At 26.2% G+C, this 267,359-nt stretch overlaps 47 protein-coding genes across 47 annotated transcripts; 27 read left to right on the plus strand and 20 right to left on the minus strand.

Moving 5' to 3' along the window:
- Positions 1 to 13,234: 13,234 nt before the first annotated feature.
- Positions 13,235 to 13,615, minus strand: OCT59_004552 (uncharacterized protein; the record flags this gene model as incomplete). The annotated part of the gene is made up of 1 exon (XM_066148360.1): positions 13,235 to 13,615. The coding sequence occupies one exon, from the start codon at positions 13,613 to 13,615 to the stop codon at positions 13,235 to 13,237; it is 381 nt and encodes a 126-aa protein (XP_065996966.1).
- Positions 13,616 to 20,656: 7,041 nt separating this feature from the next.
- Positions 20,657 to 22,301, minus strand: OCT59_004553 (uncharacterized protein; the record flags this gene model as incomplete). The annotated part of the gene is made up of 6 exons (XM_066148361.1): positions 20,657 to 20,670; positions 20,748 to 20,792; positions 20,859 to 21,078; positions 21,634 to 21,723; positions 21,798 to 21,949; positions 22,148 to 22,301. The coding sequence occupies 6 exons, from the start codon at positions 22,299 to 22,301 to the stop codon at positions 20,657 to 20,659; spliced, it is 675 nt and encodes a 224-aa protein (XP_065996967.1).
- A 3,710-nt stretch (positions 22,302 to 26,011) lies between these two features.
- Positions 26,012 to 26,304, plus strand: OCT59_004554 (uncharacterized protein; the record flags this gene model as incomplete). The annotated part of the gene is made up of 2 exons (XM_066148362.1): positions 26,012 to 26,204; positions 26,285 to 26,304. The coding sequence occupies 2 exons, from the start codon at positions 26,012 to 26,014 to the stop codon at positions 26,302 to 26,304; spliced, it is 213 nt and encodes a 70-aa protein (XP_065996968.1).
- A 4,477-nt stretch (positions 26,305 to 30,781) lies between these two features.
- Positions 30,782 to 32,413, minus strand: OCT59_004555 (uncharacterized protein; the record flags this gene model as incomplete). The annotated part of the gene is made up of 6 exons (XM_066148363.1): positions 30,782 to 30,795; positions 30,867 to 30,911; positions 30,977 to 31,249; positions 31,781 to 31,835; positions 31,904 to 32,106; positions 32,290 to 32,413. The coding sequence occupies 6 exons, from the start codon at positions 32,411 to 32,413 to the stop codon at positions 30,782 to 30,784; spliced, it is 714 nt and encodes a 237-aa protein (XP_065996969.1).
- A 6,824-nt stretch (positions 32,414 to 39,237) lies between these two features.
- Positions 39,238 to 41,177, plus strand: OCT59_004556 (uncharacterized protein; the record flags this gene model as incomplete). The annotated part of the gene is made up of 6 exons (XM_066148364.1): positions 39,238 to 39,371; positions 39,704 to 39,729; positions 39,817 to 40,668; positions 40,886 to 40,931; positions 41,006 to 41,090; positions 41,169 to 41,177. 6 exons carry the CDS (start codon positions 39,238 to 39,240, stop codon positions 41,175 to 41,177), a joined length of 1,152 nt encoding a protein of 383 aa, XP_065996970.1.
- A 1,905-nt stretch (positions 41,178 to 43,082) lies between these two features.
- On the minus strand, positions 43,083 to 44,615 carry OCT59_004557 (uncharacterized protein; the record flags this gene model as incomplete). The annotated part of the gene is made up of 5 exons (XM_066148365.1): positions 43,083 to 43,102; positions 43,182 to 43,748; positions 43,971 to 44,028; positions 44,106 to 44,266; positions 44,432 to 44,615. The coding sequence occupies 5 exons, from the start codon at positions 44,613 to 44,615 to the stop codon at positions 43,083 to 43,085; spliced, it is 990 nt and encodes a 329-aa protein (XP_065996971.1).
- A 2,214-nt stretch (positions 44,616 to 46,829) lies between these two features.
- Positions 46,830 to 47,743, minus strand: OCT59_004558 (uncharacterized protein; the record flags this gene model as incomplete). The annotated part of the gene is made up of 4 exons (XM_066148366.1): positions 46,830 to 47,137; positions 47,247 to 47,346; positions 47,455 to 47,651; positions 47,734 to 47,743. 4 exons carry the CDS (start codon positions 47,741 to 47,743, stop codon positions 46,986 to 46,988), a joined length of 459 nt encoding a protein of 152 aa, XP_065996972.1. The 3' UTR covers positions 46,830 to 46,985.
- A 1,347-nt stretch (positions 47,744 to 49,090) lies between these two features.
- On the minus strand, positions 49,091 to 50,732 carry OCT59_004559 (uncharacterized protein; the record flags this gene model as incomplete). Its single annotated transcript, XM_066148367.1, has 6 exons — positions 49,091 to 49,104; positions 49,174 to 49,218; positions 49,283 to 49,561; positions 49,970 to 50,153; positions 50,229 to 50,461; positions 50,540 to 50,732. 6 exons carry the CDS (start codon positions 50,730 to 50,732, stop codon positions 49,091 to 49,093), a joined length of 948 nt encoding a protein of 315 aa, XP_065996973.1.
- Positions 50,733 to 54,383: 3,651 nt separating this feature from the next.
- OCT59_004560 (uncharacterized protein) lies at positions 54,384 to 56,041 on the minus strand (the record flags this gene model as incomplete). The annotated part of the gene is made up of 6 exons (XM_066148368.1): positions 54,384 to 54,397; positions 54,468 to 54,512; positions 54,578 to 54,856; positions 55,346 to 55,457; positions 55,532 to 55,692; positions 55,858 to 56,041. 6 exons carry the CDS (start codon positions 56,039 to 56,041, stop codon positions 54,384 to 54,386), a joined length of 795 nt encoding a protein of 264 aa, XP_065996974.1.
- Positions 56,042 to 58,907: 2,866 nt separating this feature from the next.
- On the plus strand, positions 58,908 to 59,384 carry OCT59_004561 (uncharacterized protein; the record flags this gene model as incomplete). Its single annotated transcript, XM_025310152.1, has 1 exon — positions 58,908 to 59,384. The coding sequence occupies one exon, from the start codon at positions 58,908 to 58,910 to the stop codon at positions 59,382 to 59,384; it is 477 nt and encodes a 158-aa protein (XP_025185480.1).
- A 3,412-nt stretch (positions 59,385 to 62,796) lies between these two features.
- OCT59_004562 (uncharacterized protein) lies at positions 62,797 to 63,210 on the plus strand (the record flags this gene model as incomplete). The annotated part of the gene is made up of 1 exon (XM_025331585.2): positions 62,797 to 63,210. One exon carries the CDS (start codon positions 62,797 to 62,799, stop codon positions 63,208 to 63,210), a length of 414 nt encoding a protein of 137 aa, XP_025185481.1.
- Positions 63,211 to 63,820: 610 nt separating this feature from the next.
- On the minus strand, positions 63,821 to 64,583 carry OCT59_004563 (uncharacterized protein). Its single transcript, XM_025331586.2, has one exon. The coding sequence runs from the start codon at positions 64,472 to 64,474 to the stop codon at positions 64,052 to 64,054; it is 423 nt and encodes a 140-aa protein (XP_025185482.1). The 5' UTR covers positions 64,475 to 64,583; the 3' UTR covers positions 63,821 to 64,051.
- Positions 64,584 to 67,215: 2,632 nt separating this feature from the next.
- Positions 67,216 to 68,138, minus strand: OCT59_004564 (uncharacterized protein). The gene has a single exon (XM_025314280.2). The coding sequence runs from the start codon at positions 68,055 to 68,057 to the stop codon at positions 67,551 to 67,553; it is 507 nt and encodes a 168-aa protein (XP_025185483.1). The 5' UTR covers positions 68,058 to 68,138; the 3' UTR covers positions 67,216 to 67,550.
- Positions 68,139 to 76,723: 8,585 nt separating this feature from the next.
- OCT59_004565 (uncharacterized protein) lies at positions 76,724 to 78,223 on the minus strand (the record flags this gene model as incomplete). Its single annotated transcript, XM_025324564.1, has 1 exon — positions 76,724 to 78,223. One exon carries the CDS (start codon positions 78,221 to 78,223, stop codon positions 76,724 to 76,726), a length of 1,500 nt encoding a protein of 499 aa, XP_025185484.1.
- A 2,831-nt stretch (positions 78,224 to 81,054) lies between these two features.
- OCT59_004566 (uncharacterized protein) lies at positions 81,055 to 81,370 on the plus strand (the record flags this gene model as incomplete). Its single annotated transcript, XM_025324565.1, has 2 exons — positions 81,055 to 81,126; positions 81,212 to 81,370. 2 exons carry the CDS (start codon positions 81,055 to 81,057, stop codon positions 81,368 to 81,370), a joined length of 231 nt encoding a protein of 76 aa, XP_025185485.1.
- Positions 81,371 to 81,718: 348 nt separating this feature from the next.
- On the plus strand, positions 81,719 to 82,179 carry OCT59_004567 (uncharacterized protein; the record flags this gene model as incomplete). The annotated part of the gene is made up of 2 exons (XM_066148370.1): positions 81,719 to 81,842; positions 82,097 to 82,179. The coding sequence occupies 2 exons, from the start codon at positions 81,719 to 81,721 to the stop codon at positions 82,177 to 82,179; spliced, it is 207 nt and encodes a 68-aa protein (XP_065996975.1).
- A 12,357-nt stretch (positions 82,180 to 94,536) lies between these two features.
- OCT59_004568 (uncharacterized protein) lies at positions 94,537 to 95,862 on the minus strand (the record flags this gene model as incomplete). The annotated part of the gene is made up of 3 exons (XM_066148371.1): positions 94,537 to 94,694; positions 95,085 to 95,277; positions 95,347 to 95,862. The coding sequence occupies 3 exons, from the start codon at positions 95,860 to 95,862 to the stop codon at positions 94,537 to 94,539; spliced, it is 867 nt and encodes a 288-aa protein (XP_065996976.1).
- A 6,593-nt stretch (positions 95,863 to 102,455) lies between these two features.
- On the plus strand, positions 102,456 to 103,471 carry OCT59_004569 (uncharacterized protein; the record flags this gene model as incomplete). The annotated part of the gene is made up of 3 exons (XM_066148372.1): positions 102,456 to 103,233; positions 103,308 to 103,352; positions 103,422 to 103,471. 3 exons carry the CDS (start codon positions 102,456 to 102,458, stop codon positions 103,469 to 103,471), a joined length of 873 nt encoding a protein of 290 aa, XP_065996977.1.
- Positions 103,472 to 107,251: 3,780 nt separating this feature from the next.
- OCT59_004570 (uncharacterized protein) lies at positions 107,252 to 107,551 on the minus strand (the record flags this gene model as incomplete). Its single annotated transcript, XM_025310153.2, has 1 exon — positions 107,252 to 107,551. One exon carries the CDS (start codon positions 107,549 to 107,551, stop codon positions 107,252 to 107,254), a length of 300 nt encoding a protein of 99 aa, XP_025185492.2.
- A 3,354-nt stretch (positions 107,552 to 110,905) lies between these two features.
- OCT59_004571 (uncharacterized protein) lies at positions 110,906 to 111,574 on the plus strand (the record flags this gene model as incomplete). The annotated part of the gene is made up of 2 exons (XM_025324569.1): positions 110,906 to 111,396; positions 111,487 to 111,574. The coding sequence occupies 2 exons, from the start codon at positions 110,906 to 110,908 to the stop codon at positions 111,572 to 111,574; spliced, it is 579 nt and encodes a 192-aa protein (XP_025185493.1).
- A 3,677-nt stretch (positions 111,575 to 115,251) lies between these two features.
- OCT59_004572 (uncharacterized protein) lies at positions 115,252 to 116,922 on the plus strand (the record flags this gene model as incomplete). Its single annotated transcript, XM_025314281.2, has 5 exons — positions 115,252 to 115,446; positions 115,835 to 116,018; positions 116,206 to 116,703; positions 116,770 to 116,814; positions 116,891 to 116,922. 5 exons carry the CDS (start codon positions 115,252 to 115,254, stop codon positions 116,920 to 116,922), a joined length of 954 nt encoding a protein of 317 aa, XP_025185494.2.
- An 8,307-nt stretch (positions 116,923 to 125,229) lies between these two features.
- Positions 125,230 to 126,880, plus strand: OCT59_004573 (uncharacterized protein; the record flags this gene model as incomplete). The annotated part of the gene is made up of 6 exons (XM_025308777.2): positions 125,230 to 125,422; positions 125,579 to 125,742; positions 125,822 to 125,927; positions 126,021 to 126,674; positions 126,748 to 126,792; positions 126,867 to 126,880. The coding sequence occupies 6 exons, from the start codon at positions 125,230 to 125,232 to the stop codon at positions 126,878 to 126,880; spliced, it is 1,176 nt and encodes a 391-aa protein (XP_025185496.2).
- Positions 126,881 to 129,229: 2,349 nt separating this feature from the next.
- Positions 129,230 to 130,840, plus strand: OCT59_004574 (uncharacterized protein; the record flags this gene model as incomplete). The annotated part of the gene is made up of 5 exons (XM_066148373.1): positions 129,230 to 129,311; positions 129,534 to 129,694; positions 129,767 to 130,649; positions 130,719 to 130,757; positions 130,827 to 130,840. The coding sequence occupies 5 exons, from the start codon at positions 129,230 to 129,232 to the stop codon at positions 130,838 to 130,840; spliced, it is 1,179 nt and encodes a 392-aa protein (XP_065996978.1).
- A 1,395-nt stretch (positions 130,841 to 132,235) lies between these two features.
- On the plus strand, positions 132,236 to 132,694 carry OCT59_004575 (uncharacterized protein; the record flags this gene model as incomplete). Its single annotated transcript, XM_025331587.2, has 2 exons — positions 132,236 to 132,278; positions 132,366 to 132,694. The coding sequence occupies 2 exons, from the start codon at positions 132,236 to 132,238 to the stop codon at positions 132,692 to 132,694; spliced, it is 372 nt and encodes a 123-aa protein (XP_025185498.2).
- A 6,442-nt stretch (positions 132,695 to 139,136) lies between these two features.
- OCT59_004576 (uncharacterized protein) lies at positions 139,137 to 141,601 on the plus strand (the record flags this gene model as incomplete). Its single annotated transcript, XM_066148375.1, has 2 exons — positions 139,137 to 140,848; positions 140,921 to 141,601. The coding sequence occupies 2 exons, from the start codon at positions 139,137 to 139,139 to the stop codon at positions 141,324 to 141,326; spliced, it is 2,118 nt and encodes a 705-aa protein (XP_065996979.1). The 3' UTR covers positions 141,327 to 141,601.
- Positions 141,602 to 143,507: 1,906 nt separating this feature from the next.
- On the plus strand, positions 143,508 to 145,168 carry OCT59_004577 (uncharacterized protein; the record flags this gene model as incomplete). The annotated part of the gene is made up of 6 exons (XM_066148376.1): positions 143,508 to 143,643; positions 143,851 to 144,011; positions 144,085 to 144,319; positions 144,641 to 144,967; positions 145,033 to 145,077; positions 145,155 to 145,168. The coding sequence occupies 6 exons, from the start codon at positions 143,508 to 143,510 to the stop codon at positions 145,166 to 145,168; spliced, it is 918 nt and encodes a 305-aa protein (XP_065996980.1).
- Positions 145,169 to 146,620: 1,452 nt separating this feature from the next.
- Positions 146,621 to 148,255, plus strand: OCT59_004578 (uncharacterized protein; the record flags this gene model as incomplete). Its single annotated transcript, XM_066148377.1, has 6 exons — positions 146,621 to 146,675; positions 146,919 to 147,115; positions 147,187 to 147,373; positions 147,776 to 148,060; positions 148,127 to 148,171; positions 148,242 to 148,255. 6 exons carry the CDS (start codon positions 146,621 to 146,623, stop codon positions 148,253 to 148,255), a joined length of 783 nt encoding a protein of 260 aa, XP_065996981.1.
- A 9,925-nt stretch (positions 148,256 to 158,180) lies between these two features.
- OCT59_004579 (uncharacterized protein) lies at positions 158,181 to 158,870 on the minus strand (the record flags this gene model as incomplete). The annotated part of the gene is made up of 2 exons (XM_066148378.1): positions 158,181 to 158,277; positions 158,365 to 158,870. The coding sequence occupies 2 exons, from the start codon at positions 158,868 to 158,870 to the stop codon at positions 158,181 to 158,183; spliced, it is 603 nt and encodes a 200-aa protein (XP_065996982.1).
- A 3,298-nt stretch (positions 158,871 to 162,168) lies between these two features.
- OCT59_004580 (uncharacterized protein) lies at positions 162,169 to 163,799 on the minus strand (the record flags this gene model as incomplete). Its single annotated transcript, XM_066148379.1, has 8 exons — positions 162,169 to 162,182; positions 162,235 to 162,279; positions 162,347 to 162,727; positions 162,798 to 163,044; positions 163,113 to 163,217; positions 163,293 to 163,450; positions 163,622 to 163,637; positions 163,773 to 163,799. The coding sequence occupies 8 exons, from the start codon at positions 163,797 to 163,799 to the stop codon at positions 162,169 to 162,171; spliced, it is 993 nt and encodes a 330-aa protein (XP_065996983.1).
- A 7,693-nt stretch (positions 163,800 to 171,492) lies between these two features.
- OCT59_004581 (uncharacterized protein) lies at positions 171,493 to 173,123 on the plus strand (the record flags this gene model as incomplete). The annotated part of the gene is made up of 5 exons (XM_066148380.1): positions 171,493 to 171,978; positions 172,053 to 172,161; positions 172,602 to 172,925; positions 172,993 to 173,037; positions 173,110 to 173,123. The coding sequence occupies 5 exons, from the start codon at positions 171,493 to 171,495 to the stop codon at positions 173,121 to 173,123; spliced, it is 978 nt and encodes a 325-aa protein (XP_065996984.1).
- Positions 173,124 to 177,299: 4,176 nt separating this feature from the next.
- OCT59_004582 (uncharacterized protein) lies at positions 177,300 to 179,229 on the plus strand. The gene is made up of 2 exons (XM_025310157.2): positions 177,300 to 178,477; positions 178,566 to 179,229. The coding sequence occupies exons 1-2, from the start codon at positions 177,498 to 177,500 to the stop codon at positions 178,972 to 178,974; spliced, it is 1,389 nt and encodes a 462-aa protein (XP_025185508.2). The 5' UTR covers positions 177,300 to 177,497; the 3' UTR covers positions 178,975 to 179,229.
- A 2,310-nt stretch (positions 179,230 to 181,539) lies between these two features.
- On the minus strand, positions 181,540 to 183,241 carry OCT59_004583 (uncharacterized protein; the record flags this gene model as incomplete). Its single annotated transcript, XM_066148381.1, has 4 exons — positions 181,540 to 181,553; positions 181,621 to 181,665; positions 181,738 to 182,602; positions 182,672 to 183,241. 4 exons carry the CDS (start codon positions 183,239 to 183,241, stop codon positions 181,540 to 181,542), a joined length of 1,494 nt encoding a protein of 497 aa, XP_065996985.1.
- A 3,482-nt stretch (positions 183,242 to 186,723) lies between these two features.
- OCT59_004584 (uncharacterized protein) lies at positions 186,724 to 188,365 on the minus strand (the record flags this gene model as incomplete). The annotated part of the gene is made up of 6 exons (XM_066148382.1): positions 186,724 to 186,737; positions 186,809 to 186,853; positions 186,927 to 187,193; positions 187,725 to 187,782; positions 187,853 to 188,058; positions 188,227 to 188,365. The coding sequence occupies 6 exons, from the start codon at positions 188,363 to 188,365 to the stop codon at positions 186,724 to 186,726; spliced, it is 729 nt and encodes a 242-aa protein (XP_065996986.1).
- Positions 188,366 to 195,912: 7,547 nt separating this feature from the next.
- OCT59_004585 (uncharacterized protein) lies at positions 195,913 to 197,405 on the plus strand (the record flags this gene model as incomplete). Its single annotated transcript, XM_025331589.1, has 2 exons — positions 195,913 to 196,964; positions 197,051 to 197,405. 2 exons carry the CDS (start codon positions 195,913 to 195,915, stop codon positions 197,403 to 197,405), a joined length of 1,407 nt encoding a protein of 468 aa, XP_025185513.1.
- Positions 197,406 to 200,496: 3,091 nt separating this feature from the next.
- On the plus strand, positions 200,497 to 201,123 carry OCT59_004586 (uncharacterized protein; the record flags this gene model as incomplete). Its single annotated transcript, XM_025324572.1, has 1 exon — positions 200,497 to 201,123. One exon carries the CDS (start codon positions 200,497 to 200,499, stop codon positions 201,121 to 201,123), a length of 627 nt encoding a protein of 208 aa, XP_025185514.1.
- A 3,534-nt stretch (positions 201,124 to 204,657) lies between these two features.
- Positions 204,658 to 204,891, plus strand: OCT59_004587 (uncharacterized protein; the record flags this gene model as incomplete). Its single annotated transcript, XM_066148383.1, has 1 exon — positions 204,658 to 204,891. The coding sequence occupies one exon, from the start codon at positions 204,658 to 204,660 to the stop codon at positions 204,889 to 204,891; it is 234 nt and encodes a 77-aa protein (XP_065996987.1).
- Positions 204,892 to 204,929: 38 nt separating this feature from the next.
- OCT59_004588 (uncharacterized protein) lies at positions 204,930 to 205,172 on the plus strand (the record flags this gene model as incomplete). The annotated part of the gene is made up of 1 exon (XM_025309070.2): positions 204,930 to 205,172. The coding sequence occupies one exon, from the start codon at positions 204,930 to 204,932 to the stop codon at positions 205,170 to 205,172; it is 243 nt and encodes an 80-aa protein (XP_025185515.2).
- Positions 205,173 to 205,305: 133 nt separating this feature from the next.
- OCT59_004589 (uncharacterized protein) lies at positions 205,306 to 206,233 on the plus strand (the record flags this gene model as incomplete). The annotated part of the gene is made up of 3 exons (XM_066148384.1): positions 205,306 to 205,615; positions 205,671 to 205,880; positions 205,944 to 206,233. 3 exons carry the CDS (start codon positions 205,306 to 205,308, stop codon positions 206,231 to 206,233), a joined length of 810 nt encoding a protein of 269 aa, XP_065996988.1.
- Positions 206,234 to 207,806: 1,573 nt separating this feature from the next.
- On the minus strand, positions 207,807 to 209,469 carry OCT59_004590 (uncharacterized protein; the record flags this gene model as incomplete). Its single annotated transcript, XM_025331065.2, has 4 exons — positions 207,807 to 207,823; positions 207,900 to 207,944; positions 208,017 to 208,896; positions 208,963 to 209,469. The coding sequence occupies 4 exons, from the start codon at positions 209,467 to 209,469 to the stop codon at positions 207,807 to 207,809; spliced, it is 1,449 nt and encodes a 482-aa protein (XP_025185516.1).
- Positions 209,470 to 212,440: 2,971 nt separating this feature from the next.
- Positions 212,441 to 214,083, minus strand: OCT59_004591 (uncharacterized protein; the record flags this gene model as incomplete). The annotated part of the gene is made up of 6 exons (XM_066148385.1): positions 212,441 to 212,454; positions 212,520 to 212,564; positions 212,632 to 212,916; positions 213,448 to 213,499; positions 213,574 to 213,734; positions 213,930 to 214,083. The coding sequence occupies 6 exons, from the start codon at positions 214,081 to 214,083 to the stop codon at positions 212,441 to 212,443; spliced, it is 711 nt and encodes a 236-aa protein (XP_065996989.1).
- A 1,271-nt stretch (positions 214,084 to 215,354) lies between these two features.
- On the minus strand, positions 215,355 to 216,751 carry OCT59_004592 (uncharacterized protein; the record flags this gene model as incomplete). The annotated part of the gene is made up of 3 exons (XM_066148386.1): positions 215,355 to 215,647; positions 215,987 to 216,230; positions 216,299 to 216,751. 3 exons carry the CDS (start codon positions 216,749 to 216,751, stop codon positions 215,355 to 215,357), a joined length of 990 nt encoding a protein of 329 aa, XP_065996990.1.
- A 7,079-nt stretch (positions 216,752 to 223,830) lies between these two features.
- On the plus strand, positions 223,831 to 224,233 carry OCT59_004593 (uncharacterized protein; the record flags this gene model as incomplete). The annotated part of the gene is made up of 3 exons (XM_066148387.1): positions 223,831 to 223,864; positions 223,955 to 223,967; positions 224,062 to 224,233. The coding sequence occupies 3 exons, from the start codon at positions 223,831 to 223,833 to the stop codon at positions 224,231 to 224,233; spliced, it is 219 nt and encodes a 72-aa protein (XP_065996991.1).
- A 7,316-nt stretch (positions 224,234 to 231,549) lies between these two features.
- OCT59_004594 (uncharacterized protein) lies at positions 231,550 to 233,179 on the minus strand (the record flags this gene model as incomplete). Its single annotated transcript, XM_025314288.2, has 6 exons — positions 231,550 to 231,563; positions 231,629 to 231,673; positions 231,742 to 232,014; positions 232,486 to 232,603; positions 232,673 to 232,830; positions 233,026 to 233,179. The coding sequence occupies 6 exons, from the start codon at positions 233,177 to 233,179 to the stop codon at positions 231,550 to 231,552; spliced, it is 762 nt and encodes a 253-aa protein (XP_025185522.2).
- Positions 233,180 to 240,265: 7,086 nt separating this feature from the next.
- Positions 240,266 to 242,444, plus strand: OCT59_004595 (uncharacterized protein; the record flags this gene model as incomplete). The annotated part of the gene is made up of 5 exons (XM_066148389.1): positions 240,266 to 240,376; positions 240,444 to 240,495; positions 241,021 to 241,281; positions 241,353 to 241,388; positions 241,468 to 242,444. 5 exons carry the CDS (start codon positions 240,266 to 240,268, stop codon positions 241,506 to 241,508), a joined length of 501 nt encoding a protein of 166 aa, XP_065996992.1. The 3' UTR covers positions 241,509 to 242,444.
- A 3,290-nt stretch (positions 242,445 to 245,734) lies between these two features.
- On the plus strand, positions 245,735 to 247,456 carry OCT59_004596 (uncharacterized protein). The gene is made up of 2 exons (XM_025314290.2): positions 245,735 to 246,506; positions 246,581 to 247,456. The coding sequence occupies exons 1-2, from the start codon at positions 245,740 to 245,742 to the stop codon at positions 246,951 to 246,953; spliced, it is 1,140 nt and encodes a 379-aa protein (XP_025185526.2). The 5' UTR covers positions 245,735 to 245,739; the 3' UTR covers positions 246,954 to 247,456.
- A 3,062-nt stretch (positions 247,457 to 250,518) lies between these two features.
- On the plus strand, positions 250,519 to 250,926 carry OCT59_004597 (uncharacterized protein; the record flags this gene model as incomplete). Its single annotated transcript, XM_025310159.1, has 1 exon — positions 250,519 to 250,926. One exon carries the CDS (start codon positions 250,519 to 250,521, stop codon positions 250,924 to 250,926), a length of 408 nt encoding a protein of 135 aa, XP_025185527.1.
- A 3,675-nt stretch (positions 250,927 to 254,601) lies between these two features.
- OCT59_004598 (uncharacterized protein) lies at positions 254,602 to 255,048 on the plus strand (the record flags this gene model as incomplete). The annotated part of the gene is made up of 1 exon (XM_025324576.1): positions 254,602 to 255,048. The coding sequence occupies one exon, from the start codon at positions 254,602 to 254,604 to the stop codon at positions 255,046 to 255,048; it is 447 nt and encodes a 148-aa protein (XP_025185528.1).
- Between the last annotated feature and the right edge of the window lie 12,311 nt (positions 255,049 to 267,359).

Below are 267,359 nucleotides of genomic sequence, written 5' to 3' on the forward strand. Positions count from 1 at the left end.
TTAGACTTTTCAGATGTTATAGTAGGGAAGTAATGCTTAAAACGATATATTAATTGTCCAATACGTATTCCAGGAGCCACAATTGTACCTCCATTATTAGCATTAGGATTATTAACAGCTATATCAGTAGGACGACCCTCGGCTATTGACCAATCTTCATCCCATACAGTATGATCAGGTATAAAATTAGCACCAGTAATAGTATTAACTGCAGCTGCTTGTCCATGTAATACACCAGCCCTCCCACGAAATTGATTCGCCGCTACAGCCTGTATAGCACCATTATTCAAAGCATTAAAAGCAGCAAGATTGGCCACACCAGTATTATCCAGAAGATTTACACATTTTCAATTTTTTCCTTTGATATGTGTTTCATACCAATCTCTAGCATCATCTTCAAGTAAAGTCTCAAAGACCCCATGAATCCTAACACGAGTTCTAGCATTAGCAGCAGGATCAAGTCCAGCAGACTCACACCATTGCCTGAATTCTTGAAGCCAAAGTTCTGGATCTTCACCAGATGCTCCTCTAAATTTTTTAGGTGCATATCCTGCCATTATCGGTTGTTGTATTACCGGAGGGTTATTTTGTAATGCTAGAATCTGTTGATTCAAATTATTGACCTGATTTTGCAAATTTTGACCATGATTGCGACAGTTTAAAAATTGCTCTCTCCATGCTCGAGCTTGCTGAATGATACCATTAGCCCGCCTTCTACTTCGTTCTGTTTCAGTATTATAGCGCTGTAATAATCTATGAGCATTTCTTCTACTCTCATCACGTTCTCTCTGGACATTAGCTAGTTGAATTTGACTGTTAGCATATTGAGCCTGGATGTTAGCCAATTGGATCTGAGTATTTTGTGCAAGGACTTCCCAATGTTGGCGATGACGCACTTCATTTGCATATGCATCCTCATAGGTACGTCTTGTTCTCAGTATAGTAGCACGTGTATTATTAAGTTCATGTCTAAGATATTCTTCACGGTTATGTGCATCATCTAACAAACCTTCAAGTCTATCCTCCATATTATCTTGATCTTCTATAATATTTCGCAACTCATTAGCATATCGGATAATGGCATCAAGACTATCATTTGCAGTGTTAAATAAATGATTTATATGAGGGTGTGCTGCTATAGTTGTACGATCAAGGTGAATACGAATACCAGCTACACTATTTGCTATAGTTGTCCGATTATTTAAGATTTCTGTAATAGGGTCAGGAGGAATTGCTGCCATGTTTTTCCGTTGTCTATTAGCAAGTTCTTTTATTCGATCTTTGAGTTGAATATTTAGAGTATCAACTTCAATCAGCTGACGTTCTAATGCTTGAAGCCCTTCCTCCTTTAGTGATGCCATTTCTAATGCTTTCTTAAGCTTTGCACGCAACTCAGCATTTTTTTGCCTAAGTTCTTCTATCTCAGATTCATGACCCTCGATTACACCATACAGGTATTTTATATATTGCTCTTGTGATTGCAATGTATGTGCAAGCTTTGTAATCTGTGTCTTTAATGATGTATCTTCCATTGCCAGTTCCACAGATTTTTATAGACCCTACATTTAATAAACAAATCAAACAAAATTATATCCTTCAACAAATCTATTACCATCCATGTGGATATTATCGTACTCCTGAAAAACTTTGGGCTAAAGTGCAAGCTGAGGGCCATGATTTTAACATATCTGATATTACAGAGTGGTTGCATAAACAGGCTATATGGCAAATACACTCACCTATACCCAAGTATGTTCCACAGGTTTCTTTTAATAAGATTACTCGACCAAATATGTATCATCAAGCAGATATCTTATATATGCCCTATGATACTGTAGATAGAAAGCTGTATAAATACTGTCTGAATATTGTAGATGTTGCTAGCCGATATAAAGCTTCAGTACCTCTAGAAGATCGCAGCTCTGCACGTGTTGCTAAGGCATTTAAAAAAATTTATAGTAAAGCAGACTGCCCGCTTATTTGGCCAAGAGTTTTACAAGTAGATGGGGATCAGAATTTAAGGATGAAGTTATCCGATTAATGGATAAAAAAGGTGTGCGTATTCGGGTGGGTACTACTCATAAGAGTCAGGCTATTGTTGAATGGTATAATCGAACTTTAGCAGAGAGACTTTTCAAAATACAGGATGCAAAGGAACTCCTTACAGAAGGTGTGAATACTGCCTGGGTTAAGAACCTTTCTGATATTGTGAATGAGCTAAATAATTCTAATACTCGTCTGCTAGGTATGTCTCCAGTTGAGGCAATCCAGAAAGATCAAGTGTATGCACTACCTTCAAAAATTCGGAAGGATAGACCTGTAGGTGCAGAAGAAATACGTTTACCAGCTGGTTCTCTTGTGAAATACTTACTTGATAACTCAGATTACCAAGGTAGGAGACGTGCAACTGATCCAATATGGTCTACTAAAGTTTATACAATTGAATCTTCCACAGTTGTTGATGGGCAGCCAGTTATATATAGGTTATCTGATGGACCTAAAAAAATATTTACTCGAGAAGAATTATTAGTTGTGCCATCTAAAGATGTTAGCCGTAATTCAAAAAAGTGTCGTAATACAAAATTTTTATATGCCGTAATTAATTAAGGCTATAAAAATCTTATAGCCGTAATTCAAAATTTTTTAAAAAATAATTAAGGCTGACATCTTTAGTGCCATCTGATACTATGCTGCCTCCTACTCATATATTATATTAATTTTCAAGTTGTGGTATCCTATAATCTCCATGTGCATACATTGTGATATTATCTTGTGCAATCCATTTTTTATCATCCATAGGGGATAACCCCACCTTCGACATTTCTATAACATTTATAGCATGTCTATCAGATCGGATTGCTCTAAAGGTGACTGTATCTTTATGTTTAGGATCAAAGAGTGCCTTATTATACCGCTCATGGTGGAACTCTTTTTTAACTACCTTTGAGGGGACACCTTTAGCCTTACGGATACTATGTTTTGGATTGTTGGTCTCATCCCCTACCTTGAGAATGGAGTACATTTTGGGACGGAGGCCAATAAATTCTGCTATAACTGCTCCATTACATTCATCCTTAAATTTCCCTGGGATTTTCATATTTATGTCAGTCTTATCACCTAATGCTTTTCGTACAGGATGATCTTTAGGATAATCACTGAAGTCAAATTGGTCTGCCATATCTATAAGGTCTGCATTAATATCCTCAGTTTGGATTTGTACAAGAAGTGAATCTGTGTCTGTATAACATAACTGGATTTTTTCACCATATCGTACTTTAAGAGTATCATAGTAGAATTGATACATACAGAGCTTCGAAAGGTCAAGCACACTCATACCCACATATGTTGGACAGTTAAGCATTACCTCCACTTTTCGTCGGTGGATTGCAACAAGATTTTCTGAGAATATTTTACAACCTTGAATGCAGGATCTGAGGTAAGCTTTTTATATTTCTTGGGATGGGTTTGGGGTTGTACTACTGAGACACGTACACGTTTCCTGAGATTTTCCATAGTTTTACCAAATACACTATTATTCATGAGTTTATAGAAGTCCTTCTCAAAATCATTCTTAGCCTTAGCACGTTCGGCGGTGTTAAATTCTATATATGGTTTCATCCATGGAGCCTGCTCGAATTTTATAGCTTCATAGATATACTTGCCGCCCATATAAATGGGATTGGGAGAATCCCATATCCCATCCCACCCATATCCCATCCCATATCCCATTTATCCCATCCCATTTGTCATAATCCCATTCCAATCCCAAATCCCAATTCCATTCCAATCCCATATCCCATATCCCATCCCATATCCCATTAATCTTATACATGTATATTGTGTAACCTTACTCCCATTGGTCTATCTATCACGTGATGTTACACAAAATTCCAAAAAAGGAAATTTTTCTTCCCACAAAAAATGGGAGATTTGGTTTCACAAGCATTCCGAAAAAGGAAATTTTTATGCCGATCATATAATTCCGGCCAGAATTACAGCTCTAGTATTACGGTCCTTTTTCAAATTAGTTTTTTGCGATTTTCTCAATATCCAGTGATCCAATTTTGATAAACTTTTTTTTTAATTTGTAGCTAATATTAAGCTCTATAAAATAAAAATATTTCTTGCAAGAAATAATAAAAAAAAAAGAGCAGATTAGGTTAATTTTTGCAAAAAGCCATTATGAATTCTATAATAGATGTCTGAGGTCCTGTAATATTAATTAAATAAGAAATATTTGGAATTAATTTTTTATTGTTGCATTTGCCTTTTTATTATAAAAAAACATTACAAAATTATAAATTTTTTATAACAAAAATGTAATATTTTAACTTTATTTTAACCTATCTATTAAAATAATAAAAAATTTACCTATAAAATAATAAATAATAATTCATTAACATCAAATGCTTAGTATTTAATTAAAATGGCTTGGTATTCAATAAAAATGGATTTAGTTTTCTAATTTTTTTAATTTAAATTTAAATTATTAGCATATACAGTATAAGATATAATATCTTTAAAGAGATTTATTTATAATTTTTTGTAAAGTATTAACCTATTAAGCATTCATATTATTATCATATAATCTGTAATTAATCAATTCTTAGATTAAAGAGTATTATATTTGAAAAAATTTTGTTAAAAAAAAAGGAGTTTACTATTTACCGCCGGAGTCACGTAATTTTTAATTTTGGCCGGAATTAAGTGATCGACATAAAATTTCCTTTTTTGGATTATTGTGTAACTCATTTCCCGTTTTGATGAGAATCAAAATTTCCTTTTTTGGATTGTGTAACGTTACTCAAGTGCCCAAAAAGGAAAATTTGGCCGGAATTATAAAATTTGGCTGAAATTATAGGAAATGGGATTTGGGATGGGATTTGGGATTTGGGATGGGAATGGGATTGGGATTTGGGATTGGAATGGGAATGGGATTTGGGATTTGGGATGGAATGGGATGGGATGGGATGGGACTCCCATCCCATTTAAATGGGTGGCAAGTATATTCATAGACCTTCTTGATTACTAAGCCCTGGCTAACATAATACTGTAAATTTCTATAATGAACTACATATTCATCCTTATCAAATAGGTTAGGGATGAGCTTATCCGTTGTAAACGGTCGAATATCAAGCACGGAAAGATGATAAAATTCAACCACCAAATGTAATTACCAAGTATTAAGAACGAACAAATTAATTATGAATTGGCGTGGATGGATAAATAATTAGCCGAAAAGGATAAACACTTAGGAAGAGTAATGATCTACATGATGTAATATTTATTGAATGATTGACAGAGAACCAATAGGATAAATAGAGTCGATCATTTGCGGCTTAGCGATCTTTAACAATAAGAACGATAAGAAAGAATAATTATAAGCCACGAAAGATAGATTATAAGCAAAACACATGAAGTGGATTAAAAGAATATATAAAATAATGTCGGAAAGATTAAAGAACACAAAATAATATAAAAGATAATATAAAAAGATAGTAAAAAGATGGAATATAAAAGATAACATATTAAAAAGAACATATATAAAAAGATAACACAGCCACAAAAGATGAATTATATCTTTACGACATAATATTTGAAAGATTATTTTAAAGAAAAGATAGCACAACCATAAAAGATGGATTATAAATTATTTCTTTGCGATGTAATATTTGAATAATAGAAAAGATGATATATAAAATAATATATAAGATAGCATATTAAAAAGATAGCGTATTTAAAATATAGATAGTATATTAGAAAGATAGTTCAAAGATAATATGTAAAAGAACATAAAAGATAGTATATAGATAGAATAGAAAGTAGCGTAAAATTGTATATATAGAGAATGGAATTCAAGGTAATTCCATAGTTCGCATCCACAGAACTCAATAAAATACAAGTTTCATTTAATTATTTGTTAATGAAGTTTAATTTTAATTAAAGGTAATAGGTTCGCCCTAAACTTTAATTAATGTTTGATTAATTAATTTTAATTAATGAAAATTTAAGAAGAATTAAATATATGTTTTGAGAAGTAATAATTCGTAGCGAGAGCCATTAAAGGTAAAAGTGGATATAATTTGGGGAAAATTTAGAGAAGTTAATTTTATTTTATGTCGTTTAACGTTTTATACTACTAACGCTATTCATGTTGTGAACCAAGAATGTTGTTGTATATTGTTCGTTGATTTTGTTGTTTGTTAATTATGTTGTTGATTAAATGTTCGCTCGTTTAATTGTTCGTTCGTTCGTTTATTCGTTCGTTCGACCATGGGAATGCCCGTTCGATGTGGCAACTCTGTAAATTGATGACAGAGGGAATTGGGGGATCTCACCGTGGGTGTATATCGTTGTCCTGAACGTGCTATTATTTCCTGCTGCTTTTTACTAAGCCATTCCTTCTTAACCTTCATTCGTTCTGGTGCAAGGGGGTAATCTGTGTGTTGTGAATGGAGGGCTTGGGGATATTCCAGTTTAACTTTAAGGATATATCCTTCAGAAGAATCGTCTGGTATTTCATTACTCTCTATTTGTTTTTGAATGTTAAATAACTCGTTTTCCTCCTTTACCCAGTGGAAGTTACCTGTAGGTAAGTATTGCAACATGGCCCATCCATACAGGTTATTCGCATCTAAGTACAGGATAGATGACTTGGGCTTTTCTGCGGTCCATTTACCTTCTCCTATATCTGGGTTATTTGCACGAGCATATCGTTTACTTACCATAGAGATTCCACCACGTAATCCTTGTTCTACCATTATGTACATGTCCTGGTCAGTTATAAGATCCAATCTTTACCCTGTCATGAAGAATAGTGCATCCCATGCAAAGCCTGGTGTTGAGTAATACCAGAGAGGATCTAACCCATATTTTTTCAAGGCCATTTCTCGGAAATTCTGAAATATATCGGCTAGTAGGAGGATGTCAGTTTTGAGATAAATGTCATGATAATCTTGCATTGTTTTACATCCTGCTTTTTTCCATACATACTGTGCATATTCATATTCTTTATCACTAATGTGGGTTTCATTAAGTTTGCTATAGAATGCTCCTTTAGGTGGTAAACTAGTTTTCTCGAACTTTTTCCAGTCATCCATGTATTCATACGGGTAGACACCTTTCTTAAGATAAATCTCGAGTAATTCAGGTGGTATTTGACTTTGTGTTATCTTAAAGTTTTCAGGATGTGCAAAGCATCTACCTGCATCAATTCGCCATAAGTGTTGTGAATTACTACATTCTTGTGCTCTACATTTTTCTGCGCCTAGGTTGGATGCTAATTTGTCGAGACTTGATTTCATGAATTGTAAGCTGTCTATAAATCAGAGGGAACCTAACTTGAATGCCATATACTTTTCCATATTATAAGGGATAGGATTGATATCATCCTCACATTCCATTGCACCAATTCCTTACATAATTATATGTCCATCATATCCTGATAAATTGTGAAAGATTACTGGGATATGCATTTCACGAGGTTTTATGGATAAGTCAAGATTACATCCTCTATGTGCTGCACCTCGATACCTTTCTGTAATATGGCAGTGATCTCTTACTTTATTTCCATCTAAGGGGTTGCGACATATCCAGCAGTTTATTGCATTATCATAACTTACTTGCTCTTGGGTTGTTAATGGCATCATTTCCATTGGGTTTCTGAATTCATTGCGAATTGCTTCAGCCTCATTTAGCATTTCGATTACAAATTTTTGTGCTGCATTTTCTCCTGTAAATATCTTCTGTGATTCACTTACACCATCATATCTTACCTTAATATACGAGTATGAACAGGGGATTTGCTCTTGTACTTTCTTGGTTTTCTTATCTTTGTTTTCATCTGTGGGTGGTATGTCCATTACTAGGGCTTCAAAGTCTGCAACAAAGTAATATGGGACTTGCATGCGGCGTTTCCAGTTCTTGAATTCATATATATCATTTCCTTTCTTTACTGATGGCATTCGGTCTGCTTGTAGAGTTTTCTTTAATCCTCGACATATTGCTACATGTTTGTCATGGATTTCTTGTTGATGTGTGAAGTGGGAGATACACCATTGGCAGACAAATATTGCATGTCCATTTCTTGTACGTTTATTTACTAAACGGCTCATATTCTTAATCCAGCAATAGTGCTGCTTTTCCCCGTTACTGATAAGTACTAAATCTATTATTTTACGGCCCTCTGCATTATCATCAGCAAGTTTTAAACAGGCGTATAAAGTGTTGAAAAACGCCATGTGTTGCTCAACGCCAAAAAACGTAGGGAAACGAACCCTTTGTCAATCAACGCTACTTAAAAACGTTTAAAAACGCGTAAAACAACACCGATTTAAATGTAAAGCTACACGTAGTAAAACAACAATAGTTTAAAACTGCGTATACAATGTATAAAAACGCGTATATTGATATTAAAAACGCGTATAGCAACAGTATTTTTTAGTCATCGTACGATAGTTAACTTTAATTGTAGTATTAGTAATTTATTAACATATATCATATTATTGTATATTATTAACATATAAAATTTAATTGTAAAATATTGTAAATTTATTTATAAAATACAGTACAATACAAATAATACAAATACATTATTTAAAGAAATTAACCTCTTGTTATAATTGGATTGCCGCGGATTTTTAAGCGATCAACGTACTAAATTTCCGTTGACAAAGCGCCCCTGGTGACACAACCATAACAAGGTGGGTTTTCAAATAAAAAAAACACAAAAGTTTCGTTAACGAAATTTACACAACCATTCGTTTTTGATGAATTTCTCTAAGTCCATTAATAATATTCCACAACAAAAGTAATCACCTTCTGCGATCTGATCCATATTCCAATAACCTGACCGAAGCCTACAAAAAAAAGGAATCGTTAACAAACGTTTCCTAAAAAAGTCAATAAATTTAAGTTTCGCAAAGATTGCGAAACTTACCATTTTTCCAAAGTAAAACACCGAATGGATCCTATAAAATAAAAGAAGGAAAACGTTAATAAACGCTTCCTAAAAAAATAAAAATGAGGAAAGTTTCGTAATGAACGAAACTTACCTCAAGTTCCCGGCCAACTCAAAACTCCTGGAACCTACAAGAAAAAAAAGGAAATGTCAGTAAACATTTCCTAATTAAAAAAAAACAAAAAAAAACGGAAGTTTCGTAACGAAACGTACGAAACTTACCGTTTTCCAAATTTCAAAATTTCCAGAAATCGAACCTACAAAAAAAAGAGAAAAGTTCAGTTAGAACGTTTCATAAAGAATAAATTAAAAAAAAAAGAAAGTTTCGTATGAAACTTACCATTTTTTTGATTTTCTTAAATTTCCGAAACCTAAAAAAAGATCAAAGGAAACGTTAGTAAGAGTTTCCTAATTAAATAAAAAAATTATTATTAAGTTTCGTAACGAAATGAAACGTTACGAAACTTACCATTTTAAGTTTTTAATCAAAGACAAACCGAAACCCAAATAAAAGAAAAAGGAAATATTAGTAAATATTTTCTAAAAAAAAATAAAAAAAAACAACGGAAGTTTCATAACAAAACGTTACGAAACCTACCGTTTTCCGAATTTCGAATTCCCAGAAATCAAACCTACAAAAAAAAGAGAAACGTTCAGTTAGAACATTTCTTAAAGAAAAAAATAAAAAAACGGCAGTTTCGTAACGAAACGTACGAAACTTACCATTTTACAAATTTCAAAATTCACGGAAATCGAACCTACAAAAAAAAAGAGAAACGTTCAGTTAGAACGTTTCTTAAAAAAAAATTTAAAAATAAAGTTTCGCAACGAAATGAAACGTTGCGAAACTCACCATTTTGCCTACCCAAAGTCCGATATCTACAAAAGAAAAGAAAAAAAAAGAAACGTTAGCATCGTTTCTTTAAAAAATCAAAGCTTCGCAACAAATGTTGCGAAACTCACCATCGTACTATCCAAAAGTTCGATACTTACAAAAAGAAGAAAAAAGAAACGTTAATATCGTTTCTTTAAAAACAAAAAATAAAGAAAAGACTTTGAAGTTTTACCTTCAAAATCTTGTTCAGAAAACGTCCAGAAATCCGCGGACCTAAAAAAGAAAGAAAAACGAAACGTTAGTCACGTTTCGTTAAAATAAATTAAAATTAAAAAAAAAATAATTTTACCTGAATCATCCAGGAAGCGGTCCTAAAAAAATAAAAAACGAAACGTTAGATACGTTTCGTTAAAAACAAAAAATTAAAAAAAAATTTTCGAAACGTTTTTTAACGTTTCGTTAAAAAATGAAAAAATCGGAACGTTAGCCAACGTTCCGATTAAAAAAATTAAAAAAAAATTATTTTGGAACGTTAAAAAATGTTCCGATTAAAAAATTAAAAAAAATATTACGAAGCGTTAAAAAGCGTTTACGTTAAAAAAATAAAAAATAAAAATAAAAAAATCGGAGCGTTAGCCAAGCGTTCCGATTAAAAAAAAAAGAAAAATGTTAATAACGAAGCGTTAAAAGCGTTTAGAAAAAAATTAAAAAAAAATCGGAGCGTTAGCCAGCGTTCGATTAAAAAAATGAAAAAAAAGTTAATAGCGAAGCGTTAAAAGCGTTTAGTTAAAAAAAGAAAAAAAAATGTAAATCGGAGCGTTAGGTAGCGTTCGATTAAAAAAAATGAGAAAAAAAGTTATTAGCGAAGCGTTAAAAGCGTTTCGTTAAAAAAAGAATAAAAAATAAAAAAATTGGAGCGTTAGAACGTTCGATTAAAAAAGAAAAAAAGTTATTAGCGAAGCGTTAAAAGCGTTTCGTTAAAAAAAGAAAAAAAATGTAAATCGGAGCGTTTTTCAAGCGTTCGATTAAAAGGAATGAAAAAAGTTAATAATGAAGCGTTAAAAGCGTTTCGTTAAAAAAAGAACAAAAAAATGTAAATCGGAGCGTTTTTCAGCGTTCGATTAAAAAATGAAATAAAAAAATTAATCGGAGCGTTAGCCAGCGTTCCGATTAAAAATTTTTAAAAAAAACAATATTTTGGAAGGGCGTTTTTCAAGCGTTCTGATTAAAAAATGAAATAAAAAAAATTATCGGACGTTAATAACGTTCCGTTGAATTAAAAAAATTTTTAAAAAAAACAATATTTCGGAACGTTTTTCAACGTTCCGATTAAAAATTAAAAAAAAATAATAAATCGGAACGTTAGCCAACGTTCCGATTAAAAAATTAAAAAAAAAAAGAATATTTTGGAACGTTAAAAACGTTCCGATTTAAAAATTTAAAAAAAAAATAATAAATCGGAACGTTAGCCAACGTTCCGATTAAAGAAATTAAAAATAAGAATAATATTTCGAAATGTTACTAAAAAACGTTTCGTTAAAAAATGAAAAAGTAGTTTCGCAATGTTTCGTTGCGAAACTTACCAGAAGTTTGATACCTTCCAACTTTTTTCCGTATAAGGCTCATATCTCAGGAATTAATAACCTTATATTACGGAATTTACAGAGTTTTTACATAAATAACGGATAAAACTTTTTATAGGATGAAGGGGAGAATGAAAGGGTTATGGGAAAACGAATGGGAAGGGGATAATGAAAGGTAATGGGAAAAACGAAGCAAAAAAAAAAATTAAGCTTTGCTAAAAAAAGCTTAATTTTTTTTTTGCTATACCACAGTGGCGCAGTGGTAATTATTAATCCAGTATCACGTGACACACGTGATATATCATTACATAAAATACATAATGCTTAATATTAATTTTAATAAATACTTATAATAGTACAATGGTTAGATCGTGAGATTTGATATATTAATAGTGTAATTGAGGTAACCGGTTCGGTTCCTAAGGTGAGTAAAAATAAATAAATTAATATAATTTATTTAGTTGTGTTAATACTTAATATACAGTGCGTTGAACTACACATTAGAGTTGAATGACGCGTATATTAACATTATGCGTTGGTATACTCCAGTATACGGGTGTTGATTAATATTGTAAAACGTGTTGAACAACTAGCTGGTGTTGATCAACGCGTATACTGGTGTGAATCAACACTTTTCAAACTTGCTGATGATCCCTATCGGTAACATATATTGGACATAGGCGGTGGTCACGCCATTCACAGATGCAGAGGGCAATAGTTGGGTTCTGTCGCTCAAATCTTCTTAGAATTACCTCATCAGCTTGTACTGGAAATTCGATACCTTCAAAGTTTAACTCATTTACATACTCCTTATACTTGGAAATTCTTTCTGCATTCTTTTCTACTGGATGTAATGCTGCTAGGATTGCCCACTGGAAGCATTTGTCATCATCATTAGCTGGATTTACTACTCCCTTTTTCATGGCAAGATCTTTTGGGAGTGGTATGTGTCCTGCTCCTGTGGGTGGTTGGAATTGCGAGATTTCTATAAATATTTTTTCTACACGATAGAATTCCCAACCTGATCCATAATTTACATAGTCTTCTACTTTCTGCATGATTCTTGCTAATGCAAAGTTAAATGTACCATTAATATCTGTTGATGGTAAGATTGGCATATTGCGAGTTTTAAATGGTATGTTATATCTGTAGATATACTCTACTCCATCATCTTCACTAAAGTTACCATCTCCGAATAATCCCTCAAGGTAAGAATCTAAACGTCTTATTGTGGCAAATATTCCAATTCTTACTTTTATTGATCCCAATCGATTTCTTTCATCCCGAAGAATATTCTGGATTGTTTGACTGTGTGCTATAAGAAATGAAGCATAGTCATGCTTTCCAGGTGTTCCTATAGCAATATCAGCCGTAAAGTTTGAGTCTGTTAACTCCTTTCCTATACGTACCTGATCATGACGTTCAAAGACTACCTCATAATGTGGGTCTGGGTCAATTTGCATCATGCGGGTTATCTCTTCATTGGTTACCGCCGCTTGTGCTTCACGGATTTGGCAGATCTCATCCTCATATTCCTGCAATTTTGCATTTGAGCGGGGATATGGGATGGACTTGACAGGTACCTGCTTGAGTTCAGCTAAAACTGATCGGATGACTTGTCTGTGTTGGGCACTTCTTGCTTGATGTGTTGACATCTTGTAAACTTTTTATACTCCTCTTTTATTCAATTAGATTTTTTCTGAAAATAAAATTAATTGTCTGCCTACCCTATGAGGGTAAAAAAAGAGGAAGACAGATTAGTACTGTCTTCCTAAACTATTCCTCACCATCTGAGTCATCGTCATCCGAGTCACCGAACACATCCTCGTCCCGATGTATTCTCTATCCTTAAGTAACTTATAGTTGTAAGTTACAACGGCGAATAGCTTCTTTTACTATAATATGCTCTACTGCGGCATTTGTTCTCTCTTTACAAGCCTTTTGATATGCCTCCCATTCAAGTTCATGGAGGATACCCTCCTCCTCCAATGATTGGCCAAGAGCATCATTTGCTTTTTCCTTCTTTTCTACTGCCCTGTCGTATGCTTCCTCAGCTTTTTTATGCCGCTTCCAGAGTACTCGTTTAGCTTCAGCTCTCCAGATTGGGCTGACTTCTAGAAGATGTGTCCCGAAATTTCTACTTGGAATGTATTCCAGGATATGGCCCACAAGTTCAGGGATTACTGATACTGCGTACGGGTTTTGTTGGCTTTTTAGGATCTCCCTATTGATAGCCATAAGATCGGAGACTGTGCAGCCGAAGATTGTTGCTAACTTTTCTGCGGTATATACCATGTTATGTACTATTTATCTGTATAGTTACTTGGTACCTATCTTTTATTCAATTACATTTTTTCTCGGTATAAGGGAAATTGCTTGCCTTGCTATTCCGCTCTATTGACTCCATGGCTGGTTTCCTGAATGGGTTAATATTTCCTTACCTTTTTTGGCTCCGTTGGCTTTGAAATCCTATTTCTTGTTCGGTTGGGGGTAAGTAGGTGAAAATATTAATAAACGATTTAGATTATGAAATAAGTAGGATATAAGTGAATTAGATTATGAGATAAGTAGGATATAAGTAGGTAAAAATATAAAAAAGGTGATTTAGGTTATAAAATATGTAGCATATAAGTAGGTGAAAATATTAATAAACGGTTTAGATTATGAGATAAGTAGGTGAGTCAGAATTGGCATTTCTATACTACTGTTATACCATTTTACTTAAATAATTGGTTAAATGGTCGGTTAAATGGTTAAAAATGGTCAGTCTAATGTTAAAACGGTCAGCTAAATGGTGGCTAAATGGTCGGTTAAATGGTTATGATCATAACCGTTGCCATCCCTAGTAATGGTCAATATGACAATTAATTAAAAGAAAACGAATATGTTAAATTTCACATATATATATATAACGATTTTAATAAAATGTAGAAAATAAAAATTTGTTTCCTAAAACCATTAAACATTAATAAATCAAATAATAATAATAATAATAATAATAATTTAAAATATTGATTCAATCATGTAATATACATATTCTAGAAATTTGATACTGACGGTGAGGTTATCAAAACCATTACAATTTTTTAAAATTAAATATTGATATATTTAATCGACTCTTGGTATGTTGTTCCTTATTTGTAATATTATGATTTCCTGAGATTTTTGTAGTTAACCATATCATTAACTGCATCAAATTTAACATTTACTCTCATTGCTAATGGATTTCCTTGATTTCTAGGTAAATATTTTGGTACCATAAGGTTAAAAGATTTCGTCTCACGCTGTTGATTATGAATTTATTTATTATGATATAATTGATTTAATCCAAAACTATTAGTTGTCAAACTTAAAAACATTTGAATAACTATATCTGTAGGAGTTTGTCCAAATGAATTTTCGTGATATAAAGAACGAAATCATTATCTTCAGCTGTAATCATAGATTCTTCTACTTCGATCAATTTTTTTGAGATATACCAAAGGCCTTCTCTAAGAGATAAATGAAGATATCGATTATTCTCAAAATCATAAGTGAATAAATTCTTATTAGTGACTTGTTACAAAAGATATTCAGTTAATTTCTTGTTGAAATTAAGAATCGAGATAGATATTGGTGTATGATTAAATGATTTACTACATTGTTTCTCTGATAAGATTCTGTTTGTAACAATTCTTGTAATAATCTAAGCGTCTCATCCTTATTATTATCTCTATAATAATACGTGAAATGTTATCATTTAAACAAATTGAATTGGAAATATTGCAGTTTTCTAAATTGAAAGAAAAAGAAATTAATTTTTTGAATAATATGAACATGTTATAAATTTGATATAACAATTTTTACCTAAACTCTCATTAATAAATTTGGTTCATTATCCTAAGTAAAATTTCATTTAGTTTTGCAGAACAATCGATTTTTCTGCTCATATAACAAGATAATGGATGATTCTTGGCAATTAGTTCATTGACTAAAAAGTATAGATGAATAAAATTAAATAAAATTAGACTTTCCACATTAATTAAAAATAAAAAAAGTATGAATTTAACTTACTAGGAACAGGTAGTTTGAGTTTATAGTATAAAATGTGTAAGAGTTTGTTTATTAGAACGCACTAAAAAAAAGGAAAAAGAAACCCTCCAAAATTTATATTTTGAAGTAAAACGTTTTTTATATGAAAAAAGTTGTATTCACTATGGCTTAGAAATTTTATGTTTCATTTGATCAACCATTTTTGCAAACGGCTAAGACCATAAAGTTTTATATTACGCACAATTGCATGACTATCTTTTTTCTCAGTTAATGAGCTACATCATTAAAAATTTTTTTTTTATTCGAGTACGAGTGTACGACTATGAAAATTCATTTATTTCATTCATATTTCATGATCTCTAACTAATGATCAAAATTATATATCATCAGGAGTTTAAATAGGGTGTGAATTTACGAAACTATACACATATAAAACAACACGTTGAATCACACCTATGACGGGTATATACGAAGCTGCAAATTTGCAAATATTATTTAGCGATAGTATGCTTTTGGATGATAAATTTCTGACGATCATCTTCCAAATTTATTCACTTTTTCGCTTAATTTGTAGTTTGTCATACGATTTACATGCATTTTTTCATAATTTCGGAAATGCTCAATGTGAACTTTTTTGATTCAATTTTATATAGCTATATATATTGCTAATTGCAATTGCAATTGCAATAGCTATATAGCTATAGACGTTGTTATTGCAATATTGCTTCTTTGATATCATTAGAATAAAATTACAAAATATTCATTTTTGTGCCACTTTCGCTACATATTAACTTGAGGCATCAAACAATAAGTTTTATATTTGTATTTGATTTTGTTGATCTTTATTGATTTTCAATAAAAATAGATTCAAATATATTTCTTTTTCGTTAAAAAAATTGAAACGTGTAGATGATCATGTAGATCTTGTGATAATCAAAATAAAAAAGTGTTAGACGAAAATTTTTTTCAAAAATTTTTCTTTTTTTATAAATTTTTTTACATTTTTTTCTATTTGTAAGATTAAATATTTGGATATTACATAATCACAAATTAAATTTATAAGTGTATTTAAGTGTATTTCTTTTAGAAAATAATGTGATATTTCATAAAAAATATTTTTTATTACTATTTTTATTTTTAAACTACTTGAATTTATAATTAATAAAAAAATTAATTAAAAATTTATGTCAGGTCATTTTCAAATTTTTATCATCTCAGTTCTTAATTTTTATATTACATTTATTTTTTATATAAAATTTTTTTAAATTAAACTTCTTTTTCCAAATATACTATAATCTCCACTTTGGCCAAATGAAATCAACTTCATTTATTAATTAAAAGTTGTTCAGGCATGTTGAAACCACTTGAATATTAATTTTCATGAATATAGGTATAGTGCTTAGAGAAAATTGCATTTCTTGATGATATTAACTCTCTTTTCTGTTTTTTAATTTAGAGCGTAATATTTCCACTTTGGGCAAATGAAATCAACTTTATTTATTAAATGAAAGTTGTTCAGGTTGAAACTACTTGAATATTAATTTTCATGAATGTAGATGTAGTGCTTAGAGAAAATTGCATTTTTCTTGATGATATTAACTCTCTTTTTTGTGTTTTAATTTAGAGCGTAATATTTCCACTCTAGACAAATGAAATCAACTTTATTTATTAATTGAAAGTTGTTCAGGCAGGTTGAAACAACTTGAATATTAATTTTCATGAATGTAGGTGTAGTGCTTAGAGAAAATTGCATTTTTCTTGATGATATTAACTCTCTTTTCTGTTTTTTTTAATTTAGAGCGTAATATTTCCACTTTAGACAAATGAAATCAACTTTATTTATTAATTGAAAGTTGTTCAGGCAGGTTGAAACTACCTGAATATTAATTTTCATGGATGTAGGTGTAGTGCTCATAGAAAATTGCATTTTTCTTGATGATATTAACTCTCTTTTCTGTTTTTTAACTTAGAGCGTAATATTTCCACTTTAGACAAATGAAATCAACTTTATTTATTAATTGAAAGTTGTTCAGGCAGGTTGAAACCATTTGAATATTAATTTTCATGAATGTAGATGTAGTGCTTAGAGAAAATTGCATTTTTCTTGATGATATTAACTCTCTTTTTTGTGTTTTAATTTAGAGCGTAATATTTCCACTCTAGACAAATGAAATCAACTTTATTTATTAATTGAAAGTTGTTCAGGCAGGTTGAAACAACTTGAACATTAATTTTCATGAATGTAGGTGTAGTGCTTAGAGAAAATTGCATTTTTCTTGATGATATTAACTCTCTTTTCTGTTTTTTAATTTAGAGTGTAATATTTCCACTTTGGGCAAATGAAATCAACTTTATTTATTAATTGAAAGTTGTTCAGGCAAGTTGAAACTACTTGAATATTAGTTTTCATAAGATTTCATTTTTTTGTAGCTGTATTAACTTTAAAACACTTATTACAGCTTATGTCATTATTTTAAATTATAAAAATTAATTTATATTATTGGCTAATTATAATCACATGATACTATTTGATTTAATAATTTAATAAAATATTATTATTTAAAATTAAATTCATATAAATGCAACTAATATTAATAATTATAATTTAAGCAGTAAATTCATTGACCAATTCTTGTAAATTCTATGCTCAAATTATGTAATTTCTTTGATCAAATCAATATAAATTCAGTATAAATTATGGTCAATCATACAAATGGTGCATTTTTGTGATATGGAATTGTGCATTTTCCTATATCCTTATATATAGTTTAGATACATTATTTTTAAGAAAAAATTGTATAAATCTTATTAAAACATGATTTTTTATAGGGTCTAATTATAATAAAATTTTATTATTCAGTAACAATTCAATTTATTTATATCAAAGAATTTTTTTAATTATATATGTTATATTTGGGGGACGAAGTCCCCCAGCAAATCGCATATTCTAGTTAATAATGAAAATTCTCACATTTTTTTATCGCAATTTTCGAATTACTGAAAACAGTTTAAATAGGAAAATAAAATAAAAAAATGATTTTTTTCAAAAACCCATGAAAACAGTAAATTTTATTGCATTTTTGGAAGGAAAAGGTGCGATTATAACATGAAAATCTTGATTTTAGGATGAAAAATCCAACTCTTAGGTAAGTTTACTTATAGAGTAGAGAACTTTTTAGGTTACACACAATCTCAAAAGTCACTTATATGCAAACTTGCCAAAAAATTAAGTTTTCTGCTCTAAAATTGACATTTTCAGGTTATAATCGCACCTTCTCTATCTAAAAATGCAATAAAATTTACTGCTTTCATGGGTTTTTGAAAAAAATCATTTTTTTTATTTTATTTTCCTATTTAAACTGTTTTCAGTAATTCGAAAATTGCGATAACAAAAAAAAATTCCACATTTTTTAACAAAATTAATTTCAATTTATTTTACATACCTTGAGAACCGAACCGAATACCTTATCATTAATATATCATAGCTCACAACCTAACCACTATACTACTTAACTTTTTTTTTAATTTTACACATTATATTTTATATTTATTCTAATTTATATAATAAAAATTAGGTTTAAATTACATAAAATCGTGTATTTACACAATTTTTTAAGGTGTAAATTGCCAAAATTTTCTATTTATATAAAATACATATAATTTTTTAAAATACAAAATACTAAGAATATTTTGACCCATATATTTATATGTAAATTACTCAAAATTGTGTATTTACACAATTTTTTAAAGTGTAAATTACTTAAAATACCCATTTATATGATTTCACGTAAATTCTTGAAAATTAAATTTACTGAAACTATAATTTCATGTGTAAACTACATTAAATTGTGTATTCACGCTTTTTTTTAAAATTGCAAAATACTGAAAATACCTATTTATGTGATTTTACGTAATCTTATAAGATGAAGATTACTGAAACTATGTTTTAAGGTGTAAATTACACATAATTGAGTATTTACACTCTTTTTTAAGGTGTAGATTTTCGGTATTACACATATTTGATAAATCTACGTATATAATCGCACAATTTAATCTCCTGATGATATACATATATATTTTTCAATTTTAGAGACGAGAAGTATGTTAAATAGTATTTCTGGTGTAGAAGAATCTGGCGTAAAAACAATGCATTATTGATTCTTTCGGTCGTACACAAATTTTCTGACTATCCGATCCATAGGCGAAGTTTTTGATTCCTACAAAACAAAAAAAAATGAATTAGACGCTTTTTCTTTTATAAAAAATTATAAAAAAAAGAATTAAACATTTTTTTTCGTACACGAATTTTTTTTTTGTCTTCTGATTCTTCTGATCAATCCGATCTGTAGGCAAAGTTTTTCGATTCCTATGAAACAAAAAAAGAATTAGCTTAATACAATACAAAAATACAAAAAAAAAAAAAGGAACTAAACATACTTCTGATCCGTTCGATTTCTACAAAAGATTATATATTTAATTACTACAACTATACAAAACTCAAAAAAGAAATAGATCATCTCGTACTTGCGGATTTTTCTGATCTCTTGATTTCAATCATTATAAAAAAGCTATATAATAAAATGATATAAAATACAAAAAATTTAAAATGCTATACTACATTTTTCCAACTTTTTATTTATTTATTTATTTTTTTAAAAAAAAACCTTGCTTTAATAATTTACAATCTAAATAAAGAATGAAAAGATTAACCTTTTTTTATCTTTTTCAATTTATTCATTCTTTTGTAGATAAACAAATCATGTAAATATCTTTCTATAGATAGTTTTTTTAGTAAATAAATTTTAATAAATTTAAAGGTAATTTTATTTAATAAATAGTAATAATACGAAAAAATTTTTTTAATAGGTAAATACAAGTATAAAAAATTCTTTAAAAGTAAATATGATATTTTTAATGCAAAGATATTTTTTTAGTAAGTAATATAAAAGTTTTTTAACAAATAAATGTGAAGATTATTATTTTTTTTTAACAAATAATTTTTTTCCTCAAAGGTACCATAATAATGAGATTCTGGTTGGGATCTAGACCGGACTAGGCCGGATTTCAAAAAATAGACTTTGTACAGGACTCCAATCTAGACTCTAGATCATTAAATTAGGAAATTTATATCGATTGTTAAATTTAATTCATAAAAAATTCCTTCAATCTCTTACCAAGTGAAAAATACAAATAGAATTAAATAATTACATAATAAACATAGTAGATATGATACCTTTAAAGTAATCATTAATTACTTTCATCTATAATAAAATAAATTATCAATTTAGTTAAAATCTAGTAGATCAAAAAAAATCCATGTAAAAAGTACTGTAATTACCTTTAGAATTAATATCAAGTTTAGTAAAATCCATTTTTAGAGAATCTATAAATATTAGTTGTTAGCATTGTAAAAAAATTTAAATCATTATAGAAAACTATATATGTTTACCTGAATATTCTAGATCATCATTTTTGTCTGCATTTTCAGGTTCTGGAAGATTTTTAAAATCTAAAAGTCTACTTGTGTAAACTGCTTGAGGATGTGTTATATATGAGAGTGTACTAGTAGATGATAATGGTGACTGAAATGTTGAAGATGACTTTTTGTTAATTTCATCTGCTTCTTTAACTTGTCTATAAATTACAGAATCCACTTCACTATTATTAAGCTTAATATATAATTCATGAAATAAATTTATTAATTCATCTGCATTAGGTCGTTTTAAAGGGTCTGCATCCCAACATTGATTAATTACATCAACAACTAGTTGAGGAATTTTATAATCACTTTTTGGTCTCAATCCCTGACAAATTTTCATAGCTAAGAATTCATCATGAGCTATATCATGATAAGGAGGGAAACCTGTACAAAATTCATATGCAATGATTCCCAATCCATAAATGTCACTTTTTTGAGAATATTCTTTTCCTCTTAAAACTTCTGGAGCTACATAAGGTAATACTCCATATATTTTTTTATTACTATTTTGAGAGGATTTGACATTTGCCGGTTGACATAATCCTAAATCAGTAACATAAGCCTCATTTTCAAAATTGCTTAATATATTCCCACAATGAAAATCATGATGAATTAATCCTTTATTATGAATACATATAAGGCCACATGTAATAAAACTTAAACTCCGCAACTTTTGTCTCCAACTCAGCGAAATGAAGTTGTTATTTAAATGTTGTCTTAAACTACCATTTTTTAATTCCATTACCATCATAAAATTATTTGTTTTTGGATCTTTAGTAATACCAAAACAACGAACTACACCAGTATAATCAGATATTAAAATATTTGATTCAATCTTAAAAGAAAATTATAGTTAGTTTAAACATTTATAAAGGCTAATAATACTAAAATCAGTAAAAAATATCTTACTTCTTTTAAAAAATCTGCTGTAATATCTTGGGAATTGTGTAAGCACTTTAAAGCGACTTCTGTTGCGCCTTCCCTTTCCAATTCATCAAGATACCCATGCCAAGGGCCATCTTTCCAAACTGCTTCAAAAGTAGTTCCAAATCCCCCTTTTGCTAAATATTCAACATCTTTAAATTTATCATATTTAATCCATTCTATGGCTTGACCAAAATTTTTAGCTTTTAATTGTGCTTTTTGAATAAATTCATCAACGTCATGATTTCCACTTGTCCAATTTTTGAAATTTTGTTGAAAATGTTTAGAATTACAAAATTGACAATATCTATCATAATCAGTATTAGACCGCTTACATTCTTTACATAAACCATAATTTTTATAACGTTCTTTTAATTCTTTGTCTGTTATTAGTTTATCAATTAACGATTCTTGTTCTTCAGTCAATTCCCAATAGTCGAAGTCTTTTATTTGTTCAATTACAACATCACTTAATTTAATTTCATCCATTTTAATAAATAATTAATTTTTGAACAAAAAATATGATGTTATTAATTCGTATGTAAAAATTATTAAAAAATAATAAAGGAAAAGAAAAAAAAATGAAAATAATTATTTTATGTTGCAATGATTTTAAGATCGACAACAAAATTATCAAAAAAAGACTAGTTAAAAATACACAGAGGAAGCACAATAATATTGATCGGCAATTAAATTTATCATTGCAATTTTATTTAAATTCTCCATAATAGGCAAGATTAAAATAAATAAGTAAAATAAAAAAAAAATGCTTAACTAATATAGTAAGTACTAGGAAACGGGAACCGTTGTAAGTCCGGAGCGAAAAACTAAAATTTGTGATTTCATTGGGTGATCACGTGGCGGACAGAGAAATTCACGTGATCGATTTTTTTTTCGACATATATTGTCCTTCGCTTCGCTCCGGACAATTATGTAGTTTATGAGGACCCAGAAATATATATATAGGGGTCAGGTGATGAAAAAAATTTTTTACTATGAGCTGTACGCATTTTTTCAGAGCCGGAATTATGATAATGTCAGTCGGTTACTATAATAGGAAATAAAATTCTGACTGAAATTATCAAAAATTATCTAAAAAAGGAAAGATTTTCATGATTTTTTTAGTTCAAAATACGCAAACTCAAACCTGACCCTTTTATATATATTTCTGGGTCCTAGTTTATGTAATAGAATGAATAAAATATTATATTCCTCTGAACCGTACTTTTTTAGATTTAAAACATACATAATACTCAACAATAATAACGTCAACCTATAAATAAATCAAACGGAACAAGTAAGTGAACAAGTACTTATTTATTTTTATTTTATAGCATAGTATATTCTAGTAATGCCTTACGTCAACTTTGTATTGCAATAATTCTAAAATGCTTGCGTACTTTAATATCACACGTTTGTTTTAGCACTTGATCGGTGTGACAATGTTTTCAAAGTCCCATGTCCATTATCCGTGTCCAGAATCACCATCATTATAATGTTGTGCGGACATTTCCTGGACCACAATTAATATGATAATGATTTTTTATTAATAATACCTATGCATTATTATTTATGGAAAAATTTATTTGCAAATTAAAGAAAAGGACTATAATTTACTAAAAAAAAGAAAAATCTTTTTAAAGAAATTTTAAATAAAAAAATAGCCTTCTTACATGCATTATGCACAGCATTTCTGAAATTGGCTGCGGACGAAAGTCCTTGGTCATGTCCAAGACCGTCTTGTTCCTAGTCCATGACCCTGCCCTACCCCGTCCTGTCTCCATGCCTCATGATAACTATAAAAGTAAAAAAATGCCCCAAAATTTGACCATAGATAAAGTAAATTTTGCGGCTAATAAATATCTTAGCTTATTTGGTTATTCGGTTATAATTGGTTTAAATAATTAAATAAAGAACAATGTAATTCATGTGGAACGTATCTCCTTATTTTAAACAAAGATTGTCCATAGTTCAATATTAATTTTTTTTTCTTTGGCTAAATTGTTTTTGCTGTGTCATTTTTTCAAAAGCCTTTTTTACATTATTGAAAACTTCTATAAATTATTTTACTATTGACATTATCTTCTAATCTTTTCTCAAGATAGAACAATGGTAATTTGTATTGCACTAGTTTGTATGACCTGGATCGAGATTTTACATTATGATCTAACAAGTTTAGAAGAATATATAGAAAGTAAGTAACGGAAATTGACAAAGTAAGTAACGTAAAGTCACATGATCTATTACGTTACTTCTCTTATATAGTAAGGTACGGAACGTAAATTTTTTTGGTAAATACTTTACGTTACTCCTTATATTTGCCACATGATCGCGTCATGTTTATTTGTTTATCGAATCTCGTTTTCAGTATAGTTTCGTTTCTTACTCATTTTTTTGTTTTTTTTATTTTGTTTCTGTTTCATATTTCGGTTTTCACTAATTTTATTTCATTTTTTATTTAGTTATTTTAGTTCTTTCAGTTCTATAAATAATAAAGGTATGTTTTTTATTTTTTATTTATTTTTTTTATTTCGTTTTTATCTTATTTACTAACTTCATTTTTTTTTTACTTTATGGTTTATTTTTTTACTTGGTTTTCTATCATTACCCAACCTCTTATCATGATCATTTTTTTATTTTTTGTCCCTCATCATTTTTCACCTCATATTACTTCTCATTATTCGTCTCCCATTATTTCTATTACATCTTTTCATTTCCCATTATTTCTTTTTCTCTCCTGTTTACTTCCCATCATTTCTTTTTGCCTCTCATCACTTCCTTTCGTCTCCCATCCTTTCTTTTTGTCCCTCATCACTCCTCTTCGTCTCCCATCTCCCATCACTCTTTTTCATCTCCCATCATGTCCTATTTCTCCTTTTTGTTTCCTATCACTCCCTTTCTTCACCTATTACTTTCCATTACTCCATTGTTATTTCATTTTTTTATTAGCATTTTTCTCCTTGATCATTGTAATTTATTTATCTTTTTTATTTATTGTTATTGTTTTTTTATACATTAAAATAAATACAGTGATTTTTTTCGTTAAAATCGAAGATGTGTGACTTAAATTTAATATTTGCAAATAAAATTTCATTAAATAAATCGATTATTTTGAATAAATGTGTTTGCAAAAAAATTTTAAAATATTTTCGCAATAAAATTTTAAGTTTAACCGATTTTTAAATTTACCTTACATTCTGTACCTTATATAAGGGGAGTAACGTAAAGTAAATATAATTGACTTTACGTTCCGTGCCTTATATAAGGGGAGTAACGTAAATTGACCTAAAACAGTAATTTTACGTTACTTACTTAGCCAATTTCCGTTACTTACTTACTACCTGCCGAGTTTAGAATTAGTAAGCCACAAATTCACTGCGCCTGCGGCCAAATTTTTATTTAGTTAAAATAATTCATATATCCATAAACGGTTTTCATTGAATCATTCGTATAATAATTTAGCGCTAAATAATAAAATAAAAGAAAATATCAAGTGTTTCAAATTATTTCGTGATCGCTGTCAGCTGATAAAGTAAATTGGTCCGACTTGAAATGATCACCCCTTGTCTCTCTCATTATTGATCAATAATAGTGATGACTTCAATTTATGTGAAAGACCAAACTGTAGTGAAATATTTAATATCTTCCTTTCGAAATAGTGATAATGGCATTCGAGCATCTTTGAAAGAAGAATCAATTTATCGTCAAATGTTTGCTTTAAAACCTGAAAATATTAACTCCTTCCAATTAAAATTAATACGTCAACCATATCTGAATTTGATTAACTTATATGAAATATAAATATTTGGAAAATTAAGAATAGATTTTTCAATAATGAAGCCGGAAATGATGGTGATATGGAATGTACATTATGCCTTTACCGGAAGTAAAAAGACTAAAACATAGTGATCCTGCTATTTGTTTCAGTGGAAATGAAATATTTCATAAGAATTTGGATATTATTCACGAGAAATTTATTTATTTATTTATTTTAAAAAAGAAAACATGAAAATGATATACTGTAAATGATATTTACAAAATTGATTAAAATATATTTCTGATTTTTATTATAAAAAAAAATTAGCGAGCATCCAGGTATGCCAATTTATTCGAATCACTTAAAAATAAAAAAAAAAATAGAATTGAGAATTTTTTTTATCTCACAATATGAACGGGTGGCTCAGTGTTGTCGTGCCTTCATGTTGATAGTCCACATAATATTGCCTCAAAACTATGATATCAATCTTTTCATTTATGGATTGGACGAGGAAGCAGCTAAGAAAAAAATGGAAGAGATTTATGAAAATGTTTGTAAAGCTATTCCTTGGGAAGTTACGTGTATTCGAAGTAAACACTGTGTGACTATTATTAGTCAATATCTGGCATATTCAAGTATGATTATCGATGAATATTTAATTTAAAGATCAAACTTTCCATATTTAACAATATTATTTATTAATTGAATTTATTAGATTATACTTCGATTATATAATTCTCCTTCAGAGGTTCTTACCGGCTTTGATGTTGATTTCTATAGTGTTGGGTAAGACATTTTCTTAATTACATAGATTTTGCTTTTTAATGATCCCTGAACTTTGTTGTATAGGTCAATGTAACGTGATTGATTTAACCAGAAGATCTCCGTCATATGAAATGATGTTGGCAAAATATATATATATATACTGAAAGAGGTTTTGAGGTTTGTAATACAAGTGATTTTTTACGTCTTCTGTTAAAATAAGTTCATATATTCATTTATTCAATTAAATTTTGTTTTGCCATAAATAGATCAAAAGCTCATTCACTAGAATGTTCAGAATTGACCCTACAATATATGAGAGAAGTTTCGAAAAACTTAAGTGTCTCGCTCGTTTACTCGTACTAGAACGTCTAAACACTCCCGAAATATGCAGAGAAAAGACGTGAACGCAATTGTCGTCCAAGGCATCCAAATCTGGTGTATATGAACCTAGGAAATAGAAAAGAAGAGGCAACATCAATAAAACTAAATTTGAAAATAATGATTATGAAATTTTTATTTTACCATATGGACTTAGATATGATGCAGCAAGGGTTACGAGATTAATTTATTCAAGGGTATATCTTTTTTTTTTAAAAAAAAAGATTCAATTTTTTAAAAATTTTAGGATATGAAGTTGAATTCAAAGCGGAACAAAATTAACAAAGATAGAGTGACATATATGTTTTTTTAGGTATCGGGTCATTTCACCGAAAAATAATCTCTGGCCTGAGTTATTTATAATTCTGCATAATGTTGGTCCTATTTTTCGGCGAAACGTCCTTTCGGCGAAATGGCTTTCGGCGAAATGTACCGTAACTATGTATTATATACGTTAAATGCATTGTTTCCTAAAATTGGAGATATTACTAATCCTCCATTATTTTTAAAGTAGTGACCTAAATAGATACAATCAAAATTAATTGTAGGTTTAAAATATAATTGCTAAAAATTCTATAATCTTACCATTAGCACATTGATATTTTCGGCCTAATCTAAAACCTATTTTACCGTTTCTAAATTATTTTCAAGAAAGCTACTTCCAATCTGCTTAAATCATTATTATTCACCATTCCGCTTTCTTTTAATAATTCTTTGGGTAAAACGTCTTTGTTTGTGGAATTGATTCGATACGTAAGAAATACATGTGCTAGACGGTTACGGTACACTATACATATAGTACATATCGATATGATGTGAGAAGTCTGATGACAGATTCTATTTATTTGGGATACGTGGATATGATAAATTTGCTTATCGAGTAGGTCTGATTATATTATCATAATTTTAAAATTGTTTATAATAACTAATAATATTATCAAATAAGAAATTCATTCTCATTTTCCTTTTTAAAAGATATGCTGTGGGTGGGAATACTTTTTCCACCTTTGATGTTAAAGAACCTGAAGAAGAAACTCCTATCAAAGTAAAATAATTTTGTATATATTATACTTATTATCTTATACTGTATTATGAAGAGAAACTTATGATTAACATTTATCTTTCTTTTTTTTTTATTTTACTTTTTTTAAAAAAAACCCAGTGATTATCAAGGTTTGAATATAAACAGTCGCAAGAAAAATCTTGGAAAATTCATTTGGCAATTAGTACTGGAATGGTGATAACAATTACTATCAATTTTGAAATAAACATTCTTGTTATTAATTAATTAATTACATCAATTATCAATAGTAAATAAAAGGAGAATATATGAGAAAATATTGAAAACCAGTAAAGAAATATTGTTAATTAGATTTTCTTCAAACAAATTTAAGGGAATTTAGATTTTTAGCACTGTTAAATTTTCTTTAGAAATTTGAAAATATTCGTGATTTATATTCTTTATTTAAATAATTTTATTATTGTAAGTTTTGTAAAAGTAGCAGGATAAGTTTATTCAAAAGGATAAAAGTAAAAATATACATTACTTTATTTTACTGATAGCAGTTGCTAAATCATAAGTGTATAAAAGCATTGTTATTTGTTTATTATTATTAAATATGACAATATGACAAATGTTAATTTGTAGGATTTTTGAAATCTATATAAATTTACGCGAAATTGGATTAATTTTACAAATAGATACATTTCAAAATTTACATTACTAATGAAGTAATGAAGAAAATCCTGTAATGGAGTGCACCTTTAACTTGATGTTGATGAATATAGTAAAAAAAAAGTTATTGATTATTATTTATAATTACTTGTATATATGTATGTTGAATTACATGTAGAATACAAACTTTAATCCAATCTGAAATAGTATCTTTTTCTATATAATATGATTATATGAGTAATTTAATTCATACTTAATCTATGTTATGTTTATATGTTAACTAAACTATCTCTCTTTAATAGCTAATGTGCTAAGGATATATTATAATTTACAAAGATGAAACAAATATGTATATGCTCATTATTTGGATAGTTATTTTGTGCTTCTATTACTGGAAAAAATTGTATGTCTAAAAATCTTTGGTGTGTTTTTAAAATCACAATAATGAAGGGTTACAACGAAACTTTTAGTGTGAAATATATAATTTTCATCTTTTGGTTTCGAACATAGTGATGTTTTTTTGAAAAAAAAGGATTGCCTTGTTTATTTGTTTTCTTTTTACTATAAAAGTTAGTCATAACAATTTGTTTCCATAACTATTATGCTAAACATTAGCATTTTGAGTTGAAAAATAATTTGTGTCTTTTATTATGAAGGTAATTAATAATTGTTTATAACCATATTTTTGACCTTTATTGGCGAAGAATGTTTTTCTTCAGCTAAATGCGAAAGATAATGAGTTTTAAGATTAACATTAGAATTTTTTTCGGCTGTGCATTAATAATAATGTAAGTTCTTGAATCAAAATAAAATCAAACAACAGCAATAAACCTCAATATTAAAACCTCAAATGTACTAGGATAATTTTATTTATTTAAATAAAGATAAATATGATCTCACGCAGCTTGATTCTAAATAATGACGAAAACTAATAATCCATAGTTCGATTTCATGTTTTAAATTGATTTTATGTATACAACATATATAATTTAAAGTGGCGAAATGAAATTTCCAGATCATTATTAAATCCAAGAAAAAATCTTTAATAGATATGTGGTTTTTAATATTTTCTAATTTCTTTATATGATTTATAATTGTAGCAATGTATTATTTAAATAATATAAAAAAAATCTTACTTTTGTGATTAGTATTTAGTGTATATAAATATCTAAAATTTTGATTATTTAAAATCCTGATACACGACTCGTTCGACTCGTTTCAGTTACTCAGGTAGGCAAGTCAAGCGCGTCCCTACTAGCGTATGGCCATTACGTCCTGCGTTAGATGTTTGATGCTAGTCTCCAGGCATGATGTTCTTGAGTCATGCGTAGTCCCATATTAAATATTATAATAAATTCCTCCCGCAAATTATGTGATTTAATAAAATATCATTGCTTAGTGATTAATATATCCTATAACCCTTACACGAATAAACTATTTATCTGGCAAAAATTTTCCCATTATTGTATTGCACGTTAATAATATTATTTTATTATTTTGTAATATTATATAGTTACTATATATATTATAATAAAAGCTTGTATTTGTATTTGGTGCTTTCTGTGTAAAATATTGTATATTATTCAAAATTTTTAGGTTTCAAGAAATTCATCCTTTATATTCATTTTTAACGATAATTAGTAATTTGCGATAGATAATATTATAATGTTTTTAGGTATTTATTTATTGTAAGAAATGTTAATAGATATGTCCTTCCGCTTAAGTAAATAATATTCAACACTATAACTTATTTCTTTTTAGTAATATATAAATTCTGTCAGTGTTGGTAAGATTTTGGATTATTCAAAATTTAATCTACAAAAAGCTAAAGTAATAATAAATTACTATAATCAAATTTTATTTAATGATTTAATGGTTTAATGTTTAATTATAATGATAATTGTAATATTTGTATAGTAAAATAAATGAGTAATAAAAATGAATCTATTTTCTTAAAAAAAAAAATTATGTATATAACATTTAAAGGTATTTTAAGTAATATCATACATATGAGAAATTTTTTGGTTAAATAACAAACTACTCAAAATATAGTAAATCGTTTATTCTTGAATTGGAAGTAACGTAATTTTCAAAACTTGCGAATTAAGATTTAAGATGAACATAGCTAAAATTTGATACAACGTTTTTTTACCTTATCTAATCATAATACTTATAAATAGTAATATTAATATCGAATATGATTAAATTTATTAATAAAAAAAAAAAATTTTTTAATTCATTACAATCATGTTAATTTTCAAATGAATAATTGATAAATATGAGCTTTTACTATATTTTCATCAAAACCCCAAGAATAACATTAAAAATTATTCTCAAGTAATAAAATATCCATCTGTTATTATACTAAATATTTTCATTTAAAATAAAATGCATTTAATTTCTTTTATCTACAATAAAAAAAAAAAGTTTAATCAACTAAATTTAATAAATCAAAAGAATCACAAGCAAAAGCAGTTACCTTTAGAATTAATATCAAGTTTAGTAAAATCCATTCTTAAAGAATCTATAAAATAAAAGAACAATTATTACTCTAAATAGATTTGAATAATTATTTTAAATTAAAATTACCTGAATATTCTAAATCATCATTGTCTGCATTTTTGGGTTTTGGAAGATTTTTAAAATCTAACAGTCTACTTGTATAAACTGCTTGAGGATGTGTCTCATATGATAGAGTACCAGTAGATATTAAAGGTGATGAAAAAGATAACTTTTTATTAATATCATCTGTTTCTTTAACTTGCCTATAAATTATAGAATCCACTTTATTGTCCCTAATATCATGAAGCAATTCTAATATTAACTTGCATAATTCATCTGCATTAGGTCGTTTTAAAGGGTCTGCATCCCAAAATTGATTAATTATAACAGCAACTAGTTGAGGGATTTTATAATCACATTTTGGTCTCAAACCCTGACAAATTTTCATGGCTAAGAAATCATCATGGGTTATATCATGATAAGGAGGGAAACCTGTACAAATTTCATATGCAATGATTCCAAATCCATAAATATCACTTTTTTGAGTATATTCATTTCCTCTTAAAACTTCTGGAGCTACATAAGGTAATACACCATATATTTTTTTATTTCTATTTTGAGAGGATTTAACATTTGCTGGTTGACATAATCCCAAATCAGTAATAAATAGAAAATCTTTAAAATTGCTTAATATATTTCCACAATGAAAATCACGATGAATAAATCCTTTATTATGAATATTTCTAAGACCACATGCAATATTATATAAACTAGTCAACTTTTGCTTCCAATTAAGTGAAATGAAGTTGTTATTTAAATATTGTCTTAAACTACCATTTTTTAAATCCATCACCATCATAAAATTATTTGTTTTTGGATCTTTGGTAATACCAAAACAAGGAACTATACAATCAACATAACCACGTACTAAAATATTTGATTCAACCTTAAAGAAAATTATAATTAGTCTAAAATTTATAAAGGCTAACAAAGATTCATAAGAAAATATCTTACTTCTTTTAAAAAATCTACAGTAATATCTTGTGAATTATGTAAGTACTTTAAAGCAACTTTTTTTTGTCCTTTTCTTTTCCATTGATTATTGTTACAATCCCAATAGAGAATAGGACCATCTTTCCAAACCGCTTTAAAAGTAATTCCAAATCCCCCTTTTGCTAAATATTCAGCATCTTCAAATTTATCATATTCAATCCACTCTATGATTTGAAAAAAAAATTTAGCATTTAATTGTGCTTTTTGAATAAATTCATCAACGTCATGATTTTCACTTGTCCAATTTTTAAAATTTTGTTTAAAATATTGTGAATTACATGACTGACAATATAAATAATTAGGTCTAGGCTGTTTACAAATTTTACAAAACCCATTTTTTTTATAACGTTCTTTTAATTCTTTGTCTGTTATTAGTTTATCAATTAACGATTCTTGTTCTTCAGTCAGGCGATAATGAGTAAAATTTTTTATTTGTTCGAATACATCATCACTTAGTTTAATTTCATCCATTTTAATAAATAATTTATTAAACAAAAAATATGTTATTAATTCGTATGTAGAAATCACTAAAAATGATAAAGAAAAAGAAAAAAAAAGTGATGAAACGTTATTTTATATTGCAATGATTTCAAGATCGGCAACAAAAATGAACCATAATAGTAAATGACGAAATATGACGAAATAAATAAAAATAAATAGGATGTTTAACTAAATATAGTAAGCATTATTTAATGAATTTTCAGCGGAATTAAAATAGGCTAAACTTTTAAGTGATATAAGGAAATTTGGAATTGTTTTAAACCTTTTCGCAACGTACTGTAAAATAAAACTGATATCATTAACAATATGACGTCATATTTATTATTTAACTTGATCGTAATAATTTTTTTTTTAAAAAAAAATAACAAAAATAATTTCGTAAAAAATAATTTTATTGTTAATTTAATATATTTACAAACATTATTATTTATAAATATTATTATTTAAGTATATTATTATTTGTTATTTTAATTTAATTAGTAAAATATTAAATGAAAAAAAAAATTTGCAGGACACTGCTTTGTAAATATATGTTCTATAAATATTTCTTATTGGGACTTGAGTTGCTTTGGTTAGTTTACAATAATCTTTAACATGACATGAAATAAGATCGGGGTAACGGGTTAACAGACTACCGACTAATCATATAAGATTATAAAGACTATAACATTACATCAAAACTATCAAAACTACAAAGGAACGAGTGAAAAAATGAGATTATTTTTATATTGGTAAAAAGCAAATCCTTAAAAATATCAGTGATGGGAGAATTAAAATGTTCGCAAGTTTTATATTTCCTTTCCTATGTTTAAACATAATAATAATGTTCGGTCAATATTTATAATTAATTTTAAATTTCTTAAGTTAATAAAAAGGACAAAATTGTAATTACTTTTGATACGCTGTAACTAATACAAATATATTAATTTCATTAATTCATTTCAGAATTCCATAATTACGTAACTCAGCTGCGTCTATGGCCATTATTTATGTTATAAAATTTTGACTTTAATTATAGAATCGTAAAGATAAAGAAAATAAAGAAAATTTAATCTAATTTTTATATATATGGAATATTTAATATGTTAACAATTGTAAAAAAAATTAAAAATTCTTTTTGATTTCGTGATACAAAGAAAGTTTCTGTAAAAGGAAAAGATCATACGGTCTACCGTCCACCTAATTGAAATTGATTTCGTAAATCGACCTTGCTGCGAGCTGCGGGACTGTAAAGATCATTTCCAAAAAAAAATCCAGCAGATCAGGAAAATTTTACAAAAAAATAATTATCTGCAATGTACAACAACGAGTTTCATACTCTTGAAATAAAATAAGCTGAAATTTGTACAGAATTGTGATACATTATCTACAGTTTATTAAAATTCTCTTTTAAAAAAGCTTTATTTCAAAGAAACAATAACAATTAATTATTTTACATTGTACCTAATTTCGTTAAATGTTTACAGGAGAAATGTTTCATGATTGACATATCTAATTTTAGATATTATAAAATATGCGATATACTAGTACTATGTAACTTAATTGCTAATTTAAACTATAATCTCACATATTAATCGACTAACAAATTTATATTGTCCTTTAATTTACGATTGTAATAGTAAAAATTCATTATAAATAGCCCTTTGTAAAGTTCAAGGTCTCTCTAGAAAAAAAAAATATAGTATAATTATGCATTTCAACATGTCAACAACTTCAACAACCTCAATATCTTTAAAATCTCCAATACCCTTAAGTCCCCATTATTGATATTGATATCATCAATATCAACAATTGTAAATCATTACTTTTATTTAAAACAATTACAGCAACATTAATAATGAATGCTCATGAACTTGTCTGAAATAATAATTTTTTCTATTAATTATTATTATTATACAGTTCTATGTTCCTCGACAAACCCGAAGCTTCTCGCTATGGAACTTCAATAAGATTACAATATACAGAATAAATTTCCAAATTAGCTGACATGGTCAGAAATACGCTAAAAAATTTTTACCACTCGCTTTATTCAAAAAGTAAAATATAATTAAAATCAGTAAATTTATTTGGATAATTCCTAATTATCCAATTGGATGTTCTAGGCAAATGAGCAATGCAGGAAGTCGAATTTCCTAAACTAAATCACAAATAGTCGATGGTCCAACCAATGAAGGTCTAATGATATCATAATGCATCCTTTTAATAATTTGTAAATATTTAGGATTAGCTCCCATCATAGTAATAATTTAAAATTTATATAGCGAATATAACTTTCTCAAATATGTAAATTAATTAATCTTTAGATTGCTTAATAAATTATACATGTATTTTAGATTTCTAGGAAAGGATTATTTGGTTTACTATCAGAATTCATAAAAAATTATCATAGATTCGCTTTGTATCAATTATCGCAAGTAGATTTAAGAAGAAAAAAAATTAGAAAAACTGGTTGTAATATTGGTTATAATATTTGTAATTTAATCAATTTTTAATTTTTAATTAATCAACTTGATCAAAAAAAATTTAAAAATAAAATACTTACAAATAATTTAAAAATTTTCTAACGCTTTTTATAATTTAAATTTATCAATCAATTTTATTATCTTTTATGTCGGTAAAACAATATATTCATGTGTGCACTCACGTGATATTTTCAATCGTGAGTTTGTTCTATCCAGTGGATATCTGGTATAACCAGATATATTATTAACTTACAGCTGATTTCATAATATACGGGACGTACCCTGTACATTCGGTAAAAACTCAGTAAAGTTCAAAATAAGGAAAATAAGGTAAAAACTATATTGTTAGATTCGGAGCACTGGTTCGAACACAATTTAGTTTTAATTTTATTCTGAGTTATACCGAATCTTACCGAGTTTCTCTCGGCATGGAGTAAAAATAATGGGTATCCCGACTATCCCGTATATTATGAAATCAGCTGTAAATCCGGATATTGGACGCTCCTTTAAGCTTCAAAATGCTAATAATTTCTGCCAAGATTAACCGTAATTCCGGTAGAAATACTATGATTCTAATTTTCATATCAGAAATTATTGAAATTAGAATTCACCTTTTTATTACTAAATAAAATAAATAATTATTTTGAATACAGTAAATTAGGTAAAAGGTATAAATTTTAATTTTTTATTGAAGTTTTGATTACTTGCTTTTAATAGAAACGGATTTTTTTATCTAATACTAACCGTAAATAACTTAATGTATCGTAGTCGTATACATAATAGTTGCAGTGACTGATTAACATATTGATCATGTTTTAATTGTTTTATTATTAATTCCTGTCCATCTTTTGTCGAAAATGATACGTAAATCAAATATCATGTAACAGTTGTAACAACATTTTTAGATAAACCTCTAAAATACTGTATCAGGTATGACGCGCCGTACTGATCAAAAATCCAGGGTGTTCACCCTGGATGCATCCAGGGTAGCTACCCGGGATGTATCCAGGATTTACCCTGGATTATTAAACGCCGTACTGTTCAAAAATCCAGGATTTACCCTGGATAGATCCCGGGTAGCTACCCTGGATGCATCCAGGGTGATCACCCGGGATTTTTGAACATTTACCCTGGATGCAAATTTTACCCTGGATGATCATTGAATTTCTACACCAGTTGTTACATATTATCGGTCACGTGATATATCACATTTGTCGTTAAAACTTCAAATTGAAATATCTCAGCCAATAAGAATTCAATTTTTATGATATTATTAGGCCAATGAGATATAAATTATCAGTTTCTAATATACAATATTTTTATTATTAAAAAAAGGTAAAAAAAATTTCCATACGATTTTGTTATATCTATTGGCATTAAAAAAAAATTGGAAAATTTTATTTTATGATACAATATTTGTCTTATATATTATACAATCATTAGAAAAAAAATTTAAAAAAAGATCTATAGTGATCTATTAATATTATTAAAAAATAAATCAAAAAATTTTATTTATGTAATATCTGTCTTATGTATTATATCGACTGTTATCATTAGAAAATAAAAAAACTTTTAAAAAAATTCTGATTTTGTTATGTCTATAGCGATCTATTGGAAAATTTTTATACATGTATATCAATCTATTGTTACGATTAGAAAAAAATTTAAAAAAAAATTCTGAAAGATCTTTAATGAACTATTGGCATTATTAAAAAAAAAATAGAGAATTTTATTTATACAATATCAGTTATATGTATTATACAATTTATTGTTATTATTAGAAAAAAAAATTAAAAAAAAATTTCTGTAAGATTTTGTTAGGTTTATTGGCATTATTAAAAAAAATTGGAAAATTTTAACCTATTAGAAAAAAAAAAATTTAAAAAAAAAATTCCGAAAGATCCATAACGATCTATTGTTATTATTAAAAAAAAATTGAAAAGTTTTATTTATACAATATCTGCCTTATTTATTATTATACGATCTATTGTTATTAGAAAAAAAAACTTAGAAAAAATTTCTGAAATATTTTATTATATCTATAACGATCTATTAGCATTATTATAAAAAAAAATTTGGAAAATTTTATTTATACAATATTGTCTTACGCATTATTAAAAAAAAAATTTTAAAAAAAATTCTGAAAGATCCATAACGATCTATTGGTATTATTAGAAAATTTACACAATATCTGTCTTATATATTATAGCTATTATTAGAAAAAAAATTTTTTAAAAAAAAAATTCTGAAAGATTTTATTATATTTATAACGATCTATTGACATTGTTAAAAAAAAAATCGGAAAATTTTATTTATAAAATATTTGTCATATGTATTATACCAATTTATTGTTATTAGAAAAAAAAATTAAAAAAAAATTTTGAAAGATTTTGTCAGGTTTATTGGCATTATTAAAAAAATTGGAAATTTTTAACCTATTAGAAAAACAAATTCAAAAAAAAAATTCCGAAAGATCCATAACGATCTATTGCTATTATTAAAAAAAATTGGAAAGTTTTATTTATACAATATCTGCCTTATTTATTATTATACGATCTATTGTTATTAGAAGAAAAAATTTTTGAAATATTCTATTATATCTATAACGATTTATTAGCATTATTATAAAAAAAAAAATTGGAAAATTTTATTTATACAATATTGTCTTACGTATTATACCTATTATTAGAAAAAAAAATTTAAAAAAAAAATTTCTGAAAGATCTATAGCGATCTATTGGCTTTATTAAAAAAATAAATCAGAAAATTTTATTAGAAAAAAAATTTAGAAAAAATTTCTAAAAGATTTTGTTATATCTATTGACATTATTAGAAAATTTTATTTCCTTATTTATTATTATACGATCTATTGTTATTAGAAAAAAAAATTTAGGAAAAATTACTGAAATATTTTATTATATCTATAAGACTATAACGATCTATTGGCACTATTATAAAAAAAAAAAATTGGAAAATTTTATTTATACAATATTGTCTTACGTATTATACCTATTATTAGAAAAAAAAATTAAAAAAAAATTTCTGAAAGTTCTATAGCGATCTATTGGCATTATTGAAAAAAAAAATTGGAAAATTTTATTGTACAATATCATCTTACGTATTATACCTATTATTAGAAAAAAAAATTTAAAAAAAAATTTCTGAAAGATCTATAGCGATCTATTGGTATTATTAAAAAAATAAATCAGAAAATTTTATTAGGAAAAAAATTTAGAAAAATGTCTGAAAGATTTCGTTATATCTATTGACATTATTAGAAAATTTTATTTATATCTGCCTTATATTATACGATCTATTGTTATTAGAAAAAAAATTTAGGTAAAATTTTCGAAATATTTTATTATATCTATAACGATCTATTGGCATAAACATTTTTATATTAAAATACTTAAACACTTAAATTTTTATATATTATTATTGATAAAAAACGTTGCGAAACGTTTTTTCCTAAGTATAAACTTTTTTTTATAGTGTTTCAATATAAAAAAACGTTTCGCAACATTTTCTTATATTATTATTGATAAAAAACGTTGCAAAACGTTTTTTTCTAAGTGTTTTAATATATAAAAAACATTTTGCAAATATTTTTTATATCATTATTGATGAAAAGCGTTGTACAAAATATTGCTTGAGTTATCCTATAAACTAATAATTAGAAACTAATAATTTATATTTTATTGGCTTCATTTTTGCTTAGATGAATCTAATGGTGATATAAGAATGATTATATCACAAAAATTGAATCCTCATTGGCTAAGACGAGCAATGTGATATATCACGTGACAGATAATATGTAACGACTCGTGTAGAAATTCAATGATCATCCAGGGTAATGTTTGCATCCAGGGTAAATTTTCAAAATCCCGGGTGATCACCCTGGATGCATCCAGGGTAACTACCCGGGATCTATCCAGGGTCAATCCTGGATGCATCCAGGGTGATCACCCGGGATGTATCCAGGGTCATCCTGGATTTTTGAACAGTACGGCGTTTGTTAATCCAGGGTAGATCCTGGATACATCCCGGGTAGCTACCCTGGATGCATCCAGGGTGGCCACCCGGGATTTTTGATCAGTATGGCGCTTCATAATCAGGTAATCATTGCAGTCACATGCATATTGGCGTCTTTTGTACAACAGTACCACAATATTAACTTTGATTGTCATTACACAATCGAAGTGAAATTTTACATTTCAAGTTTAGATAATATTCATTCTCGCTCTCTCATATTTTTTATAATTTTATAATTTTTCATAAATTGATATAACATATTCCTTACGTAATAACATATTTCTCAAATAAGTTCATTAAAATGGATGAAAATAAACTCAGTGATGACGTAATTGAACAAATAAAAGATTTTAAACATAATAATTTATCAAAAGAGCAAGAATCATTAATTGATAAACTGATATTAAATGAAGAATTAAAAACTTATTATAAAGAGTATGGTTTATGTAACGTATGTAGCCAGCTTAAAAGGAATCGTAAATTATGTAATTATTGCCTTTTACAAAATTTTAAAAATTGTACCAGTGGAAATTATGAAGTTGATAAATTAATTCAAAAAGCACAATTAAAAGCTAAAGAATTTTCCGAAATTTTTGAATGGATTGAATATGATAGATTTGAAAATGTTGAATATTTGGCGAAAGGAGGATTTGGAACTGTTTTTAAAGCAATTTGGAAAGATGGTCCTATATGGAATTATTATTATAATAAATGGCAAAGACTTAAAGAAACAAAAGTTGCTTTAAAATGTTTACATAATTCACAAGACATCACAAAAGAATTTTTAAAAGAGGTAAGATAATTTTATTATTAATAGTTTTTATAATTATTAAAACTTATTATAATTTTCTTTTTTTTAATATTGAATCGCATACTTTAGCACGAAATTCTTTTTGGATAATTCAATGTTTTGGTATCTCTAAAGATCCTGAAACGAACAATTTTATGATGGTAATGGAATTAAAAGAAGGTGGTTTAAGACAACATTTAAATAACAATTTCATTTCACTGGATTGGAGGCAAAAGTTACGTAGTTTACAAGGTATTGCATATGGTCTTAAAGATATTCATAATAATGGATTAATTCATCGTGATTTTCATTGTGGAAATATATTAAGTAATTTTGATGAAAAAGCTTTTATTACCGATTTGGGATTATGTCAACCAGCAAATGTAGAGACTTCTCATGATAGTGATAAAAAGATATTTGGAGTATTACCTTATGTGGCTCCTGAAGTTCTAAAAGGAAAAGAATATACTCAACAAAGTGATACTTATGGATTTGGAATTATTGCGTATGAAATTTGTACAGGGTATCCTCCTTATCATGATATAGCTCATGATGATTTCTTAGCCATGAAAATTTGTCAAGGATTAAGACCAACATCTAATTATAAAATTCCTCAGCTAATTTTTGATATAATTAATCGATGTTGGAATGCAGACCCTTTAAAACGACCTAAAGCAGATGAATTACATGAGTTAATATGGGATTTATATTCACATAGCATTAAATATTCTGAAATCACTAAACAAATTGATGAAGCAAATAAAATTAACTATAAGTTGTCGTCTTTAACAGTTCAAACAACATCATCATCTACTAGTACACTCTCATATACAACACACCCTCAAGCAATTTACACAAGTAGACTTTTAGATTTTAAAAATCTTCCAAAACCAAAAAATGATGATGATAATAATGATAATTCATTTGAAATGGAATTTTCAGGTAAATTTGGATAGATTTAAATTGCATTAGTGAATTATATATCTTTAATAAAATAATTATTTTATCATATTGTATAGATTCTGTAAAAATGGATTTTACCAAACTCAATTTCAATTCATAAGGTAATATGTACGATTTTGTAATTGGATGTTTATAACTTTCTTTTTGATTTACTAAACTAATACAGTAATTAAAACATAATTCTTATTTTAAATAGGTGAAAAACCAAAAAAAGCCAAAAAGCTAAGAGTGGGAGTTGAAAAGTTAGTATTTCTATGTTGTGCAATTCTATCCTTTGTCGTGAATTATTCAATTAACGTGCTATATGTGAAGTTAGAATTCATTGGTTCGCTCATTTTCCACAGACATGGTCTCGTCTTTTACAGAAGATGAAGTTAACTTCATTAAACAAAAGTTCCAAGGTATAGGACGCCATGTCCCTTTTCTTTTTATCCACTTTACTTTTAATTTATGAATATTGGGTTAAACAAGAGTTATAGTTTTTTTAGTTATATAGGTTATTAAAAATACATTTTTATATTTATTAAAACGTAAATGGCTATAATAAATATTAATTCGAAAAATAAATAATCTTATTAAACATAAAATGTCGTTATACATACGTATATATATTTTCTGGTACCATAGAATTATTTCTGATTTATGCCATTAATTACTGTAACTTTTTAGGATTGCAGATTGCAATCATTAAACATTAATCACGTTATTAAGTTAATTTGTTGGTACTATTCGACTATTCGTCCAATTTTGAAATATAAAATTGATTATAGAAAGTTAATTGATGAATTTAATTATATTTTAAAAATTTTGATATAAATTCAAGAATCTTTAGCCAACCAAACATATTATTGCATATAGTAATTATTAGCAAATATATTGTTGGACAGCAATTTCAAAGGAAAATTTACATCAAACACTAAAGAAATTCAGGTTTAGACTTTTAGTACTATTTAGTAATATTTTATAACTTGATTATGAGTAATAAATAAATTAATTTATTATAATTATATACAGAAGATAGTAGAGATATATGGTTTTATTTTTGTACTTTATTTATGGAAATACTTGCTGTTAAACAATAAATATTGTACTGTTATATTACGTAAGGTGTTAAATTTATCAATGAAATAATTCTCCAACGCACGAACATGTGATATAGTATTAACAATCATTCTATTGATAAAAGTGTTCAATTATTTAGTTAATAACCCCATATTTTTCAACTTCTATATTTAGATAATTATTCATTACATTTCTGAAACCCTATAAAAAAATTCTGGAAAAAGCTCCGATAAATGATCATTTTCTAGTTTTTATTCCGAAGAAACTCAGACACGTGATCATTTTTCTGAAAAATTTTTTTTATAGGGAAAAATAAATAAAGTAACATAATGCTTCTTTTAATAATTTGCAATAATATTTTAATTTTGGTCCCTCTTAGTAACAATTTTAATTTGTACTATAATGAACTAACTTTTTTTTAATTCTCCTTGAGATTGTTTAAATTATACATTCTTAGGAAACTAAATACTGTTTCTATTTGGTGTCCATAAAAATTGTAAAAATTTTTTATCTAGATTTTTTTTGCGTAATAATTCTTTAACTATCTGGCAAAACACAATCCTCTGTAAACATTATTTATTTCGATAAGCAAGTAGTAAAGGGATAAAGTAAAATAAATTAGATTTAAATATTTTAATTTGAAGTCTTATATTTGAAATGCAGATATGTTTCATCAACTGATTCTTGAAAAATACAACGAATTACTAATATCTTAATTATATTTGTAGTTTCTCGTTCGACCGAAAAAAAAGTTTAAAATTAAATGAAACATTTAAATCAGAAGTTTGCATAAACAACTTTATAAGGATTTGAAAGTTTCTGATAAATTTACAATTTAGACTATATGAGCTGGGACATTTTCTTATTGGAAAAGGTACAGAAAATGATATATTCATATGTGCACATGATTTTTTTAATGTTAATGGTAGCATAATCATAACTATGTAATTGTATTTACTAAATATGGTCGCGTAATACTGTTCTTCCCTAAAATATATCATTGTAGTTACATACAGTACATTGGCAGTATTTTGAAGTGGTATATTCAACAATTGCAACATACATCTTTATTGCTCGTAAATAACATATGGCTAAACTTATTACAATTCTATTGGCCTTATATAGTATACTTAAACTTTGAAAAGACGTGCATTATGTTAAATGAAATTGGTTTAACCCAGTCTTATCCCAATGGTTTTCACCATGTAACAGGTTTTGATTTTATCTATTTTAATCCAATTTAACATAAATCGGATGAATTGAAATTAATTAGTAATTTAACAAATTAAAATATTCAACATATAAAATCTACAATACCTTTAGAATCATTGTTAATCTATTCTCATTAATTCTATATGATATAAAAAAATAATTATATTAATAATATGTTCAATAAGATAAATTAAATTAAATTTATTTACTGTACGTACCAAACGAATTATCATCAGTTTTTTTAAGTTTTGAAAGATTTTTAAAACTTAAAAGCCTACTTGTGTAACTTGCTTGAGGATGTGTTGTATACGAGAGAGTACTGGTTGATAATAAAGGTGATTTAACTGTAGATGATGATGATTTGCTGTTAATTTCATCTGCCTCTTTAATTTGCTTATTAATTACAGAATCTTCGTTATAATCATTATACATCTTCCGAAATAACTCTCGCAATTCAACTACATTAGGTCGTTTTAAAGAGTCTTCATCCCAACATTGATTAATTATGTCAAAAATTAGATTAGGGATTTTATAGTTAGATTCTGGTCTCAATCCTTCACAAATTTTTAAAGCTAGGAATTCGTCATGAGGCACATTATGATAAGGAGGAAATCCTGTACAAATTTCATATGCAACAATTCCAAATGCATAAATATCGCTTACTTGAGTGTATACTCCTCCTCTTAAAACTTCAGGTGCTACATATGGCAATACTCCAAAAGTATTATCTTCTTGAGAAATCTTCATATTTGCTGGTTGACATAATCCCACATCAGTAATAAAAGCTTTATCATTAAAATCACTTAATATATTTCCACAATGAAAATCATGATGAATAAATCCATTACTATGAATATCTTCAAGACCAAATGAAATAACTTGTAACATATATAATTTTTTCTTCCAATCTAATGAATTAAAATCTTTATCTAAATGTTGTCTTAAACTACCTTTCTTTAATTCCATTACTATCATAAAGTTATTTGTTATTGGATCCTTAGTAATACCATAACACCGAATTATCCGACCAGATTTATTAGCTGCTAAAATAAGCAACAATTCAATCTAAAGGAATATTATATTTAATTAAATATTATAATAGATAGTAATAATATAAAGAAATGGCTTAAAAAATATCTTACTTCACGTAAAAATTCCGTTGTAATGTTTTGTGAGTTATGTAAACATTTCAAAGCAACCTCTTTATGCATTAATCTATGCCATTGATTTTTTTCAGAATCCCAACTACCAATAAATCCATCTTCCCAAATTGCTTTAAAAACAGTTCCAAATCCTCCTTCGGCTAGATATTTAACATTTATAAAACTTTTATGTTCAATCCATTCCAAAATTTCTTCAAATTTTCTAGCTTTTAATTGTGTATTTTGAGTAAAATTATCAACGTCATGATTTCCACTTGTCCAATTTTTGAAATTTTGATGAAACCGTTTAAAATTACACGACTTACAATAAAAATGACCAATATTAGGTTGTTTACATTCATTACATAAACCATACTCTTTATAAAGTTCTTTTAATTCTTCATTTAATATCAGTTTATCAATTAACAATTCTTGTTCTTCAATCAAAAAACGATGATTAAAATCTTTTATTTGTTCAATTACATCATCACTAAGTTTAATTTCATCCATTTAAAACTCAGTATTTATTGAATAAGGAGTATGTTATTGTATCGTACAATATGTAAAATTACAAAGAAAAAAAGAAAAAAATAGGGATAACATCGTAACGACGTAACGTTCAGTTATTTATTCCGGGGAAATGATGAATATTTCTCCGATGTACAATGATTTAAGATCGCCAACAAATTATCAAAAAGTAGTTAGATGATTTGTTAATTTCGATTTGGTTAAAACTGCGCCTTGTCGATTAAATACCGAATTTATAATTTTTTTTTAATTTTCGTAATACTAAGTATAATAGAAGTATAATAGCAGTCCTTCACCGAAAACAGCAACTTCACACTAAATATTGTTATTTTTATTTATTTAACTGGAGTATTTGAACTACATAGTTCTTCCCAGTATTTTAGATTGCAAAGTTTGACGTTATTTTGAAAGGTAACTAAGTTTTATTATTTATATCGGGTATAATGTATAATATTAGCAATAATTACCAATTCTTAGATATTTTTTATATATAGCTATTATAACTATAGATAGATGCATTAGGTTAAAAGCAATTTTTGAATTGTTGGTTAAAACGAGATTTGTTTCTTCTTTCAAAATTAAAGAATCATTTGAAGTTGAATTACACTAAGGCTTTGATTTTTTTTTAAAAAAAATCGTTATAATTATATAAATTTGTAATATTTCAATTTTCTGTAGTTTGATTTGAATAATTTTTTATTTAAAAATAGTATGGTGAAATTTTTTAATTATTATAAAGTTTGTAAATGACAATAATAAATTTTTTTTTAATAATTTACACTAGTTGTATCCCGTTGCTTCGCACCGTGATCAATTATTTTAAATTAATAGTATTTATTATGTGTATTAAAAAAGATTTTGAAAATAAGTTGTAATATAAATAAAGGAAATAATGATTTATATTAAAAATTAGATGTTTTATAACATTAATGGATGGTTTATTGTCTATTATCTGTTTATAATTAAAAATTTACAATGTTAATATTAATGGAAATAAATTTTTAATATATGGATTGTATTTGTGAAGCATATTTTGTAAATACAATAAAATGTTTTCATTTAAATCTTGTATAATATTGTGGTGATTCTTATTTCATGCTCAATATCATAAATATATAATTGCAAAAAGAAATTTTCACACAAATTTATTAGTCGGGAAATGATAATACTGAAAAAACCATCTCAATAAACAAAAAAAGTTCTCAAAAGTTCTCACTAAATCAAAAAAATTCTCACTAAAAAAAAATTTTCACGCAAATGATTATAGTCTTGACCCAAACGAAAAAAGAATAAACAATATTTTTTAGGTTAAAAAAAAAATTCCAAAAATTTTGATAAATTTCGATTAAAAAAAAATCCCCTAAAAAAAATCCAATAAAAATAAAACAAAAAAAAGGATAAAAAAAAATTTTGGTTAAGTTAACCGCGAAAAAAAAAAAAAATTATTATTATAGAGACGGTAACTTTGTTAGTATTAATCCAATTAAAATTTTAATTAACCCGGAAATGTATTAATTATGACATGATAAATACGCACACTTTTCAATGTTACACAAGTATTACTTATCTCCTGGCTAATTAGGAATAAGTAAAATTTTACTATTCCAATTAGCCAGGAGATAATTGATTTGTCCCCTGCCATTTACACAATAATAAGTGTTTTATAGTATATCGCGAGTATAATATAGTATATTTTATTGTTGAATCCTATTTTTCCTTCGCATGGTTTTTTTTTCATTTTAAAAGATTTTAAAAAAATAATTAAATTTTAAAAAGCTTCGGAACTATTACTATTCCACTTGAAAAATAATATTGTGGTTACAAATAAATTAAAAGTAAGTTTTTCTCATTTGGAAAATGCAAATCTTTCCGAATTACTCAAATTTTCAAATCAGTTTTATTATAGTATAATCAATAGTTAATTTTTACCGCAAAATTTCCTAGAAACGGATAAATAAATACATATAAAATTTGCTACCCAGTAGGTATAACTACATTTGCATAATCGTGTAAATGGTGCATAAATTCGATTATAAATTAATTTCTTTTCACGCAATTACACAATTACGCAATTAACACAAATTTATTTAATGTCAAGGATTGAGGCTGAATATTTTATGAACTATGGAATGAATTGCAAGCTATCATCTTTTATCATTGTAACATTTATAATAAAAAATTCTTAATGGCATTTTACATAATGTTTAGTCAAAATAAAATTAAAAAATTAATATTATGAAATTAAAAGAAAATTTATCATTATCAGCAAATTTATAAAAATTACAAATTGGAGTGTCTAAAATTATATATTAATCCATAAAATCAATATCATTATTCTTTAAGAGTGCAAGTTTATGCTTTAAATTTATTCCAAGGTAAAAATTCAAGTAAGTACTCTGCAATCCATTCAGATAAAGATACTCCCGGACCAACCAAAGCTAAAGCTGAAGTTGGTGTAAAGTTACTGACCGGTATTAATATTATTGTGACTACACTAAATAAACCTGATGGTATTAATATATATATATATTGCATAAATAATAAATTTTTTTATTAAAACCCATCTTCCATTATAAGTCCATTATTCCATAATAATTTATTCAATGAACACACTAAGATATGAATTCACTTCATCGTCGGATTTGTCACTTGCTAACGAATTAATAATGAGGATAATGACACCTATGATGCAAAATAGATTAATGATAGCACCCTATTAAAAAAAATTGAGAAACGAAAAATCTGTAGGTTATTTAAGTGAGAAATCTCTGTTATGAATATTAAATAAAAACAAATCATAAACAAACAAAGACAAATATACCCTTTTTTTTGTGATGCTTTTGTCTGTCATCTTGAATCGCCTCAAGGAAAGCCACTTTTTCTCTATAGGAACCATGATTATTGCAATAGAAATGCGTTTCTGTGGATAAGACTTTTGTAAATCTTCTGGAATAACTGGAGAAGTAACTTCAGTTTCTGAAGTTGCGCCAGATATATTTGTATTTTTAGGTTTAATAGCTGTAGAGGTAATTTATATTATTAGTAGGCTTTAATAAAGTGAAAATTTTTAACTTAACGTTAAATATTCTCTAGGCCTCACTTTCTGTCATATTGAAATATTCGCCTGAGGTTAATGTTAAGAAGGCACTTAATTTACAGCAGCAGTGATGGGAAAAATTGATAGATTATATATAAATACAATGATTGCATTTTTACTATTGATTTCCTTTTTAGTAAATATTACAATCATGTCAACATGACCATTGTACTTGTATTAGTTACCCATTACCGCATATTGATTGGTATATGTTCCACAGACATTTTTAAATCAAATCTTAATAAACTCATAAAATTATGATTATAGGCGTTTTTTTGCCTGCTTTGCAAGTTTACTTAGAGAAATAAAGTTGGTTTTTGTAATAAAAGTTATAAAAGTTGACTTCACCGCTTTTTTTTGTAAAAGTACATCACATACTCTAAGTAATATAATCGGCGTAACCATTTTCAGATTCCCGTCACAATCGAATAATTTTGGCGAATATTATTTCAAATGATTCAGATTTGAGTTAATAAAATAATTATGAAATCAAATTTTTTTAATTTATTTATGTAAACAAAAAAAAATTTTTTTACAACTGGTTTTTATTTAGATCACGTGCGTGATAATATTTATGCAAGTATTATATATAATTTCTCTTAAAGCTTAATTATAATGATAACGAAATTTTAATAAATAAAAAATATGATCAAATTTAATAATAAATTGGCAAAAAATCATCGTAATCGGTAAAAAAAAGTGCATATGAAATGTCTATAACGTTATCTAATTTTAATATGCAAAATTTCATCTTAGAATTATTATTTCATCATTCCATTCCCAGTTTGAAATCATTTCACGACATAACCTAAGAAAATTAATAAAATTCAAATACTTTATTTAATAACTTGATAGAAAATTGTTACAATTCGATTGAATTGTTATAATTCAAAAAATTAGTATATTAAGTTTGCGCTTTTTTGAGATTTTTCTTAAAAAGGTTTTCTAATTTCCATTTCGCAGTCCCTTCCATTGCTGAACCATTCCATTTCAAAAAAATTGTTATGTCTAATAAATAATTATCTTCTTCGTTGTCATTTTCATGATCAACCAAATTGAATTTGTACGAATTTCAGACCATTTTTAGTTTCTTCTTTTTCATCAAAATCATTACAATAAACTTAGATAGTTAGTAATTTATTTACTGTTAATTTTAGATAAATTAATATGATCAAATTTATTTATAAAAAACATAATTTTTAAACTTATTACAGTGCTAAACTTCGATTTTTTAGATATGAATAATTGAGCTTTACTATTCCATCAAATATCCCAGAATAACATTAAAAATTATCCTCAGGTTTATATCTAATGTTATTTTTTTATATACTAAATATTTTTATTTAAATTAAAATGTGTTTTAATTATTTTCATCTATAATAAAAAAATAGTTACACAATTAAAATTTAGTAGATTAAAAAAATCACATGCAAAAGTAATTACCTTTAGAATTAATATCAAGTTTAGTAAAATCCACACTTAAGGAAACTGTAAAATAGAAAGATAATTATTACTCTAAATAGATTAAATAATTATTTTGAATTAAAATTACCTGAATATTCTAAATCATCATTATTAGCATTTTTTGGTTGTGGAAGATTTTTAAAATCCAAAAGCCTACTTGTGTAAACTGCTTGAGGATGTGTTACATATGAGAGCATACTTGTAGATGATAATGGCAATTGAACTGGAAAAGATGCCTTTTTATTAATTTCATCTGCCTCTTTAACTTGCCTATAAATTACAGAATCCACTTTATTGTCATCAATATCGTTATATAACTTTTCTATTGACTCTCGCAACTCAACTGCATTAGGTCGTTTTAAAGGGTCTGCATCCCAACATTGATTAATTATATCAACAATTAATTGAGGAATTTTATAATTAGATTTTGGTCTTAACCCTTGACAAATTTTCATTGCTAAGAATTCATCATGAGGTATATCATAATAAGGAGGCAATCCTGTACAAAATTCATATGCAATAATTCCAAATCCATAAATATCACTTTTTTGAGTATATTCATTTCCTCTTAAAACTTCTGGAGCTACATAAGGTAACACTCCATATATTTTTTTATTACTATTTTGAGAGGATTTGACATTTGCTGGTTGACATAATCCCAAATCAGTAATAGAAGTATATATATCAGAATCAGAACCACTTAATATATTCCCACAATGAAAATCATGATGAATTAATCCCTCATTATGAATTTCTTTAAGACCATATGCAATACCTTGTAAAGCAAACAGCTTTTTCTTCCAATCTAGTGAAATGAAATTGTTATTCAAATGTTGTCTTAAACTACCTTCCTTTAATTCCATAATCATAATAAAATTTTCTGTTTTTGGGTCTTTAGTGATGCCAAAACATTGAATTAACCAACTACAATCGGTACGTACTAAAATATGTGATTCAACCTTAAAATGAAAATTATAGTTAGTTCAGCATTTATAAAGGCTAATAATACTAAAATATATAAGAAAATATCTTACTTCATTTAAAAATTCTGCTGTAATATCTTGTGAATTATGTAAACATTTTAAAGCAACTTTTGTTTCACCTTCTCTTTCCAATTGACCGCTTCTATTAATCTTCCAAGGACCATCTTTCCAAACTGCTTTAAAAACAGTTCCAAATCCCCCCTTTGCTAAATATTCAACATCTTCAAATTTATCATATTCAATCCACTCTATGATTTTATTATCACTACTAGCTTTTAATTGTGCTTTTTGAATAAATTCATCAATGTCATGATTTCCACTTGTCCAATTTTTGAAATTTTGTTGAAAATAATTAGAAATACATGGCCGGCACCATTCATAATGAGTATTAGGCTGCTTACAATTTCCACATAAACCATATTTCTTATAACGTTCTTTTAATTCTTTGTCTGTTATTAGTTTATCAATTAACGATTCATGTTCTTCAGTTGAATACTTATAGTAAAAATCTTTTATTTGTTCAATTACATCATCACTTAGTTTAATTTCATCCATTTTAATAAATAATTTATTAAACAAAAAATATGTTATTAATTCGTATGTAAAAAATACTAAAAATAATAAAGGAAAAGAAAAAAATTGAAAAAAAAGTGGTGAAACGTTATTTTATGTTAAATGATTTCAAGATCGGCAACAAAATTGTGAAAATAGACTAGTTATCTGATCGGCAATTAAATTTATTCAATTTTGGCAAATGCGATTTTTTATTTATATTCTCCATAATAGGTAAGGTTAAAATAAGAAAAATATGAAATTAAATATCAACGTGAATTTAGGCTAATTTTTACGAATATCAATTTATTACTAGGAAAGAGAGAAATTGGAAATTTAGGAAAAAATTCATTAAATTTTTATTAATTGATATCATATTAACATATCTGAAAATTATTTGTAAAAGAACTTTGTATGGTAATCCTTGTCCATTCACATGGCCTAAAACCCTAAATTATTGATCATTGATAGAGGGAAAGAGTATATGGGTAAAGAATTATTGACTTAACATGCCATGAAAGTACAGTATGCTAACTCTAAACGTAGCCAATAGAAGATGGGTGCGTGACATTTTTAGCAAAGCTAGTTGGTAGTATCTCGCAAGGTGCTGATAAAGAAAAAATTACAAGGTTGATTATTGAAAGTAAGTGCCAAAATAAAGCGAATATAACATCATAGAAAAGTTAACATTATTTGTTGAACGAACATCAGTGACATCTCACAATAGTCACATATCATTGTGTCATTAGTGACAAGTAAAATTCGTCATAATTGGTCGTAATTCTGGTTCGCATTATTAAGACAATTCTGACTAAAATTTTAATTTAAGTCTAACTTTAGCTGAAATTACAAATGATAAGAAGAATAATTCATTACAATATCTGAAACTGACCAAATGTCAAAGTTTAAGAAAATGTAGGATAATACCAAAAGAAAAAAAAATATGATTACTGTATTACGACGAAAAGTTACTGTATATCACGTTGTGATATAACATTCATACAGTAGTGATGATGACATCAAATGTGTCAACCAGAATTACTACACTAATTTGGGCCAGTACTGTAAAGCCGACAAATTCGTAAAGTTAAGTGGGTTTAAATTTTTTGAAAACTTTTTATCATATAAGGTACTAAAATTCACAATTTTTTTATTTGCATTTAAAAATTAAAAATTAAAAAATAAAAAAAAAATCGGTTGGACCGAATTTTTATTGCATAAGAAAAACAACAAAAATTTAAATACAATCATGTTAAAATAATTTCAGAAAATTTTTCTTTTTTTTTTTACATATAGCTATAACATTATTACTAAAGCTCATAATTTTGTTTTTACAGAAGAGAACATTTTTTTTATTATCATTTTTTAATTATAATATTTGTTATTACATAATTAATAATTGTTATAAATAATGGACCTTTTTTTTTAAAAAAAAAGGTGAAGTTTCTCGTTCACCATTTTATATTGTAGTTTCCTCTATACACCCTTTAATTTTTGAGAGTTTTACCATATTTTTGCGTAATCATTATCACCCACTTGTCTTTGGGCTATTTTATAATATTTTTACCTTCTTCTACGCGTCGAAAAATTCTTCCTGACAATGCTCTGTACACAAATGAGAAATTATAATACACACGATATTGTGACGTTCCTAGTCATTTTATTATGTCACACAATCAACATGCTTATGTCATCCATCAAAAAGAATTTTCCAAATACGATAGTACTTTTAAACCTAACAAATCAGTTACGATTTTTTATAGTCACCAAGAAAATGCTAACGACAAATCCTTTTCACACGAGCGAACTTTTTAATCGATAACGTTCAAATCCTAATATATATAATTCAATCGACTTGGCATAGAATATGATGTTAAATACCAAGCGAACAGTCAAAGTCATGTTCTTACGAAAGGCAGTTGATGTATATACAGGAAAAAATTCTGCAACCTTAGGTATATCTCCAACTACAAACAAAGCACAAAATAGCATGGCAAACGTAACAATAAAGACAAGATTCCCCTACCTTTATCTACACAAGATAACCCAATATCTACTTCTACTTATGTTCCAATGACAGACAGTGATGCCGAATCCAATACAACACCAAAATTGAACAAATTTCTCCAATTTCAGAAACGTGTATGTTTATGACAGACGCGCATTATAGCTAAACACCAAGCAGAGTAGCTGTGGAAAAACTAGCAGTAGACCAATATGCCAAAGCAGAACACGAAAGATGACTTGCATTAAAAGTCTTAGCTATTACAATAATAGAACTTTGCCAAACACTAAACCAAATCAGAAAGGGTGATTAGAACAAGAAATTGCCAAATTTTCTTACAAATACTTAGACTCCATAGTAGATTATCAATTAGATATTATTAACGGTTCTGATACCTCAGATGACACGAAAGAACTGGAAAAATGACCTAACAAACGAAATACCAAGACCAACACGGGTCTTAACTCACATCGTTCTCTTCATTGAGAAAAATGACCGTGTCAGTCACCATCTTCTCCACATGACTCCAAGGTGGCTGGACCTAGTCTTAAGGGCTTTTTTTACACTTTTAGGCGAGTTAATTTACCCCTTTTATGGTAGATATATAGCTACATCTATTTAATCCAAACAATTTAGATATTATTTAGACTAGGTTTACCGCCCACTTTTTCTAACCTTTTCTTTTTAGATAGTTTTTTTTATATTTGCTAATCCCAGGTTCTTATTGGCTATCCCTTATCGGTCAGGATAAGGGCTGCGTGAGCTTTTATAGGGTATAAGTGAGGATCCGTCCTTGGAAAAGATGGGCGAAGAGTTTCAATTCGTGTTATTATTCTTATGAATGTATAGGACTTTTTATTGTTTACTCTCCTGCTTTTACATAAAATAAATAAATAAACAAATACTTAATTATAATGATAATGAAATTTTTATAAATAAAAAATATGGTCGAATTTAATAATAAATTGCAAAAAATTGTCATCATCGGTAAAAAAAAGTGCAATTATTCTCACATGAGATGTCTATGGCATTTAATTTAATTTTAATATGCAAAATTTCATCATTCCATTCCCAGTTTGAAATTATTTCACGAAAAAATCTAAGAAATTAAGAAAATTCAATTACTTTATTTAATAACTTGATAGAAAATTGTTACACTTTGATTGAATTGCTATCATTCAAAAAATTAGTGTATTAAGTTTGCGCTTTGAGATTTTCCTTAAAAAAGGTATTCTAATTTCTATTTCGCAGCCCTTCCATTGTTGATCCCTTTCGGTTGCAAAAAAATTGTTATTTATATTATCTTCCTTGTTGTCATTTTCATGATCAACCAAATTGATGCAATTTGTACAATTCTCCTTTTTCATCAGAATCATTACAGTAACCTTAGATTGTTAGTAATTTATTTACTGTTAATTTTAGATAAATTAATATGATCAAATTTATTAATAAAAAACATAATTTTTAAACTTATTACAGTGCTAATCTTCAATTTTTTAGATATGAATAATTGAGCTTTATTATCTGTTATATATATTTCCATCAAATGTCCCAGAATAACATTAAAATTATCCTCAAGTTTAGAATAAAATTATATCTGGTGTTATTTTTTTATACACTAAATATTTTTATTTAAATTAAAATGTGTTTTAATTATTTTCTTCTAAAAAAAAAAATAGTTTACCAATTAAAATTTAATAGATTAAAAAATCACATGCAAAATTAATTATTACCTTTAAAATTAATATCAAGTTTAATAAAATCCATTCTTAAGGAATCTGTAAAATAGAAAGATAATTATTACTCTAAATAGATTAAAATAATTATTTTGAATTAAAATTACCTGAATATTCTAAATCATGATTATCAGCATTTTTTGGTTCTGGAAGATTTTTAAAATCTAAAAGTCTACTTGTATAAACTGCTTGAGGATGTGTTATATATGAGAGTGTACTTGTAGATGATAATGGCAATTGAACTGGTAAAGATGTCTTTTTATTAACTTCATCTGCCTCTTTAACTTGCCCATGAATTACAGAATCCACTTTTTTGTGATGAATATCATTATATAAATTATCTATTGACTCACGTAATTCATATGCATTAGGTCGTTTTAAAGGGTCTGCATCCCAACATTGATTAATTATATCAACAATTAATTGAGGAATTTTATAATTAGAATTTGGCCTCAACCCTTGACAAATTTTCATTGCTAAGAATTCATCATGAGGTATATCATAATAAGGAGGCAATCCTGTACAAAATTCATATGCAATAATACCAAATCCATAAATATCACTTTTTTGAGTATATTCTTTTCCTCTTAAAACTTCTGGAGCTACATAAGGTAACACTCCATATATTTTCTTATTACTATTTTGAGTATTTTGAGAGGATTTGACATTTGTTGGTTGACATAATCCCAAATCAGTAATACAAGTATATCCATCAGTATCAGAACCGCTTAATATATTCCCACAATGAAAATCATGATGAATTAATCCTTTATTATGAATCTTACTAAGACCATATGCAATACCATGTAAATCATACAACTTTTCTTCCCAATCTAGTGAAATGAAATTGTTATTCAAATATTGTCTTAAACTACCTTTTTTTAATTGCATAATCATAATAAAATTTTCTGTTTTTGGGTCTTTAGTGATGCCAAAACATCGAATTAAAAATTCACGATTGCCACGTACTAAAATATGTGATTCAACCTTAAATGAAAATTATAGTTAATTAAATATTAATAAAGGCTAATAATATTAAAATATATTAAAAAATATCTTACTTCTTTTAAAAATTCTGCTGTAATATCTTGTGAATTATGTAAACATTTTAAAGCAACTTTTGTTTCACCTTCTCTTTTCCATTGATTATTGTCATAATCCCAACTCGAAATAGGACCATCTTTCCAAACTGCTTTAAAAACAGTTCCAAATCCCCCCTTCGCTAAATATTCAACATCTTCAAATTTATCATATTCAATCCATTCTATGATTTTATACTTACTATTACATTTTAATTGTGCTTTTTTAATAAATTCATCAACGTCATGATTTCCACTTGTCCAATTTTTGAAATTTTGTTGAAAATATTGTGATTCACATGACTGACAATTATTATAACCAGTATTAGGCTGCTTACAATTTCCACATAAACCATATTTTTTATAACGTTCTTTTAATTCTTTGTCTGTTATTAGTTTATCAATTAACGATTCATGTTCTTCAGTTGAATACTTATAGTAAAAATCTTTTATTTGTTCAATTACATCATCACTTAGTTTAATTTCATCCATTTTAATAAATAATTTATTAAACAAAAAATATGTTATTAATTCGTATGTAAAAAATACTAAAAATAATAAAGGAAAAGAAAAAAATTGAAAAAAAAGTGGTGAAACGTTATTTTATGTTAAATGATTTCAAGATCGGCAACAAAATTGTGAAAATAGACTAGTTATCTGATCGGCAATTAAATTTATTCAATTTTGGCAAATGCGATTTTTTATTTATATTCTCCATAATAGGTAAGGTTAAAATAAGAAAAATATGAAATTAAATATCAACGTGAATTTAGGCTAATTTTTACGAATATCAATTTATTACTAGGAAAGAGAGAAATTGGAAATTTAGGAAAAAATTCATTAAATTTTTATTAATTAATATATCTGAAAATAATTATTTATAATGGTAATCCTTGTCCACTCACATGGCTTAAATTATTGATCATTGATAAAGGGAAAGAGTATATGGGTAAAGAATTATTGACTTAACCATGCCATGAAAGTACGGTATGCTAACTCTAAACGTGGCCAATAGAAGATGGGTGTGTGACATTTTTAGCAAAGCTAGTTGGTGGTATCTCACAAGGCGCTGATAAAAGAAAAAATTACAAGGTAGATATTGAAAGTAAGTGCCAAAATGAAGCGAATATAACGTAGAAAAGTTAACAACATTATTTGTTGAACGAACATTAGTGACATCTCACAATTGTCACATGTAATTGTGTCATTAGTGACAAGTAAAATTCGTCATAATTGGTCGTAATTCTGGTGATTCTGGTTCGCATTATTAAGACAGTTCTGACTAAAACTTTAAATTAAGTCTAACTTTAGCTGAAATTACAAATAATAAGAAGAATCTCTAATATTACGTACAGTACATACAATATCTGAAATTGACCAAATGTCAGATGTCAAGTTTAAGAAAATGTAGGATAAGACCAAAAGAAAAAAAATCATGATTATTACGACGAAAGTTACTGTATATCACGTTGTGATATAACATTCATAGTGATAGTGACATCAATGTGTCAACCGGAATTACTACACTAATTTGGGCCAGTACTGTGTAAAGCCGACAAATTCGTAAAGTTTAGTGGGTTTGAAAATAATATATCTTATAAAGATCAAATTCAATTTTTTTTGTAAATTTTTTGAAAACTTTTTATCATATAAGGTACTAAAATACACAATTTTTTTTTATTTGCATTTAAAAATTAAAAATTAAAAAATAAAAAAAAAAATTGGTTGGACCAAATTTTTATTGCATAAGAAAAACAACAAAAATTTAAATACAATCGTGTTAAAATAATTTCAGAATTTTTTTTTTTTTTTTTTTTTACATATAAGCTATAACATTATTACTAAAGCTCATAATTTTTGTTTTTACAGAAAAAGAAATTTTTTTTATTATCATTTTTTAATAATAAGATTCGTTATCACGTTCTTTACATTCATTATCATTATTATTTTTATAATTTTATAACCTTTCTTTCGTTTATTTAATTAATGATTGATATAAATAGTGGACTTTTTTTTTTAAAAAAAAAAAAAAAAAAAAAAATTTTTTTATGGCTTAAATTCAAAAAAAAAAAAATCGTATGACGAATCCATGATTACGTATACCTCAAAAGAATGTAAGAGAAAAAAAGTTACTTACGTAAAAAAAAATGGAACCTTACTATTATGGTATTTTCATAGACATCGAAAACACCAATCATAATCTGTGCAATAAACAAAAAATTTTATTTATTTTAAAAGAAAAAATAATAGATTTTATTATTACTATATCAATCAGCGTTACACCGTTACACGTGCATAATGATGCACAGTTGGTTCTACTTGTGGCCTGTGCTTATCATTACCAAAATATTTTGAATTTCCATTTTATAATAAAAATTTAATAATATTTTTCTTTGAACTATAATTTGTTAATATTTTGATATATTAAATATGTTTATATAAAAAAAGAATTATTTTTTTTAGTATCTCCGAGCTAGGATGGAGAGAATGAATGATATGGTCAGATGAAAATTTAACATACGAAATAGTTGAGCGTGTGAATGTGTGATGACGGTACCCGCATTTTTGTCAAACGATTGATCAAAATGAGCGCCTATAAATAAGGTTATTATCTAATATATGTTACCTAGTGTATGTGACAACACCGGAAATCGGGGAATAAACTTCCGATATATATTTGCATATATATTCGGTACGAGCGCTAATTACGTCAAAAGGGAAAATCTTTAAGGAAATGGTATGAAAGGGAATGTTTATTCATAAGTTAAATTAAGGCACAGATAAGGGAAAGGGACCTATAAAAAGGTAAATGTCCACCATCATCATATCAATGGTAAATGTCCCGCACCATTTTTTTTTTTTTAATATATACATATAAAAAATCTAGATGATTTTTTTTCTTTGTTTACTTTAAAATAAAATTGATAGTCAAAACAATTTTAAAAAGTATATAAATAAATAAGTCTTTCCTTAACTATATATATATTTTATATACTTTTATTCGGACATTGATTCTTGTCGCAGCTGCGCAGTAATCACATACGCCAAGACGGTTTGAAAACAATATGAAAAGTGAATCGATTTTTGAGGTATAGTTTTAGTTCCACAAAAATAAATATTTGTTTTTTTTCTCATCCTTTATTATTAAATCTTTGGAAATTGATGGAGAGGTAAATTAAAATTAATTACAAGTTTTAAAATGGTTAAATAAAAATAAAAAGATGAAAATATGAGTATATTAAGAGTACGAACCTGTATCACAGCATCATCAGAAAATAGGTATATAAGGGAGAAAATAAACCCTATTCTTCCTAACCCCATTAAAAAAAACTTACATAATTTTTTTTTTAATGAAAAAATGCACCTTTCAACTATTTCAACTAATATCCAATTGGCATTACGCTCAATAGATGATCTCGATAAATTGAAAGAGCTACCCCAAGAAATAGAAGTACTTGAGTTAGTAAGAAGAAAAAGAGTAATAACAGGAAAAGATGTAATAGGAATTAATGTCGAAAAAGAAATAAAAATAGAGCAATTGTCTTGCTTAATAAATGTGATTTGGGATACACATTTAAGTACTCAAGAAAGAAATTCCTTCGACAAACTTGCTAATAATATGATGAACAAATTTAATAATGAAGAAACACTTTTCCTAGTTGCGCGAATAAATGTACCTCAAGAAATGAAATTACCTCCTGGCATACCAGGTGAATTTTATAAAGGATATACAAACTTTGGCAACGACGACAACGACGATGATCTCAACGTTAATCTCGAACGCCTTATTTTTACATCCGTATTTTCAGAACCATCAGATTTTCAATGGCCTTAAAAGCAAGATTATTTCAACTTCTTTTCATTTTTTCTTGGGCCTTCTCACTAAAAATTTGTTCGTCTATAAGTATTACGTCATTAAAAAAATATTTTTTTTTTTTATTATTATTAAGATTAAAAGTTTAAACATTCAAACCTTACTTAGTACTTTCCATTTTCCATTACATATAGAATCAATGTACGGCATATGTAATACAGTAATAGTATTATACAATATATATCCAACCTTAGACTAGGAACAACTACATTTTTTTCTTTTTACATTTCTTCAATTTATTTCCTATTTTGTTCTTTTTATTTTTCTGTTTGTTCTTTTTGTTTTTCTATTTTTTTTTTGTTAAAATTTTCAATGTAAATATTATTTTTTTATTACATAACAATAAAAAAAATATTTTTTTTTTAGACAGAAAAAAAAAATAATAAAAAAACCCAAAATACGTACCATATAACATATATATATATATATTTCAAACAATGATAATACCAATACCAATTAGAGAAACAATATGATTGAATAAATAGTTTGACATCCAAATAAATGAAATAAATAACGTGAATATTTAAAAATTTTACCTAATTTGATTAGTATCTCTTCATTAATTCAAGAAAAAACAAATGCATTATGCACAAATATTTTTGTCAAAAGACCTTCAACCAAAGGATTCGTTTGATGAACATGACATGTGATAGCCAAACTCACTCCTTGTTTGACAGAACTAAGCCTTTTTATCACACATTAATATTATTATTTCTATCGATTAGGAAACCTAAATAAAAACAGTTGATAAATATTTAAATATTTTTAATATTCCTTTTTTTTTTTTGATCAAAAAAAAAAAAAAAATTTTTAATTTATTGTTTTTCCTCTTTAATTTTATATTTTCCTTAAATTAATATACTTATATAGATAGAAAGCCGAATATATATATCGGAATATATATTATATATATATAATATACGTACTTTAATATATATATATATATATATATTTCAAGAGCCATATATCAAATTTTACAGATCATATTTTTTTCTTTCTTTCCTGGAGAGTTTGTTTCTCTATTATTGAAACGAACCAAAAAAAAAAATTTTTATTTATAAAAGTATTTCCACTTTCAAATTATAAAATTAAAAAAGTTGTTATTAACGAATTTTAAAAATATTTTATCTTTATCGTTTTTATCGCTTTTTTTTAATTTTGATGATCGACAAAGTATGTGATTCTTTGGGATAAAAAATTTCTTTGTCACTCCTGGAATATTTGAAATATTTAACGCTACAAATTACTTTTTTCAAAGAACTCATTCAATATTATGAATCATTTTATAACCTTATATTATCTGACTATGAATTTTATATTATGATATTTCGCTTGCATTGATCTTATGACCAATTATTATTGTTACAAGCATGTGATAGCCCGAATTTTCTACGTTCTTAGAACTATCAGATGATCAATAACAATCACTCAGCTGATCATGTCATGCATAAATCTTAAACCTAAAATGTAGATTTTAATAAAAAAAAGATGATAACGTGGGATTGAATAATTAAATCGTATTTATGTCCATTGGTTCTTTGAATGATCTTAATGATCTTTTTTTTCTAACAAAGATTTTTTTTTTAAGGTTCTTTAAAATTTTAAAATTGTTATAATAAAGACTATATTTATCTGTACCGTATGTACCATATATGCATTATGTAGAATATATAGCATATGTATAAATTATATAACAATAATATATATAATATATATAATTAATTATATAAATTATTTAATTATATATATATGTACAGTATATATTATTCACGAGTCACCGACAATTGGTTCTTTGTTTTATACTCTTTTTCCCATAATTCATTAATTCAATAAAAAACAAACCCTTTTACTTTTATTGGAAAATTAAATTAATTAATTATAATGCAACACAAATAAACAAATATACCCAACGCGTTAAAAATCTTATCATTATCATCGCAATTTTTTTTTTTTGTCGTCATTAATAAAATGGGCAAATTCACTGATTAAATTATGGCCTCATGCACATGTTTATTTGATGCATGAAAATTTGAATGATCGTCGGTTTGATTATTATCTCGCTTGAGACAATAATTATACAATAGTTTTTTTAAATTGTAACAGTTGAATAATAAAAATAAGGGTTCATTCATTATTTTTGTGATACTAAATACTAATATCAACGAAAATTGTCAAATTCGGAAATTTTTGTGTTTTCTTCAAATGACATGTTACAGTAGTTACATGAAATGTTTTCATCACATGTATATATCAATTTACACAGAAAAGTCACCCGACTAAGATTATCAATTTCATATAAAGAATTTTTTAAAAAGGGGTAATAAATATTTGATTCGAAATTTGGGAATACTTTTTTTAAATACAAATTTTTGGATTTTCCAAGAAAAAGTTTGAACGTGCAACCGTCAGTTTCATTTGAACATTTTTTTCAGCTTTTCGGAAAAACAATCATTGCATTTATTTATTTTATTTATTTATTTTTGATTTTTATTCCATTTATTTATTTTTTTTTATTTTTATTTCCTTTTTACTATTTATTTTTTTTTTGTTATTTTTTTTTTATGTATGATTTATTTACTATCTGCATGTTTTTTTTTTAATAATATTTTTTAATGATTCACAAAATTTGTTGCATATAAGTATATAACCTTTGTGGTTGCATATATTGTCATCAGTTATGCGTAATTTTTTTTTTTTTTTTTTTTTTTTGATCCATTTTTCATTTTTTTTCTAATTTTATTTTTTTTGTGATTGTTTATTACAAATAAATATTTAAAATTTTTAAGATAATGAATAAGTTAATGAAATAATTGGTTCGATTAAAACTATATATTTCTCGATCGTGAAATTTTTTACGAATGACACATAATCGTAGACTTTTTTTCTTGAACCGTTTTTGGCTCTCTTAATAAAAATATTTCCTTTTTTTAAAAAAATGAAACGATTTTAATGGTTTATTTTTTTTTTAGATCATTCATTTACTTACAATAATATGTGAAACATTATAAATTTTTTTTTAATTTTACACAAGAAACAGAAGCGTTAGTACTTATGTGAATATGAACCATTATATGAACCATTATATGAACCATTATATGAAGTATGAAACATTTATATGAACTATTATATGAAATATTATATGAACTGTTATACTAACTATTATATGAACTATTATATGAACTAACTATTATATGAACTATTTTTTATTAAAATAATTAAGTACATGTGTTAAAAACAATGCTAGAGTACAATTTGTAAATTACAGTATAAAATACAATAAATAACCTCCCTTGCTTAAAAAAAAAAAATTTTTTCTTAAAAAAAAAAAAAAAAAAATATTTCATATTTTCATATTAATTTCTTACGATAAAAAATGACTGAAAGAGACGTACAACGAGAAGTTTTCAATCTTTTAAAACTTATAAATGAAAAAAATATTCGGAGACTTCCATATAATGATGCAAAAGATCTTGCAACTCAAATGAGAAATGATACAATATTCACATCAATAACTGGAAAAGAAATATTAAAACAAAATATGAAATATGAGTCTCATTTAAATAATCAATATGATCAACCTATAATTGATTTGGCAACCGATGTTTTTTGGAATACACGTTTATCAAATTTGCAAAGAAATCAATTTACGAATTTAGCAAATGATGCTAACGTCATCAATGAAATTCATTTTCAAGCTAGTAATGATGCACATTTTAGAATGTCTCAATTATATAATCATCAACAAGGCACTGATAATGACATCTTTAATGGGATAAGATTTTATTAGTATTAGTTTTCATTATGCGGGCATTTCCTATTATTATTATTAATATTATTAATATCTGTGCATTTCTTATTATTATCCTTTTATAAATTGAATGTCATAATCCGTCTTATTATTATCCTTTTTATAAATATGATAATCCGTGCATCTCTTATTATTATCCTTTTTATAAACTGAATATCATAATCCGTGGATTTCTTATCTCTTCCTTTTTAAATATAAGTCCCACAATTTTTGTGCATTTCCTATGGTATTCGATAATTATGAGTCATGCGCTTTATTAATATTCATAAGAGTATTTTATTTTAGTAAATCCCGTATATTTAAACAAACGGTGAATAGTGATATTGTTTAAATTCCGGATTTTTAGTTGTATGATATACAGGACACTGGCACATGATTAGTAGGTTTTAACCATATAAGGATAATTTTTTAAAATTTTTTGTACGTTACGACTCGTTACGTTTAGTTAGAAAATCATATAGGGATTGTGAACATAACAATAAGCCAATATGCCAATTTTAAGTAAATATCAACTATATACTGTTATGAATAATTTTTGTAAATCGAAAAAAAAAATTTTTTCTTTTTATTTTTTATTTTTTATTTTTTTTTATACAATGATGTGCATAATATTGATGATGCATATGTATGGTTCAAAATATTTACAGAACATATTAACAAAAATATACATGTTGAAAGAATTATAATATTATATTTCTTGTGACTAATCAAGGGACGACTTTACTATAATAATATGCATTATTAAGAGTTACTTTTTAAAGAAAAAATCAATAATTCCGAACACATATATTGTTTAGTATTGAATGTGCGAATCATCATATCAAAATGCTACTCCATTAAAGATGTGATTTTCGAGTGGAGTATTTGCTCCTTGTAAAAGATTTATTTGGTAGATTCTATTAAGTGTATCTTCATTAGTTTGAACGAAATCTTGATTGATTCTATTAGCTTTATCGGCTAAATCCGTAAATTGATTTTTTTGTAGATCTGTTAAATGTAAATTCCAAATATCATTCGTTGCTAAATGAATGATATTTCGATTATTCACTTGTAATCGAAGAGCCTCTCGTTCAACGTTCCACAACAATAATTCTTCACCTGTTAATACTTGGATTTCTGTAAAATTTCTTACGTGAATGGCGACTTTAAGTGGATCATTGTTAAAAGGGTATAAATTAATATTATTATAATTTAAATTATTTAAAAAGTTTTGAATAGAATTTAAATTCTGAACAGTAGACATTTTGTGTTGTATTTAATATTGTTTTTTGTAAATATTTGTTTTTTTGTATTTAATATTGTTTTTTTCCGAAATAAAAAAAAATTGGCAATTTTTTTTTTTTTTTTTTGTGAACGAAAAATTATTTTTTTATTATTATTATTATTAGAAAAAAACGGAATTGGAAATAAAAAAATTACCCGGTTTAAATAGAATTTTTATAACTAGTAATCTTTTTTTCGTTCAAATAATAAATCATAAACAAAAAAAATTCAGCTTTTTAAAAATATGGTTAGTTCTTTTTTATCATTACGAATATTACGAATATTACGATTATTACGGATTATTACGGATTATTACGGATTATTTACGATTATTCTATTATTCGATTATTCGATTATTGAAAATTTCTTTATTCCGTTTATTCCGTCTATCCAAGTGAAAAAAAAAAAAAAAAAATCAAAGTAAAAAATCTGTAATATGATGTAATAATAGCCCATGAATCATTTTTTTTTTAAAAAAAATAAAGTTCTATCTAGAATTATCGTATTTTGTATTTTAACTAATAAAATGGTTTCTTGGCAATTTAATTTATAAGCAGAAATGTTATTTCTCGATGAATTTAGTTTAACTTATTATTGATGGATGAAATCTAGAACCGGACATTTTTTTTTTTCTATTAAAGAAAACATTATTATTCATGAATTTTTTTTAAAGCAAACTATGAAAACAAATTAAGTAAAAAAAAATAATAATTATTTCCGAAGAAAAAAAAACCCTTTTAAAGTTATTTATATATAAGTTTCGTCATGAATACGTAATTAAAACAAAAAATATTATTATCAAACATTCTTTTTTAGTATATCATTATAAATCTAGACCTTACATAACGGTATGAATTTTTTGAAAAAGGATAAAAAGGATCGAATTATATATTCGCTATGATTTGACTTTTTTAGACATTCCGTCTATATGGCGCATTTTTTGAATGTTGATCATTCATAATTACAAATTTAATTGAAATTATTATTTGGAATTGAATTTCTGATATAATAATTATGACATTTATTTTAAATAAAACTGATATTACGTTAATTATCTTTTGAAAAAATGAATTCTAATTGGAAAATCAAGAATCATACGATTATTTTCGTACTAAAATATTTGCATGAGAGAATAATCGATATGCAAAACTTTAAAAAAAAAAGATTTTTCTATTTTCATGCATGCAGAAAATCATAAATTGAATCACGACTTTGATGCAATTTACCTGATAAGAAATTTATATAATTTGGATGACCCATGAAATAAAATTTGTCAGTAACAGGCTTTTTTTTCCACTTAGAAATTCTATGATACGGAATATTACATTTATGGAATAAATCACGAAATAAATTTTTTTTCACTATTGTTTTTATATACGTAGCGAATGCTATTTCTATTATTTTATATATTACGTACGAATACTACAATTATTTAAAAACAAATAATGTTTATTTAGCAACTTATTTAGAAGGTTTATTAAATTCAACAATTTTATTACCCTAATTTTATTACCCCAATTTTATTACCCGTAGTTTTTACCTTTAAAAAGAAAGATTTTTAAATAGTTCTAACTTTTAACTGAATAAAATATTTATTAAAGTATTTTACAACATCTTGCATCATTTGCATTAATTTAAATAATTTACTTAATTTGTTTCTAGTCTTGAAATTTCATAATTCCCGTTTATACATTTTAAAAAAAAAACTTTAAAAAAATGCATTCCGTCATTTCCGTCATATTGGGAAATCGATTATTAATACAATTAAAACAATAATGAATGAAATCTCACCCCAAAAAAATTTAAATAAATTAGATAAGAATGGTTTAGTAAATTTGTCAAAAAAACATTACACATTCATGCATTATAGATTTATTATTTTGTATTATTTCTTTCCAGATTTTACGAAATATTCAGCTTAAAATATTCAATGTATAAATTTTTACCACTATAGTTAGCATACTATTAATATTATTCTATAATAACTTTTTTTTTTATGCATATTTGACAACTGCGCCATGCGTCTTTTCGTAATTGATTATGTTAGTAGTCTTATTATGACTATTATGACTAATCTATTTCCGGGCGAACTTTAAATTTCCGAACACATGCTCGGTCTAGAACATGATATATGATCTGCATGACTAGGATATTTTTGTTATCTTTCAAAAGGAAAATTAAATTCCCGAATTTCACGTTATATTATGAATTTTATGCCATATTAGATTAAATAGACTTTGGTCTAGAACAACGCTATGTCGCTTATGTGTGAATAATTATTGATAAACGATTTTCAATAATAATACTAATCCCTTTTTTTCCTAATATCCGAATAAAAACTTTGAACGTAATTTAATCGGCGTTGGGCTGATTTTGTGTATAATTCAATTACCCGAATAATAATGAATAAATAATTTATGACTTACCAACTAAAAGAACTAACCAAAATATTTATTAAAATTTGTTGATAATTCGAGTTTTTTTATATTATTTAACAAAATTTATTATTATTTACCAAATGGCAGCGTGTTAGATAACGAAAATATTTCAAAACTAAACTCGACCCCTGCTTTATAATCCCGTGACTATATCATAAATTTAGTTTTATTTGAAATAAAAAAAAAATATTTCTTTTTTTTTTAAAAAAAAAAACCAATAAAAATCAATGGCTTATTGAAACTTAATTTTATGTGGCTAAAAATAAACACGTTTTTCATAAATTTCTTGGCATTTTTACCATAATTTTATTTATTTACTATTTATTTATATATATACACTATATAATTATATTATAATGCTGCAGCATAATTTGGAAGGTTTAGGTTATGATTTTCCATACATCATATTTTTAGATTTAAGTTTTAATTTGCACTATAGACTAAAAGATTGAAAATATAAATAATCCCTAATATACGATATGTATAATAACTCTAAGCAGTGTAAAAATAAATATTGAAAAAAAAGTGGGGTAAAATTTTTATATACATAACTTATTCACGCATACTACACTGTCTACACATAATAATACACTTATTAAAATAAGGTAAAATAAAATTTTAAAATTCCTTAGAATATCCTAAAATTAATGAATCCATATTACTACTTTCATTAAATTTAGTTGTACCATTATAAAAATAATCGGGTAAAATTAAGTCTGTTTCTTGTGTAACACAAATTTGTGATATACTGTTGCGAGTATCTTCGACAACTTGTCTCATCTTTTGATTGATATCATTTGCGTCATTTGACAAACTTTCAAACCGTTGCTTTTGGGAACAGGTAATCCTTGACTGCCAGACAATGTCCGTTGCGGAATCGATTAAACGTTTATTATGTATCTGTAATCTTTTGGCCTCCTCCTCGATATTCCATTTAAAGACGTCTTTACCAGTCAATATGTTTATTTCTGTGAATAACCTTACATGAGTCGCGACTTTTTCTGGGTCGTTCTCAAATGGTATTAAAGAAATTATATCATAATTTAAATATTTTAAGAAATTTTTTAATTCATATTGATATAAAGAATTATTTTTAATAATTTGGACAGAGTTAATAGAGGTCATTTTTTTTTAAAAAGAGAGTAAAAAGTGATAATAAAAATTTGATAAATTTTGATAAATTTAATAAATTTATAAAATTTATAAAATATAAAATTTTTTAAAAATTTTTTGTGAATTTTTTTTTTTAAAAAATTATTTTCTTCAAAATTCAAATCCCGACATATATATATTTTCTGTGTGTGTCATCAATATATTCCAGTTTTGATTAAATTAATTAACTTAATAAATTCCGAGTTATTCAACTCTTTTGGAATACAGTATATCAAACATTTTTTTTTTTTTTAACGAGTAATATTTGAAGTTTTTCAAAAAAAACGCCATACCATTTTTGATCTACCATTTAAGTATTTCTTCATAAGTAAATTTCCATTCCATAAAATATTAATTCAGGAGTAAAACTTATACCATAATTCCGTACCGCAGTGCCTGCACTTTTGTAGTGGTTCGTTTAATAATGGGACCTTTTGAGGGAAGTAGCCCCTTAATATTACGGATGTGTATTCATTGATATAAGTTGAAAGTTTTAATAATAATATTCGGTAATACGAAGAAAATTACGGTCTCATCATGGAATTTAAATGAATTGTATGTATTTAGAATAGTATTACATTATAATCTTTAAGAATTTACCTACATTTGCACTTTAAATCGGTTAATCTTTGTATACAATAATACAAAATAGCAACGATCATTACCTTATAAGAAGCACAATAAAATTTTTTCAAAGTCTGTGAGTACATTCTTATACATGCAGTATCTGAAACCATTTCCGTAGATTTTATTTTTAAAAAAAATGTAACATCTTAAAATCAATAATTTCCAATCTTATGGATTCTAAAAAAAAAAATTGGGACACCTTTTTTCATATTGTTGTTAATTACTTCCAAAAAATTTCAAATTTTAGGCTTGTGACATATTAAAAATAACCAATTAAAAAAATATTTCATTATTTTAAAAGAAAACTTTTAAGGTAAATTATTTTTTGATTTGGTTTCTTTTTAATTATCCACTGTTAGTAATGTTTGTGTAAAACAATAGTAATACGGTGGATTCGTCGGCGCAAAATTTCCATAGTAATATTCATTATCTACAAATAAAATACTCCACGGAATTTCGGTCCGTTCACGTGACTTGAAAAATTAAAAAAATGGATTTTTTAGTATAAATTACGTCACGCGAAAACCATATTTAACCTATTTAACTTATTTAACTTATTTAACCATTTAACCTATTTATTTAAATCATGTAACAATCTTATTTTTTTTTTTTTTTTTTTGATCGACAAATTAATTTGTAAGTAGTGCTACATAAAAGAGATTTTTTAATAAACGGTAAAAGTTATGTAAAAATAAATTTCCGGCATCTAAATAATTATTCTTTAATATTGTACTAGTAAATAAATCAAATAAGGATAACGAATAATCATTCTATTTTTAAAATTTCTTCCCAGAATCTTCTTTATAACATGCATAAAATTATCATATATCTTGATTGAGGAGAGAAAACGAAAAAAAAAAAATAGATTGATAAATTAAATTAAAAATCATTTTATTTGCGATAATGACATCAAAAATATCAAAAAAAATAAAGATTACAATAACGTACATCTTCCTTGTTCACCAAAAATCGATCTTTTTTTTTTAAATTTTTATTTATACAAAATTATTTCTTTTTTTTTCGGAAATTTACAGTTTATTATTATATTTATTTAGTATTATTACAAACGGTTTTTGAAATCATTTTAATTTCGGGTAAAATTCTTTGCCGATTATGTTTTTTAAAATTATTTTTAGTTCCGGTATAATTCTTTGCCGATTATTGTGATTTGTTATTTGTTAGGGTTCTCGAGTCGTTCGATCTTTCTGGACGCCCAAATTATTTTAAGTTTTTTCATTTTTATTTTATTGTCATTATTTTATGTAATCTTTGTGAGATGTTGCCCATGTTTTTGTGAACATTAATCATTATTTCATTATTAATAATTTTGATAATTTTATTTTTATTTTTTATTTTTTTATTTTCATTACGTTACGTAATTGAAAATTTTGGAAGATCCTTGTGCAAAGTTGTGCCGACAAATAATTAGGGTTTAATCGACAATTTCTGCAAATTACGTGACACAATCATACTTAAAAAATCAATTAAATCAATCCTTTAATAAGAAAAATAATAATGAAAAAAAAATTATTGTTTATATTATTATTTTAATAAATGGATAATATTGATAATTTTAATTTAACTTAACTTGGTAATTATTATTCAAATTTGAACTTTTTTAATCATCTTTTAGTATTGTTTGAAATTTTTTGACCGAAATTTGGATATATTAGTATTAAAAAAAATGTTGTACATAAATAAATCAAAATTTCCTGATATAAAAAAAAATTCCTGTAAAAAAAAAAATAAATAAACGGATTTCTTCTTGTCATCCAAATTTAGTTAAAACACAATTTGTATTTATTGTACAGCATTTTAAAAAAATATTTACAAAAAAAAAAAAAAAGTTTAACCATTTTTTTTTCTCTTTTTTACAAATAAAGGGAAATAAAAAATTTCCGGAATACAAAAAAAAAATTGTAATATCTAAAAAAAGATTATGAGTCATATAAAAGATTATGAGTCATAAAAGTTTATTTTTTTTAAACACATCTAAGAAAAAATGATTTATTTAATATGGTAATTATTATCATCCAACTTTAAATTTTTTTTTGGGGGGATTTTTCTATTTTAATAAAAAAAAGGGAAAGAAAACCAATAAATTGAAAAAAGAAAATTTGGCTTATATCGTCATCTTATCAATAAATGATTTCATTTTAAATGAAAGATTAAAATAAGTAAGAAAAAGAAAGAAAAAATGGCAAAAAAAAGAAATTTCTTTTAAGGATGGATTGCACCAAAAATGAAAAATGATAATATATTCGGAACAAAATTATTATAGTACGATAACGTAATATTACGTTCAATAATAAATGGCGGGTTCTCATACAGGTACAATACATTTCAATACTTTTTTTTGTTGCACCATTTTTTCGAATTTAGGCATAACAAAATTTTAAGAAATATTATTAATAAAAATATTTTTGTTATACATGTTATACAACCAATCGGAAAAACTCAATAAGAATTATTATTAAATTTTTTTTTATCGTTATGATATATGTATTGATATATGTTATGATATATGGGGACTGGTCTAGCAAAACAAGGGATTTGGTCTCAAAAAAAAATTTTTTTGTTTATATGATAATTATATGTCAATTTCACTAAAAATTACAATTATAATAAAATCTCAAAAAAATTTTTTTTGGTCCCAACCCCTTGTTTTGCTAGACAGGTCCCCATATGTTATGATATATCTTAACAAAAAATAATTATTATATTTTTTTTTTCAATGTATAAAGGAATGTAAGGATAATTTGATAAAAATTCTAGTTTGTAATTTATTATAATATGATTTATATAATTTGAATTCTTAAAAGATTGGTTGAACTAAAAAGTTGAAATAAGGATAATGTTTAGCTATTAAACAATATTCATACTGCATGTATTATTATAAACAAATAAGTGCTTCTAACGCTATGCGTGAAACCCAAACATCAGGAGTTTCGTAAATCTAAATAGTTCAGGTGATGCTGTATACCACTGCATAGCTGTGACAAATATGGGCGGCATTAACGGCATTGTATAATATCGTTGGTGTATCAAACCCTGTGTAGGACGCAGTGGACGCACCCCTTTTATTGGCGCAGGTCTTTTTTCATCACGGGCGTGACAAATAAACTTAAAATTTATTTTTATTTCTTAGTTTCAGTACAAATTACAATAATAGAATCGAAAGTAATTTTCAAATAAACTGTAAACCAAGTCCCCACTAAGTGACGACTTTACCCTGGTGGAAAAATAAAAGGAAAAGGAAAACCGATGTAGAGGAAGTAAAACAACCCATACGTCCGCACCAGAAAATCAAAATAATACGGAACCGCTTGTTGATAAAATAGAATTAAAAGAAAAAAGTTTCAATAAATTTATATCTTGAAATAAAAAAAATTATCTCTGTGTTTCCTAAGAGCCTGAATGTAAAAAATTACTCAATGTCCAACGAATATGTGGAGGTAATATCGTACGAGGTCTAGAAATAGGACCATAGACGTGAATCCACATTTTGATGTGTGTAATTTTTCTTTTTGGCAATACCTAAAATTTGTTCCCATTGTTTGAAAGCACTGTTTCATTCCAGTCATGTCACTTAATACTCAAAAAAACTTTAACCTTCATTTGACCTGTGATATTTACCTATAAGAAAAAAGAAATTGTTAATAATGTGCAAAATTTTTATTTAATGGTAAAGACATAGCCAGCTCCTCCTCTAGAACTAGCAGACTTTACCAGTAACAAAATAAGGATGTCTGCTTGAGTTGGTTATTAAGTGAACAAGTAATTAAAAAAAATAAAATAAAAAGAAATAAAAAGGGGAAAAAAAATAAAAAAAAATAAATAAATTAAAAGAAAAAAGCAGGTAATTCTCCTAAGTCAACCTTGTGAACTCCCCGACTCAATTGAGTAATCCGTTCTAGATTTTCTTAGGAGTTGCCCACTTTGCAAAATAAAAAAATAAAAAAAAATCACCCATCACCTTTCACCAACCCAATCAAACAAATCCAAGTAATCTCCTAAGTAACCTTGTGAACTCCCCGACTCAATTGAGTAATCCGTTCTAGGTTTACTTAGGAGTTACTCACTTTGCAAAATAAAAGTAAAACACACCTCTTTTAAAGGAACTGCAGATCATATGATTTTTGCGTAAAGTTAGATTGCGCTTAGAAGTAATCACAATTTGTCACATGATTAGCGCATAACAACTTTATGAAAATTTTATATTGAATATATCTTTCCCGAAGCAACAAAATCTATTTTAGAGAAAGAAGTGTATTTTAATAAGAAAGTGTTTAAGAAGTTTAAAATTTAAAGCTTTTGCAAAGTATATATTTTCCCTGAACTCCTGAAGTAATAAAATATATTTTCAGGAAGTGTATTTTTTAGAGAAAGAGATGTATTTTACAAAAAAATATATTTTATTAAAAAAAAGTGTGTATATTTTACGAAAAAAAAAAATATATTTTTCGTAAGTGTATTATTTAAAAAAAAAAGTTTATTTTATTTCGTAAGTATTTTGGAATTTTTTTTAAAAAAAATGAGGTACAGTATATACATACCTTTTCGAATACATAGTGATTAATCAGTGGCTTTGTTATGATGATATCAGTAAAGCATAAAAAATTTCTCATGAGTATATCGATTCTAGATCAAAATTCGATTGCGTAATATTATTACCAAATAGTAATTTAGTAATAACAAATAAGTTGGACGCGTAAACTTGCTAATAGTCTTAATAGTCTGCCATCATTAAAAATCCTGCACTTGCATCTATTTATGTACAACTGAAAAATATATAGATAGACCTTTATTTTATTATTTCTAAATATAATTTTTTTTTATTTTTCCCTTATATTACAGTCCATACTACTCTATATTGGATTTCAATTTTGACTTCACCTCTTCTAATTAATTTCTTAATGGCCATACACTTTTAATCAGATTTATTAGCAAGAGAATAATCTCCCGTTGTTAACAAATAGCATGCTACAATATCTGATGTATTATCAGTTATATTTATCATGATTTTATTTCGACTTGTCTTAATAGATAAAATTTTTACAGTTATAAATAAAAAAATTAGAAAACAATAACTTCTAATCTATTTATACTCTTTAATCTACATTATTGGATAATAAATAACTTCCATTTCTTCCAAAAACAAATTGATGGCATCTATTAAGCATTATAAATAACTAGTTTTGTTATATCCCAATCCGAAAAGTGTTCAAACTCTTCATTTTCTAATTCTGCAATTTTCTCTTTTTAGTTGCAATAAAGCAGTTACTGAGCAAAATCATTAAAAAGTGAGGTTCAGTGAAAAAAATATTTTTCGTGATTTATTATTATTAGTTAAATTTTCTTTTTTTTTCTTTTTCTTGTAAAATAAAATTTTTCGAAAATATAATTTTGTTATTGAGCTACATTTTACCTAAAAAAAAATAAACGATTTATAGTAATTATACGTTAACGTAACTTTACTGCGCCCATTGCGGCCAGTTTATTTCGTTAATTTAAAAAAATAAAACATGAATAATTTACGAGTAATATTTAAAAAAAACTTTTATTATATTACTGTTATTAAATATTCTTATTACTAATATGTTATTATTGTTATTATATAATAAACTTAATGATTTGGTTGAGTTTATTAAGATAGTTAAAATAAACTTAATTAAATGTAATATGGTGAATACTGATAGAGAATATAACGGAGGGGAGAGTAATTTAAGAATAGTAATTAGAGAGGAATTGTAATTAAATCATAATTATAAATTATTGGAAAATTTTTATAGATGATAAATGTACGATTATTAAAATACGAAATTATTTATAAGTTATATTTGATTAACACGAAATTGTTTTATAACCTAATTTTTATTACTTTGTAATATACGGTAACGGTAACGACAATGATTTTGTGATTATCGACGAACAGTGTCAGATTACTATAAGAGTATGATATTTAGTTGCAATCTTCGATAGCCGGACTGATTGGTTGTGGAACGGTATGTTCTGCGTAATTTTTTATGGTGAAGAATAGTGTTCGTCTTTGGAAAGTAAGGACAGAGTGCTTTATCATTACCGGTCACGTGATATGTCCCTGCAATTAATGAAGCTGTACGCATTTTCCAGGGCCGGAATTATGATAATGTCAGTCGGTTACTATAATAGGAAATAAAATTCTGACTGGCATTACCAAAAATTATCTAAAAAAGGAAAGATTTTCATGATTTTTTTTTAGTTCAAAATACGCAAACTCAAACCTGACCCTTTTGTATATATTTCTGGGTCTTTCCGATATTCCATAGGATCATGTATAGCAAAATTTTATAGTTATCCGATTGTATTTTATATGCAATATCAAACATGAAATCTATTTTATTATTCATACGTAATATTTATATACATTACCAATTCTATAAGTTAATTAATGTGGAAAATTAAAAGTGCAGTTATTAAATGAAAAATTACCCTCCTTAAAGGTGATAAAATTATACTTTGTTAGACTATTTAGACTATTGATAAACTATTTATACATGATCATAGAGGCCTCTCGGATATAAAATTTATCTAATAGAAAATGATTACATTATTTTTACTTATTACAGGTAAATGTTTTCAGCCAATCATAAACCCTTCATAAGTAAAAATAATGTTATTCACTCTTTTCTATCGGATAATTATATAGTATGCCTTAATCTTCATGAACTTTTGGTAGAGGATATGATGTTAATTTTGTACATGCTATTAATGAAACAGAATTAATCTTTATTTCCTATTTTGCTCAGTAAATTCAAAAAATTTCACTTATATTAACAAGATGTCTCGCAATAATTCCTAATGAGTTATAATAATTTTTTTATTACCGCAGTATGATTCACAATGTAAATTTTTTTTTAAACAAATAATAAACCAAAGACGCGTTTTTACTTTACTTGGCTATATATATTGTCGTGTGATTTAGCTAGTGTTGTCCCACGCTTAGAACAAACGATGAGTTCCAATTGTTTACCGATATACAGTCAAATCTCGATATACCGAACTCGCGGTATATAGTCGAGGTGGGTTGATACTCTTGACAGATTAGTTTTATTCGAACAATCTCTTTCTGAGCGAAAAAAAGAGATAATTGATCGTGAAATCTCTTGCACCAACAAGAAGAATATGCGAATAAATTGGAACAAACGAAATTAGAAATTCGGAAAACAATAACCAAACAGGTTAAAATGGAAAACGAAGCCTACCCTAGTGCTGAATTCTAACGTTTGCAAGATGAGCATGATAAATTTGTGGATGGCATACGATCTTTTAAGAAAAATCTGGATGACCAATAAAGGCAACGCAACTCATCTCATGAGACTGCCATGAGTAAATCCTTAGAAGAGAAAGACAAAAAAATTGTACAATTATCTACTTCTATTGCTTTATCCAAAGAGGAAATTCAACATACTAAGAAATTGATGAAAATTTCGTTAACATAATTAGGAATACACTATAAGTAATTTGTTGGATATAATTTATTTATTTAAAGTACTGAAACTTATATATTTTACATGCTTTATTCATAAAAATAATGAACTCTTTTTCGCTCTTTTCTTTTTATTTTACAACAAAATGGATAAATTATAAAATTTTATTTTACTTGCCTAACGATTTGATTATGAATTTTACATGTTGTTGGAGCTTGTAGTTTAACATTTATATGTAAAATAGTTTAACATTTTCAGCCAAAAAGAGAAATATAGCTATGTTAAATATGCGCAAAATAACCTCTTAATAGTATATTTATAATATGGATTTAATATTTAATACTCAATTAATGAATAAAAAAAAAATTCATCAACAATGGTTTTAATTCGCAGTTTAATTTTATTTAATTCTGTTATAAATCAAAGTAGGCAATCTGGAGTAAGTACAAAAGTTTTTGATATTTTGATATTTTAATACTAATATAATACTAGTGTAAAATATGAAAAAATAATTAAAGGAATATTGCAAAGTACTAATGACAGTTATATATATATATTATATATATTATATATATTATATTCTTTAATTACACCCTCATCAAAATATTTTTTTATAATCTTATTATTATCTGTAAAGTTTTCTTCATTACTATAATAGTCATTAATAATATTAAAAATGAGTGGTGATTTACTTTTTTTCCAATTTTCAAAAAATTTTTCTAATCCTTTAGTTGTAAATATTGAATTTTCTTTTTTAAAAAATGAATATTCACGCAAAGTTTCTGGTGAATAATCTAATATAATTTCTAATAGTTTGTCACCATTATGTTCTTCACTATCCAATGAAAGACTCATCATCTCTAATTGTGTACAATTTAAAAAGATTTCTTTTAAATCTTCAAAATTTTCAGGTTCAATATTAATTGTTAACTTTTTGATCTTTGGACAACATTTAGAAATTGTTATAATTAATATTTTAGTATAAATAGGATCATGAAGTTTCTCTCTACGTATATTAATCTCTAAAATATTTCCATTAGATTTTTCAATCAACATATAATCTTTAGTAAAAAATAAATCAGTATTAAAATATATTTCTAGATATTGAAGATTTGGAAATGAAGCAATTGATAAATATTCATCCCAAACTTCCATTGTGGAACCTCCAAGTATTAAAGTAAAATCTGCATCACTAATAATTTCTAAATGTTGTAAATTTATCAATGATGTAAGAATTTTAGGTGATAATAATCTAATAAATGGTCTAACAGTGAATTTTTTTAATGTAGAAGCTTTCTTCATAATTATATCATTCAGTGGTCTAAATATAGAGAAATGTAATTTTTCTTTAGCCAAAAAATCTATGCATAATGATTGTAAATTTCTTTGAATATTAATGAAATCAACTAATCCTTCAATATTTTTATTACAATTAGTTACTTCTAAGTGTTTAATATTTTGACAAATTTGTATCATATCAAATAAATTTCCTATTGTCACAAATATAAGATTAATTTTTAATGTACATAATTGAGAAAAGCAAGTAGTTGCTCCTTGATATTTAAATAAAGGATGTGATGTATCCCAATAAAAAAGTTTTAAACCTTTACAATTATTTATAAATAGCTTATAAATTTCTTGATTCAATATATACTTCTTATATCTTTCTCCAACATTATTATTATATTCTTTATTATCATCATAAATTAATGCCTTTGATACACCACTGATTAAATCTGGTGAAATTTGAGTGAAAAAGCTAATGTAGTTAAACAATGGTTTATTATCAGAAATTTCAGTTAAAGATAATTCAGGGATATTATCAGATAGAAATTTCTTTGAAGATTTTGGTAGTAAGAAAATTATCATATTATGAAGTTTAGAAGGTGAAAATCCTTTTAGAGAAGATGGATTTTTCCATAATATTGGTATAGCTATACGACACCAGTGTCTATTTACCAAAATGCATGAATATAAAGATGATAAATCATATTGTAATTCATTAATAATAATTTTAAGACAATCTTCAGTAATATGTGACATTATTTTGAGTAAAAAATACAAAATTAATAAAAGGTCAAAGATAAAAAAGGTCAAAGATAAAAATTTAGGATAAAAAAATTTAGGAGAATATATATGTATTTGTATAAAATGATAGTATAAATAAGTGCAATTATCAGTCAGTTAGTGCAAATTTGACCACTGTAATTCTTTCATATGAAATGATGTAATTCCTTTCTATGTTTCAATTATAGCATAGAACATTAGTTTTATAATAAACTAAGTTTTATGATTAAATAAACTCATACAAGTATTATTTCATTATATAATTTAGTGTATCATATTGTTATTCAATATATCATAATGATGAAATGATATATAGAATCATATGAACAATAATGATTCAAGTATGAAAGGCTAATGGTAAGCCATATGTAATGATGATGTCAGATTACTGTGTTATGATTAAAAGATCTAAAAAATTATTATATCATTTTCCAGCTGATTAACTGATTTTACAGCCCAAGCTGTCTCTGCACCTTATTAGAAACGTGTTTGATCCAGTATGGTTTAAAAAAAGATCGATTTTTTTTTATTCATTTTATTCATTATCTCATTAGCAAGAAAAAAAAATATTCGACCAAAATTTCGTAAACTGGAATTGGATTAACCACAAAATTGGACATCGTAGAGGGTATTCTAAACGTCAGAAGAATTTCTAATAAAAATTATCTGAGAAACTTATTTTAACGAACTGATATCCTGAAATGCATTAAATCATAAAAATTGGGCGTACTAGGACCCCGAAATATATATGTAGAGGTCAGATCCAGAAGTGGTCCAAAATACGCATTCTTTCAGGGCCGGAATTACGATAATTTCAGCCATCATCTAAATTAGGAAATATTATTTTGGCTGGAATTATCCATAAAAGGAATGATCTACATGATTTTTTTTGACTCATTATACGTAAACTCTGACCTGACCCTTTTATGTATATTTCGGGGTCCTGGCGTACTTTTAGTATTTTATTCTTTTCGCAATAAAAACAAAAATTCAAAAAATTTTCAAAATAAAAAAATGGAAATCGTTTCCTATTTTTGATTGATCTTTTTCTAAAAATTTATCTATATCTTTTATTAGGATTCGAACAATATTATTATATAAAGAATTGTTTAAGTATAAAGATTTAGAATAGTTTAGTGTAATTCCGAAATTTCACCCGAAAAGAATGTTTTTGCTTGACGTGAATTTATCAAGACGTATGAACATATTTATATTAATGAATGATCGGAAAATAAAGTCTACTGAAAATCATTAATAAATTTTGTTGGGTAATTTGTATCAATAATTACGCCTCACAATCTTAGCCTTCAATTCTATTCTGTCAATTTTTTTAGTTCATCGAAAGTGTTACCCTCTTGTTCGAATATCATAAGTCATTAATAATCAGCTGTATGTTAAAAGTTAACAAATAACCACAATATGATATGTTCAAAAATATTTTTTCTACATTAATATGTTCTTGAATGAAATAATAATCCAATTTCTTTAAGGCTATCTATTCCATCATTTGTGTTTTACAGTATGTTTGTATAAAAATCATTCCAATTTTTACATTTAACTTCATTTTGGGTATCATAATATAAATTCCTATGCAATGATGTGTTGCACAGAAGTCAGCTGCTAGTTTAACTAGTTTAGCCGCTCATCAAACGATGTAATTATAACCAAAAAAATTTGGTACACAAGCATTTGATGCTTTAGTAAAGATAATGATAAAAATTTTAAAAATTTAATTTATAAAAATAGTTAAACTGCGACTCGGAAAATATTATTAGTAAAAATATAATAAATTACTATGTAAAGTAAATCGTTTTTAATCGAGTATTAACTTTTTTTATACAATTTTTATAATATTCTTTAATGTATATAGATTCTTGACCTCGGAAACTTATTCCATATATCAATATTTTATATCATTTCCGTTAGAATTTTCAATTCACAATACCCAGAAGATAATAAGTATCATGTCTTGAGTTATTAAGTTTCAGAAAAAGAAGAATTCGGTATATTTTTTTGCCATTCTTGTACGTCTTGTTTATGAAATTAATATTCAATATTTAAACTCTAAATATTCTATATTTATTAATAATGTAAAGAAATAAAACACCCCTTATGATGGGAGTACCAGAAATTACGTAATTTCTTGAAGGGGAGGAGGTGTTAGGCCAGGATGACCTTCCATTTTTAGTAATTAATAACATATTTAATTCCGGACCGTTCATAATTAGCATACTAAACAAGTATATAATAATATAGTAAATTGTTTACTTTTATGCATGATTTTTTAAAATTATTAGTTTATCATCACAATTAAATAGGTTTTTTAACTATGTTCTAAAGGGAGTAAAGATCTGTATTGTCAAACTTTATTTTCATACAAATATGGGCATATCATCACATAAGACTTGTTTTTTTTGTACGCCGATCAATTTTTTTTTTTTTAATTTCCCTCTCTAATTTTTTGTAAAAAAAAATCATGTCGTCATATGATGATATTAAATGTAAAAATTGTGGTGAAATATTCGGAAATATATTTGCTAAATGGTGGCAAACCATGCGAAATAAATAATATTAAGAAAAATTTTGCAAATTTGAGTGGAAATGAAAAAATTGATGAACTTATTCAAGAAATGCAATTGAAAATTGAGAGTTATAAGGATATAGTTGTTGAATGGATACCATATAATCAGTTAAATGATATCAAAGAAATAGGCAAAGATGATTCTACTATAATATATTCAGCAAGATGGATGGATCATGGATGGTCCATTAAATTATGATGATTATGATGAAATTATAAAAAAAGAATGCCTAATAAGAAAGTTTCTTTAAAATACTTAAATAATTCACAAAATATTACAAGTGAATTTTTAAATGAGGTAAAATTTCTAATTCTTATTTAATTTAATTTAAAAATCCTTTATTTTAATAATTTATATATATATATATATTTATTTATTTTAGCTAAAAGGTGGTTTTGCTATAGTATATTCAGCAATATGGATGAATGGCCCATTAAAATATAATGAAAAGAAATACAATAGGAAGCCTGATAAAGAAGTTGCTCTGAAAGTTTTATATAATTCACAAAATATTACTGATGAATTTATAAATGAGGTATAAACTTTTCTTTGAATTTGATTATATATTTTTCTATATAATAATAATTTTTTTATTATTTTCATATAAGTTAAAGCTTATTATATTAATTATGATGATTGTGTTCTTAAAACATATGGTTTATCTCAAAATCCGGACACAAAAGAATATATTATGGTTCTTCAATATGCAAATATTGGAAATTTAAATAGTTATAATAATATCAATAGAAATTGGAATTGGGAAGAGAAAGTACTTATATTAAAAGATATTATTGAAGGACTAATGAAAATAAATATATTATTATCATTTGCGACTGATATTATTATCTCAGGTACTGGAAATAGTGATTTTTATTTATATATTTCAGATATGGGATTATGTGGAGATGTTAGTAATATAGATGAAACAAATACTTATGGAGTTATGCCTTATGTAGCTCCTGAAGTATTAAAAGGAAAGCCTTATACTCAAGAAGCAGATATATATAGTTTTGGTATGATTATGTATTTTGTAGCAACAGGAAGACAACCTTTTTCTAATTGTGTACATGATCATTACTTAGTATTAGATATTTGTAGAGAAGGAATTAGACCTGAAATAAGTGAATCGGAAGCACAAAAATGTTATATTGATTTAATGAAAAGGTGTTGGGATTCAAATCTAGATAATAGACCAAATGCTACTGAAGTAGCTAGTTAAATTTATTGAATTATTTAATTGACGAAAATGAAGAATTTATTGACAAAGTAGAAGAATATAGAATAGTAAATCTTTTACCTGCTGAAAATAGCCAATTAAATACCCATTCACAAGCATATTATACTTCTTGATTACTTAATCCATTTACTACTGAATGGCGTGAAGGCTTAGACTGTGCAATTGAAGATTAAGCTAAAATTAGAATATTATTGTTACTTTTGAAATCAACTATAATATTTTAAGGTAAGACAAAATATTGTAATAAGTATTTTACAGTACATGCGGCATGCCTTGATATTTATTATTTATGATTACATTTAATATCTTATATTTTGGTAATTAGGAATTAAATAATATTCTTACTTTATATATTATATTTTATTTAACATTGATTATATCATTATAAAATATGCTTAATGATACTAGCTAATATTCATTTTATTGTATGTCATTATCAAAATTAACTAGAAAACAAGTGCATGTTGGTATCTATTTTTTAATAAGATTATGATGGCCTTTAATCTTTGAGTCGGCCTATGGAGAAAAAGATTACAAAATATTCGTGAGGAGTGAAAAACTCATAATAAAATTCATTAATAATTTTTTTAATAAATAGTAACAATATGAATAACTTTTTAACACATTTTTTATAAGTAAATACGAAACTTTTAATAAATAAATATAAATATATAAATAAAATTAAAATATATAAATAAATATAAAGATATAAATAAATATGAAGATATAAATAAATATAGAAATATAAAATAAATATAAAGATAGTACAATTGAATATGTAGATTTCTTAAATTTTTTTTAATACTAAATAAATGTGAAGGTTCCTTTTTTAACAAACGATTTTTTTTTTAAAGGTTACCATAATTATTATCATAGTTAATAAGAAATTCTGGTTGGAATCTGGATCGGACTCTTATGCCGTCATAAATCAATTTAAATTTGTTAAATTGTCCTTGTATTGTATGGTTATTATGGTGCGATTTTATTGGTTTGAATGGAGAGATACTCAACAACTCTAGCGTCTCCCAGGGCAATTATGGACTTTTGTGACTCCAATCTAGAAGACTGTACTGCTAAATTAGGAAATTTATACAAATTTGTTAAATTTAAATCATAAATAATTCCTTCAATCTCCGATTACAAAATACCAATACAAATAATAAATAATTATATAATGAGAATAAATATATACTTTAATTTTATGTAATCTGAGCTTAATTATTTTCATCTGTAATAAAAAATAGTTTAATTAAAATTTAATGGATCAAAAAAAATCATGCAAAATTAATTACCTTTAGAATTAATATTAAGTTTAGTAAAATCCATTTTTAAGGAATCTATAAATATTAGTTGTTAGAATTGTAAAATAAAATTAAAATATTAGCACATTATATATATATACCTGAATATTCTATTCCATGTAAATCATCATTATTATTAGCATTTTTTGGTTCTGGAAGATTTTTAAAATCTAAAAGTCTACTTGTGTAAACTGCTTGAGGATGTGTCATATTTGTAATAGTACTAATAGATATTAAAGGTGATGAAAAAGATAACTTTTTATTAACTTCATCTGCTTCTTTAACTTGCCCATAAATTACAGAGTTCACTTTATTGTTCCCAATATCCATATGCAAATCATATATTAACTCTCGTAATTCATTTGCATTAGGTCGTTTTAAAGGGTCTGCATCCCAACATTGATTAATAATGTCAAAAATAAATTGAGGAATTTTATAATTAGACTTTGGCCTCAATCCCTTACAAATTTTCATTGCCAAGAATTCATCATGAGCTATATCATAATAAGGAGGGAAACCTGTACAAATTTCATATGCAATGATTCCAAATCCATAAATATCACTTTTTTGAGTATATTCTTTTCCTCTTAAAACTTCTGGAGCTACATAAGGTAATACCCCATATATTTTTTTATTATTATCTTGAAAAGTCTTTACATTTGCTGGTTGGCATAATCCCAAATCAGTAACAAAAGAATTTCGATTAAAATCGCTTAATATATTCCCACAATGAAAATCTTGATGAATTAATCCTTTATTATGAATATCTTTAAGACCAACTGCAATACAATATAAACTCCATAACTTTTGATTCCAATCCAGTAAAATAAAGTTGTTATTTAAATATTGTCTTAAGCTACCATTTTTTAATTCCATCACCATTATAAAATTATTTGTTTTTGGATCTTTGGTAATACCAAAACAACGAACTATAAAATCAGTATAACATGCTAAAATATTTGATTCAACCTTATAAGAAAATTATAGTTAGTTTAACATTTATAAAGGCTAATAATACTAAAATCAGTAAAAATTATCTTACTTCTTTTAAAAAATCTGCTGTAATATCTTGGGAATTATGTAAGCACTTTAAAGCGACTTTTGTTTCGCCTTTCCTTTCCAATTGATTATATTTGTTCCAAGGACCATCTTTCCAAACTGCTTCAAAAGTAGTTCCAAATCCCCCTTTTGCTAAATATTCAACATCATCAAATTTATCATATTCAATCCATTCTATGATTTTAGTATGACGTTCAGCTTTTAATTGTGCTTTTTGAATAAATTCATCAACGTCATGATTTCCACTTGTCCAATTTTTGAAATTCTGTTGAAAATATTGTGATTTACATAACCGACAATAATAAAAATCAGTTTTAGGCTGCTTACAAATTTCACATAAACCATATTGCATATAACATTCTTTTAACTTTTTGTCTGTTATTAATTTATCAATTAACGATTTTTGTTCTTCAGTTAAACACCAATGTTTGAAGTCTTTTATTTGTTCAATTACATCATCACTTAGTTTAATTTCATCCATTTTAATAAATAATTTATTAAACAATTTTAATTCGTATGTAAATTACTAAAAATAATTAAAAAAAAAAGAAAAAATGATAAAAAAAATGGTGAAACGTTATTTTATGTTGCAATGATTTCAAGATCGGCAGCAAATTATAAAAAAAAAAGACTAGTTAAAATACACAAAGGAAACACAAAAATCTGATCGGCAATTAATTTTGGTAAATTTAAGACTCATAGGTAAGATTAAATGACGAAATTATGGCGTATCGTACAATTTCAAAAGCATGTAAAAACAACAAGTTCACAAGAAATTAACATTGTAATGCCGCAGTATACCTAGTAAATATATTAATTAAATGGCGCAGTATTATATTTAGAATTAGTGTATAAATTTTTAGTATTTTAAAATTGTATGACGTTACAAATGCAACGTCCGAGATGATGTTAAACTAGTAGATCATTTAGGAAGAGAATTAAAATTAGAATATTGATATTTTAAGAAGGAGATTTGAAGATCAAAAGAAAGAAAAATTCAAAATTTCAAAAATATAAAAAATGGCATGTTTGAGATGTGCGGTTTGATCGAGTATAAAATTTGAAGGATTTAAAATTTTCAGGTTTGGACATAAAAAGGGATAAAATGTTGAAATCAGTTCGCGGAGAAAGTATTTTCAAATTATTATAAAAAAGGGTAAAATTTGAGTTTGTGAAATAAAAGGATACGAATTTGGGATTTTATTTTTATCTGTATTTAGTATTGTTAAACCAAGCATTTATTTATATTATTAATAAAGTATTATTCTGTTAAGCCTAAGGTGGAAAACGTGATTTATCACGGGCTTAGGTCTTACAACATTAACATTTATATTCATTTCGAAGAAATAAAGCTCAAATTATATATTCTAAGTGTAATATTTTATATATTAAGTTCGAACTCTAAGGTCTATCAATAATTTCAATAATTCATTTGAACTCATTTAATATTATCCACATGTTATTTAAAGTTGAAATGTTAAGTCATTTTCGCTAATATAGTTTGACTATTAATATATAAAGTTTTGTTATTTTTAAATATCAAAAGTATCATTTGCAGTCTATATAACACCTTCAATTTCATATTTTCACTAAATTTTCATTTTAAAATGAATAAATCAAAGTCAAAACTAACATACTAGGAAACGGAAAAACCGTTATTAAGTCCGATGCTGTTTAAGGGTTTATTGTTGTACTTCGTCATGTGCTGGACGTACAGACGGACATTTTTGTGTTATCTTTGTATAGAAGTATATGAATATATAATAAAATAGTACTGTACGGTATTACAAATTTGGACAGTCGTTCGAAAAAATTTTTTAATTTTTCCGTACTCAGACGGATTATTAAAAATAAATTTTTATTTTCCGTACTAATAATATTACATCGTAGCATCATCGATAGAACTTTCGATAATGAAAATGTTACAATTACATAATATTTGAGTAATATAATTGATCTGATTAATTTATATATTTGTAATGTTATTATATATTTGTCATAAATATCTCTTTTTAATCTTTACTGCTTTGAAAAAGAAAAATAATTGTAAATATGAATATTCCGATGTTGAAGACTTTCCAATTGAATTGATAAATTCTAAATTTGAACAGGTTTATACAGTTTATATAATTATTATGACTTTATGAGTCAGTTTTATTATTATAGAGCTGAATATTATTAAAGAAATACAGTAGAAATATATAAGCTTATCTTCAAAGAGCATAATTGATATATTTATATTTTTAATATAAAGTATTTAAAAAAACAAAACATGTACGAAAATTCAAAATTGTACGAAAATTCAAAGTCGTACGGAAATTTTTAAAGCATTCGTACATACTATTATAAAAAAATTTATCTGCTAGAAACGTACGTACGAACAAAAGGATTAAAGTCCGTCTGAATTTGTATTACCGTACAGTACTACTTTACTTAATACCTGAAGTATATAGTCCTTTGTTACACTTTGGATTAATAAATCATCAATGAACGGAATAGTGTTTCAATCCGGATAAAACCTCAAATATTTTAACGTGGGATTATGATTAAAAAAGGATACAAATTTTGGCTTTGAGTGGACTATAATTTCGGCCAGAATTAAAATAATATTATTTCATAAATTTTTATTAATTTTGGTGGTCCCAGCCTAAATTAACCGAGCCGGTATCCAGATAAAAACCAGATAAAACCGCTACGGATTGAAACTCTAACACGGAATAATTTATTTTAATATATTATAAATTTTTTTTACTTTTTGTATTCACAATTCTTTATAAATTATTTTCATATATTAAGTTAATACCGATATCAATCAATAAAATTAAAAAATTCTTTCCCAAATTTCCAAATTCTTTTTTGGTTAGTAATAATCAACATTTGTAAAAGTTTAACTCAAATTTACTTTGATATTTATTTCGTATTTTTTATGGAGAATTTAAATAAAAAATCGTAATTTAGCAAAATTGAATAAATTTAATTGCCGATCAAGATTATTGTGTTTCCCTCTGTGTATTTTAACTAGTCTATATAATCTAGTATATAATCTAGTATATAATCTATATAATTAGTAACGTTCAGATTACCTGTATAAATTCTAAATTGTGCAACCTTACTGGCCAGTTATTATGTGACGTTAAACAAATTCAAAAAAGCGAAATTTATATGACGATCATATAATTCCAGCATTACAATCCTGGTGCGAAGCAATAGGGTTACAACTAGCCTTTTTAATAATTTTGTTGCCGATCTTGAAATCATTGCATAAAATAACGTTTCACCACTTTTTTTTTCATTTTTCCTTTTCCTTTATTATTTTTTAGTAATTTTTACATACGAATTAATAACATATTTTTTGTTTGAAAAATTATTTATTAAAATGGATGAAATTAAACTAAGTGATGACGTAATTGAACAAATAAAAGATTTCACCCATTGGAAATTGACTGAAGAACAAGAATCGCTAATTGATAAACTAATAACAGACAAAGAATTAAAGAAATGCTATAAAAGATATGGTTTATGTGAAAATTGTAAACAGCCTAGAACAAGATTTTTTTATTATTGCAATTATTGTATATTTCAACCAAATTTCAAAAATTGGACAAGTGGAAATCATGACGTTGATGAATTTATTCAAAAAGCACAATTAAAAGCTAGTTCTTACGATAAAATCATAGAGTGGATTGAATATGATAAATTTGAAGATGTTAAATATTTAGCAAAAGGGGGTTTTGGAACTACTTTTAAAGCAGTTTGGAAAGAAGGTCATATTAGTGATTGGGATTATAATAATAATAAATGGAGAAGAAAAAGTGAAACAAAAGTTGCTTTAAAGTGTTTGCACAATTCCCAAGATATTACAGCAGATTTTTTAAAAGAAGTAAGATATTTTTTATTGATTTTAGTATTATTAGCCTTTATAAATGTTAAACTAACTATAATTTTCTTTTAAGGTTGAATCAAATATTTTAGTATATAATGTTGGTTGGATAGTTCGTTGTTTTGGTATTACCAAAGATCCAAAAACAAATGATTTTATGATGGTAATGGAATTAAAGGATGGTAGTTTAAGACAGTATTTAAACAATTACTTCATTTCAATGAATTGGAATAAAAAGTTGCATAATTTACAAGGTATTGCATCTAGTCTTAAAGATATTCATAATAAAGGATTAATTCATCATGATTTTCATTGTGGGAATATATTAAACGATGAGCATGGAACGGCTTTTGTTACTGATTTGGGATTATGTCAACCTGCTAATGTCAAATCCTCTCAAAATAGTAATAAAAAAATATATGGAGTATTACCTTATGTAGCTCCAGAAGTTTTAAGAGGAAATGAATATACTCATAAAAGTGATATTTATGGATTTGGAATCATTGCATATGAAATTTGTACAGGTTTCCCTCCTTATTATGATATACCTCATGATGAATTCTTGGCAATGAAAATTTGTAAGGGATTGAGGCCAACGTCTAATTATAAAATTCCTCAATTAATTTTTGACATTATTAATCAATGTTGGAATGCAGACTCTTTAAAACGACCTGATGCAAATGAATTGCATGAGTTAATAATGAAATTATTTCGTGATATTGCTGACAATAAAGTGGATTCTGTAGTTTATGGGCAAGTTAAAGAAGCAGATGAAATTAATAAAGAGTCATCTTCAACAGTTCAATCACCATTATCATTATCATCTACTAGTGCTAGTCTTTTATATACAACACATCCCCAAGCAGTTTACACAAGTAGACTTTTAGATTTTAAAAATCTTCCAGAACCAAAAAATGCTGATAATAATGATTTTCATGGAGTAGAATATTCAGGTAAACACATATAGTTTTCTTATAATAATTTAAATAAGTTTTATAATTCTGACAATAATATTTATAGATTCTTTAAAAGTTGATTTTACTAAGCTTGATATTAATTCTAAAGGTAATTTCTTTTGCATGTGATTTTTTGGTCTATTAGATTTTAATTAAACTATTTTTGTTATTATAGATGAAAGAAATTAAAACACATTTAACTTTAATGGAAATATTTTGTATATAAAAAAAACACATCAAATTTAATTTTATTTTGAACTTGAAGATAGTCTGTAATATTATTTTGGGATATTTTATGGAAATATAGTAAGGCTGATAATTTATCATCTGAAAGATTGAAGATTAGCATTGTAATAAATTTATAAATTTTTTTTTATTAATAAATTTGATCACATTAAATTATCTAAAATTTATAATAAATAAATCAATTGTATTAATAAGTGTTAAATTTAATGTGAAAATTACTTTTTAGTGATGTCTTTATATTACAGAAAAGAACATCCACTAGAAGTTTATGTGTAAATTGTGGCTTGAGTATGTACGTTATATAAGAATGTTTTTTGCATTAAATAAATTATGGATTATTGCGAAATAAAATTATTTTTATATGATAGAAAGTATAAAATGAGATTTAAAATATTTGAAGTTAAATAATCAACTTAAAATTTTAGCTTTTTTTATTTTAGAGGTTGGAACTGATTAACGTTAATCGATTAATTAATTAACTATTAAGCAATAAGCCGATTAAAATTATCTAAATCATAATTCTCAAATTATAATGCAGCACAGAAATGATGAAATATCGGTCACATATTCTCCAAACTCAAATTTTAACAAACGAACTTTTTTATTGATGCTTTGATAATAAGATTATTAAAATATGAGTAATATAATTTTCAGCCAAAAACAGCTTCTAATTCAGTGTTCGGAAATGACCTGGTCATTTGACCATTTTTCGGATTAGGAGTCATTTGGTCAAATGACACCCCATCATTTGGCATTTGGCATTTGAATTATTCGCGAAATGACAAATGCCAAATGATTGGGTATCATTTGACTGTCATTTGCGTCCTTTGTCATTTGGTCATTTGTCATTAAAATATTTAAAGATTATTGGACAATTTATAATCACGTGATGTACAAAAAAGGAAGGACGTAATCGAAATAATCACAAACAGAATCAATTTCACCAAATTATTTATTTTTTACTGTAATCTGAAAATAATAAATAACACAACCATAATTATTAAAGTGATAATATCTGATATGTTATTTATTATATATAATTTTATTATATAATTATATGCATAAATAAATATTATGGCCATCTTATGATTAAATAAAGACAACAATTATATATAAAAATGGTGAAAAATGGGATCCACTACATGTGTTACAATTAAATATTTTATTGCAAAATCAATTAACTTTTATCTGTGTGGATAAAATGATCATTAGTGAAATAATTATAAGTGAAATAATCCTGTCTATAATAATATTATTAACAAATAATAACCTGTAAAATAATAACAAAATCACGTGATTAAAAAATCTTTACTACTATTGGAACTTTTTTGATTATATATATTAAACCAATTTTGTTTTAATATTTTTGTTTTCTTAATTAAAATAAACAAAATAATTAATAAAAATTCTCAGAATATTTAATATTTTTCAAATGACTTAAATGACAGGTCATTTGAGTTGCAAATGACAAATGACAAATGACTTGTCATTTGAGTCATTTGTTCATTTCAAGTCATTTGCCAAACACTGTTCTAATTGGTTAAAGTTTTTTGATTATTTAAACCTCTTATATTTTAGAGTTTAAAACATGCACTTGCATTTTGAGTTAACTCATCAAATTAAACTTGCACTCAGAGATTCTTTTACATACTAAAAGAGTATTTATAGATTGATATAGTGACTTTAGCGTTTAACTACATTTTTACAATTTTAATTGTTTATAATTTTTACGAAATGTTTATATTTTTCATTAATTCGTATAATAAAGCCAAGAAATACTCGGCAAATAAAATGGTAGTGAGAACCTTTAGCAGATTAGATTTTTAATATCAAATTAATTAAAGGAGTAAGCAAAACAATGGCTAGGCGCCACAAAATCACGTGGGAAGAAAGTTTATAAAGTAATGATAACAGCTCTTTCACCATTTACTATTCCAGAAAGTACAAAGAGTGCAGTACATCATTATTACCGAATAGGAAAAAAAATAGGATCCGTCTTCTACTCTGAGAATTATTCCATGAATCCATGTTATGATTAATTATTTTTTTTTTCTGCAAATAAACATGAAAAGGTATTATAGGATTTTTGTTGGAAAATGGATTTATTCTATATCTGATATAAATAAATTATACTCTCTAATAAAAATCTGCGATGTGAAATAATTAAAATAAAATAAATTTTTGTATTCTGTGAATTTTTTATTTAAAATAAATGTTGCTAACTACTCATCCTATTCTATTTTTATTATTTAATAGAAAAAAAAGAAATTTTCATTATTTAAATTTTACGATATTTGTGAATCTGTAAATCTATATAACTGGTATGTAACAATGTAACATGAAAAACGCGTGATAGATCTATTCCACATTTGGTTGGTTTGCTGTCGGGTCATGTGTAAGTTCTGGGTTAATCATATTTCTCTCCCAATGACAGAATGTGGAAATTTTTTTCAAACCGAAATTTTTTTCATATTTTTTATTTTTTCGGACGACCTTGGCCGTTAAAACTGTCGTTGGGCTCCATCACTTTCGTCAATGGTGTCCGTCAGATCAGTTCATACTGAGGAAGAATTTTTTTTTTAATCCTTTTTTTTATTTTCAGTTACCGAAAATAAAATTTTTTAATTTTTTATTTACAGTTTTTTTTTTCAATATTCAAAATTTTTAATATTCTTTAAATATATATTTTCTCTTAAATTTTTTGTAAGTTCACTTGACTTCTCTTATTTAAAGTTTTCCCTTTTTTTTATTTTTTATAAAAAAGTATTTATTTCATTATTTTTAAAACTTTATGATTTAGGCTTTCTTTTTTTTTATAGCACATTGGGTTTCTTTTTTGTAGGACCAAACTCTCGAAGACTTAAATGAATCTCAGACTCTAGATCAGTATGATAATATAGATAGACTCTGAAAAAATAAAAAATAAATTATAAATTAATTTAATACAATTTTTTCTTTCTTTTTTTGTAGCACACTGGATTTCTTTTTTGTAGGACAAACTCTCGAAGACTTAATGAATCCAGACTACTGGAAGTACTATATGGGGAGTTATACCTTCGATTGTATTAAAAAAATGTAGTAACATTAATTTGTTTTTTTGTTGTTTTAAACCGCTGAACATTCTGGAGACTTGAACGAACCTGGATTTAGTACTGTCACATTTAAATTCCATTGTTTACATCATTTCAAAGGCTAATTTTCTAATGAATTTCCTTTATGATAAAAAAATTTAATTTAAACCCCTAATAATAGAAACTATATAATAATAAAGAAAATAAAAATGTGGATTACTGATACATTAATATTTTTTTCTAATTTCCTAACAAAAAAATTTTTTTTTTTGAATTTTCTAACGAAAAAAAAATGATAGAAAATATTTTCTTACAAAAATAAAAATTAATTAAAAAAAATAATATTTTCTGATTTTCTAAAAAAAAAAATGAAAAAAAAAATGTTTTTTATAATTTTCTTAAAATAAATTTTTCTAACAGAAAAACCGAAAAAAAATTATTTATTATTATTTTTTTTTTTATGGGTCAATTTTACTACACGCTGGAAGTGTTTTACGACATAATACCTTTTAAGGTCTTTAACCAATAACGTCATAGATCATTAGAATATGAATAGTATTTAGGAGGTTTGTGATTTTTAATGCTAAATCACTTTGTTCTAGGGAGATGATTGCTCTTGCATAATTTACATAATTTTGGAATAATAGTAATATGCGAGTATAATAGAAAAAATTTACAAATATTTAGTGTTTATTGTAAGGAGCTCTGGAATGATTATACTACAAAAGCCCAATTTGTCGTACATAATTATTTTTTTTTTGAACTTGTTTAATATGCAAAGGAAAAAAAAAATTTTTTTTTTATCTTCCACTTTTGTGCAAATAATTTCTTCACTTTATTTCTGTTTCCTTTCTCGTTAGTTTGTACTTTCCATCATTATCTTTCATACTGAAATGTTTATATTTACGCCAAATACTTATAGATATCGATCATATGGATACAACTAAATAAGTAAATAATGATAAAGTCAAATGACTTTTTACCATAGAATCATGGTATATTCCACGAAAAAAGATCTAGAAATACTTTTCGTACCACCAATTTATAATTCAGATAAATAAAATACGTATCGACCCTACCTTTCAAAATTTTCAATTTCATTATCTTATTAATACTTTTTTTATAACTTATGCCACTGGCATAAAATTCATAACGAAAATTTGAATTATATTTATATTCTCACAGAAAAATCTTGAATTCTTTCTATTTCACTTTAAATAACTTTATTGGCTATTTAAAGTCTTCAATAAATGAAACTAATAGAGTAATCACTAAAAATAAAATAAAGTTTATTATTTGAAAAAAGCAAAAATTTTTAAAAATTCTATACAATAAACATATTCTTAAAAAAAAAACAAAACATAAAAAAAACGAATAAAAAATGTTTCTTATTTGTGATAAAAAATATTAGTAATTTTCTTGTTTTTTTTTGCTTACTGATTAAAAAGGTTAAAAATAACCACTGCAATTTCTTAATTTACCTAGCAGAAAAGTGATGGGAAAATAAATAGAGTGATAGGGAGATAAAGTGCTAACCTTATTATACTTCCATCAAATGAATAATAACACTATAATATTATCAGTTATCATCAAGTTTACAATAAAATAAATAAAATAACAAAATAAAAAAAATATGAATAAATTCTAGTTATTTTACATTTTGAAAATTTTCATTTAAAGTAATATGTGTTTCATCTATAATAAAAAAAATAGTTTACCAATTAAATTTAATAGATCAAAAAAATCACATGCAAAAATAATTACCTTTAGAATTAATATCAAGTTTACTAAAATCCATTTTTAATGAATCTAAAATATTAGCTGTTAGTTTTATAAAACTTAACTTATTATGACAAATTATTCATTATTATCATCATTTTTCGGTTCTGGAAGATTTTTAAAATTTAGAAGTCTACTTGTATAAATTGCTTGAGTATGTGTTGTATATAAGAGATTACTAGTAGATGATAATGGTAATTGAACTGTTAAAGATGACTTCATCTGCTTCTTTAACTTGCCCATAAATTACAGAATTCACTTTATTGACCCCAATATCCATATGCAAATCCAATATTAACTCTCGTAATTCATTTGCATTAGGTCGTTTTAAAGGGTCTGCATCCCAACATTGATTAATTATATCAACAATTAATTGAGGAATTTCATAATTAGACTTTGGCCTCAACCCATTACAAATTTTCATTGCTAAGAATTCATCATGAGCTATATCATAATAAGGAGGGAAACCTGTACAAATTTCATATGCAATGATTCCAAATCCATAAATATCACTTTTTTGAGTATATTCTTTTCCTCTTAAAACTTCTGGAGCTACATAAGGTAATACCCCATATATTTTTTTATTACTATTTTGAGAGGATTTGACATTTGCCGGTTGACATAATCCCAAATCAGTAATATAAGATTCTCGATCAAAATTGCTTAATATATTCCCACAATGAAAATCTTGATGAATTAATCCTTTATTATGAATATCTTCAAGACCAACTGCAATACAAAATAAACTCCGCAACTTTCGATTCCAATCCAGTGAAATAAAGTTGTTATTTAAATGTTGTCTTAAGCTACCATTTTTTAATTCCATCACCATTATAAAATTATTTATTTTTGGATCTTTGGTAATACCAAAACAACGAACTATATAATTAGTACAAATTACTAAAATATTTGATTCAACCTTAAAAGAAAATTATAGTTAGTTTAACATTTATAAAGGCTAATAATACTAAAATAAAAAATATCTTACTTCTTTTAAAAAATCTGCTGTAATATCTTGTGAATTATGTAAGCACTTTAAAGCGACTTTTGCTTCACCTTTTCTTTCCAATTCATCTTGATGATTCTTCCAAGGACCATCTTTCCAAACTGCTTTAAAAGTAGTTCCAAATCCCCCTTTTGCTAAATATTCAACATCTTCAAATTTATCATATTCAATCCATTCTATGACTTGATAATATTCCTTAGCATTTAATTGTGCTTTTTGAATAAACTCATCAACGTCATGATTTCCACTTGTCCAATTTTTGAAATTCTGTTGAAAATATTGTGATTTACATAACTGACAATAAAAAAAACCAGTTTTAGGCTGCTTAAAAATTTTACATAAACCATATTGCTTATAACATTCTTTTAATTTTTCGTCTGTTATTAATTTATCAATTAACGAATTCTGTTCTTCAGTCAATTCCCAATAATCGAAGTCTTTTATTTGTTCAATTACATCATCACTTAGGCAATACAAAGTGATAAAAATGGTTTTCATATCCCGGCCGGGTCAGTTTTTGTTAAGTCAAAAAAAAAATTTTTTATATTATTACTATGCCGGGTGAGAATTTTTTAAAAATTGAAAAAAAATTTCACATATAAAATTTTTGAAAAAAAAAAATTAAAAGCCGGGTTGCCGGGTTATTGATGTAATTTTTATATTATGAAAACCATTTTTACCACTTTGTGTCGCCTTAATTTAATTTCATCCATTTTATTAAATAATTTTTAAACAAAAAATATATTATTAATTCGTATGTAAAAATTATTAAAAAATAATAAAGGAAAAGAAAAAAATGAAAAAAAAGTGGTGAAACGTTATTTTATGTTGAATGATTTCAAGATCGGCGACAAAATTGTGAAACAAGACTAGTTAAAATACACAAAGAAACACAATAATCTGATCGGTAATTAAATTTATCCAATTTTGGAAATAAGGGTTTTTATTTAAATTTTCTATAAAATATTTTAAAATATAGGGAGTATTATGTAATTAAAAAGTTGTGAATTGCAATGAAATAAATTTTTTTCATAAGTAAAACTAAATTTATGAAAAAATAACTTCTATATTGAGAAAAAGGTAAACTGTATGTATATATTCGTTATTTTGAATATGAAAATTTAGTTAAATAGTTGAAATTGGCAGAGGAGCTTTTGGTAAAGTGAGTAAATCAAGTTTGGTTAATACAGGATTAGCGGCACTGTCAAGTATGAGCTTAATGAAATTAATACTAGGAAACGGGAACCGGAGCTTCGTCTGCGCGGTTTTAGTGGCGTCTGCGTTAAATTATAATTGTGACATTTAAAAAAAAAAAAATTTTAAACTAAATTTGCAAAAATCGGAACACAACTAAATTGCTTATATAATAAATTGTATTACATAATATCGCATTATTTGTCAATAAGTTGTACTACTAAGTTTTTTATTTTTTGTATCGAACATCAAATCACGTGAGCACGAAGTTTAAAATAGGCTCTTATTATAATAGAAATAGACTATACACGAATTTTAAGTTTTTTTTATTAATTGTTTAAAGAAAGATAACAATTGCAGATTATTTAGAACGTGAAATAACTAGAAAACGTAAAATTAGAGAAAACGAAACTGCACGAAGTGTCATGCATGTGACCGCGAAAGTAAAAGTAAAATAGAGCAGCTGAATCTCCAGAAAAACGTCAAGAGAAAGAAATCAAAAGAGGTAATGAAAGGCACTGAATAAAGAACGTATTTTGAAAGATGTAAATGAACGATCAAGGAAATGAATAAAGTTTGTATTTCAATAGTGTAACTTGTTATAAAATAAAATAATAAATGCAATTGTAAAAAATAAAAATAGCATTCCTCTTGAAATCGAATCACTTCTGACTCAATCATGAACTCTTGCAAAAATTTCGAGACGTAATAAATAAAATTGAGAAAACTTTATCCCGCTTACAACGAACGTTTTCCATCGATCAAATTGATCAGGGAGAGTGTCGGTGCTATTATAGTGATAAAACTATTCTAAAAAGATTTTCAAATGGTTTAAGAGTGAGACATTTCAAAAATTTTAAAAAAATAGCACAATTTTTTTTTCTGTTCTATCGACGATCGACCTAAAAGATATATAGATCAGCCAATCAGAATCGTCTCACGTGGCAGACAGACGGAGGTGGGGATCAACTTTTTATGTTGTACCGTACACTAGGGTGAAATCAAGAATCATATTAATTAACAATTTTTTTGGTAAATGTATACATTTTAAAAAGACGACAATGATACAAATCATCTAAAGTGGAGATTTCTTTACAAGGAAGTTGCCTCACTTGCCTGGTAGACCATATGATAAAATTATATAACAATTTTTTTCGGTCCTCTTTTATTGAATTAATCAGTGATTTTATATTCCTAAATAACGAAACATTTTTATTTAGTTCATTATCATGAATTCAGGATTTAAAAGTCTCATATAGATCATATAGATCATATAGATTTTATAGATTTTACTTTATGTAAGAATTCTTTAACCATCTGCCCAAATACATTATTAATCAATTTCGTTTATTTGATAAACATTTGATATTAAAGGAATAATATTTGAGACAAAGAGATTTAAAATATTTTTTTACAAGAAAATTTACTATAATATTGACCGTAATGCTTATGCTTGTAACTGAAAATTTTATGTTCGGAATGCAATTACTAAGATCTTAATAATGTTTGAAGTTTGCTTAATCAAAAAAAAAATAATAATAATAATTAAATCAAATCATTTATTATAAACCATTTTATTATTTTTTTATAAATAATGTTATAAAATTATATATAAGAAAATAAAATTTAGATATATCAGACTGCATAGATGTAAAATATTTTTGAAAAATAAAATCATTATAAATTTAGATATACTATTCCTTTTTATTTTGTTTAAAAATAAAAATTATTTTTTAAATTAAAATTGAAAATTATCGAAATATTTGAACATTTTTGAAACATTTTCTTTTTAATATAACCAAAAATAAAGCTTCAAGAATAAAAATGTAGTTTGTTTTACATTTTCACAATATATACTTTGACGTTTAACAAAAATAAAATTTTTTATTGCTCCATAATGATATTAAATACAATTAGTATTAATATGGTTAATTTTTAGGCTAAAATTTTATGTGTATGATGATTTATTTAATATAATAATATATTTTTTAATCATTGCGTGAATTTTTAAAAATAAAACTTGTTATTTTGCTATTCTAAATAATATTTTTCAATGACTATAAATAGACCAAACTTAACCATACTCTAAGATAGGACACATAATAGTTTAGTTTTAGAAATCCATTATTAATTGTATTTATTGTTGAGAAGAATATATTGAGATGCTTTATTCTCGTCAAAAAATATTGCAAAAAATGTTCATCACGTTATATTAATGATATAGTAACTGATAATAATATATACTTGGACGTGTATATTTACACTATGAACTTAGAATGTAGCGAACATGAAAGTAGGACAAGCAAAAGTACCACAAAGTATTCAAGAATGCTGTGGAAATTGTGTGAGAATTTTATTCTTTAAACAATTATTTTGATCTTATGATGATAGTCCTAATAGATCCTTTTTCGATTTCAATGTAGTTAACAATCCCAATATATACACCAATCGCAATATACGCGATAAAGTGATTGAAAGTGAAAGAAATTGTAAATTATGTGGAAAATTATATCGAGGAACTTATACTTATAGACGGAATAATAAGGAGCAATTCAGATTATGTCAGATTGTTATCTGATTTCTTCTGGATCGATAAAGTCAACCTTAGTTAAAAAGCAAATTTCTATTCTTTATTATATTGGATGCAGATATGATTGTTTAACAATAAATATTATTTTTGGACCTATAGTTCAATCACAATGTAAAAAATGTAAAAGAACATCAAATATCATAAACAGTAGTACAAAAAAGAGATATTGATGATTTTTTCTTTATAATGTTTATTTTATATTTTTAACAAAATAAAAATACAAATTGAGTCCACAAATATTGAGGAATATTATAAACCAGCAAGTGATATAATATATTATATTTTTGGAAAAGTAAATATTAAAGGTAAAAAATGGATACCATATTCTCAATTTACAAATATTAAAGAAATAGCAAAAGGAGGATATGGTATTATATACAAATCAACTTGGCCAGCATATAATAAAGAAGTCATTTAAAAAAAAACTTTGAAAGATCTAAATATATAGCAAATATTTCTTAAGTGAGGTAAAATATTTTAATATAATTTCTTGATTTTTAATTTAATTTAATCTCTTTATATTTGATATTTGAAAGTATGTTATTAGATTTTAAAAAATATAATGCTTGTGGTATCATTGATACTTATGGCTTTACAAAAGAACCTATATCAGAAGATTATATATTAGTTATGAAATATGCGGCAGGAGGAGATTTACATAAATATTTACAGGAGAATTTTATAAATATTACATGGAATAAGAAACTGAAGGTATTTTCAAATAATTAAATGACGTAACTAATTATTAGGATTTATTTTTTTATTGTCATCACAAAATTTAAGTTCCACGATGCAAAATACTTTAGCAACCTCTTAAAGAGAAGAAATGATGTATTTTCCAGTATTATTTGGCTCGATACCATATTATTCTATTGATAATTTATCTTTTGTTTTAATATTCACGTTAATATTTAATTTTTTTATTTAGATTAAATTAGCGCAGATTACGAATATTATAATTATTGTATATTTTTATTTTAAAGTAATTGTGTAACTAATTAACGTATGAACAAATAAATACTTACTTACTATAACTAATATTCATTTTAACGTTAGTAGTATCAATAAAATGAATAATAATAAAACACAACAAGTTAAATCCAAATATAAATGTTTTAACAAATAAAATATTTGGTAATTAAAACGAAATAAGATTAAGTTCAGAAATTCATTTTTATTATTCAGAAATTCATTTTCATTATTCAACAATTTTTTTTTTTTTTTGCTTGATAATTAGCTCAGTTAAACCTTTATATTTTATTTGTAAAATTCAACTTTCCTTTGATCTCCAAATTTGTTATCAGCATCTAAATTTAATTTATTTATTCGATCTTGTAATTCTTTATACTGCACCAATATAACTTTCATATTTAAAACTTTTATAACTTGTGGTTTCTCTTTTTTGTCTTGTGCTTCTCTTAATTCTTCTTCATAGACTAATGTTTCTTTTTGATGTACTTGCAATTCCTTTTTTTTATTTTGACTTTGTTTATTGCTTTTTATTTTCCATTTCTCTTTAATATTCTTTTCAAAAATGATTAATAAAAAAAAATAAGACAAAGTATAATGTTGAAAGTGTTGATTAATATATATAAAAGAAATATTATCACATCATCGCTGTTTATATGATATTATTACTTTATTTTTAATAAAGATGTGTAATAATTTATGCAATCTAATAATAGTAACGTGGCACTTTTAATTAATTTATGCAACCTAATAATGGTAATGTGGCACTTTTAATTATTTATGTAATCTTAATAGTAATCAATCTTTCAATTGTTTGAATTATTTTGAAATACTTTAAAACAATTTCAAATTTCCGAATTATCTTTTGGCTAAATATTTAACTTTTTAAAGCGAATTGAATATGATAAAAGGACTAAAAAGCTTCCTTAGTTACATTAAATAAATTAATAAATAAATAAAAAATAGAATTTATATTGACAAGTAATGAACGATACTTATAAAAGTTTATCCCAATTTCATATGTGTGTGCATTATTTAAACATTTTATTTATCTATTTTGACATTAATTACCGATTCAAATATTATTGTGTCATTCTGTGTATTTTAACTAGCCTTTTTTTGATAATTTTGTTGCCGATCTTGAAATCATTACACCATAAAATAACGTTTCAGACTTTCAGTCGTTTCACCACTATTTTCTCATTGATTTTTTTCTTCACTTTATTATTTTTACATATGGATTAATAACATATTTTTTGCTTAATAAACTTATTTATTAAAATGGATGAAATTAAACTTAGTGATGATATAATTGAGCAAATAAAAGATTTTGATCATTATCTCTTGACTGAAGAACAAAATAGAGGTTGGAACCGACCAAAAAAACCTTAATCGATTAATAATCGATTAACCAAGGGCCCTAATCGATTAATAATCGATTAATATTAAAATATTAAAAATTTTTTTTTTTTGACCGCAGATTGCACCAAATTGTTTTTGATCATACATTTAGTTATAGGAAAGTCTTATTTATTATTATTATCATTAAAAAATTAATACAAATTCTTCCAAGTTCGGAGAACACGTGACCAAAAATTCACAGCTCTGGGCCGCATTAGATAATTTGACCAGAATTATGGGTTGATAATTTTAATCGATTAACCGATTTTTGAGATATCTTAATCGATTAACCGTCTTAGTCGATTAATTAATCGATTAACCTTAATCGATTCCAAACTCTAGAACAAAAATCGTTAATTAATAAATTAATAATAGAAAAAGAATTAAAAGAACATTATAAAAAATATGGTTTATGTAAAATATGTAAGCAACCTAATACTGATGATTATTATTGTCGGTCATGTAATTCTAAACGTTTTCAACAAAATTTCAAAAATTGGACAAGTGGAAATCATTACATTGATGAATTTATTCAAAAACTCAATTAAAAGCTAAAAATAGTCGGTCAGTTATAGAATGGATTGAATATGATAAATTTGAGAAGGTTGTATATTTAGCAAAAGGGGATTTGGAACTATTTTCAAAGCAGTTTGGAAAGATGGATATATAAAGATGAATTATAACGATAAACAATTGGAAAGAAATGGTAAAATAGAAGTTGCTTTAAAAAGTTTACATAAATCACAAGATATTATAGCTGAATTTTTGAAAGAAGTAAGATATTTTCTTATAAATTTTTAGTATAATTAGCTTTTATATATGTAATCTAACTGTCTTCTTTTAGGTTGAGTCACATATTTTAACACGCAGTCATTCATGAATAGTTCGTTGTTTTGGTATTACTAAAGATCCGAAAACGAATAATTTTATGATAGTAATGGATTTAAAAAAAGGTAGTTTAAGAAATTATTTAAATTATAATTTTAATTCATTAGGTTGGAAGGATAAATTGAATATTTTATATCGTTTTACAATTGGCCTTGAGGATATTCATAATAGTGGATTAATTCATCATGATCTTCATTGTGGCAATATATTAAGCGATTTTGATCATGGCGCTTTTATTACTGATTTGGGATTATGTCAACCAGCAAATAATATGGAACATTCCCAGAGTGATAATAAGAAAATATATGGAGTATTACCATATGTAGCTCCAGAAGTTTTAAGAGGAAAAGAATATACTCAAGCAAGTGATATTTATGCATTTGGAATTATTGCATATGAAATTTTCACAGGATTTCCTCCTTATCATGATATAGATTATGATGAATTATTGGCAATGAAAATTTGTCAAGGGTTAAGACCAAAATTCAACTATAAAATTCCTCAACTAATTATTGATATAATTAATCAATGTTGGGATGCAGACTCTTCAAAGCGACATAAAGTAGACAAGTTAGTTGAGTTACATTTTGATTTATTGATAAATTTGAATAAAGAAGATTCTGTAATCCATAAACAAATCGATGAAGCAGATGAAATTAACAAAAAGTCATCTTTAATGGTCCAGCCGCCATTATCATTTACTAGTACACTCTCGTATATGACACATCCTCAAGCAGTTTATACAAGTAGACTTTTGGATTTTAAAAATCTTCCAGAGCCAAAAAATGCAGACAATAATGATGATTTACTTGGAATAAAATATTCAGGTAAACATACTATGTAACTTCATATAATGATTAAATTAATTTTATAATGCTAACAACAAATATAAATTTAATAGATTCTTTAAGAATAGATTTCACTAAACTTGATATTAATTCTAAAGGTAATTAATTATTTTATCAGTGTGATAGATATTTTTTGATATATCTAACTGTATATTATTTTATTATAGATAAAGTATTTAATCACATTTTACTTGAAATGAAAATATTTAGAATATAAATAAGATATAATTTTATTCGTTTCTAATATCTTATTTTAAACTTGGTGAGAAATTGAGGATAATGTTATAATGCTATTCTTGGACATTTGATTATTGGAAATTATAATAAGGCTTATATTATTAATTGTTCATATCTGAAAAAATTTTTTATGTGTCGAAATTAACATTGTAGTAAAAAATTGGTTTCTTTCTGTTAATAAATTTTGATTACAAGAAGTAATAATAACAAATCAATAATATTTCATCTGTGTAAATAAGTATCGTGGCTAATAAACAGTTTGCTGTAAATAAAAATACCTTGTTTAGTGATAGTACTTTTATTATTACAGTAGAATAACTATTAATAGAGATTAATATACACTATATTGGATATTATTTTCTTACATTATATAAATTATGAATTAATGTGAAATGAAAATTATTCTTTGTAATTATTCCTTACGTGATAAAAATATATTAAAATATTTGAAGTTGATAATATCAGAAATTTGACTTTTTATTTAGAGATTTGAATCTAAAACTAGGCTAACCTTTTACATGATATAATAATATTTTCTATAAATTTTCAAACTCAGTAATGATTTATTCAGATATGATTTCGATCATCTTAAAAAAATAATATGATTTAACTGGAGAACTTTTAATGTTTGTATAACAGTATAAATATAGTATTAAACATTTTCAACTAATAATTTTTCAAATCTATCATTATTCAATCCATTCTAGAAGTTAAAATATTTAGTCAAAAGAGAATTTGAAAATTTGTAATTATTTTAAAGTAATTTAAAATGATAAATGTAATTTTCCTTTTTTCAATCTTTTTGCTAAATTTGTTAAATTTCTGATATTTGTATAATGTTGTTATATGAATTAATTCATGTCAATTGGTCAAATTACTGTTAAGTATATACAATACGAATAATTTTATTTTTCTTTGATCAAATAAAGTCATGTTGCTACATTGTATAATAAAAATAAAAAATTTATAAAAAGATTTACTATAATAATGTAATAATAAAAGTACTGAAATCAAAAAGAATTTATATAAGAAAATGAAATAATATATATATAGTAAAAAGAAATACTATGGTGTGTGTCACCTATAAACCACAAAAATTTCATGTGACTTTAAAATTTTATACGTTAAGAATTAAGCAGTAAAATACAAATTTAAACCAATAAATTAATAGAATAGCATATGCTGAACATTTCTATCAGTTTACTTTTTAAGAATTAATATAAAAATTTAATTTTATTAAGTCTGAAAGTTCAAGAATAAATCATATAATCTATATGGAAAAAAGGAAAATTTCAGACTGGTAATCAGGATAAATGTTACGTGAATTTCATATGAAAATGGCATTTTTTTGATTAATTTCACCACGCAACAACAATGACTCATCCATTTAAGAGAAAACCCAGTGGAAAAGCAAGAGCAGATACAAGACAATAACAGGAAGTTTACAAATGACCAAGGCTATCTGATGGATGTGATGAATTAGGTAATGAGTGGGGTGATGAAAATGACAGTGGATGGGATGAAGAGTTTAGTTTATTAAACGAACCCTATAAAAAAAGAAAATTCAGAATTTGTCTGAAAAGTATGGAAAATGTCCAGAAATTTTCTGTGTGCCCAGAAAACATTTGGAAACGGTCATGTTTTGGAATATTTTCTGGATGCTCAATTCTGGACAAATTCTGGAGTGTCAAGAAAATGACTGGAATTTGTGCATCTGGAAAGTGTTCCAAAACGTGACCGTTTCCAAATGTTTTCCAGACGCATAGAAAATTTCTGGACATTTTCCATACTTTTCAGGACAAATTCTGAATTTTCTTTTTTTATAGGGGAAAAAGAAGCTTTTGAAGATAAATCTCTTGTTAAACTGGTCAGATAACATCCACTTGGAAAAAAAAATGGGACATATCTTATGGGGAAAATAAAAAAATCCACATATTTTGATAAATATGGACCAAGTGGTTCCTTTATGAAAGCTGCAAAAGGAACCATAAAAATATCAACTTTCATGAATAATAAACCAATACTGGATGGTTTTGAAGACGTACTTGATGATATGGATGAAGAAAAATGAAATCAACTTGATATGGGTGAAAGAATCAAAAATTTAAATACTAACCTTAAAGAAAAGCAGAAGATTTAAACAGCTGCTGAATAACAGGACACATGCAATATATGAGTATTTGAAAAGATTAGGTAAAAATGGAAAAGGAAAGATGAAAGCCAGCAAAGAAGCCGCACAGTTGATTTTTATTGATTGTGTACCATATAGAGCAAGATCAATTCAATACTGGGCAAATTTCTGGCTTCAGCATAATCATCTTCCAGTAAGCTGTCAAGGAAAGTAATAAAAAACAATATGATTGATAGATGATAAAGATATAGCAGAAGAATGCCATATATGCTTTACTAAAAATGGCCAATTTTTTGAAATATTTTTATAGACCTAGATACAATGGCTTTCAAAACAATTGTGCAATTATTTTGTAAAATTTTTAAAATATATTAAAATATATTTAAAGTATTTTTGAGATTAAAATATTAAAATAATATCAAAGTTAATTATATTATAATAATAAAATAATAACAAAAACATTAAAAAATTATCGTGATATTATTTTGAGTTATTTTTATAGACCTAGATACAATATAATTACAAAATAATAGCAAAAATATAATAAAAACATTTTGATGTATTAAATGTAAGATCTCTTTCAGTTGATCGATATCCATAATTGGAGAATCCAATTATAGTCAGACTTGGCCACGATTCTCCATCAAGATAATACAACAAGCTTGGTTCAAGATAATTATAAGAATGGCATAATGAATAAATCAAAAAAAAGAGTAGTTAATAACACACCTTTCGCATGAAAAGTCCATCCTGGCCTCTTGTATTCATGTATTTTAATTAAATGTTCTTTTCCATAATTGGCAAATATCCAAATAAAATTGTTTTTCTAAAAATGTATAAGCTTGTTGCAATTGTCTAGGAATGGGTAGGCATATTTTATGCTTTATTTTTTTTTTGAAACATCTGCTACTCTAATCTTATATTCAATATTAATTTTACATTTTTACTTGCTTATATCATTGAAAATGAAAATAAATAAAGTTTTACCGAATTGGCATATCGATTAAAGTTATCTTGCTCTTTTATTGATATTATAATTGTTTAAATGAATAAAAAATATAAAAATTATTTGTAAAATCCCAATCAGCTTAACAAGTAAGAGCCAACCATCCTATATTTTTTTAATTTTCCACCTTTCTTTTTTCAAATTGCATAATATTCATAAATCCCTTACCATATAAATATTTTCTATTGAAATAGTATTTAAATGTAAAATAAGTCCTTCTCAAGTAATGTTATGCTTTATCTATAAGAAGCAAATGAAAAGATAATACATACTTATAAGAAGATGAAAAATGAAATAATGATAAAAATTAACATGATAGAAATGAATCACCAAAAAATAAAACAAGAAATAGAAGTAAAAACAGAAGAGCAAAAAGAAAGGTATTAGCAGATATAAAAAGAAATACAGGAATTCCTAATAAATAGTATTATTTATGATTTTATGATGCAATAATATTTTTTAACAATTAAGAAAAGATTACAAACAAAAAATACAAGAATTAAAGTAATGATTATGAAATATCCACCATCATTGTTACTATTAATAATCAAAATGTATTAGTTTTTATACACAAGTGAATCTAAGCAAACACTCACATGAATTATAAATAACTTTTTAATAACTCACTTTTTTAACCTTAAATTCATTTCTTTCTCTCCAAACTCTTCATCAAAATTTAAATGAAAGATGTCATCTCCATAAAATGTGTGAAAACCTACTTTATTTGCATTTAGAAATGACATTCCTATAATACATATATTTTCAAAATGTGAGTGTGACATCATTGCTTGCACTCTTTTATTATTAATGTTAACATCAATATAATCATTTACAGGATCAGCCATCTCAATTCCAAATGAATGTAACACTTCACCACTGATAAAAGTTGTTGGAGATCCAATATTAACAAGGAAGATTACCATTTTGATCTTATTTTTTATTCTAATTGTTGTTGCACAGAAGAGATGGAGGTAAATACCATACATAATTCCAGTAATGTTTCATTCCAATTCATTTGGAACTTCTGAAAGGTACTTGACATTTAGTTTTCTTGGTATAATTTTATGTATATCTTCTGCATCAATGTCAGTTAATAAAATATCAAAATTTCTTGTATCATAAGAATCATTAATGTCAGTCATTTTATAAAAAGTTTAAGAAAGAGTTATACTTGAAATTAAGAGAAAAATAATAAGAACAATTATATATTATATATTTTCATGTCAGATGATGTCATTCTTTAATTGATAGTCTGATATGTCAAGTATACCAATATGCATCACATTAATGATTCAAAAGTATATAATCAATATTTCCTTTATTTTCTAGTAATTACTGTCTATTAGTAATATTATTATTATTCATACTTTGTATTTAATGATTTGAGATTCTGACCCAAAGTTTGTCAACAATCAGATTTAATTTTGAAACAAGTTTGAAATTAATACAATTTCCACCAAGTTGGAAAGTAATTTAGAGTAATACTAATATTAAAGATTTACTCATTTTCAAATAGAAATATGGTATTTTTTTTCTGAGAAACAGTTATAATGTGGAAGCATTATAGTTTATGTTTCCACATTTTGCAGAACATAAAATAAAAATAAAGAATATTATCACTTATATAATCATATTAGATATTTACAATAAGAATAGTTAAGAGTAGCTTATTTTACACTAGAAAAGTAAGATTTGATTTGAAGTACTTTGCAAAAACCCAGTATTTTGTCACTTAATTGTTAAGTGATTATCATGAATAGCCATAAATTTGCATTGATTATATAACTGCATATTATATTGGAAAAATAGCCACAAATTGTAAAAACAATCATTATTGTTCATAACTAATTAGTTTCAAAATCTTATAAAATTATAACATTTATTTTAAAAATAGCAAATATAGTCAGAAAAAGTTAATTTGAAGTATCTTTGTGATGTGTCAGGAGAAAATTGACAATGTATTGACAAATTTACAACAATTTTTTAAATTTTTTACAAATGTAATAAATTAATAAATGTGATTGATTTAATAACTAACTTTTTAAATGTAAATTCTTTATCAAAAAAAAAGCCCCTCCTATTAAAAAATAATTCTTTAATGAAATACTTTATCAAAAAAAATAAAATCTCTTCCGTTAAAAAATTTTCTAACAAAATTATCTATCAAAAAAAACCAAAATTCTTTAATAAATTTTCTATAAAGAAAAAATTCTCAATGATTTTTTTGCATATTACTAAATATCTTTTTTTATTAAATTTAATATATAATACTTTTTTTGTTATTTTTTTTCGTGTTTGAAAAGGTGATATTATCAAAGTCGTGATATGTTTTAAACCCATGATAATCAGTAAGATGCTAATATAGAACATTCATTGTATATGTTTCATTAAAAAAATTAAAAATTAAAGGAACTTTAAATGAAATTCTGCACATTCATAGGCCTAAAATTCCGGCCACTTAAAGAAAAGAAAAAAGAGCTATTTAGAATTGTTTGTTAAATAAAAATAAATGAAAAAATAAATGAAAACTCACGGAAATATCATGTTTGGAAGACTGTTAGAACCATCCAAAAAATAAAAAATTTGAAAAGTATGGGAAAAGAGATAGAACAAAAGAAAAATGAGAGAAAGGAAATAAAAGAATGAGAGAAAGAAAAGGGAATGAAAGAGAGAGGGAAAGATATGACAAGAGAAGAAAAGTGGAGACTTTGTTAAAAAAAAAAGTTTAAAAAAGTTACTTTTATTATTAACTGAGTAAATATATTATATCACGTGATGCACATGATGCTAGTTCGCCTTTCAATAATTTTACGTTAACAAATACTGGAAGTGGAAAAAGGTGCAAAAGCTATTGATGATTATAGAAGATTTCATAAACATAAAGATGAAAAAAAAGAGAAAAAAAAATGATGATAATAAGAAAGATAATTGAAAAATATTTTTGAAAGAGTTTATAAAAGAACGAAAAAGGAAAAAAAAATAGTGATAAAAGTTTAAAAGTTTCAAGATTAGCTTAAAAAATTTAGGTTGTACAAATTATGTAATCATGTAACGAAATTATTTTTAGTAATTCTATACATACAGTCTTCAGTTATAAATTATACACAAATTTATGTATATTTAATATTTTTGTATTAGTTGACATGGAAGCTACTTTATTTAACTAATGGCAAATTTATACTATCTTATAATAATTTACAATGATATATAAATCAAAATTGATGAAAGTCTAGCAAATCATATGTTACAAACTCCTTTAATTAAGTAAAATAGTAAACCTCTATTACAAAAAATTCATTAACAAATATTAAATATAATTGTTAAACTGTTGCTCGTACATGTATTTTTAAATAACTTAACATTTTAGATTAGGCTGTCCATATATGAAAATGATGTTAATTTGTATAATTAATGAAATATCCTTGTTGTACTACAATTTGATAAAATTAATTCATATTGCATAAGTGCGTTTGTAAATCTTTAACTGTTAAAGAAATATAGATATATTAATAAAATTATTTTATATATTGTATACATATAAAATATTTGCATAACACTTATTTAATCATAAATTATATATAGAATAGATATTACATAGACTCTATAAAAAATACAACTCCTGGTTTTACATAATAATAATAAATAATATGCGTGACATAATTAGAAAATTTTCCTATCTTTTAAGTATATAATAGATTTAATGTTAGTAACTTCTACAAATAATTACAATAAAGTCATAATATTTGTAATTTTAGTATCATATGGCATAACATTAAAGCAATAACTGAATATATATTAGTCATACTATTAAATATCATTATGACTTAACTGAATCTAAAATGGGCACAGTTTTTGTCAGAGTAAATTATATTGACTACATATTAAAGCCGTCAAATAAATTATTAGTGATTTTATGAAATATCATGTCATTTAAATTGTATATTACAGCGATAATAGAAAATTCATTGAGAGTCATGTGATAAAGCGAATCATGAGATGAAATAATTTGGTAACCGATTAATGATGCATATCAACTAATAAATGATACAATGTATATCTAAAATGATAATCTTCCCGTGTTTCATTTTTGTATAATTTTTTTTTATACCAATAATGAGTCTGACTAACATAAAATGCTTAATTTTTTTCGCATTAAAATTACAGTCCAAATCATAATGCTAAAATAATATTGCTATATATAAGTCCCTTATGGAGACAATATTGTCCTTGTTGTTGTTAAAAGTTTAACAACAAGAGTCTCTCTTAATTTCTATAAAATGATTGAACTCAATGATACTTACGGCCCAAGAAAAAATTCCAACATTTTACTGACCGATATTGATACAGACGACGTACATACTTGTATACCAAGTAAACTAAATATTAAGTACCTTGCGAAAGCCCCAAATGAATTGAATGGGAACATGAGTGGGATTATGTACGGTGTTAACCTCCGCCTTTTCTGCGCGACAACAATCAAGATAAAAAATAAGATTAAGATGATAATCTTCCTCGTTGATACTGGGTCCTCAGAAACCTATATCAGCGAGGAAGTGTTACGCTCATTTAGAATTGAATTAGCAGATCCCTTAAATGATAGTATTCACGTCAGCATAAATAATAAGGGAGAATGGGTAAAGATGTCCCACTCGAACTTTAAAGATATTTGCATTTTAGGAATGAGATTCCTAACTTCAAATAAAGTGGGTCTCCACGCATTTTGTGGAGACGACATCTTTTATCTAAATTTCGATGAAGAATTAAAAAGGTGAGTCATTACAAGGTTATTTATAATTCATGTGAGTGTCTGCTTAGTGTATTTTAAATTAATATATTTTGATTATTTTTTATTTAATAGTAATAATGATGAAGTTATTGGTGGATGTTTTATGATTATATTTTTAATTCTTGTATTCTTCACCGAATATTTAAATAACTTTCCTTGATTGTTAGAATTATATTGTATTAATGCATTAACTATATATTAGCAATATTTCGAACCTGATCATCCTATCTTTTTAATTCCTATTTAATTTCCCACTCGAAATGATATTCCTCAAAGACTTATAGTTTATTTGTTCTTAGATATTTTTATGTTATTTAATTATTTTGTGTATGTTTAAAATCACTAGAATAAATCTTTGCAACTCTTGAATGAGCTGAGTTTTTTTGAATGAAAGAAATAATATTAATAAAAAATGTGAAGAAATATACCGTATATTGTAGTATTTATTTACGATTTTACGATATAATAACTTTTCATAATATGATTTAAATTAATAGAATCTGAAATTATTTTTATATGCCAAAATATATTTTAAAAGTTAAATATGAATAAAACATAATTGTGATATATTTAATACATGCCAAAATAAATGCTAAATATAAAATAGTATAAATAATGTGAGCGTGAATAAAATATATTCGAAATACGGTTTTTATATACCAAATCTTATTATTTTATATAATTTTATTCAATTTTTTTTTAATATATTATAATAATTTAAATCATATTTTAATTTATTAAATTAAATGACAGATTCTTTATTTATGCGAATTATGTTTATTTCGTTAAGAATTTTTTTTAATAGGAGGAAGTTTTCCTTGATAAAGAATTTCTTTTGGGAATTTTTTTTAATAGGTGAAAGTATTTTTGACGGAGAATTTTATTAGAGAATTTTTTTTAATAGGGGGATTGTTTTTGATAGAGAATTTCATTAAAGAATTCTAATTTTTATAAAATTTTTTAAAATTCAAAATTCTTATTAATGTGTCCGATTCTATTATGAATTTTGATTGTTATGTCACATGATTGTTGATCATTTTTGTTTGCGTCATTAATTTTGAAAGCCACTATAAAAAATACAAATAATGAAATTTAAAAAATACTCAATATAACACTATAAGATGTTAAAAAGTATGCCAAAAGCATAAAAGAATATTTACGGACAATATTCCAAAGAGCTTTCAAACTGTTTCGTCGCTCAGTAATATCAATTTTTAATTACACAATAGTGATTCTGGTTTAACTGAAAAATTAAATTAATTTTTGTATACAATACACATTTTATATGTAGAAATTTTTAAATGAAAGTCTCTTTATAATGAAATTAAATTTTTTATTGTTAAATTTATCATTACGAAAAAGAATCTACTATAGATCTTAGTGATTTAACAAGTTAAACATATTCAACAACGCTCGTTTTTTGTTTTAATTATAATTCTGTTAAAACAAATCAGTTAAGTTTATTTATTCATTGTTTATCAGAATTTATTATACACATTTGTTGTTATTTATTGGTAATATTTATTTAAATAAAGTATACACCTTAAATTTGCATATATATTCGTTCTACACTTTGTTTTACGCTCCAAATAATTATAAATTATTTTGTTACTGTCACGAAAATGTGAAGAAAAGTGGTGGTAATAAAATTCATTTTATGGTAAAACTTGATTTAGCTGGAAAATGAAATTAAAATTAAATAATAGGAAATTAAAGATCAAGATATTATTTTTTTTTTTTGTATTATTAAGTACCAAATGTTCTAAAGTTTTGGAGTCACGTAATTTTCTATTTCGTTATAATAAATCTGATATTATAATAATTTAAGGCATTATACTTAGTCAAATAATACCTTTAGAATTAATGTTGAACTTGATAAAAATTATCTATTTTTTAGGGATTCTATAAAATATAAATGCAAAGTTGTTAATACTATGAAATTAATTTAATATATATTGAATGATAATTAGTACCTGAATATTCGTTATAATCATTGTCATTTTTAAGTTCTGGAAGATTTTTAAAATCTAAAAGTCTACTTGTGTAAACTGTTTGAAGATTGTGTTGTATATGAGAGATTACTAGTTAATGATAATGATGGTTGAACTATTGAAGGATATAAATTTCGTTAATATCAATTGCTTCTTTGATTTGCTCTTTAATTGCAAAATTTCTCATTTAAGTATCGTATTCCATCCCTACAAAAAATAAATGTTCGAAAAATGTTGGCGAAAATGTCTGAAAAATATTTAGTTATAATTCTGCATGTCCGAAATATCCATTTTTATCTGTCCTGAACTGTCTCGAATATTGGTATGTCCAGAAATTGTCCTAAAATTTTCACATTAGACAATTCTGGACGGATCAACAGGCTATATTCCGGACATGAAATCAAATCAGACAAATTCCGGACAATGAAAACAAAATTCAGAAAAATCTTGACAGTATTTCTAAAAAAGGATAAATTAATTTAATTGATTTTCACAAAAAAAAATGTAAAAATATCAAAACTGACATTCAAAACCTTTATTGATATACTAAGAAAAAATGAAGAGCAGACAAAAATGTTATATATAATTGAAATTTTAGAGTCTGTACAAGTGATGATCATCATTTGACTTAGGCCAAAAGGATCAATGAAACCTGGATGACAATTCCGGACAGAACTTGAACCAGGACAAATTCAGAATATAAATTGATGTCCAGAAAATGTTCTAAAATGCAATCGTTTTCAGACATTTTCCGTATATCTAGTTTTGTCCGGAATTTGTATATTATATTTCAAACAATTTCAAAGCATTTTCTGGACACACTTTTTTCGTAATTTCGCTGAAAAAAAAATCCACCACTTTTAAATTACATAAACTACATAATACTTACTATATTTAGTTAAACATTTTTTTTATTTTACTTATTTATTTTTATCTTACCTATTATGGAGAATTTCAATGATAAATTTAATTGTCAATCAATATTATTGTGCTTCCTCTGTATGGAAGGCCGTCCTTGACAAAAGGTTGATATCCAGACATCATGTTTGATAATGTCTAGAGCATCATGTCAAATATATGTAGAATAATGCTTGTGCATCATTCAACATGATGCTCAAGCATCAACCGACATGATGTCTTAGACATCATGTTACCAAATATAGTAAATTTTATTTTGTGTAACTTATAAATATACTATATTTGGTAATTTGATCAGCATGATGTCTAGACATCATGTCGGTTGATGTCTTTCACATCATGTTAAATAATGTACAAACATAATCCTACATATATCAACCATGATGTCTAGACATACCATCATGATGTCTAAACATTATATTTCATGATGTCTGGATATCAACCTTTTGTCAAGGATGGCTTTCCATAGCTAGCCGAAACCTAGAGGTTTAGGCAAGATGGCGTTTCGCCAAAAAGCAAAATTCTGCCAAAACTATATTAAAGTTATATTAAAAAACTGGCGAAACTTTGGAGAAAAGCGAAACTGCTGAAACTTATTATAAATGCCAAAACTGCCGAAACTCTGCCAAAACTATAATATATCTATAGTAAAATTTTGGCAGAACTAATCGTAGGATTTTGAAAAGGTTTAGACAAGCAACCTTAGTTTGGACATCAACCTTTTGTCAAGGATGGCTTTCCATACCTCTGTATTTTAACTAGTCTTTTTTTTTGATAATTTTATTGTCAATCTTAAAATCATTGCAACATAAAATAACGTTTCACCACTTTTTTTCATTTTTTTTTCTTTTCCTTTATTATTTTTTAATAATTTTTACATACGAATTAATAACATCATATTTTTTGTTCAAAAAAATTATTTATTAAAATGGATGGAATTAAATTAAGTGATGATGTATTTGAACAAATAAAAGACTTTGACTATTGGGAATTGACTGAAGAACAAGAATCGTTAATTGATAAACTAATAACAGACAAAGAATTAAAAGAACATTATAAAAATCATGGTTTATGTAAAGAATGTAAGCGGTTTAATACTGATTATGATAAATATTGCAATTTTGTAATTCTAAACATTTTCACCAAAATTTCAAAAATTGGACAAGTGGAAATCATGTCGTTGATGAATTTATTCAAAAAGCACAATTAAAAGCTAGTTCTTACGATAAAATCATATAGTGGATTGAATATGATAAATTTGAAGATGTTAAATATTTGGCAAAAGGGGGTTTTGGAACTACTTTTAAAGCAGTTTGAAAAGATGGTCATATTAGTGATTGGGATTATAATAATAATAAATGGACAAGAGAAGGTGAAACAAAAGTTGCTTTAAAGTGCTTGCACAATTCCCAAGATATTACATCAGATTTTTTAAAAGAAGTAAGATATTTTTCACTGATTTAGTATTATTAGCCTTATAAATGTTTAACTAACTATAATTTTCTTTTAAGGTTGAATCAAATATTTTAGTATATAGTAGTACTGGTTGGATAGTTCGTTGTTTTGGTATTACCAAAGATACAAAAACAAATGATTTTATGATGGTAATGGAATTAAAAGATGGTAGTTTAAGACAGTATTTAAACAATTACTTCATTTCACTGAATTGGCATAAAAAGTTGCATAATTTACAAGGTATTGCATCGTGTCTTAAAGATATTTATAATAAAGGATTAATTCATCATGATTTTCATTGTGGGAATATATTAGGCGATGATCATGGAATGGCTTTTGTTACTGATTTGGGATTATGTCAACCTGCTAATGTCAAATCCTCTCAAAATAGTAATAAAAAAAATATATAAAGTATTACCTTATGTAGCTCCAGAAGTTTTAAGAGGAAATGAATCTACTCATAAAAGTGATATTTATGGATTTGGAATCATTGCATATGAAATTTGTACAGGTTTCCCTCTTTATTATGATATAGCTCATGATGAATTCTTGGCAATGAAAATTTGTAAGGGATTGAGGCCAAAGTCTAATTATAAAATTCCTAAATTTATTTTTGACATTATTAATCAATGTTGGGATGCAGACCCTTTAAAACGACCTAATGCAGATGAATTAACTAATTTATTTTATGAATTATTTATTAAGCTTCATAATAGTGAAGTGGATTCTGTAATTTATAGACAAGTTAAAGAAGCAGATGAAATTAACAAAAAGTCATCTTCAACATTTCAGTCACCATTATCATCTACTAGTACACTCTCATATATAACACATCCTCAAGCAGTTTACACAAGTAGACTTTTAGATTTTAAAAATCTTCCAGAACCTGAAAATGCAGACAAAAATGATGATCTAGAATATTCAAGTAAACATATATAGTTTTCTATAATGATTTAAATTTTTTTACAATGCTAACAACTAATATTTATAGATTCTCTAAAAATGGATTTTACTAAACTTGATATTAATTCTAAAGGTAATTACAGTACTTTTTACATGGATTTTTTTGATCTACTAGATTTTAACTAAATTGATAATTTATTTTATTATAGATGAAAGTAATATTAATCACAGATTACTTTAAAGGTATCATATCTACCATGTTTATTATGTAATTATTTAATTCTATTTGTATTTTTCACTTGGTGGATTGAAGGAATTTTTTATGGATTAAATTTAACAATCGATATAAATTTCCTAATTTAATGATCTAAAGTCTAGACTGGAGTCCTGTACAAAGTCTATTTTTTGAAATCAGGCCCAGTCCGGTCTAGATCCCAACCAGAATCTCATTATTATGGTACCTTTGAGGAAAAAAACTATTTGTTAGAAAAAAAAAAAATCTTCAACATTTATTTGTTAAAAAACCTTTATATTACTTATTAAAAAAATATCTTTGTATTAAAAATTTCATATTTGCTTTTAAAGAATTTTTTATACTTGTATTTACCTATTAAAAAAAAAATTTCGTATTATTACTATTTATTAAATAAAATTACTTTCAAATTTATTAAAATTTATTTACTAAAAAAACTATCTATAGAAAGATATTTACGTGATTTATTTATCTACAAGAGAATGAATAAATTGAAAAAGATAAAAAAGGTTAATTTTTTTATTATTTATCTAGATTGTAAATTATCAAAGCAAGGCTTTTTTTTTAAAAAAAAATAAATAAAAAGTTGGAAAAATGTAGTATACAGTATAAAAAAAGCTATAAAATAGAATGATATAAAATGCAAAAAATTTAAAATGCTAATGATTGAAATCAAGAGATCGGAAAAATCCGCAAGTACGAGATGACCTATTTCTTTTTTTTAGTTTTATAGAAATCGAACGGATCAGAAGTACTATGTTTAGTTCCTTTTTTTGTATTTTTGTATTTTTTGTATTCTTGTATTAAGCCAATTCTTTTTTTGTTTCATAGAAATCGAAAAACTTTGCCTACAGATCGGATGGATCAGAAGAATCAGGAGACAAAAAAAATCGTGTACGAAAAAAGAAGTTTTAATTCTTCTTTTTATAATTTTTTATAAAGGGAAAGCGTCTAATTCTTTTTTTTTTGTTTTGTAGGAATCGAAAACTTTGCCTACGGATCGGATAGATCAGAAAAATCGGGAGACCAAAAAAAAAATTTGTGTACGACCGAAAGAATCAACAATGCCTTATTTTACGCCAGATTCTTCTACAAACCATTCAAAATTAAAGATAACGACCAAAAACATTTCTATATAGCGTTTAAAAATTTCATATTGAACCTACAAAATTACCAGAAATACTATCTAACATACTTCTCGCCTCTAAAATTGAAAAAACATATGTATATATATCAGATATAATTTTGATCATTAGTTAGAGATCATGAAATATGAATGAAATAAATAAATTTTCATAGTTGTACTCAAATAAAAAAATTTTTTATTGATGTAGCTCATAACTGAGAAAAATGATAGTCATGCAATTGTGCGTAATATAAACTTTATGGTCTTAGCCGTTTACAAAGATGGTTGATCCGATGAAACATAAAATTTCTAAGCCACAGCGAATACAACTTTTTTCATATAAAAAACTTTTTACTTCAAAATATAAATTTTGGAGGGTTTCTTTTTTCCTTTTTTTTTAGTGCGTTCTAATAAACAGACTCTTACACATTTTATACTATATTTAATTTTATTCATTTATACTTTTTAGTCAATGAACCAATTACCAAGAATCATCCATTATCTTGTTATATGAGCAGAAAAATCGATTGTTCTGCAAAACTAAATGAAATTTTACTTAGGATAATGAACCAAATTTATTAATGAGAGTTTAAGTAAAAAATTGTTATATCAAATTTATAACATGTTCATATTATTCAAAAATTTAATTTCTTTTTCTTTCAATTTAGAAAACCGCAATATTTCTAATTCAAGGATAGGTGATTGATCGTAGTTAGAGAATTTACTAAGATTTCACTATTATGTAATAATATATAATGCCTATATTCACTGTTATTTATGTTGGTTTGTCATTTTCAATAATATTCTAATAAAATTATGTTTTTAATGTTTTAAACCGTTTTTTTAAAAAAAATCCTTGCTTTTCCTAATCATATGAAACTTAAATACACTTTGTTTTAGTATAAATTGTTAAATACATGAAAGTTTTTTTCGTAAGAAAATAGATAGAATTAGCGTTCATTTTTATTACCTATTTATTTTCCTATACAAACATCATTAATAATTTTAAAACATTAAATCATTAGCCTGAAGAAAAGAATGCCGAAAATCTTGTGTAATATGTCTAACTTTAATTGTGGTTATTTTCTTAATTAATTTGATGATCGTACTAACCATGAAATTCAAAATATGGTTAGTTTGAGGCCAAATATGGTTTAGACCTTTCCGAGATTTTTTATTCATATACTTAAGCTTGAAGCTTAAGCTTAAGTTTAAGCTTAAGTTCCAGCTTCAAGCCTCAAGCTTCAAGTGTTGAATCCGCAGTCAGCTTCTTTACGGATGGTGGGTTAATATATATATGAAAAAAAAAGAGTGTCGATAAAAAAAAAATCAATTTGATGAAAAAAAATGATCAACATAATACGTAATAAAATGATGATAGACATAAATAATTACGTAATTATATTATATAATAAACATTTATAATATGATAATATGAAAAATTTTGACAAGTTTCGTAATAGTTACCATTCACTTTCGTTTTTTATTACTAAAAATAAAAAAAAAGAAAACAAAAATATATGTATAATATTTCTTAATAAAAAAAAAACAATATAATAAGAATTTTTTTGTTGTATAATAAATAATGATAAAATAATTATTATATAAAAAATATTTCCTTATAAAAATTATTTATTATAAAAAATAGTGATTTCATTTTTAATTAATAACGCTTATACAAATATCTTTTTAAAAAACCAATAAATAAGATACCTCTCTCTTGATTTAAAAATTCTACAAAATAATGATAATAAAAAATACACTAAAAAAACACACACAAAAGAATATATCAAAAAAACACAAAAAAATGTGTAATGTGTATCATGCAATACGAGACAAAATCTAAAGTTTTTTTACGCATATTACCATTTTTAAAAAGTTGAGATCATCAATCATGTGATCACAAAAATATTTAATTTACGTTCGTTTTTATGTTTTTATAAAAATTTTAGAATAAGTTTTGTACATGGTAAGTAATCTAAGTTGATAAAAAATCAAAATATATTGTTTTAAGTTAGATTTGTTTACTCCAAGTATAGTTTCTTATACTAAATTTTGCTTAAATAGCGTCTAAGATAAAAAAGATTATTAATTAGACAAATTTTATAAAACAAAATCCCATAATACGACATAAAAATAAATAAACAAACCTTTATAACAACTTATTAAACTCACTTTCTCCTTTTCCTTCTATTTCTAACACTATAAATATAAAAATTTAATTATTAATGAGTTAACAAACTTAATAAAAAAAAAATTTATATAAATTGAGTAGTTTCATATAAATATGTAAAGTAGTACCTTAAAATACCATTTTACCACTTTCCAGAAGGCCTGAGAATATTTTGATTAGTGTAGTTATTGTATGATTCTAGCATAGTGTCTTTTTTTATTCATTATGATCTAAGTAAGATCTTGAAGTTAAAGAGTAAAAATACTGGTTTATTTTTGAATAAACTTTGCTAACACATAGTATACATGTATATTTATTGAAATATTAAAAAAAAATGGTAGTATTATAAAAAATTTAGAACTTAAGTGATAAGAAAAGAAAATTTTTTTCGTATATGAGAATTTTTTTTGTCTTACGTGATCGACATATTTTGAAAACGGCATAAATATGATGTTAAAGATGATCTTTTTAATAATAAGATAAAATAATAAAAATATAATATCATAATTATAATTTGAACTTTTTATAAATTATATTCAATTATTAAATAGAAAAAACGTCTATATTGATTAATTAAAAATAATATGCATCTTAATAAACTTTTACCCAATTATCTAATAATCATTTACTAATCAAAAAAGAAAAAAAAATTATTATATGATACCTGAAATTCTGTAAAAATGATCTTTTTATCAATTAACTAATCTTCAAATATTATCAAAATAAATATTAACAATAAATAAATAATTCTTTTTTAAAAATATATATATATACATGTATATAAATTAAAAAAATTAAAATTCGATAATAAATGTAATTTCAATAAATAAAAAAATAATTTTAATTTTTATTTAATTAAAAATACATAAAATAAACATATAAAAGCACCTTTCTACAAACAAAGTCCGCGACTATAAAAAACCCATTTATTGAAAAATTTTCAATTAATCGAAGAGTGTGCCAACTTGACTCCTAATTCTTCCCTAGTTAACATTAAATAATTGAACAAAGTTTACTTATAATATAATAAAATGTTAAGAAAATACTTGTGGCTTATGTAAATTTATTTTGGATGTAAAACAAAAAATATTTTTTTGTCAAGATGTTATAAATTATACAAATGATAATTGCATGTGATTCGTTGCGTAGTTCGTTAAATATTCAGTCTTAATCTTTAACATTAATTAGTATGATATTATGGCTTCTCCGTGTATTTTAAATTTTATAAATTTACACAGGCTGAACAATATCCAAAATCTTTTATTTTGCTCAAATATATTGTCACTGATTTTAATTTCTTCCATAACAAATAATAAGTAATACAGAAATTATGAAGAATGATACAACCTAATTTTATAAAAATTATTATCTGTTGTAAATTTTCGTGAAACTTTGTAGAATTTGCACAACTTAGAAATGTAACTAATAATAATGATTATGAAACTTTACAAAATTGTTTGAATTTGTTCTCTTTATGTTTATTCAAATAGAAAAGTTATGAAATTAAATTAAGTCTTCCAAATATTCAGCAAAGCCATGGGATATAGATTTACAATATTTATATAAAATTCTAATAAATTTATGTAAAATCTATGTTCTATTTTAAAAAACTTAAATCATTCAATGAATTTTTCGAAAATAAAATCATTAACTGAACGTTCATATTCATATTATTATCCTAATAGCTGATGATCTGATGATCACAAAAGTCACGAATAAATTTCATGACAGAATACAGAAATTAAATAAAATACTCTGTAATAAAAATAGTTTTATCTGTCATTTTCATCAAAATTAATATTTTATTATCGTTTGTTATTACCATTATATTGTACTTAGACTTGAAGCAACTAATAGCAATTGGATGATGTATTTTATATAAATGATTTTTTGATTCAACAATTCTAACTACGATTCTAATTATTCTTAACGCAAGCTTTTTTAACAATGATTTAATATATTGTTCTCATGATTCAATAAACTAATAATATATATAACTAAAAAATTTGTCATTATTAGGTAAAAGAAGTATAAAGGAAATTAATGAATGACGTCAGTTAATAAATAATACAATAAATGTTAAATTAATTATGCTTTTATACATAGAAAAAAGAAAAATTTTGACTGCTAGTAAATAAACATAATTATTGTTAATAATGTATAACTAAAAACCGACAATTTAAAATCTCCTTTCATTATAACGCTATTCTTTCTAATAACATTAACATTTTATACTATTTCCTTTAGTTCTTCCAAGTAAGATAGTATTTAAATTCTGCTAGTAGTAAATCATTGATTAATGACTCAAATAATTTCAAAATATGGAAACCTAATAATGTCATAAATTTTATGCTAAAAAATACCATAATTATTACTTTAATTCCAGTCAACAGGTTGCTCTTTAAAATAACTACTTGGATCAGAATGGGATTCGGTTGGATAATATCTTCTCCGACCGTTATCAATCTTTCACACAATGGTTCACTCGAACATTGCGTTAGTTCAACTCGCGCCGAATCTTTTACTATTATATTCAGTATTCTTTTGATTTGCCCACGAAATAGTACCGTCTACTATATTCATACTGACTCTCAAGCAACTATACATACTTTCAATTCTTTATACTCACACAAAACTACACCGCGTCGATTTCAAAAAATTAATAATTGTTTGACCTGGCAAGCCATAAAACACATTATTGAACAATTACGTTTAAAAGTTTCGCTGGTAAAAGTGCAAGCACATTCAGGAATCGAACACAACAAGGTGGCTGATTTACTTGCTAAAGAAGGTTGTTTATTACTCTATGCACGTCAATCAATAAAAAAGGCCTAGGCATGCAACTCTGCACCCTAGAATTTATTACTATTGATAGAAACATAAGAAAACTCTCAAAAAAACCATTAAATTATAGACGTTTCGAACACCATTTATTTCACTACTGAAATCATTAGAGATCAACAAAGATTTCACTTTAAATAACGTTATCAATTGGAAATACACCAAGATATGGATGCTATACAATCCGTTTGACCGTCCGACGAGTCTTAAATTGAATAAACTCAATAGTTGGAAAATGAAAACTTCTAGCAACAATTTATCAACACTTGACATCCTTAATCGTAATTTTCCTGGTTTATTACAAGGCCTTTTCAAATGTTTTTTTGCAACAAAAATAATGAAACAAATGAACTGAACACTTATTGTCCTGTTATTAAACTTTCAACTCCTATTTTAAGAAAATATAGAACATTGTTATGGGCTATACTCACGTCTAATGCTGATCACCCGGAAGCTGTTTTTAAAGAAAGTTTCAACCGTTGTGAACTCTTCAATTAGTGTGACCAAAACATACTCACAATCCAAGCCAACCACAATTCTATTAAACTTAATTCCTATATTACCATCAAATCAGAAAATTTAATCAAAAAATTATGATGTAATTTTGTTTATAACCTTCATTTAGACATTTATACAGACAGACATTTGGAGATACCGATGTGACTTATTATCCGAATGGAAAAATTCTCATAATATCACTAAATTAAAGTTTCAAAAACTTTCACACCAACAAACGTACTAATAAAACGCAAACAATTTACCGATCACGACCACGATACGTCGTGATACGTCGGATAGGCGCAACAACCGATCCACGCATAAATATACATATAGGAACCCGTACAATCAACATAGACAAAATTTGGATGATACTATGTGGATTTATTTCACTAGTAATAATTCTTTACATAATATTACTTGGTTACAAACTTTTGATTTTTTTTATAGATTTTAATTTTTCTTTTACTTCTTTTTCTTTTTTTCTTCTTCCCCCTATAATTTTTACTTTAATATTTAATAATCCATTTCGGTTCCTAATGCAGCAACTACGTTACTGAAATTTAGGTCTTTTTATCGAAAGGTGAGTTCTGTATGGGATGTACTCATGTACAATACTTCTTGCCATCCCTATAAAAAATTTTATCCGTTATTTCTGTAAAAATTCCGTAAAAATGATCCTTTCACGGATCCATTCATGGAAAATGCAAATAATTCGATAAATTCCGTGATATAAGATTATTAATTCCATCCGGAAATATGAGCTTTTTACGGAAAAAGGATGGAATATAAAAAACGGATCGACTTTTTTTATAAGGCATGTAAATTTTTACCTCTGAAATTATGTAGTGTGCCTGCCTTTCCAAGTAAAAAAAAATTGCCGATCTAAAATCATTCTGTATATATTTAACTAGTCTTTTTTTGATAATTTCGTTAAATCATTCTGTATTTTAACTAGTCTTTTTTGATAATTTCGTTGCCGATCTAAAATTATTCTGTCTATTTTTAACTAATCTTTTTTGGTCATTTCGTTGTCGATCTGCACATCGGAGTAAAATTTGCATAAAATAACGTTTCACCACTAATTATTATATTATTTTTTTTTTTCATGCTATTTAACATATTCCTTATACACAGTGAAATTCGATAAACCGGATCTTCGATAAACCGGATTTGGGCCTAAACCGGATTTTTTTGCTGGAACCAAATCACGTATATTAAAATAGTTTCGATATACCGGAGTTTACTAGTAAAAGCTCGATATTCGATAAAACGGATCAATTTTCTAACCAGCTATAGTAAAAATGATTCGATAAACCGGATCACGTGATCATTAACCAATAAAATTTAAGTAACGTGATGCGGTAAATCTTAATTTTGGCCAGAATTATAAAAATCTTAATTCCGGCCAAAGTTATATATTACTTATATATTCAATTAAAATATTTTATATTTATTTTCATGACCTCTATGACTAAAAACTAAGATAAAAAATTATATGTATTAATTTTATTAGCACGAATTTTTCAAAAAAATTCAGTATAATAGATTTTTAATATATTCGCTATACCGGATATCCTGATAAACCGGATATTTTTAGTGGAACCGATAGATCCGGTTTATCGAATTTCACTGTGTATAACAAATAATTCATTAAATGGACGAAATCATACTTAGTGATGATATACTTGAAAAAATAAAAAATTTTAGATATTATCGTTTGACTAAAGAACAAGAATCGTTACTCGATGAACTAATAGCAGACAAAGAATTAATAAAATGTTATAAAAAACATGGTTCATGTAATATTTGTAATCAGCCTAGAACTGGAAATATTTATTGTCGGTTATGTAATTCACAACGATTTAAACAAAATTTCAAAAATTGGACAAGTGGGAATCATGACGTTGATGAATTTATTCAAAAAGCACAATTAAAAGGTAAAAATGAGTCTCAAATCATAGAGTGGATTGAATATGATAAATTTGAAAATGTTGAATATTTAGCAAAAGGAGGATTTGGAACTACTTACAAAGCAATTTGGAAAGAAGGATATTTTACTAGTTGGGACTTTCTTAATAATAATCAATTGAAAAGAAATGGTGAAACAAAAGTCGCTTTAAAATGTTTACACAACTCACAAGATATTACAGCTGATTTTTTAAAAGAAGTGAGATATTTTCTTAAATGTTTTAATATTGTTTGCCTTTATAAATGTTAAACCAATTATAATTATTTTTTTTTTTAAGGTTGAGTCAAATATTTTAGTATGTGGATCTTGGATAGTTCGTTGTTTTGGTATTACCAAAGATCCAAAAACAAATAATTTTATGATGGTAATGGAATTAAAAGATGGTAGTTTAAGACAAAATATAAATAATAATTTTAATTCAATAAATTGAGGGAAAAAATTGTATTTGTTACGTGGTATCTCAATTGGTCTTAAAGATATCCATAATTGTGGATTAATTCATCACGATTTACATTGTGGAAATATATTAAGTGATTTTAATGTTGAATTTGCCTATATTACTGACTTAGGATTATGTCAACCAGCAAATGTTGAGTCCACTCAAAGTAATAATAAAAAAATATATGGAGCATTACTTTATTTAGCTCCGGAAATTTTAAGAGGAAAGGAATATACTCAATCAAGTGATATTTATGGATTTGGAATCATTGCATATGAATTTTGTACAGGATTTCCTCCTTATCATAATGTAGCTCATGATGAATTCTTAGCATTGAGAATTTGTCATGGCTTGAGACCAAAGTCCAATTATAAAATTCCTCAACTAATTTTTGACATAATTAATCAATGTTGGGATGCAGACCTTTCAAATCGACCTAAAGCGAATGATTTAGAGAAGTTTTTTACTGATTTATGGACTAATAATTGCAATAAAGATTCTATAATCAGTAAACAAATTAAAGAAGCAGATGAAATTAACAAAACGTCATATTTAACGTTATCATCTATTGGTCTTTCATATATTACACATTCTCAAGCAGTTTACACAAGCAGACTTTTAGATTATAAAGATCTTCCAGAACCCAGAAATTCAGACAATAATGATGATTCACTTGGAATAGAATATTCAGGTAAACATATCTATAATTTATTATAATAATTTAATAGGTTTATTTTATAATGTTAACAAACCAATATTTATAGAATCTTTAAAAATGAATTTTATTAAACCTGACATTAATTCTAAAGGTAATTAATTACTTTCGCATGTGATATTTTGATCTATTAAATTTTAACTAAATTGATTTATTATTTTATTATAGATGAAAATAATTAAATCACATCTTACTTTAAGTAAAAATAAAAATAAATAAAAATTTTGTTTTATATCCCAAATATTTTCATTTAAAGAACGAGGATAATAGTTAATTGCGTCTAGATGGAAATATACTAGTAAGGTTCATATTATCTATTATTCATATCTTATTAAATTTAAAATATAATTATATATATATTTTTTTTATACTAAATTATCTAAAATTAATAATAAATAATCACGATAAATTGAAAAACTAAGTTTATTGTAAAATTTGTTATTAAGTGATACTTTACCTTATTAAAGTCTTGTTAAACGTGATTGATAAGTTATTTTGTATGTACTGTACGTTATATCAGAATGATTCTATTGCATTATATAAATTGTAGATTATTATGAAATAAAAATTATTCTTTGATAATATAGTAAGTATAAGAGAGATTTAAAATATTTGAAGTTGATAACCATTCAATAATTTGGCTTTTTTATTTTAGAGGTTGACACAACACGGCCCAGAGAAGAAGAAATATTGGTCACGTATTCTCCATTTAACAAACAGATTCATATATTTAGTTGCTGTATAATCTTTAACAGCTTCATTCATCTAATGATTATAAATATTTCTTTCTAATTTTTAAAAGTTAATTAAATTAAATTTATTTATTCAAAGCAGTTTACAAAACTCATCTTTTCCTTAAAAGATTTATTTAGTGATACATCAGGTTGTAAACGAGAAGTTAGTCCACATGGAATAAGTAACTGCCAAATTGGTTTTCTTTTCACGAAACTGTTATTTTACAGCTCAGTTTTATATGCGGAAAAGGAATCCAACACCAAAAGAGATCTTGGATTATTGCCTTGGCTTGCGCGGGTTGTCCAAATATTTTCTACCCATCAGGTCATCATTCAACCTTCAGGATTGACACGAATTATCACACCTTCAGGAAAATCTTTACGCGGAATCTTCTTAAGTTTAAAAATGATGACTGGTGGCGTTTCATCCATCGGCCATGCAAACTAAAACAACTGTGAAGTTTGAACGTTCGTGTCCAGTTGATGGAATTGAAATAGTATCTTAACTCTCCTTTAAACATGAATTCTTGTAAATTAATATACTAAATTATCTAAAAATCAAATATAAATAAATCACTAATATTTCACTTGCGATAGTTGTAATAAATAAGTTTTATTGCTAATAAATGAGGAAACTAATTTTATATAAAAATTACTATTCGTTGATACCTTACCTTTATTACAGACTAGAAGTTTTATTAAATGTGAATTGATAAGTTATTTTGTATATATTTTATATAAGAATGATTCTTTTGCATTGAATAAATTGTAGATTATTGCGAAATAAAAATTATTCTTTGATAATATTCTTTATGATGGAAAGTATAAAAGAGATTAAAATATTTGAAGTTGATAATCGCTTAAAAATTTGACTTTTCTATTTTAGAGATTGGAATAATCGATCAATTAACCGATTAAGATGATTAACCAAGTTAGGGCATCTCAAAAAATCGGTTAATCGATTAAAATTTTCCAAATCATGATTCTCAAATTATATAATACAATCCAGAAATGATTGAAATTTCGGTAACATATACTTCAAACTCAAATTTTAACAAACGGGTTTTTTTATGGTACAATCTGCAGCTAAAAAAAATTTTAATATTAATCAATTAATTAATAATTGATTAAGGATCTTTATAATTTACAAAAGTTTGAAGTCACATAATATTAGTGACCGTAGTCAAGTTTTATAACCAACGAAATTAAAATGGATGTAGAATTTATATTTTTAAAAAATGAAATATTTAACTATAAAATTATTTAAAATCATCATTAATGAATAACTATAACTGAAAATATATTTTATCAATTAGTAGCTTTTAGTTGTGTTAATAAATTCATCAAGTTTTCCGATAGAAATTTATAATATTTATAATACTACGCGGCTCAGTGGCTGCCTATCTATACTAGTGTTAAACTGCTTACATTCTTCACATGGATACTATTTTATATGATTCTTTATTTAATTTTTGTTTATTTGAATTATATTATAATGATCGTTTGGATACATCATTATCGAGTTTGAAAAATTATATCGGTCAATTTCACGTGATTTAATTTCTTTCCAAGCCGATCATTAATTTTGGCCAAAATGATCGGCATTCTGATCATCAAGTGAGCCCACTTATTTTAACTAGTCTTCTTTTATTGCCGATCTTAAAATCATTGCGCATCGGAATAAAATTTACCATGTTACCGGCATAAATAACGTTTCAGCCGTTTCAGACGTTTCACCATCATTTTTCATTTTCTTACAAAAAATAACATGTTCCTTATTCAACAAATAATTAATAAATGGACAAAATTAAACATGTATTTGAGCAAATAAAAGATTTTAGTCGCTATTATTCAACCGAAAAACAAAAATCGTTAGTTGGTAAAGAAGATAATTTATGTGAAAATTGTAAACAGACTGATACTGGTTATAATTATTGTCAGTCATGTGATTCTAACCGTTTTCAACAAAATTTCAAAAACTGGACAAGTGGAAATCATGACGTTGATGAATTTATTCAAAAAGTACAATTAAAAGCTAAAAACAGTCAGTCAGTTATAGAATGGATTGAATATAATAAATTTGAAGACGTTGTATATTTAGCAAAAGGGGGATTTGGAACTATTTTCAAAGCAGTTTGGAAAGATGGCCCTATACGGAAATGGGATTATGAAAATAATCAATGGGAAAGAAATGGTGAAACAAAAGTCGCTTTAAAGTGTTTACATAACTCACAAGATATTACAGCAGATTTTTTAAAAGAAGTAAAGATATTTCCTATTAATTTTAGTATTATTAGCATTTATAATTTCTAAACTAATTACAACTTTCTTTAGGTTGAGTCAAATATTTTAGTATGCGAATCTGGACTTGGTTTGGTAGTTCGTTGTTTTGGTATTGCTAAGAATCCAAAAACAAATAATTTCATAATGGTGATGGCATTAAAAAATTGCAGTTTAAGACAACATATAAATGATAATTTTAATTCATTAAATTGGTTGAAAAAGTTGGGTTTATTACGTGGTATCTCAATTGGTCTTAGAGATATTCATAATAGTGGATTAATTCACCATGATCTTCATTGTGGAAATATATTAGTTGATGTTATTGGTAGTGTTGATGTGGCTTGTATTACTGATTTAGGATTATGTCAACCAGCAAATGTTAAGTCTTCTCAAAGTAATAGTAACGAAATATATGGAGTATTACCATATGTAGCAACTGAGGTTTTAAGAGGAAAAGAATATACTCAAGCAAGTGATATTTATGCATTTGGTATTATTGCATATGAAATTTGTACAGGATTGCCTCCTTATCACGATATACCTCATGATGAATTATTGGCAATGAAAATTTGTCAAGGGTTAAGGCCAAAATCTAATTATATAGTTCCTCAACTAATTATTGATATAATTAATCAATGTTGGGATACAGACCCTTCAAAACGACCTGAAGTGAACAAATTATTTGAGTTACAAAATGATTTATGGAAGGATTGGATTGAAGAAGATTCTGTAATCAAAAAACAAATCAATGAAGCAGATGAAATTAATAAAAAGACATCTTCAACGGTTCAGCCACATTTATCGACTATTGGTACTCTCTCATATACGACACATCCTCAAGCAATTTATATAAGTAGACTTTTAGATCTTAACAATCTTCTGGAACCCAAAAATGCAGACAATAATGATGATTTATTTGGAATAGAATATTCAGGTATACATATATATTTTATTATAATAATTTGGAATTGTTTATGATGCTAACAACTAATATTTACCATAGAATCTATAAGAATGGATTTTACTAAACTTGATATTAATGGTAATTACTTTGTACGTGAAATTTTGATCTATTAAATTTTAACTAAATTGATTTATTATTTTATTATAGATGAAAGTAATTAAACTCAATGTTATTTCGTGGACATTTTTGTGAAAATCTAATAAGGCTTATATTATCAATTATTCATATCTGAAAATTTTAATATATGTTAAAGATTAAAATTGTATTTTTATTAATAATTTAATTATATTAGGCTATTTAAAAAATCAATAATAAATAAATCACTAATATTTCATTTGTATAAATAAGTTCATGGCTGATAAATAGAGTAATTAAGTTTGCTGTAAAAAATTACTGTTCAGCGTTATTACAGTAGAACACAACCACTGGAAGTTTTCTTAGATGTGACTTGATAAATTATTTTGCATCAGAATTATTTTTTTGCATTATATAAATTGTAGATTCTTGAAAATAAAAAATTATTAAAATATTTAAAGTTGATAATCGCCCAAAAATTTGGCTTTTTTATTTTAGAGGTTGAAATCGATTAAACAATAATCGATTAATTAACCGATTATAACAATTCGAAAATCGGATGATAATTCTGGTCAAATTATATAGGAGGGTGGAATTTTGGTCACGTACTTTCTATTTATTAACAAACAGATTCATATATTTAGTTGTTTAAAACATACAATCGCAGCCAAAAAAATAAAAAAAAATTTTTAATATTAATTGATTAACTAAATTATGGCGATACATACATAAATTATAAGTGATAAAGCCTTTAATAAGACTGATCTATAATAAAGTCAACATTGCTTAACTAATTCGCCAAGTCATGAAATTAAAGACATTATTGTTGCCTATCTTTTGGAATATTATTCCATGCATACAACAGATTGTGCTGTTTGAAGCAAGAATAACCTAGTGACGTCACTACTTAATCCGTTTGAAGACTTAATAACCGAGTAAGAATTGCAAAAATAAAATAATAATAAATAATATACGTGACATAATTAGAAAATTTACCTATCGTTATGTCAAATAAGACACTTACCCATTATTACGACTTAAGTATATAATAGATGTAATATTAAGTAACTTCTACAAATAATTACAATAAAGTCGTAATATTTGTAATTTTAAGTATCATATAGCATAACGTCAAAGTAATTTTATGTCATTTTAATCTAATAGATGCCGATCTTTAAAAGTCATGTGATAAGGCAAATATAAATTTGGTATACATATCAACTAATAAATGATACACTGTATATCTAAAATGATAATCTTATTCCCGTGTTTCATTTTTTTAAATTTTTTTTATACCAATAATGAGTCTGACTGACATAAAATGCTTAATTTTTTTTGCATTAAGATGTCAGTCCAAGTCATAATGCTAAATAATATTGCTATATATAAGTCCCTCATGGAGACAATATTGTTCTTGTGGTTCACTATTAACTTCAACATTCACCATTGACTTCTTACCATTAACAAGAACAAGGTTCACCATGAGCACTTCTAGTACTTCCAAAAATAATTCTGCAAATTCTGGTAAATTCTGCAAATTCTGCATTTAACATGATACAAAAAATTTATGATATAAAAATTTATCAAATCTATCTAATCTTTTTTTTTTAGCTATTGTTCTCTCTTATTTAGAGGGGTACCCAAATCACTCATATCGAAATTTTTTGAAGGTTTTTCATGATGAAGTCATTACCTCAACACTTTTGAATGCCTCAACACCTTCAAATGCCTCAATACCATTGAATGACTGGTGCTATTTTGATAATTTTTGGGCTAATCAATTCTTAAACACAGCAAGGTTACAATTAGATAAAGAGAATTATATCTCTTTGAAAGAAAAGGTGCGTATTATTTTATTTTGCAAAATTAGGGTAACCCCTGGTTGGGGTGCCGGTTTGGTTACTGGTACTGCCCAATTAGGGGAATTACTGGATTTTTGAAGTTCTTGGTTCAGGTGCCCTAATTTTGTTGTTAATAAGGGTCTACTAATTCTGGAGGAGGAGTTGGTTATGTACCTTCCCTTGTTACTAAATAAAAGACGCACAATTAATGCATTGTTTCATAACAGATTAAATCAGAACGTAAAGGCAAGGGTCTGCATACATACTGGCAGGGGATAATTGAGGAATGTAGAGGGGTGAGTATTAAAAACTCTATGTGATTCATTATAATTATAAATACTCTTGTATTATTTATATGATTCATTATATATATAAATGTATAAATATAGAAACGAAAACGAAATATGATTGAAGAGATGGAAAATAGTCAACCACAAGCAAAAAAGAAGCCTTTTATAATTTCTTTACCAGAAGTTGTTAGAAACACTTTACCAAATCTGAATTATCTTAATTTGCGTAATAAATCAAATTCATGTACTGAATCCACAGAATTACGATTTCCAGATGAGATTGTAAATTGGACAGGATTTGAACAAGAAGTATTAGCATGGCAACCAGAGGTAGATAAGGAATACCAAAAACCAACATTTAGCCAACGTCGTATAATCACATGTGAAAAGGATATCTGTACAGCATCAGATATAAACATATATGAAACTTTAACTCCACTTGATCAATCAATCCTTTTTTTGGATGGTCGTGCTTTGAAAAGTATTGTTGGTCAACCAGATTTTATAATAGTTAACAGCAATATGGTACTTCTCATGATTTGGGAATGCAAAACTAAGTGGGTTTTAAAAGTACTTCCCGATGAAGATATTATGGCATTATAAAAACAGGAAAAAGAGATTAAAGAAGGACCATATGTTTGTTCTAATAATAATGCTTCAATATTTGATTCTATAAATCAAGTTTATGGCTATATGTGTGCTAATAGTTTAAAGTAAAAAATTACATTTCTTCTTTTTGTTATGTCCAACTTGATAGATTTTGATTAATTTTTTTCTTACAAAAATAGGTATGGTGTTCTGTCAACATATGATCAAACTTTGTTTCTTAAAAGGGAAGTAGTGAAAGTAGAGGGAGAAGACTATGGGCGACTATATATATCGAATACTATTATGAGTGCATCAACAAGTCCCACATTGCTTAAATCTGTTGCATACATAATTGATCTCGCATCTAATGATCATTATTCACCTTTTCTTAAAAAACCTACGATGACTGCTGATGATACCAATGAAGATGATGAACCTATTCCTGAAAAAAAAGATGACAGTGAATTTAAGTATAAGGGATATTTACTTCCAAAAGGTCCAAATGTTATAACTCGAAATCAAAGTCGACGAGTGCTTGGATCTTTAGACACTAATGTGGACCTATGATATGGGATCTATGATATAAGAATTATTAATATATTTTACATATTAACAAAATTGTTGTATTATATATTTAATATTGTATTTTGTAGATTTGGTTGTGACATATTTAAACGACAATTACTTGAATTAATTACTAAATATTGCAAAAAATCTAAATTCATTGATATCAATAGGATTCATTAAAAAATTTTCCGTTTATACGATTTTGGGCACGTGACTAATAATATCACTAATCCGTAAAATGCATAACTACAAATAGATATCACGTTTACGAATACGAAACTGTAGGACAATCTTCACTAACATATATTTTAATCATTTTACCACATATGAAATGCTCAAAAAAAAAGTTATTACCTTTAAGTTTACCAATATACTGCCCACCTAACATATACGTGATTTTTTACTGTGCCTTTTATAAGTTTGTTTAAAGATGTAAAAGAGAAGTATGACTAATTTAAATTATTAAAATTCTAAAATGATATTATATTTAATATGGGTCAGTAATTTTGATGACAGACTGAGTCAGCATACCAATGTGCAACAATTGACATTAGCTCAGAATTATGATAATGAGGTCCATTATCAGAGATGACACTTATCCATTTTGGCTTTTTTTCTATTGATCCAAAAACTGCTTCAAAAAAGGACGCAGCAAACCATGCGTGCTAAAAAATTTGTAATCATATAGTCTACTTCAGTTTAATTATACTTTTTATATCAGATAGCTTATACTGTTATATTGTTAAGTAATTGTTTACTTTTAACAACTTATAATGGACACAAACTATAATGGACACAAAGTAACACAAGGCCACCTCAGTTAAACAAAATTCACTCCGCATAACCGATGGTGTAAGCATGTGATCAAAAAATATATGATAACACGGATGTTAAATTTACCATGTTATTAGCTTTTTTTCTTAAATTAAATATATGTAATTTGATAATAACAATGCTCCAACGTATGGAAAGGGAATGTAGTATTAGTGAATTAATATTGAAAAAAGAGTTATTTAGGGTTAGGATGAGGAAGTGTGGCATAGTAAATAACGTTGAAAAAGGAGTTATTTAGGGATAGGGAATAAATTTTGGTTCTTCAGGTCAATGACAAATTGAATAATATCCTAAATCTTTTATTTGCCCAAAATCGTTGTCTGAGTTTACAATTCACAAAAATAGTATTTCTTGTGCAAAAAAAGATTAATAAAAACCCGGGAGACAAAATCTCTTTGTGAATATTCTTCAAAATAATTACAGAATTTACGCAAACTTAGTCATTTAATTTTGTAACTACTGTATAGAGAAATAGATGAGTATGAAACTTTAAAGAAGTTATTTGGTAAAATAAAATTTGTTTTGAGGAATTAAGTCTTCCATAAATCATCAGCGAAGCTAAAGGTAAGCAGATTTACATATTTAATATTTATATATAATTCTAATATATTTAAATCTTTCAATGATTTTCGAAAAAAAAAAACAACTAACTGAATGTTCATGATGTTATCTTAATTGTTGACATATTTTAAAAAAATGAAAAAAAGACAAGTCAGATAAAAAATACTTTTTTTAAAAAAATTATTAAAATAAGTTAAATTAATACACATGACGACACATTGTTAATGAGATCAATTTTATTGTACAGTACAATACCAATCTATATAAATTACTGAAATTTAACGAATTTTTCAGAAATTTTGCAAAAAGATCGGAAATGGAAAAATTGCAATGATCTTTTCAAGTTACTTTAAACAATTCCTAAATTTCCAAATTTTCTCTTGACTAAATATATATATAACTTATAAGGTGGATTACCATTCTTCACATAAACATGGTTATAATTTATAATGATATTTTAATTCTTCATTTATTATTATTTATATAATTTATTAACAATTGCAAATATTTAAAAGTTACATTATATTTAAAAAAAGATTATTCTTTAATTAAATTTTAAAAATCATTAACTAAGTGTTATCTTAAAAACATTTATATTAATAGTCGAACGATGAATAAAATTAAGCTTTTTCGTCAATAACCTATATATTATAAAATTTTTTTTTTAGTTTGTAATATTTAATATATTCATAGCGGATAATGTTTTTTCTTAAATTGGTATGCAATTAATTTAATTTATAAGTTAAAAATATAATAAACATTAAAAATAATAGCGGCGGAACACAATAGAATTCGAGGATGTAATTAATTATCTAGTAAAGAAGCACTGCCTTGCTTAAAATAAATAATTGTTTCAAATCAGTTCCAACTTCAAATCAAATGTACTTCGTCAATAAGAATTGGAGAACTCGGTGATGAAATAAGAGTCGTTAGTTTCAAACTTGCTACCACAGTAGAAAATGATCACAAGTTCGATAACTCTTCTACGGTGGTGATCCTTTCTTTCGCAATGAAGTTATTAATCAGACCAAAATCACTTTATTCTTTTTTATAGCCATAAGCTTTACAGATTTAAGTAGTATGGCTAAATATCATGGTGAAGGTTACAAAAGTAATATGAAGCCAGTAATTAAACGAAAATTTCTAAAGGAAGATACTGAATTTAGAAGAGAGAATTAACTTTGAATTTTTTAATCATTCAATAGTTTGTAATCAGTTAACCCGGATAGTAGATTGGTAAGTAAGGATTGCAGAAGGAAATTATTTTTTACAAAAAACAGTCTTGGATCAGCAATGAAATTGAATCTGCGCAGTTGGCACAGGCCGCACAGCGCACATGAAAGTCGATAGGCGAGATATTTCATAATAATAGCGTTTACTATTAATAATTTTATTTTTATAACATATGACTTCATAGATTGCGCACTAACCTTTTATGAATAATGCGCGCCCTGTGCGTATAAGAATAATCAACATTGTCTTGAATGATCCCTTTTTCTGTACTTTTTAGACTTATATATTTAAAATAAATGGCGTTTACTATAATAAGTTCATTCAATTAATATCATTAACATTTATAATGATATTTACAATTATTATAGTTGGTTTTACGCCATAATAGTAAATTACGGGTTAGAATCGAAATTTATTGACCGATTTTAGACTGGTCTCAAAGACCGGTCTACATATCGGACTTGTCCGGTCCTGGGACCGGGTCGGACCGGACCGAACAAACCCTATTATTTGTAATTCGCACGTACCCATTTGCAATTACAGAAATATGAATATTTGGTTATTGCGGATTGTCAATTAAAATCTTTTATTTTTTTAACAAAAAACCGTGTGTAATTATGATGCAAAAAAAAAAATTTTTTTTTCCTTTTCTTTTTGAGCGTATAAGTAATAGTACAGGTTTCCTCAATTTTCTTCGAATGATTATACTTCAAGAAATTAAATGTTCACTTAAACAATAAAAATAATTTACTTTGCCGATTGGCTAATGAACATTAAAAATACTTAAAAATATTCGTATATATTTAATTATTTTATTGTACTAAAATATTAATTAAATAAATTAACGATGATAATATTTCTATAAGAGTTTCATTCCCAAAGAGATTTTTTGAAATTGTAAAAATTATAAATATTAAACTATCGTCAAACCATTTATTAGTGACGCCGAAATATCAATCATTTTTCATTTTTGTTATAGATACTATGGAAAACGACCTAAAAGTTATACTAGTTGTGAAACATTGAAAATCGAAGATTTTGCTCACATTTAGCAAGTTTTCGTTTAAGCATATTGTTCATCCGTAAAAAAACACTGATAGATTAGCGTTAGTGACTGTAATTTTGGATTAAGATTTCGATCGAGATGTTGATCATTAGGTCATTTGAACAAATCGACAAAATGATCGCTGTGTTTTAAAGGGTCGTACTAAATCTTATTCCTTATTGTATAAATGATTTATTATTTTAATAATAAATCGAACGATTATAAGAATTAAAGATTAGTAATATGATATAAAAATGTCGTCAACCAGCCATATTGTTTTTTGTATTTGACAATTTATAAACCTACTAAAAAAAGTAAAATTATAAAAGAACATTCTATTCATGCCCACTTTATTTATATTGCATTTAAATCCGTTATCATTATATGGATAAAATTCCCTAAAATCTTTTACCGAAATAGTATTAGGTTAAGGGGTTAAACAGTGTAACAGTAGTGTAACATAATATTATAAAATAAGGTCAATAAACTATAAAAGTATTTATTATAAGTTGAAAAAATTTGAATCGAAACTATTAATAGTAAATTAGTTTTGCCTAATTACAGAAAGTCCGATCTGATTGATCGATGATCATTTCATTCGGAACTTGTAATTCTTCTTGATTTCGATATATTTAGATTCTTGGCAAAATTATGATCGACAGATTCTATTTTTACGTCCCAAATTTTTCTGCGCATGTACAAGGTTTATGTTGCGTAAGTGTAACATTACCAATATTTATTTGTTTAAATTTTATCCGTTGGTATTTTTACTTTACTTATTCGATTTCATTATACTTTTTCGTTCAAATATAATAACTGACGTAATCAAATTTCAAACATGTTGTAATTGTAACATGGCAAACAAACATCAAACAAAAAAAAAACATAATATAAAAATTATGCCAAGGCTCTTTGTTCTAATACATAGAAAGTTTAAAGTTAGATTTATTAATAGAATTATGCATATAAAATGATAATATTTTTCTTTGTTTATCATAGTGTCAGATCCCTTTGATTGAAAAAATTTTTTTTTTTTTCCTCATACATATATATATATATTTATTTATTTTTATTACTATTATTATCATTATGTATGTTTAAAATTTTTTTCCTGCATAAAAGAATTTTTTTTTTCTAAGAAAATATTTATTTTTGAAAAATCTCGGGGGGTTTTCGATTCACGGTTAATTGTATATTTAGTAATGAAGGCTTATGAAAAATCATACTTCGCCTCATTTCTAAATTTACCAATAACCGGCTAATTTTCAGAATTTTTGAAGAAAAAAACTTAAAAAGCTGAGATTTTCATTATTAGTTATTTTCTTTCTTTATTTTTTATCGGACCTAGCTGAAAAAGAAAATATACGTATATATATATATTTTTTATGGAAAATTATTATACTATTGATTAAGAATATTTAATATGATTTATATTGGATTTAAATATAAGTACGCACTTGTACTTATTATAGTACTTGTTGCAATATTTATTACAGTTAATTTTGCATCACCAACCTACGAACTAACGAGTCAAGCTCTTCAAAAGAGACAAGGTAAAGGTGGAGGAGATGGAGGTGGACCGAAAGGAGGTGGTGATAATGGAGGTGGACCGAAAGGAGGTGGTGATAACGGAGGTGGACCGAAAGGAGGTGGTGATAACGGAGGTGGACCGAAAGGAGGTGGTGATAATGGAGGTGGACCGAAAGGAGGTGGTGATAACGGAGGTGGACCGAAAGGAGGTGGTGATAACGGAGGTGGACCGAAAGGAGGTGGTGATAATGGAGGTGGACCGAAAGGAGGTAATGATAATGGAGGTGGACCGAAAGGAGGAGATAATGGAGGTGGACCGAAAGGAGGAGGTGATAACGGAGGGAATGATGCACCAAAAGCGGGCGGTGATGCACCAAAAGGAGGAGGTGATAACGGAGGGAATGATGCACCAAAAGCGGGCGGTGATGCACCAAAAGGAGGAGGTGATAACGGAGGGAATGATGCACCAAAAGCGGGCGGTGATGCACCAAAAGGAGGAGGTGATAACGGAGGGAATGATGCACCAAAAGCGGGCGGTGATGCACCAAAAGGAGGAGGTGATAACGGAGGGAATGATGCACCAAAAGCGGGCGGTGATGCAAAGGGAGGTGGCGATGCACCAAAAGGAGGGGATGCACCAAAAGCGGGTGGAGACGCACCAAAAGCAGCACCGGGTGGAGATGCACCAAAAGAAGCACCAAAAGCGGGTGGAGACGCACCAAAAGCGGGTGGAGATGCACCAAATGGTGGAGACGCGCCAAAAGCAGGTGGGGATGCACCACCACCACCACCACCACCAGGTGGAGATGTACCAAAAGCGGCACCAGGCGGAGATGTACCAAAAGCGGCACCAGGTGGAGATGCACCAAAAGCGGCACCGGGTGGAGATACACCAAAAGCGGGTGGAGATGCACCAAAAGGTGGAGACGCGCCAAAAGCAGGTGGGGATGCACCACCACCACCACCACCACCAGGTGGAGATGCACCAATAGCGGCACCGGGTGGAGATGCACCAAAAGCGCCAGCAGATGGGACGCCAGCAGATGGTAAGGGTCCACAACCAGCAGATGGTAAGGGTCCACCAGCAGATGGGAAGGTACCACAACCAGCAGATGGGAAGGGTCCACCAGCAGATGGGAAGGGTCCACCAGCAGATGGGAAGGTACCACAACCAGCAGATGGTAACGGTCCACCAGCAGATGGGAAGGGTCCACAACCAGCAGATGGTAAGGGTCCACCAGCAGATGGGAAGGTACCACAACCAGCAGATGGTAAGGGTCCACAACCAGCAGATGGTAACGGTCCACCAGCAGATGGGAAGGGTCCACAACCAGCAGATGGTAAGGGTCCACCAGCAGATGGGAAGGTACCACAACCAGCAGATGGTAAGGGTCCACAACCAGCAGTTGGTAAGGGTCCACCAGCAGATGGTAAAGGTCCACCAGCAGATGGTAAAGGCCCACCAGCAGATGGTAAAGGTCCAGACAATAATAATAATGGTGGAAATCCAGATAATGAAAATGCAAAAAATAATGATAAACCAATTAAGCCAGGTCCGACTTGTGCTTCTCCTAATGATTCTGGGTGTAAGGCTCCACCAGGAGTGTAAGTGTAAAAAAAATCTTGTTACTGTTTTTATTAATTCGGAAAGTACTTACTCCATTAATAAATTTTTAGTACACCAAAAGTTGAAACTTCTACACAAGATGAAATAGAAACGATAACACCAACTCCTACTCCAAAAAAAAATAATAACAAAAATGACAATAATGACGACAATAAAAATAAAATAACTCATTGGACAACCACCACAACAACACTTACATTATATTTTGCTGGTTTTACATCAACAGTTACAACAACGAACGCCCAAGGAGATATCACATCTTTTGCTACGTATATTCCTCCATCCACTGTGCTTGTGGTAAAGAAAGTTGCCGTCACTGCACCCGCACTTGAAGATGGAACAGACACATCAAATTCTATGCCAGTATTACATGATTTTAATAGCCACGGTTTGTGGGGTATTACAATGAGTTTGCTTGTAGTCGTTGCGACACTAGTTTTTATGATTTTTGCGTAATTTAATTATATTTATTAAGTACATGTATTTGTTAATATTAATATTAATTAAGTTATTATTTCGTAGAAAAGCTAATTTAAATAATTAGGCATATGACGAACATTTATGCATTATGCATTATGATTTAAAAATTTAACTGTACACTACTATTATAGATTATAGACAAATAAAAAAAATTCAAAATATTAGCATGAAGCCCCATTAAGAAAACAGTCTCTTACAATCATGTTAATAAAATGTTTATATCATTAATACTGTATATATGGTTAAGATAACATTAACTGATCTTCTATCAAAATTATCGATGTGATTGAAAATAATTTAAACGGTTTATTTTTTTTTTTTAAAAAAAAAATCAACCATGACCGCATCGAAATTAAAATTGTTATACTAACGATTGGATATATCAATACTAATTTTGCGGTTAAAACAGTTCGTGTGTACGCATAATATATCGGAATTCTAGTTTACTTTATTTATATCTCAGTTGATTTCAACTGTATACTTGTATTAATTATATATACTCTTAATATTTGATATAATATTTGTCGCATTCAATAATTCATTTAAGTTAAATTTGACAATTTATCAAAAAAATGGGGAGGAGTATTATCACCTGATCAAGCTGACGGCAGCTGCGGCGATAATAATTGAACTTGTACAAAAAATAAATAATTAGCTTAATATATAGTATACACAGTACATACATTACTAAATATTCAGTTATTGACTGACTTGTTATAATTATGATATTATGAAATAATTATTCATTTAACTGTCATAATATTAACTTGAACGTCTGATACTGTATCATCTCGACATGTTGATTTATCTCACGCTTTTCCTTCCATCATTTCCTCACTTTCCCTTCTTCCCTTTTTCACTTTTCCATATGTGGGTAATCCCATATACTGTATCATCTAGCTCTCATGATCTCGTCGTATATGTACGATTCTTTTTTTATAGTCATTTCTCTAATCCTTTCCATCGTTGAATTCGTACGTTAAATTTGATCAGATGTCATAAATAAAAGAGCTTTATTGTAAACAAATTTTTATATATCAATAATAATAATTATTGTTGAGAATTAGAGGCACACAGATCTAAATTAGTACATAGATACAAATGTGAGGAAAATTTTAATATTAAGTTTACTCATTTAATATTTTCAGACTACAGTAATAAGGTTTAAAATATTTAAAAATTATTTCATGTATATATTTCCAAAAGAAATAAAAGAAATACATTAATATTTCAATTCTTAAATATTTCAAATATCGGCTTAAAGTCAGTCAAAACTTTTGAAATTATATTTCTCATTTTTTTATACAGAAAATGAATTTGGTTTTCTTATTGTGGATAATTTAAAAAAGAATTACTTTTTAATATATTGAAGAATTGAAAGTTATGAATTTAATTCATTAGTAGGGATATTAAACAAAAAATAAACTTATTTTAAATGGAAGACAAAAAAAAATAAATAAAATAAAATAAAATAAACTAACAATAGCTTTAAAACTTACATTTATAATTATTCATTCTTAAAAAGAAAATGATTGATCTTATGCTTGATATTTGGTAATAGTCATAAAAATGAGATTCTCAAAATTTTCTCTTAGTAAATATTTTAATCACATTTTTTACTTGTGTCGAATAATATTGAATCACGTGAAATAATCAGGAAATACCGTAACTATTAATTTTGTGTTAATTCTTGCTTAAAAACCTATGATATATTTCTTATTTAATTATTAATGTAGAAAGAATTATACTCAATAATGACGTAACTGAGCGAATAAAAGATTTGGTCGTGGAAATTTGACTATTATTAATTAATAAGCCAATATTAAAACATATGATTTTAATAATGGTAAACTTGGTAGTCTTGTAATTCTAAATGACCCCAAAAAAATTTCAAAAATTAGACAAAAGCGCAACTAAAAGCTAAAAAAAAAAAAATTAAATGGAATTTTGGATCATTTTTTTCTGCGGCTTCATCTGTGCTTCCGACCTATAAAATCACATTTACTCATATCGATCGATCTTCACTAAAAAAAATCATTGTACAATCGTACTAGTATTCCCAAATAAATAATATTCATCGTATCACTGCTATTTTTTTTTTATACCTTCTGTAACTTTACATCCAGTTTTTTTTAACAAATTATTCATTAGAATAGAATGGATGAAATTAAACTAAGTGATGACGTAATTGAGCAAATAAAAGATTTCAGAGATTATCGTTTGACTGAACAAGGATGGTTAATTGATAAACTAATTTTGGACAAAAATTTAAAAGAACGTTATAAAAAATATGGTTTATGAAAAATGTAAGCAAATACAAACGTATTTTTTTTATTTTTTATTATGTAATTCACAACATTTTAAACAAAATTTCAAAAATTGGACTAGTAGAAAACATGAAGTTGATGAATTTATTCAAAAAATACAATTAAAGGCTACACTAACAATCAAATCTTAGAATGGATTGAATATGATAAATTTGAAAATATTGAATATTTAGCAAAAGGAGGATTTGGAACTACTTTTAAAGCAGTTTGGAAAGAAGGACGTATTTTGGGATGGGATTATAATAATAATCAATGGAATAGAATTGGTAAAACGCAAGTTGCTTTAAAATGTTTGCATAACTCACAAGGCATTACATCAGAATTTTTGCAAGAAGTATGATAATTTCCTATAAAATTTAGTATTTTTAGCGTTTATAAATGCTAAACTAACTATAATTTTCCTTTAGGTTGAATCAAATATTTTAGCATGTGAATCTGGACTTGGTTTTGTAGTTAGTTGTTTTGGTATTACCAAAGATCCGAATACAAATAATTTTATGATGGTGATGGAATTAAAAAAAGGTAGCTTAAGACAAAAATTAAATGATGATTTTAATTCATTATATTGGAAGAATAGGTTGAATATGTTACGATGTATTGCAGCTGGTCTTAGTGATATTCATAGTAGTGGATTAATTCACCGTGATTTTCATTGTGGGAATATATTAAGCAATTTTTATCAAGATGCTTATATTACTGATTTGGGATTATGTCAACCAGCAAATGTTAAGTCTACCCTAAGTAATAATAAAAAAATATATGGAGTATTACCTTATATAGCTCCCGAAGTTTTAAGAGGAAAAGAGTATACTCAATCAAGTGATATTTATTCATTTGGAATTGTTGCATATGAAGTTTGTACAGGATTTCCACCATATTATAATATATCCCATGATGAATTATTAGCAATAAAAATTTGTCAAGGATTAAGGCCAAAATTCAATTATAAAATTCCTCAACTAGTTTATGATATAATTAATCAATGTTGGGATGCAGACCTTTCAAAACGACCTAAGGCGATTGAATTAGAAAAATTATTTACTTATTTATGGAATGATATTATTAGTAAGAATGAAAATAATTCTGTAATTTATGAGCAAATCAAAGAAGCAGAAGAAATAAATAAGAAGTCACCTTCAACAGTTCAATCACCATTATCATCTACTGGTACTCTCGCATATACGACACATCCTCAAGCAGTTTACATAAGCAGACTTTTAATTTATAAAAATCCTCCAAAACCAAAAAATGCAGACAATAATGATGATTCGTCCGGAATACAATATTCAGGTAAACATATAATTTGCTATCATAATTTAGAATTATTCTATAATGTTAACAATCAATACCTCTAGAATCTTTAAGAATGGATTTTACTAAACTTGATATTAATTCTAAAGGTAATAATTACTTTTGCATGTAATATTTTTTTAAACTATTAAAATTTTAACTAAACTCATTTTTATTATTATTATAGACAATAGTAATTAAATTCAGATTACTTAAATTAAAGTATAATGAATATCATATTTATTTATCATGTAATTATTTTTTTATTGTAATTTGTAATTGGTAAGAGATTGAAGGAATTATTTATGATTTAAATTATTTAACAAATTTTAATATAAATTTCCAATTTACTGGAGTCCTGCACAAATGTCCATTTTTGAAATTCAGTCCAGTCCAACTAGAATTTCTTTTCATTAAAAAAATCTTCCATTTATTTGTTAAAAAAATCATTATATTTACTGTAGTGATAAAGATATAATTCTACTAATATTGATTCTAGTTCTTCACCTCTGGAGTTGAAGGGTTGGTTTAACATTTCCTACATAGAAGTCTGCGTTTAACCACATGCAATGGTTACTTCCGCAAGGTTTTTTTATTTGATAAGGAAGATCTAAAAAATTGTTAAATGAACGTAGAAAAAAACACTATTATATCATTATCAAGGAAAATATAATAACTAATAAAACAAGGAAAATCCAATCTAAAAATCATAAATGACATTGCGTTACTTATGTTACTTATCATGTGACTTATATTTCTTTTTTAGCCACTGCTTAGAGAAATTATTAAATTAATACGTATGAAGTTTTATAAAGTTATTTAATAGAATAAAATCTGTTATCTGTTTATTCATATAGAATTCTTATTTTTCAATATAAATTTTTGAAAAAATAAAAAAAAAAATCACTAACAGAACGTTAATACTGTTGATGTCACGTTTAAAAAATGCCAAAAAAAGTAAAAAATTATTACAAATATAAAGTTAAATTAATGCATATGATGACATTATATAAATATCTGAAATTTAACGAATTTTTATAAATTTAGCGAAATGATTGAAAAAGGAAAATTGCATCATTTCAAATTACTTTAAACAATTCCAAATTTCAAAATTCTTTATTTGGTTAAATATTTAAATTTTAGAATGGACTGAATATGACAGAAGTATGACAGATTTGAAAAAAATGACTAGTTGATAATGTTTAACACCAAATAGTATTAATAACTTAATCTGACTACATACTCATATAAACCATATTGATTGTCTATAATAATAACATTTTAATTCTTTCATTTATTATTAACAATTTTGCTTTTTTGAGTTAAATTTTGATGGTCGAAATCATATTTGAATAAATTGTTTATAAACTTTTAATTACATAATACTTACTATATTTAGTATTTAGTCAAACATTTTATTTTTTAAATAAAAAACCAAAATTGAATAAATTTAATTGCCGATCAGGATTATTATGTTTCCTCTGTGTATTTTAACTAGTCTTTTTTTTTTCATAATTTTGTTGATCTTGAAATCATTGCAACATAAAATGACGTTTCACCACTTTTTTTTTCATTTTTTCTTTTCCTTCATTATTATTTAGTAATTTTTACATACGAATTAATAATTTATTTTTTAAAAAATTATTTATTAAAATGGATGAAATTAAACTAAGTGATGATGTAATTGAACAAATAAAAGATTTTGATCGTTATCGCCTGACTGAAGAACAAGAATCGTTAATTGATAAACTAATAACAGACAAAAAATTAAAAAACCATTATAAAAAATATGGTTTATGTAGAATTTGTAAATCTAGTTTGTATTATTGTCAGTCATGTAATTCATCATATTTTAAACAAAATTTCAAAAATTGGACAAGTGGAAATCATAACGTTGATGAATTTATTCAAAAAGCACAATTAAATGCTAAAAATGCAATCCAAATCTTAGAATGGATTGAATATGATAAATTTGAAGATGTTGAATATTTAGCAAAAGGGGGGTTTGGAACTGTTTTTAAAGCAGTTTGGAAAGATGGTCCTTGGGAAACGAGTTATAGTTATCAAGTGAAAAGAAAAGGCGAAACAAAAGTTGCTTTAAAGTGTTCGCACAACTTACAAAGCATTACAACAGAATTCTTAAAAGAAGTAAGATATTTTTATATATATTTATGTTATTAGCCTTTATAAATTTTAAACCAACTATAATTTCTTTTAAGGTCGAATCAAATATTTTAGCATGTAAATTTTCAAGTGGACATATAGTTCGTTATTTTGGTATTACCAAAGATCCAAAAACAAATAATTTTATAATGGTGATGGAGCTAAAAAATGGCAGTTTAAGACAACATTTAAATAACGACTTCATTTCACTGAATTGGTACCAAAAGTTGATGATTTTACTAGGTATTGCATATGGTCTTAATGATATTCATAATAAAGGACTAATTCATAATGATTTTCATTGTGGGAATATATTAAGCAATTTTGATCGATGTGCTTTTATTACTGATTTGGGATTATGTCAACCAGCAGACGTCAAATCCTCTCAATATAGTAATAAAAAAATTTGTGGAGTATTACCTTATGTAGCTCCTGAGGTTTTAAGAGGGAAAAAATATACTCAAGCAAGTGATATTTATGGATTCGGAATTATTATATATGAAATCTGTACAGGATTGCCTCCTTATCATGATATAGCTCATGATGAATTCTTAGCTATAAAAATTTGTAATGGGTTGAGGCCAAAGTCTAATTATAAAATTCCTCAACTAATTTTTAACATTATTAATCAATGTTGGGATGCAGACCCATTAAAACGACCTAAAGCAGATGAATTAAGAAATTTATTTGCTAGATTGTGGTCTTATTGCGATAAATCTGATTCTTTAATCAGTGAGCAAGCTAAAGAAGCAAATAAAATTAACAAAAAGTCATCATCAAAAGTTCAATTACCATTATCATCTACTGGTGCTCTTCAATATATGACACATCCTCAAGCAGTTTATACAAGTAGAATTCTAGATTTTAAAAATCTTCCGGAACCAAAAAATGCTGATAATAATGATGATTTACTTGAAATGGAATATTCAGGTAAATATATATAACATGTTTTAATAATTCGAATTATATTACAATGTTAACAACTAATATTTATAGATTCCCTAAGGGTGGATTTTACCAAATATGATATTAATTCTAAAGGTAACTAATCTTATATGTGATTTTTTGATTTATTAAAAATTAAACTATTTTTTTTTTTTGAATGTTATAGATGAAAGTAATTAAGCTCAGATTACTTAACATTAAAATATAAAAAGATATCATATTTTTTGTGTTTATTACTGTATTTAATTATTTATATTTGTATTTTGTAATTGGAGATTGAAGGCATTATTTATGATTTAATTTAGTAAATATACATAAATTTCTTGATTTGACGGTCTTTTAGATTGGAGTCCTGCACAAAAGTTCATATTTTAAAACCCAGCCCAAGTCTGATCCAGATCTCCTTATTAACCATGATATAATTATGGTAACCCTTAAGAAATTGTTAAAAAAAGATCTAGTATTAAAGAAATTTTGTTAAAACCTTTATATTTATTAATGTATTTATTAATTAAAAAATTTGTATTTATTTATTAAAAAAATTTTTGTACTGTATTTATTTGTTAAAAAAATTATTCATATTGTTACCATTTATTAAAAAAATTATCAATGGATATGTTGTAGGTGGAAACGGAATCTATGTGGATTCCGAATCCCATATGTGGATACGGGATGATATAAAGAGGAACCGCGATTAGCATTTGAATTTCATGGACCTCAGCACTATCACCGTAATAGTTTATATTACTGAGAAAATGGATACTTCAATTTGAAAGAACAAAAGACGCGTGACCAGAAGAAGCGGAATATCTGCAAAGAACAATGTATATGTCTTATCTAAGTTCCATATATTGCGGACATTTTACCCTTTATCAAATATGCATTAGTCGAAAAAAATTCCTGAGTGAATAGGCAATTGGTCTCAGAAATGTCTCGGTAAATTTCACTGATGGTCCATTGGCAAAATCATGTGACCAAAGTTCGTTTACCTCAGGTAAGGAAAATTTGTTCGACTTAAAGTATACATTTATTAATGTCAGCTTAGATAACATGGAGGTAAAAAATTTTAGCTGGTTGAAAGGTTTGTATATCACATAAACGAAATTAAAGATGCGAAAAAATATAACGGCCACTCCAGTACTCCTTCATTGATTGTTTAATGGAAAGAAAGAAGGAACGCGCAATATCAACACCAAACTCTTCATAATACTTCTCACCTATCAGACTTCTTTTGTTTCCAGTTCCATTTATATATGCACAGGTAGCCTAATAAAATCAAATAATAAGTATGATATGTACGCTTCAAGAAATTGTTCCATCAATAATTTTACTTAGTTTGGGGAATTTTTTATCGCAGTCTTCATCTTGAACAGAACCTTACATTAAACTTCTTAGCAATATCCGTCCAAAACATCTATTTCTGTTTTGGCAGAAGGCCATGATACTCAGTATTTTGTAGTTTGCGTTCGTTAATAAGAAGATGGACTTGATCTTCAATCCAGTCAACAGACGACATATTTTATTACATGGTGAGAAATGTTCGTTGAGAGGCTTTTTTATAAAAGAAATATCGAGTGAGGTGTTAGATATCTGCTTTAGCATAACGGCCTAGTTTGCGTAAAGATAAATTATGTGATATGAAAATGGCATGGAATGTGAGCTTCTAGTGAGTAAAACGGATAAAAACATTCTCGTTCCATTACCTCTTTGCAGCGGTGTGTGTGGCCTACGGTAAACGGATCTACAGGGGCTAATTTTTTTTTGCAATTTGACAAGTTGAAAGGGTCAAACTGATGATTGTTTCCCGACTGGTCTTTCGTGCGTGCAGATAAATTATACTAATTTAATAAAAAAATTTTTATTATTGAATCTAATACAAATTTATATAAAAATTAAGTGAATTAATTGTTCTATTTGACCCGCGCAAAACGTAGCCTCTTATGTTGACATCGGAAGTTTAGGAATAGAATGTTAGTTATTACATTTATCTAGTTCCACGATTTAACCTTAAAACTCGGTATTTTTTTATAATATTTCTCAATTTGAGTTCGGTGTTCAAGCTCATCAACGTCCTCAGCCTCGAAATAAACAAGAGATTTAGAAAGGGGCAATTTGAAAAATTAAATATAAATATGCAGTTTTCATTAAAAAAATGATAAACTTCCTAAAGATGTTGCAACGTGGACGTCGAAATATATCTGATATCTAAAGTGGATTGTTTTGATAAAGATGATATCAAAGCAATCAAAGATGAAGGGGTTAATGGAAAAAGTCTCCTTCAGTTAGAAAAAGGGATTCTTACAAGGTAAGAATTAATTTTTGATAATTCCTTATCATAGAAGAATGAGGGTTAGTATGGCGACTTTATTTGTTTGAAGAAAAGGAACAAATGGAATCTTTATCCCTTGATAAGACGAAAAAGACTCCAGGTATTTTTCATTTTTAAGTGCACAATCAGGAGCAAACCAGTAACTTTTCGTTTTTGGAAAATAGAAATTGATGCATCTCGAAATGTTAATGCATCCGCAAACAAGGTGACCTATTGGTATATTGTAGAAATTCCAATACTCAAGGCATAGTTTGTTCCGTATGTAAAGTTGTAAATGTTGATAAAGGAAGTCGAATTACTACTTCACTTCTAGATGATTCTCAAATCGTTATTATCTAAACATTAACTGAACTTAAAGGGAGGCTGTCGAAAAGTTCAATGATATGCGTAACTTAGATGATGCTAACGCGGTAAACCCTTTATCCATACTTTTTTATTGGGACTTCGCTCTTTGGGTTGAGAAAAAAGTTATGGAGAAAGAAATACAAAGAATAATAGTGTTACAGAATTTGTTGTTACTTATTTATTTATTTATTTATTTATTTTATTACTAAAAGGGTAGTAGAACCCAGACTATTACAAATAATTTGTTGTTACCTTTATTTCATAAATAATAAGATAAATTATGATTCAAATCACGTGCAATGTCGAATCTCCTGTTCCGAAGCTGTGATCGCCGTAAGCCGTCGGAAACTCGGATAGACCTATCTCACCGCATTTGTGTCACGAAATAAATGACTTTCAAGTCACACGGCAGATCTGTGTGACAGTCGAATTTCTCACATATAGTACCATTCGGTATTTTTTTTCCGCAAATAAAATTTTTTCCTCACATATGTTAGTTTGCACCAATGAAATTTCGCAAAAAATACTATATAAGTCGAAAATGTCCATCACGTTACTCTGTTTCGTCAAAGGAAACACACTGCGATTGCTTTCCCTGTCCGCGTAGATAAAACTAGTCTACTTGGTGAGTTAAAAAAAGCTATCAAAGAAGAAAACTCGCAAACTTTCGCTAATGTTGACGCCAAAGACATTAAGTTATGGAAGGTGGAAATTCCCGACAATCACGACAATCAGTTGAGCAATCTCACATTACAAGACCAACCCGAACTACTTGCAACAGGAGAAATATAGGACTACTGGTCTAAGAAACCGTCTAAGAGTATTCATGCAATAGTCGAACCACCCGTGTCGACTTCTGCTTCGAACGAGGTATTGGAATTAAGGGAGAAACTCGCTTCGTTGCAGGAATTACTCAACAAGTCTGTCCATGGTATATATAATGTTTTGCCAAGAAATTTGACCGACGAGCCGTCGGTGAAATCTTCAGGTTATGAAACTGTTTCACATCAAATTACTCATTTTCTTAACGTGGTTGTTGCATTACAAAGTTAGACGTTATCGTGAGTCCGAAACGGAAGGCAAATAAGTGGACTGCAAATATCGAACATGCGACTCTCGAAGGCCTCAAAGATTATATACGTGAATTGTACAGACCACCAGCGCTTGAAAATGATGGGGCAGTACTAAATTTTATGTGTGATGGGGATAGATATTTATTTACCTAGGAACGATGTCGCATTTCGGGAGATGTTGCAGTCGCTAGTGTCAAAAAATAATCTTAAGTTTACTGTGTTTATTGAGAAGCCATCAAAACCATTCAACGAGTGGACCTTTCCGAAAGTGTGTGAACTCTATGGACTTAGTGATAATCCGAATCATAGCATTGACGTGTATCCTATTTTTCGTGTGGGTGTGTGGACACGAAGGGTGATAAGTATAAAGTGGCTTTGCGAAAACTTTTTTGATGAATTGGAGACACGTATTGCAACAACCCCATCGATTTATCCTATGAGGCCACAAAAAGTATCTATTCCTATACTTATTTTACCTCAGCAACTTACCCATTTAAGGATCAAATAAAGATCGTACCGGAGAAGCCGATCGAGAGGAAAAATGGACGAGGGAATCTTGACTATGGCATTGAATCACGTACTACAGGTAGAACAATCGGCTTGATCGAGGTCAAAAAAGATGACTTTAAGCAGGGCTTCGCACAGGTTACTGAGATGGATTCTTCACTATCTCGCAAACGCAAAGCGAATGAAATAGATGATGAGTATGATATGGATAAAAGTATGGGGGATTGTAAAAGATGCGGAAAAATTATACTTCATGGAATGTACACGAGACGGTGAGGGGAAACCATCTTTTAAGTTATCGAAGCCCTTATTTGTGTATGAAGATGTGGATATGAAGATAAGGTGGAGAAGGTCCTTGCTCATATTATAAGGTTATTGGAAGAGGCACAGAAGCCAATAGAAGCTTCTCAAAGTGGGGAGGGATCGAGGAAATAAAAGGGCAAAGTCAGATCAAAATCGCGGGGAAGTAAGTTAGTGTAGATAAACATAGTATAGCGGGCCAGACGTTAAAATTATGTATTACGGGCAATAACCCGAACCTTGTATTTATTTTCGCATGTATCACGGGCGTAATGTCCCGATTTGTGTTTATTTTTTATCCTGCGATCTGTAATAAAACAGCGATCATACACTCGAAAACACGCACACGTTTAAAAAATCAAAGTAAAGCAAAAAAATATATTTTATTTTCATAAAAATATAGAAAAGGAATCGGTTTTGCAAAACGAAAAAATGAAATGGATAGCGGGATTTTCAAGAGAGGAATAAAGCATAAAATAAGCCTGCCCGCCCCTAGAGTTTGCAATGCAAAAATGGCAGTTCCTTCCCGCTATCCTATACTAACTATTGCTAACTTTGTCATTGATAATACTACTGCTATCACTACTACTAACTACCCTTCTTCCCTCCTTTCTATCTGAAATAATTTTATCCATCAAAGTCTTTCTTGGAGTCTTTATGTGCCAGGACTAAGACTTGTACATTTGCGCGGGAGAGCGAATCTCTTTTTTTCTTCCCTGGTCAAAAATGGCAGTGAATTTGACGCAATACATTTCGATCTTACCCAATAAGACCCGGCCCAAAAGTGTTACACTTACAGTAACGGATACGGAATTATGATCAAGGTATCGAAGTTGAAGAAATTCATGAGCGTTGGAATATGATCGAAAAAAATGCCTTGGGTTAATAACTTCATTCGGCTTTCGATTATTTTTGGACCGAATTATTATCCTTTTTTTCGGTACTTATTTTTTTTCGGATTCTTTTTTTTTTGAAAATTTCCCTTTTTTAAACTGATTTCTTTCTTTATCCATTTTTTTTCCCTCAATTTTTTTTTGAATTTTTTCCTTTTCGGTTTCTTATTCGAATTTTTTTTTCATTTTATTTTTCGAATTTTTTTTATTGTTTTTTTTTTGTTTTTTTTTCCGGTTGGCTTTTTCTCCAATCTGAAAATTTTTTCCCCTTTTCCTTTTTCGATTTGGCTTTTCAAACCTAATTTTTTTTTCCCGAATACATTATCTGTTTTTTTTATGAAAATCAACACTGTACTAGTTAGTTTCAACGTATTTATATTTTGGCATATAAAATTATATGATAATTGTATTAAATCACATATTGTTCTCATAAATTAACTATTTTTTCACTTTAATATATATTTTGGTATATAAAAATCATATTATGACTATGTTGTATTCACATATTGTTTATATTCTACTTTCAATATGAATTTCAGCATATAAAAAACATATTTCGGATATATTTTATTCATATGTTGGTTATATTTTTTACTTTTAATATGTATTGAATTTATTTTATTCATATTTACTTTAATATGTATTTTTGGCATATAAAAACCATATTTCGAATATATTTTATTCACAAATTATTTATATTTATTTAGCATTTATTTTGGCATATATTAAATATATCACAACTTTTAATATATATTTTGGCAATATAAAAATAATCTCGGTTCTATTATAGGATTTTATATAGTTATTGGGTAAGAAGTATTCAATATGAAGATTTATGACCGTCGATGTTAAATGATTGGCCGTTATTGTGCCACGTAGTGGCACAATGGCCAATCATATAATGTTGATGGTCAAAATGGTAATATTGAATACTTCTTACCTAATAATGATTTTATTGTGGCAGACCACCAAGATCATGTTTTAAAAGTTTATTTAAACTTTCTTTTAAATTTCAATTTTTACGCGTCTTTTTCTTTACGCGTTTAAAAGTTTATTTAAACTTTCTTTTAAATCCACTCATTTGTACACATTTTTTCTTTACGCGTTTTTTCTTTTACACATTCTTTTTTATATACACTTTTTAAATACCCTACTTTTTCTTTACACATTTTTTTCTTTCAACCTATTCTATTATTTATTTTAATAATGAAGGAAAAAACTAACAAAAATAAAATAAATAATGATAAAGTATGTTGTTATTATTACCAAAATATTGTTATATTAATTTGCTAATACAATATTTTCTATTCAAGTTTTATTTACCTACAGAAGACGAAATAAATTTTTTCAAAAAAGAAGTCAAGAGTAGTAAATACAGATAAATCCACAGCAAATTGGGTTCACCAATTTGAAAACTTTCGTGAAAAAGCTGGATTTACTGGTAAAAGCATAGATATTACTGATAGAAAGGAATTAGAAAGTCAAATCTGTAGTTTCGTAACAGTTATGAAGACTAATTCTGGTGAAGAATACAAGGCTAGATCTATCCTCAGTGCTATACATGCATTAAACCGACATTTAAATGATTTATCATCACTATCTCCAATGGATTTTACTTCAAGAAAACAATTTCCAATATTATATGATGTATTAGATGGCAAAATGAAACATGTAGCAGAACAAGGAAAGGCCAATGTTCAAGGAGCTGATGGTCTTTCTGTTGAAGAATGTAAAAAAATACTGTATTCACCAGTATTAAACATTGACACACCCACTGGATTGTTAAAAAAAGTCTTTTTTTTAAATGCATTATTCTTAGCTCTTAGAGGTGGTGAGCACTATTCATTACAATATTCTCATTTTAAGTTTAGAGCTGATGGTCAGGGTTTTGATGTAAATATTCCTCGAAGTAAAACAAATCAAAGGGGTATTAATGGCTCATTAAATGATGAAAAATTAAGAATTCCATATCATCCAATGATAATGGAAACTTATAACAAATATTTTTCTAAAAGACCAGGTAATGCCGATAAAGAATTCTATTTAAGAGAATATGTGTCTGAAGATGGTGAGTTCAATGTACTTTATCATTTTATGCTATTTTTTTCAGTAATATGACATTTATTAGTTAACTTATTTATTTATTTATAGATTATATTATTTATAATCGTTGGTTTCAAAAGTTTCATGTTGGTGAAAAGCGATTAAAAAATTTTTTACATGAAATTGTAATAGAATGTGGTATTGATATTGGCAATCGAAAGATCAGCAACCATAGCGCCCGAAAAAGTTTAGTAGGAATATTGAAAGAACTTGGTACTAGTGACAATGAAGTTATGGCAATTACCCGGCATAAATCAAATTCAGGATTTACTAGCTATGAAAGAACTAAAGAAAAAATGCAGAATGTTAGTTTAAACAACTTAATGAACGTTCTTATAGATAATGATCAAATGGAAGGCTCGGGTGAGTTTTAATTTTAATTTTTAAATTGATTTTCAATATACTAATTATACAATATGGAATTTTAGATGTTTTAGAACCTTTGCCACATTTTTCAATGCCAGATAAGCAAGCATTAACACCAATTGAACTTAAATCAACTTTTACTAGTGCACGCGAAATTTTTAAAGGTAATTTATTAATAGTTTGTTTTATTTTATTTTATTTTATTGATTTCTATTAATAAAATTAGCTGAAATCAATCAAGAAAGCCGAATTCCATTTTCTAACAAATCCAACAAATTGACAATAAATGAAACTGAAACTTTACAGGATATTTTTAAAGGAAACGGATCAATTTTCAATAATTGTACATTTGTATTCAATAGATAATACTAATATAGTTTAAGTAACAGTTTTTCAAATTGCTGTACAGTATTAAGCTAAACTAATGTAAATGATATTTGGTAAATGACGTAATGCGTTAGCAATATTGAGCGGAAATTAAATAACATGATCCTATAGGGATGCCCAATAAAAATCATTATTATGATTATATTGTATTAATGCATTATTTATCAGTGATATGTTCATCCAATCTTTTTTAATTTCCAGTATACATAAAGAAGTATGGTATATCGATTATAACTTTATTTTTTTTTCTTCCAATTTCCTTAGCATCAAGTGCCTATCACATTCCAAATGTTCCTTTCTTCTTCCGAATTGCATGATATTGTTACGCGGATCTGCGCCACATGGAAAGTTCAAGAAATTAGCAGCGATCCGCAGTGTAACGGTGTAACTTATACTTTGTATAGTTTATACTAAGTGTAATTTATACTTGGTATAATTTATACGAAGTTTAACTTATACATATAATTTATACCGAATTTTCGAACAATATATATAGAGCGGGCGAACAGTGGGGGATAGGGGATAATTAAGGTTTATTTAGTGTTAAATTTTAGTATAGTTTATTCGGTAATATTGCAGATCGCCGGCAGAGGCAGCAATATTCTATTCTGATATTATTTATGAAATTTATTATGTATTAGCATTTATTTATTGTATTTCTTGATTATTTTAAGTTATTATTTACATTGAATAAATATACACTTTAAAATCATACATATAACTCTTAATTTTACATATATACTTTATTTCATTTTATTTTACGATAAACGTGACACGAATTTCTGTTACTATCACGTGACCCCGACGCAAATCGATAGTAACAATATTCATAAATCCCTTATCATATAAATACGACTGGATACGGGTTACCCTATTGACTCCCCTGTTTCTAGTTCGAACAAATCTTAGATTTTGTTAATTTTAACCTACTTTATATAAACATTTGTAATGAGTCCAAAACTTTAATAGTCCTTTTTCCTTCATTTTACACTAATCAACATTACCCTTTATTAGCGTAAATAGAACTTTAACTAATTTAGAACAATTAAAAATAGTGTGAACCATTTCACCTCTGACAGTATTTACAGGTGGTCACCCTTGTGGGTGAAAAGAAAAATACGGGCTGTTTCTTTTTTATGTTTCAGTTGTTTCGTTCGATCGTACCTTTTAGACTCCCGGTTATGCCAGTTTGTTCTATTGAATAAGAGGCAAGACGGCCCCTTCGGGCTTCTCCCGAGAGGTTGGGCCTATCATTAGCTTAGAATTTATTGTTCTTTTCCCTATGAAAAAAAATTTCTTTAAAATATACTTAAAATGTACTTATATATTTTAAAATATATCTAAAATGTACTTAAAATTTTTAAATGTACTTATAATATACTTAAAATTGCAATTTTAAGTATATTTAAAGTATAAAATTTTATACTTAAATTACATTTAAAATATACTTAATTGCAATTTAAATATAATTTAAGTATAATTTAAGTGCAAAATTTTATACTTTAAATATACTTAAAATTGCAATTTTAAGTATATTTTAAGTATATTTTAAAATGTTAAGTATATTTTAGGTATATTTTAAAATATATAAGTATATTTTAAGTATATTTTAAAAAAATACATAAGTATATTTTAAGTACATTTTAAAGAATTTTTTTGTTATAGGGTTTAGATCATGTTTATTCTTATTTAGCGATCGACCCCAGTCGAGTCTACATTTTAAAAATAAAATAAAAATAAAATTATCATATAAATATTTTCTGTTGTTATTTACGATTTTATGATATAAATTTTTTTAACAATTAAGGAAAGTTATTCAAATATTCAGTAAAAAATGCAAGAATTAAAAGAAATAAAATAATGATTATGAAGAATCCACTAATAACTTCATCATTGTTGCTATTAAATAAAAATAATCAAAATATATTAGTTTCAAATACACAAGTGAACACTCACATGAATTATAAATAACTTGTAATGACTCACTTTTTTAATTTCCCACCTTTCTTCCTCCTCAAATTCATTCCTTTCTCTTCAAACTCTTCATCAAAATTTAAGTAAAAGATGTCATCTCCACAAAATGCGTGGAGACTTACTTTATTTTCATTTAGGAATGGCATTCCCAAAATACATATATCCTTAAAATGTGAGTGTGACACCTTTGCCCATGCTCCCCTACTATTAATTTTAACATTAATATAATCATTCACGGGATCTGCTATCTCAATTCCGAATGAATGTAACACTTCCCTGCTGATAAAGGTCACTGAGGACCGAGTATCAACAAGGAAAATTACCATTTTGATCTTGTTTTTTATCTTAATCGTTGTTGCACAGAAAAGATGGAGGTGAAGACCGTACATAATTCCTGTAATGTCTCCATCTAATTCATTCAGGGCTTCCGAAAGGTACTTGACATTTAGTTTTCTTGGTATACTGTTATGTATGTCTTCTGCATCAATATCATTATAAGAATCATCATATTCAATCATTTTATAGAAAGTTTATTAAATATATGAAATTTAGAAAGTTTTAGAAAGTTAGAGAACCTTGTTATAGAAAGTTTAGAAATTTAGAAAGTTAGAGAACCTTGTTATAGAAAGTTTAGAAATTTAGAAAGTTAGAGAATCTTGTTATAGAAAGTTTAGAAATTTAGAAAGTTAGAGAATCTTGTTAAACTTTTAATAACAAAAACAATATTGTCTCCATGAGGGACTTATATATAGCAATATTTTTTAGCATTATGATTTGGACTGACATCTTAATGCGAAAAAAAATCAAGCATTTTATGTCAGTCAGACCCATTATTAGTATAAAAAAATTAAAAAAAATGAAACACGAGAATAAGATTATCATTTTAGATATATATTGTATCATTTATTAGTTGATATGCTTCATTACTTGGTTACCAAATTATCTCATGATTCGCTTTATCACATGACTCTTAATGAATTTTCTATTAACTTCGCTGTGTAATATACAATTTAAATGACATAATATTTCATAAAATTACTAACAATTTATTTACAACTTTATTGTAATTATTTGTAAAAGTTACTTAACATTACATCTATTATATTCTTAAGTCGTAATATTGGGTTTCTATTTGACGTAAGGATAGGTAAATTTCTAATTATGTCACATATATTATTTATTATTATTATGTAAAACCCGAGGTATACATTGTTTATATTTTTTTACGTCAAATCTAATTTGTAGACCATATAAGGATGGTGAGGTTGACTACCATTATAATTATTTTTTAATAATACTCATCTACTTTCTTTATAACCCATTAATACGTAAAACATTTAATTTTCTTTTAATATAATCAGAGACAGATTTTTATTGACAAGTTATTCCTTGCGTTAATGGCATTATTTATAACGTGACCTTATTAATATTTGAATAAATACTTTACAGAAACTTTTAAAGTCGAAACCATATCGTAGCCAAGTCGAAATATTATCATGACCTTATACTCTTATAGCTAAGACCTGGTCAAAATATGGTTTCACATCGTCACGATTAGCTTTAGTAAATATGTATAAGGTTGACGCATATTAAGGAGTTTATCACCTGATTTAACTAGATCGTACAAAAATCGTATCGAGATTAGTCACGTTATATTTAGGATTTATAAATTAGTATTATACAACAATGCAAATATTTTATACAATTTGATTGTACGTACTTTACATTTATAACTAATTAAAATTAAATTGGTTTATACTCTATATATTTAATATACTTTCGTACATGTATATGTTTCAAATTAAATTCTTGCGTACTAATATGAATTTTTCAAGTATTTTTGGCATTTTTTGATCTTTCACTCATCACGATGTTGACTTCAATTTTATTGTCCAGATCCGATTAAAAATTTTCATACTTAGGCAGCGTGAAACTTAACCTCATAAAAAAATTTTTTTGATTGGTCCCCTTAATTTAATCGATTTCATCTGCACACTGGAAAAGATTTATAAGTTTGATGGTCAATTATGGATAAAATCATTTTGAATTTTATATATAAGATCGAATTCAAATTATTTCTTTTTTTAACGTTCGTTCAACTTTAATAATATTATAAACGAAATCTTTGAAACAAAAAAAAATAAAAAGGAAAATAAATGTTCGTAGGAATGGTTAAACGTTATTTTTTGTACGCCATCAAAAGCTAATGTTATGATGTAACATTATTACGGCTTGTAAGTAAAAATATATTTTTTTTTTATCGGTATCTTTAATATAATTTTTACGCGTTTCTTTTTATTTAATAAATTTTTTTTTAAAAAAAAAATCTTTACAAAAAAAATTAAAAAAGGTTCAAGGAATTTTCATAATAAAAAAAGCTCTAGAGTATTCATCAAAACTCAATTTATCAAATATAGAAATTGGTAAGCTCTCACCTTTTTTTTAAAAATAATAAATATGTATATATGCAGATATAAATTATCTTTTAATCGTTTTATTTTAAAAAATTAGTGATACAATTATTATCTACGGATTATTGATAATCGGAACATTATTTGGATTATTGATTATAAATTGTGCGGTAATGTAATAAATTATTTTGTTTTTAATAATAATAATAATAATAATTAAAATTAAATCTTAAATAAATTTATTATGAATAAATCCAAGATGTTATTTTTATATTCTACAAATATATTAACAATTATCGAAATTATATTTTATAGATCAAATTCTTATATGCTCTCATTTCAATCATTTTTATCATCGAAGGGGGAAAAAAATTTATTAATTTATGAACCATTTTTATCAGATATATTCCCGCCATTATCATTTCAGGTTATGCTTATAAAATAAGAGATAAAGAAGAGATAAAGAGGGTGCTTCGAGAAATGATTACCAAAATTTGATGCGCGAGTAGTTGGATGGTTAAATCAAATGATGGATTTAGAAAGATAGAAATTATATAGAAAATTTACTTGATTTGTTAGTCCAAAGCTTGTGTAAAATTGAATATTTTGTGAATTATCACCTGATGTATCACGCAATCCATAAAATACGATATAATGAAGAGAGCAAGATTCTTGAATTTGCATTTTGTACCGTTAACATTTAAATATCCTTATCACTCTTGTTATCTGTTATTTATTTTTTCTTAAAAATCATGCAGTTTTTTTCTTTCTTGGCACATTTAATTTAATTAATACGTAGTATTCTTAATCGAGCTGTTTTTGGAGTCAACATTACCTTAAAGAAAATTACAAGTGACAATTTTCGGCGATCGAATAATAATGGTCAACCTCTTTCTATCAATTGTGTAAAGAAAATTTACGAAGAATAATTTTTCATTTCAAATTAATCCAATGTATATATAATATTTCAAAGTGATTTATCATCAAGTTATATTTAAGTACTATGATCTTCTAGTGAATGTATTTACGTATTTTACTGTACAATTTTTAAAAATTGAATTAGAAAAGTTGGGATATAATAAGGGCAACACGGGAAAGTAATTTTTTACATAGCTTCCTTTCTTATCAACCGTAATACTCATTTATACAATTGAAATATTAGTGACTTATTTATTCATAAATAAAAAATAATTTAATTTTTATTACAATATTAACCTTTAATTTTTTAGGACATGAATAATTGATATGAGTCTTACTATATTTCTATTAAACGTCCTAGAATAAAATTATCATAATAATCCTTAATCTATCATCAAATTCACAATAAATAAAATAAATAATAAACAAATAAAAAAATGGATAAGTATTATATATATTGAATATTTTCATTTTAAAGTAATTGTATTTAACTACTTTTATCTAAAATAAATAAATTTAATAAATCAAAAAAATCACATGCAAAAGTAATTACCTTTAGAATTAATATCAAGTTTAGTAAAACTCATTCTTAAGGAATCTGTAAAATAAATGAATAATTATTACTCTAAATATTAAGTTTAAATAATTATTTTGAATTAAATTACCTGAATATTCTAAATCATCATTGTTAGAATTTTTTGGTTCTGGAAGATTTTTAAAATTTAAAAGTCTACTTGTGTAAACTGCTTGAGGATGTGTTATATACGAGAGTGTACTAGTAGATGATAATGGTGATTGAACTGTTGAAGATGACTTTTTGTTAATTTCATCTGCTTCTTTAGCTTGCTCACTGATTAAAGAATCAGATTTATCGCAATAAGACCACAATCTAGTAAATAAATTACCTAATTCATCTGCTTTAGGTCGTTTTAATGGGTCTGCGTCCCAACATTGATTAATAATGTCAAGAATTAATTGAGGTATTTTATAATTAGACTTTGGCCTCAACCACTTACAAATTTTCATTGCTAAGATTTCATCATGAACTATATCATAATAAGGAGGGAAACTTGTACAAATTTCATATGCAATGGATCCCATATCCATAAATATCACTTTTTTGAGTATATTCGTTTCCTCTTAAAACTTCTGGAGCTACATAAGGTAATACTCCATATATTTTTTTATTGCTATTTTGAGAGGGTTTGACATTTGCCGGCTGACATAATCCCAAATCAGTAATGAAAGAATATTCAACAAAATCGCTTAATATATTTCCACAATAAAAATCATGATGAATTAATCCTTTTTTATGAATAACTTCAAGACCAACTGCAATACTTCGTAAACTCCACAACTTTCGCTTCCATCCAGTGAAATAAAGTTGTTATTTAAATGTTGTCTTAAGTTACCATTTTTTAAATCCATTACCATCATAAAATTATTTGTTTTTGGATCTTTGGTAATACCAAAACAACGTATTAAATAATCTACAGTACTACTATTTGATTCACATGCTAAAATATTTGATTCAACCTTAAGAGAAAATTGTAGTTAGTTTAACATTTATAAAGGCTAATGAAGATTTATAAGAAAATATCAATATCTTACTTCTTTTAAAAAACCTGCTGTGATATCTTGTGAGTTATGTAAGCACTTTAAAGCAACTTTTGTTTCACCATTTCTTTCCAATTGTTTATTGCCATAATTAATATTCCAAGGACCATCTTTCCAAACTGCTTTAAAAGTAGTTCCAAATCCCCCTTTTGCTAAATATCAACATCTTCAAATTTATCATATTCAATCCACTCTATGTTTTGGACCAAAATTATTAGCATCTAATTGTGCTTTTTGAATAAATTCATCAACGTCATGATTTCCACTTGTCCAATTTTTGAAATTTTGTTGAAAATGATTGAGAATACATTGCTGACACCAACCATATCCAGTTTTAGGCTGTTTACAAATTCCACATAAACCATATTTTTTATAATGTCCTTTTAATTCTTCGTCTGTTATTAGTTTATCAATTAACGATTTTTGTTCTTCAATAAATTTTCAATGATCGAAGTCTTTTATTTGTTCAAATACATCATCACTTAATTTAATTTCATCCATTTTAATAAATAATTTTTAAACAAAAAATATGTTATTAATTCGTATGTAAAAATTATTAAAAAAATAATAAAGGAAAAGAAAAAAAAATGAAAAAAAAGTGGTGAAACGTTACTTTATGTTGCAATGATTTTAAGATCAGCGACGAAATTATCAAAAAAAGACCAGTTAAAATACACAAGGGAAAAACAATTATCCTGATCGATGTAAATAATATTTAGTGTTTATATAATTTTATTGTGTATAGGCTCTTACTAAGAACATTATAGCGTCAAGTGAGATCAAAAAACAACCAGATGCAACTAAACAACAACTAGAGGCCTCATCGAAAAATGATAAGAATGGAAAGGTATTAATACAATTCCTCCAAATTTTTATTTAAATTCCCCAATAAGAAAGATTAAATTTAATAAACGTTTAATTTAGGCTAAACTTTTTACAAATTTTAATTACTACTTTTAATATAATATCGGTAATGATGTATTCATATAAAAAATTTTGGTCAACAAAATTTAACTCAAACAAAACTTGTTAAATAATAATAATAAATGAAGAATTTGAATATTATTATAAATTATAATTAGTGTTGTTAAGTCCAAGCCGTGTCGAACCGCGCCGATGGGGACAATTCTGATTGACTTGATGCTCCGAAGTCGTCTGGTTCAGTTCGGCTTGAGGGAATCCAAGTTGTAGTCCAATTCTTGAAATTTTGTTTAAAACATTTAGATTTACAATAATAACACCAATCATAATAACTCTCAGGCTGTTTACATTCTTCACAAAGACCATATTTTAAATAACAATTTTTTAATTCCTCATTTAATATTAGTTTATTAAGTAAGTTTATTAAGTAACGATTTTTGTTCTTTAGTTAATTTCCAACGGACAAAATCTTTTATTTGCTCAATACATCATCACTTAGTTTAGTTTCTTCCATTTTAATGAATTTTTATTTGAAGTTATTAAATTTTATGTTAAAAAATTATAAAATTATAAAATGAAAAAAAAAGAAAAATTAAACGGATAAAATGGTAAAAATAGACTGGGCAATGATTAGCGTGATTAGCGCCGCCAATTTCATGTGTGACGTGATTTTGATCTTCATAATACAGCGCACACGTCAATTTTTAATTAGCCAATGAAATTATTTTTAAAGTACTTTTTTATAGGGAGGAAATTCCTTGATTAGCACTATTGCTTTTAATAAATTTATCTTTTTGAATATAATAATATATACTTATCTTTTAATGAATTTTTTTACTATAATTTATGTTGGTAGAGTTTTATAATACGGGATAAATTAAGCATTTACCTTTTATGTTTGCAAATTAAGACTTATGACACATTTTTTATTCCAAGATATGTCAGATAGACACTAATAGTGATAAGAGAGACCAAAAATGCCGATCGCGGTTTATTTTTATTTTTAAGACAAAACTGTTATTATATACAAAAACAGTCTAAACTAATATTATCGTAAAATCCCATTAAACAATAAGGCTTTGGCCTGCTTGTCAGGTACCAAAAGAAAAAATTGCGCTCGAAAATTTGATTACATTTAATTGGTCACATGTAATCGATCATGTGATAAATCAATATAAATCAAAAAGGGCATAAAAACATTTAAGTTTTGATTAAATTATCTGATCAATTAACAATTAATTAATTAATCCAGTTTTTTTTTATCTGCCGCTGCACATCACCCGCAAATCATCAAAGCTGATCGGTTTTAAACCAAATAAACCACAAATAATTTAAAAAATTTCAGTCTACCACAAGCTAGGGATTGGAATCGAAAATCGAATCTTTTCAAGATTTTTCTTATAGACAACCAACCTGACTTTGAATCAGTTTCTAATTTCAGCAAAAATAATCAGCACTTGGCCGGCATGAAAAATTACTTTGAAGTCAGGTTAACTTATATGTAAAAAATTGCTGAGAATCGATTCTCGAGAATCGATTTTACTATGTTTTGTCGATTTTCGATTAATCGATTCCAATCCCTACCACAAGCACAACACCACAATTTACCATCTAAATTTAGCCTTATTTTTAATTTTTGAAATTGATACTATTTAGTATAAATACACATTTTTTTTTAAATTGTACGTAGGGATGCCAACGGTCGGTTCGGTTCGGTTTCGGTTTTAAAACTGCAGTTTTCAACCAAAACCGAACCGACCGCAAAACCGACCGATAAAACTGAACTACAAAACCGATTACAAAAATACCGCAAAATCGAATAAAATAATGCCATAAAGTATCAATTATAACTTTTTGAATAATATTCTTTGAATTTATGTAATTATTTACAACAATAACGCCGATGTTGTGATTTTTTCAGAGAAACGAAAAATCACGTGATCAACGCGTAAATTCGATAATTTCAAAAATGAGAATATTATACATAAAAACACTAAAACAATAGTTTTTAATGGTATTCTCAATAAACAAAATCATTTTTTTTTTCCGGAATATATTAAAATTTACAATTAACCGATCGGTTTTTTGATCGGTTTTTTTTATATATAAAACTGACGGTTAACCGGTCGGTCTTGGACTGAAACCGAACCGATAACCGAACCGGTAAAAACCGGTTATGATCGGTTATAACCGAACTTTTGGCATCCCTAATTGTACGTCTTTATTATAATTTTTTTATTTATTTTATTTTTAAAGAGTGGTAATCAGAATCTAGTACATGAATAGTACATGGAAAAACAAAGAGAACTATCTAAGGACTAGATCATTGATAAACATCCCGACGCGCAGGACCTCACCCTTCGATAAGAACTACTCGAAAAAATAGAACTTCGCTATTCGATCAAGTTTACAATATATGTTTGGTAGCCAGATTTAGGAGATTGAGGAGGAGGCAGTTGAAGTTTGGAAAATTGAAGTCGTAAGTTCTGGTTGACGTACAGTTTAATAAGCATGTCCATAGTCTGCAAAAGATTAGTTTTTGACTTTTGATATATAAAGCACCTATATAAAACGCTTCAGAGAAATTTGTGTTTCTTATAATTACCTGAAAAATATCGCGAATTTGTAATTTTAAACCAGAGTTCTTGATTATGCACTTTTTGAGCGTTATTGCTGCTGAGAAATAATTGAGTATGATTATGTCTCAAATCAAGTGAATAATTAAAAAAAAAAAGAAAAATTGCGTAAAACTGGTGATAGCGAAGACAAGTGCTAAATGCAGTAATCGATATTAACCATTATTCTTAGTATTTTGAGTTTAAAGTTGGGTTTTTTCGTTTTTGGGGAATATTGAAAGTATTTAATTCTAAATCCATCATTAATAAGAGAGAATTTAAGAATTTTACGACAATAAGATAGACTCCTTGATTTAAGAATTTAAGTAAATTATTTTTCACGGCGCAATACGGCATCGGAAAAAATTCTTGCCGAGATGAATAGGGGCAAGTGTGACGTCAGATTTGCATAAATGTTTTTTCCTCACATTTTGCAAGTCATATTCTCCGGGCCAAAACGATACAACGATACAATAACAATAACGCGATTTATTATCTGAAAAAAAAATAATAAAGGTTAATTTTATCTTATTATTTTATTTAAATTGCCAAAACAAAAACTGTTTTTTTTTTAACAAATTAAAAAACATGATTTATTAAAAAAGGTATTAAGTTGAAAAAATATAGGTTAAATGACGACCCATAAGCTTCCTTCCGAAACTATCACTAAAGCTATGAAATTTTTTTAGGTTAATAAACAGTGCATAGTAAGAATTAGTAATTTGAGTAGTCAATGCATTGTTTAGAATAGTATGTTGTTGATTGATTTATAAATATAAAAAATGAATAAATAAATAAAAGGATATTATTTTATGTATGCAATATGCTTGTTATATATTTCATAACTTATAGTACCTTTATTAGTAATATCAAATATTAAAAATCTAGCGAGTACGAGTATTATTTAAAAAAGTGAACTAATTTTGCCAAGCGATATTCATTTTTTTATCAGACTATATCAGTAACCTTTTTTCATGTGTTTATGATAAATATTTATTGGTTAAATATAAAATTACGCGTAAATGTTTGAAGGTAAAATTAAAATTTTTATTATAAATCATTTATAATTAAAAGGTATATTTGAACTTATTTTTAGCTTACAACTAGCTAAATTAATAATTAATATGATTTAATTTCCAAAGTTGGATTCTTATATTCATTCCATCAAAAAATTTGCATTTTTGTTATGATTACGTGGGTTCTGACTCACGAGTATTTAGCTTTATGATCTGCCAATTCTACAGAAATTTTAAATTTATTATTAGACTTTGCAAACAGGAATTGGTACAAACCATATCACAAATATGTATACTGTATATATAAGCAATAAAAGAGTAGAAAATATATGATTTGATTTAATGTTTACAAAAATCAGAAAACTAAGGATTATTAAACAGAGATTAGAATAGAGTTCTATGAAAGTAGTAAGAGATTTAGCATTGCATATATTTATCAATAGCAAAAGTTACTTTTTGATAATTCTGAATTGTTAGAATGCAAGATAATGAAGTTATAATCAATGAATATGATAAATTTAATACGATTAAAGAAGATAAAAAAATCTGTTATTATGTAATGCAAGATCTTCAAAATAATTCTACTGATTCAGATAAATAATGACCTAATAATAATTCATGCTCACTTGAAATTAATATAGACTAAAAGAGCAGAGTTTTCCATAAAGTTAATTTACAAATTACATGTAAAAATATAATCAATATATTGTAATATTGTAATATTTTTTTGTTATACTAAAAATGTCAAAATCGGCATGATCATAATCCCCAATATTTTTTAGTCGTATATGTATGTATGTAACATTAGAAGCAATATTATTATTAATTGTAAGCATGCATCATTTTCATAAGTTATTTGTAGCTTTTGTAAAATTTAATTCTGAAAATAGTACCCTACAGAAAAAAATAAAATTTATATTAAATTTTCTATACTTTATTGTAAAATAATATAAATGATATAAAGTATGGTTTCCGTGTAATTTTTAAATTGAAACTTTTTGATACTGTGCTGCGCCTTTTTTTGACAGCCAAATGTCAATCATCCGATAAATACTGTCGATCCTTACTGAAAAGTCGTTGTACAATCGGAGTAAAATTTACCATTTTCCCGATATGATATAAATAATATAAATAACCGCTTATTCTCGTATCACCTCTATTTTCTCTTTTGTAATTTTACTTACGGATTAATAACATATTTTTTTGTTTAACAAAATTAGTCGTTAGAATGGATGAAATTAAACTAAGTGATGATGTAATTGAACAAATAAAAGATTTTGATAAGTTTCACTTGACTAAAGAACAAGAATCGTTAGTTGATAAAATTATATTAAATGAAGAATTAAGAAAACGTTATAAATTTTTTGGTTTATGTGAAGAATGTAAACAACTTAATACTTATCCTTATTGGTGCCAGTCATGTAATTCTAGATATTTTCAACAAAATTTCAAAAATTGGACTAGCGGAAATCATGAAGTTGATGAATTTATTAAAAAAACACAACTAAGAGCTAAAAAAAGGGTTCAAATTTTAGAATGGATTGAATATGATAAATTTGATGATGTTGAATATTTAGCAAAAGGAGGTTTTGGATCTACTTTTAAAGCAGACTGGAAGGATGGGTATATATTATGTCGGGATTATAAAAATAATCAATGGGAAAGAAATGGTGAAACAAAAGTCGCTTTAAAATGTTTACATAACTCGCAAGACATTACAGCAGAATTTTTGAAAGAAGTAAGACATTTTCATATATAATTATTAGTATAATTAAACTCCGCATATGTTACACTAACTCTAATACTTCTTTTTAAGGTTGAGTCAACTATTTTAGCGTGTGAATTTGGAAGTGGTTTTGTAGTTTTTTGTTTTGGTATTACCAAAGATCCAAAAACAAATAATTTTATGATGGTGATGGATTTAAAAGGTCGTAATTTAAGACAACATTTAAATGATGATTTTAATTCATTGAATTGGATGTATAAGTTGAGAATCTTAAAAAACATTTCATTTGGTCTTAGTGATATTCATAATAGTGGATTAATTCATCGTGATTTTCATTGTGGCAACATATTAAGTGATATCGGTAATAATGCTTACATTACTGATTTGGGATTATGTCAACCAGCAAATATGAAGAGTGATAATAAGAAAATATATGGAGTACTACCTTATGTAGATCCAGAAGTTTTAAGAGGAAAAGAATATACTAAAGAAAGTGATATTTATGGTTTTGGAATTATTGCATATGAAATTTGTACGGGATTGCCTCCTTATCATGATATAGCTCATGATGAATTCTTAGCTATAAAAATTTGTCATGGATTGAGACCAAAATCTAATTATAAAATTCCTCAATTAATTTTTGACACAATTAATCGATGTTGGGATGCAGACCTTTTAAAACGACCTAAAGCAGATGAATTACAAAAGTTATTTACTGATATTTTTGCAAATTGGAAGGAAGATTCCGTAATTGATAAACAAATCGATGAAGCAAATGAAATTAATGAAAAGTCGTCATCCTCAACAGTTCAATCACCATCATCTTCCACTAGTGATCTATCATATATGACACATCCTCAAGCAGTTTATACGAGTAGACTTTTAGATTTTAAAAATCTCCCAAAACCCAAAAATGCAGATAATAATGATAATTTACTTGGAATAGAAGATTCAGGTAAATTTAATTTTATATAATAATTTAATTTAATTATAATATTAACAATTAATATATTTATTTTATAGAATCTACGATAATTGATTTTACCAAACTTGATTTTAATTCTAAAGGTATTAACTTTTAGATGTAATAGTTTTGATCTATTAATTTTAATCGAGCTAATCCATTATTTTTTATTATAGACTAATGTAATTAAATATTTAAAATATTTATTGCTTAGGATGAAGTGAAAAATCATATATTTACTATGTATCGTCTCTCTTTGATTTATTCTATTTTTATTTTTAAACATGATAAAGGACAGAGAATAATAATATTCTTGAATAAAACATAGTAAGGCTAATATTTTCAAATATTCTTATCATATATTATAATAAATCGACCAATAATAATTCACATGCAAAGTTTTGTCAACTGTTGAATTAAAAAGTATCATGGCTGATAGATAAGGAGCTAAGTTTATCATGAAAGAACTGTCCAGTAACATATTACTTATATACTGTATCGCATATGTAAACACTAGGAGCGTATCATTATTGATCACAAACATGTACATGTAGCATTATCATATGATATTCATAGCTTTTTATAAAAAGGTCTTTATATGGTATTGTCCGAAATATAATAAATTTTTTTACAAATTCTTTTAAATAATAAATGATTATTAAATCGTTTCTGTACAATGACATACTGTAAGTTACTGCTGCTCTCAATGTATTTTAACTATAGTATTACCATTACTTATGTCAATCTTTGCCGCCGATCAAGATTATTGTTTTCTCTCGTGTACCTTTAGTCTTTTTTTGATAATTTTGTTGTCGATCTTAAAATCATTGCAACATAAAAAACGTTTTCACCACTTTTTTTTCATTTTTTTCTTTTCCTTTATTATTTTTTAGTAATTTTTACATACGAATTAATTTAATACATATTTTTTGTTTAAAAATTATTTATTAAAATGAATAAAATTAAATTAAGTGATGATGTAATTGAACAAATAAAAGACTTCAAATATTGGGAATTGACTGAAGAACAAGAATCGTTAATTGATAAACTAATAACAGACAAAGAATTACAAGAACATTATAAAAACTATGGTTTATGTGATGTATGTAAACAGCTTAAAATTGATTATTGTTGCAATTATTGTATATTTCAACCAAATTTCAAAAATTGGACAAGTGGAAATCATAACGTTGATGAATTTATTCAAAAAGCACAATTAAATGCTAAAAGTGCAATCCAAATCATAGAGTGGATAGAATATGATAAATTTGAAGATGTTGAATATTTAGCAAAAGGGGGATTTGGAACTACTTTTAAAGCAGTTTGGAAAGATGGTCCTTGGGAAACGACTTTTTGTAATCAAAGGGAAGGCGAAACAAAAGTTGTTTTAAAGTGCTTACACAATTCCCAAGATATTACAGCAGATTTTTTAAAAGAAGTAAGATATTTTTTACTGATTTTAGTATTATTAGCCTTTATAAATGTTTAAGCTAACTATAATTTTCTTTTAAGATTGAATCAAATGTTTTAGCATATAATTATGAAGGTTTAGTTCATTGTTTTGATATTACTAAAGATCCAAAAACAAATAATTTTATGATAGTAATGGAATTAAAAAACGGTAGTTTAAGACAACATTTAAATAACAACTTCATTTCGCTGAGTTGGGACAAAAGTTGCGGAGTTTAGAACATATTGCATATGGCCTTGAATGTATTCATAATAAAGGATTAATTCATCATGATTTTCATTGTGGGAATATATTAAGCAATTTTGATGAATTTGCTTATGTTACTGATTTAGGATTATGTCAACCGGCAAATGTCAAATCCTCTCAAAATAGTAATAAAAAAATATATGGAGTATTACCTTATGTAGCTCCAGAAGTTTTAAGAGGAAAAGAATATACTCAAAAAAGTGATATTTATGGATTTGGAATAATTGCATATGAATTTTGTACAGGTTTCCCTCCTTATCATGATATAGCTCATGATGAATTCTTAGCTATGAAAGTTTGTCATGGATTGAGACCAAAATGTGATTATAAAATCCCTCAACTAGTTGTTGATGTAATTAATCAATGTTGGGATGCAAACCCTTTAAAACGACCTAATGCTGATGAATTGCCTAAGTTATTTTATAATTTATTTTATGAAATTTATTCCAATAGAGTGGATTCTGTAATTTATAAACAAGTTGAAGAAGCAGATGAAATTAATAAAAAGTCATTTTCAACAGTTCAATCATCATTATCATTTACTAGTACACTTTCATATACAACACATCCTCAGGCAGTTTACACAAGTAGACTTTTAGATTTTAAAAATCTTCCAGAACCTAAAAATGCAGACAAAAATAATGATTTACTTGGAGTATTATATTCAGGTAAACATATCTGATATGTAATTTCATTTAATTTAAATTTTATAATGCTAATAACTAATATTAATAGATTCTTTAATAATGGATTTCACTGAACTTGATATTAACTCTAAAGGTAATTATTTTTGCGTGTGATTTTTTTTGATCCATTAAATTTTAATTAAACTTATTTGTTATTTTATTTTAGAAGAAAGTATTTAAATTCAGAATACTTGAAATGAAAATATTTGAGTATACTGTATTTATGTTTTTTTTTTGTTCATTTATTTTATTTTTATTCTGAACTTGGTAGGAGATAAGAATAATATTATAGTGTTATTATTGGAAGTATAGTAAGCTCATATTATCAATCATTATATGAATATTTATTTAGTAAATTTTAAAGATTAAACAATTATTATTTTTTTTATTAATAAACTTGATTATATTAAATTATCTAAATGAAAGTAAAAGTAATACTCAATATTTCATTTATACAAATAAGTATCATAACTGATAAACAGTTTGAAAATTTTTCATTGCAATTATCAGAAATTTAATCATTAATTGTGTTTTAATTAGGGATGCCAACGGTCGGTTAGGTTCGGTTTCGGTTTTAAACTGCAGTTTTTAACAAAACCGATCCGATCGCAAAACTGACCGATAAAACTGAACTGCAAAACCAATTGCAAAACTGCAAAACCGAATAAAATAATGACATAAAATATTAAGTATAATTTTATTGAATTATATTCTTTAAATTTACGCAATTGTTTTACAACAATAACGTTGATGTGGTGATTTTTCAGAGACGAAAATCATGTGATCAACGCGTAAATTCAAAATGAGAATACTATACTTAAAAAACTAAAATCATAATTTTTAACGGTATTCTCAATAAACAAAATCTTTTTTTTTTTTTGGAATATATTAAAAAATTTGATTGGTTTTTTGATCGGTTTTTTTATATATAAAACCGACGGTCTTGGCACCGATAACTGAACCGGTAAAATCCGGTTATGATCGGTTAAACCGAACTTTTGGCATCCCTAGTTTTAATAAAATAACATTATTTGTGATATACAGTACACTGTTTTGGATATGATTAGGAAACTTAGGAAAATTAGGATCATTAGATTAAGAATTTAAAAATCGATCGACATTCCCATGTGTGTTAATTCTGGCCAAATTATAACTTGGCCGGAATTACTGCCGATTATGATCATGTGCGTATGACTGCGCATGAAACTTCTGAATTGGGTGGTCCGACTGGTTCGTTATTTTTGCAAATAGCTGTAATGGATTATACGCTGTCATGATCGATCAAAAACCGACAAACCGATTAACTTAAATAAGCAGTATATATATACACACAGTATATATTCGATCAATTGTCGGTTTTCAATAAAAAAAGAAAATTTTTTTTTATTTTTGTGTCATATTTTCATGTTCGATCAACAGTGTTAAATTTTGATGATCAAATTGACTAAGATCAAAAGATGTTGATCGAAGTTAATAATTCGTGATCGATTAATTCGAATTAATTAATTGATTGGCTCGATTAATAAATTGATCATATTTCATATTTGATTATTAAGAACCCTACCGTTAAAAAAAATGAAATTATTAAATTATTTTTTTTTGCATTATAAAAAGTATAAAGAGCATGAGAATGGTTTAGATAATATTGATAATATTGATAAATTTCTTTCAAAGTTTCGCTTATCTTGTCTTCTCACAGATAGTGTCTCAATATTTTACACGGATGTCTCCTCAGATTATTTAATAAATGGATCATTTTCACAAAAAAGCTACAAAGAATATTTTAATTTGATTAGCTAAATCTTATAATATCAGATATATTTCGAACGGACGATTTTATTAATGAGAAAGAGTACCAAAATATAAAAAAGAAATAGCTTGTAACGTTAAATAAAAAAGAATAATAGGAAAGGAAATAAAATGGTCAGTAATGAAGAACTGGCGCCATATAACAGGACGAACGAATCTTGTAGTAGAAGACTTCCATAGAAGACCGATAAATGTACAGAAAAAGAAGGTAGAACGAAGAAGTCACATAGATTTAGAAATTAGTTTAGGTTCTTGTTTTCTATTAGAGTTAGTTTAGGATAGTATAGTATAGTTTATATTAGATTAGTTAAAAGATTATTTTATTTATATAGTTGACTTGCAGTTCTATGTGTTTTCTGTTAAATGTAATCTATACTGTACTTTTGTTCTTGTGTAGTTACTAACAAATGAGGCGCGATAATAATAATAATAATATTAATATTAATAATAAATAAAAAATGAAATAGTATGTTTAGCCCGTTTAATTTGGGTTATCGGAGTCACATGATTAATAATGCCGGCCGACACTAACCATACTGACACAAAAGTTACTTCCGGATCATACGTCATTTCGAGTCATTTTGCCAAGCATTTTGGGGAATAAAAATTCTGACTCGATTTGACTCTAATCAAACTATATTATTAATATAAAATAACAATAGTGTATAAACAGTATATATAGAGAAGCCAAAGTTTTGAAAAACTAATTATGTAATACTTTTGGCTAGCGCCTGGCGGGGGCGTGGAATGATAATATTTACATTGTTGGAAATTATTATGTGGCTATGAACTTATAATCTAATCATAAGTTGCTGTTTCCTTTCACAGCCAAAATGATTCATTTCTGGAAAAATTATGAACTTTTTTATGATTACCGCGAATTTGGAAAACAACACGATCGATAAAAAAGTTTTAACCATGTATAGTCTAAACTCGAATATGCTGGTATATTATTAGAAATCCAATCTAACGATAAAATTTCACTTTCCTATTAAGGGTAGAATATACAAAGATCAATATCATAGGAACATGCAGGTTTTTAATATAACGGTATTTTTATGCATGAGGCGTAACAATTTTGCTTAGCATTAATCCCTATTGGTCATCACAATAACCGAATGATAACGCACTTATTAAGCGTTCTTCGACCGATATTTTTTTACTCTCAATTAATAAATTGTGCGCATAATTTTTGATATAAAAATATTTTTTTTAAAAAAAAAAACATTTTCCAAGATTTCATTATGGGATTGATTCTATATCGGAGTTAATCCGTGGCACATGGTTACAAAAGAAATTTCTTTTATTATACCCTTATTATATATATATATATACATATATACATATATGTTAATACTTAATATATCATTATTGGAAATATGCTAATATTATTCTATCAGATTTGCATTTTAATTTTAATTGTTCATCAAGAAAGTCAATCAAAGATCAGCAATGCGAATCATTGGGAACCAATTATTTCTTCTTTTCTTTGTTATTTTTAACTTCACATTTATATTTAATTAATATGAAAATCATATTTTTTTTTTAGTAATTTTTCCGATAATTTAACCCAAGAGAAGTTGAGAATCCGCAGATTTTTTTTTTATTTTTTACAGCCAAAGCGATTAAATTTCTACCTTTCCTTGGTGTATTACAAATATGATGTAAATACTAAAATATATAATCACTTGCCTGATAAAAAAAAAGAATTTCCGGAATATGGGCGTGGGCAAACTTTATATTCTATTTTTCGGGATCACCAAATAACAAAAGATTACAAAGTAACGTATAACGAACGTATGTAACAATTGTAACATATATATATACACAATAAATACAGTATATTCAATTATGGTTTAATTAAATATGGATATATATGCTGTACAAATGGTACAGCTGTAATCGGTCAATCAAAATATTAACAAACATAATTTCAAATCTCCCGATGAGGAAAAAAAAATTTTTTTTTCCTAAATTCTTAAATTTTTTTTTTTTTTTTTTGACGTTTTTAATATTATATTATATATTTTTTTTTATATTTTAAAATATAAAAAAAAAATAAAATAATTTTTTCCAGAAAATTTTTGCTTGTCAGGAGAAGAAAAAAATAATAAAAAAAAAAATTCTAATTTTTTTATTTTGAAACTTATATAAAAAAAGATAAAACCCTTAATTTTTTGGTCGAAGATCATTTTGTTTCATGAATTCATACACAAAAAAAATTTAATTATTATTATAATGATACCTTTTCTAGAATTATTATTATTGTATTTTTTTCAAAAAAAAAAAAAATCGGTAAAATAAATAAGATATTCTAAATATAGGTAATTTACATAATGTATATGTATACACCAATAATTTAAGATTAATTATTCATTAAAATAATGGCTTGGCTAAAAAAAATTGTTACATTGCATAACAACCAAACAAAACCCAAACAGTCAAACAGTTTTAAAAATAATTGATCGGCTTATTCCATTTTTGGTTAAGAATAAAATAATAAAAATAAAAATATAAATATAACCGATCATTTTTTAATTATTCTTTCAAAAAAAAAAATTTTTCCCTTAAAAAAATAAAAATTTTTTTTTTTAAAAAAAAAAATCCGAGATTTTCAACAAAAAAAAAAAAAAAAAAAAACTATTTCTAGAATTTATTGATATCTGAAGAATAATCTTTTATAAGAAAATATATTTCATGAAACCAACCAAAAAAATATACAAAAAAAATATTTATTGATTCAATATGTCTCACGTTAAATTTAAATTTAAGCACACATTTGCACTTATAATAATATTCATTGCAATATTTATTGCCGTTAATATTGCTTCTCCAATTTATGAACCAGTTGGTAGTGCTCTTCAAAAACGACAAGGTCCAGATGGTGGCAAAGCACCAGGTGGCGGTGGTGGCGATGGCGGCAAAGCACCAGCAGGTGGAGATGGAGGTAAAGCACCGGGTGGAGATGGAGGTAAAGCACCAGGTGGAGATGGAGGTAAGGCACCAGGTGGAGATGGAGGCAAAGCACCAGGTGGAGATGGAGGTAAAGCACCAGGTGGAGATGGAGGTAAAGCACCAGATGGTGGAGATGGTAAAGCACCAGCAGGTGGAGATGGTAAAGCACCAGCAGGTGGAGATGGTAAAGCGCCAGCAGGTGGAGATGGTAAAGCGCCAGCAGGTGGAGATGGTAAAGCACCAGCAGGTGGAGATGGTAAAGCACCAGATGGTGGAGATGGTAAAGCACCAGCAGGTGGAGATGGTAAAGCACCAGATGGTGGAGATGGTAAAGCACCAGCAGGAGCACCAGCAGGTGGAGATGGTAAAGCACCAGTAGGTGCACCAGCAGGTGGAGATGGCAAAGCACCAGCAGGAGCACCAGCAGGTGGAGATGGTAAAGCACCAGCAGGAGCACCAGCAGGTGGAGATGGTAAAGCACCAGCAGGTGCACCAGCAGGTGGAGATGGTAAAGCACCAGCAGGAGCACCAGCAGGTGGAGATGGCAAAGCACCAGCAGGTGCACCAGCAGCTGGAGATGGAAAAACACCAGCAGGTGGAGATGGTAAAGCACCAGCAGGTGGAGATGGCAAAGCACCAGGTGGAGATGGAGGAAAAATACCGGATGGTGGTGGTAATGGAGGACCACCAACAACATCAAAAAAAACCATTGATCCAACTGCAACTTGTTCTTCTCCTAATGATCCTAGATGCCAAGCTCCACCAGGAGTGTAAGTATATATAAACATGTATATAAATGTATTATTATTATTTTTTTTTCTTTTGAGACGCTAATCATGTTACTTTACACAATCATAGTACTGCAAAAGTTGAAACGTCTACGCAAGATGAAGTTGAAACAGTAACACCAGCTCCGACCCCAAATGCTAATAATAATAATAATAATAATAATAATAATAATGGGAAAAATAAAATAACTAAGTTTACAACCACCACAACAACACAAACATTATATTTTGCTGGTTATACATCAACTATTACAACAACAAATTCTCTTGGAGAAGTTACAACCTTCGCGACATACATTCCTCCGTCCACTGTACTTGTGGTAAAGAAGGTTGCTGTCACTGCACCCGCACTTGAAGATGGAACTGATACATCAGATTCTATGACAATTTTACATGGGGTTAATAACAATAGTTTATGGGGTGTTACAATGAGTTTAGCAGTGGTTACTGCAACTTTAGTTTTTATGATTTTTGCGTAATTTAATTTAAAAGAATGTTAATATAGAATCTGCATTAATAATTATTTAACAGAAAATGTAATAATAATTGACGTTCAATAATTTCAGCTTAGTTGATGTTGAATTACATCTAAGTTATAATATAAGGGATAATTTATATGTTATAGACAATAGGTTTATATCAATAATTCGTAATAATTTAATAAGATATGAGATTATTTATTTATTTATTTATTATTAAAATAAATAATATATTTTCAATATTTGCAGGCGTTAAATATATAATGAGTTTTTAGTTCTTTAAAATGTAAAAGATTTCATTTATCATTACGGCAAAACTCTGCTTGTCAAATTGATAGCACGGGCCGAATTAAATCATCAGGACCGCAGTCCGCAGTAGGTAATTTGTTTGATATATATAGGGGTCAGGTGATGAAAAAATTTTTTTACTATGAGCTGTACGCATTTTTTCAGGGCCGGAATTATGATAATATCAGTCAGTTACTATAATAGGAAATAAAATTCTGACTGGCATTATCAGAAATTATCTAAAAAAGGAAAGATTTTCATGATTTTTTTTAGTCCAAAATACGCAAACTCAAACCCCCTTTTATATATATGCTTGATTTATGTGAATAGTAATGGTGATTTTTGATTAACAAATATCCAATTTAATGTTTTAAAAGATAGTAATAAAATGTTTTGACTCGTTCTGAATTTTCATTATATAAGGAATAGTTTGTATATTATGATAAATTATTATTCATGATATGGACATTGAGTTTCATTAATGTTGCATGTAAATTTGATTACAAAATATTGAGAGATTAAAAAATTAGAAGAGGTTCTATTTAGAATATCTTTAATTAAGTTTGCTGATTTTAGTCTCTTGAACGTCGTTGATCATTGATCATCTTTATACTGGGTTCTTCAAACGAAATACATTGATTTGAGAGTTGGAACTGATTTGAAATCATCGTTTATTTTAAGCAAGATGACAATAAAGTATGATAATTGTAAAGTAAAAAGGGTCAAAAAATATAAAATATAATGTAATAACACTATGAACAATCGGTTAAAAAAGTTACTAATATTTATAGTCACATGACAGATTCACGTTAAATTCATTTATAACATTAAGTCGTGCCTTTCTCGTCTTGCTTCACTACTTTTTTTATTTCTGCTATTATTTTTCATCCATAATTTCAGAATAATATAGTATTTATTATTTATTATTTATTATGAAAGAAATTAAACTCGGTGATGACGTGTAAAAGGTTTTGGATATTATCAGTCAGTCACTAATATTAAGTGAAATTTCAAAAAAATACGTATAAACGTTATTGAAGATTAGTTAAAATACACGGAAAAGCCACAATATCTTATGCTATTTTAATCGTCAAAATAATAAAGAACACAAACAATTTATAAAAATTATAAAAAATTAAAAGTTGTAAAATGCGACTAAAGTCATTATATTAATTCATAAAATCAGTTAAATCTCTAGACTTTTTGTTAAATTGCATAAAGTGCAGGTAAATTTATTATAAGATACAACTAAATGAATGTAACATGATATATTTAAATATATACTTTTATAAAAAACATTTTTTTTTTTTTTTTATGAAATAAAATGCAATTTTTTCGAATTTGACTTGAAAATTTGAATATCTTGATTGCAATATTCATTTTTTATCAGTTTTAAATTTTATCTATAATAGAAATTCTATATTAATTTATTATCTTGAATTAACAATATTACATTTAAAATATATGTAATAACTGTTTTATAATTTATGTTCGATGTATATTTATATTTCTAACGGTTGAAATATTTTTAAAAAAGAATAATAATTACTTTAATTTAATAATATGCGGTTAACATATTTATTATATTCATTTTGTAACTATTCTTGTATTTCACATATTTCACATTCATCATCCTTTCTTTGACTTTTTATAGCACCAGCAGGTGAAAGAACAAGCTAAAAATAAAAATGCTAAATTTTTGAGAATGATTATTACCCTCAAAATGTTTTAACCACTTTTCGTCTTTACAAAGAATATTTATAAAGAATAATTTTTTATTCCACATTTTTGTTTACTGCACTATTTTTAACATTAATTCATAATTTACCTAACGCAAAAGTATCATATCTAATTTAGTATCGGTACATCTCAAAATAATTTATCAAGTCATATTCAATATATAAACTTCTAGTGGGTGTATTTTACTTATTATTTATTTGTAATAAGGTATCACTGAAAAGTAATTTTTTGCAGTAAACCTAGTTCCGTATTTATTAGCTACAATATTTATTTATTTATTAATTTATTTATAAATAAAAAAAAAAAATTTTAAATTTTGCTACAATATTAACGTTTAATTTTTTCAGATATGAATAATTGACAAATATTACCCTTACTACATTTTCATCAAATGTCCTAGAGTAACATTGTAACATTATAACATTAACCTTGATCTCTCACCAAGTTTACAATAAAAATAAAAAAAAATAAAAAAAAATGGATAAATTATGAGTATTTTACTTTTAAATATTATCGTTCATTTAAAGTAAAATAAGTTTAATTTCTTTCATCTATAATAAAAAAAATAGTTTAATTAAAATTTAATAGATCAAAAAAATCACATGCAAAAGTAATTACCTTTAGAATTAATATCAATTTTAGTAAAATCCATTTTTAGAGAATCTGTAAAATAAAAGAATAATTATTATTCTGAATGGATTAAATAATTATTTGAAATAAAATAAATAAAATTACCTGAATATTCTAAATCATTGTTGTCTGCATTTTTTGGTTCTGGAAGGTTTTTAAAATCTAAAAGTCTACTTGTGTAAACAGCTTGAGGATGTGTTGTATATGAGAGTGTACTAGTAAATGATAATGATGATTGAACTGTTGAAAATGACTTTTTATTAATTTCATCTGCTTCTTTAGCTTGCCCATAAATTATAGAATCCACTCTATTATTGATATCAAAATATAAATCATAAAGCAAATGATGTAATTCATATGCATTAGGTCGTTTTAAAGGGTCTGCATCCCAACATTGATTAATAACGTCAAGAATTAATTGAGGAACTTTATAATTAGACTTTGGCCTCAACCCCTGACAAATTTTCATTGCTAAGAATTCCTCATGAGCTATATCATGATAAGGAGGCAATCCCGTACAAATTTCATATGCAATTATTCCAAATCCATAAATATCACTTTTTTGAGTATATTCTTTTCCTCTTAAAACTTCTGGAGCCATATAAGGTAGTACTCCATATATTTTCTTATTATTACTCTGAGAATGTTCTATATTAGCTGGTTGACATAATCCTAAATCAGTAATATAAGCATTATTATGAAAATCACTTAATATATTCCCACAATGAAAATCATGATGAATTAATCCTTTATCATGAATATCTATAAGACCAATTGCAATAAGACATAAATTATTCAACTTTTCCCACCATTTATGTGAAATGAAGTTGTTATTTAAATGTTGTCTCATACTACCTCTTATTAATTTCATCACCATTATAAAATTATTTGTTTTTGGATCTTTGGTAATACCAAAACAACGAACTACCCAGCCACGTGTAGATTCACATACTAAAATATTTGATTCAATCTTAAAAGAAAATTATAGTTAGTTTAACATTTATAAAGGCTAATGAAGATTTATAAGAAAACATCTTACTTCTTTTAAAAAATCTGCTGTAATATCTTGTGAGTTATGTAAGCACTTTAAAGCAACTTTTGCTTCACCATTTCTTTCCCATCGATTATTGTCATAATCCCAATTCGAAATAGGACCATCTTTCCAAACTGCTTTAAAAGTAGTTCCAAATCCCCCTTTTGCTAAATATTCAACATCTTCAAAATTATCATATTCAATCCACTCTATGATTTGGTCACTATTTATAGCATTTAATTGTGCTTTTTGAATAAATTCATCAACTTCATGATTTCTACTTGTCCAATGTTTGAAATTTGATTGAAGATTATTAATAATACACGGTTGGCACCAATCATATTCAGTATTACGCCGATTACAATTTTCACATAACCAACTACATTCCTGGCACCAATTATATTCAGTATTAGGCTGCTTACAATTTTCACATAAACCATTTTCTTTATAACGTTCTTTTAATTCTTCGTCTATTATTAGTTTATCAATTAACGATTCTTGTTCTTCAGTCAAATCATCATGATCAAACTCTTCTATTTGTTCAAATACATCATCACTTAATTTAATTTCATCCATTTTAATAAATAATTTTTAAACAAGAAATATGTTATTAATTCGTATGTAAAATTATTAAAAAATAATAAAGGAAAAGAAATAAAAATGAAAAAAAGTGGTGAACCGACTGAAACGTTATTTTATGTTGCAATGATTTTAAGATCAGCAACAAAATCATTAAAAAAAGACTAGTTAAACACACAAAGGAAACACAATTATCCGGGTGTTACGATAACATGTAGTGTATTATTGGATACCGATACCTATGTATGTAAGGTATGCACAATTATGTAGTCTATACGTACAATTAATGCAATAACAATACTTAATTTTGCTCAAAATACATACATTACAATGATTACATACACGTACACTTTATTAAATAAATTCGTATGTTATTGCATAGAAATCAAATCACGTGACCTTTCATCACGATCATATTTAGTACCCCAGTATCGTCTAAGTAAAATTCTACCCACACGTGACCAGTGATGTTTAAGGGGGCATGAAAACAATTTTTTTCACCACTAAAATTTTCTGTCCCCAGAATACTTATGAAAAAATGAAAACGGTGGGGAGTGCCATTTTATGCAGGTCACGTGGGGTGAAAAATCTTGGATCATCAGGTGTGCAAAGTATTTTTATTTTTTTTATTTAGAACTTTATTATGTAAACAAAAAAAATAAATAAAAATAAAATGAAATAACTGAAAACAAAATAAAAGCTTCTAATTTTCAAACTCTAGTTTTTTCTTCAATATCTTGGTTAAGCTCAAGTTTCTCAATTTCTGCTTGAGCCTTTCTATTAGCAGTAGTACGCTTTTGTAAACCCATTTTTCATTTCTCAATTTCAATTTACATTAATTGGTGTCTTTCTGCCCTTTCATCATCAACTGGGGATCATTTCTTGTTGAGTGAAAGTTAAAAGTTTCAAAATTGACAGAACGCGTGTAACGTATGAACTGAGAGTTAGACACAAAACTGATTATATTCATATGATAATCAACATATAAATATTACATATGTATGAATATTACACTTACAATACTAATCATCATACGTTATGTATGATTTAACTACCCCAACAGCACCCAGAAAATTTCTTCGATCACGTGACGATTTGCCGATCATTTCCTAAAAAGCTGATTAATTTTGGCGATAAAAATATATTTTTTTATATTTCAAATAAAACTTAACCCATATATTATACGGCCATAAAATTTGTAAAATATATGTATTTTTACCTTCTAAGCAAGTTTACTTAGAATACAAAAGAGGGTTTTAAATGCCATTTTTGCAAAATTCATCATTTTGAAAAAATATATGTAAGAAGTCAAAGATTATGTAGAGCATGTAAAATTACAGATAAATATGTATAAATTTATATCTTCAAGTTTTATTTAGGAAATGATCAGCAAAAATTTCACGTGATCGAAGAATAGTTGTATGATTTTAATGCTTACATATATGTATGGTTTAAAATCAACCATACATTACATATTTCGTCATCCATACACTACATGTTATCTATATACTCGCTCTTACAATATAGCAGGCTTTCGTATTATCACAGTGTAGATCACTTTGCCGATCACTTATTTTCCATTAAAAAAATAATTTAACGAAGTGATATGTAAAATAATAAATTGCAAAATCTAAATTAGGCGTGTAATTTTGTATTACGGTATGTATTTATCTAACTCAAAGTGTGCGCAACTTTATTAGCTAGATTTCATGATTTTACCCAAAACTTAAATTCGTGATATCTTTACTATTTTAATTTAATAGCGTTACAAAAATTTAATAGCAAAAATCAAATGCATATTTAACTCTTTTTAGACGCTTTACAAAATAATTTGAATATTGAAGAGGTAATTCAGAAGTTACATGTATGTTAAGGTTTCTCATAAAATAGTAAAATTATATTTTATGATTATTTTTATTCACTCTGTATTTATTCTTATTTAATACAACTACTTTTTCTTATTTTTTAGAAGTTTACTTTCGTAACAGCCTATTGAAATAAATAAAGTAACAAGGTAATGTTTTGACCAAATATTTTTATATTTTACAGAATAAAAAGATAAGTTTTTCAGTACAGGATTTTTGGGGGTTTCTTCTTTTTATAATAAACATTTTGGAGTTTTTTTTATAATAAACTAATTATATATATTTTTCCTATTTCTTTAAAAGTTATTTCGTAAGAGTCATTCTATTAAAAGCTTAAAGAAAAGAATTCTATAATTTTTTATTATGGTAAGAAATATAATTTAAATTTGCTGATTGAAGTAATATACTGTATTCATTAATTTTTTATCGCTCTACACACATATACTAAACAAATTATTTTACATTCATTTGAAAGAAGAAAATCTACCCTAATTTAGAATCAAAGACTATTCATATTGAATCACTACATGTGGAGATATTAATGATTAAACTCAAAAATTGGAGATTAATAAGTTGGACGGAATTATTCATCAACTAGTGATTGAATTCATGTACTTTTTAATCATTAAATAGGTCACATTTTTTCCTTTCAGATGAATGTGGAATCATGTCTCTATCATACATGTATGTCAAATTATTTACAATTTCACTAAAAGAATTATATTTGATTCCTAAATTTAAATGAATGGTACATATTAAAGTCTTTCGGTTTTATTCTGGATTTAATAAATTTTAGAAATAAATTTTAGAAATAAATATAACAACTTAATATTAATTATAAAGTAAAGTTTGAGACATATTTGCTATGTACGATTTTAGTTTACCAAGACATTTATATTAAAAAAATTATGTAGGTAATGTTAATTTAAAAGGTTACTACATATGAAAGTTAATCAATAATAGATAGATTTTATAAAAATAAGTATGAATAAAGTTTAAAATAAATTAATATGTTTGCGAAATTTAGGATATATTAGTATGTAGAATTTTCAATATTTTGTCTCTTAACGATACCTTATAGAATAGAAAATGATCGGCAAAATTCATGTGATAATATAGAAAGCCTGCTATGCTGGCTCAAAAACAACTAGATGCAACTAAACAACAACTAGAGGCCTCATCGAAAAATGATAAGAATGGAAAGGTATTACAACAATTCCTCAAAATTTTTATTTAAATTCACTAATAGGGAAGATTAAATTTTAATAAATACTTAGGCTAAACTTTTTACAAATGTTGATTACTACTTTGATATAATATCGGTAATGATGTGTTCATATGAAAAATTTTGGTCATCAAAATTTAACTCAAACAAAAATTGTTAAATAGTAAGGCTCCACTTATTATACACAAAGTACACTAATTTTACGATTAGATGGTTAGATATAGAACATTATGAAGAAAAATATTACCTAAATTTTGTTTATTTAATATTATAACATTATCCTTGATCTCTCACCAAGTTTACAATAAAAATAAAAAAAATAATAAAAAATGGATAATTTATAAGTATTTTACTTTTAAATATTATCGTTCATTTAAAGTAAAATAAGTTTAATTTCTTTCATCTATAATAAAAAAAAAAGTTTAATTAAAATTTAATAGATCAAAAAAATCACATGCAAAAGTAATTAATTACCTTTAGAATTAATATCAATTTTAGTAAAATCCATTTTTAGAGAATCTGTAAAATAAAAGAATAATTATTATTTTGAATGGATTTAAATAATTATTTCAAATAAAATAAATAAAATTACCTGAATATTCTAAATCATTGTTGTCTGCATTTTTTGGTTCTGGAAGGTTTTTAAAATCTAAAAGTCTACTTGTGTAAACTGCCTGAGAATGCGTTGTATATGAGAGTGTACTAGTAAATGATAATGGTGATTGAACTGTTGAAAATGACTTTTTATTAATTTCATCTGCTTCTTTGATTTGCCTATAAAAAACCATTGGATTGAGATTACGTTCTAAGCCAAAAATTAACTTATGTAATTCTTCTGCATTAGGTCGTTTTAAAGGGTCTGCATCCCAACATTGATTAATAATATCAACAATTAATTGAGGAACTTTATAATTAGATTTTGGCCTCAACCCCTGACAAATTTTCAATGCTAAGAATTCATCATGAGCTATATCATGATAAGGAGGGAAACCTGTACAAATTTCATATGCAATTATTCCAAATCCATAAATATCACTTTTTTGGGTATATTCTTTTCCTCTTAAAACTTCTGGAGCCATATAAGGTAGTACTCCATATATTTTCTTATTATTACTCTGAGAATGTTCTATATTAGCTGGTTGACATAATCCCAAATCAGTAATATAAGCATGATTATCAAAATCACTTAATATATTCCCACAATGAAAATCATGATGAATTAATCCTTTATTATGAATATCTATAAGACCAATTGCAATAAAACATAAAATTCTCAACTTTTGACTCCAATCAAGTGAAATGAAGTTGTTATTTAAATGTTGTCTTAAACTACCTTTTATTAATTTCATCACCATCATAAAATTATTTGTTTTTGGATCTTTGGTAATACCAAAACAACGAACTACCCAGCTATGTGCAGATCCACATACTAAAATATTTGATTCAATCTTAAAAGAAAATTATTGTTAGTTTAACATTTATAAAGGCTAATGAAGATTTATAAGAAAAATATCTTACTTCTTTTAAAAAATCTGCTGTAATATCTTGTGAGTTATGTAAGCATTTTAAAGCAACTTTTGTTTTACTTTCTCTTCTCAATTTATTAATATTAAAATCCCAACCACTAATAATATGACCATCTTTCCAAATTGCTTTAAAAGTAGTTCCAAAACCCCCCTTTGCTAAATATTCAACATCTTCAAATTCATCATATTCAATCCACTCTATTATTTGACCAAAACTTTTAGCTTTTAATTGTGCTTTTTGAATAAATTCATCAACGTCATGATTTCCACTTGTCCAATTTTTGAAATTTTGTTTAAAATCTTGTGATTTGCATGACCAACAATAATAAAGGTCAGTATTAAGCCGCTTACATTCTTTACATAAACCTTTTTCTTTATAACGTTCTTTTAATTCTTCGTCTGTTATTAGTTTATCAATTAACGATTTTTGTTCTTCAGTCAGTATAAAATGATTAAAATCTTTTATTTGTTCAAATACATCATCACTTAATTTAATTTCATCCATTTTAATAAATAATTTTTAAACAAGAAATATGTTATTAATTCGTATGTAAAAATTATTAAAAAATAATAAAGGAAAAAAAAATGAAAAAAAAGTGGTTAAATATGTTGCAATGATTTTAAGATCGGCAACAAAATTATTAAAAAAAGACTAGTTAAATACATAAAGGAAACACAATTATCCTGATCGGCAATTAAATTTAAATATATATGTAATATTTACGTAATATGTTTATATGTGTATAGGCTCTTACTAAGAACATTATAGCGTTCAAGGAAAAGTATTATCCAAATTTTTATTTAAATTCCCTAATAGGGAAAATTAAGTTTTAAGTTTTAATAAACATTTAATTTAGGCTAAACTTTTTACAACTATTGATTACTACTTTGGTATAACATCGGTAATGATGATGTATTTATATAAGAAATTTTGGTCATCAAATTTAACAAATAAAAATTATTAAATAATAATAAATGAAGAATTTGAATATCATTATAAATTATAATTAGTGTTGTTAAGTCCAAGCCACGCCGATGGGGGTCAATTTGGCTTGACTTGATGCTCCGAAGTCGTCCGGTTCAGTTCGGCTTGAGGGAATACAAGTTGCGGTTCGGTCTGACTTGAAAGTGACAAGCCGATGGGGTCAATGGGTCGATGGAGTCGAAAGCCGAAAATTCAAGTACCCAAAAGCTGGTGTTCTGCTCCTACAAATTAAAAGAAAAAGTAGTTAGTAATCTAGTATAATAATTATTTATATATAAATCGTTTCAGAGAGCATAGTCCCAATAATTATTGCTCCACTTTTACAATTTCTAAACTACTTACTGAATAAAAAAGCAATTTATACGGAATGTTTATAAAAACGAAACCGAGTGTATAGAATGTATAGAGAATGTAAAAAACTTGGTTTAATCAATTTTTTTTTGATGTCTTTTTTTTTTAAAAAAAAAATATCGATAATAAAAAGGGAATGATAAATTATTTATTTAATCTAAGTACACAAAAAGAATTCTTCTTAATAATAAATTGCCATCAACTCCATCAGCCGCCGGTTCAGCTTGGCTTGGTTCGATTTGAGCTTTTAAGCCGGCTCGGTTCAGTTGACTTTTTTTATCGGTCCGGCTTGACTTTGGCTTCAAGTCGGACCAAACCGGACCGTTAGCATCACTGGTTATAATCACCATATTTATATGAAGAAAGTTAATCCACTCTAGAAGATATACATAATTATATTTAGCCAAGAGAGAATTTGGAAATTTGGAATTGTTTTAAAATCTTCCTGATTGATCTCATTGACAATGTGTCGTCATATGCATATTTTAATAATCATTTTTTTAAAAAAAAAAAAAATTTCACCGAGTTCATAAATATTATCATCTGACTTATTTTTTTTATTTTGTAAATATGACAATAAAGTATGAACGTTCAGTTAATGATTTTATTAATTAGAATTTTATATAAATATTATAAATCTACATAACCCTAATATCGCTGATAATTTCTCTTAATTTTTCTATTTGAATAAACAGAGAAAAACCAAATTTTATTTCTATCAAATAACTTCATACTCATTTAATTCTTTATCCATATTGATGTATTACATATTTATATTTATTATGGAAGAAATTATTAAGATCAGTGACAACGTATTAATTTTGGGGAAATAAAATATTTTAGATATTATTCAGTTTGCCATTAACCTGAAGAATAAAATTTATTAATTGATAAACTAATATTAAATGAAAAATTAAGTATGAATATAAATCTATAAAATTTGAATATTAGTTAAAATACGCAAGAACAACCATAAGTCAATAATGTTTTATTCTATTTTGATTATAAATAATTTCTTTGCACACAAGTAACATTAAAAGTACTTCATTTTTTAATATTAAAGAATAGTACTTAATAAATTATGCAAAAAATTATTAATTATATCATATATACCAAAGTTTAAAGAATTTTGATAGAAGACATCTTATTGTATGTTCAACCAAAATAAATTAATAACAAAAGTTACAAATATTTTGCAAAGTTTAATAAAGGTTTAAGCTGTTAGGATATTATAAATATAATTATACGTCTTATCATTTCGTAAACTTATAAACTTGTAAAATGCGACCAAAGACATCATATTAATCCTAAAATTAACTACTGCAGAGAATCTCCGATTTGGTGTGAAAGTTTGACTTAATGAATTAAGTTGTACAAATGCAAGTTTAAGACCCAAAATAAAAAGGCCAAATTTTTGAGTGATTATCGACTTCAAAATATTTTATCCTCTTTCTATACTCTCTATCATCATGTAAAGAATATTTAAAAAGAATAATTTTTTTTTTACATTAATCCATAATTTATATAATGTAAAGAAGTAATACAACGTACAAATGTCTCGGAAAATGTATTTCAAAGTTGTATTAAATATATAAACTTCCAGTAATAGTTGTTATACTGTAATAATAAAAGTATCACCGAACATCTCTTGTTTATCAGTCTCAATACTTATTTACACAAATGAAATATAAGCGATTTATTTATTATTACTTATTATAATCAAAATTTATTAATAAAAATAAAATTTTTTACTACTAGCAGACATATATATAAATTTGTTCAGATACGAACAATTACTAATATGGACCTTATTATAATTCCATTAAACGTCCAAGAATAAAATTATAACATTATCCTCCAAGTTCAAAATAAAATAAAAAATATTAAAAACGAATAAAATCATATGTTTTTTTATATTAATATTTTCATTTCAAGTAAACTATGTTTAAACACTTTCATCTATAACAAGATAATAAATTAATTAGATTAAAATTTAATAAATCTAAAATATTTACCACATGATAAAGTAATTACCTTTAGAATTAATATCAAGTTTAGTGAAATCTATCTTTAAAGAATATATAAATATTAGTTGTTAGCATTACAAATTTAATTTAAATTATAATATAAAATACATATGTTTACCTGAATATTTTACTCCGAGTAAATCATCATTATTATCTGCATTATTTAGTTCCGGAAGATTTTTAAAATCTAAAAGTCTACTTGTATAAATTGCTTGAGGATGTGTAATATATGAGAGTGTACTAGTAAATGATAATTGTAATTGAACTGTTGAAGAAGATGATGACTTTTTATTAATTTCATCTGCTTCTTTAACTTGCCCATAAATTACAGAATCCACTTTATTTTCGCTAATATCAAAATATAAACCATCAAGTAACTTAAATAATACGTATGTTTTAGGTCGTATTGAGGGGTCTGCATCCCAACATTGATTAATTTTATCGATAATTAGTTGAGGAATTTTATAATTAGATTTTGGCCTTAACCCCTGACAAATTTTCATTGCCAATAATTCATCATGTGCCATATCATGATAAGGGGGAAAACCTGTGCAAATTTCATATGCAACAATTCCAAATGCATAAATATCACTTGCTTGAGTATACTTTCCTCCTCTTAAAACCTCCGGAGCTACATAAGGTAATACTCCATATATTTTTTTATTATCACTCTCAACATTTGCTGGTTGACATAATCCCAAATCAGTAATATAAGCAAAATTAACTTCATTAAAATCACTTAATAAATTTCCATAATGAAAATCGTGATGGACTAATCCTAGCAACATGAATTCCTTCAAGACCAACTAAAATAATTCGTAAAAGAACCAACTTATCTTTCCAATTTAATGTATTAAAGTTATTATTTAAGTGTTGTCTTAAATCACAGTGTTTTAATTCCATCACCATCATAAAATTATTTGTTTTTAGGTCTTTGGTAATACCAAAACAACGAACAACCCAACTAGTTTTATATACTAAAATATTTGATTCAACCTTAAAAGAAAATTGTAGTTAGTTTAGAAATTATAAAGTCTAATCATACTAAAATAGGTAGAAAATAACTTACTTCTTTTAAAAAATCCGCCGTAATGCTTTGTGAATTATGTAAACATTTTAAAGCAACTTTTATTTCACCATCTCTTTCCAATTGATTATTACCGAAATTTAATTTCCAAGGACCATCTTTCCAAATTGCTTTAAAAGTAGTTCCAAATCCCCCCTTTGCTAAATATTCAACATCTTCAAATTCATCATATTCAATCCACTCTATTATTTGATCAAAATTTTTAGCTTTTAATTGTGCTTTTTGAATAAATTCATCAACGTCATGATTTCCACTTGTCCAATTTTTGAAATTTTGTTTAAAATATTGTGATTTGCATGACCAACAATAAAAATGTTCAGTATTAAGCTGCTTACATTCTTTACATAAACCATATATTTCATAACGTTCTTTTAATTCTTTGTCTGTTATTAGTTTATCGATTAACGATTTTTGTTCTTTAGTCCGATACCAGTAGTCAAAATCTTTTATTTGTTCAATTACATCATCACTTAGTAATTTAATTTCATCCATTTTAATAAATAATTTTAAACAAAAAATATGTTATTAATTCGTATGTAAAAATGATTAAAAAATAATAAAGGAAAAGAAAAAAAGTGGTGAAACATTATTTTATGTTACAATGATTTTAAGATCGGCAACAAATTATCATAAAAAAGACTAGTTAAACCGGTCGAATAATCTTGATCGGCAATTAAATTAAATATATCAATTTTAGGGGGGGTCAAACGGAGTATTTTTTTGCCGGCATTATGGTATTACACATATGACAAATAATTGATGACAAACAATTACTAGCCAAAATAGAATAATAAAAATGAAATATTTTATTATGTTCACGTGATTATACACCGTTTTAGACGATTAGACGACTTAGACGTCCCCAATTTTGGTATCTCTAAGATTAAATGACAAAATAAAATAAATAAGCAACTAAATTAATAAGTTATAGATTTTTTTCAACAAATTAAATCTCGTGAAACTGGGTTAAACTTTTATGCATATCGATAATATTTTATTCAATAGGATTTCGGCCATCAAAATTTTACTTGAAATAAAAATTGTTAATATGTATGAAGTAATGCTATAAAAATATAATTTATGTAAAGAATAATTAGGTCAACAATAGTAATGTTTTATTATATCATGATTAGTGACAGTCATGCAGATTTGCATTTTCAACTCAATATCGAGAAATTAATATTTAACCAAGAGAGAATTTTGAAATTTGGAATTGTTTTAAAGTAATTTGAAAATAAAACCTTTTTTAAAAATTTCGTAAATTTCAAATATATTTATACAGATTGGTATCGTATTTTACGATGAAATCGTCTCATTAACAATATTACAGCATAAGACTTAATTTGGCTTATTTGTAATAACATTTTTTCAAAAAAAAAAAATTTCACTAAAATGATTTCAATATAATAAAATTAATAAATTTGTTTACTATATACTAACAGAAAGAATTATGAATGCATTAAATTACAGTGTTAATGAATGAGCAAAAATTATTTCAATATACTGTATTATTGTAAAAAAAAATTTGCTAAATTTATAATATTTTAAATCAATTTTTATGTCATTGTCACTTGTATATATATAGTATATTGTACATATATGTTTTTCTTAATAGGGTAAAAGCCAATAATTTTGAGAATAAACTGCTGACCTATAAATTTAAAAAAGTTCTCTTTTAGACGTAGAGTATGATGGAATATGATAAAAGAATAAAGAACATGTTATTAATATTTTTTAATAAGAAGGAACAAAAATGGTTCATACCGATAATGAATGGTGAAGGGGATTGGATAATGATTTAGCTCATCGATCAAAAGAATTCTTGAAATCCTTCTTTTAAAATCTAATTTTAAGAAAGGAATAAAAAAAACATTAGTATATAAACTGATAGGTAAGTTTCTTATTTATAGAAACATCATTATTAAATTCACTTAAAGTGGAATACCTAACTAAATTGTATGTACACAACTTCGAAATGATATGAATTCTTTAACAATGACTTTCGACTATCAACAGGAATAAAGGATAAATTTCAACTTATTTTCAAAATGTCAAATAATGAATTAAGTGTATATATTTTATTTCTACTAATAATTCATTGATAAATGGACAGAGCGCTTTATTTTTTATACCAATAACTATAAACATATTATGTAAAATATAGTCAAGATAGTACTTGCTGTCAATTAATCAATTTTCTTGTAAATAAATATGTTATTTAATGAGGGAGTAGCTATATCGGTCACAGGACCGAATGATTGGATGAAAATGGGCCACGTACAAAACGCTGAGCTAATCTCATTAATAAACACACGTAATTCTTCTAAAATGTTTTTCTAATTGATTCTTCGTAGATTTCGCTCACTTTACTAGGAAATTTCTAATTCTCATAATACTATTCAAGTATATTGTTATCAATTGTAAATAAATAATTCCCATTTACAGGGGCATTCTCATAATAATTATATATATTAATTCAATAAAGATCAATAACTAATTATTATTATTTTTTTTTATACATATACAGTACCAGATACAGTATCAATATTAATCGAATCATGATCAACAACATACTGTGCCACATGGTTGCCACCTTACCTTAATTAGAACAAAGAAATGATTAATGTATCCGAATATATTCTTAAAATAAAAAAAAATTATTTTTCGAAATTTCTTTTAATAAAACATAATACAATTAATAAAATTAGATCTTATTATTCCAAAATTGGAATGATTTCATCCGTTTAAAAATAGAATAAAGTAACTTTTTTTATTTTTATCTTCTTTTATTTCGTACATTAATAAAAAATTATTCTGGAATTGATTGGTAATTTTTGTACAAATCTATTATACTTATTCTTAGAAGAAATATTTTCAGTTTTATCAATATCAATCTAAGTCAAAATCTTCTAATTAATATTATTATAATATATCAATTTTTTTTTATAGTGGAATGATGTATTATTACGTAAATATATTGTGAATTTTGTGTTGATTCTCAACCAATCCAATGTGATAAAAAATCTGACGCAGTAAAATATTATCTATTGAAAAAGTTACACAATAGTCTTTTCGATTACTCACCGAAAAAAGCTGTTGAAAATAATAAAAATTTTAAATACTTATATACACATATAATTTCTCGCCTATTTTTAATAAGGTTTCTTCATTAGTAATTCATACTTAAATAAAATGAAAAATATTTATATTCTTATTGATACTAATAACAGATATGTAAATTAAAATTAAAATTAATCCTAAAATAAAAATCGAGTCATTGAATTGTAATTTAAAATATTACTAAATTTATTAAATATATTGTAATATTATAAACGAATATATACTTATTAATCGAAAGTTTTAACTTAAATAAATTCATTTTATATGATGATGTCAATAATATTATTTATATTGGTTACTAAAAATAAACTGATCATCAAATAAATTTGTCCGTTTTCTATTGTAACAAATAAGATATTTTTATCATTTTATTAAATATAGATCAAATAATGAAATATATAATATATATATATATATGTATGTAAGTACTGTGCAAATTGAAAGTTACGAAAAAAAAAAATTTTTATATTTTAGTATCTAATATGAATATTATAAAATTTAAACATAAACAAACATTTATAATTATTATAATATTTATTGTAATAATTAATTTTACCATTCTAACTTATGGATTAATAAATCCAATTGATAATTCTATTCGGAAACGACAAGGTAAAGAGAAACCGCCTGAAAAACCACCTGAAAACCCACCTGAAAAACCACCCGAGAAACCACCTGAAAAACCACCCGAGAAACCACCTGAGAAACCACCTGAGAAACCACCTGAGAAACCACCTGAGAAACCACCTGAGAAACCACCTGAGAAACCACCTGAGAAACCACCTGAGAAACCACCCGAAAACCCACCCGAAAAACCACCCGAGAAACCACCCGAAAAACCACCTGAAAAACCACCTGAGAAACCACCTGAGAAACCACCTGAAACCCCACCCGAGAAACCAGCTGAAAACCCACCTGAAAAACCACCCGAGAAACCACCTGAAAACCCACCCGAAAAACCACCCGAAAACCCACCCGAAAAACCACCCGAAAAACCACCTGAAAAACCACCTGAAAATCCTCCTGAAAATCCTCCTGAAAATCCTCCTGAAAAACCATCTGAAAATCCTCAATCACCTGAACCAAAACTACCGGAGCAAGAACCACCAGACCCACCAGAGAAAAAATTACCAGAAAAATCACCGGACCAAAAACCACCAGATCCACCGGCGCAAGAACCACCACAGAAAGCACCAGAACAAACCCCACCTGAACAAGACCCGACAGAGCAAAATCCAGACCAAGATACACAAGATCAACAAAATACTGCTGGGCTAAATCCATCAGGTAAAGATCCATCAGGTAAAGATCCATCAGGGAAAGATCCATCAGGGAAAGATCTATCAGGGAAAAAACCACCAGCAGACCCAACACAAAGTCCACCAAGTGAAGAGCCACCACAACAAAATCCTCCAGATCAAAAACCACCAGAACAAGAAGATTCAGATAAACCACAAAAGCCGCAAGAGCAAAAAGCTCCAGCAGTGACTTGCACTTCCCCTAATGATTCCGCGTGTAAACCTTCATCGGGAGAGTGAGTAAAAATTTTTTTTTTTTTGAAGTTCATCAACACTATTTTATCTTAAAAATGCTAATTATACACTTACTTTGCGATTATAGTACTCCAGAAACTATAACATCTACACAGAATAAAATAGAAACGATAATACCAACTCAAACTCCAGGAGAAAATAATAAACTTTATAACCAACCTAATAAAATATCTCAGTGGAAAGTTACATCAACAACACTTACATTATACTATCCCGGTTCTACAATAACTATCACGACGACAAATTCTAAAGGTGAGCTTACAACTCTCGCGAAATATATCCCTCCATCCATCGTACTTGTGGTAAAAAAGGTTGTTATTCCTAACGATTTTCCAAGTCTTACTAATAGACATGGTTTATGGGAAATTACAATAAGTTTAGTTATAGTCTCTATTACTTTAGTTTTTATGATTTTTGCGTAATTTATTAAATGATTGATTGTACATATTTTAAACTTGTAATTTTCAAAAACAAAATATATTTGTTTACTTATACGAAATAAATGCTATTATAATGGGCATTTCTTGAATTATATCTCTAGAGAATTTTTAGAACTTTTACTTTAGTCAATGACGTTAAATAAAAGGATTTATTCCGTTTATTATTAACGGGCTCTTAACTGTAGTTCATAATGCAGCGCAATAGAAACTACGAGCGACGTGATTGAGATAGTTCAGAATTTTAAATAAACTTCTAAGATTTCAAAATTTATTATTGGCCTTTTAAAAAAATGAAAAGGTTTAAATCACGCTATATAATATGTATAATATCCAAATAATAATGGTACTAGTTGTTCAGTAAAATTTTTGAGAGAGACGCAAAATTGTATTTTTAAAATATGAATGGTGACTACCAGCTAATAATTACAAGGAAAGTAAAAAAAAATCCTATTGAATTAAAAGTTTCGAACAACTTCATCCCAATCATAGTTATATTATATTCTGCTATTAAAATTGCAAATATGTTGGTTGTATATTTATCACTTGTAAAAAATTTGATTCTTTTTAAATATAACTAAACGAAGTACAAGTAATATCACGTAAATTAAACAATTTTATGAATTTATTCACCTTTTTTATAAATAAAGCTCTAAAGAATTCGCCGCCATATTCCTAGCATGCCGACAAATTTTCGTCCCACGTGATCATCGTAAATATTTTTGCTTTGTTTAAAAATAAGGAAAAAACGTGACTTCTGTCATTTTCCAAAGATTTAACTCATTTTTATCGAAATTAGCAGGCGTCTTCTTGGTATTATGCGCAATTATGTAAATGTTATCTCTTGTTATTAAGTCATCTTGCACTATAACGTTTCTTTAAAGTTCAATTGCTCAAATTGTGACAGCTTATGTATACAGAATCAAGACCTTCATGAGTGATGAGTGCATTGTTAGGCGAAGTATTTTCAGTCGATTATTAGCAATACTCTTGTAATTTATTAGCATTAAATATAGCCAAGTCATACCTTTTCATGATATTCAGTCCGGTTTGTTGACGTATATTCTTCTATTAATGTTGAAGGAATTGATTTTTTATTCTTACTGTTTCTCTATCATATGATCATATTCAAACCTCCTGGTCAATATCATTATCACCTTTTATATCCGCATCAACTTTCTTTGCATTGATATCAGGTGGTACTAAAGTTATTTTTGTGGTAGTTATGACGAAAAACAATTAATTTTATTTATTCAATACTAAGATATTTTTAAATTTATTATTTTTATAAGGCTTCTATTTATTGCGCGTCTATACCTATTCATAAAATGTTGTGAAAGGAGAGAAAATGATTTTTTTTTTAAGGAAAAGCGCATAAGTTATTTATTGCATATACAATATTTGTAAGTATATTTATAACCCAATATTGAAGAGAATCTTTATTACGCTGCCTCAAAATGGAGAAGAGATTATCTCTATAAAAAAGGTTTGTGCTATATTTGTGACAAACGGGCTAATCATACAACATTTATTTCGAAATTTGTACTAAAAAAATAATATAAAATTCGAACAAATTCTAAACAAATATCGTATGATTAACCCATTTGGTACAAATTTAGCACAAACTTTTTTTTATAGAAAGAGAACAATAATCACGTGAGCAATATAAATAGGAAGGAAGGCTTAATAATCAATGATCAACATACTAAATCAAAAAAGTAATGTAATTGATAATGCTTGATGTGCATATTGCCATCGTGCATAAATTCGTATACCTATTATAAATTAATAATGAAAATTGTTCTTTCATATTGAATATTGCGAGAGTTTAGACCATTTCGAATCTTTTATGACGTGGGTGCGCAGAGCCGCAGAGCCGCAGCGGAGTTTGAAAAACTCAGCGGAGTTTTAATACCGAAGCAGACAAATAAGTAAATCGGGCGTCAATTATAAAACTTTAATTCGTAACATATTTTCACATTCTATTCTTTAATATTACATTAAAAAAGATCAATGTGCATTAATTAACTAACTTCTTATTTTAGATAGAAAATTTGTGACACATATATTATTTTTATCCTAACAATATTCAGTCATTGAATTAATAAATTTCACACTAATAAATTTTCATTTCATAATTACATTAATGATTATTAGTGCATATTAATGAACTAACATTGATAGAAATATTAATGATACATGTGAATTTTTTTTTTTTTTCGCGACAATATTAATCGTAAATTTGGGATTGTTTTTTAATAATAAACAATGAAGAAATTTTTAGGACATATCTTATAAAGTGACACAAAAATTTTTAAATTTAATTCAATTTAACCTATAACGATAAGATAATATATATTAAATATAAAATAAATAATATATATATTTATAATATTTAATAAACAAAGAAATATTATTAATATATTAAATCCTGCTTCATAACTTTAAAAATACTTCATCAAAGAAAAAAAATAGAACGTCACGCAGAAATTTTTTCGTAGATGTTACACAAGCCCAATTTCTCATCGATCAATGATAACGGTTGTGAACCCAACAATTTAGACGGTTCAGACCTTAAAAGTAAAGACTTTTCAATTAGTAATTTAAATCATTACCGCAAATAGAAGTTTGCACAAACGTTTCTTTATATTTTCTATTGTCCAAAAATACCAAGTGTATACATTAAAATGCCAAGTAAACAAAATTAAATGTACAAAATACTATTTTAATATCGGTCATGGGTAAAAATTTCATTATTTTAAAATTTTTAGAAATTCAATTATCAAAAAAAAAAAATTCTTTGTATACAATAATATAAGGAGGTAGAAAGAATCTTCGAACTTTCTATAAACTTTTAATAATATCTAAAAACCTATTATTAAATTAGATATCTCGCTTAAGTGACACGAACTCCAAAAAAAAAAATTATTGTAAAGACCGCAGACCGCTAAAAAATAGATATAAAAATGACACTTAATTTTTTTCGTGTTTTGCAAAAAAAAAAATAATAATAATAATTCGAAGTAAATTATTTTTTTTTCTAACAAGAAGTCCTTCTGAACTTGATAATATAACTATGGCAACGCACGATTTTTCAATTGAATACTTGGCAATGTCGTTGCTTGCTCGGTTGGATCGGAAGAATATTTTTCCGCCAAAATATGATGACGTTGAATCATTCGTTCCTGTTCCTTCAAACAATTCATCATCAACTCGACCAAAAAGACCTCCCAACGCATTTTTAATATGCCGCAAAAATGTTCAGCTAGAGTCAAAACGCAAAGGATCTCACAACATGCGCGTAATAAGCAAAGTTACAAGTATCTTATGGAGGAATGCCACAGATTCGGAGAAAAGTGTTTATAAAAATTTATTTGATCGGGTTTATGAGATTCATTCTATGAGAAATTCTTCTTCTAATAGACAATTACCAATGGTTTCCCCAACTTCAGATGTGATTTGTCAGCCTTCGCCTTTTTATCCTCATATAACTACTTCAAATTCCCCATGTTTTTTTGAATTAGAGAATAATTGTCATTCAAATAATCAATTAACTACCTATGACCTTAATTATTTTAATTATTTTAAATATTTCATGGATTCAAATAATCAAATCGTTATTTTTTATGATGACGATGAACAAAATCAATTATCATTATTATCGCTTAATAATTTTGTAACTTCACAGGAAAATTACATTTAAAATCGAACACTTAATATGTTATTATTTATGAGATACTTACCTCAATCGTTTAACATTTATCTTAATTTTAAAATTTCATCGCTTTCACATATATATTTAATTAAGTTTAATCGATAACTACGCTCGATTTGAAAATAGTAATGGTACCTTTATTATTAAAAAAATAAATTAATGATTACCGTATTAATTATATTTTATTATTATAAGTCACATATTTTTAAAACCATAAATTTCTCCTATGAATAAGATTACTACAAAGACGAAAATAAATTTCTTTGAGGATTGTCCTACTTATGTAACATAACACAAGCAACACAAACACAACAGCACAGCCGTGAGGCGTTATGAAAATCTGAAGATCAAAAAAAGATACTAAATTAAGCAAAAACGATCGTTTATAAATAGAATTTAATGAATTGTTCGATTTTGGAAATCACACTTTCAAAGATATCCAAAATATCCAAACAATGAAAGATTACAAAGGCTATCTAAGAAATTAAGTTTAATTAGTTTAATAACGTTAAGATATTTTTGTTGATCAATTTATAAATTTTTGTACGATTTTCCGTTTTTATTATAAGTTTATTAACAATAAATACAAAAATAGAATTGTCGGTTTTTAAATAATCACATTGTATTATTTTTTTTTTTTGTGTTTTATCTCACGCCAAATAATTATTTTTTTCTTTCTGTTTTTTTATTTGTTTCTTTTTTTTCTATTTTTATACTAAATCTTGATGAAATAATTTATCGGAAATGAATCTCCGCTCCGTTTTTTTTTTCATTATATATTTTACATATACGAAATAAAGTTTGAACATTTCTGGCAAGACAAGAATTTTTGACAAGAAATCAGTAAAGTAATTTGTAATTTTTGGATCCATCTTTCCATTTATAAAATGAAAATATATTTTACGTGAGTAAGTGACGTACTTTCTGACGTACTATCTGACGTACTGTCTGACGTACAGTTGTGCATTGTGCATCAATAGAACAATTTTTTTGTTTGTTCTGTGATTCTGTGATTCCAATATAAGTTTGATTTTTTACTTATAAATACTTTGCTTAATTCATTGTAGTACAGAAATTTCTTGTTAATCATCTTTAGATAAATGTTTTGATTCACAAAACTCAAGTCCAAGTCATCGTGACCATCGTAATACCAAACATTAAAAATATTTCTTAATATAGTCGCAATGACATAATATTAAAAAAAAAATATTATCGAATCTAAAATTCTATTTTTAACTAGAAAGTTTACTAATTACGAAACAAACGTATCACCAGGCATTAGCACTTTTTTAACGATGGATTTTAAACACCCAAATAATTTCAAATAATTTTAAAATTTTGTAGCCTATTTAGCTTGTCCGCTTAGAATTTGAGGATTATTAACATTATAAACTGGGTTATGAATATAGGTATGTTCATAAAGGGAAGATGAGGAGTTTGATTGTCAACTTTTAAAATTATTTATTAATCACTCACCGTATTTTATTTCTTTATCGCTATGAAAAAATAGTCTAGAAATGTCGTCGAGAAAAAAAATCCAGAAAATTTCCGGTTTATCATAACGACTCATGTTTAAGATAGAAATCGAAAAAAAATCTCCGACTTTTCTTTTTCTTTATTTTCTTTATTTATAAGGTTTGACGTAACATCGTGAAGCTTATACAAATTCATAGATTCATATTACTGATTATTATGATATATACTTTATACGACGAAGACATCAAAATTGGTTATTATATTCATGATAAGACTATTAATATTATGCGTCATTGTACTATTATACGGGAGGTAAATAAGTGGATATGTTTATATTTAGCGCTTTTACCAAATAATTATACAGTATATTCGTACTTAAGAGTATAGAGTTTACTATGAGGGATATTCTAAAGTTTTTTTTTTTTTAAGAAAACGATCGTTTCTCCAATAAAAATAACTCAATTAAATAGAAATGTTTTTCAAAAATGACAAAGAGTTCACATACTGTGAAATTACGCTTTTTAATTAATTAGTATTAAAATCGAATAAAATAATAATGATAATAATAACGATAATAATATAAGAGTTAAAGTTATAAACTTCTTTCGCATTGCGGCTGATAAATTCATGTTCCTTAATATTGACTGGCAATTAAAAATAAAAAAAAAAGATTTTCAATAAAAAAAATTAAACTCCATTTTTAATAATCTGTAACAGCCACTGCGCATGTAATATGAAAAATCACAAGAAAAATTTCTGATTCATGTGGATTAAAAACAAAATACGTGATCCGGATTAATATTTTTTCCATTCAGACTTATGAACATCTTTCTTGAAGAAGAATTGTAAAAGTTGGTACGCAAACTTGTCAGCTTAAAAATAATTCTGGTAACAACATTAATTAAAGTTTAGATATCAGATATGATTAATTAGAGGTAAAAGCAATTGCCTAGGCGCACATCCTTTTATATATTTTCTGACAAACAAGCAAAATGATTTTAAAAAACGTAAATGTATGATTTATAGCCAATTAAAAGTTTGTCACGTGACTTTATATAGACAAAACTGTAGATTTAATCTGTTTTTTTTTGTGTAAATGTCTAACTCTTCTCATATTTAAAGTAATTTTAATAATTTTAAATTTGATAATTAAAGTTAGATAAAACACAAATTTAATTTTTAGAAATATTATTATATTTGTTAAAATAAGAAGTGGTTCGTTAGCTTCGTTTCTTTCTTTCTTTTAGATATTTATGTAAAATTACACCATTACGACAATTACGATTTACAGCATTTATTATGTACGGCATTACAGCGCGTGACATAATCATAAAATAATTTGACGAGCCCATACTTCTATTATAAGTTATACCACATTAAAGCTGATGTTTGAGTCCAAGTCACGTGACAAAGTTGCGTTAGTGAAAAAAGAATTAATTTCTGCAAGTAACTTTGTTTGAAGAATTTGTTTGACTTTTGTTAATAGGTCGTTCATCGACGGTATGATTATTGGACAAAAACCAAGATGTTGATTGGAATCATCTGCTGTTTAGCATATCGGGCATTTGATAGGTAGTATGTCAGGATTATAAAGGGAAGGATAATGTGCCGATAAAACGTCGCCACATGGTAAAATATGATTAAGACTTTTCAAAAAATATTACTTTTCATTGAAATATCTACTATTTTTAGATTAGTAGTATGTGAATATAAGATTTTTTTTGTAAGAAAAACAAGTTTTACTTTAAAATTACAAACATGTTACACAAAGTCAGTATATTGGTTTTATACCCTTTAAAGATCAAAATATTAATGAAACTTGGGACTGGAGGAAGAATAACAGCAGAAATATGTTATAGACTTCTAGTGAAATCCGCGTCAAACTATAATGTGACATATCATGATTTACATATGATACGCTATAAATAATTTGCGTAACCAAGGATTATTATTTAAGAAACTCGTTGTATTTATTTTTTTTTTCCCATGGATTTTTTTTTCTCAATATAATATAAACAAAATTTTTTATAAACAAAATTTTTTCTCATGGATAACAAAAGTGAGAAATTGTTGGAAAATGAGAAATTGTCGGCCGAAACAACAGATGACGATGAACCGGCACTGGATCTGGATATAAATGTGTTACAGCAGCATGCTTCCCGTCGTTTAAACAGACACTGTATTTGCGCTCGTAGATTAACAAGAGGGCTTTTAACGAAATTTATTTGCTACAATTCGAAACTGGACCGGATTGCATCGCCCGACTCTCACGCGAACTAATTCACCCTGCATCAAAATTTGCTAGCGAAGTTGCGACTATGAAATATGTCGCTCAAAACACTAATATCAAAGTACCGGTGGTATACGATTGGAATGGTACTGCGCAGAATCCCATAAAAACCCCTTACATTTTCATGGAACGGCTGCCTGGACAGCATTTATATCAAGTTTGGGATGGGTTGACTATTAGACAAAAAATAGGGGTTTTAAGGCAATGGAATATTGTTTCAGTTATGGACGCAATGTCGGTTCAAAGAGATCGGTTGTCTTTACATGGATAAACAATCTTTAAGTGTAAGTGTAATAACATCTTATTTACATTTATAATTGAATTGGAGCCTTACATAAAGCACATAATAATTATTATAATATTCAATGTTGTACCGTATAATTAATTCATGTGAAAAGTCTGAGATGTCGACTTTCCGAATAGGACCTGTTGTGAGTTCTTTATTTTACTCTAAAGGAAGAGATTCCATTCCTAGTTTCACCGGCCCCTTTAAAAGCTTGCAAGAGTTTTATGGCACTTTGATTCAAAAAGAAAAGGAATTCTTCGAAATTCATGGTGCACAAGAACTACTACCTTTTAAAGAAAGTAAAATAGATCACGGAACGGCAGTAACTAGAGTGAAAAGTCTAATAAAGCAATTAGGCTTACTTCAATCCAAGCTATCCAATATTTTTGATGAATTGGTAGAACAAAAACCTTTTATTCTTATCCACGGTGATTTCGATGCACAAAACATAACGTTCCTCAACTAATGATATCAAAATTGTAGGCATTATTGATTGGGAGTTTTCACGTACAGGTACTTTATGGGATTTATGCAAATATCCAATTTGGATTCAAGAAATAGATGAGCTGCCCATCAGTGATGCAAATTTGCAGGAGAATTATGAAAGACGAATTCTAAGAAAATTTTTTTACGAAGAGATGTCAGATAAATTTATTAACATAAGCAGTCCGATACTGAATAAGCAAGAACAAGGTAAGAGGATTGATGACCTAAATGATATGTTTAATTTTATTGTTAATAAGTTCAATATTTTAGAGGGTTTATTAGTCAAATTCTTTTATCATTATGGGTCAGAGGCAAAAGCCAATATTAAACTTGCTGACCCTATCATGCGGTTATTTTGGCGTCCAAGTCTTACCAAAGTTCAAATTCCATCTGAAGAAACTATCCAAGATATATTATCAGACACAGAGTCTAATTATTACGTAGCATCAGTATATTGTGAACTTAAATCTAGAGGTTATAATTTTACTTGGCAACAACCTTTTGTTATAGCATTTCACATGTTGAATAATGAATCAAGTCCAAAAGAAAAGTTCGTCTAGTGATGTTAACAAAGTGAGTTGGTATTTTTTGGTGAATTAAAATAGTTTGAAGCATGAGATTGGCATTTGGTTGGTTGAATTTGTGATATTAATAATTGATGATGACTTGTGTCCCTCCTCTCTTTGTTATATTTTTAGCACATTTCTTATCCTTTATATAAATATTATTTTGCTCTTTCCATTATATGACTGACACGATCACATCTGTATTTCCACTTTATCTCTCAAATTATTGTTGCTTATTGCATGATAAAATACTGCGTTTCATTTTCCCCTACTGCTGATGAACAAATATTTATAAAGTATTTTACTTCCAAAGAATAAATTAAAAGGATATTTATATTTGGACTTCAAACACCATATAATATAAGCTTATTTATATTTGCGTGATCATACTAACTCTTGATGAGTTACTATTCAAATATTACTACTGTAACAAGAGCTAAAACTAATAAACTGCTATGATATATCTTGTATGATAAATATTTAATCTGCAGAGTTATTCTTTAATTAAACGCTTTTGTTAAAAAAATGGAAAAATTCAAATTTGCTAATTTAAAAAATTTCATAGATCGTCTTCGCAGAATCAAGCACATTATTCATGAATTATTGACAATTGTTGTGATCTGCCTCTTATGGAAACTTTACAATTTAAAATATCAGCGACCTGATGCAAATCATTATATAGTTAATTGAAACTGGGACAAAGTATTATCTGTAATCGGCTTTATTTATTTAAATGTTATTTTTATTTTGTTATTTTTTATTTCTATACTCTTATACTCTTAACTCAGGAGTCTATATAATTTAGGATCAGTTTTATATCAGAATTTTGTAAAGGATAATTATTGAAAAAGTAGGATCAATTAATATTTACTACCACATTGATCAATGAATTTGAGTTTCTTGATCAACATGTGAGTATGATAAAATTTTTTTTTTAAAGTAAATTGATAAGTAATTGTTATCGGTCATGTTGTAGATGATAACTGATTTACCACTAGGATTGCTATGTATATCATATGGCCGAAGGCCACATGATAGAGTAGCATCCTAGTGTAAATCAGTTATCATCTACAACATGACCGATAACAATTACTTATTGCAATAGAAACGTATAATATTATTCATTATAGTTAACATTTGCGTAATGTAATGAATTTATGTAATAGATTGTGAAACTATATCATATAGCCCATTTCATAGCTTCGCTATATCCAGTGGATTCATTTTATTACTAACCATAATCCAAAATTGAATTAATGGGTGATAATAACGATAATCTAAAAATTTATGAATAATTTATCCGATTATATTATATTATAATTAAAAAGAAGTAATAATAGTAAAAAAGATTAATATTCATCATGCAAGTGCATAATTTAGTAAAACAACGTGATAAACCAACGGGTACTTAGAGCAATTTGCACATAATAATAATTATACTTTATTAATTAAAATTACATTTGTAATCAAGGAATTAAATGCAACTTTATCATCAAAAGAGTTTTAATTCTATACTCATAGATTGGATTATAATAACGAGCATAATATTCAGAATATTTACACTTATTTAATCAATTCTTTTATCTATTAAATGAATTAATGTAAATTACTAATTTAATAAATCAAATATATTTACTGCTGTATAAACCAAATTAATCACCTTTAGAATTAATATCGAGTTTGGTAAAATCCATCCTTATAGATTCTATTAAAAAAAAAAAAATATTTTTATCAAAGTATAAATTAAAAAAGAAATTAAAAAAATTATATAGCTTACCTGAATATTCCGTTTCAAAAGAATTACTACTATAATCAATATTAGCATTTTTTGGTTCTGGAAGGTTTTTAAAATCTAAAAGCCTGCTTGTATAAACTGCTTTAGGATGTGTTGTATATGAGAAATTACTAGTGGATAATGAAGATGATTGTACTGTTGAAGGTAACTTCTTGTTTATTTCTTCTGCTTCTTTGATTTGCTTATAAATTATAGAATCTTCTTTAATAACATCTACTAAATTTATATCCCATAATAATTTATATAATTCTTTTATTTCAGGCCGTTTTGATGGTTCAGCATTCCAACATTTATTAATTATGTCAAAAATTATTTGAGGAATTTTATAATTGACTTTTGGTCTTAACCCTTGACAGACTTTCATTGCTAAAAATTCATCATGAGCTATATCATGATAGGGAGGTAAACCTGTACAGATTTCATATGCAATAATTCCAAATCCATAAATATCACTCGCTTGTGTATATTCTTTTCTTCTTAAAACTTCTGGAGCCACATAAGGTAGCACTCCATATATTTTCTTATTATCACTCTGATAAGGTTCTGTACTTGCTGGTTGACATAACCCCAAATCAGTAATAAAAGCTTCATTATGATGATCTCTTAATATATTACCACAATGAAAATCACGATGAATTAATCCTTTATCATGAATTTCTTTAAGACCATTAGCAATTCTACCTATATTAAGCAACTTTTGTTCCCAATTAAATAAAGTAAAATTGTCATTTAAATATTGTCTTAAGTTACCTTCTTTTAATTCCATTACCATCATAAAATTATTTGTTTTTGGTTCTTTAGTAATACCAAAACAACGAACTATACAACCATCGACGCTACTTACTAAAATATTTGATTCAACCTGAAAAAAAGTTAAATAATTAGTAATAGTTTTATAATAAAGGGTATCAAATACAAAATGTCTTACTTCTCTTAAAAATTCGGTCGTAATGTCTTGTGAATTATGCAAGCATTTTAAAGCAACATTTTCTTCTCCTGACCTATCCCATTGATTATTATTAGAGTTCCAATCAGAAATATAACCATCTTTCCAAATTGTTTTAAAAGTAGTTCCAAATCCTCCCTTGGCCAAATATTCAATATCTCCAAATCTATCATATTCAATCCATTCTAAAACTTGAGTCTTATTTTTAGCTTTTAATTGTACTTGGATAAATTTATCAACAACATGATTTCCACTAGTCCAATTCTTGAAATTTTGTTTAAAACATTTAGATTTACAATAATAACACCAATCATAATAACTCTCAGGCTGTTTACATTCTTCACAAAGACCATATTTTAAATAACAATTTTTTAATTCCTCATTTAATATAAGTTTATTAAGTAAAGATTTTTGTTCTTCAGTTAATTTCCAACGGACAAAATCTTTTATTTGCTCAAATACATCATCACTGAGTTTAGTTTCTTTCATTTTAATGAATTTTTATTTGATGTTATTATAAATTTTATGTTAAAAAATTATAAAATTATAAAATGAAAAAAAAAGAAAAATTAAGCGGATAACGTACTTTTATTATTGTACCGGAAAATGGTAAAAATATTACGCCGACTGGGCAATGATTAGCGTGATTAACGCCGCCAATTTCATGTGTGACGTTATTTTGATCTTCATAATACAGCGCACACGTCAAAATAGCTAAAAAGGTTTTTCTTTTTTTTTTTTAACGGTTAGCGTTAGTAACAGGTTAGTCTTTTTTAATTAGCCAATGAAATTATTTTAAAATAATTTTTTATAGGGGAGGAAATTCCTCTCGCTTTTAATAAATTTATCTTTTTGAATATAATAATATATACTTATCTTTTAATGGATTTTTTTACTATAATTTATTATGTTGGAAGGGTTTTATAATACGGGAGAAATTAAGCATTTACCTTTTATGTTTGCAAATTAAGACTTATGACACATTTTTTATTCCAAGATATGTAAACCTTCACTATTTATTAGATGTTAATTTTATTTTTGATATTGCATTTCACAACCGTTTTATTTTATTATGATTAGGACAAATCAATGGATCATGGTATCAATATTGGATATTACAATCATCTCAAGACTTTAGAAAATTTTTTAATGAAATATAGAGAGTTAAGGGTCGAATAGAGAGTTCGAAAAAGAAGTTATGGATTCACATACTATATGAAAAATATATACCATAAGGGTAACATGCCTAATTTTCTTTATGTGGAATGGAATTTCAAAAAAACTTTCTATTTAATGTATTATTAATAAATAGTAAAAAAAAAAATTCAATGGTATATACAATAAATTATCTAAAATGACTATAAATTATTGAGACCAAGTAATTTGAAATAAATAATTAAATGAATACTTTCAACCAACCATTCAATATTGTTTCTTTATGGCTAACTGAGTCCTTGTTATTGATAATGATTCCAATACAAAGTTAATAATTCCATTATAGATGCACTTTCAACAATTCAATGAAATTAGTACTAGATTGACATTACAAAAAACTCAATCTTGTATGAGAAATTTTATATAATAATAGAAAAGTAATAATTGTTGTAAATGACAACTTACTTCAGATAATCCTTCTGAACTAAACTACTTTTGGTAAATACTTATTTTTGTATTTCTCCTTATAAATAGAAGACAATGATATCAATGATAAGAAATTTTAAACATTGAGATTTAACTAAAAAATAATTGTTATAGGAGATCCGTAAAAATTGGTTTAGTTATTATATTTTTCAACAAAATTTTAAAAAATTGGAATAGCACAACTAAATTTTTATATTTTTATAAAAGTAACTATTTTATTTAAAAATTCTTTGTTATAAATAAAAAGACACTATAAATTTTTTTCTTTTAGTTTGAGTCGCATACTTAAAGGTACAGACATTTGATTATTGACACATGCCATATTGTGTTGCGTCATTGACATCACTTGACGTAAAATTCATACGGTTGACGTAAATATTCTTTTAACATGTTCGAGAATAAAATTCCATTTTCCTTTATTGCTCTTACTACTCTTTTAATTAACAATACTATTTATCTCCTTTGCTTACTCTACTAATCTATTTAAAGCATAATTATGGACTGAAATCCATATTATTAGTTATCATAATTCTCTGTTAAGTATTTGTTTATAATAGAGTAAAAGGAAGATTAGTGGCTATGTTAACTGTCATTTCTGTTTCTGTTTACTTATCATTATGGCAATACGTAAAAAAATTAATTGAATGAATGTGTATATAATGATAAAGTATTTCACGTTAGAAAGAGAGATTACACTAGAAATTTTTTTTATTTAAAAATTTCTGTATTTTGTCATTATTCTATAATGAAAACAATTTTGGAATGTATTTATATCAAATGCGTATTGTGCAAAAAGTGAATTTTAACTTTAATCAAACATAGGTCATTTATTACTTTTAACAATTATAACAACTGGTTTGCAACTTTAACTATCCAAGAACAGTACTAAATAATTTTAAATGAATAAGAAATCAACAAAACTCATTTTCAGAATTTTTTATTATGAATGAATGAGTATCAGTAATAATTTTCAAATGTTTTCAGGATAGATAGTTTCATATATTGAGTTAAAATATAAAACTCTAAACTTTTCCTCTTTCTGTTATAAAAATTTAACACCTCTTCAGCCACTTTTGAAACATCAATAATTGCTTGTTAAAGATCAATCAATTTAATAAATAAATCAAAATTTAAAATATAAAAATGTTTATAATGAGACGAGAAATGTTGAATGTGCGAGATCTGCATGATATTATATATTTTTATATTCATTCTTGTATTTCACTTTAATGAACAACAACAGATAGTAGGACAATGTGAAAATAAAATGATCAATTTTTGAAAATGATTATTAACTTCAAAATATATTAATCTCTTTTATACTTTTTATTGTGCAAAGAATATTTACAAAAAATGATTTTTTATTTCACGTTTATCCACAATTTATATGATAAAGCAAAAACAACTAATCATATGATATATCTAATACAACGTACATACAAAATGATTTATCAAGCCATATTTAATATAGTATGTATTTACTGTAATAAAGGCATCACTGAGAAGTAATTTTTTACAGAAAGCTTAGTTCCTTGTTTATCAATACAACCGTGATACTTATTTATACAATTGAAATATTAGTGACATTTATTCATAAATAAAAAAATAATTTTAAATTTTATTACAATATTAACCCTTAATTTTTCGAACATGAATAGTTGATATGAGTTTTACTATATTTCCATTAAACGTCCTAGAATAACATTAATAACATTATCCTTGATCTCTTACCAAATTCATAATAAAATAAATAAAAAATAAACAAAAAAATGGATAAGTATTTTATATTTTGAATATTTTCATTTTAAAGTAACTGTATTTAACTACTTTCATCTAAAATAGAAAAATTGTTAAATAAAATTTGATAAATCAAAAAAATCACATGCAAAAGTAATCACCTTTAGAATTAATATCAAGTTTAGCAAAATCCATTTTTAAAGAATCTATAAATATTAGTCGTTAGCATTATAAAACTAATTTAAATCATTATAGAAAAATATATATGTTTACCTGAATATTCTAAATCATCATTTTTGTCTGCATTTTTAGGTTCTGGAAGATTTTTAAAATCTAAAAGTCTACTTGTGTAAACTGCTTGAGGATGTGTTATATATGAGAGTGTACTAGTAGATGATAATGGTAATTGAACTGGAAAAAATGTCTTTTTATTAATTTCATCTGCTTCTTTAGCTTCCTCATGAATTATAGAATCCACATTTTTATCATTAATAAAAGCAATCCATAAATCATGAATTAAATTATGTAATTCATTTGCATTAGGTCGTTTTAAAGGGTCTGCATCCCAACATTGATTAATTGTGCTAACAATTAGTTGAGGGGTTTTATAATTAGACTTTGGCCTCAAACCTTTACAAATTTTCATTGCTAAGAATTCATCATGAGGTATATCATGATAAGGAGGGAAACCTGTACAAATTTCATATGCAATGATTCCAAATCCATAAATATCGCTTTTTTGAGTATATTCTTTTCCTCTTAAAACTTCTGGTGCTACATAAGGTAGTACTCCATATATTTTTTTATTACTAGTTTGGGAGAATTTGATATTTGTCGGTTGACATAATCCCAAATCAGTAACAAAAGAAACATCATTAAAATCACTTAATATATTTCCACAATGAAAATCATGATGAATAAATCCTTTATTATGAATATCTCTAAGACCAAATGTAATATTACATAAATTCTCCACCTTTTGCTTCCAATTCAGTGAAATAAAATTGTAATTTAAATATTGTCTTAAACCACCTTTTTTTAAATCCATCACCATTATAAAATTATTTGTTTTTGGATCTTTGGTAATACCAAAACAACGAACTGTCACACCAGAATCATATACTAAAATATTTGATTCAACCTTAAAAAGAAAATTATAGTTAGTTTAGAAATTATAAAGGATAATAATACTAAAATCAGTAGAAAATATCTTACTTCTTTTAAAAAATCTGCTGCAATATCTAGTGAATTATGTAAGCACTTTAAAGCAACTTCTGCTTCATCATCTCTTTTCCATTGATTATTGTAATAATCCCAACCCCAAATAGGACCATCTATCCAAACTGCTTTAAAAGTAGTTCCAAATCCCCCTTTTGCTAAATATTCAACATCATCAAATTTATCATATTCAATCCATTCTATGATTTTATTCACAATCCTAGCTTTTAATTGTGCTTTTTGAATAAATTCATCAACGTCATGATTTCCGCTTGTCCAATTTTTGAAATTTTGTTTAAAATATTGTGATTTACATGACCAACAATAAAAATGATCAGTATTAAGCTGCTTACATTCTTTACATAAACCATATTTTTCATAACATCCTTTTAATTCTTTGTCTGTTATTAGTTTATCAATTAACGATTCTTGTTCTTTAGTCAAATTCCAATAGTTGAAGTCTTTTATTTGTTCAAATACATCATCACTTAGTTTAATTTCATCCATTTTAATAAATAAGTTTTTAAATAAAAAATTATGTTATTAATTCGTATATAAAAATCACTAAAAAATAATAAAGGAAAAAGAAAAAATGAAAAAAATGAACAAGATAATAAATATGCAAATCAAAATCCACTTAAATTAATAAAAATTAAAGTTACCTTATAATACTTAAAAGCTTAAATGGATTTATTAAATGAAAAAAAAAGTGGTGAAACGTTATTTTATGTTGCAATTGATTTCAAGATCGGCAACAAAATTATCAAAAAAAGACTAGTTAAAATAAACAGAAGAAACACAATAATCTGATCGGCAATTAAATTTATTCAATTATGGAAAATTACGATTTTTATTTAAATTCTCATAATAGGTAAGATTAAATTTTAAGTAATAACAAAAATAAATAAAACGTTCGTAAGTATTATTAGTAACGACGACGAGTTTTAATATAAAGCTAAAAAAAGATAAAAAAAAAATAATGTAAAAAAAAATTGGTCAAACAATGGGATTATTTAATAAGAAAAAAAAATTTTTCAGTTTGGGAAAAAAAATTAAACCTAAACGGGAAAAGAATGAGAAAAAACAAAATTTTCAGTTTTGAAAAAAAACTAAACTGAAAGAAGAAAGGGAAAAATTTTTTTTTAAAAAAAAAATCGGACAAAAAAAAATAATCAAAAAAAAATTCCGATTAAGGTAAAATTTTATTAACTGAAATTAGATTAATTGATTGGATCGAATACTATAAATAGATCAGGTGTCATGGTCTATAAAATACTTAATATAATTATGAACTTTTAATATGTGTATTATTATACATATTTTGCAAATTGATTTTTACATTAAACTTAATATCAACCATGATAATTATTTAATTATAGATAATTTAATATAACAAAATTTATTAATAAAAAAACAATTTTAAATTTTATTACTTCAATTTTTCAGTTACGAATAATTGATAAATATGAGCGCTTAATATATTTACATCAAATGTTCCAAGATAATATTAAATATTATCCTCAAGTTTAAAATAAAAAAATTATAGCAGATATAATCTTATTTTTATTTAAATACTAAATATTTTCGTTTAGAGTAAAATATGTTTTAATTAATTTTATCTATAATTAAAAAAAAAACAATTTAATTAAAATTTGATAGATCAAAAAAAAAAAAATCACATGCAATCACTTTCGGAGTTAATATCAAGCTTAGTAAAATCGATTCTTAAGGAACATGTAAATAAATGAATAAATATTACTCTAAATATATTTAAATAATTATTTTGAATTAAAATTACCTAAATATTCTAAATCATCATTGTCAACATTTTTAGGTTCTGGAAGATTTTTAAAATCTAAAAGCCTACTTGTGTAAACTGCTTGAGGATGTGTCATATATGATATAGTACCAGTAGATATTAAAGGTGATGAAAAAGATGACTTTTTATTAATTTCATCTGCCTCTTTAACTTGCCCATAAATTACAGAATCCACTTTATTTTTTTCAACATCAAAATATAATTCTGACATGAACTTCTGTATTTCATCTGCATTAGGTCGTTTTAAAGGATCTGCATCCCAACATTGATTAATTTTATCAGCAATTAGTTGAGGTATTTTATAATTAGATTTTGGCCTCAACCCATTACAAATTTTCATTGCTAAGAATTCATCATGAGCTATATCATAATAAGGAGGGAAACCTGTACAAATTTCATATGCAATAATTCCATATCCATAAATATCACTTGCTTGAGTATATTCTTTTCCTTTTAAAATTTCTGGGGCTACATAAGGTAATACCCCATATATTTTTTTATTACTATTTTGAGAGGATTTAACATTTGCCGGTTGACATAATCCCAAATCAGTAATAAAAGCGCCATGATCAAAATTGCTTAATATATTACCACTATGAAAATCATGATGAATTAATCCTCTATCATGAATTTCTCTAAGACCATATGCAAGACCTTGTAAACTAAACAACTTTTGTTTCCAATTCAGTGAAACGAAATTATTATTTAAATATTGTCTTAAACCACCTTTTTTTAATCCCATAACCATAATAAAATTACTTGTTTTCGGATCTTTGGTAATACCATAACAACGAACTGTCCAACCAGAAGAATATACTAAAATATTTGATTCAACCTTAAAAGAAAATTATAGTAAGTTTAACACTTATAAGGGTTAATAAAGATTTATAAAAAATATCTTACTTCTTTTAAAAAATCTGTTGCAATATCTTGTGAGTTATGTAAGCACTTTAAAGCGACTTTTGTTTCACCTTTTCTTTCCCATGGATCATTTATATATTTTGTTTTCCAAGGACCATCTTTCCAAACTGCTTTAAAAGTAGTTCCAAATCCCCCTTTTGCTAAATATTCAACATCTTCAAATTTATCATATTCAATCCACTCTATAATTTGTTTTACTTTTCTAGCTTTTAATTGTGCTATTTGAATAAATTCATCAACGTCATGATTTCCACTTGTCCAATTTTTGAAATTTGGTTGAAAATGACAATAATTGCAATACCAATAATTTCTTTTAGGCTGGTTACATTTTTTGCATAAACCATATTGTACATAACATTCTTGTACTTCAGTCATTTTCCAATACCGGTGGTCAATTTGTTTAATTACATCATCACTTAATTTAAGTTCATCCATTTTAATAAATAATTTTTTAAACAAAAAAATATGTTATTAATTCGTATGTAAAATTTACTAAAAAATGATAAAGGAAAAGAAAAAAAATGAAAAAAAAAGTGGGGAAACTTTATTTTATATTGCAATGATTTCAAGATCGGCAACAAAATTATCAAAAAAGACTAGTTAAAATACACAGAAGAAACACAATAATTTGATCGGCAATTAAATTTATAATGAAAAAGAAACCAAAACAACAAAATAAATCCAAAACTGACCTACAAAAAAAGAAGACTCTGAAGCAACAAAACTGAAACAACCTACAAAAAGAAAAGAATCTGAACCCAACATACAAAAAAACAAAAAAATTTGAACTGACCTAAAAAAAGAAAAAAATCCTGAATCATCCTACAAAAAGAAAAGGACTCCCAAACTGATCTACAAAAAAAAAAAAAAAAGAAACTGAATATTCTCACAAAAAAAATCTGCTGGCCTATGAAATTAAATATAAATAAAGAAGAAAGGGGAATAAAGAATAAACCAAAAAAAATATTTTTTTAAAAAGAGGGATAACGAAGTTAGGAAAGTTAAAAAAAAATTTTTTTTTAAAGGGAGGACGTCAAAGTTAGAAAAATAAAAATTTTTTTATAAAGAGGAAATAGAAATAGAAAGAAGAAATTTTTTTTTAAAAAAAAGAAGAGTGGGAAATAAAAGAAAAAATTTTTTTTTAAGGGGGTGATGAAAAAAAATTTTTTTTCAAAGGAGAGTGACGAAAAAAAAATTTTTTAAAGTGAGGTACGAAAAAAAAAATTATTTTTAAAAGGGGTGACGAAGAAAGAAGAAAAATTTAGAAAAAATAACAAAAATAAGACAAGAGAAAGAGAAAGGAAAGGAAAGACAGAAAGGAAGATCGGAAGATCAAACTCATCAAAGTAAGGGTTTATATAAAAAACAATATCATAACAAAACAATAAACAATCATGTGATCTCATGTTATGATACGGAATTTTTGTAAAATTATCTTCTAAAAATATTAAGTTTAAAAATTCCGCATACATTCCGCATGATTAATTTTTGCCGTATACATTTCTTATACATTAGTTTTTTAAAAAAATGTTCAAAAATGAATTACTTATTAAATATACGGAATTTGTATACGGAATCTATAGAAACGTACATAAAATGTATACAAAACGTATCCTTTCCGTATACATATTTTTTATAGGGATTTACTTCTTCAAATTTTTTTACATAGTGGTGCTTTTTTTGAACATTTAAATTTTATTTCACAAAATGACATTAATAACTCTGATAATAGACATGCCCTATTTTATGTTTAGACACCTACCACGTTTAATCTAGATTCTAATTAAATCCTTTTTCTAGCCTGTCACTGGAATATTATTATTATCTGTTATTATTTTTATTTGTTACGATGATTTATTGGTCTATATCTTTATTTCTTATCAGTTATCAGACAAGTTAGGGTCCAAATTGGTTTCTCTTTAAACACAAGTGAGGGCCTGACTTCGGTCTCTGATCGATCTTGGGTGGTAATCTCCTTTTATAGTGCTTCTTTCTTTTCTTTGGAATTGTAATAGCCTCAGTAGGCGATTTCCTGCTTGAAATAAAATAAATAAATATATAAATATGATATACTACGCTGACCCAATTTAATTTTATTGGTTAATTTATTACGGCATATCGCCATTTTAAAAGGCATATTATGTCTGCGTAATATTGAGATTTCACTTAAAAAAATGAAATAAGAATTTTTATCCTAAAGTAATTTATTCCAAATACGTTCCTAAAGAAAAAAAAAAAATATTATATATGGTGCACACAGTCTAAAGCCACCACTTTTTATTATGTGATTTCAAATAAATAGAAAAAAAAATTTAATCAATATTTTTTAAAAAAACTTTCTGTAATATTGTAGTTTAAACAGTATACTTTTATGTAACAGAGAGTTTTTTCAAATTGAATTACTGTAGCATAAGATATATAAGTTTTAATTTTGGTTATTTCACTATGTTTTGAATAAATTTGGAAAAATTTAGCCAGTTTAATACTAATATAATGCAGGCCAAAATTTATAAACTGGCCTAAATTAAGAATTAATATAAAAATATTTTTGTTTAAAATAACTGAATGAGAATTATTTATCTATAAACTTTATTTTTTTTTGAAACAAATTAAATATATATTTATTATTCTTAATGAATATAGAAAAAATTTAATGGGTATCACAATTTTATATATAATAAAATTTCTAATAATATGAATTTATAAATCATTTTTAACTAGAATTAATATTAATTCTGGCTAAACAATTGTACAAACCCACCTATATATATATATGATAAGTAAATATTGACCAATAAAATTTGCTCACGTGATTTTATAAAAATTTGGCCAAAAAATAAAAAAGTGGTGGCTTTAGACTGTGCGCACCATATAATGAAGTTAATTAAAAAAAAGCTGATTCACTATTTTAGGATGCTAGAGTTGCTTTACGATCAAGATTTAAGTAACAGGTAAGTAATTGGAAAGAAGAGTTGTTTTTTTTTAAGAAACGTTACTGACATTTTATTTTCTTTTATTTAATTCTATTCGCTATATTTTCGGAAATACGCAAAATATTGAAACCATACAACATTGAAAAATTAAAAAATCATACTTGGTAAAACCAACTACTCTGGCTTCTTTATTAAAAATGAAATTTTTAATTACATGATTTTTATTACGCTTGATTTATTTAAAATATTACTAATTTACTCACTAAATTTTTAGTTTGGTAACTTTGAAAAGTGATAGGGAAGTTGCAAGAAGAAATATTATCGTGATTTTTTAAGACTTATGTGAAACTATCGGGAAACTTTATTCGATATTGTGCAAATAAATTTATTTAATTCTGCAGATCATTGTCGATCATTTTGCAATTCCAACATTTCATTTTAGTTTCTCCCATGATTAACTGAATAGTCCTAGGTTAATACCTATAATAAAACCTTCCTTCTTATCAATTACTGAGAAAGAGAATCATTTTGGTTAACAAAATTCCTGAAATCAACATGTGAGGGACTATTTTTTACGTAAAATGATCCGTTTATCTTGTAAAAATTTATTAGAAATATGAAATTTCTTGAAATAATATTTAAGTTTCACTCATTTCTCTTTTTCTTTCGTAGTAAACACAACACATGAAATGGTAGATAGGATTGAACCAACCATGATATTCGATTAGGTTCATTAAACCAACTTCCTTTCCTTTTCAGTTAATTTGTGAAAAATTAAAATTTTATTCTGATATCCTGGCCAAATATTATTACAAATATATCATGTTTATAACCCGTTCAAAAAAAGAAACCCTCTTTCATCTTTCATCACATAAAAGTCCTAATCCTCCATTATTTATTCGGATGAGTAAGTGGATATGTCCCGAAAAAAAGTGCGTAACATAATTAATGGTAAATTAGAATTAGGGATCTTAATTGTTTTAAATTTGAAATGGACACAGAGGTCGGTTGGTTGTCTTTTTTACACTGTATGAGATGGATATAAATCTTTTCGTAATGCATAAGTTGTATAATAAGATAAAAATCATGAATACCAAAAAAAAAAATTTTTTCAAATAAATTTTGTCATCATCAAATAAGGATTTATTCTTGAGAAATATTTATAGATAAAATTAACTTAAAAAATTTTGACGTGTACATGGAACGGTAATGGTATGAACTATGGAGACAACAAATTTTTCACGTGATCGAATTTTTTGAATTTTTACTATAATCACGTGCCGGAGATTTTCTCTGGTGGGGTGGTTACATTGTGGTAATCCTGCAGAAAAAAAATATGTATTTTATCGCATTTATCGCATTTATCGTATTTATCGTGTGACATGATACAATTTTTTTTTTAGGATGGTTAAACTTTATTTAAACTCTATTTAGAACTTCATTTGTTTATTCATACCCGGTTTGAATTCTTTTTTTTTTTTTGACCATTAACTTTTTAAGCAATTATTAAAAATTTCACACGCAGGGTCTACATTTTTTTCACAAGAAAATTCCAAAAATATTCCTTATCTAAATTTTTTAAAAATAAGTTTTCTTATCAGTTACCCGTAAAGAAATTATTTATTTATTTATTTATTTATTTTAATTTTTTTATTTGAAAAAATTAAAAATAGAAATAGATGAACTAATTATTTTTAATAGGAATATTTTCGTCGATTGTTGGGGCAAAGCATAAAAAAAAACCGGGTACCACGGTTAGGTACCTTCAAAAAAAGGAAAATGTTACCGAAAACGCGAAATGCGGATCGTATAATTCCGAATTCCGAATAGTTCTTTTTCTTAATAGTCACATTTATTTGAAAAACAATTTTTTTTCAATGTTGGGTTGATAAGCAAAATGATAATTATGATTTTTTTTTTAAAAAAAAAAATAATGAAAATTTTGAAGTTTTTTTATCGTAGTAATAAGACAAAAAAAAAAAGAACAACTGACCGTGTAAAAAATTTAAAAATTTAATAATTGACTTTTAAGAAAAGTAAAATTTTTTTATTTGAACACACAAAATATTTCGCTCGTTAAATATTGTTACAAATTTTTTTTTTTAAAAAAAATAAATTTATAGAGTTATTTTTTTTATCGTTGTAATTAAAGGCAAAAAAAAAAGAACAACTGACATTGTATAAAAAATTAAACAATTGACTTTTTAAGAAAAGTAAACATTTTTTTTATTTAAACAAATAAAATATTTTTGCTCGTTAAAATTTAATATTGTTACAAATTGTTATTAAACTCTTTTTATTCGGATAAAGAGAACGGTTTGAAAACCAAAAATAATACAAAAAATTCGAAAATTTTGTACATTTAATATATTAAAAATAAAATTCGACGAAACTTCGTCGCAAAATATTTGTAAGAACGAACATCGATTTTTTATCGTGAAAAAAAATAAAACGATTCCGGAACTTCGGCGAACCGGTACACTTAACTTATTCGAATATAAATTATAAATTAATCGTACTCGTTAAATTTCAACGTAAAATAACATTTTTACTAGTTTCTGGTAAAAAAAAAAAAAGAAAAAAAAATGAGAATTTAGGATATTATGAAATTATGATTCATATTAAATTAATACATACTCTAACCCAATAATACAAAATACAATAAATCGTTTTTTTTACTTAAGCGAAGGAAAAAAGATTTTATTAAGAATCGTCTGAAAATAAATATTTTCTGGTAAATAATTGAAGAAGAATATTATTTTTATTTATCATTAATATTTATTGATGTTTTACCTGTTCTCTGTTTATACGGAGAAAGACATTCATTATTAATATTCCAACGCATTAAGGAGTGTGGAAGACCCACTCATAGGGAGCGTAAACAGACGGCTGAACGAGCAGTTTAAATAAAAAAAGAACGCCCTCTGGAATGTCACAAATGCTCGCATTTTTCTTAGAATCACATTTATTAATTTACACGAATTTTTTTTTTAAAAAAAAAAAGAAAAAAATGCCACCGTTGACTTTTTTGATCATATTAATTTTTTTATCATATGCAAAGATCAAAAGATTATATGTAAAGCATATGTAAAGTTTTGATTGATAAAATTATTAGATAGGAAGAGAAAAGGAACTCCCGAAAACAAAACACCAAAATGGGTTGATGCATGATGATTTCTCCCGAATTTCGTATGGATAAGGTTCCGATAGATAAAAGCACATCAAAAAGATTATTCTGAATGAAACCAGTTTTGTAATTGGAATGGGTTACTCACATATTTTATCAATAATATAAAACGAAACCAAACAAAGATTAGATGGATCATATTTTATCAGACTCGAGATCTCATAATAACTACAATTTTAAATTCATTCATTTATTCACTTATCAAAATATGTACGGTATGTATACAATGCATGGTATATTTTTAATTATAATCGTATTACATATCAAATAAGGAGAATTTCTATCGGGGGAGTATTTTTAAATTTTATTTTTTTTAATTCTACCCGCAACGATAATAGCAAAAAATGGTTCAAGCCCTCTACAACGTATCTTTATGCAATTACACCTTTAGAAATTTTGTTAATCGCCGTGAATAAAAAAATTGATGTAATAATAAAACGCACCATTTTATCCTTTGTAGTAAAAATAAAATTCTTTTTTTTATTGTATTTATATAATATATACACATAGTATATCAATTGAGAATCAAGATCCAGATAAATCATAGTTTCGCAATGAAATAATATACATTAATCGAACAATTACGTCTAACGTTCCTCACAAAGGTGCGACAGGAGTCCGCATATGAAGAAAAATTGGCCAGGAATTCACAAAACATGTAGTATGTCTATTCAGTTCACTCGTGAGTCTGATTCCTTTGTCCTTATATTCGTGAATAAGTGTAATACCAAGATTTGTTTCAATTAGCCTACATTGTATATCGAAGAGTCTTTTAATAAGTTTTTGATCAATAAGACCAAATGCATTGATCTTATAAATTTTTATTCCTCGAATATAATATAATTATATCAGTCGGGAATAGTTCTAACGTCTCATCAATTTGAGCTTTGATTCTGAAACACGACTATCATTTTCAACGAAAAATTATTCTCTGTTGAAGAATTACGTACTACGGTGATGAATTTGTTTTTGATAGTTTTCCCAAAATAATAAGTAATTTTTTCACCCTTGAGATTTCTTTCCTGCTTTATTAATGAGGCAAAATCACAGTGAAGTTGTCTTGATTCAAATAATTATTTATATCTTTATGATTATCTTACTTTGCAACATATGTCTTTCTATCGTAAAGATTATTACCGTAGATATATAATAAGAAAAATGATAAGCTAACTATCATCAGAAATATTTTCTCAACTTACCACAAATAAATTCGAAACATTCAAACATTAACATGGGAGAAGATATGGTAAGTTGGTTTCGTATTATTGAGAGTAAAGAATTTATGCGAAGAAGAGATGTTTTGAACGTGCGATCTTTACTTAAACTTTTTTTTTTGTTTTTTTTTGTGCGATCTTTATTTAAAAAAACGCTAAACTTTAAACAGATCGGGAATCATGAGCTTATATGCTAAATTAATATACACCAATCGTGAGTAGCACGCGGTTCATTTCTTCTCTCATTATTTTCTCTCCCAACTTTTTTTTAATCATTTTTATTTGATCTTGTTTTAAACAATAGATCTCCTCCAGCGGTATAAACGCATTTTTTAGTTATTTTTATTTTGAATATCCGGTTTATTATCTACTGGCGCGGAAACCTAATACTGTAAATGATCTGCGGATTAGAGTATGTACCGTGGATTTGGTCCAAGAGATGCTGGAGGATCAAAATGTAAACAAGACGTCATTGTGGCTTTCAATAGTCATGGATTCTGAAATATGTAGAATTTCTTCTCAAAAATATTTACACGCATCTTATCATCGCTTTACATCTCCTGGGTTTATTGATATTGTTTAATAACCTTGGTTTCACCGACTTATTTTATAGAAATCGTTAAGGTCTGTTACCAATACAAAAAAAAATTATGTAAAAATCTGATGTACAATGCATCAAACTCGTATAGTTTATTTAAGACATAAAACTTGATTACATTGATCACATTTATTATACTTTATGTTATGAAACATGTTGTTTCACACCATAAATATATATTTTCTTTGTAATAAAAGAATATTGTTTATTTTTTTTTACTTGGTATAAAATGTCAATTAAAATTTTATAAATTACGACTTTTTCAAATAAACTCGCAAAGTTATCTTTTTTTTTCGATTTTCTATAAAATATTGAAATATGATGACTGAGCTAAAAAAAAAAAAATCAAATAGACTTTTCGTAAGAAAAAATTACTCATATTCAATCTAATAACATAATTAAATATAGTTTCTCATGAAAAAAGTTTTATCATGCAAAAAAAATTTATGCAAAAAAAAAAAATTGCAAATTACACGATACACGATACAATCGATACATAAATACAGTATACTCTATTAACATAAATGATACTGAAATACCGTATCGACCAATGAAAATAGGAGATGATGATGATCACCATACCAGAATTATGATGTACATTTGACCAGAATTAAAAATCTAATAAAATACTGGCCGGCATTACATCATAAATTCACCATGATATTTAGTAATGGGGTTCCTTAATGTACAGCAGTTACTGACCGGAGTTAAGTTTAACGCTATCACGTGCAAGTGCATAACTCCTAAACTCTGCTAGGATGTATGTACGCATGGTGCGATTTTTTATAATAGGTGAAAGTATTTTTTGACGGAGAATTTTATTAGAGAATTTTTTTTTTAATAGGGGATTGTTTTTGATAGAGAATTTCATTAAAGAATTTTCCTTTAATAGATTTCGCTGAGAATTTTTTTTTTGATAGAAATTTCATCATAGATTTTTTTTTTAATAGGTAAGATTTTTTTTTTTTGATAGATCATTTCGTTAGTATAAATTTTTTAACAGGGGAGATTTTTTTTTGATAGAGAATTTCGGTAAAGATTTTTTTTTTTAATAGGAGAGGAGTTTTTTTTTTTGATATAGAAATTCTTTTGAGAATTTTTTTTTAATAGGTGGTAAGAATCTTTGAATTTTTTTTAATAGGGCAAATGTATTTTTTGATGGAAGATTTTCGTTAGAAATTTTTCTTTAATCGGGGATATTTTTTTTGATTGAGAATTTCATTAGAGAATTGTTTGTTGAAAAATTTTTTTTATTTTTTTGATGGAGAATTTTGTTTAGAAATCTTAATAGAAAATTTTATTGAAAATAGTTTTTTTTTAATAAGTGTATCGAGAATTTTGGCTTGAAATTTTTTTTTTAATAAAGAATTTCATCAGAGATCTTTTTTTTTATAAAAAATTGATTGAAAATTTATTGGAAAATTTTTTATTATTTTACAATTCTCATCACTTTTTTCATCTCCCATCACTCCTCTTCATCTTCTCATCACTTCTTTTTGTCTCCCATCACTCCTTTTATCTCTCATCACTCCTCTTCGTCTCCCATCACTTCTTTTCGTCTCCCATCACTCCACTTCATCTTCCCATTACTTCTTTTCGTCTCCCATCACTCCTTTTTATCTCCCATCACTCCTCTTTGTCTCCTATCACTTCTTTTCATTTCCCATCACTCCTTTTCATCTCTCATCATGTCCTATTTCTCCTTTTTGTTTCCTATCACTTCTCATTACTCTTTTTTACTCCCTTTCATCTTCTATTACTTTCCATTAATCCATTGTTATTTCATTTTTTTTATTAGCATCTTTCTCCTTGATCATTGTAATTTACTTATCTTTTTTATTTATTGTGAGCCAAGTCGAGCCATACTTAAATTGGCTTGATGCTTGACAAGCCGGCTCGAAAAAGCTCGATCTGGCTCGCCTACAAAGTAATAAAATAAAAATTAATCATATGACTTCCCGATATTCTGATTTACCGATCCGATCGGTTGATTGATAATCAACTTTTTGTATAAAAAAAATATATATTTTTTTTTTACCGATCTTTTTTTAGCTTGTAGATAAGAATGCGGAAAAGCCTGTGTAATGATCACACGAAACAAATGTTGCAGTGCTGTAAAATTTATGATTTATTTGTATATTTACAAATTCATTACAAAGACAATTTTGTATAGTAATTTATTGTTATATTGTTACAAAAAATCTTTATTTTTTTTATCTTAAAAAAATTCCATTGTAGCATTAAAAAGAATTACATCCTCTGTTGAAAAAAATACGTATATATTGTTACCATATCTTAAAGAAATTCATTATAGCAATCTATTGTTATAGAAAAAAAAAATATCTCACTAATTAATATGAAAAAAATTCCCAGAAAAATTAATTATAACGATCTATTGATATGAAAAAAAAACAATTCCCAGAAATATTTATAACTATCTATTGTTGTTACAAAAATAAATAAATAATTATGTTACAGCCTAAAAAATAATTAATGGTAAGAATCGGGAAAAAAGGCAATTGCCGTAGCGGCGCAGCATCGATCCAAACCTAAATGGTGAAAGAATGTATTCGGGAAAAAAAATTCGGTTTGAAAAAAAAGCCAACCGGAAAAAACACAAAAAAAATTCAAAAAAATAAAAACGAAAAAAAAATTTGCTGGGGAGGGACAAGGAGAAAAATCGGGTTGAAAAAAGAAACTGAAAAGGAAAAGGAAAGAAAAAATAAAAAAAATTCGAAAGAAAAAGAAAAAAAAATTCGGGGAAAAGAATAAGGATAAAGAAAGAAATTGGTCTAAAAAAAAAAGATCAAAGTCTTAAAAGACCGAAACAATAGGATTATTTAATAAAAGAAAAAAATAATAATAATTTTTCGGTTTTGGAAAAAAAAACAAATCTAAATGGAGAAAGAATGAAAAGAAAAGATGTTTCGAAAGAGAAATGACAAAATTTGAAAAAAAGAAAAAACAAAAAGTAAAAAAATCGGTTCAAGAAAAAAAAATGAAAATTAAAAAAAAGGGGGAACTGAAAAAATTTAGATTGGTTGGAAAAAAAACCGAAAAAAAATAAAAAAAATTCCGATTAAAATTTCATTAACCGGAATTGGATTAGATGTACATGACTTGCCGATCAAGCAGGCAATTCAAAATTAATTTATATAAACGTCACATAAACAGCATTTTTTTTAATTATATATAGATAAGTGATTTATGTCAGTCTATTATTGAGCTCGATACAACCTAAAAAATAATATTATTATTTCTGTAATAATAAGAATCGGGAAAAAGACGCCGGTCATCTCGGTTGATCTCAACCCAGACCTAGTGATCTACAAAAAATGAAAGATTTTTTTTTATAGATAATTTTGATTATTTATTCATATTTTTAAATGGTTTCAAAAAGTTGTTAATTAAAAAAATAATTTTAAAAAATAGATCAAGAAATCATAAAAAATTTATGTTGCAACAAAAAAATAATTACAAAAAAAAAATAATAATAACGGTTATTAAAAAAAATAGGTTAGCAAAAAAAAACTTACGCTAACATGGAATAGATTAGACGCAAGAAGAAACCAATTCAAACTATTTATACATGCTCATGTATTTTTTTAGTTATATAGATAGATAGATATCTAATATTTTTTTTGTCAAAGTGATCAACAGATACGAAATTTTTTTTTTTTTTTAAAAAAAATGATTTGGTGAATAATTACGAAATTAATTGCAATTAATAATAATAAAAATAGAATCGTAATAATTGAATAATAAATAATTAACTAAGATTTTTTTCAAACTAAAATGGATCATCATAGGACCCAGAAATATATATATATAGGGGTCAGGTGATGAAAAAATTTTTTACTATGAGCTGTACGCATTTTTTTAGGGCCGGAATTATGATAATGTCAGTCGATTACTATAATAGGAAATAAAATTCTGACTGGCATTATCAAAATTATCTAAAAAAGGAAAGATTTTCATGATTTTTTTTTAGTTCAGAATACGCAAACTCAAACCTGACCCTTATATATATATTTCTGGGTCCTATCATCATTTACGAAGGAATTTTTTTCAAACTACTAACTAAATATTAAAAAAATACAATAGAAATAGGATTTTTTATTATAATTGATAATTTTTTTTTGTTAATATATATATATTCAAATCTCTTTTTTTGTGCTTCTTTAGATACTTTTTTTAAAGAAAAAAAAAACATGCCATCCAATCAAATCAAAAGGACTTGATGGTGGATTTATTAATGGTTAATGGTTTGGCGAACTATATGGTCATTTAAAATTTTTCATTATGGGTTTTACAAAAAACAAATTTCTCCATTATTTTTATTATTATTTATTAAAAAAAAATAAATATTTAACAATGTCTGTGCGATTTTTATTATTGGAAAAAAAAGTATCGCGGCAAGGTAAAAGTCAATTTAACCAAAAAAAGTAAAAAAGGAAAAAAAAGGCAAAAAAAAATAGAAAAAAATTGGTTCGGTAAAATGGTAAAATACAGCCCAACCAAAAAAAGAAAAAATAAAATTGTGGAAAAAAATGGTTTGTTAACAATAACCTAACCAAAAAAAGGGAAAAAAATGATTAACAAATAAGCGAATTTACTGATCACAAGGTAGAATCTTCTTTTAAAATAGCTTTAACTATAAATTTTCTCCTCATTAAATTATATAGTTAATAGTTAGATAAATGTTCATATAAGATAAATTTTTTATTAAATTAGACGAAAATTAGACGAATTTTTCACAAAATTAGTATAAGTAGTTTTTTTTATCAATTAAACTAGAAAAAAAAAAATACCTTTACGAAAAAATTTTGTTTTAGAAAAAAAATAAAAAATACATTAGAATAAATTCTTCAGTTCTTTATTAAATAAATTAAGCAAATTTTTCTTTGAAAACTAATATAATTATAATAATAAATAATTATCTAAGAATTTTCAGTATCATCATTTGGAATTCAATTTTTTTTAGGTCAAATTTATTATTTGCATAGTTATTTTTAGTATTTATAATAATAAATATTTAGTTATTTTTTACTACTTCTAGTTTATAATATTGCCTCATATGGAACTATTTAAAACTCCCTGTTATGACTAAGTTAACTTTTTAAACATAAAAATTCATTCTTTTAAATTTCATTATATTCTATTCTGTACTGTCCTCATTCGGATAATTTATTGCTTTAGTGATAAATACTCCAATAAAAAAATTATAGAACTACTTTAATGTTAAAAAATTATGAAAACCGGGTTTAAAAATTTAGTACAATAATCGTAGTAGTATAATTTGTAATTATTTTAAATCTGACAAAGGAGATCAGTTTGTTTTCCAAGTAATAATTATAAAAAATAAAAACTCTTTCTATAATAAAATACAGTATTAACCACTCTTCAGTCATTTTTGAAACATCAATAATTGCTTGTTTTTCAAGATCAATCAATTTAATAAATAAATCATGTCCATTATTAAATTTAAAAATATAAAAATGTTCATAATGAGACAAGTAATGTTGTATATGCACGATCTGCATATTATATATTTTTTTATATTCATTCTTATATTTCACTTTAATGAACAACAGTAGGTGAAAGGACAAGGTAAATACACAGTGAATTCGATATAACGGAACTCATCCGTTCCAGTAAAAATATCCGGTATATCGAGACTTCCGATATATCAAAAAATTTCGATATACCGGATTTTATATATAAATCACATGAAATTCTGTTATATCAAATTTTTATTTGTGCGACATGTGCGACGAACATTGAAAATTTAGATTATTTTTATTTAAAACATTATTTGAGAAATTTTATACACTGAAATTAACTAAAACTTAAAAAAAACATCTATTCTACCCGGACATATTTTCAATAAAAAAGTTCGTGATTAAAGTGTAAAAAAAAAAAGATTTCGTGTATGATCTGTTATTATTTTTATTTTTAGGGGTTCACATATGGCACGCCAGGCTGGACAGATGTTTAACGTAAAAGCTAAATCATTTGACGTTAACACCATATCATTTGACTTTGGAGTACAAAGCATTTGGCGTTAAATATAAACCATTTGTCATTAATTCCAAAGCATTTGCCATTAATTCCAAAGTATTTGCAAATCTATAAACAAATTTCCTATAAAGGAAATAGGATTTCACGAGACTTTTAAAAAGAAAATTATTACTTAAATTGCACCATTTGAATTTTAACCAAATATGGAAAATTATTTCATATCGCCAAACTGTTTGACAGTATTGGCAAAGAATTTAACTATAAAGTCAAACAGTTTGTCGGTACAGCAAATCATTTGAATTTCGCAGTTAACCTTAAACGTCAAATGATTTAGCTTTTACGTTTAAACATCTGTCCAGTCCGGCGTGCCATATTCACATATATAAATATTTCCAAATAAACAATCTTATTTAGGAAATTTTATTATATTACATCCTTATAAAGTTATGAAATTTTTTTGAATATATTGACTAGGAATGTTGAAAATATTGAAGAATTTTTATCCGAGTCTTCAAAGCTTGCATATTCCACTAAAATTTCTAAAAGGTCACACTTGCTGCTAATTTTATTTGGTTTAAAATCGTGAATCGTCACTTGTTCCGGTAAATCGAATCATTTTTATAACTGATTTGTTATTTGTTCCGTTATAGTCATTATCGAGATTTTACCAATAAATTTCGTTATATCAAAGTTATTTTAATATATATAATTTGGTTCCGGAAAAGTTCCGGTATAAGGCCAGTTCCGGAGTTCCGTTATATATCGAATTTCACTGTGTAAAATGATCAAATTTTTGAAAGTGATTATTAACTTTAAAATATTTTACCCTCTTTTTATACTTCCTATTATGTAAAGAATATTTACAAAAAATAATTTTCATTCTCATCCACAATTTATACGATAACATAATACATATAGTATATCTCGAAATGATTTATCAAGTCATAATTAATATATGGACTTCTCAGTGATGCCTTTATTACAGTAAGACACACACACTAGAAGTAATTTTTTACAGTAAACTTAGTTCGTGATACTTATTTATATAATTATTGAAGTATTAGTGACTTATTTATTCATAAATAAAAAAAAATAACTTTAAATTTTATTATAATGTTAACCTTTAATTTTTTTCGGACATGACTATAATTCCTAGAATAACATTATAACATTATCCTTGATCTCTCATCAAATTCACAATAAAATAAAAAAATAAAAATAAAATGGATAAATTATAGGTATTTTATATTTTAAATATTTTCATTTAAAGTAAAATGAGTTTAATTTCTTTCATCTATAATAGAAAAATTGTTAAATCCAATTTGATAAATCAAAAAAATCACATGCAAAAGTAATTACCTTTAGAATTAATATCAAGTTTAGTAAAATCCATTCTTAAGGAATCTGTAAAATAAATGAATAATTATTACTCTAAATATATTTAAATAATTATTTGAATTAAAAATTACTACCTGAATATTCTGAATCATCATTGTTAGAATTTTTTGGTTCTGGAAGATTTTTATAATCTAAAAGTCTACTTGTGTAAACTGCTTGAGGATGTGTTATATATGAGAGTGTACTAGTAGATAATAATGTTGACTGATCTGTTGAAGATGACTTTTTGTTAATTTCATCTGCTTCTTTAGCTTGCTCACTGATTAAAGAATCAGAACTATCGCAAGCAGACCACAATATAGTAAATAAATCTTCTAATTCATATGCTTTAGGTCGTTTTAATGGGTCTGCGTCCCAACATTGATTAATAATGTCAAGAATTAATTGAGGTATTTTATAATTAGATTTTGGCCTCAACCCATTACAAATTTTCATTGCTAAGAATTCATCATGAGGTATATCATGATAAGGAGGGAAACCTGTACAAATTTCATATGCAATGATCCCATATCCATAAATATCACTTTTTTGAGTATATTCGTTTCCTCTTAAAACTTCTGGAGCTACATAAGGTAATACTCCATATATTTTTTTATTGCTATTTTGAGAGGGTTTGACATTTGCTGGTTGGCATAATCCCAAATCAGTAATACAAGCATTACCAAAATCGCTTAATATATTCCCACAATGAAAATCATGATGAATTAATCCTTGATTATGAATATCTTTAAGACCAGATGCAATACTATATAAACTCCACAACTTTCGCTCCCAATTCAGTGAAATGAAGTTGTTATTTAAATGTTGTCTTAAGTTACCCTCTTTTAAATCCATCACCATCATAAAATTATTTGTTTTTGGATCTTTGGTAATACCAAAACAACGTACTACATAACGACTATAATATGATTCAATAGCTAAAATATTTGATTCAACCTTAAGAGAAAATTGTAGTTAGTTTAGAAATTATAAAGGTTAATGTAGATTTATAAGAAAGTATCTTACTTCTTTTAAAAAATCTGCTGTAATATCTTGGGAATTATGTAAGCACTTTAAAGCGACTTTTGTTTCACCATCTCTTTCCAATTGTTCATTGCCATAATTAATTTTCCAAGGACCATCTTTCCAAACTGCTTTAAAGGTAGTTCCAAATCCCCCTTTTGCTAAATATTCAACATCTTCAAATTTATCATATTCAATCCACTCTATGATTTGTTTCCTATGTTTAGCTTTTAATTGTGCTTTTTGAATGAAATCATCAATGGCATGATTTCCGCTTGTCCAATTTTTGAAATTTTGTTTAAAATATTGAGACTTACATGATCGACAATAACAATAACTAGTATTAGGCTGCTTACAAATTCCACATAAACCATTTTTTTTATAACGTTCTTTTAATTCTTTGTCTGTTATTAGTTTATCAATTAACGATTCTTGTTCTTCAGTCAAACCCCGATATTTGAAGTACATTATTTGTTCAATTACATCATCACTTAGTTTAATTTCATCCATTTTAATAATAATTTTTCAAACAAAAAAATATGTTATTAATACGTATGTAAAAATTACTAAAATAATAAAGGAAATGAAAAAAAAGTGGTGAAACGTTATTTTATATTGCAATGATTTCAAGATCGGCAACAAAATTATCAAAAAAGACTAGTTAAAATACACAGAAGAAACACAATAATCTGATCGGCAATTAAATTTAGCTTTTAAAGCTACCCTTATCATTGAAAACACTAAAGGTTGGCCGTTGGAGGGGTACAATGCATTAAAAAAGGAAAAGTCAATTTTGAAACATAATAAATGTATTATGTAAGCAAACGAAATAATGATCTGCATCCGAAAAAGGAAAGCCGACGAGAACAAATTTTATTGTTAATATTTAATATGTTAATGTTAACGTTAACATTAACAGTTACACTTTATTCATTTTGTTCGTTTCTTAATGCTGTAATTTAAATACCGAGGCCCACTTACCACCTATCATATCAAAGATCTTTTTATACTTTTTTTTATTTATTAATAAAAAATAAGATCATCTTCGAATTGCCGTAGAATTATGTCATAAAACAATTTGACTAACAAATATATAATCATAAAAATTATTAGATAATATAAAAATTAATAATCATTCTTTCATAAAAATTAAACAATTTATTAATTTAAAAATGGAATATTTTTTTTTGGAATACTCAATTAGCTAATTGTTACACTAGAAAATTAAATAAAAATAGCGTTACCTTATCGGATATTCTTATTAAAATATAAATAAATGTGAAGAATTAAGTCCATTTAAATGGTGGATTAATGTATCAATGAACAGAATTAACTTATTATTCGCTATAATAGAAATATCCTTTAATCGTTAAATTATGGCACTTCCTTTATTATTTAAATTCTTAACATATACAAACACTTTCGTCATTTATATAGATTTATGCTCGTAAATTCATTGCATATAATTAAGAATAATTTCTAAAGTTTCGTAAGTGATATCACTGTCAGTTAAAGTGGGTGATATATTTTGGGATTCAATCATTTCGATTCCAATAATGCGTTAAAATAATCTGGTATACCTTAAGAATGGGCATAAAAAATTCTTTCATTGCTTGCATTGTATTATCAACAGATAAAACTTTATGATTCTTTTGAAGTATTCAATTCATCATCCGAAATAGATAGTTCCGGTAAAGAATCAACAATAATATCGGACCTTATCCCTGGCTAATTTATTATTCCAATCTTGTCTAAATGATTGAACTTTTTTCCATATCAGTTATATTAACATGACTTTTTTTCGCCACCACTCAAACGAACCCTTTAATATAAAACCATATTCAGTTTTAACGAATTGAGTATAGCCTTTAACCACATTTACTACATGCCTACGTTTTCATAGTAGGTAAATAGTTTAATAAACCATTGTACTCTTACATTATTATCAAATGTTTCAACCGATAATCTTACTATTTATCTCCATTATGATAATCAAATTTCCAGGTGATTTCATTCATTTTAGATAAATTATCATTTTGCAATATGCATCAATATTTATATTATACGAAATTTCATTCATAAATAGATTATTTTCTTTAACTGGTACAATATGATTAAGTGAATAATTATCAGCAAATATTGCTTTACTAGTACCATCTTTAACTTTTGCGATTTCTATATGTTCATGACCACTTTGTGGAAATATAAGTTTGATGATAAAGATTGTTGTATTTCAGAAATTTGAAGCTTTAGGAGCTCCCTTAGTATGATTAAATCCAAAGTTATTAAAGACACTTTGGTTTGTTGAAGTTGGTGTAATAGTTAAAGTTTGTCTACATAATATTGTTACTGATGACTCTATTCATGAAATAATGAAGCAATTTGTTTTTCTAATGGAGTGAAATGAGAATTATTGTTTACATAAATACTTCTTGAATCTATATCATTTTCATCATTGTTACCATTGTAAGGATTCTTATTAATGTTATTGTTATTATTAGGTTGTTATTGTTAGAGTTACTGTTAGGATTATTATTTGAGTTTTCGTCATTTAAATTATTTGTCTAAGTCTTATAAAAGAGACAACATAGATAATGAAGGAACACAACAAAAATTCTTGGGGTATTTATACGTCCTGCATTTTTAATCATGGCACGTATAAGGGTATTCATAATTTTACTCCACAATGCATTGGTCTTTAAAAATTAATTTAATAAGGATTAATTTGGATGGGTCAGAACGAATTAAAAAATTAAGAAATTTATTCTAGGAATATCTGTACAATACAAATTTTTTTTTGAATCAAATCGGAAGGGAAGAAATAAATTCATCATTATTTTTATATCATTATCGGTATCACAACGACCAAATCTTCTTCCTAGGTTACTTACTAGTACATGCATTATAAAGAAGATTATGGCATCCTATATTTAATCCAATATAACATATATTATATATATTGATCCTTTTGTAAAATCCATAAACCCATATATATACCCAATGTGAAATTCTTAATAAGATGAAAAAAAATAAGTAAACAAAACAAAAAAATAAATAAATTAATTATATATTATATGTTTAAAAAATAAAAGTTTAACTTACATCGCATAATTTATAAAAGCGGCAAAAATGCATGAAATTTGTATAATAAAACTTAAATAACAAAAGAAGCAGCTATAATATGGCGATTTAAAAATGTTTTTATTATAGCGAATTGAATGTTTAATCCATGCACTGATACATTTATCCATAATCTAAATGGATGAGATTTTGCCAATATGAAGTGTTCCGGTAACAAGCGGTAAGTGTAATGAGTTAACATTATTAACGTTCTATTAAGAAGAAAAAATAATGATGATAATAAACTTTTTTTATTCTATGAAAAATAACTAAACCAATTTTTTTAATAAAAAGATTAACTTTTTCGCTTACGAGTAACGAACCATAGTATAAATGTATGATAAAGTAACCAAAACAACCAATTTAATATTATTTAATTGACTTTGAAAAGAAATAAATTCATAATTTTTCAGTTACAAATCGAATAGTAAAACGTTGTCTAATAAGCATAGTAAAGTAAATTACATTAATTTATGTTTTTTACCTTATTATCATTCTTATTCACTTACCGTAAAACAAGTGGTTAGACTTATGAAGCTTAAATTTGTAAAAAATCCGCTCCATCATACGGAATCTACAAATTGTGTTAACCAGACATAGCAAGAACTCTATTCACATGATAATTATCATGTGACATCACGCCAACGAAATTTTAAAATATGGGAACGATCATTGGTCCTGAATAGAGTATATTTCTTATATAAAGATCAGCAATAAAAAAAAATAAAAAATTTATTTAGAAAATAGAAAATGAATTCAAATAACCAAACTACTCAAAAATATTCTGATTTATCAATGTATCAAACTGAAAATAGCTCCGCACCTTTACACAATAAAAACAATGATTCCATTAACAACATAGGAATGTCTAATACCTTCATTATTAATAATTTACTCCCACACTTCAAAACGATACATTTGAATTTTACTTTCCTTTACCAAATGATACACGTATTTATTACATTACATATACCGAATTACATCTATTAGAAAATGCGCGACTCTTAAATAATAGCATTAATTTATCTCGTATTCCTGACCATCAGCTTCCACAACAATTTATTGAAACTACAATTCAACCTACTTCTCAAATATATCCAGATAATAATAACGCTTATAATGCAACTTCAAATTCAGTAAACGGAACTATTTCTGACAATATTTAAGATATAGAATTTCAGAATTTTTACTAAAGAAATTTGATATATTTTGAGATGAAATAAGGTTTGGCTATTAACTAAGTTTAAGTTGTTAGATAAACTAATTAAAGTGAGAAATTTTCATTTATTTCGAAAATGAATCAAATGATAATTTTTATTTATTTTATTTACTTATTTTATTTTTTTTTTTGAGCGAATGTGTTTATTTTATTATATTTATCATTGTTTATATATATTTTGCGTTGATATTTAAACTAAAATAAAATATAATTTTTTTAAAATAAAACAATTAATGTATTGTGTACGAAGTATATGTAAAGTTAAAGGTACTAATCGCAATCATTCCGCTTAAAAAAGTAGGATGATGAAAAAAGAAGTTGTTAAATTTTTAGGAATTTTTTCCATATTTTTTTTCAATATCTTCCCAGATAGGAAGGCTTATTCCGTTTTGAAAAAAAAAGAATTAAGAAATATGACCCTCAAATTCTATCATTAATATTTTAACGCGCGTAATTCATAACACTGCATTTTTAAACATTATTCTATCTCAACTAGACGATCAAAAAATAAGATATATGAGCCGATATCAAATAAATCAAAATAGAGATGAATATCATCCAAACTGCGATCAGAAAATATATTCTACGTACAGTACATCCTACGAGAGTTTAGGAATTATGCACTTGCACGTGATAGCGTTAACGTTAACTCCGGTCAGTTCGTACGTTAATATTGTAACCATAATGCGTAAGTTAAGGGTGCTCACCGCAAAATAGCCAAAATACGGTTACGATTTACTATTTAGAGAAAGGAGACGTCCGAAACTAAAATAACAAAATTTATCAACCTTTATTACTTACTAAGTAACTTTGATGATAAGAATTTATTTGCCACCTATCAGAATAGCTGCAGTACAGCATTCCATTTCAATCGTAGAAAATAATGACAAAAAAATACGAAAAGTTAACTACTGGAGTAGTCCTGTGAGAGCTCACCTTTTGAAATCCAGACCTGGACTGGAATTTCTAATTTTTACATTGAAAAGGTTGTAAGGTTATTTAATACAGGATTTATTAAACTGGGGTTTTTTTCTACGCACTTGCACAAAATGCAGGTGATGTAAAAAATATATAAAATTTTAAAGTCTTATTAATTTTTACGCATGGTATAAAAATTTAATAATCTTATTAAAATTTATGACAATGCATATATTATTTAGTGTGGACCCACATTTAAAACACTTATGAAGATAATCTTTAATTCCATTATACATGTTTATATAATTATTTACAATATAATTTTATAAGATTGAAATAGAGTAAAACAAAAATATTTGTAAAATTAAGGAGATCATTATGAAAATACTATAAGTCCTTCAGTGGAAGAATAAAACAACATTTGATGATCTAAAAATAATGAAAATCCCAGTGCCGTTAAGATAACACTAAGTGGATCGGAAAAGATTGAAGATATGTTTGGACAAATATCAATTGCTTTAAGAGCTCTTTGTAATAGAGCCTTGTATTTACTACTCACATTGTTGGGAAGCGGATTGTTTAGTCACTCTACTGCCTCTGTTAAGGTCTGCTCATTATTATGAAATAGTTTATTGCTTTCATCTTTCAATTCACGTAATAATTTGATATCGTTAGTTGACATTCCATATTAATAGAAAATTATTTTTCAATAGATTTACTCTCAAGTCTCTCCGCTTCATGCAATTCTTTCTCCCCATATTTTTTTGTTAAATCACTCCAACTCAATCTATAGTCACTTAGAAATTCTGTTCGATCTTTTTGACACTCTAACTGATTAAGCCGAGTCTCTGTGCTCTTCATACGATCCAATTTTTCTTTCGTAATTTTTGTCTGCTCTCCTACTATTTCAAATGTATTTTTCAAGGTATCGTCCAAAATCTTCTATGTTTGAAATCAATAGATCCATCTTTTGATCACAGACATTATTTATCATTTTTTTTTCAGATATACTTCACTATCAACTTTTGAACTTCAATATGTTTTTGTAATTCATTACAACTCAATGATGTCCATATCCGCCGATTTGAGGAATTTGCCGTTCATCAACTGTATGGTGCAGAATCAACTAAAATCGAAACCGCTCTTATATAAGAAAAATAAGTCAAAAAATATGTAATAAAACTCTTAAACTCTTCCACAAATTTACCTATAACTTGAAACAAGTAAAAAAAAATAATTCTAAAAAAAGGAAAAATATCATAAAGTTAGTTTATTGAAAAATAAAAAAAAATCTTTCCAAAATTCAAAACATTTAATTAAAAAAAAAATTAAAAAAAAATTAATTAAAAAATAATTAATAAAAAAATTTAAATAGATTTTAACTAAATTTATACTAGCCAATATATTATTTAAATACATTAAAATTTGGTGATTAACACAGTTATTTATTGAAAGATTTTTTTTTTTTTTTGAATATTTTCGTTATCTAAACAAGATTTTTCATAAACTATTAAAAAAAATAGCTACAAGTTGTGTCTAATGCAAAATAATTGCTATATACTATATACTTGTAGAAATTCTAGTGTAAAATCTCTCTTTTAATACTTACACACCAGCTAAAGAGCGTAGTAATTATATTGAGAGAGAACTGATGATTACCTGTGTCATATGATCATGTAACTGGTAACACAAATGTGATCTAGTAAATTATTATATAATTCCTTAATTTTAATCTAATTCCAAAATTGAATAAATTTAATTGCCGATCATGATTATTGTGTATTTTAACTAGTCTTTTTTGATAATTTTGTTGCCGATCTTGAAGTTACTGCAAAATAAAATAAAGTTCTAGTCGTTTCACCACTTTTTTATTTTTCTTTTTTTCATTATTTTTTCATAATTTTTACATATGTTTTTTGTTTAATAAATTATTTATTAAAATGGATGAAATTAAACTAAGTGATTATGTATATGAACAAATAAAAGATTTTCCACATCAATTATTGACTGAAAAACAAAAATCATTAATTGATAAACTAATAACTGACGAAGAATTAAAGGAACATTATAAAAAAAATGGTTTATGTGAAAATTGTAAACAGCCTAAAACTAGTTATAATTATTGTCAGTCATGTGAATCACAACGTTTTCAACAAAATTTCCAATGTTGGACGAGTGAAAATCATGACATTGATAAATTTATTCAAAAAGCACAATTAAATGCTAAAAATATAAACAAAATCATAGAGTGGATTGATTATGATAAGTTTGAAGATGTTGAATATTTAGCAGAGGGGGGGTTTGGAACCACTTATAAAGCGGTTTGGAAAGATGGCCCTATGTGGAATTGGGATCATGAAAATAATCGATGGAGAAGAAAACCTAAAACGAAAGTCGCTTTAAAATGTTTACATAACTCAAAGGATATTACGGCCAATTTTCTAAAAGAAGTAAGATATTTTCTTAAGAATCTTCATCAACTTTATAAATGTTAAACTAACTATAATTTCTTATAAGGTTGAATCAAATATTTTAGTATATAATTCTAGTTGGATAGTTCGTTGTTTTGGTATTACTAAAGATAAAACAAATAAATTTATGATGGTGATGGATTTTAAAAATGGTAATTTAAGACAACATTTAGATAACAACTTCATTTCACTAAATTGGAAGCAAAAGATGTGGGGTATACATGTTATTGCATATGGTCTTAAAGATATTCACAGTAAAGGATTAATTCATCATGATTTTCATTGTGGAAATATATTAAGCAATTTTTATAATAGTGCTTATATTACTGATTTGGGATTATGTCAACCAGAAAACGTAGAATTTTCTCAATGTAGTAATGAAAAAATATATGGAGTAGTACCCTATATGGCTCCTGAGGTATTACGAGGAAAATACACTCAAGCAAGTGATATTTATGGATTTGGGATTATTGCATATGAAATTTGTACAGGTCTCCCTCCTTATTATGATATAGCTCATGATGAATACTTAGCAATGAAAATTTGTCAGGGGTTGAGGCCAAAGTCCAATTATAATATTCCTCAATTGATTTTTGACGTTATTAATCAATGTTGGGATGCAGATCCTTCAAAACGACCAAAAGCAGATGAATTACAGAAGTTATTTTATCATGAATTATATTATAAGTTTGAATATAAAGGTTCTAGAATTTATGAGCAAGTTGGAAAAGTGGATGAAGCCAATAAAAAGTCATCTTTTTCAGTTCAACCACCAATATCATATACGTCACATCCTAAAGCAGTTTACACCAATAGATTTTTAGATTTTAAAAATCTTCCAGAACCAAAAAATGCTGATAATAATGATGGAATAGAATATTCAGGTAAACATATTTAGTTTCCTATGATGGTTTAAGTTGGCTTTATAATTCTAACAATTAATATTTCAACATAGATTCCTTGAGAATAGATTTTACTATTAATTCTAAAGGTAATTATTTTTGCATATAATTTTTTTGATTTATTAAATGTTAATTAACCTAATATTTTTTCATTTTTTCATTTTATAGATGAAAAAAATCAACCACGTTTTACTTTAAATGAAATTTAATATATAGAAAAATGTAACAGATATAATTTATTCTTATTTTATTTTGAGTATATTTATTAATGATATTTTGGACATTTGATGGAAATATAGTAAGGATCAGGCTCATATTTATTAATTATTCATTTCTGAAAGATTGAAGACTACTGTAATAGATTTAAAAGTTGTTCTTTTATTAATAAATTTGATCATATTATAACATCAATATTTCGATTATACATTTCAGGATTCGACCTTCGGTCAATCATTCCGAAACGAAACTCTGGTCGAAAGTCGAAAACTGAGCCGAAATTTTCTGGCTAGCATTATTGAATGTCGGCCCCCATTACAAGTTTGTGTAACATTTGTGTAACACACAAAATTCCATCAAATTTCCTTGTGTAACATTCTTACCTGGTGGCTAAACTTTTATCCGAAGTCACGCGGGCATAATTCTGGCCGGCACTACAATGTTGGCCGGAATTACAAAAACTTTCGGACTCTTAAGAGTCACCATTAAAAAAAAATTATATTTCGGACCACGTAATAAAGATTTCGTCCAGATTTTCGTACTCCGACCACAATTTCGGATTTCGGCTTGATTTTCGAATTTCGGCTGAGGTTTCGAACCTAAGTTTTGGACTTTCGGATTCGGCCATAATTTCGGAAAGTTGCGACAACATGTATAATTTCGATTATATAATTAAGTATTGATAAACAAGGGAATTATGTTTAATGTAAAAATTACTGTTATGTGATACCTTTATTACGGTAGCTAGAAGTTCATATGATTTGATAAATTATTTTGAGACATATCAGATGTGTAACTTTCATTATATAGATTGTTGTATTATCAGTAAATATTCTTTACATTATAAAAAGTATAAAAAGAATAAGGTTAATTATAATACTGCAATTAAACAATCGGTACAAAATATAATCTTAATAGTTGTATGGTAAATAAATCAAAACAAATATGATATATGGTATTAATTTAAATTGATACAAAGTGCAGGTTTATAAAAGAAAATTATGTACACATTTTATAGTAATATATTACTTATTTTGTATGACACCATACTTTATTAGTCCAAAGTGGAACGAAGAATTATATATAACACAAATGTACCTCTGTTCATTTATGATGATTCTATAGGTGATCAAATACTCTTTAAAACTCTATTCCATACTTGCTTCCATGAGGAATGGATATTTTAAACTGAAAAAATTTTTTTCTCAAGAATTAAAATACTTGCCCATTTGTCATTCTTTTCACATTTATTTGTAAGCTTTACCTTACAATTTTCTTCATGGTTTTGTGATCATAAGATTCTAAGCAGCTAAAGGAAGAAAATTAATAAATGTACACATTTTCTTGAAATCCAAACTGACAATATTTAACTACACTAATGTACTAAATAATAGTTTTTGTAAATATTTTAATATTGGGCTTTATTTATGAAAATATTCAATTTATATATATCTACATAGTACCATTATTCCAGAGAAAATCATCATTAACTATAAAAAAAAAATTTATAATAAAAAATATATTTAGATTTTAAAATATATTTAAGGCCATGCAAAGTTAATTTTTTGGTTCTCATATTATAGCAATTTTAATTAATATGTATTTCTTTGCATAAAGTACTATTAAGTTGTTAAAAAAAAATTTTTGATTTGAAAAATTTTTCATTAAATTTCCAAAATAATTTAATTCCGCATCTCACATTAATTCCGCAACGTACCTAAATGTACTATCTCTCAGTATACGAAACGTATCTTTCAATATAAAAAACATAAGTTACACGAAAGAGGTAGCAATTTAGAATGCTTTTGCAGAACATAAATAATGGGAAGAATTTATAATTAAGTTATTATTATATTATTATAAAGTAATAGTTTATTATGGTTTAATTGTATATGAGTCCACATATAGTTTTGATTTAACTGGTAACGGGAACCGTCGAAGCGTTATAATCACATGATACCTAACTATAATAACGTGTTACACCTGATCTTAAAATTGATTGGTCATTCACGCGGCGTGATGGAGACTCTACTGTATAGTCCTTCGCTACGCTTTGGACAATTAAATGACCGCTCATCCCAGAATTTCACGCTGTTCAATAGTCTCTATCTTTTTATTATTACCCTCCGACATTTAGAATTAGTAATCTGATCTGGTTTAGGTTAACATTAATTCTATTGAATGTACCTTGATAAAAATAACTACGTCTAGTTTTAACTCTAGCTTGATAATGCAATAAAGAAAATAAAACAATAAATATTATATTATTCTTCACTTTTTTTCTCACAGTAATTTAACCTATCATGATGGTAAATTCCTCAAACGCTGTTGAATTATTAATGTGTCAATTTCATTAATATAAATGATTATCATCTTTTTCTATCTTGATGTTTTGATGAAAATTAACATTGTCCCCAGTAAATAATTACTTTTCACATAAACCTCTATTCTTTTGATTCTTCTTTTAATTTAATCAATTCTTGTTCTTCAGTTAATTTTCGATAATTAATATCTTTTATTTGTTCAATTATATCATCACTGAGCCAAAATTGTTCCATTTTTAACGAATTATTTATTGAATAACAACAATTCGTATATAAACATTATAGGAAGAAATAATATCTGATATGGTAGTGTAACGACAATTTTATTCCGTAATTGTGATATACGGAATAACACGGAAACAATATTGATAGCACAATACGAAATACAAGTGATCAGCTACGCCGTCCCGTGACAACTCATATACAATTATAAAGGGACAAAAGAAAAGTATCGGTACAATGAGATTTTTTTGATTAATTGTGAAATTGGAGATGAAAAATTTATCGATACATGCAATTATCGGTACATAGGGTATCGGCACATCGAGGTTTGATTGTATATGGAATGAGTGTTTTGCAAAATTTGGTTTAAATCATATCAGGAGAGATTAATTATAGAATGGGTTTTAACTTTTTATAGATTGTTATGACTTATGATCATTTTTCAATAAGATATGTGTCAAAGGTTGCGGCCACTAGAAAATTTTAATGAGACGAAATTAAATGAATCAAACGACAGTTTAACTATGGATGTGATAAAACCGTAGGTAGGTAACGATACCATTGTAATATTTTTTTTTCACTTGTTTTTAAAAATAAAAATAACTGTACAAACAAAATTGCAATTCTGTTTTACATTATTATTGGCGAGAATTTGATATATTGGAAAATATGCTATATTAGTCTTTCATGATGTTTTGATCGACGTGTACGAATTTATGCTATTGCGCCAAATTTTGCTCATGTCGATATTTTTCGTGGTATGATGCATCACATTATTATCATCGTAGTATTATCATATTGTCGTGTTATATAGAAGTATAATTACTATAAATAAATGTGTGACATCATTAATGTCAATCACAACGATCAGGAGAAAGAATATCTTTGATATTTTTAAAAAATATTTTTTCTATTTGGAACGTTTTTTCGGATAAAGTTTTAATAGAACACGTGACATAATCACCTGTTAAAATTATATGTGAAAGAACAAAAAAAAAGAAACTTTTTTTTTCGTCTTATTTTACTTGTTTACATTAATATATACATATATATACTTTGATGTTTACGAAATAATTTTTAATGTTCGCATTATGTAATACCAAATAAAGGAAAAGAATATTCTATTAAATAGAAGTAAAGATTCATGAAATCAGAATTACAAAAATTTAGTTTAAAAATAAAATAAAAAAAAAATTTGTTATAAAAATAGAACAATGATCGAACACATATTAATTGTTATACATAAAAAAATAATAATTTCTTGTTTAAATTGAAATTTCGTTTATATAATATTATATAATTATATGAAAATCCTTTTTTTAGTATGACTCCTTAAATTATCGTTTCACAACCAATTTAATTTGTTTAAATTTGTTCAACAATCAAAATCTATCATCCTTTCCAAATTAAGTAAACAAAATTTTAAACCCAATATAAATAAAACCAAAATGTTGCACGCTATTATTTTGCAATCACTTTTTTATATTAATTAGGAATTATTTTTAATTATGTTTATTGAAATGTTTATTTTAAAAATGGTTTAGAATTTTTAATACAAGATCAAATATATAAACGGGTTGCGTCGTTATCAAAAAAAATAAAAAAAAAATAAATAAAAAAGTAAAATAATTTTTCACTTTGTTAAATTATTATTATTATTTTTTTTTTTTTTTTAATAATGTTACACGTTAGATTTAATGATAAGAGAGCACTAGTGCTTGTTATAATAGTAATTGTTACGATATTTATTACTATTAATTTTGCTTCTCCAACTTATGAATTAGGAGATTCAATTGATAGTACTCTTCGAAAAAGACAAGGCCCTCCACCAGGTGGTGATGGACCAAAAACACCACCGGCTGGAGGCGATGGTCCAAAAACACCACCGGGAGGAGGCGATGGACCAAAAACACCACCGGCTGGAGGCGATGGACCAAAAACACCACCGGCTGGAGGCGATGGACCAAAAACACCACCAGGTGGTGGTGGTAATGATAATCCTAAGGGCGGTGATACACCAGTACCAGCACCAGCACCAGCACCAGCACCAGCTCCTGCTCCTGCTCCTGCGCCAGCACCAGCGCCAGGTGGTGATGGTGGTGGTGCTAATCCTAAAGGCGGTGATGCCGGAACACCAACACCGCTACCAGTCCCACCAACACCACCAGGTGATGGAAAACTACCACCTGGAACACCAGTTCCAGTGCCTACTGAAAATCCTGTAACCCCTCCTACACCTGGACCTTCAACTCCTGGAACCCCACCTGATCTACCATCAAGTCCTGGTCCCGCTATACCTCCCGCATCATCTCCAACGGATACTGGACAGTCAAAGGGATCATCATCTCCATCATCATCTTTAAAACCAATTAATACAAAGACAATCGATCCGACTGCAACTTGCGCTTCTCCTAATGATGAAAAATGCAAAGCGCCACCAGGAATGTAAGTATATAAACTATTCATATTTTGTTTCTTCTCATTAAAAAAATGTTGATATTAATTTTATAAAATTGCAGACCTACAAAGATTGAAACATCTACACAAGAGGAAATAGAAACGATAACACCACCTCCAACTCAAGTAAATCCAGGAAAAAATAATAAAATAGTGACATCGACATCTACAACAACAGTCACTTTATTTTTTGCAGGTTTTACAACAACAGTTACAACAACTAATTCTTTAGGAGAGGTTACATCATTTGCTACATACGTTCCTCCATCAACTGTACTTGTAGTTAAAAAAGTTGCTTATACTGCAGCAGCGATAGAAGATGGAACATCGGATTCTACAAAAATTTTACACGGTTTTAATAGTCATAATATATGGGGTGTTTCAATGAGTTTATTTATAGTCATTTCAACTTTAGTTTTTATGACTTTTGCTTAGTAATTTATGTAATTTATGATTAAAAAAGAATAATTCATAAGCTATAAATAGTTCTTTTAATGTAATTATAAAAAATGTAAAAATACATTATATATAATAATTTAATAACTTATTTGTCATTAGGCCATTAGGGTATAAAGTCGGGGTTAATTTGCATATATATTATAATCTTAATTCCGGCCGAAATTAAAATAAATTAATTAATTAAGCATTATTATTTACTTAACATATGATGTCATTATGACGACATTGGCAATGTCACTTATTGTCACAAATTCAAAATTTTTATTTGTAAAATTTAATTAACACAAGCGAGTAAAAAATTACTTTTTGGGAAAACCACCCGTAAAATCTAGACCCAAGGGGTTCAGATATTATTACATAACTTATTACATAACCGTTTAACGCGATGATTGTTTATTATAACAAAATGCAACCGCCCTTTCAATTTAGTAATTGGTAATAAATTTGCTCTGTCTACCTTACTTTGTCCCTATAAAAAATTTTATCCGTTATTTCTGTAAAAACTCCATAAAAATGAGCCTTTCACGGATCCATTCACGGAAAATTTAAATGATTCGATAAATTCCGTGATATAAGGTTATTAGTTCCGGAAATATGAGCCTTTTACGGAAAAAAGACGGAATATAAAAAACGGATCGACTTTTTTACAGGGTGTTTCTTATCTTGATTTCGCTCTTCTGTTGATATTTATCGTTGGGCTTCGTCATATATTAGTTTTTCGGTTAAAATTTTCATTTCCGGGTTTTTATCATATATTTTCATATAATTCATAATTTCATTTTCTTGTTGATTATTTTACTTAAGTTTCGTTCATTTGATTAATTTTCATTTAATAATCCTTGATTTATAATTTGTTTAATAATTTTTTATTTTATTATTTTTTTATTCATTTCATATTTTTTGGGTTTAAATTTCTCAATTATTTCAATTATTTCCGGAATTCCGGTTTTTTGTAATTGATAAAATCTCCCGTAAAAATATCTTCAACAAATTTAGTATAATTTTTAATAGTTCAATTATGAAAATCATTAAAATCATAATAAAATAATTTTTTTTTTGTTCTTACATAGTCAAGTAAAAATATTTAATAATTTATCCTAAAAAATAAAAATAATATTTATTATATGCAATGCTAAAATATTGATAATATGATATTTTTTGTCTATTTGCTAAATGTGTGAAATGTTATGTACGAAACGACTTTTTTCTAGAATTTTTTTTTTTTTCACATTTTTTTTAGAAAAAAAAAAAAAAATTTACAAGAATATGAATATTACACAATCATTAATCACTATAATAACTACCGATTTTGGTAATATTTTTTTTTTTACTAAAAAAGTTAAGGTTAATCTGCCTGAACCTCCGGACCTATTTTAATTTGAACCGAGGGTCTTAGGATAAGGACGATTAAAAGACGTAAAATGAAACAATATTGTTTTTTATGGAAAAAAAAAAATTTAATAACAAAAAATAAATATCCAAATTTCTCAAATTTCCATGATAAAAAAAAAAATTTTTTTTTTTCACAATATTTTATGATATTTTATATTTTATGGTAAATTATTATGATTTCGATAAATACTTGTAATAATCCAATATCAATATTATTTATTAATCGAATATATCAAAATTTACTTTATTTTTTTTTTCATTTGTTTAAAAAAATTTTTACTTGATACATACAGTAATTAAAAAGTGTAGAACCATGCATGAACTTGTCATCATTCAATCATATGATCCACTTTTCTTAATTACTATAATAACTTGTCATTCGTAAAATGGGTTCTTCGATAAGAAAGATAAAAGTGCGGAAAAAATTTTATAGCTGCGACATTTAATTTTTAATTGTTAATAAACAAGTTTGTTATCGCATCAAAAAAAAAAATATATATATAGCGTAAAATCAACCAACAAAGTACCAGCATGCTTAATTTATTGGATATTGAGTATGAGTTTTATTAACCGGGTCAGTGGTATACTCGGTTAATCATTAGAGGTTATGGTATCTAAGTTGTACACAAATTGTATATTTAATATACTCCGAAAATTGTGTCACCGCATAAGATGATATACTTTTAACAGAAAATTATTTTAGTATTGAATATTGAAAAATAAATCGGTTTATTAAATAATATTTTAATAATCGCTTAATCATATTAAATAAGATCAATAGTAAAAAATAATAATATACAATAATTTGGATTTTTTTTTATTTTTGATTAAATAAAAAAATTTTTTTACATTGAATTTTATGATATTTCATCAGGAATCGATAAAACAATTATTTGCCATCTTTTTTTTAAAAAAAAATAATAATAATAATAAATAAAATATAACTTTCTGTGTGGAATTTCGACGAACGCTTTCGTTACTAATAAAGATAACATTTAATTTTTAATTATTTTAATTATTTTTACAAAACTTTTTCCGTTAAAAAGCCGTAATCATTTAACAATAATCATGTAATTTATATTATTACGTTTAAATTAACCAAAGTCCAAGAAGATGTGCACGTGAAATTTTCATTGGACGTCAATTTAGGGTTGATGATGTATAATAACATGATGATCTACAATACATATGGTCATCGGATATCAAAGTATCTTTATCAACTGCAATGATAATATTGATAAAGAAATTTAATATTCGGTTCGGAAATTCCAATACTTTTAAAAAAATGCTTTTAGCTCTTTAACATTTAAACTAATAATTAATATATAAATTTCGTTCAGTGAAAATGTACTATTTTTTTTTTCCAAAAAAACTTAACTGGTCGTCACGTTATTGCTTATATATAGTAATAATAATAATTTAAAATTAATTAAATTTACATTATTCCATTTTGATATTCATGATATTCATTTCATTCAGATATGTATCGAATAAATGAAAAGGTTCACAAAACAAATTAAGCGGAAAAATTTAGCTTTATTTACCGACTTACCGTTTAAGGTCATTTCAATTTTTAATTCACCCAAAAAAAATATATTTTCCGAAAAACATTTATAACAAATAGATTATGTAACAATATAACTGGTGAATTAATAATTCAATACAATTAGATCATTTTTCCCCACAAAGATCTCAAGATCACTACACATTTTTTAATATCAAATGATGATTGGATAAATTCATTAACTTTATTTATATCCAAAATTGGTAATAATCATTCAAAACGCCTGCAGTTATCATAAGATATGATTATTTTAAAAGTGAAATAAATTTAATTGTCATTTGATTATTATTTATGATTTAAATATTCGGAATAAATTTTTAATTTTTTGAATTTTGTAAAAGTACGCTCATATCAAATTAACTTTACCCGAAAAGATAATTGAGAGTCATGATTAAAATGATTGAAGGTAAAGGCGTTCTAACAAATATCGATTATATCGATTATGCACTATTCGAAATTCTCTATAAATGCATGACTAGTATTTTTCAATCATTTTACTTCTTTTTTTTTTAAAAAAAAACACATCTAAACATTTAAATCTAATAAATTATTTTTAAATACATCTTTCAAATTATTTTTAATAAAATGCTTATCATTTTGTCATTGGATGATTTTTTAAAACAAATAAATTATGAAAAACTTAGTCATGCCGCTTACGCCCTTCAAATCTTGCAAAATTTTGAATTTTTAACTGCAAAGGATTTATTAAGATTTAACATCAAATCCGAAGGGAATCGATTAAATGTTAATGAATCCATAATAACATTAGCACTTAACCGACTTTGGCTCGATCCTATTTTAAAAGCAAATTTAACGGTCTTAGCAGAAGAAATTAATAATACTAATGTAAATAAGAAAATGGTTAATGATGAAAATTTAAGTAGGATTATTCAATTAGGACCGCAAAGTGCCAGTACTTCTTTCGAGGATAATTTTTTTAACGGTGTTAGTTTTCATAATAATAACGAAATTGGATTTGGACGTTTATTCTAACCACTTAGAATATGTAAATCATCAACTGACGTCGTAGATCGATTATTATTATTATTTTAAAAAAACATTCTTCATGTAAATTACGAAATTCATATACAACTTATAAATTTATTTCTTTCTCTTACGGCTTTATAGATTGTCTAAATTAGTTATTAGTAACTATAAATTAATTAAAAAATGTAAATATTATGATAACTGATTATGAAAATTTTCCCAAAGAGCTATTGCAACAATAACTTCCCTTCCCATTATCGTTTCTTAAATCCTATTTAAATTTGTAAAATTTTTTATTCTAAGTTAGTCAATTATTAAATCTTTTTTAAAAATTATGTACAATATATATTCTATAAAGAACTTCCAGATTGTAATTTGAATGTGTGATAACGGTCGAGATTTCGTAGTAAATCCGATTTAAGATTATTTGTTTGCGAGTTTTTAGGTTTTTTCAATTAAAACTTAATAAATTTATGTAATTTTTTCGAATATTTCCGTTATGTCGTATTTTTTTCAAAATTTAAGAAAATCGACCATAATTTTCGCTAATACGTTACGTACTATATCTAAAATATAGTTTATAAAGGCCATGTCATAATTAAAGATGGTATACCAGTTAGTCTGTTGTAGTCTGTTGCTGTACATTTTTCGTTTGTTATAATTCCAAATCCATAAACATCATGGAAAATTCTTTGCATTGAAGTTGTCCGTTAAAATTTCTACCATTTCATTTCCACCCGTCTAATTTTTTTAATTTTCTTTATTAATTATTAGGAATAATGCATTATTACCACGAAAAGTTACAGACAAATTCTTATTGAAGTAAAAAAATAAAACAGTATGTACCGTATCTTATGGCGATATACTAAGAAAAATTTGGTTACACTTAAAACTTTATAATTACAGATCATATGATATCATTATGACAACACTGCCGACACTCAACAATGTCTCTAAAATTTTTTAGAACACAGACATTACTTTTTTTGGGAAAACAACCGTTAATCTTGACTCACTTTTTTTTTTGACTCAAGTAAATTGGTAACAACCTTGTTCTATCTACCTTTATTTTGTTCCGATTAAATTTTCATTTTCGGGTTTCATCATATATTCATTCTTTTATTTTTATTTTTATTGGATTTCTCTATTATTTCTGGTCGAGACTCGAGATTATATCAAATTTAGTATAATTTTTCATTTATAATTTTTATAGTTCAATAATGAAAATCATTAAATAAATATTTAAAATAATTTTTTTGTTCGTACAATAGTCAAGTAAAAAATCATTAACCTGTAATGCTAAAATATTGATAATATGATATTTTCTTGTTTATTTGTTATGTGTGAAATGTTACGCACGAAACGACTTTGTTCTATAACTTTTTTTTTCATTTTTTTTTGAAAGACGAATATTACACAAAAGTTAATCACTATAATAGAACACCAATTTTGGGTAATATTTTTTTTTTACTAAAAAAGTTAGGAACCTCCGGACCTATTTTAACTTGAGCCGAGGTCTAGGATAAACGGACGTAAATAAAACAATATTTCTTGTTTTTATGAAGAAAAAAAAAAAGAATTTAATAATAAAAATAAATAAAAATAAATATCCAAATTTCTCAAATGTTAAAAAAAAAATTTTTTTTTTTTAACAATATTTTATGGTAAACTATTATCGTTATGATTTTCGATAAATAATAATCTGATATATTTAATATTATTTATTAATCGAATATAATTTACTTGATTTTTTGTATGATGACTTAAAAAATTTTTTATTTTATACATACAGTAATTGTTTTCTTGATAAAAGTATAAGAACTATGCATGAACTTTGTTATTATTCGATCATATGATCCACTTTTCTTCATTACCATAATAAAACTTGTCATTCGTAAAATGGTTTCTTTGATAAGAAAGATAAATCGGAAAAAATTTATTATGGTTTGGCGACCTTAATTTTTAATTATTTAATAAACAAGTTTATTATCTGTTATCTGTTAACTGTTATCACATCAAAAAAAAAAAATTTTAGCGTTTAATCATACCGCGTGCTAATTTTATTGGATATTGGAACTTTGATTTCATAACCTGGTCATTGGTCATTCGGTGATTCATTCAAAGGATATGGTACACTAATTAATTGTATATTTACTTGTATTCTGAAAATGTAATTTTTTCTTTGTTGCTGATCACATTTATTGGGGTCACCGCATAATTATGAATGATATTATACTTTTAACAGTTGATTTGTAATAATTATTCGTTATAAGTTGGTTTATTGAATAATACTTTAATAACTGCTTAATCATATTAAAAATCGATAATAAAAATATATTTAATATTTAATATACACAATAATTATTCGAACTTTTATGATATTTTTGATGTTTACATTATTTATATTGAATTTATGATATTTTATTTTTTAAAAAAATCAGGAAACGACAACACAATTAATTTACGCGATCTTTGAAAAAAAAAATATATATATAAATAGATAAATAGATAAAACGATTAAGCAAAATTTAATTATTACCTTTCGGTATGGAATTTCGAAATGCTTCCTTTAATAAACGACAACATTAAATTTTTAATTATTTTAATTATTTTGAAAACTTTTTCCGTTAAAAGCCGTAGTAATTAACAATAATAATGTAATTTATATTATTACGTTTACATTGATAAAGTCCAAGGAAATATGCACGTTGGAAACTATTGGCATTACATTGGATGTCAATCACGCTGATGATGTAATTATGTAATGAAATATTACGTAATGATTGATGTACCGTACTAGTGATCACAGGATATCCGTTAATGATATCAAGTATCTTATCAATGATTATTATATTGATAATATTCGGCTTGGAATTCCAGATTTTTAAAATTCTTGAACTAATGATTTAATATATTTAATATATAATTTTCGTTCAGTGAAAAATGTACTGCTAGTTTTTTTTTTTCTAAAATAATTTAACTGATACATTCATATATTATAATATAAAAAATAATAATAATAATTAAATTTACCTTATTCCAAGTTGATATTCATGATATTCATGATATTCATTTTAGTTATCAAGGTTACAAATAAATTGAGCGGGAAATTCAGTTCTAATACCATTTAAGGATTTAAATTATTAATTCACTCAAAAAAAATATTTTTCCGAAAAACATCAACAAATAAATTAGGAAACAATACTTGTTGAATTTGCTGAATTATAAATTCAAACATAATTCGATCAACCACATTTCTTAATTACACATGTTGATTGGATGTTTAATTTATTTAAAAACAATTTATTATCCAAAATTAGTAATAATCATTGCTAAGCGCAAGGAGATCAAAATTTTGATATCAAATTAAACTATAAAATTTTAAAACGTGCTTTTTTGACAGATTGTCATTTGAGATTAACATTCGGAAAAAATTTGAGGTTTTTTGAATTTACAAAAGTACGATCAACTTATTAGGCACAACTATATTATATACACTAATTATTCGCTAAACTTTAACCCGAAAATATTATTATTAGTCACGTTTAAAGATAGTTATGTACTATTCGAAATTCTTTATATAAATGACTAGAGTTCATAAATAATATTTTTCAATCATTTACTTCTTTAAAAAAAAAAATACACTTAAAACATTTAAATCCAACGAAACTATTTTGAAAGATGAATACCGCTCATCCAATTTTATCAGTAAATGATTTTTTAAAACAAACAGATTATAACAATATTCAACAACTTAATAGTCCAGAAATACTTGCCGTTCACGACTTTCCTATTTTACAAAATTTTAAATTTTTTACTGGAAAAGATTTATTAAAGTTAAACGTCCAATCTGAAGGAAGTCGACTAAATGTATTTGACGAATCCATAATAAGGGAAGCACTGAACCGCCTTTGGCTCGATCCTATTTTAAAAGCAAATTTTTCAGCTTTAGCCGAAGAAATAAATAATGCTAATATAAATAAAAAAAGGTTTAATGATGAAAACTTAAGTAAGATCACTCAGTTAGGGCCACAAAAGGCCCGTACTTCGTTCGAGGATGATATGTTTAACGGTGTTAATAATAGTCATTATAATAATGACAAAATTCAATTTGGACATTTGTATTAAGTAATATTTTTGATTTTTCATATGTCGTTAAATGACGTCGTCATAGATTATTATTTTTTTTAAAAAAAAAAATCTTCCAATAGAAGAATATCTTATAGAATTATTTAGAAATATTTAGAAATGTAGATATTATGACACTGTGAAAATTTTCCGAAAAAATTATTATTGTAACAATAACTCTTTCCCACTTATCACTCATGTAAATTAACAATTAATGATTACTATAAATTAATTTTAAAAAATTTTATGACTCCCTTTTCCTCAACATTTATATATACAGTAATTAAGCTATAGTTGTCTGACAAAACCTCAGGATTTTACAATATCAAAAGTTTAAACTTGTTTAGACGTTTTTTCATTTGTCGAAAACTTTATATGGTTTTAATATGATTATGATTTTTACTATAATTTATATATATATATATTTTATAGACTTTTTAGACTTTTTTATAATTGAAATTATGATTCTCTATTTTATTTTAGATTTTTATAGAAAAAAACTAAATTTTATTTTTTTAAGATGGCTGAGCATGTGATCAAAATTCTTAATTTGGATTGGTCAATTAGTTTTGACGAAGTTTACACGTTTAGTATTTGTTTAGATTAATTAGTCAAACATAGTTTTGTTAAGCAACAATATTCTAAGTTAATTTTATTAATTACTAATTTTTTTTAAAAAAAAATTATGCACAATTGAAAAAATCTTTTCTATAATTAAAATAAGAAATTTAAATTATTAAAAATGTATGATTTTTAAATAAAAAATTAAAATTTGGCATGAGAAATTGTGTTGAATACTATCAGTTGTGATTTTGATGATTTTAAAAACAAATATTCGAACTTTTCCGCTTTCATCATATTTTTTTCAAAATCTAAAAATTCGATCATTACTTGATTATAATTTCCGTGGAATATATAAAACTCGGACTATTTATAATATGCCCGTTACATATTAATTTGTTTGCTATAATTCCAAATCCATAAATATTTTCTTTTAAGTATATTAGGAGTTACATAACTCTGGTCGACACAACGATCAATAATTTATGACTATAGTATATACTGCACGCTACTAAAGGAAAATCATTGTCATTATGAGAGCATATTAAATAGTTCTAGTTGCGATCCAATATAAAAATTTCAACTTCTTTTTTCATAATTTATTGGAAATATACTTTTGCATTAAGTTTATAATTTTAATAAAATTTCTGATCACTTCATTCTCACCCGTCTAATCTTTGAAATTTTCCACAATATCCTTTATTATTATTAGAAATAATGAACACTGTTGCAACGCTGCGACTAATACACAAGGTTAATTCCTTCTGAAATTGTTGTTATTACAATACAATACGACAATACAATGTTGTAGTATTGCGTATTCGCGCAGCCGCAACTATTTTATAATTTTCAAACTTTGTACTAAAACGGCATGTACCGTACTGTACTGTGATTTGTAATATTAAATGGCATACGAATTATTTATGTTATATATAAATGAAAAGTTTTCCTTATAATATATTTCCTGCAAAAACTTAATATCAAGTGATCGTTCTCGAAATTTCTGAAAATGGATTTATATGAAAATCATGGAAGAGTAAATTCGGAAAAGTCGGTGGAAGATATTCGCTTCTATTATAAAAAAATGTAACCAATTTTTTCTTATAAAATATTAATTTCTTAAATAAGAATTTGTCTGTAATGATAATAACGACGTTGTATCGTTGTAATTATAATAATATACTCTATTATAAACTTGCCGCAACAACGCATTTATTTTTGAATTTTCGTTATTTTCGTTGTAAAATTCTATTATATAATTATCTATCCAAATATTATATATTATAATGCAAATTAACTTGATATACATAATTTATTGAAGCAACTTGATAAGCAAGTTGGTTTTTTCTATTTACAGAAAATATTAATATATAGTAAAATAAATTGCAGAACTTACATAGAGGATAGAACTATTATAAAGATTAAGTAATGTTATGGAAAAAGAAAATAAGTAATTTTAATTTTATATAAGATGTAACTGAAGCCAAACAGCATATTATGGATTTTAGTATTCTTTTCAGTCGACTTCACGAGTTGTTCTGTCATAGTAACATTACACCTAAAAAGGATGACAGGCACTTTTTATGAAATTCATTACTTTCTTTATCATTGCCATCATCTGTTGGCAATGACTCAATTCTTTGATTGTGGTTGTGCAGAACGATGTTTCTCATCCTAGCAACTGAGCGAAGTTCCTCTAAAAATAGGTTGGTTATATTTCTAAATTTATATAATTAGAAATAAAATAATATACATACGGTTTCTTATTATTTTCCTCATCTTTGTCCTGCTTTCCTTCAATTTAGTTGTTCTATTTCTCTATCAATTTATTCTAATTTTCTTTTAATTCTATCCATAGAGAATAAAGCTCGTGTAAGTTCAGCAGAAGTACATACTTGTTGGCGTCATTGAAGAGGCATTATAAAGTGGATAGTTTTTGGAAACAAGATTCTTAAAAGAGAATAATGATAAACTCTCGATAAACTATTTATGGCATCATATGATCTATATGACTCGTAAGTTATTTGATCATAACATGAAGTATTATAACTTATGACTTTGCCATAATGGATTTAATCGAAACAAGTACCAATATTTTTAACCTCTTTTTATACTTTCTATTATGTAAAGAATATTTACGAAGAATATTTTTTCATTTCAAATTAATCCTATGTATATATAATATTTCAAAGTGATCTATCATCAAGTTATATTTAAGTACTATGATCTTCTAGTGAATATATTTTACAATTTTTGAAAATTGAATTAGAAAAGTTGGGATATAATAAGGTATCACAGGAAAGTAATTTTTTACACCAAACTTAACTTCCTTCCTTATCTCATTTATACAATTGAAATATTAGTGACTTATTTATTCATAAATAAAAAATAATTTAATTTTTATTACAATGTTAACCTTTAATTTTTTCGGACATGAATAATAATTGATATGAGTCTTACTATATTTCCATTAAACGTCCTAGAATAACATTATACCATTATCCTTAATCTCCCATCAAATTCATAATAAATATAAAAAATAAATAAATAAAAAAATGGATAAATTATAGGTATTTTACTACATTTTAAATATTCTCATTTTAAAGTAACTGTGTTCAACTACTTTCATCTAGAATAGAAAATTGATAAATAAAATTTGATAAATCAAAAAATCACATGCAAAAGTAATTACCTTTAGAATTAATATCAAGTTTAGTAAGATCTATTCTTGTAGAATCTGTAAAGCAAAAGAATAATTATTACTCTAAATAAATTTAAATAATTATTTTAAATTAAAAGTACCTGAATATTCTAAATCATCATTGTCAGCATTCATGGGTTCTGGAAGATTATTAAAATTTAAAAGTCTACTTGTGTAAACTGCTTGAGGATGTGTCATATATGAAAGTGTGCTTGTAGATGATAATGGTAATTGAACTGGAAAAGATGACTTTTTATTAATTTCATCTGCTTCTTTAACTTGCCCATAAATAACAGAATCCACTTTATTGTTTTCAATATCTGAATATAGTTCATACATGAAATTAAATATTTCAACTGCACTAGGTCGTTTTAAAGGGTCTGCATCCCAACATTGATTAATTATATCAACAATTAGTTGAGGGATTTTATAATCACATTTTGGTCTCAACCCCTTACAAATTTTCATTGCTAAGAATCCATCATGAGCTATATCATAATAAGGAGGGAAACCTGTACAAATTTCGTATGCAATAATTCCATATCCATAAATATCACTTTTTTGAGTATATTCTTTTTCTCTTAAAACTTCTGGAGCTACATAAGGTAATACCCCATATATTTTTTTATTACTATTTTGAGAGGATTTAACATTTGCCGGTTGACACAATCCCAAATCAGTAATATAAGCTTCACGATCAAAATTGCTTAATATATTCCCACAATGAAAGTCATGATGAATTAATCCTTTATTATGAATATCTTTAAGACCACTTGCAAGACCTAGTAAACTATGTATCTTTTGCTTCCAACCCAGTGAAATGAAGTTGTCATTTAAATGTTGTCTTAAACTACCAGCTTTTAATTTCATCACCATCATAAAATTATTTGTTTTCGGATCTTTGGTAATACCATAGCAACTAACTACCCATCCATATCTTCCAGATTGACATACTAACATTGATTCAACCTAAAGTATAGTTATAGTTAGTTTAACGTTTATAATGAAGATTTATAAGAAAATATCTTACTTCTTTTAAAAAATCTGCTGTAATATCTTGTGAGTTATGTAAGCACTTTAAAGCAACTTTCGTTTTACCATCTCTTAACCATTGATTATTTTTATAATTTAATTCCAGAAAAGGACCATCTTTCCAAACTGCTTTAAAAGTAGTTCCAAATCCCCCTTTTGCTAAATATTCAACATCTTCAAATTTATCATATTCAATCCATTCTATGATTTGATAATATTTTTTAGCATTTAATTGTGCTTTTTGAATAAATTCATCAACGTCATGATTTCCACTTGTCCAATTTTTGAAATTTGATTGAAACTTATTAATATTACATGGCTGACAATAAAAATAATAAGTTTCAGGCTGCTTACAAATTTTACATAAACCATATTGCTTATAACATTCTTTTAAATTTTCGTCTGTTATTAATTTATCAATTAACGATTTTTGTTCTTCAGTCAAGAAATAATGATCAAAATCTTTTATTTGCTCAAATACATCATCACTTAGTTTAATTTCATCCATTTTAATAAATAATTTTTAAACAAAAAATATGTTATTAATTTGTATGTAAAAATTATTAAAAAATAATAAAGGAAAAGGAAAAAAATGAAAAAAAAAGTTATTTTATGTTGAAATGATTTCAAGATCGGCAACAAAATTATCAAAAAAAGAATAGTTAAAATACACACGATTTTTATAAATTCTCCATAATAGGTAAGATTAAATTTTAAGTAATGACAAAATAAATAAAATGTTTAACTAAATATAGTAAGCATTATATATTAAAAAGTTGTCAAAAAAAAAATAAAAAATAAAAAATGAAAAATTAAAATGTCATTATTTTTCAAATCTATCATACTCAATCTATTCTAGAAATCAAATATTTAGTCAAGAGAGAATTTGGAAATTTAGGAATTGTTTAAAGTAACTTTGAAATAATAAATATAATTTTCCTTCTTTTGATCTTTTTGTTCGTTAGATTTGCAAAAATTCATTAAATTTCAGATATTTATAATGTCGTCTTATTCATTAATTTATTGTAATATATATATATTTTTTACTAAATTCATAAATAATGATTATTTAACCTGACCTTTTTTTGAATTTCTTAATATATGACATTCAACAGTATTAACGTTCTGTTAATGAAATTTTTTATTTTTTCAAAAATTTATATTGATTATCAAGTTTTTTAGAACTATATGTTACCAAATTTAAATTCTCTCAATTTTCTATATGAATAAACAGAGAACGGATTTTATTTAATAACTTTAAAAACTTCGTTCTTATTAATTTCTCTATACGGTGACTAGAATAAATATTGGTCACATGAAAGTAATGCAATATTTACTGTATGATTTTGGAAAAGGTTCACGAAGATGTTTACAAAATTAAATTGTGTCATTTCATAACTCAGTGACAATGAATTAAAATATTTTGGGTATTAATCAGTTGGTATTAACTGGAAAATAAACTAATATTAAATGAAAAATGAGTATAAATATTAATTTGTAAAATTTGAAGTTTAGCTAAAATACGTAGAGAAGCCACAATATCTTATGCTAATTTTGTTGTAAAAATAATACAAAAATGTAAAGATTATAAAGATTAAAATTGTAAAATGTGGCTAAACTACTAAAGTCATCGTAAAATCAATAATATTATTCTTTAGTATGTAAAAGAATCTCTGACTTTTTGGAGTGCATGAGCTAGTTGCACAAGTACAGGCTTAATTTCTAAATTTAAGACACAACCAAATGAATATAACATGTATTTAGGTATATACATTTTATAAAAAATTTTTTTTTTTTTGTGTAAAATCAATATAAAAATGAATAAGATGCAAATTCTTGAATTTAGCTTTAAAAATTTGAATATCTTGATTGCAATATTCATTTTTATCAGTTTTGAGATTTAATTTATAAAAGAAATTCTATAAAAGGGCATTTGTTAATTTTTATTAATAAAAAGGTTAGTTCATAGTAATGTGCGACCTACGCTATATATGATAAATATTTGTTTTGCAGTTATTCTTGTATTTCACATATTTCACATTCATCATCCGTTCTTTGACTTTTTTTAGCAAGTGAAAGGACAAGGTAAAAATAAAAAAACTAAATTTTGAGAATGATAATCGCATAATCGCTGTTTGTATAATCCAAGCCACATCACTTGGGATCACTTGGATTTTTGTAACTCGATTTATACTTTATTAAGACAAAATGCGATTTTTTTTTCCATATGAACATTCTGCTTTATATAAGCTTTAGCATAAGTTTTATAGTTCTTTTATCACGAAACATGCAAATATTTATTTTTTTTTAGCATTAAAAGTTTACGAGTATTTCGCAAGACAGTAAATTGTTATAAAAATATACTTTTTTTCTATATAATTATATTGTTTTATACAAGACTTTAAAATAAATCTTATAATATATAGGTCACGAAACTCATAGCACTTTTAGATTATCTATGCTTATATTGTGATTTTATTTTGCTTTAGATTTATTATTATTTCTATTAAAATATTTAGTATTATTTTCAAAAATAATATACTTTAAGTAATGATATAAGATGGCATATCATTTATTATCTTCTTTATGTATTTTCAACTGTTTCTTAGACTTTATATTTGCATTTTTACTATATATAGAATTAGAAGAATTTATAATCATCAGGATTGTGTAACTCATCTATTTAAAGGTCCAAAACTTTGAATCTTGTTAACTTTGTATTGATTTAATTATTAATTTATTGTTATTGCAAATTTATTTATTGATTAAACATTTAATATTACAGATTTAGATTCACTTGTGAATAGGGATGGCAACGGTCGGTCATGGTCAGTTATCGGTCAGTCATAACCGGTTAAGGGCCTTTGACCGACCGACCGTTTTGGCTGACCGTTTTTCTGACTGTTTAACCGACCGTTTAACCGACCGTTTAACTGATCACTTTTTAACGTTTTTTTCTTGATTACAGCAAATTTCAAAATATACGAGACACTTGAGAAATTTGATTGTCAGGTTATCGGGTAGCCAGGTTACTCAGCAGTAGGTTGTTTATTAGAAAAGTATAAATAACACGTGATGAGTATAATGAATAGTAGTATATCAGATTATATAATAACCTACTGCTGAGTAACCCGGCTACCCGACAACCCAACAATCAAATTTCTCAAGTGTCCCGTATATTTTGAAATTTGCTGTAAAATTCGTTAAAAAGAAGAAAGTGTAATTTAATCAAAAAAAAATGCTATTTAGCTTTTTTTATTGATTAAGTTCGTAAAAAAAGGCTAAATAATTAAAAAAAAGGCCAAATAATCGGTTAAACGGTCAGTTAAACGGTCAGTCAAACGGTCAGTCAAACCGGTCGGTTAAATGGTCGGTCAGAAGCCTTTGACTGACCGATATCGGTCACGGTCATAACCGGTCATGACCGGTTAATAACCGTGACCGTTGCCATCCCTACTTGTGAAGATAAGAAAGATTGGTATCTCAATTAAATAAATGATAGATAAGATGCATGGAAAGGTTAACTGGCAAGCTCTATACTACTTTATGGAGAAAACTCATTCTTATTTGATTATTTAATTATTAAATAAATAATAAAATATTTTCCATTCTAGTTATACATAAAAATGCCATGTAAGAGCTCATTCCTTACTTTTTGCAGCTTTTTATAATAAAATTCAAACCAGAACAATTATTTTTATAATGAAACAACAAAAGACAAAGAAGATTATCCAGGACCTATGGATATAATGTAAAAAATGTGAAGGTTGAAAAATATGAGTATGAATATCTTTAAGACTAAATGAAATAGCTTATAATATGTAAGCTTTTTAATGACTCAAAATTATTATTTAAATGTTATCTTAAATTATAATCCTTTAGTTCCATTACTGTTAAAAATTATTTATTTTTCGATCTTTGGTAATACAAAATAACGAATTATAAAATCAGATTCACATGCCAAAAGATGTAACCCGACTTAAAGATAATAATTAGTTATAGGCATTTCGGCATTGATAAAAGCTATTAATACTAAATAAATGAGAAATATCTATTATGTAAGCATTTAAAGCAATCCTTCTTTCATCATATCTTTTCTATTTATTATTGTAATAATTCCAATCATAAATCTGAGTAACTTTCCAAATTATTGCTTTAAAAGTAATTTCAAATCCTCCTTTTTAAATATTCAATCATTTCAAATTTATCATATTCAATCCACTCTACGACTTGTCTCACAACTTTAGCTTTTAATTGTGCTTTTAGAATAAATTCAAATTATTCATATTCTACTTGTTCAATTTTAAATATTTGTTGAAAATGATTAGAAATACATGGCTTACACCACTAATAACCAGTATTAGGCCGCTTAAATTCTTCACATAAACCATATCACCTATACTGTAACTTTCTTTTAGTTCTTCATTTAATAAATATTAGTTTATCGATTATTCTTCTGTTAAACGATAATATACAAATCTTTTATTTGTTCTATTATATCATCGATAACTTTAATTGCGCCCATATTAAATAATGGGTGAGAAATATGTTATAAATTCATATTTAAAAAATCACAAAAGGTATAAGAAAAAAAAATATTAGTGAGAACTAGCTTCATTCATACCGGAAAATGATAAACTCCGATCGATGTGCTGGTGACTTAATTTCTTTCGTGAGAAATTTTTATAATTAATTAACTGTTAATTAATTGGAATAATTGAATTCCTAAATAATAAAAAAAATACAAGGATTCATGCCCAGTCTAGCTATATTTTAATTTTGTAGTTTTAGTTAATGAGAAGAGAACTTTTATTTTAATAAGGGCAGTAACATAAACTTAAATTTATAACAGATAATTATTCCTTAAAAGTTATTTTATTAATAGTTAAATTTCTGTATTATTCAAATTAAAAGAAATTCGAATTGGAACTATGATCCTTAATGACCTATTTATACGTGTGCCCTATTTTTTGTTATAAACTGAATCATGGTTTATAAATTATTGTTGATCCCTAAATATCCCTCTAACTTTAACAACTCCCCGAACAAAAAATATTTTTTATATGTAATAAACTGAGGAACCGATCAAAAAAGAGAAAGGAAGCGATTTATTAGTATTTCTTTTACGGGTTTTATTTTTTTTTTAATTATATTAAACTTATCTAATACTTGTATACAACTAACTAACCAACTTTCCCAAACTTTTTTCAAATAGATCTGACATTATAATTATCAAAAATATGAAGTGCTTGAAATAAATGATAAATATTTTTCGTTAATTTCGTTAATGATGAGTATAGCGTTATCCAGATTCAGTATTCTATAATAGACTTCTTAAGATAGTTGTTAGAATAGTTATAAATTTAAATAAGCTTTAATTGCTAAATATTTGAAGAAGTAAAGGGATTTTAAGTCTTAATAATTATAAATGATAAAATAATCATTAAAATTATTTCTTTGTGTGAAACTTTTTATGTGTATATTTACTTGGTCAGCTAATACGCATAACACTACCAATCAATTCTATTCGTTGGTTACATCACATAAATCCAAAAAAGATACTTTGTTTCTCGCAAAAAATGAAATTTTCAATTACACGAATTTCCAAAAAGGAAAATTTGTCTTTTCCGGAGATCACTTTTTAAAATTTCCAATAAAAAAAGTTTATATACAAACAAGTTAACATTAAACATGGCAGGGAGCTATAGTCATAGTATAATTAGAACTGTAATAATTCTGACTTTTTTTTTAATTAAGTTGGTTTATACTACCATACAGTATCATAATTATGATAAATAGTTTTTAAGATTTAAAGAGAATTTCTAAATTTTAACTGGTGGAAAAATTACTGGTAGATCATGTGATTGTGTATTAAATATTCATGTGATTTATTATGATGATGCAATTTCATTTGGCTCGCTTCGCTCGCCGGGCTTTTCTAGCCAAACCATAACTTTCACTTTATTTGCAAAATTTTTGATTATATTTAACATATCTATAAAAAAAAAATGAGAAATTACTCTTAACTAGCTATTAACATAATTTTTTTCTCATTTGGTAAAGAATGATCATTTTCGGTTTATTTTGCTTGTTAATCATTTTTGGCTTAGTTATTTCACTTGTTAATCATTTTAAGGTTAATTATCTTGATTGTTGTTTATTTTTTGGTTTAAAAATAAAAAAATATATATATCAGAATATGTGATTAACTTTAAATAACAATACAGAAAGATTGTTTATTACTTGATAAAGCATTTATTTAATATTTACTATCATCATTTTTGGAATTACGGCTCTGGAAAAAAATTTTTCACGATTATATTGTAATATAACAATTCTACTATCCGATTGCTGATCATTTTTAGTTCTGGAAAATTATGATAACTGAATATCATAATAATAAGACAATGATAATGAAATTTTACCATTTATGTTGTTGTTTATTGTTTTGTTTCAAAATAAAAAATTACTTGATATAACATTTATTTAATTTTATCATCCAATTGTTGAGAAAAAAAAAATTTTATGATAACATTATAATAAAACAACAATTTTATTATCTGATTGTTAATCATTTTTAGAATTACTACTACCCTGAAAAAATTTTCATGATAGCATTATAACTAAAGTTGCCTGCCAAAACTCTACAGGCTATTGTCGAAATGTCGAAACTAAAACCTGTAGAAATGCCGAAATGCCGAAATAGTTTCGACATGTCAAAATTGTCGAAACCTAAAAATATTACATTTCACGTAATAACTCGGCATCCAATGATCGTAGAAAGATGCACCATAGCTCGTTGGAATCGTCTCATAACGACGAGTCGAATGGTGGTTAGATCGTCTTTCTACGATCACTGGATGCCGAGATATTGAGCGAAACGTCAAAATCGGCATTTTGTATTTTGCGCTACTGCGTCGTTTGACGTTTCGTCTATTATCTCGGCATCCAGTGATCGTAGAAAGACGATCTAACCACCATTCGACTCGTCGTTATGAGACGATTCCAACGAGCTATGGTGCATCTTTCTACGATCATTGGACGCCGAGTTATTAAGTGAAACGTCAAATGGCGCAGTATCACAAAATACAAAATGCCGATTTTTGACGTTTCGCTTAATATCTCGGCATCCAGTGATCGTAGAAAGACGATCTAACCACCATTCGACTCGTCGTTATGAGACGATTCCAACGAGCTATGGTGCATCTTTCTACGATCATTGGATGCCGAGTTATTAAGTGAAACGTCAAATGGCGCAGTATCACAAAATACAAAATGCCGATTTTTGACGTTTCGCTTAATATCTCGGCATCCAGTGATCGTAGAAAGACGATCTAACCACCATTCGACTCGTCGTTATGAGACGATTCCAACGAGCTATGGTGCATCTTTCTACGATCATTGGACGCCGAGTTATTACGTGAAATGTAATATTTTTAGGTTTCGACAATTTTGACATGTCAAAATAGTTTTGACAATTTTGACATGCCGAAACTCCCTAATTTCGGCAGGCAACTTTAATTATAACGATAATGTAATGACGACGATAATGAAAATTTACCATTTGATTATTGTTTATTTTTTTGTTCAAAATAAAAAAAAATGTATCTATATTTAAATAAGTAATAATACAAACAAATTGTTTATTTACATAATATTAAAATTTGTCATCCGGTTGTTGATCATTTTTGGCTAACAAAAAAATTATTCAGTTTTCACATGATTTGCTAAAAATTTTATCCCATAATTATTAAGCAAGAAAGATCATTCTATATAAGTGCAATATCACCCTATGGGTGGGTGGGTGGCGCGTCACGTTATTGTTATGACTTGAAATGATTGACATGTCATGATAGGTTAACGTTAACTTAACGTTAACATAAGATTAGTTTTTGAGTGATTTCCATTTTAAGATGCTGATCCCCCATCTTTGGTATTGATTTGCTGATTATATAAATACATTTCAAATCAAGCTTTCCTATTTTAGTACGATCGGCAACCAACAAATCTTTTAGTG

Source organism: Rhizophagus irregularis, chromosome 12 (assembly GCF_026210795.1).
Source record: "Rhizophagus irregularis chromosome 12, complete sequence".
In the NCBI taxonomy this organism is placed as follows: Eukaryota; Fungi; Glomeromycota; class Glomeromycetes; order Glomerales; family Glomeraceae; genus Rhizophagus; species Rhizophagus irregularis.

Coding starts and splice junctions, on each gene's coding strand:
- OCT59_004596 (XM_025314290.2), top strand. CDS start 245,740: ATGTTACACGTTAGATTTAATGATAAGAGAGCACTAGTGCTTGTTATA. Junction 246,507..246,580: donor TGCAAAGCGCCACCAGGAAT/GTAAGTATATAA, acceptor ATAAAATTGCAG/ACCTACAAAGATTGAAACAT.
- OCT59_004582 (XM_025310157.2), top strand. CDS start 177,498: ATGTCTCACGTTAAATTTAAATTTAAGCACACATTTGCACTTATAATA. Junction 178,478..178,565: donor TGCCAAGCTCCACCAGGAGT/GTAAGTATATAT, acceptor ACACAATCATAG/TACTGCAAAAGTTGAAACGT.
- OCT59_004563 (XM_025331586.2), bottom strand. CDS start 64,474: ATGTCTACTGTTCAGAATTTAAATTCTATTCAAAACTTTTTAAATAAT.
- OCT59_004564 (XM_025314280.2), bottom strand. CDS start 68,057: ATGACCTCTATTAACTCTGTCCAAATTATTAAAAATAATTCTTTATAT.